Source organism: Nyctibius grandis, chromosome 31 (assembly GCF_013368605.1).
Source record: "Nyctibius grandis isolate bNycGra1 chromosome 31, bNycGra1.pri, whole genome shotgun sequence".
In the NCBI taxonomy this organism is placed as follows: Eukaryota; Metazoa; Chordata; class Aves; order Nyctibiiformes; family Nyctibiidae; genus Nyctibius; species Nyctibius grandis.
In genome coordinates, this window is record NC_090688.1 from 5,394,210 (window position 1) to 5,657,939 (window position 263,730).

Genomic DNA, 263,730 nt, shown 5'->3' on the forward strand with positions numbered 1-263,730 from the left:
CCCAAAGAAGCAAAAGGTTTAAGGCACAGGACAGCAGATGCACAGTTAAGGGAGGATCAATGCAACTTATCGTTGTGCTGCGTGAGCTGGGAGCTCCTGCACACCGTGCACTTTGCAACATCCTGACTCAAAGGCGCTCGAGTGAACTTACACAGTGGTTTTAGGTCTTTCAAGGCATGGATGGGTAAAGAAAATAAAAAAGGCATCAATGTGAAACCTGATATAAACTTGTTAGGATCTGCTTTTTGGGGGAGGAGGAGCAGGAGGGGAGGGGAATTTCCCAGAGCAGGTTCCAAAGTGTAAACTTTAACTTGTGATTTTTATTTGAACAGTCAAGATTGTTACCCATCACCGCAAGGTTAGCAATATGAATTAATTTTTTTTTTTTTAAAAACCGGTAAACTGATTTCTCTTTAAAAAAATAAAATCTCTGGTCTTTTAAGGTCACTTCAGCTGCATTTTTAAAGTGGCTTTTTCTCTGGAATGATGGAAGTTGAAACCCTAGTGTTCAGCCTTTTAAGGTCAAGGCTGAACCCAAGAGGTTTTAAGTCAAGTCCATTTTGTCTCACGCCTTCCAAAGCTTTAAATGGTGGACTTCGAGAAGGACACACGCAGGTGATGGTTCTCACCCAGGTCATGATTATGCAGGTCAATGAGTGATTGAATGGCTTCTTCCACAGAGCCCATCTGGATCAGAGCCATCTTACGGTCCTTCCTGACAAGACACAAGTTTAAGCCACACTCAGTACCACCGTGTGCAGTTTCCCCAACTTGGTGCAAGTTTTCCTATCTAGCACTCAACGAGGCCAGCAGAAAATTAACTACCCAGGTAACAGCAATATCCTTTTTTATATGAAAGAGTACATCTATATGATAAACACACATATCCAAACTTCTCAGCTACCTTAGTTTTCTCAACTCGTACTCACCACGCATCCATCCAGGGTTACTCTGGAATTCTTTATTCCAGAGTCAAATACTATGTTAGCAACGATTCTGCTCCCCTCTCACTTAGCCTGAGCTGGAATTCGATCACACCTAAGCACTTCTACCCTTCTCATACTGAAAAGCCCAGTGTAAGGACAGGATGTAAGAAAACACTTACTGGAAGAATTTGAATCCTTTGACCATCCCACCATTGCTCGAGAACAACATCTTAAGGTCTTCTTCGGTTATTGAAGGTCTGAAACAAATAGTTTTTCCAGTCAAATGTACATTGACACACTGAATTTATCTCAGAACCAATTCTCAGAGGCTTTTCTAAATTCTCTACCAATAACTTCTCGGACTGGAAAGGCTCTGAGAACAACAGTAAGAGGGGCAAGCCTTCCTCCTGCTAGCAGTAGGAAGCTGACCGTATTTACTCTCACACTAAATTTGCAAACGTTTTCACACTCGTCCACGTAGGACCTCTCCATGCGGATACTCACGGAATATTGGACAGATGAAGAGTGGCAGAAGGGGGAAAGATGTTTTGGAAATTTTTGGAGCCTGGTTTCTTGAAACGATGCAGAGGAGAGTTTCCATAGTCCTTTGTCAGACCTTGGTCTTCCTGTCCGTCACGGGGCAGCTGGACTGTCTGGTGCTTGGACAATGTTATACGGATCGGCTTCCCGTGGAGCTTCTGACCATTTAAGTGGCTCATGGCTGCAACGGTTAGAGACAGCACTGACTGCACTGGCACTGCACAGTTCTGTTCAGACATTTAAATCAAAGCTAGAATTTCATTCTGGTTCTCCCCGGTGCAGATACCACATCCTCCAGGAACTGCACGACAGACTCTGCCTTACTGTGCTGTTTATTCTATTTTCCCTCTAGAGTATCTCGCACAAACGAGCCGTACCTTCTCCAGAGCTGCCCCAAATCCATACCACGTACGCAGGCAAGCAATTAAGGGCATGGACACACTCAGGTTTTGGGTCTTTTTTTTTTTTTTGGAAGAAAGTACTGATATTAAAGCCTTAATTACTCATTAGGTCTCTTAATGCTACCAGTCTGATACTTTTAAGCTTGCTTACCAAGCTGGGCCTGGTTTCCATCAGCCATCTGAACTAGGGCATTCTCTTTCTTATTAAATAATATCTTCACCCTCTGCACATCACCATAGACTCCTTCAAAATAAGGAAACAAGAACAGTCTTAGGTAGGGGAAAAAAAAAATGAAGTCTCATTCAACTTAATATTAGCTAATCAATCCAACAGCAAAAACATTCATTCACAACCAGAACTGATCTCATTCCAACCATGGTTACTTATTCTGCTCTAATTAAGGAAAATGTTTATATAGCAGAATAATAATGGAACAATACATTAAAGAAAAGACACTGGGTTTCAGCAAAAAGCAAAAAATCTTACTGCCAGAAGACTGGACAATTTAGCATGCTATCACAATTTAAAACTCTTATAAAAGACATGCAAAGCAATAAACCATGCATAACTGAACATAAAATAAAGGCAAACTAAATTAAATAGCAAACTAAGTAAACAATGTAAAATGAAATTACGCATTCAAAAAAATGGCAAACTGCAAACTGTACATTTTTGAAGTATCAAAAAAGTAATCTCAAATAAATGAAAAAACAAGGTAATAAAAAGTGTGAATAATAACATACCGAAAAGAATAAAGAGGCATTGGGGTGTAACTCTCTTTAGAGAACAGCAGAGCAAGGCAGCGGAGGGACAGGGAAGAGGTAAGGAATCGAAGGGGAGAGCGAGGTTGCACAAATCGTCCACAACGAGGAAGGGCAGAGTCCCCGCAGGAAATGGCGAAATTGGTTGATGGATGATGAAGTTTTCAAGATGGTTAATATTGAAGGGCAGGTTGGTTTCCGAAGAGCAGGGTTTTTTTTTTTTTTTTGGAAGGGGAATGTTTTTATTTTTTGTTTCAAGCAACAACAGGAAGCAGAAGTACCGTGCAGTCAGTTGGCAAAGAAATTCCGGATCAGGGGAAGAAAAAAAATTCAGGGATGGGGAGAAAAGAAAAAAGTAGCAAAAAACACAGGTCAGTAAATACATAAGGAAATATGTAGTGTTCCATCAGTCAGATTTATAGAATTCTACATACAATAACTTGTTTACAGAAACAGTTAATAGGTTTTTACCTAGTGGAACACAATGATATAGAAAAGGCATTTTTACTTAAGATATACAAAGAGGTAAGAGACAGTATCACAGCAGAGTGACTGCTACAGGCTTGGATATGGGATTAAACCGCAAAGGTCGTCCCTAAAATGTGACTAAAAATATGTTCTCCCATTACAGGAATTTCTTAGAAGAAACAGCTTCATGGATCAAGTCAAAACCACCGCTGTGTTTGCTGCTCTAGCACCAGTGACCACAGCAGGCGATCCGCGTCGCAGTGCTCAGCTGTCACAAAGCAGGGCAAGGCCAGTCCAGGCACCCATCGCCGCCTTTACGGCCCGAGGTGATCCGGATGAGCAGCTGCACCGCTACAAAAAACCTCAAAGCTCTGCTAGGAGCCTTTGCTATAAAGGAACTGGGTACCTGATTTGCAGCAGAGGTCTATTCCCTTCCACCTCTGTGGCTCGACCTCACAGTGCAGAAACCCACACTGCTGGTATTTATCCAGAAAGGCAGGAAAAGCATCTCTGCTCCCAGCGACAACACTGACTGTGCAAGCGGACGAGAGTCTGCATCCACAGCAGGAGTCAGCGCAAGCTGAGACACGCAGACTTCTTCCACTCATCATGGAGAAGAAAAATGGAGTAATTTCAGTTTCCATGATTCCAATTCAGAAAAAACCTTATACAATATTGCAGAGTAGTCACTCCAGAGAAATACTGTCTCTTAACTAACTGGTTGTGGCACAGGTAAGTTTCTACAACACTGATTATACAGGCAATGGAAAAAAGTTTCAGGTCTGTTAGTTCACAGCTTCAGTACAAGTATCAAAGTCTCTCTAGCCCAAAGATAAGCTGGATGGATAGTCAAGAGCTCATCAAAAAATACAAGGCATGAAATAATTGCTTGCTCCTACTTGAACAAGAACTGTGCACACCAGACACTGCTCAGAGCTCTGAACACGTGCCAGTTAAGCAGAGGTACAGCACAGTCCTTGGTCCTGTCCCTGCCATCCAGACAATGCAAAATCATCCCCAGAAACACACACTCGACAGTATTACACTGGTGCAGAGCAATGATGCCAGCTCTTAACGCTTCAGACTTTTGTCTGAACAGCAAGTCATCAGGACCGAGCCAGAGATGGCAGCTCTGGAATGGCAGAGGAGCTCCAAGGCAGAGAGAGCAACTCATCCAACCCAAAGCTGCATCACAGCCCCTCCCATTATTTCATGCCCTGGAGAAAACAGTAATGACAGATAAAAAGAGCAGTCTGAAATACTGATTCAATTGGTTCATCCCATCGAGAGTTAAGTATTTTTGATCATTCATCACATCCAGGCTTCCCCTTTGATGCAAAAGAGGTTTTGCGGTTACTCTGACATCACTGGTAAGTTTTATAGCTTTGCAAAGTAGTATAAACTTGTGTGCACAGTCCCACCAGTTACAGTGTTTTTCAGCAGAGACTCATCATACTCTACTGCACACACTAGAAGATTCTACACTTTCAATCCAACAAAGAGCCAAAAGCTAACTGCAGAAAAAGCCAAGATACCCGTATCAAATTCTCCCATGATGCCATCTTTCATTAAAGATTTTTGTTCAAATATTACTTGCTTTATTTTTAAAGAAACCCAAATATTTCAACTCAGTAAGTCAAGTAGAATTGAAAATGTAATCTGTGAGCTGTTAAGGTGTTTAGCTAAGGAAAAACTTCCAGGAATCTTGGAAAGGGAAAATGTGCAAGCACATGGCAGAGGAAATACTGCACAGGTACGAGGTCAAGCTGGCGGGGGTCCAGACACTACACAGAAAGAGCAAAGGTCAGAACGAACTCTCTCTGCAGTTCTGAATTAATGTATTAAAAACTAGAACATGCTAAGGAAAAGACAGAATGGACATGACCAGTCTGTGACCCAGCCGACACTATTCCATGGGAATGGCAGGGAGACTCCAATAACAGAGGGAGGGAGGGACAGGCATTGTAGTCTTTACGGGACAAGAGCAGGCAGGCAGCATCCTTGGCTTTCAACCAAAGAAGAGCAAGATTTTAATTTGAGATGGACTTTCTCATTTCCCTTCAGCAACTAGAGTACTGATCTGCTGTCAGTTTTAGAGCTGGCAGAGCACGTCAGCTGCTTTTCTAGTTCTGCCGTTTCCTTTATGATACAGTAGGATTTCACTTTCAACAAGTTTCGGCACAATCTGTGTTCAGAAAGTGAAAGCAGAGGTAACAGGAAGGAGAAAAAAGTAAAGTTAGGACTCCACTAACCTCAGGATTCAGATTGCTAACCAGCAGAACAGAGTTCCCTGCCCCAGCGAGGCCGGGAATGGCAATCCGTCCTGCTGCAGCCGCTGCAGCTGCTGCTGATGGGATAGCCAAAGGAGCTAGTGCTCCGTGAACATTTGGAACTGTCAGGCCTGGAAATTAAAGAATATTAACCAGTAAAGAAATTAACAGCACGTACTCTAGTGTATTTGCTGCACCAGAAGGGAGAACAGCACACCTTTAACATGCAAGTCATCATTCAGAACACGGTGACCGTATATTCTAAGAGCAACAGGAGCCTCCGATTCTGGTGCTGCAGGAAATGTTACGATTTCCAATCGTGTTTGCTCTTGCAGTGCCTGGTGCTTAACAGCTGCCTCTCGGCACCAGCTCCATGACTACAATATTGTGCGTGTTTCACGGGAAGCGGAATCAGCACAAAGCCTCAGCTCTGCTGGTGCAGGAAAGGTATCACAAACAGTGCATTTGTAAGGGTCTTTCCAACCAGGGCATGCCAAAAATGCTTTGCTCTTTAACCATGCATGGAACAATCAGATACTGTATGCTACCACCAGCTAATCTCTTCTCGAATGGAGAAACATTAAAGCTTTATTTATAGGCATTTCTAGGCTGCTCACAGTAACAGCTGGCACCTCACTGTATCAGCCCTCCAAAGGGAAGAGCTTTACAGTTCAAGAACAATTGCTAGTAATCAATTAAATGAAATTACTTCTCAAAGCGGCACGGCCTGTCTCCCCAACAGAACAGGATATTAACAAAACATTAATGGTTCGACAGTTTGATCTGTCCTTGTTTGTCATAAGCAAGGAAATTCCATCCAGTTACAAGAAAGTCAACACAGCTTGGTATGCTAGGAAAAACAAAGCAAAAATTGTTTAGTCTAGCACTCCAAGGAGTGTATTTACTACCTAAAACACGAGGTTTTCATCTCAGGCTACTTCTGTAAGCAGCAACAATTTGTTACCTGCAGTATGAGCTGTAAACTTCACAGTGCAACTGTAACAGTGCATGTAATTAGGTTCACATTAAATACTAACTTTACTCAAAGTATTTAGGAAAAAATGGACAAAGATTCCGTGATTTTGACCATATTTACAGCTGTCAAAGCGAGTTCCCAACCACTGCAACCACATGAGGAAATTAAAATACAAAAAATTTTATCTCCTCCCCCATTTCCCCCAACTATTTTAACTACTGCCTTTACTGTCTCTCCCATCCCGCTACTTCCATTTTCCTCTTGTCACTGGGATATTGCCTAGCCAGGGGTGCCACTAGCCCGAGGTGCCACAGCTGCACACTCACATTCCCAGTTGAGGTTATGTACTGAAACACCATTCCCTTCTACGTCTAAAACGCCAGCATTTAGAATTGACATGAATAAACCCAACAAAAATAACTGCTACTTAGCTTTAAAACATCAAGATGCTTCAGCAAAAGAAAACCTATATAAAATTTCAACTTACGAAATACAGTACCTGCAGCCTGAGGAATTGCAAAGGCAGGAGGAAAGCCAGCTCCCGCATATGGAGAAGCTGAGATTATTCCTGGAGCACCTGGGAAAGATACACACATCATACAAAGACACTCAACAGCACGAAAACTCCAGACTTGGCTGGAACGCCTTGATCTGTCCTTCAACATAAGCATTTAGTTGAAAGCTAAACCCTAAAACATAAACAGTAATTCAAAAATGCCTCTAACGTAACATTGAACTTCCAAGAAATTACAAAACCCATTCCTCCTAACCCTGCTGTTCCGAAGCTGCTGTCAGAATACAGCTGTTGACCAGAACACAAGCTAGTAGCTCTGGTAACTGTTTAACCACAGTGTAGTTTTCACAGTATGGGTTACAACACCCCAGGTTATCGCTGCGTCCCTCCTGTAGGCAGGACAGAAGATGGCACTCACAGCACAGGCAGCTGGGACACCTCCACAGTCCCCACCCAAATGGAGGAGAGCTTCCAAAGCAGGAGCACACACCAGCAGCCCCATGTTCCTACCAGGATTTTGCACTAGTCCGATTGAGGGGTTCCCAAATTTTCCTCATTAGTCACACCATATTCCAAAATTGTGTATGACCAAACACACCAGGATTACATCCCATCCCCTCCCCTTCCCCGACACGTATCAGTCGTATTTGTCCTGCTCCCACTTCGAGAATTCTCACCAAAAGCAGCTGCCATGGTCTGATCAAGAGAGGGCTGGTTATCCCCAGAAGGTAGGTCTGGTCGTGTGTAATCTCTGCTCTTGTCATTATTGTATTTTACATTGAGGCTCGTGAGCTTTGAGAAATCTATGCGCAGCGTACAACAGGCGTTGTAGATGTTCTGTCCATCTAAAGACTGCAAGGAAACAAACCATTCTTCATCCAAGCTGCATTTATACTAAGATCACAGCAACAGATCTCTGGAGGGAAGGTGTTACATCACCCCAGGTACCAGTGTGTGTCTTCAGATGGAGCAGGTGTCCTGCTTTGGGTGGAGAAAGCACTGCTTTGTTCTGTCCCTGCAGTACCACCCAGGGCAGCCGCGCTGCTCTTGGGGGGAAGCTCCCTCCCACTCACACGTGTCATCTGCCACGAGGGCAATGCTCACATAAACCTAATACAGCCACCAAACACTTCAAAATGCTACCTTCTGACACTGATCCGAGGTTAATAAAGTTAAACAATTCAGGTGTTTAGCACAGCAGACATACTACTCACCAGTTTGGCATGCTGAGCACTCACTGGGTCAGCATATTGCAACAGGGCCTGAAACTGGTTGTTCTTCGTGAATGTAATTATTTTCAAGACTGTACCAAATTTGGAAAAAATCTGCAAGATAATATTTGCATAGCTTGTTATCTCATTTCTGGCAAGTTCATTTCATATTGATCTCCATTATTAGAAGCAGAAACAAAAAAGTTATCCTTTCGCCTTGTTAGCTCTCCAACTTAAAAATTTAAGGTTTTAAACTACACCGTGGGCTTTAACTTGCATCATGGCATCAGACTAGAACAACACCAGGGTGACTGAACTGCCCCCTTCATCAAGTTTTTGTTTGTTACGAATTCTTACACAGGATTCACATACACCTTCACAAACTGGGACTTTTCCAAGAATTTCAGGGGTTATTAAATGCTTGCATTTTAAATCCAAAGTTCAGCAGCAACAGTGGACTGTGGGCACTTTCCAAACAGGCCACTGCCTGCATGACTCCTGGACACTGTATTTGTTTCCTCGTACCCTCCACAAGGACACAGAGCAGCTACTTCTGCTAAACCCTAAACAGAACTTGAAGGGCTGTCTTGAAAACATCAATATTTGTCCCTTGTACCAGACTGTAATCCAATTAAAATGGACAAGCAATCACATCTCTGGAAATTAAAGTTTGGCCAGATGGTGACCAAAAATAGAAAAATCTTGTGTAGGCGTCAGGGTCTCCAGAAAGTAGAAATTTGACAGCTATGTTAGAACTTGAATTACCCAGATAAACACAGGCTGTTAGAACACAGACACTGAAAAGGCAACAATTCGCTTCCTCCAGGGGAGCCTTCACGAAGTCGTGGCGACGTGTTTTACCTGATGCAGGACATCCAGAGTGACAGGATAGAAGAGATTCTCCACAATGATCCTGAGGACAGGGCTCTGGCCGGCCATTGCCATTCCTGCATCCACGGCCGCAGCAGAGGCCGACAGCGCCAGGTTTCCAGACTGCACAGAATTCACGGCTTGCAGAGCTGCCTGGGCACGCTGCGGGACCAAACGTGCTGTTAGACCAACACCTCTGCTTGCAGAAATACACATTCAGCTTATCTTGAGCTTCCTATCTGCAGACTGCTAGCAGAACTCAACAGTTAGAACAACAGAAAGCAGTTTACTGTTCCTAAGGCTGGGGCTACAATGACTTCAGCACATTTAAACACCCCAATCAGTAAGAGCAGTGCAAAGATACACGCTAAATAAAGAACCTTGCTCAGCATCTACTGATGCAGCAGAATTATTCCATTGTTTAGAAAAAAGGAAAAACTAGGCTCTTCTGGGGTGAAACACCATCTCCAGGATACTACAGAAGCTGGCAAGACTGAAAGATTAATGCACATCTGCTACAGGAGTGAAAACTGACTTGGGCTTTTCCTGTCGAGTCCCCCTCACATGTAACACCACGATGTGCTCACTGCTGTGCACCAGATTCTGGCTTTGTCAGATGCACCGAACAGCAGCATTTCATCTGCACAGCACCAGGTGCTCTGACCCTGATGAAATCGGCCTGAAAAGGGAAAGGAGGCAAGCGGGGTGTACTCGCAGCCATCCCTGATAAGGAGGCACAGGTAACCTGAACTTCTTTCCAGTGTTCCTGTCCTGAAAGGCTGCCAAGAGCAGCTGAGCCGAGAAAGGGAACTTTATACCCTCTGCAGAGCATATCTAGCACAGAAACTCTACACAGCCCAAAGCCTTAAGAACTGCTGTGCTCAAGTGCTGCCTGCCTCAAAGCCAGCACCTACCAGCACCAGATATTCTGCAGACACAAGGTTTGCCCCATCAGAGCTTTATTTTATATAAATCTTTCAAATATTAGAAAGAACTGTCCTAAAGCACTAGACATTAATCAAGCCTTCAGACAGGTATTTAGTTACTCTTTCTAAGGAGGGTTAAAACACCCCTCCTCATGCTCTCACATTCACTATGCATTTTCTTCCCCTGACATTAAGGCAGTTTTAGCAGCTCACTTAACAGTCTGCTGGGACTTTGGATAAAAGCTATTACAGGAGTCCTCATGCCATAAGCTAGAAGCCAGTGTGCTTCGTTTAGCACTTCAATAGTTAAGCCACATCTCAAAAGCCTCCCAGGCCAACAGTAGCAGCACAAATCAAACTGCCAGCAGAGAACTGCCTGTCCCTCCCACCAGTACGACAACGTAAAGAACAAAAACTAACTGCTTGGTTCGGAGAGTTGTCTGTCTTAAGCTCCTTGTGGTTGGAGAACTGAATATAGATGGGCTGGCTTCGAAGGACTGGAGTGACGGTGGTGTAGTAGTTTACCATGGTGTTGGCTGCCTCCTCCGTGTTCATTTCGATGAAAGCCTGCGCAGAGTGAAACCCAACATCGACACGTGATCACCGCGGCTCACGCCAGGACAGCATTAACGCTCGACAACTGTGTTACGTGGCTGATAACCTCAGGAGGAACTGCCAGTTGAATTGTAACTGCATTTGATTTTCACAACTGCATTTACACGCAAGTTTTGTACACAGAATTGTTTAAGAACCAACTGTGCACAGAACAAACAAGGACCAGGCTGCTCTAACGCAATGTTTCAGTCTCATCCCAAGATCTCCATGTTACACACGTTTATGAAACTGGCCGTGACAGAAGTGTCTGCAAGAACACAATGCAGCAATAATCCAGACTCTTTACATTAACATATTAAGCAACCCCCCATACTTCTCTACAGAGCAGCAAGCCCACTCACTGTTCTGGGCCTTTAGGGTCTTCTCCACTTCAAAACAAAAACGTAAGGGATTGTAGCAAGTCATTACATTAAGTACTTACATATAATCACACAACGCAGTATCAGAGGCACATTTTCATAGTTAAGATTAAAGACACAGTATTTTAAGCAATGATTAAAGTTGGCTTGCTTTTTTACTCCTTAATTTGTAGGACAATTTTAGTTACCAAATTAGCGCACACCTCCTGCGTTACCCAAGAGTGTTTTAGCTTTACCCAGCTAATTTATTGTATCTGTAAAGGTGCCCTTAATATGCAAAGTTACACCGGTGGTTACTCAACTGTCAAGCTGGCTTGAGTGAAAAAGGCCAACTCATGTCACTGCTGTCCAAATAATTCACCTGGTCTGTAATTTAAAAACCAGGCATAATGCTAATTATAAGTGACAACCCATAATTATGGACTTAGCTCCTTGTACAGTCTGAAAATAGTATTTTCTACAGCTCATGGTATAATGACGGAAAAGTAAAATAAGAGTATGCACAAGTTATTGACTCCTAATACACGACAGTTGTTTAAACAACTTGGGTTTGGTTTACTGATGACAAACTCATCAAGCCTTTGACATAATGCCTGCTTTCAATTACAGAGACAATACCTGATTTTTTCCTTTCAACATGAGAAGATTGGTGACCTTGCCAAAAGGTAAACCCAAGGAAATGACCTCTGCCTCCGTGACATCACTGGGGAGCTTACGGACGTGGATTACTCGGGATGGGACCCCAGCACTTCGACTATCGCCTTTGAATTTTTTGCTGTCGTTTCCATTAGCTGTAAAAAGCAAAGAGTTACTGCTCATTAGAGTGGGTTTGAAAGAATATGCTCACACTTACAACCTCTGACATACAGTTTGTGCTCCCCATCCAGTTATTGCTCTCTATCGCAGAGAAATCCCATAGTCTAATTTAACTGGAGTCTGAAGACATATCTTACTTTATTTTCCCCCCAAATTACACGATGGGAGTGACACAGCTGGATGCCCCTGCAATGGAATCAACTCTCCAGTGGCCCTTTTACAGCCTGTTTACAGTACACATCCTCCCACCCACATTTCTGCTTTGTGTAGGTCTGAGCCACTAATTCTAGATCGCTGCTTTATTCCTTTTCCCTTTGGTATTCTTGGCAACGAAGCAGTTCAAAGGGGACACCTCTTTTAGGTCAGCAGGATTAGACATATGGCAAGGACTGTCAGCAGCACGCCACCAAGACATGAGCTGTCACGGGCTGGCAGGGAGGCCCCAGGCAGAACATGACAGGACTCAGAAGACAATGTTAGCTCCAAGTAACACAGTTCAAGGCACTGACAAGCACTGAGGGCAAAATTCTGGACTGAGCACCCAAGGATACTGCCTTGAGTGGGATTATTAACCTGTAGATGGTGTAGGACTCCCAAATAGCAGCAAACTACTACATACAGCCAAAATAACCCTACACGAAATTCCATTGTGTTTTAAGCATAACAGTTTACAGCAAAACCTGCATGTTCTAATTCTGTACAGTCATTTTAGTGACTGTCCTGCAACAATCTTATTCAGTCTCATAACCTTAAGGGTATAGGGCAGAAGTTTATTATTATTCAGCACTGTCCTACAAAAGGCTTAACTACTAAAAATGAAGATACTTTAAAATTAAGACTAAATGGGGAAAAAACAGACCTCCTCACAGTACTTGCCATACTTATCAACTGCTACTCTTTTTTATAGGCAAATTACCTGCAGAAGAAGAGTTGCTGCTCATGATAAAGGGTCCGTTAGTAACACAAGTAGAGAAAAGCTCGTCAGATCCCCGCTGGAAAAGAAAAGATGAAAGGTAAACTGACAGCATTTTTACTAAATTCTATTCAAGGACTCCTAAAGCAGAACACTGAGATTAAGGTGTAGAGAGGCTGAACAGAAGTGTAAGTGAAAATATACTGACAGTGGGCAGTGAACCTCACCTCCATCATAAATTAAATATAAGTAAGATCCAATTTAGTAACTGAGTAGCACTATCCAATATCTCTTTTCAGTTAAGCATTAGGAATCTTAGGAGATGAAGCATTGCTGAATTGTCTGAAGCCACTAAATGCAGTGTAGTGCATTGATATTCATATTTTCCTGTTGTATCTGACAAAACAGGTTTCTGACTACTCGTATCGGACAAGATTTTCATTTTTTTAGGTTAAGCTAGAACAACACTGTAGCTGATCAGGAAGAACAAAACAGATAGGCCTCCTGGCATTCACCAAGAGGACAGAGATTATTTTATTGTGGGTTACCAGGAGTAAGGAAGTCTTAAGCAAAAGACAAGTTAGCAGCAGCTGGCCAAAACTGTTAGTGTATGACTTGGCAATTATGAACCAAAGATACGTATTTTCCAGTTACAAGCAGAAGCAGCAACTTGGAGAAATTGAGACCTGAAAGAAATGGATCTCTTCCCCTCCCAACCCCAAGAAAGGGCAGATCAGGAAAGTAAAGCTACTAGCAAAAAGCTGCTTTTCAAATGTTACAGCAGAAATAGGTCCACAGATAATAATTTGGATTCTAGTACAAAACAGTCTGGTCACTGGTTTGTTGTTTTCTAGCCACAATCCCCAGTACAGCAGCAACAACTTCCAGGACAACAGCACCATGAAGTTTCAGGAAGCACATTTAAGTCACCAGACAGACCAGCATTCTGAAGCAGAGAAACTCGAGTACCACAGGCACGAGATCTCCTCATCCCACCCTCTACTGCCTTTTGCACCAGTTGTTCTACATTAAAGTCCACATGGCTATTTGCAAAACAAAAAGCTGTGAGCAGCACAGCATATCCCAGCATCCTGATTCTTGGATTTTTCTCACTGCAGCCCCGTGCAGCTCAACTCTACAGAGGAAGAAAACATTTAACAAATTCCTACTAGAGTTAGACTACCTAACCAAACTGGTATCACAGAATTACAGAAATGCATTTGTTCTGGGCTTTTTAGCAGCTGTAGGTATAATTCCGTCTATTCACACACGGTTACTGAACTGCAGGAGCCTGGCACTTCCCCTCCATTCCCTGCAAATAAAGCTGAACAGATCTATGAACACATTACTGTATGCAATGCATGCGTTTCATTACAGCTTTCCCTGTAAAGTCACCCAAATTACCTCAACTGACCAAGAACAGTCTAACCCAAGTGGGAGGTATAAAAACACCACTAAGAGAAAAGCAAAAAGACTACAAATTACTTCTTAGCACAATCTATACTTGTATACACAACAGCTTAAAATCAGTATGGCTTCATTTCAAGTAAGTCACATAGAAGGCCTCAAATCCCACTGTAAACTGTGAGCAAACGTAATACAAATCTAACATAAAAGCACTTTCATAATTTTCTACACTACTTTTACACAGAAATGCCACACTAAAAGGCTTTCATCAACAGAAAAAAAGAACAGAGCTCATCCCTGCCTTGGCTAGCTCCCACCCACCTCGATGGAAGCATACCCCACTTCACACCGGCCACCAGAAACCCGACCTGCCACCATGCCCCGTATCTGGTGGCACCTGCAGAAACAGTATCTGTGCAACAACAAAAGCTCTCCGCTCGCTTCCCCAGCAAACACGCTGGAAAAGTAGGTCACACGAGAGCCCCAGAACGCCGGATTAGACACAGGTTTGGGGTTTTTTTTTCTTTCCCCCTCAAATCTTGAATTTCTTGTCTGACTACTCACTGCCAGCTCTTCAAAGACGGGCTCGAGGACTTTGATGTCTTGAATATGAGAAATCAGGCCAGGCTCCAAGCCCGCGGTTCATGTGCTGCTGCTGGTCACCTGCGAGCGCTGACCAGGTCCCACAAAGGCTGCGGGCACCCAGGAGGGCTCCTTCTTCCAACAGGGTGTAGTCATCAGGAATAGGCCTTGTAACAGCTGCTCTAATTAGCACTCGGATTCCTGAGTGCAGTGAGAGGCAAGCTAGGCTGGGAGGCTATTACACTGTGATCCCATCCTTTTGATGACTCAAATTAGTGCATAATTCCAAGGCTAAAAAAAAAAATCCACCAGTTTACTGTAACCACTGCAAACACTACAGGTAGGGCTTTGCCTTCTGTGGGCTGGGATACAACTGGCAGCTGTTTGCAAGAACCACCCACCAGTGAGCAAAAGCCCTACCAATGTATACAAGAGTTTACTGGCCTCATGAAACCCCTTGCATCAGGCCCTAATGGGCCTTGAACTTTTAAAAAAATTCTTAAATACCAACTTGTAAATTTCTGAACACACAGAACCCCAGCACTCCCAGTATGAACCAACGCGCCTGCGCAAGCACACTCGGGCAGCCCTTGCAATCCATCATGGAAACGCCAGAGCAAGTCACATATTTGGCGCTCATGGAGGCAACACTAGGAAACTATAAACTGGAAAAACAAACATTTATGCTATTATGGAAAGAATTTAAATTCCCTGAATTTAACTTTCCTAATGGCTTGTTTAAAATAAACATTTTCTCACATATTTGAAAATTTACTCGCAGGGCACTCTGACAAGGAATGCTCATTGCTGCTGGTTTCCACATGTCTGTTTCTTTAATGAAAGAGCAATTTCAAATCCCCTCCCCTCTTATCTTGGAGACAGTCTACGCTGCCCGCTGTGACCAGAGCCAGGAGGCAGAGGGGGATGATTGTTCGACATCAAAAGAAGCAGCAGTCAATTTGTAAGCTTCCCAGCTGGAAGTCCATGCAAACCAAGAGGGAAGACTGCAGCAGCTGGAAAACTATGATTATTCCAAGGCCTTTTCCCCACACAAGGAAGTTTAGACAGCACATCCACAGTACTGTGCAGTTACACCAGAATTACTCCGCATAGACTCCCTTTAAAAGAACGGCTTCACAGTACCAACCTAAGCGGAGCACACCGACGTACCGAGGAGCCACGCTGGCTACACGGCGCCGCCGTGCACGGGTACGGACCAGCACCGGCAAGCGGCCTCCGACAGAAGGAAGGTGCATTGACTGTGGCTTCTCATCAGCGTTTGTTCCTTCTCTGTTACTGCTGGAGCTGATCTCGGACAACCACAAGAGATCTCTAGTGAAGGCTGCTTTTTGGAGTGACCTCACCTGAGGCAAACTGCAAAGGAGCGCTCTATTAACCTGGGAACTCCAGCAGCCGCCTGTCCTTACACTGGCAGCAGCTGCCACAGTGCCCTTCCAGACTCATGTCTTCTCTTTCTGTACACGTTGTAAGCTATGAATAAGATTTAAAACCATGTTATAAATTGAAATGCTTCATACTAAGTGTCCTAATTCAGCAGAGCAAGCCTGGTTGTTCTAAAAGGTTTGGAAGAGCTTCTCACCAACAATGTACCCATTGGGTATTCTGAATTATATCAGAAAGAACAGTAAAAACACTATTGATTCTGAAGTATTTTATTTAAGTTTAGAAGTACCCAAAGCCAGGGAAGGGGAGGAGCTGTGTGCGTGCTCGGCTGCCCACCAGCACCAACCCACAACGCCGCTTTTCTACCTTTTTCATTCCCCGAGTGCCCTGGGGAGGCCCAGCTGTGCAGAGCCTCACTCAAGACACAGCTCTGCAGATTCTGAAGTTCACATCCCTGCTCACAAGAGGCATTAATTTATGTTGACATTTCTGTTCAGCTAATTCTTTTGAAGCTGGTATTTCCACAATGAGATTAACAGAAACAACAGCGTGCTAGCGGTAACACTGCTCTACAAAAAATTCATTTGGACTAAAAAAAAATCTCCTCTTCCTGTTTATAGAAAACAAGCACGGCTTTTCAAGCTACGCTGCCAAATCTTCCCCAGACCGGGGTAAGGCCGTTCCTACCACCACAGCCACCAGCCAGCACACATACTGCTACCAGGTAAAACACTGCCTGGGAGCGTTTCTATGACAGCAGCCTCCTTTTGTCTGCCACACTCGTGGCTACAAAAGGTCTATGGCTCAAGCTGCATTAATTTAATAAAACACCCATGCTTCGTGTAGTCTTGCTATCCATACCCCTTTAGTTCCCTTTTCTGAATTAGGGAAAGGAAGGCTGCCACAAGGCAGAATTCTAATATTTCCTATTTTTCCAAGCTTTTTGCCCACCCCCTAAGCTCTAAGCCTTTTTTTTTTTTTGCTTGAAAATTTTAACAAATAAATTCTAAGAATTTTGAATTAGTCTAGGCTTTCACAGATTAAAAATCAACTGCTAATTTATAAGAAAACTACAAATTGTCTCATTTTCACTAGGATTTTACCTGAACTTTACCATAGTTTGGAATGAAGCCAGAGAATGTCTCAGCTTCTACCAACACACCTAGAAGTACTACAGAAATTCTCTGCTGCCCTAAATAATCCTTTATCTACTTAAGATCCAGTCAATTATTTTAAATGGATTACTATAAATCAACTCCATTCTGCCTGTGCAAAAGGGTAGAAACAAATGACCACAAAAATACGAATTTCGAGACACACAGGTGATACTACATGGTACAATCCATTTCAGAATGTAACACGTGTTAGAGGCAGAAAGCAGAATTAAAGCAACAGCAAAAAGACAGGGCATATGGAAGGAGAGGACAACGACCAGAAGGTCAGCAAGCTCCAGGCAAGCCCAGCCTAAGAGCTGTGAAAAACCCTTTGCTCTGATAAAAGCAGCAAAAAAAAGTTTCTTGGGGCAGAGAAAGACTTGAGCATCTCTGAAGTATGCTTCAAGGGCTCTGTGCAAGTTCAGTCCCAGAGGAACAGAGGAATGTGCTTTGATAGCTCAGTTCACAGCTCCAGTCGCTTTGGGAAGAAACGAAGAGAAATCCAGCCTGATGACATCATCAGCCACACTCGTGTTACATTCCCAGATTTTTGGCTGAGAGATTCAAGAGCCAGGAATGGAACTAAGTTTAAAGGACTAGGAAGAAGGGCGCCAGTTTTCCTTGTCTTCCACAGCAGACTCACCTCCAGCAAGGCTCCCTTGTGTTACCCCCACACGCCCCCTTTTTCCCCCTCCTACTTCCAACACTCTTCAGTCATTTGAAGGTAGAGCAGTGTGACAAACATTGCAATTTGGGTCACCAACAGAAAGCGTGAGTCAACTTTCTTTGTGAAAACATCTCTGAAGAACACAGACTACAGCTGCATCCTCCTTCAGTCCTAGCAGAGCTGGAAAGTTAAGATCAACACAAAATAACTTCAAGATCCTGAAGATTGCAGCCTCCGAGGTGGCCGCTAAGCCAGATGTGACACTGCTGTCCCCCTGGTCTGCAGGCAGCAGCCACCAGCTCGCTGTCCTGTTTAATACACACAATTTACAACGCAATCAGAACCAACAGCAAGAGGTGGTGGTGGTGGTGGGGAAATCATTTTAGTTCACCAAATTGCTCACTGCACCCTGTATCATTTATCAAATTAAACCCAACCCAGTAGTCAGCATATGACACCGATATAATGAATCCCTGGTGGAGGCATTAGCCTCTCTGGCAGGCTTAGAGTACACACTTTTTCCTAAACTATGCTCCGTTCAGCTGGGGCCAGCAAACAGCTGTCACCTACCACTTACAGCTTCTTAAATTGTTATAACCTCACTCTTGTCTGGACAAGATTTACTCTAACACCTTCACAAAAGAGCCAGCGTGGTAAACTTCCCACAAAGATCCACAACAGCACACTGCTTACACACACACGCATTTTCAGCATCTTCGAAAGTACGTTGGTCGTCAGAGCACTGCAAAGAATTTAGTGCACTGGAAAATTACTTTCCTACCATACACGCTGCCACAATAGCTGGCACTATTTCTGTAGCATACAGAGAGATTTTTGAGTTCCTACAAGCCACTAGAAACTTAAGCACTGCATTAAAGCAATTGCTCACACAACCTGACGTGAGGTTGTGCAATAAGAGGCATGACAAGCTCAAGCACACGCTGGCTTTAGCGCAGAGCTGGATCCTCAACCCACTCATCTCACCAGCCCCTCCCTGACTTTCTCAGTCTTTGCTACTATGGAGACACCCTGCGAAACAAACCTGCCCTTTGAGCAAATAAAAGGTGTGGCCATTTTAAATAGCCCAAAATTCCTAAACTCCAAGTCCCGCAGAAATGCAGTCATTCTGGCTTTGTAGGGCAGCACACACCCAGGCTTTATGATTTACTGTTCCCAAGTTGAAACTTAACTAGTAGTCAGCCTTGAGCTTTTTAAATCACTGCAAGGAGGCAGACAGGTCCTTGGTAAAGCTTAATACAAATGCTATCAGAAAGAAATACTGCTGGATGAGTCACTGGGAAACGGAACCTATGAAAGCACATTTTGTGCCCAAATCTGTAAAATGGCAAATTGAACATGCAGGTTCAGAAGGAACTCCACGCTAATTCAACCTCATCTAAATTGTGGTTGTGTAATAACTACAGTCTGCTTTACAAACACGGAGCAATCATTACATTGGGACTGCCAACACACACTTGCTGAACTAAGCACAGTATTCAACATGTTTTCATACGAAGCTTGAATGACAGCCACACCGGAACCACGTAGAATTTGAAATTAAACAACGCTGACTCTTCTTGCTAGTGTGAGATGACACTAGCACATGGCACCAGCACATCTACATCTTCTAGTTTGCCAATACTTGAAACAAATGTCAGCGACTCAGGGACCAGAGTCTATCCCTACACTTGTGGGAGTAAAAAAGACAAAGTTGAATAAATTCATGTGTTAAATATTTTGCCTTTTTTTTTTTTTTTAAATCATCACATATCAACGGCAAAGTAGGCTCAGGGTTAAAAGAAAATTCTTCTACAACCATTTTACTAACTGATCGTTTTCTAGAAAGTCTCACACAATTTCATCTACAACAGAAGCCAAGTGCAAGCAATGTGAGTTGGCTTCCACATAAAAAAATTGGTTTACCTGTGACAGAGAAACTGCTTTAAACAGATCTAGTAGCTGATAAGCCTGTGGTAGCAACCTTGCTTAGTGCCTGTGCTGCAACCAATAGCTTGAATTCCTGTTAAACGTAACACAAATTTAAACAGTTTTCATAATCCCACCCGAGGGCTCACCAACGGCCCCACGAAGGACAGTCATCTACAAACGGAAGACACAGGTGCATAAAACCTGTGTGCAACACTGACCCACACCAGAGCGAGCTTTTACCAACGCAGCTGACACGATGCTCGCCGAAAGACACACATGTACCTTGCTACCGACATGTGGCTTACACGTGTGATCACGCCTGTTACAGAGGCCACAAGAGCCAGCTTGTTGCAGCCTCTAACTAAAGCCATAGGAGGGGACTGGAATTTCCTCACAACATTCTTGGCCTGCTGCCTGAAGCCATAATTACTGTTCCCATGGCAAAGATCCTGGCTTGATCACAAATCACTTCTATGCAGTCAGCCTCTATCACACTCCAGCAAACCCTGCTTTAAAAATTAACTTCTCAAATGCCACACAAGTGTACTTTTTTTTTCCTGGAAGCATCATCTTTCAAAAAGAGCCCAACTTAACAAGATTATTCAGCACCTGAACTATTCCGAGAATTTTTCAATCACTGAAATGCAACTTTACTTAAATAATGATGTATCATAGTTCATACTCTTTCTAGTAAGTCAGTCCTGCTCAGAGACCACTACAGCTAAACACAGTGGTATCTAGGCAAATTAAAGGGAAAGGAGATACCGAGAGTGATCTTGAGCAAATTACTTAGAAGAGGCAACTGCAGGGGTCAGACCCAGCACCTCAGAGCTCATATACAGTGCCTCCATCTTAGGGCCATGCTTCCTTCCTTTTCAGACAGCAATGAAATTATGGGAAGTCTTAAATCATGTATTTCTAATCTGCAGAACATTCCAGAAGGCTGTGCATTGAGAGCCTGTACCAGAATTGCAACAAGCTTCCTAAACACATTCACACACTTTAAAGTGAAAAGCCTGTGGACTAGGCTAGAAGTGAAGCTCAGGAATGGCTACTACAGTTACCATCCTGATTAAAAACACTTACAGGAGGAAGACAACCAAGAGGCCCCTGTAAGTTACCTCTGACAATTTACTTCTATCTTCACCTGAATCTTGTTTCTATGAGTATGTTTTATAAAATCAGTAGATCACAAAACTATCCTTCCACAGCATTAAGTTACCAAGCAATTATAAAGAACATCTGCTTCTGAAGAGGGGAATCAGTTAATCACTGAAGTGATTTCACTGATGCCCCAGGGATCAAACAAATGCTGATGGATGAACAGAGCTCTATCACTGCAGTTACTTTAGCAAAGAACACTGAAATGCTTCTGTGACATTACAGAAACCTTCTGAGGTCCCTTCAAACTTACTGGCAAACCAAAGGAGGGTAGATTGAAGTGGAAGCAACACACAAAAGCAACAGCAAAATTCCAGAAGAGCTGCAGCCAGTGAGGCTTTACGCTTACCGCAGATGTAAGTATTTTTAAGCAGCGATCGATAGTGATTTGATTACAGCTTTCTGAAACAGAGATGCCTGTGCCTCTCTCTGCGCAGGAGTCCTGCAGTCAGAGGATCCTGAGCACAGCAGCAGCAGAGCAGGGGGAAACGGGACGTAGCCGACCTGCACAGAGCCACGCAGAGGATGCAGGCGTAAGGAAGCCTTCGCTTTGCTCCTAGCTGTGCACAAACAGGATTCTAACTCACCTAAGCAAACCCATGACATGCACAACGTTACACCGTAACATTAAAAAATGTACTAGTTACATGGCATATTCAATGTCTTTCTTAAACATAATCAGATAACACATCTATATCAAAAATGATTTTATAACTTACCTTTATCAAGATGATTCAACTTTCCTTTTTGCTTTTGCCACTCTCTAAATTTTGATTCAACTTTCTCAAAACACGCCTCATCTGACTTGGCCAGAAACCTCATTTTCAATGCACACTTCTGTCTCCCCACTCCCCACCCCACTGTACAGCTGGCATGATCGTGGCTACAGTTCTGTCCTGCGCTAGGAGCGAAAGCACTTGGATGGGATTTCTCCCACTCCTCATTTTAGACATCTCACTGTACCGCACTAGGGACTGAAATCACCCCGAGCCGGGAGGGATGAGGCATGCAACACCACATCCTGCAGCTTTTCAAGATTCACGGAGGACTACAATTACAGTTTCAGAAGCTTCCTGGTCAAGTCTAGGTATGTAAAACCACTTCTTAAAGCTGCAGAAACCTAAAGCTGAGAATTATACATTGTTCAGACTGAGGGGACTTTTACCTAGACAAATCAGTTTACTAGAAGATGATGCATCAAGCTGCCCTACAGCAGTCGAGATGACTCAGTCCACCTTTTACAATGGCTAGGAACTATTAACCAACCTTACTGTCCAGCCTCAAGCCTTTCCTCCTCCTCCGAGGGCAAACTGAACTCCTTGCAGCAGACTGTTCTCAAACAGAACCAGACACTACCATGGCACTACAATTAATTCAAGTTTCAGATTTTCATAGATGAAAAATTAGAATAACCTTTCCCCTACAGCCACTAAATTGAGCCCCTTCATGTGTTTAACGCTTCTCAGAAGCCCCAGAGCACTCTCAAACATGCCTACGCTCAACAGCGGTCACGTCTAACTTTGTACTTTCAATACAAAATCTATTTGCTGTCTAGGAGCAAGTTCTCCCTAACGCTCCTACCTCACCTCTGTAGCCCTAAGAGAGCTCACACTACGCAAGCTCAGCTCCACCTCGATTAGTCCCGTCATGCTCCGCAGCACTTCACCAGCCTGTTCAAGTCGCCACACGCAACTTAGTGGATGATGAAGACGCTGACAACATAATTCACGCCATTAAAAAAAGCTGTCAGATTACTACTTTGAGGGCCAATATTCACACACATACTATCTAATAAAGAGAACTCGCAGGGCTGAACTTACTGTACTCCTGATCCCAGAGCACTAGCTACAATGTTCACGAAGCAAAATGAAAAACCTTTAATATGTGAAGGAGTGCCACTATCCCGCACATTCCAGTCTAACATTTCGCAGGGACGAGCTTTTATGCTGCGAACACAACAGCCCATTACCACGCAGAGCAGATAAGGAGGCTCCTGTCAGCACTTTGGGTTTCAGGGCTAAGTCTGCACTTTCAAAACCTGAGACTAGAAGGGTAAAGGTCATATTTACTGTACTCGCAAGAGATAAAAATCAACAGCTAAACACTCAAATTTTTTGTGGCAGAAGGATTTTTGACATATAACTGAACAGGAAGTCACACAAACAAAGGAAATAAAGTTCTCAAAAGAAAAAGGACCCATTTCTCCAGTGAGAAGCATTGTCTAGCATACAAATAACAAGCATGGCTTGACATTTTAGTAGGGGACAGGGCTGTTTCTAAATGCAATAAAGTTCTTTTCTGACAGTTGATAATCAATGTCCAAATGCCAAGAGCTAAATGTTGAGCCATAATAAAAGTTTTAAATGCACATGAAACTAAATTACCTTCTGGTTAAAACCAATTTACGTGGTACCAGAAATAACCCTTTAAAGCCAGAGATCTACATTTGGTGAGGCTAAAACTAGGTCAGATGCTGAGCAGTGTAAAAAGAGAGAAAAAGTGAGAAGTGCCTACCTTTGTACCAACTGTTATATCTTGGACAATGCTGTAGAAAAAAGAAAGAAAAGGATTAAAAAAGTTAGATAGGTTTGCCACAAATATCCAGCATAGTTTACAGTAGTAAGGAAAAAGCAAGTCAAAGTGCACAGTTGTCTTTGCGAGTGAGCCAAGGACAGTTTACACAAAGAAAAATTATTAGATGGTGATGGTGGAGACCCGAGACCCAGCAGCGCCAGAAAACTGCAGCTCTTCCCCCTCCTACAGTGGAGCCTGCTCCTTCCGCAGGGCACCACGGGGGGCTACTGCCGAAACCCACAGCTAACACAGCCCGGCCCTCTCCACGGGAAAGCGATGCGATCCGAACACCACCCCTGACTACACCAAAAGTGCCCAGCGCCAACTCCATCACCAGCATTCTCTTCTGCAACTCATAACAACCTCCTGTTCAGAGCAGTAACCTCCGCTAGGCTGGGCAGAGGCCATCTCTAGTGAAATTCTCGAGTCAACAGTGACGACGACTAACGCCGAGCTCCAGCGGTACCGCAGCCAGGACACGCCACGCCGAGCCGGGGCTGCTCTCAGCCAAGCTCGGAGCCCGTGCCAGGCTTACAGCAGCCCTCCAGCCACGCTCACGCCACTGGAGCCAGACCGGTGCCAGGCTAACAGAGCGCAATTAGAGCGGTGAAGAGGTCCAGGCAGCTCCCAGACTGGGGTACGTCTGTGCACAAGATTCCTCTAACAATTCTTTTCAACTTAGGAAAAGAAATAGTATTTTCCTCTAATATAGATCTGAAGGAAAAAGCAGTTACTAAACTCTACCATATATGCTTAAACATCCCAAAATGAGGCTTCCTGATTAACTAGCATGAAAAACAGCGTTAGCTGTACCTCAAGCAGCTCGTGCTAGCTCTTGTCAGCAGAGAACATTGTTATAAATCACAACATACATCTTCTTACAGCAGCTTCTTCCATTGACGGAATCAGAATGACTTGTCTACAGCTTGGCTTGCTGTGCCTGGGTAATCTTCCAGAGTATTACAGCACCTACACGTTACTCTCTTGTGGGAGTGCTCAGGACGGTCTAAGGATTTCAGTTATACCCTTGCACTGAAGATTATATCTTTCTTTAATCAACTCCAAACCACTGTAAACCAGCAACATAAACCTGAGAGCACAAATGATCAATTTAGCTCGACATATACGCAGCACTGTCTGTTTCAACTCCTCTCTTTCAAGTAGCTGACCATGATTTCAAAGCCAAGGACCCAGAAGTGGCTGGCTTTTGGACCTGCAGCAACTTTAAGGACACATGGCAGAGAAGCAGAAGGCAGGGCAGTCATTCTTAAAACAGCAACATGAAATCTGAAGTACTCAAACAATTCTACAAAGTGATTTAACGCTAGAGAACTTGCATTTACTAGCTCTTCCTTCCCTACCCTCCTGCAACAACTCATAACTTTTCAGGGAATTAAATACTGCTTGATCTTATTAAGTCATTCATGTTTCACCAGCTCCACAAATAAGCAGCACCACAAGTCTAAGCCAGCTCAGCTCCTCGCACTTCCTCTTCCAAACCAACCTGCCATGTCATCATAACCCAGCACTTTACAGCCGAGTTCCAGCCTGATCCAATGGCTGCTGCCAGGAAGCCACGCGATAGTTTCTTTTTTTCCAAGCAAACTACTTAGAGAAGGCTCCGTCTGAGAACGCCGGGCTTCGCCATCCCGGGTGTCTGGTCACCAGCGAAGACAGATGGGTTTTGCTGCACTTCGAGGGCCAGCAGTAATGAACTAATTAAACCCATCTGCACCAATCAGTGTGAAGAATCACCACCATTCTAACAGAATTACTGCATCTGAGTACGCATTTCTTCAGTTAAAATACATACATTAAGCCAGTGATTTTCATAACTTTAAAAAAAAGTTATTTCCAGCAAAGCAAAGTGAGAACACGGAATCTCCCAAGTTTCCAAACTCTTACACTTACCCCAGAGCCATTTCTCTACTTCCTGTTCCTCTCGTGGGCCTCACACACAGGAAATGTTTTACATAAAGTCGCCTTAACAGGGGACAGTATTTAAAATTATCCAACAGGAAGACCCGCTGTATTTGCCAAGAGTTATCAATTCCTGGAATACTGCTGTAACTCATTTGATAACAAACACCACATGAAACAAGCACCAACAGTATTGAAGAATTTTTATTCAAGAAATGTGCAATATACTTCCAGTTCACACACACACCCCCTCAGTAAAGTATCGTATCTTGAGCTTCGTTCTCTTGTCCTACGTCAGCCTTAAGGAGGTGACCAAAGCTTTTCTCATTTCCAAAAGAACAGGCAGTAAAGCCTTTCATAAAAATTACTTTTCTACCTGGAATGGGATAATTCCTACGCAATAAGGGGGAAAATTAAGCAGCAGGAGTAAAACCCCCAGGTCATTTTCCAAAGCAGCATTTCCCATATGAACTCCCCGCATCCTTTAACAAAGCAACTTATTCAAACGGGATCATTCGAAAAGCACAGCTACGTATCGGTTGAGGTGGGAGAAGCACACGGCCGCAGCCTGCAGCCGGAGAGGCCACTCGCTGCCAGCGAGGCAAAACGTACAACCATTTTCAGAAACAGCTTTCGAAGTTTCAACAGGGGACAACTTCCACAGGGTAAACAGAACACACACCGAGATCTTCAAAAGATAACGGATAATTACCTTATACTAAAATTTCTACAGTAAAATAACAACTATTTTAACACACAGAGTAAATCAGCTTTCCTAGGAACTCCTGTGAAGACAGCTGATAACAAACTGATTTTTGCCATTAGAATGTACGACCTCACATGCTGAAGATTTTTTTTAAATATCATTCAACACGATAAGCAACTTGTTAGAAGCAGCACAGCAACCTGCACTGCACCCTGGACTGTAAAAATCAATAAGATACAAGATTTAAAAACATTTTTTTTAGATGTAAACAACACTGAGACTCCACCTTTTCAGTGTGTAAAACCCCAGACATGTGACTACGCCTAATTCTCACCTCGGAGTGTTCCGAGGAGGCACTAATTTGGGCTTCCCGTACTTAAGGCTCTGGGAAAACAAACTGCTTACTCGGAGGCCTTTAGGAGTATTTTAACTACCGCGCTCTAGAAGAAACAAAAATCGTATCACTAACAAAGCACACTCTACAAGACAAGAGAAGCACGGAGACCGCATTTCTGAGAGAGCTGCCTTGATAAAACAGTTTTAAAGCAAACACCTCTGAGCGAACACCGGGTGAGGGGGCGATTAAAGAGAAATCGATGCTGCCCCAGAGCCGCGCTCCAGAAAAACTACCCGAGTCCCACGGAAAGTTTTATCCCAGCGGAGTTCAGGAGCGGGCAGCAGGAGGGGGGAGCACGGGCACGGCTTTACCTGCGGCTCCCGGGTGCCGCCGCCAAGGACCCCCCGCTCCGAGCGGGCCGCGCCGCGGCTCCCCGGGGCACACCCCGGCTCCGGGAACCCGCTCACAAAGGAGAGCCCGGCGAGAGCCCCCCCGCCGCCCCCGCCTGCCAAAGCGCCAGACAATAGGAGCGAGGCCCCGCCGTGAATCACCCGCCCCGCCCGCGCCCCCCCCCCGCCAGGTGCGCCCGCTCCCGGCGCCCCGATCCCCCCCGCACGCCCACGCGGTGCTCGCGGCCGGCCGGGCCCCCCCCGCCCCGCGCCCAGCCCCGGCCTCCCCCCGGCGGGACCCGCGCCCCCAGCACGCGGCGGCTCCCCGCGGCGGGGGGCGAGCGAGCGCGCGCGGGCAACGGCCCACACGAGGCGCCGCGGCGGGGCGGCGGCCGCGGAGCAGGGGCCGCCCCCGCTCTCCCCCCGCTTCCCGCGACGAGGGGCTCCGGGATGGCGGCCCGCGCACGAGACCCTCGCCCGCGCCGCCGCCGACCGCCTCGCCTCCGCCCGGCGGCCCGGCCGCACCCTCGCCCCCCCCTCAGGTAACGCCCCAGCCCCCGGCGCGGGTCCCGAACCCCCGCCGCCTTCTCCCCCTCCTCCGCACGCTGGGAAGGGTCCGGCCACGCTGCCCCCCCGGCACGGCGCCGCCCGTGCCGAGGCCCGGGCCGGCGGGGACTCACCCGTCCATTGCACACGGAGGAGACCCGTCGGGAACGGAGTGGAGGCGCCGGAATAGCAGGAACGAACCCAACCGCTCCGTGTTATAGACTCACAAAATGGCGGCGCCGCCCGGCCCGCCTCACCCGCGCCGCCGCCCCATTGGCTATCGGCGATGTCATCTTGACAGCAGGGGCGGGCACCGCCCGCCTCCGAGGGTTGCCGCCCCTGCGCCCCTCGCGAAGCCTATTGGCTGCAGGCGGGGTGAGGGGCGGTGCAAAGCGCCGGTGCGCGGCGCGATTCGGTAGGCGAAGGGAGACGGTTGGGAGGAGCCATCTTGAGAGCGGGAAGGATGCCGAGACGCCGCACGCATCCGCCATCTTGAGTGGGGGCAGGGCATGGGATAACCGCATTGGGCGCCATCTTGGGTACGGGCAAGGGCCCCGGCGGGCACATTGCGCTGCCACCCGCCGCGCGGGCCGGGCCCGGCCGCCGCCATGTTGGCTGCGGGCAGGGAAGCCGCGCGCGCCCGGCCGTTGCCATCTCGAGTGAGGGAGAGCGGGCTCCTCGCCGAAATTACGTTAATTAATTAGCGCTGCCAGCCTGGGGACTCTTAACGGCGCTAGACAGCGCTTGGAAGTTTTGTTTAAGATACAGGATAAAGTCTGATTAATTGCAGTTACTGTCTTAAGGATAAAGATTACCCAGTGGGTGAGAGAGAGAGAACTTGTGAGGTAAGACACAGCTACCTGCTCTGCTCAGGAATCAGGATAATATTTCTCCTAAGTTACAGCCTTTACACAGTTTGCTGACCAAACCAGCTCTTTTTTCCAGTCAGGTGGAGCTCAATGGTTAATTAGATAAGCTTGTTTCACTCTTCATGTGTGCCACTGCATGTAGGTCGTACTTCTGCAGAGATTCAGGTAAAATCCACAGATTTCCTATCTTCAGGGATTTTCAAACCTCTAGAAGATTTCCTTTGCAGGTTCTGGGCCATCTAGAGTAAATTTAAGCCTATGACAACGGCCTTACTTGTGTTAGATACTTTCTGTGGCTCCCTTAAAAATGATTGTCGAGCTTGTTCATGTGCCACGAGATGAAGGCCTCAACAAAACAAGGGAGAAGCGAGCGTCCGTCTGGTTCCTGCTGCAGACGGTGCCGGTGCATTTACGTTGTTCCTGTGCAGGAACAGGCACACGGGGGCCGGGATCCTGATGGAGGCCCAGCAGGTCTCAGGGCCTTCCATCCACCAGGACATTGCTGGTTCCTCTCCACTCACATCATTCTGTAAAGCAGTTTGCTTCCATAGATGAAATGCTGCATGTCTCTGTTTAAATACAGACAATATTTGCTCACTGGGAGTTCTACTAGCAATTACTCATTTTCTTTGCCTCATAACCCTATCCGTTGACTGCAGCACAAGAATTAATTGTCCCAGACCTCACTACAAGTCCCTTGTGTCGCATTGAATCAAATATCAAATGTCCAGCCCACATTGATCTCGGCTTCATTAGCTGCAACCCTGTTTTGAGAGTTTCTAGGCAACATAATACTGGTCTTACTGTAGAAAGGATCCTCCGTACCTCACCAGCACACCCACTTTTGACATATTTGTGAAAACATTTGTACAATTCTGCCAATCTACCTCTATTGTCAGTGGTAAACAGTAAAGCACTAATACAGATCAGTGCCTCTGACAGAAGCACCTGAGCTGTAACACAGCTGTGCCATGGGAAGGTTCAGAAAAAGATTTTAAAAATATAGTGCCAGTGAAATTTGGAGTCTTATCCTTGGGCAGTGTTTCTGCTTAACGTCAGGTAACTCTGACAGGTACAGACATGCACTTTATATTCTCATTTCTTTCTGAAGCGTACACTAGACACATGAATATGGGGAAAAAAAAGTTTACAGTGAAACTGTCTATTATTTTCTCCCAAACATGTATTACTGTGTTGGTTCCTATGGCCAGATGCCACCTTGTCTCAGAGAGTGGGGCAATACTCAGATATTTTGGTGGCCAGGACCAGACATCACCTTACTGCCTCACTCTTGTCACCATTTGTGAAATGCAAGAGCTTCCATTGAGCTTGGATCTTACCAAGAGCTGGTGACTCTAATTTCTGTATCTGTGGTTTATTCGGCTCCCCGGCCATTTGGCCCCTGTTCCGCCAGGGAAGATTAAAATGGAGAAAAAGTTGGTTCTCACCTATTGCTACAGGCGACTAAAGGCCTCATCTGAAACCAAAGTGAGTTTACTAGGTACTGCATGTGAAAGGCTCAGCTTCTGCCACAGATAAGAGATTTACAACTTAGATGAGGCAAAGAATGGGAAAATGATGGGATTATGTGATCCACTTTAGAGCTGCTGAGCTGAGAGACAGAGAGATAAAGTGATTTGATCAAAGCAGAGCAGGAATTTAACTCCCGTCTCACAAGCCACTTTCTTGATGCACTTTCTTGAACAATCCCTGTTTTAAGCTGTATTTCCCATGGAGGTGTTTCACTTCGTCTTCCCTTCAGAATAATCTGTTTTATATACTGTAAGTAAGAAATCCCTCCATAGTAGAGGATAATATGGAGACGGAATCACTCATTTTTTTAAAATATGGGATATTTCAGTACACTTGTAAAGAAGTGCACCCTAAAGAAGGGTACCCTGAACATGATGCAAAGACTTGGGGAAAAAATCATTAATGCTGGATACTGATCACTAGTAAGAACAATATCTGATTTTCTACTGGCTATTGACAGTAGTTTATTGCATGTGCAGATATCCCAGCTGCTTTTCAGGTATCTTTGGGAAAGCAAACACAGGTGGCTGGCATCAAAGAATTATTGCTTTTCAAAGACCTCTCCTGTGCAATTGTGGTCTAACTTGAAAGACGCTTTTAAGGTTCGTGCAAGCTCACTCAGACTTTCTAGCAGAAATGCTGATTATGCAGCATTTTATCAGACATTTTCCTGTAATATTAACAGAATTTTTCAGACAGCCTCTTTTCAGATATGATGGTAGCAAACTGACTAGTGATACTATTGGGTAATGCGCAGGCTTTCCCTCGGCCAGACAAGAAAATGCATTTAAGAACAAAATAATACTTTATACAAAAAAAACAGCTGGGAGAAAGACCTGCCTCTGTGTATCTTTTTGTTTGTTTTGAAAAAGAACCCCACATGAAAACGGCCATGTGAAAAAAATAAGAGGAGGGAGAAGGGAAAAATATGAATCAGCTTCTTTTGTACAATCCAGCAAAACGCTCCCAGCCCTCCCCGGCTCCGGTTACTCACTTGCTAGAAAGGCCTTGGCGGGACACACCCAGGCTTTTCTCTTTCTGAACCCTTCCTGCCTGTGTTATCTCGTTGAATTCAATTTGTGCAGGGAAGAAAAACCCTCCGAAACAAAAAAGAGCGTTTTCCTGCCTTTTTTCCTTTGTATTTTTAAAATAGCTCTGAGGCCTGTTCCTATGTTCACAGGACGCTTCTCTACATAACTCTGTTTGCAAACTAGCAAAGTTTTTTTTCCCCTTCTCCTTCCTCTTCCACCCAATGTTTCTATCAGCGACTTGAAAACAAGAACCCTCCTAACATACGGTCTCTGTTCAGGAACCCAAACCACTGTGCATAATGGGATATCCTTGATACTGGTTTTAATGACAATTGTTTTCCTGCAAGTTCCTCTCCTCCCCCATTATTCACAGTACCCTGAGAGGTCCAAAACCAGGAAACTCTTCCATATATAACTTTGCTACCAGTGTAGTCCCAGTGACACTTGGGGGGGCAGGGGCTGTTGCAAATAATTTTGCTGCTTCTTGTTGCTTTCATTTATTTTAAGCCCCTTTCAATTAACACAGCTGTTTTGTTTAAAAAGAGTATTTGCAGCTTTAGCACAACATCTTAGGATGCCAGAACATTCTTTTGTGCATCGTTCATGATGCCACATCACAGCTCTGGAAATGGTTAGTCTGGAGCTAGCAGAGAAGGAGCAAACTCACTGCTGCGTCCATCAGTCCCACAAAAGGACACGCGTGGCTACTGATGGGCCAGTCGGGCCACACGTGGCCCAGAACTCCTGAGAGCACAGGTACCTTCTCACTGGGCTCATACCTGAGGGAAGGGAAAGGAGAGGGACCAGACGTGCTGCAAGTACTGAAGTTTTAAGTACTTAAAATTTTACATATAATTCCAAGAGCTCCCATTTTACGTTTCTTTCTTCCTTTTTAATCTGTGTCAAAATGAAAGATTTATCTTGTTCTGCCGTTATCAGTCCATGTTGTTTCAGAACTTCCCTGTCTTCGCTGCTCCTCGCCAATGCTTTTGGGTGACTCATTTCCTGTGGAGGATGAACCAGCCATTTCCTGGCTGTTCAACACAGGACTTTTTTTTTCTTCCAGTCTCTGTTGGAGTGGTGTGGATTCGTCTATGGTTTGATTATACCCCCTGCAATTTACACCAGGACTGCAGCCTTCGAGGATAATGAGCTGTAAGCGTGTGTTGCTTGGGGATCATGGCCTGCCCCTGCTTACCCGGACCATAGGCTCTGTGATTCTGGGCTGTGGAATTACAATAAGTACAATACAGATTTAACAGTGCCATCCTTCCAGTCATTGCAACCCAATTCTTCTCTTAATTCAACCCATTTCAGCTGATAATAAATGGAAGGTTAAAAAAGCACCATAGGGCAAAGATACTGATCGTACAACACGTATCTGAGCCCAGAAATTTTGAATTATCTAAGAAGTGCTACTGAGGCTGCCTATCCAGGTAATACCCACATTGGGGTTTGTGTTAGACACAGGTTACTAGCAGACGGGGTCAGTTTCTGTATTGATTCTGTGCCCAGAATCCCAGCTCTTCCCTCCAACCTGTGTTCCCAGTTTCCTGAGCCACTACTTGTTCATCCTTCACGTTATGACTCTAACTGTTGTGGACAGCTCGCTTTAACACCACCAAGTTAAGAGGTTGTCTGGCCATTGTCATGCCAGCCTGAGGTATCGCAGCTCCTTCAAGCAGCTTTTTAATGCTGTTTTTTAAGTTATTCTTTTAATCTTATTTCCCGTCATTTCATTTGAATATTTAGATTCATTAGCCTGTCATACATCTGTACTGTTTGGGAAGAAAACCCACACAATAGGGATGCTGCCTCTTGCCTCTGAATGTAGCACACGTTGTAGGGATGATCACTGAATAATTCATACCCGTAATGATTTATTCATGCCCAGGAGCTGGATACCTCCTCGGTGACTTTCCATTATCTCAAAGAGAATGCAAGCTCCTATTCAATGTGCTCATCTTAGGGGTGCCAGCAGCAGCCCCGGCACGGGCACGCCAGGCAGGGTGTCTGAGGCCAATGGAGCGGGTGTGCGTTACAAACCGTCCCTGCAATGGTTCTGAAACATTTCTGCTCAACAGCAAATGGGAAGCTCTTGCCATCCCGGTGCCATATAGATCACCCTTGACACAGAAACTGAAATGTAGGTACATTTTTTTGCAAATTCTTCGGAAAGGAGGTAGGTGAGCAAGCACACTAAGCTCTTTTCCACCAGTACACTCGTAAAGTGAGGAGCTGCGGTCACGATGCAGGATGTTCTGAGCATGGAAAACAGACACACAGGCCATGACTCCCTGATTTGACACCATAGAGCTGATCTTATTCTCCACAAGAAATTTCAGTTTTGTTTTCCATTGTAAAGTTACAGATTCTGAGACAATTGATAGAAACATAGCAGGGTTTCTCAGGAAACCTCGCAGGAAAGCCTGGACAAACAGCATCAGTTCACACTAATCTCTTTCCTGTTTAATGTGGGCTATCAAAAAATACTCCTTTGGTAAAAGTGTGTAAGACCACGACCTGAGTCTCGTGACCTAGGTGAAGATTTTGCAAGACAGTCAAATTCCATCTGTCTAGAAAGGATGAAAGATGATTCTGTGTTTCAGCAAAGTCTCCAGACCCACAGGCAACGCTACCTCTAGCTGGCTGGTATGAAATTTCCTAATTGTTTATCCTGTAATCCTGACTTCTTTTGTCCTTGGAAAAGGCTCTACATCAGCATAATTAAAAATGTCAAACACGCTTGAGAAACTCTCTAAGTTGCTAAAAATGAATGTGAATTTCCTCCCCACAACCTCGCTTCATCTCTCCCTTACTCTGGCCTCAGCTTTACAAAGTGGTCTGTTTCCAGCCCTTCAGCATAGTTTGCATTCCACTGCCAAGAATGAACATTTATTTATACAAACAACCGTCCTTACAAGCACATCTCCCTGTGCTGTCGTAGGGCTGGGAAATAAACATAATTTCTCTCTCCTCGTCTCTAGCTGCAGTTCTACTTTTCTTTTTTCTTCATTCAGGGGCATTTTTTGCAATGAAAGATTAGTGCAGTTCAGTCGCTTTCCTGTGCTACAAATCTGCTCAGAAATGGACTGGAATGTTCTTTCATTTCCTTACAGTGATTTTATTTTATTACCCTCTAACGATGGTTTCCTGATAAACCACTTAGGGGGTCTTGATGGCTCAGCAAGCAGGTTCACGCTGGAACCTTGAGGGCTCTGCATAACCCACAGAAAGGAAAGCCCTAGACCCTGTTTCTCTCCAGAGCCCACCAGTAACCTGCTTTCCCCCAGGCCGGTACCAGGCTGCTGTGTGACACCAGTTCTGCCAGCAGCACAGCTGGCACTGTGAGAGATCAGTGGAACCGACGGCAGCTCCCAGGTGAGCAGCGCAGTGGCAGCGGTGTGACGGGAGCCTGGAGCTCCTGCATTATTTCTAAAGCTTCTCATCCCTCACCTGTCAGGCCGAGGTATTGTTGGCTGAAACACTAGCTCATCACCTGTGTCCTCCATCGTCAGGTTGTCTCCCATGGCATCTGCCGTTTAAATGCATTTACACAGATGCTAGATGACTCCAGACTGGGGAATTTCATAGTCTGAGCACAGTTCATTTAAATGAAAAAAGAGGCCCTGAAAGAGAGAGGGGTACACAGCAGAGCATCTAGAAACTGGCCATCAGATGCGTGTGCCTGCTCCCTGCTCACTCTCTTACTGTAAGCGTGTTGGATTTTGCTGTGTGCTCCCTCTTCCCTTCACGGGTTCTTCTTTTTGATGTCATTTATGCAGTTTACAGGCGCTTCAGCAGCGCAGCTGAATTAAAGTCCTCGTTTCCACATTGATTCATGAACAAATATGTCCAAATACATCTGCAAAAGTGAGGGGCCTGACACACCAGACCGCTCTGCGCCTGCCATGAGGCCCGCATTGTCATACAGGCCAATAAAGACATCATTTTCCCAGGGCTTCAGCTCTATTAAACACAAAGCTCCAAATGATTTCCTACTCGGATCAAAGATGTGTTTGTTCCAGTGCCACTTAAGTTTAAAAGGCAATACTGGGAATGAATGAAATCTCCCCAGTGGCAGCTGCTGAGGTTCAATTGGGTTGTCAGTGCCATAATTACGCAGCGGACGTCTTCTGTTTGCTGGCCCATATGTTCCTGGAGGATGTTATGCAATGGGAACAGCGCGGGGCAGCCGTGCTCCCGAAGCTAAGGGGCTTTGGCTTCTGTGGTATGAAGACTTGCTTATGTTTCAGATGGTGAAAATTTTAAGGAATCTCCCGTTCTGATTTCAGACTTAAAACCGGAGTTGCTCTCATTTGATCGAACTAGATGGGTGTGTATGAAAGAAACAGCAGGCTACATCCAGTATCCTGGAACTGGTGTTTTAACAGGGAGACTGGCCACTGTTAAGTATCATCCATATAGTTACAGCTCCCCTCGGCTAGCGTAAGGCGCTGTCACTGTGGTCGGTGGCAGGGTTTGGTGTGACCCTTGGTGCTAAGAATAAACGTGGCTTCTTGTCCAGCCAGCCACTGCCGCGCAGCCCCTCCAGTTCTTCCCCACAGCACTTCTCATCTCCGTAGGGTAGGGTCTGCATGCTCACGAGAAACGTCTGCTCATTAAATAGCTGTCTCCTTGTCTCGTAGATTGTACGGCAAATTTTCTGTGTGACAGACATGAGCGTGTGGTAAGAACTCCAAGGTATTGAATTAAGCATTAAAAGAACATTAAGACACGAACCTGCAAAATGTGAAGTCAGGGAGAATTGAGAGCACTGGAGATCTCAGTTGCCAGAGGAACAAAAGAAACACAATATCCTTTAGAACGTTTAATATTTAATTGGGTAAGATGCTCAGATCCTAGGGCAGCGAACGCGGAGGGCGATGACAGAGAGCAGGGGGCGAGGGGTGCTTTATGTCAGCCACGGGGCCTCAGCGGCTGCGCCAAAGCACAGAGGCACAAAAGGCTCCTTGTTTGCAGACCTGTCACAGCTACCTGCTCTGCACACACACCGTGCGTTTTCTGAACGCCAGTTAATTCATCTGGGTTCCTGTTAAAAACAAGCATCCACACTGTGCAAAGGAGCCTCCCAACGATGGGGCCAGTTAGAAAGAGCCAGTGGTGCATCTTAAATGCTGGAGGCCTGTCGCTGCCTGACCTCCTGCTATCCATGTACTGCAAGCCCCTAAAGCCAAAAGGATGATTTTCACGAACTGAAACAGTCTTCTCAGAGAGCTGAGTTTAATTCAGAGGGGCATCTTTAGCTAAATTTTCTTGCTTTAAGATCAGGGCTTAAAAAATACGTAACTGATGCTTCGCTTATTGAGAAGACAGCTAATTTTATCCTGTGAGTTGACCAGTTGCTTCTGCAACAACCATCAGTCAGCTAGCAAGATTCTTCCCTCTTAAGTTTTGTCGTGAGGATTTAAGCACACGTGTGGTCACCAAAGGAACAAAAAGGATTTCACGTAAACAGCAGCACGGCTGCGGCTGTGACCGAGTCCTCTGATGGCCAGGCCTGCGTTCCAAAGAGCTCGGCCATGCACAGATAGCTACTCTGAGGTACCCGTTCAGGCTGCAGGGAGCCAGCAGCCCAGGTGATTTTCTAAGAATGCCTCAGTCATCTCGGAGTGTCTGCTGGAAGATGCAGTAAGAGGCAGCTGGGTTGGTGGTGCAGGCTTGGAGGAAGTTTCCAAAGTGTCTTGTCCGAGGTGCCTTTTGTGCACTCAGGGCAAGCTCAGACAACTCCAGGTCGGACCCCACCATTCGCTCAAGTTTTGCTTGACTCTGTAGAGTGGCCTTAATTGTTTGCTCTTGCTCACGCTTTGGCAAGGGTGTTATCACTGCTGTGGGACAAGGGCTGGCAACCTTTTACACATACTATGCCAGAGTGTATTTTGCTTTTCCAAATTAGCAGCTAGGTGTGCCAGCGCTGGGTTTTGCTGCCTCTCCAAGAGGCAGGATGCCATCCATCTGTGGTGGTTTTCATCTGTGAGGCTCTCGGCTCCTGCTGAATGCAGCACTCAAAAAGTGGGAGACAGAAACTGGGAGCTACTGCCTCTTACTGGTGCCTCTCCAGATACTGCCAATCTGGGCTCCTGCCTCACGAATGCCATTGAGAACCTATAAAAATTGAGTGCAGACTCAGCACTCAGGGCAGAGCCTTTTGCTTATTGCTGCCATCCCACACAAGAGATCTTCAGGTTGCTTTAAGATCACTTTTCTAAATAACTAGGACCTTCTCTCTCTCTCTTCTTTCCTAGGCTACCCTGTCCTCTAGGTGCCAGTGAGATTCTTGTCCTACAGACTGCTGTGCTCCGTGGGAGGCTTCCCGAAGCATCTGGCGTGACCTTGGAGAAGGTAAGGGAGAGAGTGGCACTTCAAGACAAGGACAATAGTAGAACATTAAATAGGAGCAAAGGCTCCAAAGGTGGGAAGCCGGCAGGGCTCCCAAAGTCCTGTCAGCATGGCCAGGGATCATGAACTAATGAATTTGCCTGCGGATAGAAGGCTGGGGTGCTGCTTGGTAAGGTGTGATTTGTGAAGGACAAGCACCTTTCCTTTACGTGGGCTCCGTACCCTGCGTTTCCCTGTGCTCTCCCCGTGCCAGCTGTGGGCATCTGCAGCTACCTGAGAGCCCCAACAGAGACTGTAGAAAGTAATCCCACACAGAGGCAACTTTCCCTCCTCTAAAAGTTCCTTGTTTACCAACAAAGTTATTTCTTCTCCCTCCAGGAGCCATTTCCCATCACATCCTCAGCAAACCTTCATAAACACTTGAGATGTAAAACTGAGAGCTAGCTCTTTGCCTGTTGCTAGCGAGACTGACTTCCATGTACGCCCCCAGACCGAGTCACCACACATTTAAGGTGCTTCTAAGAAGGTGAAATCCTCAAGCCTGGGAATGAGTTGAGGTGTCAGTTGTTAAAATTGTTCTGTATTATAAAAAAGTAGGTTACTACGTGTCACCGTGAACAACTGGGTCTAATTACAAGTCACAGATTCACCACAAATACTATTTAATAACAAATTTCTACCACACTTCATCCAGAGCGTGTTATGAAGCAACACATGACCTCTGGTTTGTGGATAGGAAACGCGTGGTGTGGAACAGAAGGAAAGAGTGTTTTGGCTCAGATCAAACGAAGAGGGATGGATGCTAGGCCCCAGCTCACAGTTCAGTGTTTGAAACTGGATAATGCATCCTCCAGCTTACAGCACTGGTTATTTAGGTTTAGTTTAGCTGATGGTAGAAAAAAATGGCACGTGCCACACTGGGATTTTAGTTAGACTTTAAAAGGCTGCTCAGAAATAGATAAAACTCCAATAAACACTTTGACAAAAAAAAAGTAAAGTAAGATTTGCAACTTCCCCTTAGCAAACTCGCAAACTGGATGTTAATCTTTGCTCTTTGGTATAACAGAAACTTCCCCCATCAGAACAGAAATCGAAAGAGCCGAAGGTCTGGTAACGCCCTCACCCCTGCCGCGAGGGCTGGCAGCGGAGAAGTTCCTGTCCTTGGCCAAGGCAGCGTTGCTGGTCAGCATTTTTGTGCTGTATTTTTAGCAGTAAGATAGCAAATTTCCTATAAAGTCGGCACGTTGGGAGGTCAGTAGATCTGTGGTGGGAGCTTCGCACTAAATTTTTGCTGTTTTCCTTCTCTGGCGCTCCAGGTGCAAAGGTCTTTGGCAGGAATAAGGAAGCGTGTTGGGATGGCGCCTTCACCCTAAATATACGTGTAAGACGGCCTTGCCCCCTGCATTAACAGTAATATTTATTCGGCATCGGAGCCGGGGTCAGGGGCAGGGCTTCGGCGAGGAAAGCAGGGCTGGGAGCGGCGAGCGAGCGCCGCTTTGGGCCACCCGGGCTCGCCCGGGGCTAGCGGCAGCGCCCGGCGGGGGCCGAGCCCCCTCTGCCGGGGAGCGAGCACAGACCAGCCCGCCTGTCGCACCGTCCCCGGCCCGTCGGGGAGCCCGGCGCAGCCACCCCCCGCCACCGCCAGCATCAGACGGGACTGGTGTAGCAGAAGGATGATGTTCTCCCCTGGCTGGCGAGGCTTGTGCTTTATGAGAAATACCACAGATACCGAGCGAAGCCATTAAAAGAGTAGCAAACACTCCTACGAGCGCCTTCTGCCAGCAGACATGTCCCATTAATTAAGTGAAAGATCATTTTAATACAAATGGCTGCTGGGGAGCAAAGTACGTTCCCACAGTCAGCTGTACACCGATACGATTACACACTCATCCATAGTGCGAGACTGAAAATAAAAAATCCCAGGAAAAGTGCCCCAGCCTGCGTGTGGGATCGTTAGGGAAAGTAACAGCCCGCTCTCCCGCGGCGGCACCAGCCCTGCGTGTGAGGCTGCTCCCAAACGGCAGCGGTAACGGGGTAACCAACACTGTTATTATCAACCTTGTAGCACATTCTGCCCAAGTAACTGATTTACCCTTCACTAATTTCAGCTTTCCCACTTCTTCCTGGGCAAATAAAATATTAGGTCCTATTTATAGACGTTCATGGTTTTAAATTAATTTTTTCCTTTCTCCAGCTGTTTTTAGTGGTTGATTACTGTTTGTTGGACCGGGCGATCCTTTGCCAGCTGGCTGCGGCTTTTATTAGCTCTTTTGAGAAGACTTGATTTAGAGCTCACAGTTACAAGGACGGCAGCTCTGTAATGCAGACCCTCAAGAGAAGAGATAATTAGAACTCATGAAAAAAATTGTGTCCGATTCTTTGAACAAAACCGCTGTTGTTTAAGGAATGTGGTACTGCAGGCTAATATTTAACAGCAGTCCCTGCTCTTGCTCAGAGCTGGTGCATGCGAGCAGACCCTGCCCGCCATCAGATAGGCTGGATATCACTTTCTGGGAGCATCTCTCAAAATGGAGGAGTGCCGCCCTGTCGCCAGTACCGAATGTATCTTGGGAGTTGTATTTCTGCAAGGAGGGCAGGAGGTCCTGGTGAAAGGACGTGGTGAGCAGGAAAAGAGCTGAAGAGGTGCTGAGAAGGCTCGTGTACAGGGGAGGGGGCGGAGAGGAACAAACATTGCAGAGAACAGGAAAAGCGATGTGCTCGGAAATGATTAATCCACCCCAAAGGCCCTTGCTAAGCAGCGGTGGGACAAGCTAAATGATTTTTGGCAGCCGTGAGCTCCTTCTGCTCCGCTCTCAACTCCCGTCTTGCAACCAGATGTGTTTGAGTACAGCTTCATCCATCCCATTCCTGCCCCAGACACCACATCCCCCGCCAGTGTCCTTCCCTCCGCTCCTGGCAGCTCTCTGGCACTCGCCCCCTCCTCTACCGGTGTTTTATGGCTGTCCCGTGTCCCTCCACCTCCAGCGAGCAGGAGCCGCAGTCCCTGCCGGGGAAGGGGGCGGCAGTCAAGTTGAAGAACTGCTGCTCTGTATCCTGTTGTTTTCTTACTGGGATTGTTCCAGTTTCCTGCACTGTCTTATCTGGAGCTGAAAAGCCAAAGCTCTCATATTTACTTGCTTTGTGTGTGCCTCGGGCTTCTAATCTGTGAAAGAGACGTTATAAGACTTAAGAGGAACCTAGCTAGGGCCACTACAGGGTGGAGGGACAGGAACAGAGTGGTTAAAGGGCTTTCAGTGCCTATACAATTAGTGTCTTTATTTAGTTATCCTGTTTGCGTAAGCCTGTGCATGTCACAGAGGGTATGTGCAGCATACCATCACTGCACAGAGTCCACTGAGATGTAAAGGGTAAGGTTTGGATGTTTACATTCTCAGGTGATTCCAGGTGCCTGGGCTGGACAGACCTTACAAGGGAATCACTATCAGAAAGTGCTGAGTATGGTTCCCCCCGCTCCGAGGGCTCAAACTAGACACAGGAAAGTCTTAAAACAGAGTCAGCATTTCAATGCTTGTAGTCAGCCTTGAGTTTTAGGAGCTCCACTGAAATACTGTAGACTTCTTTGAATTTACTTGGCCACATTTATTGAACACAGAGATAAAATAAGCATATACTGTGCTGACGTCTCGAAAGCTTTCTATGCCGACCAGACACATGAGAAAGCAAAATCTTGTAGAATTTTTTTTTTTAATTCTTTTCCTCTAGTGAGCATGAATTCACTTAAGTATAGGTTATACTAGTGCACTACATTCCCTATGGGTTAAAAAAAAAAATTAAAAGGCCACATTTACCGTACAGCTTTGGAATGTCCTGTTTTTCTGCACAAAGGTGTGGGTCCTGCACACACAGCGTCCGTTATCAGATGGGAGCCTCTCCTGGAAAGACAATTAAAACGCTGCATCACTCACAGCCATGCAGATACTGAACCAGACACAAGGTTTTAAAACAAAACAACCCCCAAACTCCAACCCCAGCACCCTCCCACACAGGGATCTTGGTTTTGTTGGAAGGAGGTAAAAATCGTGGCAATGATCAAGATGGACTTTTATTAGTTGAAGAGATGAGAAGGGTGTCAGTTTGGCCTCTGTGGGTAAATACGTATTTCATTTTTTTCCGCTTAATTGTAACTGTAAATTCAGACTCATTGCACTTGGCAGTTTCTTTGGAGGTACTCTCAGCTGATGTAAATACGAGAGCAGGAGTGGCCTAAAGAAGTGTCCTCAGCTGATTACCAGAGCCTTTATTTGGAACTCAGTATCAAGAGAAAAAAGGCTTTTTTTCAAAGAGCTCAGGAAAAGGAAGACATGTGCTTGGAGATAAGGAGAGATAAAAGCATTCCATTTAAAGACGCCTGTGATAGAAATCAAGATGTTCATCTGCCAAGTCAGTAATTTCATGGCCTTATGACCACGCAGAGCTTCCGCTTCTGTTACCTTTTCCCACACTAACTGTAAGCACCAAGTTATTGGCATGAAAGTTCCTTTTAGTTTGCTTGAGCAGCTCAGCCCTTTAGGGAGGAATTACCCAGGCTGAAGTTGAAGATAAAACTCTCTTTGAGTTCAGAAGGGAAAAACGGTTCTCCCGTAAGTTTATGTTCAGCTTTGTGAGGCACAGCAAGTGGATTCCCCATCAGTGGAAGGTTTGAAGTCAGGTTAGACAAACACCTCTCGGGAGAGGTTTGGGCAGAGCTCATTGTTCTGGCAGGAATGAGGGCAGCTGACCTGGCCATCCGAGGTGACTTCCAACCCTGTTCTCTGTGATTCATTAGGAGTGAGGTCACAGTGACAGTAGATCCTATGCAGTGCCTGGATTAACAGAGGTCAAGAGCTCAAAATGCATTTGCTGCTTTAAAACGGATTTTTGGTCTGTTTTTTGTTTCAAGCAAGCAGTAGATTTCAGTAAAAAACTCTGAAAATCCCAGCTTTGCATGTTCCACAAGCTGGCAGATGCAAACAGCAAAGCATTCTAGGCTAAAATTATCTGTGCTATCCTTAGAAAGCCGTAAGGAGGAACATATGGATTGATACTAGTGCAGAAGGGCCTGCCCGAGCCGTGCTGCCGTGGAGCCGCGCCACCCCCAAACGGGAGCTGTTCCTTCCCCACCGGGAAGCACCACGAGAGATCTGACCTGCGCTTTGCTCTTTGAAAGTGACATTTAGTTCCCTGACCGAGCTCCTGAGGTTAGAGAGGGCTCTTGTTTCCTTTGCTCTTGTTTGTTTCCTTTGCTCTTGGGCTGTGCTTTGCCTAACTACCAAACACTCGTTAATTGTTCTGCGGGTGTTCAGCATTGTAGCCATGACCCCTGCCTCGCTGGCCGGCTCCCTCGTGCTGGGCAGCGTGGAAGCCCACACCACTTTCGTGGCTTTTTGGTTTGTTTTTTTTTTTTTTTTCCCCTCCCTGCTTGAGACAATTAAACTTTTCCCTGAAGATTTTGCATGCTCACTCACTTAGGCTTTGCATCCAGCAGAGTTTAGGTTTGGCACCAGCAGATCGAAGCGTTCCCTCGAGCAGGTGGGTCAGCGCAGGGCCAGCAGCAGCCTGGCAGCGCAGCAGCCCGTTCCTCTGCCACCCCTCAGAGCAGGGCACGTGTACCCAGGCTGCCCCAGCGCTCCTCCTCGGTGCAGGAGCTGGGCCCAGGGGCAGTCTCACCATCCCTGGGGTTGGTTGGGGTTTGGTTGGTCTCAGCCCTGCTGCAGGGTGGCGAGGAGGGGCCGTGGATGTGGCCTCTGCAGCACGGCAGGCTCCTGCCTGGGCACCGACGGGCGTTCCCTCAGTTTAACTCACGTACTCGTGAAATAAATCCCTGCAGACAAACACCGCGTTCACGGGTTGCAGAGCAGCCCTGCATCTGTCAGCCGGGATGGGCTTCTCCCGTCTTCCGCAGCTCGCTCAGAGAACGGGAGCGTGCGGCTGCCAACCAGGGCCTGTTCCCACCGGGAAGCCGGGTCACATTCAGGCCAGAGCTGCTCAAAGAACTAGTTTAGACAAGATTCCTGTGTCCAGTGTTTTCAGTCTGGCATCTTTTACCACTACTAAATGCAAAGCTTTTAATTAATAATAGACTGCGATGCCTGGAGCAAAGACTGCCCTTACGAGCAGTGAGTGCGTGCTGTGTCAGTCGCACAGCGTCGTAAGGCTTCTTGGCTCTGGCAGCGTGTGTGACGACGGTAAGTTACGTGACCGATTGTTCTTCTCTAACCCGTGACACAGAATGATGACGACTTTCTAGCTACTACATAGAACTTTTCAAAACAGATGAGAGAATTTCAGATTTAGTCTCTACTAAATACGAGTTACACATGCAAATAATTCTTTAGTTAGGAAACTCCCTCTGCTTTTTACTATTTGAAAAGTCAGATAATGTCAGAATCTGAAGTAGCTTCACTATTTCTGGTACTTCTGTTTCTGCAGTTCACTACTTGGAGAAGTAGAGATTGCTAACCACAGCCTGCGTTCACAGTGCCAGCGCTGAGAGGAACATCTCGCAGAGTCTGTTTTTTAAAATTCTATTTTCAGTATTTATATTTTGTTTCAACTGTGATTGGTATGCTGTAGAGGCTAATCCTGCAAATATTTACACAAGTCAAGCATTCTATAAATAGTTCATTGGAGCTCAGTGTGAGCTCACCTTAATGAAGGCCCATGTTCTGCAGGAGCATTTATTTTGGACTGAGCATTGAAAAATTTAATTGCATCTGCTAGCCAGATTTTTTTTTTTAATACACACACACATGTAGACACACACACATGTATGATGATTATTTTAGGTTTTGAGAGAGAAAGAATATTCAGTCACTTACTGATCCCCACCTGAGAGAAGGCTCAGTGAGATAGAAAACAGCAGCATGGTGAGTATTGTTTTATAGCATAAGTGATACCATAGACAATTGTTTCTAACAGAATCAATTATAGCATTAAAATAGTAGATCTTTTAAAACCAAGTTTTAAATATGTGGATGCAAGGTCCAAGTTTTAGTTTCTGAAAAGCACCCCACGAGCAGCTGCATATCCCCAATTTCCCTTTGAGGGAAGTAGCGCTGCCACTTGGACAGATGAAAGAAGTACGAGCCCTGTTGGCCGCGGGAGGTGGGAGACTGAGGAGCTGATTCCTGACACTCTCATTATTTTCCATCAGTGGGTACAGAATTGCCCACGGGTCCAGGGCTCAGGTTTGCAAAGAGCACTGCACTGCTGCGGGTCACCCTGCCGTTAGCTGAGCTGGGGTGGTCCAGGGGAGCGTTAATCTCAGTTACGCTGTGGGTTTAGAGCACGCACCTGAGCAGCTGCTGTGGCTCAGCTGAGGTACGATCGATTCTTAAGCTGAGCTCCTTGATCAGGACTCGGAGCCCATCGGTGCACATAAATTAGATCTAGAATAAATTCATCACTCCAGGACCATGCCCACAAACTACCCTCCAGGTCTTCAGAGCGGACAAATTTATTTATTTACTTTAAAGAATGAACAAGTTGGTTTTTAAAAAGAATCATTAGAGGAATCACTGATCTACAATTATTGCTCTGTTGAGATGGGGCTAGAAACAGTCCCCAGGACTGCTATTTTATGCACATCCTCTTTCATTTAAGTGATCTCCAACACATTTTTTACAGAATGAGAGTGTTGGTGATGAAAGGTGCAGCAATGCCAGCTCGCTTTCCAGGGATCTCTCCAATCTTGTGACCTGGGCACATGTTCATGGGACCATGTGCAATCAAATCCCAACCTTGGAAATTAACCATAACATGGGTCATCCTAGCAGGGACAATTCTATTCTGTGGATATGTGGAGTTGGACATGCATATCACTGGCAGTGTGGACACTTGTACATGAGAAACAGAGAAGAGAATGAAGCTGTAGAAAAGAGAAAGAGGTTAGTGTCTTCTGAGGCTTCATCAAGGGAAGCTAACTTAGAGGAAAAGAGGTTCAGGATGTCCCCATCTTTTGAGAGGGCTAAAGCAGACGCTGTTAGCACAGGGTCACGTAGCAGATCTCCAGGGGTCACTCAGCAGAAAGGCAACACAGTCTACGTAACACATAATGAACCATCAACCAGCAAAAATAAAAAAAATAGCAAGTCCATGAAATCCTGCTTTGCAGCAGAGCAGCACTTGTCAGCATCTGGTGGCGAAGCCAAAACTGACAGACATAGGATGAAGCTAGAAAGCAATGAAGATCCACAAATCATCCCTGCTGAAGAACAGCGTATATCAGATGAAGACGGCCAAGGAGACAGAATCAACCAGAATATTCTGTCAGAATCACCAATAACAGGTGTAACTGCTGAGGTAGATTTGCAAATGCATCGCAGTCAGATGATGGCATTTAACAAGCCAACAGCCACCCGAATATCTGGCTTTGCCCCCACAGGAAAGCCACCCCCAACTCTTGCCTGCCTTCCAAAATCCCTCATCAGTGATCAAGAGAGCCTGGGCAGCAGCTTCGTGAGGTTGGGTCCCCTTAATCCTGCAGGGTCCACAGCTGAAACATCTAGAGCAACAAATTCCTCTGAGTCAGCAATGCCAAAAGAACGTTTAAAATCTGTTCCTGTCTCCAACATTGAAGCCAAGGCCCAACCTGAGTCACCCACCTCGGTGACATTCTTTGAGTCTGAAGCCACTGTATATGCCCAGCTGAGCCCTCCTGAGCACGGCCCACCAGGAACAGGCTTCAGTGGGAACGTTACTGAAAACCCCGTTGAGGAGAGTGAACTGCCAGGAGCTGGGCACACGCCTTGTCTTTCAGCCTCAGTGAGTCCAGAGAGCCAGACCGCAGAGCAGCCCCCCGCGTCTTCAAACCAAAGTGAGTCTGGAGCTTTATTCCTGGAGGGGTTTGTGGGTGTGTGGGTGCGTTCTATTAATCACTTCCCCAAAATATTAAAGGAGGGTGAGTTCCTGTAGCTGCCAAAATCTGTATTGTAGCATCTAAGTAAACGCCTCTGATTAGGGGCACTCTGTTTCTACGAAAAGGGGTGAAAAATGTTCCCTGTGAGAAGCTGGAGCCAGAGATGGGAACTCAGGTCTCAAGAGAAGAAGACAAGAGGAAGTCACTTCTAAAGCAGTGAAACGGAGAAATTGTGGCTGAAGCTCTGGTTGCACCAAAGTCAGTGGCAAAAATCCCACAGGTTGCAACGGGAGCAAAGTTTCAGTCCTAAATATTCAATTAACATGAGGTAAACAAATTGCTTTAGTACTTTTAAGATTTTCATACACGCTGCCCTTGGAATCCTGCTGGAGTGGGGAGAGTTGTAATTGCTCAAACATTAACTGGCCAGATACACTGCTCACTAGGGAACTTTCCACAGCAAGGTCAAGCCACACACAGAGCATGTTTTAAATGATTCCCTATCACAAGAATATGCTGTCTGACAGAGATTTTAGCAGCCTAGCTTGCGGCTGTTTTAATCCTGCTGTAAAACAGACACCATCTGCACAAGAGGGAACAGCTGACAGCGTGTGGACATGATCAAAATTGTGCTTGTCTTTGCAAGTAGTGGGGAAGCCATCAAGGAAATCGATTTAATTCATTGAATAAATGATCATATCTTAGGACATATGTATATAATACCAGATACACATATATTATTTAATCTAATGATTAAACACCTCAAATAAAATGCAAATGTCCAGGTTTTTAAAGATGCTATAGTAAAGCCATGAAATTTGCATCTATAATGATTTGAGCGCCTGCAGGTGCTATTTCACATTAATTCCAAGTAAACTGCTGTCTCGTCAGTTTTTTGGCTTTGAGAGTATCTAGGTGTAAACACTGAGGCAGATTTTTAAAATGTAATCCAAAGAGTAAGAGGGGATGTTTTCCATCCAGTGGCTTAATGCCTTGGCTCCACCGCCCTGAGCAGCAGCCCCTGACAGCGCATGTCTCGCCTCGTATTCCCCAAAACCGTTCCCTTCCCGCAGCCACAGCCCACCCCACGCAGGGTGCTTCCCACCGGCTGCTTCTCCAGAAGCCCTCCCGAGCCGCAGGGCAGGGCTGTAACCACTGCCCACCTCCCACCCCACCAGACATTGGGACCTATTTCCCTGCTGAAATAGTGACCCATCTCAACGGCCCACTGCAGGGTTCTGCAGTGAAGGGGCTGGACAGTGTCCTTCAGACGAGAAGAGACTACTGAAATAGTGCTCTGGGGTTTGCCTGTAGCGCGATGGGTGCACACCCAAAGCACCATTAGTGTTCCTGGGTGGGCTCAGGGTTACCAACATTCACATTCCTTACGGAGCCACAGCCGTACAAGCTGGCACAGTTGGTCTTTGTGAACATTATTTGACTATTTTTGTAACTGGCAACCTATATTATCAGAAGGGACTGGGAATTCATCTGGGAATGCCTGTGTAGCAGCCATTTCTGCCAAGATCGATGGCTTGTGGCTCAAGCGAGGCCTCTGCATGTATTGATTTACGAGCCATTCAGCTCTTCATACAGAGCAGCCAGTAACAAAACAAGCAGAAAACCCAAACCAGCAGCACAGGGATCAGTAGAACCCACCTCAGTCCAGCCACAGCACTGTAGGATAACAAATAAGTTGGTACAAGAAGGGGAATCTCTAGATGTTGGTTCTAGAACCCTTTTCAAGCTACCCCTCTTCAGCCCTGGAAAAGCCACAGGCGAGCAGATGGAGCTTTTCAGCAATCCAAAGAATTAATTTCTCATGCTACATCGAACGAGGTAGATGTGGTATTGCCATAGCAACCTGAGAGAGAACCCAACCGGAATCCTGGCCATCCTTTAAAAAAAAAAATATATATACACTTTTACTCATCTTTTTCTTCTCCCTGTCTACCCCTAAGTTTTGGTTAATGTTTTTATTTCACAATGAGAGTTTTCCTGCCTGAAGAGATTTTTGTAAAGAAGAGGAATAATGCTTTGAAATATATTTTGCATAATGCAAACTATATCATACAACACTTTGAACATATGAAATGGATGCTACTTAGTCCCGAGGCAGATCCCAAGATCCACGTGCAGGCCAGCTCCCATCTAGTTTAACAGAGCAGATTTCGGCCCCTGCAGTCGCCATAAAATACACGCCAGAGTAGGTGCAAATTGATGGAAGTATCTCAAGTCCCTCTGGGGCTGCTTGGGCTTCACAGCCAGCACTGCAGGCTCAGGACTGCAGCCGCTGGTCACAGGGCTGGTCCCAGGAGCGTGCTCCTACGAGCACACTCGGAGCCAACCCCAAAATCAGCCGGGGTGAGGTTCAGTGTCACGCCAAGCCACCAGTCCTGTGCTGCTGTCTGAGAAGGCCCCTAGAACTTGCACCCACACTTTCCACACACGCACCCCACAATGACGTTCAGGGATCAGATCTCATTAGGAACTCGTTCTCTCCCATTTAAACATAACTCAAAAAGAAAGAATATCTTAAATTTACCTACGTGGTAGTATGCAGATTCACCAGGCAAGTGAGAAGGAGCACGGAAGGAGGCAGTCCCTTCCCTGTGTGGGCTGGCACTGTCGGGGGGCTGGCTGGCTTCTCGAGAACACAGATCGAAACCAGAGCTTTAAAGGAAGGGGGGGTGAAAGTCCCATAATCTCTGAATTACTGTTAGAAGGAAGGTGAACATTATTCTACATGTCCTTACATTTCACTGATCTCCTTGTACATTCTTGCTGTCCACAAAGCTGTGTCTTATCTTTTAGGTGTGTTGAAGGAGTGGAAGAAAAAGAAAGGCCGCAACTCTGGCGATATAAAAGTCTTCAGAAACTGGCTGGTTTCACGCTGCCCTTCTGAAACGCGCAAGATCTACGAGCTGCCACCCGACAGCCTCAACAGTTACCTGGCCTCGTTCTACAGTTCTGCAAAGAGACAGGACGGCACAGATTTTTCTGCCAGTTCTCTGCACTTCTTCCAGACCAACATCGAGAGATACCTCAAGGATCACAACTACAAGTACAGCGTGGTCAGAGGGCTGGAATTCAGAGCGTCTCAGGAAGCTCTGAAACGAAAGCATCAGCACCTATCTCAAAAAGAGAGAGAGAGAGAGTGGAGTGTTTTGGAGAACCTGACAGATGAAGATGTGGAAAGTCTTCGTAAGGACGGACTTTTAAATAAGACACACCCTCAGGGCCTTCTGCACCTCCTGTTCACAAATCTCGTCAGGGGGTTTGGGGCAGGTACCCACAGTCAGGGCCATTGTCTGTACTGGGGCCAGCTCGTGCTGATAAAGCACGAGGGAGAGCTGGAGTACCTGGCGTGGAAGGATGATCCGAAGGCAGAGGCAGATACAGAGGAGCTGGGTACGCTTCTCTTTGCCAGCCCTGAAGATCCAGATAACTGTCCCGTCACAGATTATAAGGAGTACGCTCAGAGGAGGCCTCTGGATATGCTCCATGACTACGCTCCGCTTTATCTATCTCCCAAGCCTCTGTACACCTTATCAGACCAGGTGTGGTACTGCAGAAAGGCACTGACAAGAGCCAGCCTGGACAAGATGATGAAGGTTATTACCCAGCAAGTCAGAAGACCCGTGAAGAAGGCCAAGAAATAACAGTACCCGCTTAGTTTCTGCTGTGCCACTTTTTGATAGGAGCGTGTTTCAAAGAAGTCTTTAAAAGGTTTAAGTGGCAACATTCAGTACGGGTTGAGGAGAACACCCTTCTCTTCAGCTTCACCTTAGAGCATCTGTGTCACCTTGGCGTTCAGGTTGAGTGAAAATCTTCTGTTGTTCTTTCTATTCATGGAGTTGATAGTTCAGTAAGTTAAATAAATAGGAGAATCTGAGGTTTCACGTTTGTAAACCAAGTTAATGTTCTACTGTATTGTTAATAACAATAAAAAAGCTGATGTTAACGTGGAGAGGGCGCGGGAGCTTGGCAGGGCGTCCAAGCTGCACTCGTGTTTAGGGGAGCAGCTTGTAAACAGCATTTACTCTATAGCATAAACCTATTGTAAAGAGATAAGTGACATGAGTGAGTTGTGGGGTGGGAGGAGGACGATGAATGCCGCGTTTGCCAAGTGCCAATCCATATCCCACGGGAATGCTTTCAGCAAGGCTTGGGTCATGTTTCTTAGTGAAAGATTTGTAGATTTAAGAAGTTGTGACCCTGTTTCAAAAAGTTATTAAAAATGGCTGACAGCGTTGAAGGGTTTTATGGGGTTTTCCCCAGAGTGCCAAATACAGCTACGTGACTACGGTCTGGTAGATGTAGTCAACTTTTTCAGCTGTTGAAGTACTTTTCAGTCAATACATTGTCTTACAGTCCAGTCGAGTTGTTGGATTGAGTTGTTGACATCACCTAATAAAAGAATGTTTTATTCGCTCCTGTTTGTCTGCTCTGTCTGTCCTACAAAGATGAAGCTGGTGACCCCAAACCAGCAGGTAACAGTTCCCTGCCACACCAGCACCTTCTCTTCTCCTGCTCAGGTGTCTCCTGCTCCGAGCCCGTTGTTATTCAGCATCACAGAGCTGACCCCGAGGAGGATTTGGGCCGTTTGAACCACCCGTGTCTGTGATTTCTTAACAAAGTCTCTGTGGCCAAACCCTTTGCCAGAATTGCTCCCATTCAAGTAAGGTTTAACATCACCAAATAACTTATAGATGTTTAAAAAGCCATAAAAAAGACAAACTCACTTAATCCAATGCTCGGAGGGTGTCTTCCAGCTTTCCTCCTACAGCCAAGCGCAGACGGCACCACGGCTGCCGCAGCCATCGCCGAAGGGCCTGTCGGTGCCACCCCTGCAGCTCCGTGCCCCACAACAAACCCTTCCCCGCGGGACTGGGCTTTATATGCCCCACCTGAAGGTAACGGCCAGATCAGGCTTTTAATTCCTCCGTGCTCATCTATTCAGCCCACACCCCAGAGCTCGTTAACGAGGGGCTGCTGCCTTCAGAGCCAGGTGGCACCATCAGCCGGCAGCGTCCCGGTGACCCTGCGGGGAGCGGGGAGCAGGGGGCACCCCCGGGGCTCGGGGGGGCTGCAGGGCGAACACGGGGGGGGCAAAGGGCTGCCCCACCGCGCGGGTACGGGCCACGGAGAGCAAACACCCAGGGAGAGCGGGGCACCCAGCACAGCCGGGATCGCCGCCCCCCGCCGGTCCGGGGCTGAGCCTGCAGCGGGGCCGGGGCGGCCGGGCCGGGCTGGGGGCTCTGCCAGGCGGGGGGCTCGCCCTTCGCCCGCCGCAGCTCGCCCGTCGTGGGTGCCCGCGGTTCGCGCTGCCTGCGCGCTCGCCGGGGGCCACCTAGCGACAGCGGCGACGGGCAGCGGGGCCGGTCCGTGTCCCTCGCTGCCCCCGGGGCCGGTCCGTGTCCCTCGCTGCCGTAGGGACCCCCCGGGAGCCCCGTCCCCCCCGCCCCGGGCTCGGCCCCGGCCCCGGCCCCGTGCCCCCGGGCGCGGGGGCTCCTTTGAAGGGCCCACTGTGAAACCAAGGGAGCAGACAGGCAGACCTGGCCGGAGGAAGGAGGGAGAGCGATGACTCTTTAATAAATTAGCAAAATAAACAGCCTTTGTGTATATAAATGTATATTCTGTTGCTGCATCTCAGCAGATCACGAGTTAAGCGGAAACGTTGATTTCCCAGTTGGATGCTGGTGTTGATCCGAAGGTATCTGCCGGTCCAGGCACCCTCCTCGGGGATGCCTGGTGGTCTGGTACTTAAAAACTTAAACCCCCTTAGAAATAAAACAGCTTTTTGGTAAGCCAGAGACGCAGCTTCCCATGAGAAAGAAGTTAAATTACCGTATGATTCCATCTAGCTGTCTCCTTGCAGAAGTGATTAAAAGAAAGTGATCCAATTTTTCCCCTCTTAAGAAAAAATGTATTACCCCGCCTCAAAGGGAAGGGGAACGAACGAGCACATCTAATGCATTGGGAGGATCGTCTGTTGTAGCGAAAATGGCTGCGATCTGCAGTGTACAAGTCTCTGATTCCGATGGTAACCAGGAGCTGAACTGATCAGGCGTTTCAATCCTGTGTCAGTTGATCCCAAACTGGGCAAGTACACGGCGAAGTCCAGTGGCCCCGTCCCTCCCTGGCCCCGAGGGCTCCCTCAGTCGTCGTCCCGGACGTACTGCCCTGCCTCCCAGCGCTGGGCCATGGCGCTCTTGTGGCGGGTCACTCGGGTGCTCTCCACAACCTGAACAAACCACAAGGCACAGAACCCTTCTATCAAGCAGGTATTTTTACAAACCATCTCTCTTGCAGGACTTGCCCCCCCGCCCCGTGCAGCAGCCGTGACACGTCTGCCCAGCGCGATGCCCACCCGAGCGGTGCCCGCGGCCCCCGTCCATCCCGCCAGCCCCCGGGACCGGGGGGGAGCCCAGCGGGGAGGGAGGGTTGGGGCAGCGCAGGCAGAGCCCTCGCCTACGTGAAGGACTTTACCTCCGTGTTGATCTGGTCAACGGGTTCGATGCCAGCGTACTGTGGAAGGGGGAGAAGGGGTCAGAGACCAGTGACCTTCAGGGAAACACCCAGGGCAGGGGGGGAGGCAAGGGGAGACAGCACGAGCGGTCGTGCCCTCCCCGGAGCGGGGGGACAGTCAGGCCAGGACCCCCCCAGGAGGAAGCTGCTGCTCCGCTCCAGTCCCACCCAGCACTGGCACCCCGAGCTGTGGGGCGCTGCCCTGGGGGCTCGGCACAGCCCCTTGCCGGCGCCGCCACCACCAGGTCTCCCACCGAGCTGAGCAGCTGGACCTCCAGCTCCGTGTGGGAGCCGGGCATGGCCACCTCCGGCCCCGGGGCCACCAGCCTCCCCTGGGCTCCAGCCCCCCGACCACGTCCTGCCCAGTGCGGGCAGGGTGGGCGCGTTCACCTTTCCGTCCTCCTTCACCCTCCTCCTCCGCTCCTCGAAGGGGCTGGAACGAGCCGAGTCGGGGGCGAGGGTCTCCGTGCTGCCCTGGGAGGGACCGGCCACTCTCAGCGGGGTGAAGGACGATATCAGCCCCAGGACCCCCGCCTGGTGCGAGGCAGGAGTGGAGACTGGAGACCCGGACACCGAGTAGCTGCCGCTGACACCTGAGGCAGCTTCAAGAGAAAGAGCCGTCGGGGGGTGAGGGACACCAGGACCCCCCCGGGGGCTGGGGACCCCGCAGCAGAGCAAGGCTCCTGCCCCAGACGGCTCCTGCTGAGGCTCAGAGCCACGAGGAACGGGAGGGCAGGAGGGCAGATGCCCACGCTGGCTCTGCCCCCGGGACTGACCCCTGCCCCGTCCCAGCCCACCGGTCCTCTCCTCCCCTTACCAGAGCTGTGCCGGGAGCGGGAGCCCTCCTGGGGGAAGCCCTCGCTGCCCACCAGGGAGTAGCCGTCCATCAGCTGCCGCCGCCGCCGCTGCTCCTGCAGCTCCTCTTCCCTCTGCAAGTCGCTCTGGATCTCCTCCTCGATCAGCGCCGACGTCTGCGCCTTCCAGGTCCTCACCTTGTACGGCTCCTCCCGGCCCTCCTCCCTCCTGAGCGGGTTCTGCGTCCCCATGTCGTCCACGAAGGAGACCTTGGGCTTCCAGAAGGACAAGGAGAAGTACTCCCTGGGCAGGACAGCCGTGCCGGCGGGGCTCGGGGTGGAGCCGGGGAGCCTTCCTCCCCAGGAATCCTCGCCGCCCCGTTCGCTGGCGCCGGTGGAAGCGCGCTGGGACACGAGGGGCTGCTCCTGGCTCCTCTCGCTGACGGAGAAGCGCGGCCGGGACACCTGGAAGCGCGTGATGCTCACGGTGTAGCTGGGAAGGCTTCTCCCACCCCTGGGGTCTTCTGCAGGGCTGGGGCCGTGGCTGGGGGGCTGCTCCGCCACAAACTCATTAACGAGGCTCCTCCGCTCGTCCGCCCTCCTCAAGGGGGTGGGCTTCTGCGGGGAGGGTTCCTCCTGCTCGAACACCCTCCTGCGCTCGTCCAGCTCCTGCTGCGTGCCCCTGTCATACGTCCCCAGCAGCCGCCCTTGCTTCTTCAGATCTTCCTCGCGCTTGGTTTCCTGCTCGATCTCCCTCTGGACGTAAAGGGAAGCGCGGCCTTTGTCCTTCCCTTTCCTGCCCGGGCCGGGGGAGGCGTGCATGGAGAGGAGAGGCTTGGTCTGGATCTCCACCAGCTCGCTGCTGGACGTCAGCCGCTGGATGCCCCTCTCCTTCCAGAGGTTCTCCTCCCTCTCCATCGCCATGCGGATCTCCCGCTCGATGGGTGTCTCGTTGCTGATCTTCGTCTCCTTGTCCCGGCCGTTGCTGCCGGCCCTCAGATCCACGAGGCCGTTGAAGGTCTCGTTGGATGCGCTCCCATCGCTGGCGTAGCCTGCAGTGGCTTCGTTATACATCTCACCCAGGCCGGAGTCCAGGTCCTCTCTGGAAGATGCTTTAGTCAAGCCAGATGTTTTCCCGGTGGGATACGACCTTTCGGTATCAGCCCTTCTGGGACCATAAACCTCCTCCTTCGCAGGGGTCTTGTAGGACACACTATGAACCTGATAAACGGTTTTGTCCGTCCTGCCCTGGCTGGATGCACCAGCACTGCCATCACCTCTTGGAGCCTTCGTGGCCGTCTCAGGACTCTGCCACTCTTGCCTAGAGACTTTTGTCATCGACTCTGGCTTTGGAGACACGGCCTGTTGCCCTGGGCTGAAAAAAGAGCCCGGGTTGGTCTTCTCCAGCATCAGGAACTGCTGCCGAGCAGCGGAGAAGTTGATCTGCTCCGTGTCAATATTCTCAGGGTCAACAGACGTCGCTGCCCTCCCTGGGGAGGGTTTGTCAAAGCAAATGGCGAAGCTGGTGGTGAAGCTGCCTGTGTGCCGGCCCTCGCCGGGGCTGATGGAGCTCAGCTCATCCGTGGAGCTCCACCGCTCAGCCATCGTGGAGCTCTTCCTCATCACCTGGCTCCGGATGATCTCCCTCCGCTCGTCCTCAAGCTCCCTGGCTTTCTCGGGCGAGATGTTCGGTGGAGGGACCCTGTACTGCTCCTGCTCGTCCTCATCATAAAGCTTCGAGGGTTTCCTCTCGCCCCGGTAAGCCCTGAGGTCGTACAGGCTTCCCGACCTCACCACCTCCAGCTTGGACTCCCTGTCCGGGGACGGGGTCCAGACGTCTTTTCCACCATCCAGGAAATAGGAGGGTGACTTCGACCTCTTTTTCCAGCCGTAGCCGTTTCCCACCCTCTGGCTGCTGTGTTGAGCGGGGCCAAACACGTCGTCGTCGCTGTCGGCCCCGTGCTCTGCCGACGAGCCGCCTGGGTGAGCATCGCTATAGTCGTGCTTGTGCGAGGTCTGGGGGAGCTGGAAGACCAGGTGCCTGGTGACTCTGTCCATCTCCTGGGGACGGTCAGTGTTCAACCCTCTGCCAGCCTGGACCGCGGGCGCTGCTCAGCTTCGAGGTGGCCCTTGGGCTCCCGGCTCACCGGAGGATGGGGACAGGACCCGGCTGGCCCTGCAAGCAGGAGGGGAGAGCGGCCGTTAAGAGCAGCAGGAGCAGAGGTCGGGGCGTGCAGCCTGGACTGTCCTCGCCCGGGCGGTGACCGAGAGGCACCTGTGCCCTGGGGACAGACACCGCTGGCACAACCCAGCCACGTCCAGCTCCATTTGCCCAGAAGCGACAGGTCTGGGCCGGGAGCAGCCAGAGCACGACGCGCCGGTCCCGATGGGAACTGCCCCGAGGCCGAGGTCCCCCTCCCGCCCCTGTCCCCCTGCCCGGCCTCGTCCCGAGCCACGAGCGAAGCCAAACCTGCCGCGGGCAGCCAACACCGCCCGCACCCCTGAGAGGGCAGCGAGACCCCAGCCGCGGGGCTTTGGGCGATGCCACGTCCTGCCACCGCCCCGGGCAGCCCTCGCCCCTCGCTGCGCACACGGGGACCGGCCCCGGGTGGCACCGGGAGCATCAGGGAGCGGCGGCGGCACCGGGGCCACCCCTGCCTGGAATTTCTCCTGGTGCGTTGGTGGGCAGGAGGCTCCCAACAGCCGGGCCGTTGAAACAGCGGGATCATAAAACTGGTTTCATGGCTCATAAAAGGAGGGACTTTAACCCCCGTGTCGCGCCCAGCGGGAGCGAATTGCCCCGACCCCGGCGCCCATCCTGCGCTGGGTGGGTCCGGGGGTGACGGCAGCTCCCATTGCAAATGCCAACCCCCGCCCCGGTGCCAGCAAGAACATGTGCCCCCGGGCGAGCCGGGCGTGCCCCCGGGCCAGCAGCCCGTCCTCTCCTCCGTTTGCCGAGGCGCAGCCCGGCTGTCACCGCTCCCGGCCGGGTCAGGGGTGCAGCCGCGCCGGGCACGGCTCCGCGGGCGCTCGCAGCCTCCTGCCGGTACCGGGGCAGCCCCGAGCCCGGTGCTGCGGTGCCGGGAGCGCGGCTCGGCGTGAGGCTCCCCGGGACGGCGGCTGCGGGTCCCGGAGCAGCCCCGGACGTGCCTCCTGCCCTGCAGCGGCGCCGGAGCTGCCCCCGCTCCACCCCCGTCCGCCCGGGCTGCCCCTTCCTCCCGGGGCTAACGGGGCCGGCCCGGCGGCTCTGGGGCCGTTTAAGCCGTTCCCGGGGCCGGAGCACCTGGGGCTCGTCAGGGGCAGCCGGGGCCGCTGCCCACCGCCGTGCCCAGCCTCTGCCCGCAGCAGGAGCGGGGCCGGGGGCTGCGGGCGCTGCCGGTCCCGCCGCGCTGTGCCCAGCCGCGTTCCCGGAACCTCCCCGTGTCCCCGCCTGTGATTCACTGTTGCTGTTTTATAGCCCCTGGATACGGGAAACTCTCTGCCCGCACCCCTTATCGTGTCTGGGGGGGGCAGAGGTCCCTGCTGGGAGGGGGCTCCTCACCGCAGGAGGGGAGCGGGGAGGGGGAACCGGCCGGGCTGTTATCGGGGCTCCCGGCCGGCCCCACGCCAACGGCACGGCCCCTCCCGAAGCAGCACCCAAACCCACCCAACTGGCTGCCTGGCGCTGCAGGCGTGTGGGGATGGGGGGTCCCGGGGGGTCTCCGCTGTGCCAGGCTGCCCCCGGCCCAACCACGCGCCATGGGGAGCTGCTGGGCAGAGCAGGCGGCACTGCAGCACCCGGAGCCTGGCCTGGGCCCCCCCGCCACAGAGGGACACGCAGGGAGATTTCCAGGGTCCCCCCGCCCCGGGGGTCCTGTGACAGGCTGCAGACCTGCCGTGCGCCCACCCCTCCCCGTGCAAACAGCCACGGCCCCTCCGCGTGCCCACCACCACGGAGCCGGTGTGGGGACCGGTCCCTCCAAGGCTGGGGGAGAACGGCCGCCCCGAGCCCCCCTGTGCTGCCCGCGCCCCCGCCCCGACCGTGCTGCACTTACTGTCCGGGGGCACCGTCGGGGCGGGGGTCCCCACGCCCCGGGGAGGCCGCTCGGGGCACCCAGCTGAGCCGCGTCTGCCCGGGAGCGGCTGGGTGGGCGGCGGTGGGGCGTGGGGGCCGCGGGGCCGCGCGGCTGCGGGGCCCTGATAAGCTCAGCCCGAGCCCGTGGGGAATTCCAAGAACCGTCTGGGCTCGGCGCTGGCCGCGGTTCAACGACCCGTTCCCGGCGCCCCCCGCGCCACCGTCCCCTCCGCTGCAGCCGGCTCCCTCGCCGGGAGGGCTGCCCTTGGCCCCGGCCTGCGGCACCCGTGTGCCGAGGTGCCGATGCGCTGATGCACCCACGTGCCGGGGCACCGACGCACCAGTGCAGCGGCACCGACACACCTCCCTGCAGCCGTGCCGGGAGCCTGCACTCTCCTGTTTACACCGCGGGGCCTCTCCCGGCCCCGCTGCCCGATAACCCTGTGTTTGCGCAGGCAGGGCTGGGCCGGGTGCCCTCGCTGCCACGGCAGCCCTGGCTCTGCCGGCTCTGCCGCCCCAGCAGCCGTGGGTGCCCTCCCCGGCCCCCTGCTGCCCAGCAGGGACAAGCCCCTGCGCCTGGTCTGGAAACCTCAGGCATCCAGTACCTGCCAGGCCAGGGGCAGGACCATGGCACGGTGGCCCTGATGCCCTCGGTGACCGTGGCCATGGCTGCTGGAGCCCACACCCATGTCTGGGGCAGGGGGTCCCTGTCCTCGTCCTCTCCGCCCCACTGTGACAGCTCTGCGTCCCCCCAGAGCCCAGTGCCCCAGGAAAGCTCCTCCCGGCCCCGCTGCCACCTGCGACGGCCTGGGCACGGCGATGGGGTCAGACCCCGGCTCGCTCCAGCTGTGGGGTGCCTGGGAGGTTCCACTTACCCCTGCCCGGCCCCTCGGTGCCCCCGGCCCCTCTCTCGGGGCTGCCGGCTCCGGCACTGGCTGGCCCGGGGACGGTGGCCGCGGTGTGGCTGCGGGTGGCTCTGCGTTTCCGGGCAGGGGAGCGGAGCCTGTTTTACCACCGGGCTGAGACAAAGTCCACGGGCGATGGCCAGGAGCGCACCCCGCCCGCGGCAGGGCGTGTGCCGGGCTGCCCGCGCTGGCACCGGGCAGAGCCGAGGCCCCGCCGCCCCAGGAGCGAGCCCTGGCACCCAGCCCCGGGTGGGAGCAGGACCCCACGGCCGCGTGGTGACGGCACCGGGGGGTCCTGACACCGCGTTGCCCCTTGGGACAAACAGGAACCGGGGCTGCCACGTCCCCTTCACCTGGGCACACCCGCCAGCGTCACGCCTGCATCCCTTTCCTCCCAGCATCCCGGTTCCCACCCGCCTGTGCCGTGGCCACGTGTCTGTCACCCCGGTGCCGGGGCTGGCAACGCGGCAGTGACAGGGTGGCATCCCAACCGCGCTGCCCTTCCCTGTGCCCTGGGCTCCAGGGTGGCACAGAGGACCCGCCCTGGTGGGGTGCACCCGGACACCTCCCTTGCCTGGGGTCAGCGTCGGTGTGGGGATGGACCCCTCTGGGGCGGCGTCGGGGGCTGGAGGCACACGGGGGTGTGGAAGCGCCGTGCCCCTGCCCCTGCCCGCTGGCCGTCACCGTGGCCAGGCCCCGCTGCCCACAGGAGGGAGGAACCGAGGGGATTTATTCTGCTGGGAGAGACCTGCCCGGGTCAGACCCCGGCCAGCTGGGCAGCTCCTGCCCCTGCCCTGGGCCGGCAGGTGCCAGTGCTGCCGGGTGGGAATGGGGTGCTGTGCCAGCAGCGGTGGGCGAATCCCCCATCGTCCCCATCCCCAGCATCCCCATCCCCATCCCCATCATCCCCGGGATCCCCATAACCCCCATCCCCAGGATCCCGGCCCGGCCCCCTCCCACCTGTCGGGGTGCCGCGGTGCCGGCCCCGGTGCCCGTGCGGAGGCGGAGGCCCAGGCTGGTTGGTCACACAGTTTATTTGCTGGGTCGGGGTCTCTTACAAACAACGGGGAGGGCCGGGGAGGGGGAGAACTTCAAACGGCTTCGGCACGAGTGAAAAGCACGGGGGCGCGGGAAGTGCACTTCAGCGGGGGCGGCGGGGCCGGGCCGGGGCTGGGGTGTGCGGGGGGGCTCCTCCGCCGGCCCCCCCTCAGCCCCGGCCCCGCGGGGGCCCGGTCCTGCTCCCCGCCGCCGCGGGGGCCGGATGGGGCCGGGGGCCGAAGCCAACCGAGGGGCCGGGGGGATTGTGGGACATGGGCAGGATGGGGTGAGCGGTGCTGGCCCCCAGCGAGGGGGTGGCGGGAGGTGACATCCCCGCTGGGGACCCAGCCCTAACGCAGCCCCCCAGGATCTATGGGGCAGACGCCCCACGGCACCCAGCCGCAGCCCCCCGCCCTGCGGCACCGCAGTGACGGGCTCCGGCGATGCCCGTCTGCGGGAGAGGCAGGAGCAGCTCCCCCTTCCCCCGGGTGCCAGCCCCGACCCCCCCAACCCTCCCCCAGTGCTGCCTCTCCCAGGGGCTGTCAGAGCCCAGCTGGGGCTCGGGGTCCCCACAGGGGGACCGGCACCGCGACCCCTGCAGCCCCTGGCCCCCGGCCCCTCCCCTGTCCCCACAGTGACTCTGTTGGGGGGGAAAACTGCAGCCTGGGGGGCAACTGGGGGGCAACTGGGATGTCATGGGGGGGGTGTCACTGCTCACACGGGGGAGAGGCAGGGGACCCCTGGGGACAAGGACCCCCGCGCTGGCTGGGTGGCAGCTGGGCCGCGCTCCCTGCCTGAAGCCCCCACGTCCTGGGGACGTGGCACTGCCAGCGGCTGCAGCTGGCTCAGGGGCGGCCGACGTGGGGCACCGGGCACTGACAGCAACCCCGGCGCGGGGCTGGCACACGGGGCTCCAAGCCCCAGCACACCTGGGACAGGGCTGGCTGGAGGTGGGACCCCCCTGGCGCAGCCCCCCCGGCCCTGCAAAGTGGCGAGGGGTCTCAGCAGGAGCCCCGTGCCCGACGCCCACGAGACGTGTCAGCGGCTGCAGCAGAAGCGCCTGGGTTTGGGCAGGGCTCAGCACCCATGGGTGCTGCTATGGGACCCCCACCCTCCCCCCTGCCCCAGCGGGTCTCAGTGGGGAGGAAACGCTGGTGCTGGTGGTGAAATCCCCGCTGAAGGGCTGGGGTGCGGAGGGGGGACGCTCTCTGTGGGACACTGGACCCCCCAGTAGCTCCCAGTCACAGTGCCTGGGGTGAACTGGGCCGCCCCGCTCGCCTCGGGGACCTGTCACTGCAGCCTGGGGCCCCACAAAGCGGCTTGACAAAGCTGCTGCTGCCACGCAGCCACGGCTGGGGGGACACGGTGCTGGGACACGGCGCTGGGACACCCTCCTGCTGCTGCGAGGGGGCACGGGAGCCCCATCCCCATCCCCGTCCCCATGGGGCTGGGCCCCCCCTGCTCCCCTGCCCTCGCTGCCATTGCCACCCACAGAGGACACGGGCCCCAGGAGGAGGCTGGCAGAGCCTGGTGATGCTGGCGTGGCGGCCGAGACGGAGGAACGGCCCCGGGGAGCCCGTGGCAGCCCTGCGGCATCGGTACCCGGCTGGCGGCAGCGTCACTGCGAGCACCCAGGCGAGAAACGGATGATGGAGGCACGGAGAGAGGGGCTGGCGAGGGGCTGGCTCCGTGCCCCCGTGGGTCTCGCTGGCTGCCGGCTCCCCAGGAGTCACCCACGGGAGCAGCGGTGTCCTCCGGCCCCCCAGCGCGGCCCACTCCGGGAGGGTGCCGGTGAGAGGAGGGGAGGCAGGAGGGCTCCGGCGCGGGGTGAGGTGGGCTCTAATAAATACCAGAGGCAGCGCTGGTGGGGTCAGGTCTGCGGGAGGGTCCGTGTCCGGCGGGGCAGGGGGGAGCCCGGCGTGCCGGGGTGGCTGGCGGGGGGCCGGGGCGGGGGGGGGCTCGGCGGGGGCAGCCGGGGGGGCCGGGGGCTCACATCACCGTGCAGCACTTGCAGCGCTGCTTCTTCGCGTCCGTGTCCGTCTCCTGCTCGGCCTCCTTGGCCTCCGCGGCGTTGGCACCCGGCTCCGGCGCGCCCGGGCCCTCCTCGCCCGGCGGCTGGGCGGCCGCCGGCTCCAGCGCGGTGCCGTTGGGCGGCGCGTGGTCCTTGCGCGCCGGCTCCGGCTTGCTCTCGGCGTCCTCGATCACCACCAGCTCGGCCTTGATGGTGCCCTCCAGCCCCAGCACCTTCTTGGTCTCATCCTCGTCCTCCACGTTCTGGTAGCCCATGAAGATCATGGTGACGGGCTGCTCGCGGCTCGGCCCCGTCCCCTCGCCCGGCGGCAGCGCCCCGGGGCTCTCCCGCGCCGTCGCTTGCAGCCCCGTGATCTCCCGCCGCGGCGTCGGCTTCTGGCTGCCCGGGGAGCCGCGGGGCTCGGTGCTGGGCCTGGCCGCGGCCTCGCGCCCGGCCGCTTCGCCCAGCGAGGCCTCGTCCGCCTTGTGCAGGAGCTCGTCGACCTCGGAGGAGCTGAGCGGGTGGGCGCCGTTCTGCAGGGCCCCGTCCTCGGCGCTCACCGCGTGCACCACTGCGGGGACAAGAGCAGCAGGTGAGGGGGGTGGCGTGGGGGCACAGGCCAACCCAGGAAAGCTCCTGCCAGTGCAACCTGCTCGGACCCGGCTCCCCCACAGCCCCGGCTTGGGGGCCGGGACCCCCCGGCAGCACCCAACCCCCCTCAGCCACAGCTGCTGCCGGACCCCCCGCAGCGCCCGGCCCTCACTCGACGGCAGACGGAGAAGCCAAAGCAAAAGCACGACGCCAGGAGCCGTTCCCGGCCCTTGGCACCTCCGCGGCCTCGGACCCGGTGAGCCCACGGGAGCCGCGGCCGCCTGCCAGGTTGCTGCCAGCCTGCCGAGCTGGCCGCGCTCGCCACAGTGGGATGGCGCCCGTCTGGCACCCGGCTGGCCCAGGACTGGCACAACGCTCCACTGGCACCACCGCCGGTACAACCACGGTGAGCATTCGGCAGGTGCTGCCCCACCACGTCCTGCCATGTCCTGCTGCCCGTGGCACCTGGTGGCCCCGTGCCAGGAGGGGACGGAGCTTGCCCGCCGCTGGCACGCTTGGCAGCGCTGTAGGCAGGGGATGTGCGTCATGGCGAGAGCGGCCTCCGGCTCATCGCATTTTCCACTTGACCTGGGGCATCACGCGACGATCGGCGCAGTAGCCGCGACAGCCGGCAGAGAGGTATGGCAACAGCCCCGGCCGGGACCAACGCGCGGCTGCCCCGGGCCAGCTGCTGCTGAGGCAGCTCCTCAGCCCGTCCTCGGAGCCGGGGGTCCTGCGGTGAAGGCGAAGGGCTGTGTGGCCCGGTGCCGCCATGGCCGTGGCCACAGGGAGGGTGTTGGACGGGCCCGGCTGCCGGTGCAGCGCGGTTTCCTTGGAGAGGCGGTCGGTCCCCTCGGCCACCACAGTCCCCAGTAACGTGCCCCAGCTCCGTGGCTGGTCCTTGCCACCGACACAGCCATCCCTTGGTGTCACCAGGCACTCCGAAGCAGGATCCCAGAAGCAGGGGCGGCAGGCGGGGACCGGTCCCTATCGCTGCGCCTTCTCCCCGCTGCCAGCCCACACGGTGCCGGTGCCATGTCCCCCGCCGTGGGACGGGCTCCCGAGCCCGGGGCACCGCCAATCCTCTTCTCCGCTCTCCATCGGCGCAGGGTCACGACGTGCAAACCAGGGCCGGCCCGTCGGGGCTGCCCACGCCGTGCTGCCGGGACGGATCCGGCACCCTTGTCCCTGCCCTGTGCTCCTGCCGCTGGCGAGCGGGCCGGGCCGGGCCGGGCCGGGCCGTACCTTTCAGCTCATCCTCGTACACTTTGACCCCCTGCAGACAGTGGTTCTGGGGGAGCATCGTGGTGCTGGACAGGACCTTGGTCTCCCCGGTCACTCTGTCCTTCTCCACCGTGATCTCCACCGAGTACATGGCTGGGACACAAAGAGGACAGCGCGCGTTACGGCGGCCCCGGCCCCCCCCCAGCCCCGGATTGGCGGCCAGCAGCGGGCGGGCACGTGGCGGCAGCGGTGTGGTGCGATGCGGTGTGGTATGGCACGGTGCGATGCGGTGTGGCACGGTGTGCCACGGTGTGGCATGGTGCTCAGCGGCGGCAGCGAGGCAGCGGGCGGTAGCGAGGGGCGGCGAATGGCAGCAGCGGGTGCGACATCCCGGGCACGGCCCTACCGGGACCTGCGGGGCTGTCACCGTCCTGGCGCAGCCTCACCTTACCTCCAGCTCTGCTTCCCCTGGCTGGGGCCCAGCTGGGCCCTCGTGGCACTGTGGCAGGCGGCGCCACGTCCGTCTGTCCAGCTGGTGAGCGGGTGACCCTCAGGGTCTCTGTTGGCTCCTGGCCAGTCCCCACCAGCACCGGGGTCACCTCGGCCTGGTGGCACTTTGCTCCGAGGACCCTGAGCCAGGCTCTGCCCAGCACCGGCGCCGCAGCCCGGTCCGAGCCGTTCCCCCAAACCAGAGCAAACCTCTCCAGCGCAGAGCGGCTGCAGCCCCCAGCGCGGGCACTCAGCCCCCCGCGTCCCTGCCCGCTGTCAGCGCCTCTGCGAGCCCTCCGGCAGCCAGCCACGGGGCCACCAGCCAGCCACGGGGCTACCAGCACCGGCGCAGGGTCACCCACGCCGTCAGCGACGCTCCGCTCCCCCGCCTGTGCGCCAAGAAGCCGCGAACGGAGCAAGAGGCGAAGGATGAAACCGGAGCAGAGACCCGGGACAGGGGGTGAGGGGGCCCTGAGCCGGCGACCGGGCACGGGGGGGAAGCAAAAACAAACCCTGTGATTGCAAACGAGCGACGTTCTGTGCCCGGGGCTTGGAAAGGCATCGAGCGGCGGGGAGCGGCGGCGGCAGGGCTGCGGGGCGGGCGGCGAGCGGGGGGCACGGGGGGAGCCACCAGGCACCGGGCACCTACCTGCCTTCATCATGTCGGTGCCTTCCACCGCCTTCATGGGGCTGCCAGGGACCTTCTCGGCTGGGGACGGAGGAGAGAGGCGCCCGCCTGAGCCAAAGCCATCGCCCGGCCGGCTGCGCGTCCGCGAGACGGGCCCCAGGGAGGGCGGCGTGTCCCCCCAGGGAGGGCGGCGTGTCCCCCCACGGCTGGCGCCTGGGGTGGGCTCCCCCCGCCGCAGGGCACCGCTGCCTGGGAGGGGACAGGGACATGGGGATGGGGCTGCCCCGGCTCCCCCACCCCATCCATCCCCAGCACTGGGGCAGCATGAGGGGACAGCGGGTGCTGCCCCCCACGAGTGGGAACCGCGGCCAGGGTGGGGGTCACCTACCCTTGACTGTGCCCAGGGGACTCTGCAAAACAGAAGGGAGAGGTTAGGAGCCGCCCGGGAGCCACCGGACACCCACCACCCACCACCCATCCCCAGATGGCAGATGCCACCCCCCCAGCGGGCAGCCCTGCCACCGAGCGCGGCCGTGCCACCTTCTGCATGTTGGGGACGGCCTCTGCCTTCTCCTCCTCGGCCGGTGCTGCCGCCTCCGCCAGGTTCTCCTTGGTGGAAGCCGCTGAGCTGCCGTTCTCCAGCGTCTCCAGCTCCTTCTCCAGCCTGCAGGGAGAGTTGGGGATGAGAGGCCACGGGCAGCCACGGCGCGGGGAGCCACAGCACGGGCAGCTGCCCCTCACCTGGGTGCCTGTCGCCCACACACGTGTCCCCATGGGGCCAGCGATGCTCAGGACGATGGTTGTGGCTCCGCGGCTGCTGAGCCAACAGGCTCGGTCCAAGTGGACAGAAGAAGCCCCTCCACGGGCATCGGGCAGCGGACCGACCCCACAGGGCACCCCCCAGCTCTCGCTGTCCCCGTGCGGTGACACCCACCATGCCCTTGCCAGCGCCCTGGCTTGGAGCCACGCGGCTCCGTCACCGTCTGCTCCCGCGTGTGTCCCCAAAGCCCCTCTGAGCTTCCCACCAGCACGACCAGAGCTGTGCCGGCAGCGGGGCCCCACCGGGACACCGGAGGTCTGGGGGTCCCCGCGGACTCACAGCCCCATAAGCGAGGGCCCCTCTGCCCGCGCGGGGCAGCCCCCCGGCAGAGCCCCCCCAGCTCCCGTCTCCCCGCGGCGCCGGCGGAGGAATGGCCCGCGCCACTGCCCGCACACAAAGGCCCCTTCGTGCCTGACCCCTCTCCGCGCTGGCGCTCGGCAATCAGCGGCCCAGCCATGACTGATGGCATTCCTGCGGGCCAGCCGCTGCCGGGACACGGCCACTGGCTGCCGGGGGCCGAGGGGGCTGGGCAGGGGCTGAGGCTTCTCCCCCCAACCTCCCCCCTGCCCCTTCCCCAAGGGCTGAGCCACCGCGATGGGGACGGACGTCCACGGGGAACCAGCCCCCCGTATCCCTGCCCCTGCCATCACGGGACCCCAGCCCCAGCCCCAGCCCTGGCCCCCCGCCCCACAGCTCCACTGATGCCCCCCACAGCCCTGGGCAGAGCACGGCTGGGGGGTCCGTGGGGCTGCACGGGCTCTGGGACCGGCTGCAGCCCCCGGACAAACGCCAGCAAGACCCAGCCGGAGGGTTCACGGCGAGAGCGGCCGAGCCCCGGCAGCGCCGTGGCGGCACCTCCGCTCCCCGCAGCCCCGAGCTCTGCAGAGGCTGCCCCGTCCGAGCGATGCCGCGGCACAGCAGCGTGCCTCGAGCCTCGTGCCCAGCACACGGGACCACGCCAGACCTGCTCAGGGGTCCCTGGAGAGACCCGGGGTCCCTCCAAGCGCACCCCGACACCCCGGCCCCACGCCGGCCCCGTTACCTCTGGATGGTTTCCTCCAGCTCCTTGGTCTTCACCTCATCCTCCTGCATCTGCTTCTTCATGGCCTCGTCCTCCCCGGAGCCCGAGGCCGGGGCCCCCTCCAGCAGCCATCTCTCCCGCAGAGCCTTGGACTGGGGAGCAGAGGGGGGTCACGGCGCTGCCACCCCCGCAGCCGGGGGGGCCCCGGCGCAGAGGCTGCCCGGGGGGCCCCGGGACCCTCACCTTGAGGTGCTGCAGCTGCCGCCTGTCGTCCTCGAGCTGCCGCCTCTTGTTCTCGATCTCCGTCTGACGTTTCCGCTTCTCCTGGAGGGACGAGAGCGGCAGAGCCGGGCTCGGCGTGGGGAGGGGGCCGGCACCGGGCACCGCTGGGGCGGGAGCACCTCCCTCCCGGCCAGGGCAAGCAGGGAGCGGGGGTCGAGGGGCTCCCGCAGGGTCTGACACGGGGACACAAGCTGTGCCTTGGGGACAGCCCACTGGGAACCCCCAGTGCCACGTCCCTGCCCTCACCGGGGGAAACTGAGGCACGGAGGGTGCAGAGAAACCGGGGCAGAGCCTGGGGGCTGTTCGCCTTCCCCTCGCCCGGCCCTGCTGAGCGAGCTGGCCAGCGTCGGGGGAACTAGCCCCACGGCCACCCTCCGGCCCCCCCTCGCCGCACGTCCTGGGGACGGGCCAGCTCAGCGCAGTCAGCCCCAGCCCGGGCAGCGTCACCCGCTTCCCTCTCCTCTGGCCCGGAACAATTTGTCCTTTGTGCAGCGGAGATCGGCCGGTGGCCGCGGGGCCGGGGACGCTGGCAGCCCGCGGCGGGCAGGGAGCTGCCACGGGGCAGCGCTGGGGTTTAAACCCGCCCAGTGCCCCGCTCTGTGCTGGGGAGGGGCTGCCCAGCGCGGCCCCCGACCCCAGGGGTGGCCCAGCGCTGCAGGGATGGCGCGGGGACGGGGGGACGCCGGCCCGAGGTCCGGCCGCTCGCCGGGGACTCACCGCGATGGCCTGCAGCCGCTCCTGCTGCAGGGTGCTGGGCTCCACGACCCTGCAAGGGAGGGAGAGGACAGTGAGGGGGGGCTGCGGGCAGCGGGTGAACGGGGACACTGTGCCACCGGCGCCCGGACACCGCGCGCGGACAGAGGCCGGACCCTCCCCTCCCGCCGGCTCCTCTCTCCCCTTCCCCTCGCCACCCCGGAGCCCCCTGCCCCTCGCCTGCACGGCTCCTCCAGGCACCCCCCAGCCCCTGCCTGAACCCCCTGCGTGGGCACCCTGCCCGGCACCGGGGGCACCCGGCGCAGCCGGACCCGCTCCTCCGGTGGCCGCAGCGCAGATGGAACCGGTGCCCACGGCGGGGCTGGAGCGGGACGGCCCTGGCCACCCCCGCGGCTCGACCTGGCTCACGCTTTCCATTCCAAGCCCGTTTCTTGGCTGCCGACACCTTTCCCGGGCAGTGACGGGTGGCGTGCAGGCACACGCATGCACACGTGCACAGACACATGGACACACATGCATATGTGCACAGACACACGGACATGCACACAAAGGGACCGAAAGCAACCGGAACAGGCTGTGCCGGGGCAACGGGACCCCCCGAAGGCGGCGATGAACCGAGATGAACCGTCCTGCCCTCACCCCGCACCCCCGGGAAGGTGCTGCTTCGGCAGCGGTTATTTCTGTGCTGTTTGCGGCGACGCGGCGGCTGCTCGGCAGGCGCAGGCGCACACCCGCAGCCTCGTCCCCTGGGTTGCGCCTGGCAGCCTGCGCTGCCCCGGACGGGAATTCAATAATTACAGACCCAAAGAGAGTCGGGGTGTCTGCGCGTCCCCCGCCCGTCCCCACCCGCTCTGCTGCCGCTCCCTGTCCGCCCGCACAGGGACAGCGGCGGGGGCGAGGGGCGACCCCGCTCCCCCCTGACTGTCCCCAAGCCCAGCTGCACCCCGCAAACCCCCCATGGCAGGAGCCGTCCCCTCGCAGGGAGAGGGGCCGGGGACAGCGGGTTTCCCGAGGGAAACCTCCTCTGCCGACGTGCTGGGGCTGCGAGCGGGGTCTGCCCTTCCCCGGCCCCGTGCCGGGGTCTTGCCTCACCCCCAGACACGGAGGAACAAACTTCCTCAGCAAAGCCAGACCCGGAGCGTGGTTCTCCTGCAGTTGCACAACCCGGAGCCGTGCCGAGGGCAGCGACGGGCCCCACGGGCGGGTGTGGGGGCTGCGGGGACACAGGGCCCCGAAGCAGGGAGCAGCACCCGCACCGCGGCCCTACACCCTGCCCTGAGGGGTGAAACCTCCCCTTCTCCCCGGAAGGGCCCCCCGGGGCTCAGGACTTTGCTCAGCAGAGGCAGATTATGGGCGAAAGTTGAAGGGAGGCCCCGGCCGCCCCCCCCGCGCCCTGCCCCGAGCCGGGGCTGCCGAGCGGCCGCGGGGCCAGGCTGGCACCGGCCCCACGGTGCCAGGGCTGCCCTTTGCCACGGGCTCTTCCCGCTCTGGGGCCAGGACCCCCCCCAGGCCCAGCTCTCGGCACCGCGGAGGGCTCTGGCCAGGGCCTGTTCCTCTCCTGGATCTTGCCCCGTCCGATGGATCCAAACTTTTACAGCATTCCCGAAACGTTCCGTTCTGCTTTTCCTCCCTCCTCCATCCTCTTTATTTTCCATTATTTGCTACAGTCTCCGCATTCCCGGGTCGGACGCCAGGAATCTTCCTGGCCCAGGGAGAGATGCAAAACAGGCTGGATGCCCCTCGCTGCACCCTCCCGGCCCCCCGCCCCAGCCCCGCTGACACCGACCCACCGCCGCCAGACCCTGGGGAGGGGGCGCAGAGGGGGGTGACCCCGGTGCCCTGGGACAGGGCGACGAGGTGGAAGGGGGTCCCTGCCCCAGGCAGCCCCCGGGCCCCACCGTGCCCCATCCCCGGGGGTCGGTGCCCTGACAGGGACCCTGCTGCGGGGTGGGAGAGCCGAGCCCCGGGCCGGGGCGGGGAGGCCCCTGCCCAGACCCCCCCTGCCACAGCACAGCCCAGAGCGGCCTCGGAGCCGCCCCCACCCTCCTGTTCCCTTCCGCACCAGCAGCCCCGGGCCGGTGCCGATGGGGCCCCGCAGCCGCCGGCCCCATGAGCTGGGAGGCGGTTCCCTGGCAACGGTTGCCTGGCGATGGCGCCATGGCAACGGGCGAGCCGCGGGCGGGGGGATGCGCAGCGCGGGCGGGGGGACCGCGGGGCCCCCCCGGGGCTGGGGCTGCTGCTCCGCCGGCCCAGACCCCCCCGGCGGGACAGGCCGCAGCGTCCCCGGGGGGTTTGGCCACGCCAGCGCCAGCCCCGGAGCCATCCGGGGGGCCAGGGAGGGGCGGAAAGGCCACCCCAGGGCCACCGAGCCCAGGGCCACCGAGCCCCCCAGGCACCACGCACCCCGAGCGAGCCCGTCCTCCCCCCTCGTTTCACCCGGTCTCGTGAGCTGCCGTTAACAGGCTCATGCTGGTCCGCCCGGTGTCCGTGCGCGTCGCAGCCCCGCCGCTCCCCGGCAGCTCCTCGAGCCGTCGCCGGTCGCACCGCGTGGCAGCGAGAGCCACGGGCCTCGGTGCAGGGGACGAGGTGGAAAGGACCAGGGAGGCGGGCGGCACCGGGGGGTGATGCCTTGGGAACTGCCCCTGCAGAGGCAGCAGTGCCGGCCCCACGGCCGGGTCCACACACGTGCGAGCGCCCGCGCGCTCTCCCCGGGCTCTCCAGCTCTTTCCAGCCCTGCTGATGCTGCCGTTTCCTACCATCACAAGGGAAGCCCGTGACCTTTTGTCTCCTCCCTGCCTGACATGAAACAATAATGTTTATTTGCCTTCCTCTGTTTTTTTCCCATTAGCTCATCCAAATGTGCGAAGAGCTGTTTCAAGCTGCTCCTCGGCTCCCCTGACCTCCGCTCCCTTTCCACCCGCTCAGCTCCGAGCCAGGGGGAGGGCAGGGAGAGAGCCCTGCCCAGGGGCACCACCGGACCCCCGTACCGACACCAGCCGGCCCCAACCCCGAGCAGACGGGTCCCGGTGCGGGGCCCAGAGCCCGTGACAGCGGCAGGAATCGAGGGACCGGCAGTGATTTACACCGTTCCCATGCCAAGAGCCCTTGGCCGGGCCTGGGGTGACGCCGCCACGGGGAGCGCGCCTGCGGAGAGCCTGCAAAGCCTCTGCCATGCAGCCATCAGCAGCGGGGCCGCTATCGAACACCCTCGTTGGCGGCGGAGGGGAGGGGAGGGGGCCGCAGCGGCCCGGGGGCCAGCACTCATCGACCGCAAAGGCAAATAAATCAGTGGCCAGCGGCTCGGGCGAGGACGGACAGAAAGCTGTGCTGCCGAGGAGCCAGGGTCCGATCCGCCTGCCCCGGCCCTGGTGACACGGGGGCTGCTCCTGCCCCGTCCCAGCGCCCTGTCCCGCTCCCTCCCACCCCACGAGCCGCGCCTGCCCCACGGTCCCGCTGCTGGCGCAGCCCCATCCAACGCTGCCGCTCCGGGAGGGGACGGGAGGAGATGGGGGAAGGCGGGAGGAGGAGATGGCAGCCCCAGGCTCCCGAAAACGCAGGATGCATTAGAGCAAGCAGAGCAGCCTGATTGATTCTTGGGGCTGCGACGTGGGCTGGGAGTGCCAGGAGAAAATGGATCCCATGAATATTTGATGAAGGGAGGCTTGGGGAGGGAGTTTGATTGGAAAATTACAGATCTTTCAAACAATGGTTCAAGTGCCCTGCAAACACTTGGGTTTCCAGCTCCCTTCCAGTTAGAGGAGCGAAGCTCCCCAGGAAACTCCCACACGATTTATGAATGAGCGCGGAGCCGGCCCCACGCCTGGGAGCACCGAGGGGCTGGGACGGGCAGCTCCGGCGCCCGGCTCCCTGCCACCCCGGGGTGGCCCCAGCCGCGTCACTCGGCCCCTGGGTTCCCGTTCACACGAGGCAGCGCGGCTTTCCCACGCCAACGCCATGAACACGAGCGCACACGAGGCCCCAAGGAGCCGGCAGGAACGTGGCTCCTGGCAGGGGCACCCCGGTGAGCCCCGGGCACCCGCCGGGAGCTCGGTCCTCGGCGCTGAGCCAAGGGGCCGGGCTCAGCCCACGTCCAGCCACGCTCCGCCAGGAAACACCTGTCTGGGGCAGGATCCGCCGGCTCCTCGTGCTCCTCCCGGGCTGTGCAGGGCTCATCCTCATCCCCCAGAGCGGCTTCTGTCTGGGGCCCGGGGGCTCGCCTGCCTCCGGAGGGAAGACAGACTCGGGAAACCGGGCTCCAGCGCACGCCCCTGCCCCAGCCCCGAGCTCTGCCCCTGCCCCAGCGCATGTCCCCTCCCCAGCCTTCCTCCTGCCACCTCCACCGGCGAGCCACGGCGCGGCTCCCAGCACGGCACGGACCGCGTGAACCACCGACCCTGCGCGAGGAAAGGGGCTCTTCCTGGCCAGGAAGCGGGAACGCCAACACCGGCACCTTCCCAGGAAACCTGCTCCGGTCCCTGCCCAGCGGGTCCAGCTGAGAGGCCCCGTCCCATGGCGGGGGGGCCCCCGCTCCAAGGAGACCCCAGGCCCAGAGGGGAGAGCAGCGACCTGCCCAGACAAACTGCCGGAGCAGCCAGACGTGGAGATGCCAAATCTCCAGCTGCTCAAGAGCCCCGCGGGAGCAGAGGGCAGGCGGGCAGCCCCGACGGGACCCGCGCAGCCTCGCAGGATCTGGGAGCTTCCAGCCAACCCCCGGGGCACCAGCGGCTCCCGGCACCCAGGACCCTCCTCCCCAGCGCCCGTGACCTGCCACAGAGCCAGGCCGACGTCAGGGGAGCCCCTCGCTGTGTCCCCACCCGCCCCGGGGCTCTCCTAAACCTCCAGCCCCATGACCAGGCTCTGGATTTGAGGGAGCAGGACTGACCTGACTGACCAGGACTGACCTGAACGTTAAAATGCATTCGGGCATTTTAACTGCCAACAAATTTTGCACGTTTATTCCAGCCCGAAAGCCCAGGAGCCCCCTCCCGTAAAGCCGCGGCCAGCCGAGCGGCCGGAGGGGCTGCACCAGCGCTGCCCACGCAGAAGCCATGCAGGCCGTGGGGAAGACGCTGCTCCCGCAGCTCGCCGGGGTGAGCCCCCCACCCCGCGTCACTTGGGGGGTTTCCCTCAAGCACCTGCACGGCAAAGCCTCCGGCCCCTCCGGCAGCAAGGGGAGCCGCTCCGCTCCCCCAGCCCCGCAGATGCTGCACCCCGGCCTCCGACTCGTCCCCAGGCCCCCGCCGGTGCCCCCTCAGCCCTAAGGCAGCCAGCGCCCGCCCCGACCCCAGGAAACCACCACCCCGAACCTTGCCAGCACCCCACAGCTCCCCGGGTGGGAGGCAGATGGTGGCCAGCGGGACCTGTTGAGCACCTGGTATCTCACTAGCAGGTGGCCAGTGAACCAGTGCAAGGCGAGGTGCCCGTGAGGAGCGGAGGGTGGCCGACCCTGGGCGGGCTGGCTGGATGCCCCCGGGAAGCCCCCGGAGCCAAAGCCAGGAGATGCTGGGGGGACCTTTGTTTGCCACGGCGGGGACTAGAGCCACGGGAGGGAAGGAAGGGCCGGGGTGAGACAGGGCCAGCCCGGTCGGCTGCTGTCGCTGGTACCCGGCTCGCTGAGCAGTCGACCCCCCCGTGCCCTCCCAGCATGGGCACGCTGCAGGCCCGGGCAGGATGGCTCCCAGCCCCGGCCTCCTGACGGCCTCCACCTGCTCCCTCCTTCCCCACCCGCCCGCAGAGCCCCGTGCCCGGCTCCGTGCCCCCCCGCAGGCACCCACCGACCGGGCAGGGCCCCACCGCAGCACACAAAGGACGAGGCCGGGGCCGGAGAGCGTCCGTCCGGCGGGACCGGGGCGCGAGGATTCCCCGCGGCAGCCGGGTCCCTGGGCAGAGGCTGGGGTGCGGGCGCAGGGAGGGGTCCGCGGCTGCAGCCACCCACTCGCCCCCGCCACACGCAGCAGCAACAACAGGTTCAAAACACGAACATAAACGCCCTCCCCACCCCACCGCTCCCCGCACCGCTGCCAGCTGGGACTCGCCCCCCGCAGCCCCCACGCCGGGGCCTCCGCCACTGCACCCCGAGCTGGCACCCGGCACCCCCCAGCCGGGCTGGGACCCGGGAGGGGCATCGCCCGCGGAGCAGCGCGGGGGGACCGGGGTCCCGAGCCCCAGCACCGGGAGGATGCGAGGCCCCGGTGTTGGGGTCCTGAGCCCGCAGGATCAGAGGCACCCGAGCCCCCCATTTTGGGGTCCCCAGCCCCGGTATCGGGGGGGATACGAGCCCCCGGTGTGGGCTCCATGAGCCCGCGGTGTGGGGTTCCCGCAGCCCCGGTGCGGGGGTCCCGGGCCCTGGCACGCGGGGGGCTACCCCCCGGTACTGCGGTGCCGAGCCGGCGGCACCGGGGGGCCGCGGCCCGGGGCCGGGGTCCCGCGGCGGCGGCGCGGCCGGGTCCGGTACTCACTCCATTTTCCAGGCGGGCTGCGGGGGGCGGCGGCGGCTCCAGCGGGGTCGGGGCGGGCGGGGGGCGGCGGAGCGGGGCCGGCGGCCGCCGGCCGTCCCGGCGCTCAGGGCCCGGCGGGCGGCGGCATCCCCGGCGGGGCTGCGGGATGCGCAGGGATGGCGGGGCCGCGCCGGTGCCCCCGCCTCCCGCACAGCTCCGTCTGCCGGGCGCGGCCCGCCACTGCCGCCGCCCCTCACCCGGCCTCGGGGCGCGGCGCCCCCCGCCCGCCGGGGCTGCGGCTCCTTCTGGGGTGCGGGGGGGGGCCCAAAGCGGGTCCCGGCTGCGCGGTGCCCGGAGCGGGGGGCCGGGGGGGCTGCCAGCTCCTCGCCCCGGGCAGGACGGGCCCCCCCGCCCCGGGAGGGTCCCCACCGCGGCCAAAGGCCACCCCCATCGCTCCCACCGTGCCGGGGCCCCCGCGCCCCCGGGCCCGCAGCCCTGGCGGTGCAAGGGGCGACTGGGGAGGGGATGGAGCGGGGGGAGCCCGGGCTGCGCGTCCCCCCTCGCCGCTCCCCCGTTTCCCAACGCAACGGTCGCGTTGGGCAAACTGGCAACTGGCACAGGAAGCCCCGAGCCGGGCTCCGACCACGGCGCCGTTGGGAAACCTGCCCGCTGCCGGGGCAAGGGCTCCGCGCTCGGCCCCACGGCAAGCCTGGCCCCGCAGCGAGGGCCGCCCGGCAGCGGGGCCCCGTCCCCCACCCCGGATCACCCCGCAGCCCTTCTTGCACCCTGGGGGGCTGCAGACCGGGGCAGCAAACCCCCCCCCTGCCCGCAGCACCATCCCGGAGCCCGGCGGTCTCTGGAGGGGCCCAAAGACGATTCGGGGCCGAGCACAGCACAGTCCCCGTGCCACCCTCAGCAGCCAGGCTGCCGCCAGCCCCGCGGACGCTGCGGTGACCTGGGACGTGGCGGGGCCCTGCTGCTCCCACCTCCCTGCCGAGAGGAGAGGGGTTTCATCCTGACCTGCTCAAAGCGCGAGAGGGGTCGGGCTGGGTGGGGAAGCCGCTCTGCTTCACCCTTTCCCCCCAGACCCGCTCTCCTCCCTTCCGCCCGGCTCCGGGGGAAGCCACAACCCGGCATCTACCCCGACACAGGGTTGCACAGCCCGTGCCCCCACCCCACTGCAATTGCACAAGGCGGCAGCACCCAGAGAGGAGGAAGCAGGCGGGCGATGCCCGCCTCAGCCCCCGGGGGTATTTAAGCACCCCCACCCCGGGTGGCCCAGAGGAGGTGGCAGTGGCCCCGCTCTGCACCAGTATGGTCACGGCTGGGTTCTTCATCCTCAGCCTGGGAGGCGCCGTCCTGCTCCCGGTGCTGGCCCCAGCAGGTAACAGGAGAGCTGGGGCAGGGAGGGCTGCAGGGCTGGTCCCCACGGCCAGGCTGGGAGAGGGGGACCCTGGGCTGGAGCACTGCAGGGCAGGGGAGGCTTTGCCGGGCCACGCTCAGCCCTCCTCAGCTGGAGCTGATGCTCAGCCGCTCCCCAGCACCTGTGGGTAGTGCTGGGGTGCTTGGGACAAGACAGACACAGGCGAGAGCCAGTGACCACCTGCACCCACCCATCCACCAGGCGCCCAGGGGAGCTGGATCATCGGGGGGAAGGCGGTGGCTCCCCACTCCCGGCCCTTCGTGGCCTCCATCCAGATGGACGGGCAGCACGTCTGCGGGGGCTTCCTGGTGTGGCCCAAGTGGGTGATGACAGCAGCCCACTGCCTCATCCCCAGGTGAGCTGTGGCTCTGCACAGGGCTCACACCTCCCGTCCCCCCCCCGGACACAGCACAGCACCCCTCGAATGGATGCCCCCATCCCGGGGGTTACACAGTCCTGGAGCAGTCCCCCTCCCACCCACCGTGCCCTCCTCGAGCCCACCTCGCCACCCCCTTCTCCCCGTCCCCGCTCACCCCCGGCCGCGGCAGCACCCACTCAGGGCCCCTCTGCCGCAGGCGCAGCCCCTCGGTGCGGGTGGTGCTGGGCGCCCACAGGCTGGAGGAGCCCGAGGGGTCCCAGCAGGTCTTCAGCGTCACCGAGTCCATCGCCCACCCGCGCTACAGCCCCCGCTCCACGGACAACGACATCCGCCTGCTCAGGGTGAGGCCCGCGCGCCCCGGGCATCGTGGACCCGCTCGCCGGGCGGTCGTGGGCGTCTGCCGGCCGGGAGATGGGGTGCCCCACACCTCGTGGGGCGCAGGAGGGAGATGGGGTGCCCCACGCCTCGTGGGCAGCTCCCGCTGCTCCCGGGCTGCCAGTCTCTGGAGCAGACTGGGACCAGTGCAGAGGGGCTGGCAGGGGGGGGCCCAGCCCCTGAAGGGGGAAGGGCAGGGCTGGGGGGTCCACGCGAGCAGGGGGCTGGGGCAGGCATGTGCTGGGGTGCGGGTGGTCGGGGTCCCCAGGGGGAGCGGCTGGGGGCTCTGCCCCAGCACGAAACCACCCGCGCCCCCGGCTCCCCGCCCAGCTGAACAGGTCGGCCACGCTGAACGAGTACGTGAAGCGGATCCGCCTGCCCTCGCCCCATGTCGACCTGAAGCCCGGCACCGTCTGCTACGTGATGGGCTGGGGGGACACCTCCAACTACGGCGACCGGCCCACCGAGCTGATGGAGACTGGCACCACCATCGTCAAGCGGAGCCTGTGCCGGACGCTGTGGAGGGGCAAGGTCTCGCCCAACATGCTGTGCGGAGCCAGCCGCAACGCCACGCTGCAGGGCGTCTGCGCCGTGAGTGCCCCGAGCCCCCCAGCCACCCCCCTCCGGGGCACCCGCTGGGCTCCCTCCCACCCCTGTGCTTCGCAGGGCGACTCTGGGGGACCCCTCATCTTCAAGCAAAAGGTTTACGGCATCGTCTCATTCTCGGGGGAGAGATGTGGGGACCGCCGGTACCCCGACATCTACACCAAGATCTCCAACTACATCGACTGGGTGCATCGCACTGTGCGAGGGCCTGGCCACCAGAAGGGGCAGCCGGAGCCTTAGCGAGGGCTGGGGGTGGGAGGGGGTCCCGGGGGCAGATGGGGTGCGGGGAGGGGGGCCGAGGTTTGCCTTCCTCAATAAAACCTCGGTCCCAGACCTCTGTCCATTCTCCTTCCCCCTCCCCACCCTGCTCCCCCCTTACAGAGGGGCCACCGCCCCCGGCTCTGGGGCAGCAGGAGCTCCAGGGACCCTCACCCCCAGCCCAGCCCCTGCCCACCCTGATCCTGCCCCAGGGACACGATGGGGAGACCCAAACGGAGACGGAGACCCGCCTGCGCCGGGAGCCGGCAGAGCTGGCTGGGGTTCAGCCCCCTTCAGTCCCTGGTGGGCAGCCAGCCCCGGGGGGGCTGATCCTCCACCCCAACAGGGCTGGTTGTTCCCAGCTTTCCCCTCGCCTGTCCTTCCCTGCCCCACCACGACCCCTCTCTGGCCATCCCACCGCCCCCCTTTGTGCCAGACCCCGGCTCGTGCTGGGCTGCGGAGGATGGAGCAGGAGGTGCAGGGGAAGGAGGGAAGCACCAGCCTCAAGCCAGGCCCAGGCCCTGCCCCGGAGGAGCCGGGATCCAGGCGCTGCCCCACGGAGCATCCCCGGCAGCGCCCGAGCCGCCGTCCCGCCGGGGTGGGGCTCCCCGTCCCGTCCCACCCTGTCTCATCCCATCCCACCTCGTCTAGTCCCGTCCTGCCCCACACCGCACCCTCCCCACCGCGCCGCAGGACCCCCCAAACAGGGGAACCACAGACAGCCCCCGGGGGCAGATGGGCTCCCAGCCACCCCGCAGAGCCCGCGGGGATCCCACCGAGGGCCGTGCCCGCCGCCCCGGTGCGCTGGGGCCCGCAGGGAGCGGAGTGGCCGCGGGCGCAGGGCCCGGGAGCTGCCCAGGCACATGTGTGCCGAGCTGCTGCTGGGTCTCAGCTGGGCCGCGCACACGGCGTGCGGCTTTGCCCGGCGTCGTGGCCGTCTCCAGGGACGGACCCAGACATTCCCCGCTCCCGGTTGTTTGTTTTATCTGCAAATTGCCGGCACGCCGCGGCCGTGGGGCGCAGCCGCCCTCCCCGCCCGGGGGGGCCCGCAGGAGGCCGCGGCCGACCGCAGCATCCGGCACAGGCCACCTCGCTGCCCCCAGGGGCTCTGCCGGGCGGGACGAAGGCCAGGGCTAGGCCAGCGTGCCGAGGGGGCCCCAGAAGCCACCCTCACCCCTGCGGTCCCCGTGGGCCCTCCCTGGGGCACGCTGCCCCATCCCCTCCGGCCGCGATCCCGGCTCCCCGCTGCCGGGCTTTGCGCGGGGTCAGGGGGACACGGCCACGGGCATCGGTGGCCTCGGGGACAGCGGGGGACAGGCAGCAGATCGCTGCCAGCCTCCCCTGGCAGCGGGGCAGACCCCCCGGGACGCCGGGGCAGGGCCGCCAGCCTCGGGGCTCCCGCGCGCAGCCGGGGAGCCGGCGCCTGTCCCAGCCTGTCCCGGACCACCCGAGAGCCGGCGGGGAGGAGGCGCCTGACTCACGGCCGGGCTGGGGGAGCCGAAATCTCCCGCTCATCAGCTGCCACAGCCTGTGCCCGCGGGCCTAGCGTGGGGCATCGCGCCAGGCGCTTCGGGGGCAAACCCTGAGGCCGGGCGGAGGAGGAGGATGAGCTGCCCTGGGGAGGAAGGCGCTGCGGGGGGCTGCAGAGGAACCCAGGCCACACGCCCCCGCGGGGCCAGCGCCGGTGCCAGGGCAGCGAGTCCTGGGCAGGGGTCTGGCCACTCCCTCGCACCCATCCCCAAAGCGGGGGGCGCGGGGGCATCGCCGGGCTGGGCGGGCAGCGGGGGGGCTGCAGGGCAGCCGAGGGGACCCGGCGGCGGGTCCTGCCGAGCTGGGAGCGCCGGCGGCTGCCGGGGAAGCGTCGCACATCGGGACCCAATTAAGGGCAGGAATTGTTTTGTGAAATACCAAACCCTCGCGGCACGGCACGATATTGGGAACAGATTCACCCGCGGTGCCGTTGCTCTTCCCCGCTCTCCCCTTTCCTCCCGCTGCGGAGAGACTGGAAAAACCCCACCGAGCCGGAGCAGTCGCAGCCGGTGAGCGGGGCCGAGCCCCTGCCCCGGGTACCCCCGCATCCCCCTGCCACGACCCCCAGCCCGCAGCAAGGGGCGAGCAGCGGTGCTGCGGGTGGCACAGCCGCCTCCCGCGGCCCCAGAACCTGCTGAACAGACGGGGACCCGCGGCAGCGTTTATTCTTCTTTTAATTATAATCCAAATTGTAACACAGCCGTAAAATGCCCCTAACAAAACCGAACAGGAAATGTGTATGTTCCCACAGCGTCTGCCTGGGGAATCAGAATGCAATCATACAAAAATAGAAAATAGGGTATTTTTATATATATATAATATATATATATGATATTTATATAAAGGCAGTAGCTTCTCGGTGTCAGAGGTGAGATGGTATTTACAGAGGCGACAACATACAAAATGAGAGAATTAAAAATAAATACAGAGGGTGCAGACAGAGCAGGGGGTGCAGGAGGTGGGCTGGAGGGGGGCTGCACAGCTGGGGGGGAGCTGGGCTGGGGTCCTGGGAGGGCGGGAGCTCAGCACCGTCCTGGGGCACTGCACAGCCCTAGAAACACCTCCAGGGGTGCGGACCCCCCTCTCCCCCCGCAGCCCGGGCTACCTCCAAAGGGGTTTTGGCAGGGAGGGATGGAGGGGGCTCTGGGCAGGCTGCCCCCTCAGGCAATGGGCTTGGTGGGACCCCCCGGCCGGGGCTGCCAGGGTCTGCGGTGGGCAGCAATGCCCGGCTGCCAGCACACGGTGACTGCAAAGAGGGGCAGGAGCCTGGTCTGAACTAAAATCCGTTTTAACATACACATGCTAAAACTTTAGGAGAAATAACATACATACATATATATATATAAAAAATACATCTCTCTCTGTCTCCAACGTGCCGCAGCGCCGTGCTGCCCTTCCTGCCGCTGGCAGCCGGGGCTGAGCCCCTCCGGGGAAGGCGAAAGCGCAGATTCCCTCCAGCCCTCGAGGTCCCGGCCAGAAACGTCAGCAGAGTACCGAGAATTCGATCCAAAAATAAATAGCCCCAGGGCTGGCGGCCAAGGACGCGTGGGGGGGCCCCGCGCGCGGCAGCACGGACGCCCCCTCCGCCAGGCACCGGAGCATCCCCGGGGCGGCTCGGCCTCGCCCCGGCCGTGCGGGCTGCTGACGCCTTCCCCCCTGCTCCCTGGGCAGCAGGACCGAGAACGGGGCCCCCTGCGACTGCATAACATACACAGGTATAAATAAGGATCTTTTTATCTTAATAAATATCAGGTATATGGTTTGTACAATATACACATAATGCCCCTGTCTCCCGGGTCCGGCCCCGCGGCGAGGGAGGATTCACACGTAGTTCTCTTCCGCGTTGTCCGTCTCTGGGGAGAATTTGGCCGCAGCTGGAAACGACAGAGGAGAGAGGGAGGAGCGGTGAGGGGGTGCGAGGGGCGGGTGGGCGCCAGGGGTCCGGGCCCCGCTCCCCCCCGGGATGCCCCGCTCCCCCCCGGGATGCCCCGCTCACCCGAGCAGCTGCCGTAGTGGCGCACGCCGATGGAGCGGCCGCGGTGGCAGGTGGCCCGCCGGAGGTGGCACGCCGAGGGGTAGGTGACGTTGTTGTTGCCGCAGAGGGCGCGGTCCAGGCTGGTGGGCTCGGGGCAGGGAGCCGTCCGGCACATCACGCAGTGGGCGCTGCCCGTCTGGTCCACCACGCAGGTGTGGGTGCCGGGGCACACCACGCTGGAGCAGGACTCTGCGGGGAAGCACACGCGGCCACGGCTGAGCCAGGGACGGCCACCCTCCTCCTGCAGCTCCTCCGACCCCGGCGGGCAGCGGGATCGTCCCGGGGAAGCCGGGGCAGCTCGGGCCCCCGCCCGCCTCTAGCTACCGGGGGACGGAGTGGAGCCGGGGGCTGGAGGGGCCCGAGCTCCCCCATCGCCGCCACTCCCGAGGACGGGAGCTGGCAGGGGCCGACGTCCCGGGCGTGAGGGATCGCGTGGCCCCGCAGCCCCCGGGCACGGCCCCGGCCGGAGCCTCGCTGGGCGGGGGGAGCCAGCGTCCAGCTGCAGAGCACGAGAGCACGGGGCTGAGCCCAGCTCGGTGCGGTGGGACCCGGCTGGGCCAACGCAGGTGCCTTGGCAGGGGAGCAGCGGCCGCTCCGGCCAGGTTGGCAGCCGCCGCGCCGCACGCCCCGGCCAGAGGGGAAGGGCAGGGTCACCGCGGAGCCGGGCCAGCCCCGCCAGCGGGGACGCGCGGGGGCGGCGGGAGCCTGCGCGGGCAGGATCAGGCCCTGTGCACCCCCCATCCCACAGCAAGACCCCCGGGTCCGTGCAGGCCGATGGCCCCACAGCACAACCCCCCAGCGGGGGCACGGCCGGACCCGCAGCGCTCCCCGGGCACCGCGAGCCCTTCTCGACACCGTCCCTCCGCCTTCCTGCCTTTCCCTGTGGGACTGGACGGGGATTTGGCATCTGCAGCTCCCAACTCACATTCTCGCCCCATATTTCCCTGTGCAGCCCCGAGCTTGACAGGCAAAGCATTTCAGCAAGGAGGGCTGGCGAAAATAACCATAATAATCCTGACAGTTCTTGGCAGGGCCGGGAGGATTGCTGCTCTCTCCAACAAAACAACAAAAAAAGGGGCTCGATGTTTGTAAGTGACATTTCACGGACTGTAACTCCTCAGCCCGCGGCGAGGCCAAACCCCCGGCGCACTGACGGGCTGCGCCGGCGTCACGGGCGGCTCCGCTGCTGTGTCCCCACCGGGGCAGCCAGCGGCTGCCAGCCGGGCGGGTGCCAGCCCGGAGGGCGATGCCGAGGGACGTGACTTCCCTGCGGGCACCCGTCAGCGCAGGGCTGGCTGCGGAGCGATGTCCCCGCACCAGGCACAGCCCCGCGTCCCTGCGCCGGGACAGACCTGCCCTCCCTGGGCACAGCCAGGGCCGGGCACTGGGTACCGTGCTGGTGGGACGATGGCAGCAGCCGGGGCTCGGGGCAGGACGGCTCCTCACCGGGACACGCTGCCCATGGAGGGGGGAATGGGGGAGACCCGGCAGGACGCGGCAGCACCACACGGCAGCGCGACCCTTCCCCTCTGCACCAGAGCGGCTCGTGGTGCCCAGGAGAGCCGGCGAGCGAACTGCTGCTCGTCCCTTTCCACGCAGGCACAGCTCGGACAGGTCCCATGAGAGCCGCAGGGGATGGGATGGGGAGGGGATGAGATGGTGGGGGCACGACGGGACCTACTTTTGCATTTGCCCTGGTACATGACTTCGAGGTCGGGGTGGTCTCTGCACTTGGCCGTCAGCAGGTCGCACTCGTCCCGGTACGTGTAGCCGTCGGAGCCGCAGACCTGCAGCTTGCGGGGCAGGCTGGAGCAGTCCGGGGCGCAGGCGCACTGGGGCCGCCCGTGCTTCATCTTGCAGACCTTGTCGGGGCCGCACACCACCCCCTCGCAGCTCTCTGGGGACAGAGCGGAGCAGCACGTGAGGGAAGGGTCCGTCCCGCCCAGCCCGGCCCCACGGCACCGACCAGCACCAGCCCCGGGGGTCCCGAGCCCCCCGCAGGGTCACACCGCGCACGAGCTGCCCCGAGCAGCATCTGGATCTGCTCAGCCCCGAGGAGCAGGTCGTTGGCCGCGGCCCCGCGCGCTCCGCCAGCGCCGGCCCCAGCCCTCCGCTCCGCACCGGCGAACGCATTTCTGTGGAGTTATTTTTTGGAAGGAGACGTCGCTTTTTCTTGTGCAATGGAAAAAATCTCTCTCTCGGCGAGGCCCCCGCTCCTCCCGAAGGAGCCGGGCTCTGCGAGTCGCCCGGGCGATGGGGGACGCGGCTCCCGCAGACAATGCCCGGCCCTGTTCCGCTCGGGGCCTCCGTGACTTGAACGCGAGAGCGGGACGCAGCAGCGGGCGCGGAGCCCCAGACAGGGGACAGCTTTGTCCCCCGGGGCCGTGCCCACGCCGGCGGGGATGGAGAGGGGCCCCGAACCAGGCGCCGGAGCCTCCGCGGGGAGAGGCAGAGGGGTCAGCGCCCAGAGCAGGGCAGCGACGGGGGCTGCGGCTGGGGCAGCTGGAAGCCCCTTCCCCGCCCTGAAGCGCCCACAGCCCTCGCCCCAAAGGGACCCTTCGCCCCCGGGGACACGGGCGGTGCTGGGAGCTGGGGCTGCCCCCGGGGCAGGACTGGGAAACGTCCCAAGCCGGGGATTCACCCCCCAGCAGGAGGGACCCCGCAGACAGGGTGTGTGCGGGGAGGTGGAGGGGGATTTCCCTGGGGAGAGGGGTTCCGTGGGGAGACAGCGGGGAGGAGGAGGAGGAGGAGGAGGAGGAGGAGGAGGAGGAGGAGGAGGAGGAGGAGGAAGGGGAATTCCCTGTCTGCTTGGCCCCGCTCTCCCCCGGGGAAATTCCCTGGTGGGAGGCAGTTTCCCAGTTCACTCCCTGATCTCCACAGCTGGGGCTGGCCGAGGGCCGGCAGGCTGAGACCCCAGGAGAGGGGCACGGCCCCGCGCCCAGGGGCTGCTGGAGCAAGCGGGACCCTCGTCGCCCTCCGCTCCGGGACGTTGTCACTGGCACAGCGGGGTCTGGACTGCTTAACGGAGGGGGCTGGACCACGTGCCCATGACCCTGACCGTGCTGCTGGCACCCGCCAAGCGGGGCCAGCCCAGCCGAGCCCGTGGTGGGAGACGGGGCAGAAAGACGGGGCCAGGATCTCACCCGGGCTCCGGCTGGCACAGGGTGCGACCCCGAGCCGTGCCGTGCCGAGGAGCAGCGGGGTGATGTGGGGGGGGGTGCAGAGGGGCTGGGAGAAGCAGTTTTGTTAAGAGCCTTTTCCCCCCTTTAGCAAGTAACGACGTGACCTTGGGAAGACCCGCTCGTGCCTCCTGCGGTCAGCAGGTCCTCGGGCAGCTCTCACACGGCCACGCAAGTGCGGCTGGGGGATCCGCGCCTCTGGCGCACGCCAAAACATCTGGCGGGGCTGGAACTCACAGCTGGAGAGTTTCCACTTCTGGAACTGCCCGTTACATAAAGCCATTTCACACACACGCTGGGAGGAGGCGGGGGGAGCAGAGGGGAAGAAATCGATCTCTTTTCCTTAAAAAAAAACCTCAAGAAGTTTCCCTGTGAGCGGGGCTGGCGAGGGCAGGGGCGGGAGGCCCCAGCCACGGCGGAGTTAACCGGGACCGGGGAGCCCCAGCGCGGCTCCTCGCACTCGGGCTGCCCAGCCAAGGCCCGGGTCACGCAGAGCGGGATACGAAAACACACACGAAACGAGTGCTGCCAGGGGATGGGGCTGCCCGGGAGCCCTGGCCCCACAGCGGCATCGTCCCGGGGTCGCCGGGGTCCCTGTGCCATCCCAGACAGCCCAGGAGGGCACTGGCGAGCCCTGCGGGGCGAGGGGCAGCCCAGCCCTGTGGCCACCGCCTCACCCGGAGCTGCAGGCTCCGGGCACCGTCCCCGGGGGACTCTGGGCACCGTCCCCTCCCCGAGCAGGGCCCAGCCCCGCTGCAGCCCACTCGCCCTGCGGCCGCGCTCACCTTTGCAGGGGTGGCAGGTCACCAGCCCCAGGAAGCCCAGCAGGCTGATCTTGTTGCCTGGGTAGGTGTAATTAGACCAAGCCACGTCCACGTTGCCGTTGGCACAGCATTCCTCCCACGTCACGTCTGTCTTCAGGATCATGGTGCACTTGGCCTCCTTCCCCTGCTGCAGCCAGCAGATCCCACCTGCGGGGAGGGCAGAGGGTGAGGGGTCCCCGCGACGCCGGGCCACCGCGCGAAGGGCGGCGAGACCCCGGCCACGGCCGGGCCACCCCGGGGCAGAGGCGTGGGGACCGCAGTGGTGCCCGGGAAGGGTCAGCACGGGACGAACTGGGGAACCTAAAGAGGGTCCGTGCTGGCGCCCACCTCTCCTGAGGCACAAGGGCTGCCCCGGAGTGGGTGTCCCCGTGGGCCCCAGCACGGTGTGACAGCTCTGTGCCCACACGGCCGCCCCGACGTCCCAACAGCCCGGCTCCAAACCCAGCACCGCGACCACAGGGACGCACCAGTTACCCCAGCGCTCACAACTGATGCACTGGGAGATGCCCAGCAGCGAGCCAGGGCGTGGGCTTGCACCGTACCCCCCGCCCTGCCCGACCCCACGGAGGGGACACCCAAAGCGGGGCCGACGGGCGCCTGTGCTGCGAGGGCCGGACCCCTGGCAGGCGCCAGCGGCCCCACAGAGGGATGGGGACTGTCCCCACGGCGCGGGGGCCCGACCCCCACGGCCTCTGCGAGGAGCGGCCGAGCCGGCGGCTGGAGAACGGGCACTTGACGCAGCCCTTGGGCCGGGGCCAGCCCCGCGGCATCGGGGCTGACTCAAAAGCCTGTTTGTTCCTTCACCCCACGAACGAATCAGTTATAATTTTTTTTTTTTTTGTGAGTGATTCCTCTGCAATTTCCGCCTCTGCGAACCAGCCTCTTGTGACGCTTATTTGGGTTTACGCTCTCATCAGCTGCGCTGGAGGTTTGTTAAACGGCAAAAGATGTGAGGGAGGGACGGGGGGGGGATGGATCCTGCCGGTGTCGGGCTGGAGTCGCTCCCCTCCAAAGCAGGGATTCACCCTGCTCCCGAGCGGAGCCAGCACCCGCCTCGGACCCCCGGTGTGTGCCATGCGTGTGTGTGGCCCCGCGCACCCAATTTTGGTTCAGCCAAAAGCACGTGGGGACTCCTGGCCCGGCTGTGGCCACCGACAGCTCCGTGGGGTGGCCACGAACGGAGCGAACCCTGGGGCTGCGGGAACCAGCGACCCGGGCACCCCGGGAGCATCCGCCGGGCCCACACGCCTCTGAACGGTGGGTTCATCCCCCGGGGGTTTGTCTAATCGCTCTTTCAAGCCCATTTTTCCTTTACAACACCCCGTGGCCCCTATTCCCCGCGGCACCAACCTCCCCGGGAGCCGTGCGCTGGCTTTGGGCCGCGCTCACCCCGCAACTGCCGCCACGTGCAGCACGATCCCACCCGCAACGGGACGGACCCCCACTCCCCCACCCACACGTCCAGGGTGCACCCCGGGCCAGCAGCAGTGGGGCACACACCGGCTCCCGAGCCGCGCTGGGGCACGGGGATGCCAACACGGGACGTGGCTCAGGCCGGGGGACGGGGGCCACTCGCCCCGTGAGCGGAGCTGGGGGGCTGCGGGCCGGAGAGGCTGGCACGGGGCTCTTGGGGTGCCCCGTCCTCGGCTGGAGGACCCGGGCTCTGGCCGGGGGGACGCAGCGTGTCCCTGCCCAGGGTCTTCCAGCACTTGTGCTTAACCCTGCGAAGCAGCAAGTGGGAATCCCGCGGGCTGGGGCAATGCCAGATGTGACCCCGGGGCCGCAGCAGCACGAGGGGCCTCGCGGGAGCCTCCCCCGTCCCTCGGGGCACCCTGACCTGCCGCTACCCGGGAGCGCAGCCCCTGCCCACGCTGGCAGGGATGATGGAGACGAACAGGACCGTGCGAGGGAACACGGAAACTCCAGCGCTGCTGCGGGAGAGCTGACGCTGGCAGCAGCGGCCACGGCTCCGCGGTGCTGGGCAGGGTTGCGGGAGCCCCGGGCCGGGGTCCCGGCTGGCTCCCTGCGAGGAAACAGCTCCCGAAGAGGTCGGACACCTCCCAGCGCCCACGAGAGCTGCCAGCACCGGCAGCCGAACCGGGAGGGGTCCGAGCTCCAGACTCCACACCCAGATCGTGAACCCGCCGCCGTCCCCAGCTCTCCCCACCCGGCTCACGCAGCCCCAGGGCGCAGCCCTCCTGCCCCACCCCCGGGCACAGGGACACCCGCCCGGGCAGCCGTCCTGGGAGCAACGCGGGGCCAGCCAGGCTGTTGCCCCGGTCGCCCCCGTCCCAGGGCACCCGGGGGTGCGGGATGCCAGGGTCGGGCACCGGCACCCCCACGACACGGGACACGGCAGCGGGGCCGTGCGGGACCACGGGCACTCGCTGCGGCAGCCCCGGGACCGAGCCTGACGGAGGCGGCTGCCTCCGGGGGGGGACAGCTGGGGGACAGGGGCCACCCGAGCGGCACCGCCGGGCACCGGGCACCGCTCCGCCACCCGGGGGCCTCCCGGTGAAACGGGTTTCTGCCGCCGAGAGCCCAGCCCGCTGCCCGCACCCGGCCGGGGCGGCGGCTGCCGGGAGGGACCGGGGCGGGGGGACAGCGGCGTCTGGGGGGGGCAGCCCGGTAACGGCGCCGGGACCCCGGGCCGGGCCGCCCCGAGCACCTGCCGGAGCACCGGGACGGGGCGCGGCGGCACCGACGGCCCGGGGCGGCGGGCGGAGCGGGCGGAGCGGCGGCCCGGGGGGGTCCCCCCCGCCCCGCCGGGACCCCCCGGGCGGCACTTACCGTGCGCGGCGGCGGGGCTGCAGAGGGCGAGCAGGAGGAGCGCCAGCCGCAGCGGCATGGCGGGGCCGGGACGGGCCGGGACGCTCCGGCGACCTGTTGCCTGTGGGGCGGCGGCGGGGCCGGCGGCCCTATAAAGCGGCGGGGCGGCGTGAATCACCGGGCGGGGCGGCGGGGGACCGGGGGCGGGGGCAGCGCGGGGTGGGAGGGGGTGCAAGTGGGGGGGAGCGGGGGGTGAGGGTGGGTATTGGGGTGCCGGGGGGCGGCAGCGAGGGTGCTCGGCACCGGCTGCGGGTGCCGGGGGGTGCCCGTGTCCCCCCGCCCCGCAGCGGGGCTGCACCGGGATGGGGGGGTTGGGGGGGCAGAGCCCCGCAGCGCAGAGGGGGCCGGGGCAGGGGGAGCCCGAGGCGCGGGGGCCGGGGGCTGCCCGGAGCAGCCCGACCCCGGCCCTGCCGCACGCCGCTCCCTCCCCACGCACCCATCCTCGCATGAACCCTGTCTGCCGCCTCCACCCTCCTCCTCCTCCCACGGCAGCCCCGTCTGGCAGCGGTTACGGTAAGGTCTGTGTCATGGGGCTCCTTTCATCTCCGCTCCCTCAACACCCGCGCGGCTCCGCTGGCAGCCCGGCAGCCCCCGCCCCGCGCGTGGGGAAACTGAGGCATCGCTGGGCCCCGCTGCCTTGGGCTGCGCGAGCCCGCGTCTGGGCGAGGAGGGGAAGGAGAAGAGCTGGGGGACGTGCCCCCCATGGCACACACTGTCACTGGCCTCCCCACACATCCCCATTGCCGCTGGGGCCGCTCCTGGCCCAGCCTGGGCTGGGGAACCGCGGCGGTGCCAGCGCTGCCAGGCTCCGGGGGGGTCCCAGCAGGATGGGGCAGGCAGGGGGTCGCAGGCTGCGGGGAGCCCAGGGTAAGGCGGCTCTGGCTCCCCGACATCGCCCGGCCCCCTCCCTGCTCTGTGTCACCGCACAGAGATCACCCGCCCGTCTGCAAGGGGGGTCGGGGTGCAGTCGGGCCCCCCGTCCGTCCCCCCGCGCCCCGGGCAGAGCGCTGGGGACACAGGGCTCTGCGCCTGTCCCTGCTTCTCCCGCTGCAGCCCAGGGCCCTTCTCCAGCCCCAAGAACTTCTGTGTCCGGCCACGCAGCTGAGGAACGTTTCACCCTTCGCGCTGGCCTCAGCTGAGGTCATGTTTTCGGCAGAGCTGAGCCGGGCTCTCTCAGAAGCGGGGCCCCGGCCAGAGGCCCCGGGGGACCCTGCACCACCCCTCCGGCCCGGCAGCAGCCTCCTCGCTCCGAGCCGGTGCCAGCAGAGCGTGAGCAGCTCGGTTTGGCGCGGGATGGGGCTGGATGCAGCTTCTGTCCGGTGAGACACGGAGCTGCCCGGGTCCATGGCCGGGGGGAGCGGGGTGCGATGCAAGCAGCCAGCGCAGGCAGAGCAGTTGTGTCCGCTGGCACCAGCATGTCCCTGTCCCTCCCTGCGTCCTAAGGACAAGTCCCAGGGAAGGGCAGGGGGCTGGCCCTCCACCAAGCCGGATCTTCCCCCTCTTCACCCATACAGCCCCTTGCAGCCCCAGGGAGGGGACGGGAACGGGGACGGCTGGGGTTTTAACCTGGGTGGCATCGGTGTAAACAGCTGGGCTCTGGTGGAGGAGCCCCGGGGCCCTGCAGTGCCACCGTACCTGGGGACAGCGTGTGTACGGGGCAGGGAGCCCGCCGCGAGGGGTCTGCTGTGCTGGGGAGGAAGGACGGGGCTGTGCGGGCTCCTGGGGTGCCGCTGGCCCCACGGCAGGCAGCGCTGCGCCTGTCCCTGTCCCCATCGCCGCCCCGGCCGGCGTGACCCCGGGCTCGCTCTGCGGCCTCGGAGCAATTGCCCATGTAAGGGCAGCGGGACGGGGAGGCAAATCCCCGAGCGGGACCTCGGCGAGCGGGCGGGCGGTGATGCACTCGCTCACATGCTCCGGGATGCGAGAGCAGCGCGCGGAGGCCGGGAAGGGATTTTCCCTGGCTGGGAGCAGCGTTGCACAACGGCCGGCTCGGCAGGGAAGGGGTCGGCGCTCGCTCCGGAGCAGCAGGCGCTGCCGCATCTGGAAGGGAGCAGCCGGGCTCCCGCTCCGCCTGACGTGGGGCAGGAGGAGCCTGGGGGCCGGGGGGAAGCCGGTCGGCTCCTTCCCCCGAGCCAGCGTAGCTCGATGTGGCCTTAGGCAGACCCGGCGGTGCTCGGGGGCTCGAGGCCGCCCTGCTCCCAGCAGAGCTGTGCCGGGGGCTCCGCTCGCCCCCGGCTCTGGCAGCCCTGGGAGGTGCCGTCCCGCCACGGGCAGGGATGTGACTTGCCCATGGTCGCGCCTCGGGCAGGGTCCAAGGCTGGTTCTCGAGCAGAGCTGGGAGCAGAACCCCACGGACCTGTCTGCCGCACGTGGGGTGATGCTGCCTCCCCGCTCCCCTCCGCTCCCTGGACCCCCCCAGCACCCGTGGGGCGAGGAGCCAGGCTGGGCACGGCCAAGGAGCCAGCCCTGCCTGCGGCACCCGGCAGGGATCGAAGGAGCCCACGGGCTGGGCAGGGGCTGGGGGCGGCGGGTGGAGCCGGAGCGGGGACAAAGGAGCCCTTTGGGCCGCAGTGAATGGCCGCCTCACATCTGACCTTTCCGTCTGGGCGCCGCATTGTGCGGGGCCGGAGCCGCCCCAGCCCCTCCGGGCCGCAGCACGATCCAGGCTGAGGTTCAAGAGCCAAACATCCTCCCCCCAAACCCTGGCTGCTCCGTCCCGAGCTGCTGGGCTCCTTTAAGGAATCTCGCCTCTCGCATCAGTTCAGGCTAATTAAACTCTGCTAAACCAATTAGAGCTGCAATTTGCAACAAGACATTCAATTGAGAAGTGTTTCTCGCAGAGCCCAGGGTCAGGGCGCAGGCAAAAGAGCAGAGGTTCGGCGCTGACGGCGCGGGTTTGCTGGCAGGCGTCGGTCAGGTCCCCGGGGGGTTTTTGGTCGCCGTTTCCCCTCGGAGCAAAGCGATCCCGGCCCCGTTACGCTCCCGGTGCCGCGGGACTCCCCAGTTAGTCCCATGCAAGCAGAGATGCTGCCGAACGCCCCAGCAGCACGGCGGGGAGCGGGGAGTGGGGCTGCCGGCCGGGGGTCCCGTAGCCCCAGGCGCTGCCCAAGCTCAGCCGTAACCGTGGGGCCATGGGAACCAGAAGCCTCCGGTGACGGGACCCGCGCTCGGTGCGGCGGGGCCGGCTCGAGATCAGCCGAGGGTCGGCACCAAAGCGCAGCGGGAACCCAGCAAGCAGGAGCCAGGCAAAGCTCAGCCCGAGCCATCCCCCTCCACGAGCGTCCCTCAGAGCACGTGTCAAGGCGCGAGCTGGAGGCACGGCCCCGGTGGGAGCTGCCCCTCGAGGTGTGGGGCTGCTGCCGGCGGCTCTGACCCTGTGGCTGGGTTTTCTCCACCATGTCCACGCGGCTCCAACCGGGTAAATCGGCGAGATGCTCATGGCTCACGGCGGCATCACCGGCGTTGGGGAGAGAGTGGCGGCGCGATCCGCACCGCGATGGCCCGGCCGGCCACACTCCACCCCCAGCGCTGACACGTAGCTTCGCCCCGCGCCCCGGGGCAGCAGCGTCACCGCTCTGTGCCTCAGTTTCCCCATCTGCTGTGGCGAGATAATACTCCTCTGCTTGATCCTGCTCTATCTCACAGGAAGGTTGCAGGGATTAGTTTGCTAATGTTCGCAAGGAGCTTTGAAGATGAAAAGCCGTCAGCGAATGCCAAGAAGCGCTGAGCTGGATTCTCCTCGCCGAGTAATCGTTTCATGTTGCTGGGACACTTCCACTGGTGCAGATGAGGGAGGGCAGGGCGGGAGAGCCTGCGTGCGGGGAGGGCAGCGGGGCGGGAGGCCCCAGACCTGCCCCTCCACACCCGGTCACCCGGCCTGTTCCACTCCCCACCAAACCCGGGTCCCTCCCGCTGACACCCTCCTGCCGCCCCGGCTGCGCCCGGCGAGCACCGGACCCGGGAGCCGGCCGTGGGGCCTGCGAGGCGGCTTCACCCCCGCGCCGGGCTGGCGGCCCCGGCTCCTGACGCAGCATCACCCGGGCGGTTAAAAACACCCGTGTACGGGCAGAGGGGACAGGGCTGAGCCACCTCCATCCTCCAGGAAGCCGCCGGGGCAGCCGCGACGACAACGCCGTGAGCAAACAGTGTCCTTCATCCCACGGGGCCGAGGAGGAGGATGCTCCGAGCGTCCGTGGGGAAGCTGCAGCAGGAACCCGCCCTGTGCCCAGCACCTCGTGGGGAGCCCGGGGCCGGCCCCGCTCAGCCCTGCTCCCTGCGACCGTCCCAGCAGCAGCGGCAGCGGCTGCCCGGTCTCCGTCTGGCTCCACCACGCGTGACACACTGCTCTGAGTAACTTTCACGGGCACGCCGTGTAAACAAGGCGTGCGTCAGCGGCCGGGCCGGCCGTGCGGTTTCCCCAGTGTAAACGCTTCCTCTGCCGCGGTGGGAGGAAGGACCAAACCGAGCCTCGAGGGAAGAGCTGGCAGCGCCAAAAAATGTAACGAGATCGTGTGGGGCTGAACCGGGTCTGGAGGAGCTGGGAGCCGGTCAAACCTCCCGGGTCACCACGGCCTCCGTGGCTCCTCGGACGAGGGTGCCGGGGCTGACGGACACCAGAGCACGGGCCTGGGGCTCCCACGGGAGGCTGCGGCATCCCAGCCCCGCCAGCCCGGGTCACCCCGGCCCCGCCAGCCCGGCAGCACCGTGGGACCCCGGTCCCGGCTCTCAGCGAAGGGCAGAGCCGTGTCCCCACAGAGCCCCTGTCCGCCCCCTCAGCCCTCGTCAGAGGAGAAGCTTCACTGCTTACACAGGCCAGGCTCGCGTTTAGTAGAAAAGCGAAACATCTTTTTCACATTAAAATTTCCCTTGAAAAACAATGGTTTGAATCAAGCGTAAGAAAAGCAAAGAATCCAAAAAGCAAAAGGGCGATTTTTGGTGGAGACTGAAAGCAGCCTCTGAGCCCCTGAACTTCCCCCGAGTCCCTGAACTTCTCCCGAGTCCCTGAACTTCTCCCAAGCCCCTGAACTTCCCCAGAGCCCCTGAACGTCTCCCGCGGCTGCCCCCCGGGGCAGGTGGGCTCCCCGCCAGGATGGGCACAGCTAGTGCCACAGGACCCCAGGCCCGGGGGATCGGAGCCGCACGGGGAGCCCCGTCCTCGCCACCCCACACCGGGAGGCCTGGGGGATGCTCAGGGTTACCCGGAGCTGCCGGGGCGGGATCGGCCCCGCAGCTGGAGGTGCAGGGCTCGGGGAGGCGAGGCGGGGGCTGTAAATCTCCTGATCTGTCTGCGAGTGAATTCAAAGGGAGCCCGATTCAAATCCGCCGTGACACGACTGGCTCGGGGCTGGCAGACGATCCCCGCAGTGTTTGTAACAAATCTCGCCGCTTTCCTTTGAGTGGCCTCCAATTTATTAATTAAAATAGGCAATTATATGTAATGTGGGGTGGAGGGGAGCGGGGAGACCAGCTGCACCAGTTATTCTCACTTGGCAGGAACCATCCTGGAAAGCTGCTCCAGCCCCAGGAGGTGCCTGTGCTTCGAGGCAGAGCTGGGATGGAGCCCGCGCCCGGAGCCGCCCCCGGACCCCTGCCTCGCACAGGGACCAGGCAGCCACGGGCTTTACCTACAGCCACCGCTTTATTTATTTAAGTGCAGGGCCCAGAGGCCACAACCCTTTAAAAAATCACTTGCTCGAGTCACCGGCGCTCGGCAGCAGAGGTGGAAGCTGCACCCGAAGGCGCCGGGATCTGCCAAAAGCGCCAGCTCCCCCGGCCCCGCGGGGCAGGAGCATGCAGGGGGCTGGAAGGGGAAGCCAGGTCCTTTTTTGTGTCGCCATGCATCCCTCCACGCTCATCGGTGGGAAACACCAGGAGCCCGAGAGCCCGGGCTCGGCAGAGCACCGTGAGCGCGGTGCTGGCGGAGGGGGAGTGCCATCAGCCACGTGGTGCCACGGCTGCGGCGGCCACCCCTGCAAACGGGCAGGATTCACCTCGGTGCTCCCCGCGGGACGTGCTGGCGTGGGGCCAGCCCCGGTGATGGGCTCCTCTGCCCCACGCTGACCACGGGGGTGCGATGGGAACCGGTGCCACGGGGCGAGCGTGGCCGTGCGGCGCGTTGGCTCCCACCGAGACCGCGCGCTCGCGGCACGTGCACGCACACGCACGCACACGCCTGCGCCGGAGCCCGCCGGCGGCTGCACCGCCGCAGCCCGCGGCTGCCCCCCGCCAGCGCCTGGCACGGTGGCACCGTCTGAATTAAGTAACGTCTCGGGACGTGAGCTCATCGCCAACACCCACAGCCTGGGCGATGCGAGTGGCAGCACCGGGTGCTGCAGCCCTCAACTAACCTCCACCACACCCGCACGGGCTGCTGAGAGCGTGCCCTGCCCCGGGGCCGGCGGGCATCATGGCACGGGGGACCACGACACGGGGCACCACAGCACGGGGTGGCTGCCACGTGGCATCTGCCACTCCCCTCCTCCTGACACCGACATGGTCCAGGGCGGCACCGGGGTTTTTTCGCCTTTCCTGCAGAGCCCCGGTGCCGCCCTGGCCGGACTCCACGCCGAGCCCCGGCTGGCCGGGGGACGCCAGCCCCACGCCGCCTCTGCTCCCAAGCTCTGCAGATTTTGTGGCGAAGGCCGATGCACCCGTGGGTTCCTGCGAGCTCCGCTCAGGGATGGCAGAGGGGCACACGTCCCCCTCCACAGCACAGCACGGGTGGGATCGCGACCCAGAGCTGCCGGAGGAGCCTCCTGTCCCACCCCGTCCCCTCGGACAACGCCAGGCCCTGGGTATTTTCCGCTGTCCTTGGCCAAAGCCCACACAGGGACGGCTGCTCTGCCCGCCGGCTGCCTGGGAGCAGGCTCTGCCTAACGATGAATCGAAGCTCGTTCGGGAGGTGTCACCCCTTCGTCAGTCCTCGCCGAACAGGGTGCAGTTCGCTGCTTTCTGCAGCACCGTGGGAAAACCCTCCCGGCCGCCGGCTTCCCGCAGTGACTCAAATTTGCTCCTGACGGACCCGGCTCCCTCGGAGGCGGCGGGCAGGCAGGGGACAGCCGAGCCCAGGAACCCGAGTCCTGGGGTGTGCGGCCCCGCCAGAGCCGTGGCAGAGACGGGAAGCGTCTGCCCGGGCACCCTCGTGTCCCCGCGGGGAGGGATGCGGCCGGGGCCGAAGGCACGGCACGGGGCTGCCCGGGGGCAGCGGGAGCCTCAAGAGAGGCTCTGGCGTGGGATCCCCTCTCCACTCTCAGCATGGGGGACACGAAGGGTTGAGAGGTGCCACGGGCCGAGCGCAGGAGGAGCTGCAGACGGAACAAGGAGCTTTCTGCCTGACCAGGCTGCCCGAGCCCGGGGACGAGGGGGTCCCGCAACAGAGGGTCCCTGCCCTGAGCCGCCGCTGCCTGCACAGACACATCCCAATTAGCCGAGGGGCTGGTGGGGTCTCCTTGCTGCGTGCTGGGGCGGCAGGCTGCCGGCCACGCTGCCCACCCTTATCTCCCCGTGCATTAATATCCGTTGCCGTTTGCATCCCAAAGAGTGTTGCCACGTTCAGCTGCCGCAGCTCCTGCGTCAGGGAATTCCAGAGGGACAAAGTCAGTGGAGCCGGATCCTTCCCTCCCCATCCCACAGGCACCCAGCACCCAGCGGATCAAGTGGCAACTTGTCCTCCGACCGTGAAACAGGGCAAGGAGAAACGCGTCCACGTCCTCAGCGTGGAAGGGAACAGCCCTCCGGGGCCTGAGATGCCCCGTCCCGGCCGCGGGCTCTGCGGGCAGCCGGGCTCCCTCCGGCTCGGGGCTCGGCCAACCGGGCGGGCTGGACCCACCTCCCGAGAGAAGGAGGTGCAGGACTCGGCAGCTGCTTCCCCAGGGGTTGTAAATAATCGCTAACGAGTCTTATCACCAGCCGGGATCATCAGCCCGCGACGGAACAGCCGCAGGTTCGTCCCGCAGCTGCCATTTCTGCACAGCGGCCAAACCCGGCACCCAGCCGCCACCCGCCCGGTTTGTGGCTCGCCCCCGGACCCCATCCAGGCGGGGGGTGCCTGCGGGGGCGCGTCCCCGGGCTTCGCTCCCCAGGGACCGCAGCTGCTCCCCAGATCCCTTCCCAGCACCCGCGACGTGCCGGAGCACCGAAACCCGGGCGGAAGATGCCACCTGCTGGAAGCGGGTCCGGTGCCACCCCCGCAGCCCTGTCACCCTTAAACCCCAAAACCCCCCAAACCCCACAACCTCACCGTGCAGAACCCCCCCCACCCGCCGCCCGACAGCCCCGAACCCCGGCTCCGCGGTGCCGCAGCGCTGGGTCCCGGTGCCCCCGGTGAGGACCACCCCGTGCCCCCCCAAAGCCGCAGCCTGGCGAGGGGGCCCGGCTGGCCCCAGCCCCCCGTGGGGTTGCCATCTCGCTCCCAAGCGGGCAGGGCCGTGCCTGCGCACCCCTCACCGGGTCACCCCAAAGACCTCGGCCAGCGCAGGAACAACCCCAAAAACCCCAATCCTTCACCTCCCACCCCCCAAAAAACCCTCCAGCGGGGAGTTCTCGGGGGGAAACCCCCGCCTCGAGCGGTTTTTGCTGGAACTCAACACCCACATCCCCTCGCGGCTATCGCGATTTGGGATTTTCAATGGAAAAAACACACTTTTTCTTTATTTTGGGGTGTGTGGGGGGGTCAATCCCTCCCTCCTCAGCTTTACCCCTGGAAAACTCAGCCCTGACGGATCAGACGGGGGCCGGGAGCGCGGGGCCATGCAGCACCGGACGCCCACTCTCCTTATAAGGACTAAGCCCCGCCCCCCGGCGCTTCCGCCCCGCCCCTTTCGCGTTTCCCCCCCCGCCTCTCTCATGTCCCCCCTCGGCCGCCGTCGTTCGCCGCCGCCGCGTTGGGCGGGGCCGCGTGGGGCGGCTGGAAGGGGCGGGGCCGGGCCGGGGGTGAGGAAGATGGCGGAGGCTTCGCCGCAGCCGGGACGGTTCTTCTGCCATTGCTGCTCGGCCGAGATCGCCCCGCGCCTGCCCGTGAGCGGGGGCGGGGGCTCGGGGCGGCGTGGGGGAGCCGGGGGAGTGGGAGAGGGCGGGGGGGCGTCTCGGTGGTTCGGGCACGTGGGGGTGAGGCCTGAGGGGGGGCCGGGCCCGGAGGGCGGGGAGGGCCCGGGGGGTGTCGGGGTGCGGGGGGGCGTTGGGAGGGGCGGGGGTGGGGGCGGTTCTGCGTGTGGCCGTTGGGGTTTGGGGGCCGTTGGGAGGGGCGGGGGGGCTCCGGAGCGAGGAAATGGGGGCGCTGGGGGGGGGCGGCCGGTGGAGCCGGGCCCGGGTGTGGCGGGGGCGGCGCGGCGGGACGGGGCCCTCCGCCCTGCTCGGCCGGGGAAGGGGGGGCCCAGCGCGGCTGTCCGCGGGGCCGCGGTTCCTGCGCTGCAGCCGTGCTGCGAGGAGGGGGGGGCGGCCCGAGCAGCCCTGCCTCGGGGCGGGTGGCGAGGGCGCTGCTCCCCTGGCCCGGCCCGGCTCCGGGCTGCCCCCGGCGTGTCCCCAGCCGGCTGGAACGGTGTGACACGGACCCCCCCTTTTCGGTGTGGCACCCCCCCTTTTCGGTGTGGCACCCCCCCTTTTCGGTGTGGCACCCCCCCTTTTCGGTGTCACACCCCCCTCGGCTCCGTGCCATTACCCACATCTTCGTCCCGAGCGAACCGGAGCTCCGGGGGATGATGAGGGGGCTCCTTTTTGTCTCTTTCAGCGGGGTTTAAATGAGCCTGAGCAAAGCTTCACGGGTGACAGGACCTAAGACAAGCGCGCAGCCCATCCGTATGCCCCACTGCCATGCAGAAGCGCTCTGTAGGCTCCGTGCAGCACCTGAGTGGGGCTGCTTTAGTCACTGAGTAAAACCTCGGCTTGCCAGGAGCCCTGTTTTCCTGGGGCTGGTAGAAAAGGAGCGTTGGCTGTTGGAAAGGAACTGGCCAAAACATCATGGTGGGTCATGGCTAGATTTTCTGCGGATCGCCTGCCAAACGCTGTGAGATGTTAAATTCGATTTGGAGGATCCTGCCAGTCGCCAGTTGTCCTGAAACTTTTCAGAGCGTCTTGTCAGAATAAGGCGTTGCTTTTTGTTAATGTTTATTGAATTTTGGAAGTCACCTGATGGTGAGTGTAGGTGTCTCTCTGCCGCAGCTGATTAGACTTCGCCGCCCGTTCGGTTTTGTGACGCGCTGATTGTCCTTTCGCCCTCTCCCTCAGCCGTGCTGGTAAATCTCGCAGCTTGTGTGAGGACAGTGTGTGGACAGTTTGAGGACAAAACTCCTGCTGAATACATCGATGGGCTGGAGAAGGTGGCTCAGGAGCCGCAGGGTGGAACCTAGAAATATCGGTCGTTTATTTTTTGTTTGGACGCCCCGTGTTGGGCTTGTGCCAGCAGAGCACATCTGGCAGTGAACCATAGCAGGGAGCGGAGAGCTGCTTCTGTTGGTTCAGGTCTGGTTAATTGCTGGTTAATTAACTAGTTTTGGGGGTCCCAGTTCATTCAGTTTCACTTACTGTTGCAGCCCAAGCTCCTGGAGATACCGCAGCAAACGCTGCAAAAGGAGCGATTCAAACAGCCTGAGAAACAACCAACTTTGACATTTGTGCTGTTCCAGCTGCAGAGGAATTTGCTGATCCCTGTGTTCAGAGCTGTCTGCGAGCACACACACAGAAAAGCCTCCCTTAAATAGGAGAGTTGAGTAAGTGGCTCACTGCTCAAGTGTGGCTATACCATAATAATTTCCACCAGTGCCATAGTGGTGGAGAGTAAAACAGGGAGGGGGAATTTCGAAGGCAGAGGCAATTGGTCTCATTCTCTGTGCTCATCACAGGAGTTCCCGTGTGCTGGTAACCAGCTTCGAGAAGAATTTGCACGGTGTAGGAACGTTCTTGAAATCAAACGTTGTGTAAATTGCGCAGACCCCGTTATTTCAGTCGTGCATCCAGAGAGTCCCGCGCAGAAGAGGGAGCAGCGACCTCCCCACGTCTGTGTCTAGGTCTTGGTGTTTGCTGCCTCCTTATCTGGCCGGGCAGCGGGTCGCCGGCGTTGCTGCCCTGCGCTGGGGCCTTATCGGGTTTTTCTGCAGTGGCTGGAGGAGCGATCCCAGGTGTCTTATCAGAGCAACCCCACGTGGCTGGCGTCCTCTCCTCTGTCGGGGAATCCATCGACTCTGTTTAAGGGCCTGTGCCAACTCGAACGTAGCAGTAGTAAAGGGAAGTAGCATTATTGTTATAAGCTCTGAAATTTCCTCCGTGCTGAGCCTGGCTTTGCCAGCGCGGTTGTGTTTGCCCGCAGTGGCTGTTCCGCCCCGGCCGTGGCTGGGGTTAGGTGCGGGCTCTGTCGCTTCCCCTTCTGACTCAGCGGTGCTGCCTGCTGCTGCTGCTTCTCGAGCGCTGAGAAGTGGAGTAATTTCCTGTCAGGGTCTGAAGCGTTCGGGGCTGCTGCTCGCTAGGACAGTCGGTTGTGGGGTGTAAACTCTTGACTAACACCAGGAGTTGGGAGGACAGCGACGGTCGCAAACTCCCGAGGCGTCCCGCTGCTGCTTTTCTGGGAGGGCCGGTGGTTTTGCTTTCGCTTCACCCAGAACTACGTCAGATGTTACCTAATGCTTTGTCTCTACGGGGGATTAATTAGTGTTATCCAAATCTTTTCTAAAGTCAAGTTCCAAACAGGCTCAGGCTTAACGATTTGCCTCACTAGTCTGCTGAAGGCAAATATCAGCGGTTTGGGGTCGTTCTGGCTCTGTCGTCGTGGCGTGCGTTTGGGGCGACAGCTGTAGGACTCTTCTCTTCCGCCCCGTCACACTGAAGGCACCTTCACAGCTTTTACGTACCACTTTCTTTTCTCACTCAGTATTTCTTCTCCCGTAGGACTATATTTGCCCACGGTGTGAATCCGGTTTTATTGAAGAACTCCCTGAAGAGCCAAGGTAATGTGCGGCCCCAGAGGCTATTGCTGGAACGAACTCACTCTGCTTTGCTCTTTTTCTAGTTAAAAGGCTTTGTTGGATACTGAATGCACCATTTTTACTATTTCTGCCCAATATTTGGCTCATCTTTCCTCACTATGGGTAGATAGTGCTTAATTTGCTGTTTGCACCTACGGGTAGATCAGCCATGGGAATGCCGAGTGTCGTAGGTTGCTGGTAAAGGGCGGGGAGGAATGGGCTGATCTAAAACAAACAAAAAAAAAGCGGTGGAGAGGCTTTCCCCATGGCGTGTGGTAGCTCTGAACTGGTTTGAGTCATCAGGGTAGAGATAACCCTCTGGGAGAGGAATCTGTGGAATGGCGAGTGTCGTGTGCCTCAGTGTACAATGGAATAACTCAGAGTACGAACGGCGAAACGTTTTGATGAGACTTTGGACTCTGCACGGGGGCAGCGAGATCTGCGTTCGTGTGCTTTGCTGCTGACTCGGCAGCGGGACTGCTCTCTGGCAGCGTCGGAAGGGGCGAGAGCAGGAGAAATGTCTTAAAATGTTTTGGAGACGTTTGCTGGACCTTGGCTGTGACTGGCTCGGGGACTGGCAGCGTGCAGGCAGGCTGGCAGGCGCCCAGCGCAGGGGCAGGCTGGGCCGCGCAGGGGGTCTGCCGGGCGCGTGTTGCTGCCCGCTGAGAGCAGTGGTCTTTACAGACTGAGGCATCTGTACTGACAAGGTGACGTTTGGTCTGACTGCACCAACCTTAGAGGCTGAAAATCAGCCCTGGCTAATCCTAACTGTGTTGGTCGTTTGCTGTGACCTTGGGAGAGTCGCGTAAATCGCCGAACCTTCGACTTCTGGTACGGTGAACATCAAAGCGTAGACCTGGATGCTGAGCAGTAAATGTTCCTGCAGCTCTCTAAAAGCAGAAGCCTAACAGCATTAGGAGTTTTCCTAATAATCTGTCTCGTTTGGTCACACGCCTCTGCAATAGAGAAGTTCCTTTGATTCAAGTCTCCTCTCCGCGGTGCTCCAGAGGATTAGCCGATGTGTTTGGGGTGGATTGTGCAGGGAATCCTTGCTTGACGTGGTGCAGTCACTTCTCTGTAGCTTCATGAAATCAGAACCTAAAAGGGTAGGGAGAGATGGGCGAGGATGTGGGAAAGTGGAGGTTGCAGGGAGGGAAAAATGGAAGTTGACGTGGGCAATCAGGCAGCAGCTGAGGGCAGACCCTGCCCCGGGGCGGAGGGGGGGCAGAGCAGACCTCTGGGGTCCCTTCGAGCTCTGGCTCCGCACAGAAATGCGTCGGTTGCTGCCCGTGTGCTGTGACCGAGCAGCTGGGGGGTCTGCTCCTGTCAGCTCACGTCCCTTGCTCCCCGCTGCTGGGAATCCTCCCGAGGCTGACCAGCGCCCTTCCTTCTTCACAGGAACGCTGACAATGAGACCAGCTCCTCGACGTCAACCAGCGATCAGAGCAGGCATCCTTTTGAGGTGAGTAAGGCCTCTCTGTCTCTTCCAACGCTTTCTGCTTTGCCATGGAATTGAAGTATTTTTCCATTAGTACATTGTTTAAATGTTTTTTGGATTATGACAAACTTTGTGCAAGGAGGTATTAATACCATCCACACGCTGCTCCTGAAATCTCCGCATGTCGTGTTTTTACTGCGCGTTTTTAATAGGACCATCACTTGTAGCTTATTCTTGTTGTGAGGGGGCTGAGCTGGGATTCAGTGAGCTGTCTGGGTGTGTTGCTATGCAGTGGCCTCAGCTTAAAAGGCAGCAGTTACGTGCAGCAGCTGAAGAGAAGCCAGGGAAGTTGTAGTTATTTCTTACCTTCATATTTAAGTCAGTGTCTGCTCCTCCCTGAGCTGCCTGTCAGAGTGCCCTGGTTCACCGGTGTCAGCCAAGGCTTGGGAGTTGCTGGGATCTGAAGAGCCTGTTGGAAGGCTGGTGCAACACCAGGCATGAAAGCTAAGAGCTGTTTTTCTCCCTGTTGCAACCTGCTCTCTGAACTCTCTCCCTCCCAGAACGTGGATCAGCACTTATTCACCTTGCCGCAGGGCTACGGCCAGTTTGCCTTCGGGATCTTTGATGACAGCTTTGAGTTTCCGTTCGGGTCCAACGTGCAGTCGGAAGACAACAGGGACTCTGAGGGCCGGAGGGAGCGAGAGCATCAGTCTCGGCACCGATACGGCGCGAGGCAGCCCCGGGCCCGTCTCGCCACGCGCCGTGCCGCCGGCAGGCACGAGGGAGTCCCCACGCTGGAAGGGTGAGAGCAGCGGCCGGGTGCTTGTGGAGGAAGCCCCGTGATTGCTCACTGGTGGGAGTGAGCTGGAAATCAGCCCGTGCCTTTTTCTCCTGAGCGCAGCTGTCTGCCCCGACTCCGCCGCAGGTGCCCACTTTGCCCCCGTGAACGCGCTGCTGGGCGGGCAGGCTCCGGCCGGGCCCGCAGCTCTTGGCAAGCTCCTGCCCTGGGTTGAGAGTGGCCCTTTCACCCGAGCTCAGCAGCGTGGGCTGCAGGGTGGCTGGGAGCTTTGACCATTAAACCTGCAAGGAGGAAGCGTTCCCTGGTTGTTCCCAGGTACTGCCAAAATGTTGCACTTGGTCTGAGGGGAAACAAGAGAAAGCACGGGACAGTGAGACTGATGTTTAACTGCACCCTGGAAAGCCACTTGCCATCTTTGTCAGAAATCACCCCCTTATGAGTAAAATATTGGAACTTCTCTTTGTCAATGAATAATCAGTTCAAAAGACGCAGTTTCTATCGCTGCAGGATATTTTTCCCTTTCCCCTGATGATGTGACAGTATTTAGCGATTCAGCCACTCCTTCCCTGCTGGGTTTCTGGGCTGCGAGCGAGCAGACACTAATTCGTCCATAATCCTGCTTTTCTTGTCTTTCAGAATTATCCAGCAGCTGGTCAATGGAATCATTGCACCTACAACAATACCAAACCTAGGACTAGGTCCTTGGTGAGTTGGAAGACGTCCTGCTCTTTCTGACAGTGTTCTTGTTCGTGCTCCCAGCCGAATTTAATTGTTGTCCTTATTCTTACAGGGGAGTCTTGCATTCGAATCCAATGGACTACGCGTGGGGTGCCAACGGCCTGGATGCAATTATCACACAGGTAAAATTGGCTTTATCATGGTCTCTGCTGTCCTTTGTGCAGTGCTGCGAAATCGTCAGCACCTCTTGTGATGCGGGGGGGGAAGCACTGAAGGGGAAATGGGAGACGAGGTCTGCAGGGCAGGCGCCGCAGGGGCCAGTGCCCTGGGTCAGTGAATGGACAGGTTCTGTGTGCTGCTGAGCTCACAGCTTCTCTCTGCCCGCTGGGGCCTATTGTTTTTTCAGTTACTAAATCAGTTTGAAAACACTGGACCGCCGCCAGCAGACAAAGAAAAGATCCAGGCCCTCCCCACCGTACAGATCACACAGGAACACGTAGGTATGTGTGTCTCCTCCAGGGAATCGTGCACAAAGAGCTCTGTCAAAGTTCTGTTTAACGTTTTCTTGGGGTTTTAATTTTGTCTGCTAGTACCTTCAAGGCCTAAAATATTTCAAAGAGGGGGAAAGCTGAAGTATCGCTCTGTTACACTCGCACAAAAAAAAAGAGCAGTGTGGGCTGGATGGGTTTGCCCTGGGGAGGGAAAGTGTTCTGAGGAGTTCAGTGTGGACAGAGATGAAAAAGCAGAAGGGAAGGGAACAATGAAGCAGTGAGAGGTGGAGTGATGGTGGTAGGACCCACAAAGCAGCGAGCTTTCCTCTCTGCAGGGGTGAAGCAGTGGTGGGGCAGCAGTCCCAGGAGCCAGTGTGGGGAAAGGGAAGAGGTGGTGGGGTCCCGAGTCAGGGGCTGTGAGCGTCGCTCTGTGTCGCTTTAGCTGCGCTTTGCTTTCCCCTGACGCTGCAGATTCTGGGTTAGAGTGTCCTGTGTGTAAAGAAGACTACACAGTGGGCGAGAACGTCCGGCAGTTACCCTGCAATCACCTGTTCCACAACAGCTGTATAGTCCCGTGGCTGGAACAGGTTAGTGCCGCCCGAGCGGGACCGGGGTTTGCAGCTCTCGGGTGGTTTGGTGGCACCGTTCTCCTCTGTAAATGTTGTCACACCTCCGTGGTGAGGCCTGAGCACGAGCAGCCTTTGGTCAGCGGAAGGAGTGTCATCCCAGCCTTTCCTTCAGTGCTGCTCCCTGATCCTTTTTCTAATCCTGTTTCCCATCTCTCGTTTTGTTTTTGTCTGCTCTCCAAAGCACGACACGTGTCCCGTGTGCCGGAAAAGCTTAAGTGGACAAAACACTGCCACAAACCCCCCAGGACTCACAGGGATGAACTTCTCATCATCCTCCTCCTCCTCCTCTTCCTCCAGCTCACCAAGTAATGAAAACTCATCGAACAACTCATGAAATCTTAATCCAACCCTCTGTCCCTGGGGCCCTGTCCATTGTCCCTCCTCCCTCCCCAGCCACCGTAAGCAACGAAAGGGGCTTCCAGAGCAGAGCGAGGGGAGGGTGGTGCCCCCAGGATTCCCTTTTGAGTTCTGAAGACACGGAGACTCTGGGTCCTTCAGAGATGAGAAGCCTCAAGTCCCGTGATGGGGGGGAAAGAGCTCTGTCTATTAATTAAAAACATCCATTTGCCGCGTGGACTTTTAACCGTTGCAGTGAGAGGCGGCCGCGCTCCGGCGGCGGAGAGCCGGGGCGCTGGGCTAGCGGTTGCAATTCTGACTGGGAAGGTTGTTTGTATGGTTTTGAGTTGGAGATTCCTTCCTCTCTTTCTTTTGCTCCTCCTCCTCCTCCCCTTGGATGCTCTCTCTTCTGCTTTGGAGGTTGAAGTCTTTAAAATGGAAGCGTAAATACTGCCTCCCTCCCGGGGTCTCCAGCTGGGGAGGGCCAATAGTTGTCACTGAAAAAAATGAACTCTTGAAATAGACCCCGTTACCCTTCCCTTGCACATCTCGAGTCCCATTTATTTTTCTTTATAACCCCGCCCTTCTGATACTCAACACTGAAAGGGTTTTTATAATTTTAAATTATTACTGCCGTTAAATAAACGGACGTTTCAGCTCAACGAGACATTGTGCATGATTTGAGGAAAACTACAGGGTAAGCTCTCCGGAGGCCGCTGCGCTGAGCCGTCCCGTCCCACCCCGGGCAGGCCGGGCTTGTCCGAGCCCTCCTGCGTGCCACGTGGGCGTGCTCCGAGCCCCGGGCACCAGCACCTGCACACGCGTTGCCAGCCCGCGCATTGTTGGCTGCAGGATTGTAACTGAAAGCATCCTTGCCTGGTCTTTTGTACTTTTTACACCTCCCTGGTGCAGTCCTGCCCTTCTCTCAGCCTGAGCGGACTTTTCCTCTGTGTGACATCAGGACTGGGCGTGCGTCAGAGCCAGGACCAGCCACATAGCATTGTGATTGAATAATATACAGGAAAAACGACGTTTTGGAGAAAAATGTATTTCAGAGCTACTTCAAATACAGCTGATTAAAAAAAGAAGAGCGAGACAAATATCCAGGTGTGTTTGTGACTCAGTTTCTGTGACAGAGCTGGAGGTTGGAGAATGAAAAGAATGTGACCGGGGCGGGCAGTGACCTACCTGCTGCCTGCGTCCGCGCTCCGCCGGGAGGGGCGAGAGGGACGAAAGCCTGGGCTCCCCCCGCGCCTCGACGCCAGAGCTGTCAGCGGGGAGCCTGCCCCTGTGGGGCTGCTGGGGGGACGGCTTTGGGGCCTGTGAGCGGCCGGGGTGGCTGGGGAGGGTGCTGGCACTGGCAGAGCTTTGGTGCTGCTTTCCAAGCAGCCGTGCCCGAGGCCCGGGCCCTTCTTCCCACGAGGGGCCGTGCCCGCCGTAGGAGGGGGAAGGCGGGCGCCTTGGTTGGTGTTTCTTGAGCTGTGGTGGAACAAAAGGAGAGCAGGTTCGTTGGAGAAGACGTCCCCGGCGCAGGGGCAAGAAGAGGCCTTTGCCAAGGTTGCCGGGACCGCGTGGCCAGTGCTGAGCAACTCTCCTGGAATGTTTTTCCTCCCCGGCTTTGCCAGCGCAGCCCAGCGGCGCCTTTTATCCGGGCGGGCGGGTGCCTGCAGGACGAGGGTTGATCTCGGGACTGGTATATCAGGGTTAAGAGCTCATCCTCCGCCCGAGGTTGAGCCAGAAGCTTCTGCCGCCGGGATCCTGGGCTTGGGAGGCGGCGGCAGCAGGAAGGTCCCCGGCTGAGCCTGCGTGGGCCATCGGCTGGGCTGGCACGGAGGGAAGGCTTTGCTCTTTAGTCACCAAAACGCAGACCAGGAGACCTGGAAAAACCTTCCTTCTCCTGCTGTGTCCCAGCGTGGGGCTCCCGGCTCCCCCGGGGCGCGGGGGGCGATTCCTCACGTGTGAGCAGGGCTCGGGGTGGGCTTCAAGGGGGCGAAGCGAAGCCCGTGGTGGGTGGGTGGGTGCTGCCACCTGCCCGGCAGGGGCTCGGGGCCGGGGCTGGTGCCCGCCGCGGTCACCACGCAGTTAACGTGGTGGCTGTTCCCTCTCAGACTGGTTTGGAGCTGGTCCGGTAAGAAATGGAACAAGTTTGGTGGTTTTGCTGGGGCCATCGCTCACGTCTGACGTGACAAAGCGACCAGGCTGCGGTGCCTCGCTGCGGCGGGCGGCGCAGGGACGTGCCCTGGCCAAGGCGCAGGTGCTATTTCTGGCCGTGGTCCCCTCCAGGCGAGGGGCTGCTCCTGGCCACCAGCCACATTTCTGGCTCCATCTCTGCTGGGGATGATGGGCTGAGGGGGGCAGGACCGGCCTGGAGGCGCTGGCTGGAGGCTGGGGGCTGGCAGGGGACCCGCCAGCAGCAGCAGGGACAGCGCTGGTGGCTGCAGCTGCGACCCCGGGGAGCCGACGCCACCCGGCCCGAGCCAAGCCCACCATCGAAGCTCCAAGACTCCATACCACGAACACAGCTTTAATTGCCACGGGTGCTCAGACACGAGACAGACACAACCCGCCAGTATGTCCCAGCCCCCGTCCAGCCCCTGCAGAGACGCCGGGCCGTGCGGGTCGGGGTCGGCAGCCCCGGTGTGCGGGACGGTGGGGAGAGCCGTGTCCTTGCACGGCCGCGTCTGGAGCATCTGCCTTCCACATCCATCCTCTGCCGTGCGTTTAAAAATAAAACAATAAATAGCAAAAAAATAGATATGTGCATAAATAAAATAACTCTTTTTTTTTTTTTTCCATTTTTTTTCCCTACAGGGTGGTCCGGAGCCGCCGTGGGGCTCAGCTGACGAGCATGGGGAGGAAGTGGGTGGAGGGGTGCTGCCGGCGCGTCTTGCCCCCTCGCCGCGGCCTGCCCTTGCTATTGAGCGAGAGGAACATGGGGCGGCCCCGGTGCCGCCAGCGCAGCGACGCGTAGGTGTTGTAGCCGTTCTCCTCGATGCGCTCCGTGAACTTGCAGTTGGGGCTGAACTCCTTCTGGCAGGAGAGGGAAGGGGGTGAGGGGCGGCTGCGCTCGGCTGGGGCCCATCGTTGCCCCGTTCCAGCGGGGGGGAACCCCAGGAGTGGGGCAGGGCAGGACCCCGGCTGCTCCCCGGTCCCCGGAGGGCAGAGGGGCTCCGTGGGCGCAGTCCCCCGCTGGGAGCAGGTCAGGGCGTGGGAAACCAGGAGCCCGCTCCTGGGCACCGGTCCCGGCGGGTCTGGGACCCCCCGTTCCAGCTCTGCCCTGCGCCTCTGACCCCGGTCCGGTCCCTCCCGGGAGGCAGCGTCCGACCTACCGACCCGTAGAGCCTCCCCTGCTTGTTCATGGCCAGGTAGAAGCCGGTGTGCACCGCCCGGATGGCCACGACGCCCACACGCACCGACCGGATCTCGACGATGCCTGCGGGACAGGGAGCGCGGCGGTGAGCCGGGGAAGGACGGGCGACGTCCCCGGGGGGCCCTGCCCCGACGCCGGCTCTGTGGCCGCAAAGTGCCCTCCCGGAGGGACGGGGCCGCTGACCCTTGCCCAGCGCTGGAGCAGCCAGAGGGACGGCAGGAACGAGGGCTGCAGCCCGAGCCAGGAGCAGGAGGGGGAACCTCCGATTCGGGGGGGATTTGATCTTTACTCCTCTCCTCCCCGGGGCCAGGCGCTTCCCGGGAGCCGGGCTGCGCAGGAGCGGGGCCAAGCACGACCTCCGCTTGCCTGGAACCACCCATCGGCCTCTGCCCGGTGCCCACCTCGCGATCATCCTGCCCCCATGGGCAGCTCTGCCTGGGCACCCGTCCCCAACACAACTGCGGTGCCCCAGGGCCAGACCCGCCCCCCGCGCGCTCGGGGCACCGAGGCCGGCGTGGCCCTTGGGGGGCAAAGTGTGCGCGGGGGCGGCAGCGACGGCCCAGCGCGGCGGACGGAGGCACCGGGGCAGAGGGGGCAGGAACGGGGCCGGGACGGTGCTGCCCACAGATGCCGGTGCCGATTGCCCGGCTGGCACGAGTGTGGACACACGGCCCCGTGCCGGGCACCGCGGGTAGGGGGGATGTGGTGACACTGCAGGACGTGGGGACGAGCCCGGGAGGTGGCCGCAGCCGGGCTGCAGTGGCCGTGCCCGGTCACCAAGCTCCGGGCGCAGCCGCTAATGGCAAAGGCATGTGGTCGGACCAGCGACCGACGGGGAAACACCCAGAGCATCGTCAGGGCCTTGGGATTCCTGCACCGCCCCGCACGCAGCCAGCCCGGGGTGCTGCTGCCAGCCCTGCTGCCCGCCGGGCCCCCGGTGCTGCGGGAAGGGGGAAGGAGGGTCCGGCGGGCAGGGCTGCGGGCAGGGTGAGTCCTGTGGGAGCTGCCCGCGGGCACCGCTGCCTGTGGCTGCCCCAGATGGTGAGGGAGGATGCTCAGAGGCTTTGGCTGGCGGCGGCACACGCAGCACAGGGGGCTGCACCCCTGGGCAGCGACCCCCCGGCATCGCCAGCATCGCCTCCCTGGGGCACTCGTGCCCTCGCCGGGAGCGGACGGGGTGGATGTGGCACCGGGGCAGCCTTCGGGCTCCCGGGTGTTCGGCTCCTTTGGGGCAATGTGTAAGAGGGGATTTTCAGCCCAGCCGCCTCGGTGCTGCCGCCAGCACCCGGCACCCACCGGGACCCGCAGGGCCCAGCCCAGCGAAGCCGTTGACGTGCAGCAGCCGCGGGGAAGGGCTGAGCGAACGCCTGCGAATCCACCCCCCTCGATCACCGTCTGGAGTCGCTGCTATTTATAACGAAGGACTTCTGCTCTTCTAAAAATAACCCCCCGTTGCCGTTCCCGGCACCCGGCCGGCTCTGCCGTGCTCTGCTCGCAGGTGCCTGGCTGGGCTGGGCCCCCCCGTCCCGCTGCCGGACCGGTGACGTCCTCCCGCGCTGGCCAGGAGACGGGGCAGCCCCCGCTGCCGCCGGGACACGGGCTGGGGGATGCTGCTCCCGCCCGCAGCATCCTTCCTGCCCCAAAACCTGACACTGTGCCAGGGCCCCCCGGGGATGCTTGGGCACCCCCCTTCCCAAGGCCCCCACTGTGTCCAGCCGCCGCCCTGCCAGCCTGGTGCCCCTTCCCTGTCACAGGGGCCGGGACCCAGCGCCCGAAATGGGCTGAGCCGCGGGTGCTGGAGCTGGGCTTGCAGTCCTGGCCCCGGCCACAGCTGTACCCCGGGTGCCATGTCCCCTCGGGACCCACGGCGCTGTCACCGGGAGGGGACCTGGGTGGCAGCAGACGGCCGCGGAGCCGAGGCAGGACCCCAGTGCCGGGAGCAGCCTCTCCGCTGGCGCAGGGACCCCAGCGCCGGCCCCCGCAGCCGCCTCTTCCCACGGCCGCACGCAGCCGCTCCCGAGGGCCGCGGGGTGGAGCAGCCCCAGCCCCAGGGGAAGGCCTCATCCTGCCGGCTCGTTCCCAAGCTCCGGATCACAGCACAGCCCGGGCAGCACCTCTGCGCGCTGCGGCGGGGGCTGCCGGCTCTGCCCGCCCAGGGCTCTGCGTGACGGGGGTCCCTGCGTGACGGGGTCCCTGTGTGACGGCAGCGGATGCTCCGTGGTCCCCTCCGAGGGCGCTGCTCTGCTCTCCCACGCCAGCCTCATGGATGCTCGGTTCTGAGACCAGCTTCGCCCCCAAAGCTTCCTCCGTTCCTCCTCCTCCTCCTCAGCCTTCACCCTCCCCAACGTGCTTACAGGGAACGATCAGATCCCCCCGGTCAGAGCCAGACGCAGATACCCCAAACGCAGGGCAGGGGACGCAGCCCCCCGACTGCGCTGCCAGGACGAGGTGGGACGAGGGACCCCCCAGGTCACCCCAGGCAGCGCTGGCCAAGTGACGCCAGGTCCCGGTGCCCGCGCACCCCGCAGTGCGGGGGCAGCAAACCCCGGGGAAGGGGCTCCCGGGGGCGAGGGCAGCAGGAGCGGGGCTGCCTGCCCCGGCCAGCCGCCTGCGGGACGGCGGGGACGGCAGGGACGGACTGCGGGGACAGCAGGGATGGACGGCGGGGACCCGCGGCTCCCGCACGGCCGGAGGAGCCGCCCCGGCAGAGGCTTGTGCCGGGCGGGAGGAGCTGCGGGCGCCGCCCGGGCTGGGCACAGCGGGGTCCCGCCGCCGTCTCGGGGCGCCTCCGCCCAGCCCTCGCCCCCCCGGCCGTGCCCGCTGCCCCGTGCCCGGCCCGCCAGCGCCCGCCGCTCCGGCAGCCCCGGCGCACCCGCGGGTGGGAGGGCGGCGGGACCCCGCGGGGGCGGCCCCAGGCCCCGGCTCTCCCCGCTCCGGCCCCGGCCCCGGCCCCACTCACTGCCCGGCCGCTCCCTCCAGCGCGTCCCCTCCACGCCGCCGCCGCCGTCGATGCGCAGGAAGAAGCGGGTGGCGGAGAAGAGCCGCCGCCAGCGCACGTCGCCTTCCAGGTGGTCGTAGCTGCGGGGGGGCCGCCGGCCGCCCCCAGCAGCGCTGCCCGCCCCCGGCCCCGGCCCCGGCCCCGGCCCCGCCAGCACGGCGAGCGCCCCGGCGAGGCAGGCGGCGATGGCGGCGGGGCCCCCGCGCCTCATGGCGGCGGGCGGCGGGCGGGCGGCGGGGCGCGGCGGGGCGGCGGGCGACGGGCCATGGCCGCGGCGGCGACCGGCCCCGACGGCGCGGGCGGCCCGAGCGCGGGGCGAGCGGGCGGGGCGGGGCGGGGCCCGCGGCGGCCAATGGGCGGGGCGGGGCGGGGCCGAGGGGCGGGGCCTCCCATTCACAAATCCGCGCCCCGACGGCTACCCGGGGTCCTTGTCCCGGGTCACTCGCCCGCGCTCACGGGGCGCCCGGTCGGGGTCCACGCGCTCCGGTCCGCACCGGCTCCCGCGGCGGGCGGGCAGCGGACGGGACGGGCTGCTCGGGCGGGGCGGGGGAGCGCGGGGCCGCCGTCGCCCCGGGACGGTGTCGGTACCGGTCTTGGTCTGCGGCCGGGCCCGAGGCGCGCCGAGCTGGGGCCGGGAGAGGCGCGGGGCAGCGCCATGTCCCGGCTCCGTGTCCCGGCTCCGTGTCCCGGCTCCGCCGCCCCCGCGCTCCGCTCCCGTCCCGTCCCGTCGGGGCCGCCGCGGCCGCCAGGGGGCGAGGGGCGCTGTCGCGCTGCATCATGGGAGCTGTAGTCCGGCGCGGCGGCTCGCCACGCCCCCGCTCCCGGCGTGCACCGCGCGGCGCCTGCGCAGGGGGGGCGCGCGGCCCGGCATGGCGGCCTAGCGCGGGCCATGGCGCTGCTGCGGGCGGCCGTGCTGGGCCGGGCGCGGCTGCGGGGCGGCGGTGAGGGGCGAGCGGGGCCGGGGGCTGCCGTGAGGGGCGAGCGGGGCCGGGGGCTGCGGGGCGGCCGTGAGGGGCGCAGCGGGCCGGGGGGAGTGCAGCGGGGCGTCCCTGGGGTCCTGCCCCTCAGCCGCGGGGCGGAGCTGGGGCTGTGGGGTCTCTGTGGTCCTGAGCATCCCCCCAGGACAGAGCGGGCGGTGGGGGGGGGGGGGTCCCTGGCGTCCCGCACCCTCCACTGGCACAGAGCTGGGGGCTGTGAGGGTCTGCTGGGACCTGCGAGCTGAGCCGAGAAACGCCGCTCGCTTTCTCCCCTCTGCGGCCTCCCCGCTGCCCAGCTGGGGCCCAGCCACGGCGTGGGGCAGGACTGCGGGGCAGCAGGCGGCGTAAGGGCTGGAGCCTCCTCTGACCTCCCGGTCTTTGCGCTGCAGGGATCCCATGGAGCGTTCTCAGGAACTACTCCTCTGCCAGCGCCAAGGAGAAGGCGAGGAGGAATGCCGTCTGCGAGAGGACGGAGCTGCTGGAAGGTGAGTCGGGGAGGGCTGGGAGAGCTGCAGGGGTTTCCCCTGTTCAGTGGCCTGGGAGACTTCCTAGGGGTCTTCCCAATCTGTGTAGCCATAAAGAAGATATTTAGGACTGGAAATATTTGTAGCCTGGGCAAGGTTGTGGGGCTTCCATGGACTTGCTGTCCGCCCTGAGCAAGTTCTGTCCTGACCTAAGGACCTGGAGGCCCACCCTACCCGCAGGGAGCGTTGAGTTGCTGTAAAACGCAGGAGGGTCCTGAGGGGTGGTAGAAGAGTCGCCCCAGGGCATGCGAGGGCCCTGCAGACTGACCTGGAACGTGTTCTGGCTTTGGGCTCTGCCCGGGTGAGCTGAGGGCACGAGGTCCTTGAGGAGAGGCCCAGCAGTGCCCAGGCAGCAGGTTAGACAAGCGTGAGCTGGCGCTTTTTCCCTTGCAGTGACACTGTTGGGTTCCCCGGGATGGGCACAGCACACAGGTGGATCCCAGAAGGACAGTGGTCAAAGCAGCTGGTTGCTGGGAGCGGGGCTGGCCCAGGAGGGAAGAAGTCCTTGGGTTGACCCTCTTTTCCTGAGCGTGTTCCTGGTGCTCCCGGAGGCGAGGCGCTGGGGCAGGACACAACCTTCTGCCATGCCTTGCGTCCCTTCACCTCTCCCTGGCTCTGTGTTTCCCGACAGTGCTGAAAGCTCGAGGGAAGCAGCTCCAGGGCAGTAACATCCCGGAGGTGACGGTCGACAAAGTGGAGCTGCCCCCGCTGGGCAATGTCACGTACCAGGACCCGCTGCGGAAAGCGACGGCTCCCGGCCCCGCAGAGGAGCGCCCCGCTCCCGGGGGAAGGGGTGAGAGCCCGGCCCGGCCCCGCAGCTGGGCGGAGAAGCTGAAGAAGGAGATGCACATGCAGCAGCTGAAGGTGGAGCAGATGTCCATCGCTGCCGCCCAGCTGGCTCTGGAGGAGCAGACCAAGGCCAAACCAAAGAGCAAGGCAAAGGCCAACGCTAAAGCCAAGAACAGCCTGAAGATACCGAAGGCTAAAGCGGCTGCGGCCTGGAGCCAGAGCCACGCTGGCTCCTGCAGCGTCCATGCCCACGGCAAGCCCAGGGTGGCAGCGGTGAAGGAGGGTGTGAAGGCGCAGAGGCCCCAGAGGGTGCTGGAGGACAAGGAGAGCAGCCAGCACAAGATCCTGCAGCAGACCGTCCAGTCCAACCTCGAATGCCTCCTGTTCTTGCAGCAGCCAGAGGAGGCCGAGAGGTTCCTCCTCTTGTACCACAGCTCTCCCAAGAAGAGAGGGCTTTTGAACGTCGACGCGTACAACATCGTGATGCGGAGCTGGGCAAGGAAGGTACCGAGCTGTGGGCCCTGGTCCGGCTGTCGGGTTTTGTGGTGGCCCAGGGGAGAGCAGGGCTGGCCTGGGAGGAAGAACCTCGTGCTTGTAGAAGCGGTGGTCGCGGTTTTGTCTGTCTGTCACATCTGCCTTCAGCAGGTGTTCGGGAGGGCTCGGCCTCTGCTCAGAGGGAGCTGATACGAGGCCACTGATCCCTGTGAGGTGGCGCTGAGGTGAAGAAGGGGATGGGGCAGGGCAGACGTGGCTAAATCTGAGCAGGAGCAGAGGGGCGTGAAGCCGTGGTTTGGGGCTGCTGGTGTCCGTGTCCGCAGCCCCCTTCCCTCCTCCCCCGCAGGGCTGCTTGCAGCGCGTCAACTGGCTGCTCTCCCTGCTGGAGTCCGTCGGCCTCCGGCCCAGCCTGGACTCGTACGCGGCCCTGCTGGAGTGCCTGGGCCGGAACCAGTCGCCCGCCAGCGCCATCCAGAGGTAACGTGCCGCGAGTGCTGCCGAGCCCTGGGCCGCATCTCCCCAGCCTGCTGCTTTGCTGTGCTGGGAGAACTGGGAGCTCGCTCTGGGGAGGAGATGCACTGGCCCCGGGGTGGGAAGCCCTGCCCCTGCTGCCTGCACATCTACATACTCTGACTCACTTCTTGGGGGCAGAATTAGGGGTGGGCAGAGCCCCCACAGTGGGCTCCCCTTGCCACCCCCTGCTGCTTGGGAGTTTGTCTGGGGTCTGGCAGGCAGAGGAGGTGCAGGAGGTGAGAACAGCCCTGCTTCTGGCCAGAGCTGTGCCTGCTCCCCCAGAGCTCACGGACAGAGCCGAGGCTCTTGGATCCTCAAAAGAGGTCACCCCCACCTGTCTTCTCTTCTTCATGCTTCGTCTTCTGTTTAAAAACTTCCTTCCCAGCTTCATTATGTGCTGATTTCTGTCCAACACGCACAGTCCCCTGGGAAAGATTAAGCCTGTCTTATCTGCCCCTCTTCAGGTGTGTGCAGCAGCTGAAGAACGATGGCTTCCACGTGGACGAGCTCTTCCAAAAGTGCCTGTTTGAGGAGGATGAGAAGGAGAAGGTGCTGAGGGCCATCAGGGTTGTCCAGCCCAAGTACCAGCTGCCCCCTCCACCCAGGCCCCAGATCTGCAAGTCTTCTCTGCTCCGGGACTTCTACTCCAGAGTAAGCCACAGAGCTCAGGGATGCCTCTGCAGCTCGGCAAGGTGCTGGGGCTGGCCAGGTGGTGTTCAGTGTCCTCGGGTCCAGCCAGGACTGTGATGTGGGAAGAACTTTTTAGCCCGATCTGTCCTCAATAGCCCACGCAAACCGTCAGCAGCTCCTTGCTGTGAGGAGGTGAATAGCCTTACCAGCAGCCTTACGGAGGAACGGAGCAGCCGAGGGGTGACGGGGGGGGCTGGAGGGGGTGCCTGGGGGATGCTTGGCCATGACACAGGAACAGCAGCCCCTGGAGAGGCCTGTGACTCCAGACTGCCTGGGGTTTGCCAGCCAGAGACCTCAGACCTCTGGACTAAAGAGGTCCCACAAAGGTGCCTTCGGCAGGGACTCGTACCACATGCCTCTTGCGTGGAGGTTGGGAGAGTGAGCACGTCTTCTCTTCCTCTGGCTTTTGGCACTTAATGTCTCACTCTTGTTGCAGGAGACGACGGTGTCGTACCCCAAGCTGGATTTCTCTCTGCGGGAGCTGCAGGAGCGCTTTCAGCAGCAGCTGCAGATGGAGCTGGACAACACTGTCACCGTCGAGTCGGTGGAGGCAACCAAGCCTCTGACCCCACAGGCCATTAAAGCGGTAAAGCCCAGGGAGTCTGGGGGGAAGGGGGGCCTGTGGGAGAGGTGCAGGGGTCGGTGGCCTGAGGAGGGGGCAGCTCCCTGGTGACAGCTCTCACCGCAGCACTGCTGCCTTGCTTCCGTTTCTGCGTAGCGCAAGCTGCTGGCCACCCTGCGTTCCCAGTGGCGTGACTCCATCCTCCAGGCCCTGCAGAAGTCGAAGCACAACATGTCCAAGCTCAAGACGAGATCACGGTACAACACTCTCTACCCCTACCTGTGCCTGCTGCCGGATGAGGAGTATGTGGACATCATGCTGCAGGTAGGACCCGGCCCTGCCCTCGCAGAGCCACGGGAACGGGGCCGCCCGGACGGCCATGGGGCTGCCACAAAGCATTGGTGTCCTGCCCGGGCCAGCAGAATCAGGACACGAGCCTCAAAGTTTGCCCAGGTTATTAGGTGCAGGCTCTGCTCCCTGTGCTGAGCAGCCAGAGAAGCCCCTGCTCTGTCCTGGCCACGTTTCCTTCCTCATCATCTGCTCAGCATCACGGGAATCAGCATCTTTCTGTGCTCCCCACACAGGGGCTTTAACTCCCGCTTTGTCTCTCTGCTCCATCTTTCTGTTCCTCCCTCCTGAAGCCCCTCTTTGCCTTCCCCTTTCTCAGATCCTCAACACCGTCTCTCCACAAGGAGAATCCCTGGCTGTCTTGGCCAGGGAGCTGAGCTCCAAGGTCTACAACAGATACATCACCCAGAGGAAGCTGCGCAGCCGCCAGCTGGAGAAGGTGCAGGAGGTCTATGAGGGCTACATCCACCTGCTGGCAAAGGACGGCCGGGTAGGTGTGCCTGGGAGGTGTCCTGGGGCCTGCAGGTTACAGAGCAGGGGCAGGGCGAGGCGGTTTGTCTGTCCACCTCCTCGCAAGCACAAGGTCCAGGTTCTGGGAGTCTGCTGCTGCAGAGGCCACCAGAACCAGTAAGGCCCCATGTAGCGCTTGGCAGGCCCCCCACCCCGTGGCAACAGGCGGGTGGGTTCTGACGTAGCAGTGGGTGATTCTGAGCCAGAAGGCTGTAAATCAGCAGAGTCGATCCCTTGGAGCCAGGCAGCGCGTGCAGGAGCGCTGTGGGGCTCGAGGAGGGTGCGTGTGGACAGGAGAGGAGGAAGGGGCCGCGGCCACCGATGCGGGCAGCTCGAGGGCCGGGTGAGCAGGTCGCTCCCAGAGCGGGGAGGCAGATCTGCAGTCTGGGAGGGAGGGTCAGGGTGGGGTGGGGACAGGGTGTCAGCACGGGGATGTGGCGAGAGGAAGGGCTTTGCAGCGCCCCTGGCCTGGCCTGCAGCAGGAACAGTTGGGCTTGCCCCAGCCACGTCAGCTGTCCCTCCACAAATACCCCTACCAGGGAGGGCCTCGCAGGGACACGGAGACAGGAGGGTCCTTCTCAGGGCCCTGTTGCAGGTCCTTAGGTCCCGTCCAGCAAACCCCCTGGGAGCCGTGTGCTGGCCCCTCCAGCTGACCCCACTTTCTCCTTCTGCCTCCCAGCCTGACGGGTACTTGCCACGGGAATATTGGGAGAAGCTGGTGGCAGAAGCAGGCTTTGGGCCTTCCCTGAGCTTGAAGGACTGCAGCTGGCCCTACGTGCTCCTCATGCGCCTGGGCATGCACATGCTGGAGCTCCTGGTGCAGGCTGTCAAGGTGCCCAGGAACATCCTCAACCCTCGCCTGGAGCCCAGGCTCATCCCGGTCCTCTACCACATCTACTCCTTCCGCAGCAGCTGGCAGGTGAGCCTTGTCCAGGGGCTCTGGGACTGAGCGGGTCACCTCTTCATCAGAACCGGGCCTTGCAAGGCCCTTTTCCCTCCCTGCTGCCTGTCGTGCTCAGGGACACGTTGAGGAGCCCCTGGTTCTGTGCAGGCAGTGCCGGTACTTAGCACGATCGTTACGTAAAGGCTGATTGACCACATGCTCTTCTGGACTCCAGCCCTAATCCTCTGCTGCTGACCTCCTCCTCTCTGACTCTCCTCTCCAGGTTGGGCTGATAAAGCCCCATCCTGTCTTCTCCCAGATTGTGTCAGACGCCGCAGAGACCCTGTTGACCTTTAACTCCTCCTCTATACCTATGCTGTGCCCCCCGGTGCCCTGGACCTCCCCCCACTTCGGTGCCTTCGTCCTGAATGACACCAGGCTGATGCGCTTTGTGGATGGGGCCTTCCAGCACCAGCTGCTCCTGGAGCAGTGTCCTCCAGTGAACCTCCACCCCGTGCTGGATGCCCTGAACCAGCTGGGCAACTGCGCCTGGAAGATTAACCAGCCAGTGCTGGATATCATCATCTCCATCTTCAACGACAAAGGCAATGAGAAGCTGGACATCCCACCACCCGTCTCTGAGGCCCCCAGACCTCCTGCTGCTCCCGGCAATTCCTCTACCTGGAGCAAGTCCCAGAAGCACGAGCTGTTGCAGTGCAAGAAGAAGGCAGCTGAGATGCACAGCCTGCGCATGGACGCGCTCTACAAGCTCTCCATCGCCAACTACGTCAGGGACAAGGTGTTCTGGTTTCCTCACAACATGGACTTCCGAGGCAGGACTTACCCTTGCCCACCTTATTTCAACCACCTCGGGAACGATGTCACCCGGGCCATCCTGCTTTTCGCAGAGGGAAGGCCGCTGGGGCCCAAGGGCCTTGACTGGCTGAAGATCCACCTCATTAACCTCACGGGGCTGAAGAAGAAGAACGCCTTGCAGGAGCGGCTGGAGTACGCCAATGAAATCATGGAGGAGATCCTGGACTCGGCTGACCACCCGCTCACGGTACGTGGGGGGCGGCTGGCAGGGCTCTGCTTGCTCTGGGGGTGGGGTGGGGTGACCCTGAACCGTGGGGGAGCAGCGTGGGCGCCGGGAGCCTGCGGCCAGCCCCGGGCGGGGGGAGGTTCCCCTTCAACGACCGAACCGAAAAGCAGGGAAGTGTTGGAGTCCAAATAGTTGTCCAAATGTGCTAAGGAGAAAAGGGATCGGCGTCATCTTTCATTTCAGAGGAGATTTAACCATTATTCTTAGCATAGAGTCTAGAAAGTAAAATGGAAATCGAACTGATTTTGAAACAAAAACATTTTGAAAGGTAACGCTTTGAGAGGAAGAGGGGAAACAAAGCATTGCAGAGGTTCCTAAATAACACATCCCTGTCTGAAAACATGGTGAAGTATCAGGGAAGTGGAGGCGTGGTGGGATCCCGAGAGCACAGGGACTCCTGCCCCTGCTGTGGGGTGCCACAGGAGCACTGCCTGCTCCTGCCAGCGTGTGCTTTCCTGTTCCAGGGCAGGAAGTGGTGGATGAACACGGACGAGCCCTGGCAAGCCCTGGCGTGCTGCATGGAAATCGCCAAAGCCTCGAGGTCCCCGGACCCAGCAGCCTACGTCTCTCACTTCCCAGTTCACCAGGTGGGAGCCCAGCGGATCCGTCTGCGTGCTGGGGGCTGTGCTGCGGCTTTGGGGGCCTTTGCTCGCTCCCGTTCTGCGGCCGGAGCCAAGCGGCTCGGCAGGAGCAAAGGGTGGGAGCTCTGGACCTCTCTCCCTGCCGCATCCCAGCAGGTCTGCAGCTCTCTGCAGCCGCTGCCCAGCCAGCTGTCTGTCTGCACTGATAAATCCCCCTGCTGCACGGGAGACAATGATTAATTGTTTTCCTGGTGAGAGGGGTTTGCTCATTTATCTCATTAGCAGATCAGGCGGCCCTAAGGAAGTGGCGGGGGGGAAACGGGGGTGTATTCTGCCAGTGGTGATGGTCTGGAATATGTGTGAGACCTAAATGGGTATTGTTATGACAACAGAAGGTCAAGAGAGCAGTTGGGGGTGTGTGGAGGGTGCCGTTAGTGACATTCAAGCAAGGACTTCTTCTGGAGGGCACCCCAGTCTCTTTCCACCTGAGTCATCAGCGCTCGGTTAATAGAGGCAGCTCTCGTGCCGCGGCAGGGCTGCACTGCGGGCTGTGGGGAGGAGGGGGAGCGGAGAGGAGGGGTGATCTGCCGGCAGCTGCAGGCTCCCTTTGACCAGGCAGAGCCCGAGCACAGGAGCAGGGACGGTCCGAAGCAGCAGCACATCTCCTGTGAGGAGCGTTTCTGCCGGTGCCGTTTGGGGGGCAGCAGGACCTTCCCACGCCATCGTTCAGGTCCCGGCTGTCTCATCCAGGCTGATCTTGGTCCCAGGGGGGCTGTCAGGGCAGCCGCTGTGACAGATGGGTCGCGTGCCTCTGGATCCCCAGCTTTGGGAAGGGCCGGGCCGGAGCTGGTCTCTGTCAGAGGGGTGTCTCCATCGGCCGTGGAGCAGAGGCAGCACAGCGTGCCGGAGCCGGCTGCGGCTGAGTGACCTTCGGCTCAGCCTGCCTCTTCTTCCCCCTGATCCCGCTCCTGGGTTTGCTGAGATCATTTTGGCTGCTGGCTCTTGGGGCTTCTTTTAGCATCCCAGACACATTTGTTGTTTTCCCAGTTTTCTGTTTTTCAGTGTGATGCGAGGTTTTGGTTTTTTAAACCTCACAGGCAGCAGTGATGAGACCCAGACAGGAAAACTGGCCAGATGGAAACAGGAACTGGTGTGCCCTGGCCACTGCTGGGAGATCAGCTGCAAACCTGCCCCAAGAGAGTGGGGAAATGGCAATAACCGTCGAGCCACGTGTGCTGGGCTGTTGAGGGGGGGCCGGTGAGCAGGGCTCCAGCCACACGCTAACCCCTCGCTTCCACCCTGCTCTCTTCCCACGTGCAGGACGGCTCTTGCAATGGTCTGCAGCACTACGCAGCTCTTGGCCGGGACCTGATCGGCGCCATCTCCGTCAACCTGATGCCCTGCAGTGTCCCCCAGGATGTCTACAGTGCGGTGGCCCAGCAGGTGAGGCACAGTGGGGACATGGGAGGTGTCCTCTTGGTCACAGGCAGTCTCTCCCTCCTCGAATGGGAACCACCGCAGTGGGGATCTGGCTGGAGATCTCTCCGGACAGAGGCAGCTGTCAGAAATCCACTGGGATTTCTGCTGTCCTCTCTTCTCCTGAATGAAGTCCAGGAGAAGTAGAGTAGAGAGGCGGAAGAGAGCAGAGAGTGTTCCTCGTCTCTTGGTCACAGCTGGCTGGCCCACAGGTCATGGCATTTTCTTCAGTTGAGGTAGGGAGGGGGTAGAGAATTCAACCTTTGGCGCTGCTGCCAAGTCTTCGGTGTTCTTGGCAAGACATGATGTGAAACGAGCCTGCTGGGAAGTGTGCTGAGATCTGCCCGACTCCCTCAGCTGGTGTTGAACCCCTGGCTCTCCCTTCAGCATGTGTTGTCCAGGCAGCGCCGCTCCAGCGGGCGGGAGGAGCACAGAGGGGGTCGTGGTTTGCTCAGAGTTACCATTGTGGGTGGCAGAGGCAGGAGAACCTGAGTCCTGAGCCACATTCCTAGTGCCATGTCCTTGTGATGTCCGGCACCACCCAGCTGCCAAGTGACACTGCTCTGCTGAGGCAGCAGTGGAAGGCTCTGGTCCCCACAGGCACGGTTGTCTGTGAGATCCAGATGCCTCTTGATTCCTTCAGCAGACGGTCTGTGTTAACCAGGGCTGGTGAGGGTGGGCTGCAGGGTTTCTGACGAGAGTTCAAGCCAGGCAGGGCACGGCTGGGAGGGTCTCACGTGGTTCCCCTGACTCTCTCCCAGCCATGGAGGGGGCTTGGGCCAGCATGGCTCGCAGTGGGGCTGACCTCTGGGGCGCTCTCCCCCTCAGGTGGAGGAGTTTCGGAAGAAGGACGCTGCACAGGGGGTGAGGATCGCCCAGGTGCTGCAAGGCTTCATCAGCCGCAAGGTGGTGAAGCAGACGGTGATGACGGTGGTGTACGGCGTCACGCGCTACGGCGGGCGGCTGCAGATGGAGAAGCGTCTCAAGGAGATCGACGAGTTCCCGGAGGTAGGACGCCTGCCCCGGCCTCCCCCAGCAGTTTTTCCAGCCCTCAGTCCCCACGCTGCCCTTCCTCTGGGTTTCCTTCCTGCCTCACGCTCTCCTTACCCCACCAAATCTCAGCTGGCAGAGGGACGTGCAGGCCTGAGCCCCCCGTGCCTGTGCCACGCTTGTCCAGCCTGCAGGAGAGCTGTCTGCCAGCGCTTGTGGGTGGGAGGGGTTCTTCAGGTGGGGCTGCTCCTTGTCCTCCCTGGGTCCATCTTGGTGGCGTGACAGCCCCAGTGGTGTTTCGGATGCAAAGCAAGGTTTGTGGCTGTACTCTTCTCTCTGGAGCGGCCCTTGTCTCTAGCAGAGCTCTTGGAGCTTGCTCCTCGATGCCTGTCTGTTGTTCTGTGACCCCACGTGAGACAGCCCTTGCTGGGTGGGTGCTGTGCCGTGGCAGGTGGGTGCTGGAGTGTTTGTGCCATGTGTTACATTCCTGGGGCAGATGAGGCAGCGAGAGCCTCCTGTTCGTCCAGGGAGATCAGCCTGTCCTCGGACAAGGAGCTGGCTGAAACGCTGGTCTCTGCCTCCCTCCATCACACCCCACAGCCATCTGCAGCAGCTCAGACTTAACACAGTCTGTGATGGAGGCGATTCTGAGGCACCAGAGAGCAGGGAGATGCTCTTTTAGCTTTCCCTGGCTCCCATTGCTTTGCTTCACGTCTGCTGCCCGTTTGCCTGAGCCCTCGCTCTGCCTTCGGTCTGTGCAGGAATACTTGTGGGAGGCGTCTCACTACCTCGTGAAGCAGGTGTTCAACGGCATCAAGGAGATGTTCTCAGCGACTAGAGATATCCAGGTAAGGTGCCCGATTCCTCTTACCTCTCTCTGCCTCTTCTTCCCTGGCCTACCCGTACATAGAGCAGGGGATGCTCCAAGGGGAGAAGTGGTTCTTCTGGGTCCTGGCCCAGCGAGGGTCCTCCTGTCCCAGCCCAGAGGTGTGGGATTGTGCCTGCTGCAGGGCCAGGCTCCCCTGTAAGCGCTGGACTGTCACAGGCGGGAGCAGGAGTTGGGCTCACTGTGCTGGGAGGGGATGGGGCCTCCCAGCTGCTCATACTAACTCCAGCCACTTTCTTCCCCACTTCCCTCTGCTAAAGAACTGGCTGACGGAGAGTGCCAAGCTCATTGCCCAGTCGGGACGGACGGTCGAGTGGGTCACGCCGCTGGGTCTCCCCATCGTGCAGCCCTACTACCGCTCCAGGTCCACTGTGGTGAGTATCTGGTGTGCAGGACTCGATCTCCCCCTTCCTCTGCCGTGGTGGGGAGCAGGGAGAGGGCGGCCGGGCTTCGAGGCAGCCAGCTGAAGCCTGGCAGGTTGGCATCGCCTGCGGGTGAGCCTGCAGAGCAGGTAGGGTTTGTGTGTGCAGGCAAATCCTCCAGCCTCGTCTCTCCCCGCAGAGCCGGGAGCGTGTGGGTGGGCTGGTGAGGAAGCTCTGCTGCTCCCGTCCCACTCAGGCAGCTGGGGCACGGGCCCGTTCCCAGCACACGGAGCCCTCCGCGGGGCTCGTGTGATTCAGCCTCGCCGCTCTCGCCGCCCACGCGCTGCTGCGCTGACTCACGTCTCCCCGGCCTGTGTCGTCCTCGCAGCCGCTCACCTCCGGGAGCCCTTCTCTTAGCCCTCAGCATCCTTGGGAGGGGAGGCAGGCAAGGTGTCACTGAGGAGTGACAGCAGCCGTGGTGGCCAGGATGCCCTGGAAAGGTCCCTGCCCTGGCCCCGGGTTGCAGCCAGGGACGTCTCCTGCAGAGCAGCTCGTGGTGGGCACGATCCCCTCCCCAGGAGTACGGGGCAGTGCCGAGCGCCTTGTGCTGGCTGGGCAGTGCAGGGTGACGGCTCGTCCCCGTTCTCTCTCCCTGCAGCTGAACTGCAGCATGCAGCACTTGAGTGTGAAACACGCCAGCAGCAGCCAGTAAGTATGAAACCATGGTCTTTACCGAGCCCCTGCTGTGCCCAGCCTGTGCTTTGGGGACAAAACCTTCCCATCAGTGGAACCTGCCAGTGTGTGCCAAAGCTCCTGGTATCCCCCTGAGCTGCAGAAAGCCAGCTGGAGGAGCAGGTCCCTGTGCTTCAGCAGGGCCTTGGGGCCCTCCAGGGCTGTCCCCATCAATCCCAGGTCTCGGCTGGCGCTGGCTCCATGCTGGTGCTCTCATCTCTGGCCCTGGGAGCGCCCCAGCTCCTTCCATCTCCCGCTCTGTGCTGCAGGAAGCCTGATACAGTGAAGCAGAAGAATGCCTTCCCACCCAACTTCATCCACTCCCTGGACTCCACGCACATGATGCTCACGGCTCTGCACTGCCTCAGGTAGGGAGCGGGCGGCCGGGGCTCCTCCCTGGCTCCGGGACTCGGTCTCTGCGTCACCAGGGCAAGGCATGTCCTGTGGGAAGGAGGTTTCCCGGGTGGGTGGGTGGGTGTTTGGGGCTCCCGGCAGAGAAGATGAGAGGAGGCAGCAGGGCAGGGACAGGGAGATCGTGGGGTTAGCTGTCTCTGAAGATCTGCAGGCAGTCCCCTCCTATCGTGGTCCCTGCTTATGTCCCAGCAAGAGGGTCTGCATGGGGCAGGGGACGTCGCAGCGAGGGGGCTCTCGGCACTACTTCATGGCACCTTCTGCTACCTCCCAGGCAGGGTCTGACCTTTGTCTCCGTCCACGATTGCTACTGGACTCACGCGCTCACCGTGGACATCATGAACGAGGTAAAAGTGTCCTCCCGAGTCCCTTGTGAGCAGGAATCTTGCTGATCTGTCCTCTGGGCACCTGCCAGCCCTTGCCTCCCCTGGGCTTTGTTCCAGAGGCTGATTTATGTCCCTGGGCGAGGTGAACCTGGGGTGCTCGCTGGCGGTTGCAGCTGGTTTCCTAGTGCCATAGGAGTGCCATCTCCTCCCACCCTTCCAGGGAGTGTGGGGGCGAGAATCTATGCCCGTAAATCAGTGCTAAACACGATGCCTAGCTGGGTCAGGGCCTCTGTCCTGCCCGGGGCTCTCTCCCCTGGCCTGCTGCGAGCACTGTGGTGCAGGAGATTGATAGATGGGGTTGGCCTCTGCTTCCCACCTCCCCGGGCTGATTCCCTTCACCCTCGCCTGGCAGCCCCCCTCCCCACTCTTGCCCGCTGCTTTCCCTGCCCCTCACCTCTGCCCTGTCCTGGCCGAGGAGCACAGAGGGGAAGGAGGGGAAAACGCCTCTTAACCTGCGACTCACCGTTGCTCCCTGGATCAGGTCTGTCGGCAGCAGTTTGTGGCTCTGCACAGCGAGAAGATCCTGCAGGATCTGTCCGAGTTCATGCTGGAGAAGTACTGCAGGTACTCCCTGTTGGGGACCCCCCCGCCACGCTCCTTCCAACCAGCACAGATTCCCTCTCCCGGGGTGGTTGTGCCGTCCCGGGCAGGGTCTGCAGATGCCTCAGCACTGCCTGGGGCTGCTGGGGCAGGGGCTGGGCTCCTGCTGCGGGGCGTGTAACGTGCTTTGGAAGAGCTGGGCCCGCTTGTCAGAGGCTCGCACTGGGGAGCAGAGGAGGGTGCGCCTTCTCCCAGAGCTCCCGTGCTGATCTGCTTTCCTTCTGGCTCCTCCAGCCCCGGCAGAGAGATGAGAGCCCCCTGGCAGAAGAAACTGATGGAGCAGCTGTCGAGTGTCCCCAAGACAGGTAGGAGCACAGGGCAGGGACAAGGGGAGTGGGATGGAGAATGGCCCCCAAAATCACTGAGTCTGTGGTGTCTGAAGGTGGGGGGTCTGGCCAGCCGTGCTAAAGCTGTCCCCTAAGATCAGGTTTTCCTGCCCGTGCTGGGCTGCAGGGCCGTGGGGCAGTGCCTGAAGGTGTTCCCCCTGTGAGCAGTCCCTGCCTTCCCCGCAGCTGAGCCCCTGGGGTGTTCCCCAGGCTGACCCAGCTCATCCCGTCCCCCGTCTTCTTCCCCTCCCATCTGTTTCCAACCACGAGGCATTTGCCTGGAGATGGGAGTGAGGCACTGAGCATGGTAATTGCTGGGATCCGGATGATATACATGCAATGGGATTAAGGCAATTAGTTTAACTCCTCCTAATCTCTCGGCCCTGCCTCTGCCAGACCATCTGGCTGAGCTTTGTTCTGCCTCTGCAGAACGGGACAGGCCAGTGCTCCGCTGCTGTTGAGCAGCCCCAGAGGCTGCACAATCCAGGGGTGGCTCGTACCCCGAGGCCCCATGCTCCTCTCTTCCTTCCCTGCCTCGCTGCTGTTACACTCTTCTGTCTTGCTCTGCCAAAATTTGGACGGACATCAGTTCCTGCAAGGCCTCTAAGATCCCTCCTGTCTTGTCCCACCCTGTGTCGGGGGCTGAGCCAAAGCAGTTTGTAGCAGGAAGCTGAAGTGGGGCTCAGGGCAGCTTCTCTCCCAGTTGCCCCATCCCCACCCTGCTCCCCTCACCTCTCCTCTCCCTGGCTTCCCCCAGGCGAGTTCAACCTGAACAAGGTGATGGATTCCACCTATTTCTTCAGCTGAGCCCTGGCCGCCCGTGGGGCCCTGGACTACCTCTGGACTGCGGGCTGCCTCAGAGGCTGCGGTAGGCACTGGCCCACGAGGCTCCTCTGTCCCGCATCTCATGGGGAACGTGGGTACGGCTGCCAGCCCCCCAAAACACACCCGCCCAACACCGAGATACTGGGACCCTGCGAGGGGCCGGTGGGGGACAGGGGGTCTGTGCTGTTTGCTGTGGCTGCCTGCGTCCCAGGCAAGGGGAGGGGGTGTTGAGCCCTGGGGAGGGGGCGAACGGAGGGTGGGAGACGGGAGGCTGGCTCCCCTTGGTCCTCGCCCTGGCACAATGTGCCTGCTACTGCTGTGAGCTCCAGGGCTGGCGTCTGTCCTGGGGTCCCGTCCCCTCTCTGTCCTCCACCAGCAGGGCTCAGACCTCCTGGAGCGTTAGGGGCAGGCAGCTGGTGTGGCCCCAGCAGGAGCCTCTGCCCTGTGCCTGGCTGCAGGGTGGGTGCTGCCCTCCCTGCCCTGTGCCTGGCTGCGGGGTGGGTGCTGCCCTCCCTGCCCTGCTCCGGCTCTGGGCCCTGTCACTGCTCTCCCCAGCGCAGCCTCTGCGGCTCCTGACTCATTTCCAGGGGTCGGTTTCCCTTCTGCAAACTGGGTCTCAGGCAGGGAAAACCACTAACCCGGGGGTGGAGGTGTACGATGCTGTAAATAAAACGGTTTTTTGAAATACTAGATGGGAGCCGTGTCCTCGGCGTCTTTGCCCTAAGTCTGGGTGCCTGGGCTCTTGCCCCGTATTCTGGGGCAGGGGGGACTGATGTCTCCCCAGCCTGGGGCTGTGCCCGGTGGCAGGGCTGGGCGAGGGGAGCAGCCGGAGCTGTGCAGGGGGGGACGGGGGCAAAGGAGAAGCAGAGACAAGTCGTGCGTAGCTCTGTCAGTGGCTGACGTTTATTGCACAGGATGGGATGGGAGGGTGGGCGCGTGGAGCGGGGCCCCGTCCCCCCGGGGGCGGTGGGCTGGCACGTGGCCCCTCGCTCGCTACGTACATTCAATGTGGAAGGCTCCGGCGCAGGGCAGAGGCATACGTGCACACACACACACACACACACACACGCATCCGTGGGTGCACACGCACGCGGGTACACGCAGCGTGTGCCCTCCCCAGCCCTAATGCTGGGACCGCGCGTGGGCACCCCCAGGGCTCGGGGCTCCGGCGTCTGCCGCTGCCTGTGGGGACGTGGGGCTGCGCTCGCCCCCAGCCCCGGGGTCAGGCTGGGCGACAGCGTGTGCGTGGGGTGCTCGCGAGCCTCAGGGCGACCGTCCCTCGGACCCCCCCCCCCGCCCCAACTTACCTCCAGTCCTGGACCGTCACCCCTCGCCTTGGGGCTGTGGGGGGAGGCAGGGGCACACGCAGGCACCGGGGCTGCCCCCAGTGCCCGCAGCCCCGGGGAGGGGTCCTGCAGGGGCACACACAGGGGTGTATTCGGGGCGTATATACCATAGAGTTGATCGGGGTGATGCAGCTGTGGCTTCTATGGGGCAGCCGGGGGCAGCGGGGCTTCACCGCGGGGCGCGGGCGATGGGGCCAGACTTTGGTTGGAGGTGACGCAGCCGGGGGCTCAGCCCGGCCCCCGCCGTGCCCCCCGCAGTGGGTGGGGGGCACACAGGCCCCGTGCCCACCCCGGCAGCTGCCCCGCTCGGCAGCGTGTGGCGGGAGGAAGCCGAGGAGCGGGGCTGGCACCACGGCGCGGGGAGGCAGCCGGTGGGGCGGCCGCGGCCATCACCCAGCGCTCCTCGTCGGGGCGGCGCGGGACAGGCGCGGAGGTCACAAGTTGGAAGACAGCCTGGACTTGGCCGGGTCCGTGTCGGGCGTGCTGGCCACCGAATCCTTGCGGGCGGCTGCCAAGTCCTGCGGCAGGGCCAGCGGCCCCGCGTGCGCCGAGCCCGTGGGCGCCGGGTGGGCCGGGGCCCCCCGCGAGGGCGCCTGGCCCCGCAGCGCGGCCGGGGGGCCGGGGGCCGGCGAGGGGGCGGCTGGGCCCCCGCCGATGGAGGCGCAGGACTCGCGGGCAGAGGCCGGGGGGCTCTGGGTGCTGCCGGCCGCCAGCCCGTGGGGCAGCGAGGGCTGCGAGGCCGAGAGGGGCCGCGACTCCTGGCTGAGGCTGGTGGTGTGCAGGGCCTGCGTGCTCTTGTGGGCGGCCAGGCGCTGGGGCGAGCCGGGCGCCTGCTGCTGGCCCAGGGACAGCTGGGAGCCCAGCGGCCCCGGGGCGGCCCCGTAGGAGAACGTCCGGCTGGCCAGGGGGCTTTGGGACGGCGGGCTGGCCGCGGCCGCGGCGAAGGCGCTGGTGGAGGCGGGCAGGGCCGTGGGCTGCGCCGGGTCCTGCGAGGGCGAGGGGTTGGCGTGGGGCGCGGGGGGCTGCGGCTGCGGCGGCGGGCTCTGCTGCAGCAGGACGGGGGAGACGGCGAAGGGGCTGGGCACGGCCTGGGCGTACTGCAAGCGGCGCATCATGCGGGGCGAGCCCAGGGCCATGGAGCCCACCAGCGGGCTGGCCATCTGCGGGCAGAAGCTCATGGCGACGGCCTGCTGGAGGGTGGCGATGGCGGAGGTGACCTGGGGCTGGACGGGGCTGTACACGGCCGTGTGCTGCTGCAGCTCCGCCTGCTGCACCATCTCCCGGTCGTACTTGACGATCTCCTGGATGATCTCGTTCTCCTGGTTGTTGAAGACGCCCGAGTTGAGGTCGTGCTGCACTTTGTGGAGCAGGATCGAGTTCTTCTTCCCTGCAGGGAGCGAGACAGGGAGCACTGTGAGACCCCCCCTGCCCCACGCTGGGGCTGTGCTGGGGGCCCCTTCCCTGGCCACGGCTGTCACACGCTGCCAGGACAGCCCCCCCCTGGGCCCCCACCCCTGAGCCCCCCGTGCCGTACCGATGCGGTCGAGGCGGTCGATGGCCACGGTCTCGAAGGCCCGTCTCATCATGGGGTACTCCTCCAGCACCTCGTTGAAGTTGTCCACCGAGAGCGAGTAGAGGCGGCAGTAGGTGTCTGCCCGGACGCTGGCCGTGCGCCGGCCGCGGGTCAGCAGGCAGATCTCTGCGGGGACACAGCGGTGCCAAAGTCAGACCAGAAGGGCTGGAAATGGGGACAGCCCAGGAGCAAGGGGCGAGAACCGTTGAGCGGTGGGTGCCCTGGGACAACGCGGGCGTCCCGGTGCCTCTTGCAGACCCCGGGAGGGGACCCTGGCTCAGGCCCCTCAGCGCTCACCCCCAAAGTAGGAGCCATCGGAGAGTTTCATCTCCTTGTTGCCCTTGGTGAGGATGCTGACCACCCCGTGCTGGATGAAGTACATCTTCTTGCCGATGGTGCCCTCGCGGATGATGTAGTCGCCTGGCTGAAACACCTCAAACTTCAGCTTGGTGAGCATCGCCGTGACGAAATTGGGGTCCGCGTTGGCGAACAGCGGCATCGAGGCCACCAGCTTGCGGCAGTTGAAGTTCACGATTTCCTGCAGGGGAAGGAGGTGAGGGGCCGGGAGGGAGGGACACGGCTCCCACCAGCACAGAGGTGTCAGCACGCGCAGACACGATTGTGCACGGACACACTCAGAGCTGCAAGAGGTGCTTCCCCCCCTCCCCTGCACACACGCTGCAGGAGCCAGTGGGACCCGCAGCCTCCCCTGCAGCGGGAGCCGGGGGGCTCAGAGGGGTTCCCATCCTCACCACAGCATCCCACGGCCGGCTCTCCCGCCCCCCCCCGGGGCCCCTACCTCGCGCAGGGGCTCGTTGAGCTCCCCGAGGATGCTGTCCTCGTCGAACATCTTGCCCTGGTAGCGGTGCTCGTAGTAGTCGTGGATCTTCTGGCGGAAGTCGGCGGGCAGCTTGTGGAAGGACATGTACTGCTCCACCTGCTTGTACTGTGGGGAGAGGCGGCGTCAGCACCTGGCCGGGCTGGGGCTGCGGGGCTGGGACCCCCACCCACGTCCCTGCTCCATGGGGTGGGTCCCAGTCCCCTCCCCGATGGTGGGTCCCTCTCCACCGCCATGTCCTGTGCAGGGCAGGAGCTGTGGTCCCCGGCCAGCCCAGTCCTACCTTCTCCTGGTACTGGCGCCGGGAGGAGTCCAGCGACTGGATGAGGGCGGTGGCGTGGCCGATGAACATGGCGTAGCAGGTGGCCCCCACGATCATGCTCAGCATCGTCAGCCAGATGTCCGTCATGCTCTCGGGCGCCTGCTTCCCGTAGCCGATGCACAGCATGTGGCTCATGGACTTGAAGAGGGCGAAGGAGTAGAGCTCGCTCCAGGAGTCGTTCTGCGGCGACAGGGACAGCGGCCGCGCTCAGCCCGGGCTGGGGCAGCCCGACCGTGCAGGTGGGACCCAAACCAGCCCCAGCGCCAGGCACGGCGGAGCTCTGAGTTACTGCAGCGCTCGTGCTCGGGAGCCCGCGGCCGTGGCTGGGGCACCCAGGGCAGGGATCCCCCGGCCCAGCCTCACGCGCAGCCCCAGGCCCCCAGGAGCGAGGAAGGGGGAAGGAGGAGCAGGAGCTGGGGAGGAGAGGGAGGGGAGGAAGCCAGGCAGGGGGACGGAGCAGAGATGGAAATATCGGCAGAACCGGACGAGACGGACGGAGGAGAAGAGCCCTTTGTAGGATGTGCAGGGCTGAGAGGGAGCAATTAGCACGGCACATTATTTATTGATAGCAGCTAATGAGCAGGAGAAGGCGGCAGGGGAGGGGGCAGAGAGCGGTGGCAGCTTCTCCCACCCGCCTGGATCGATCTGCTGCCCCAGGGCCACGAGACCTCACCGGGGAGACCGCCCGCAGCAGGCACAGGGTGCCCTGCGCACCCTCGGGGCACCGCAGCACCGGCCGGCGCGGGGATGGCATCTCCTGGGGTCAGTGGGGAGAGGCCAGACGCAACGGGGATGGCCGGGGGAGGCCCAGGGGGAGCAGGCGGGGAGCACTCACCACCATCCCGTTGATGGAGACCCAGCAATTCTGGGGGAAGTCCTGCAGCATGGGCACGAGGAACTGGAGGCAGCCGTCCCAGTGGCAGAGCAGCAGCATCATGCCGATGAGGTTGATGATCCTCATCACCGCGCTGGCCAGGTCGTAGGTCATGTGGAAAATCTGCGGGTGCAGGGGGGTGGGTGAGCACAGGGACCGTCACCCCACCAAGGACGGAGGCAGCCGTGGCTGGCCCGGGCCCAGCCCTATTTATAGCCGCCGCCACGCTGCCGCCCGGAACGCGCTAATGGCTGCGAGCGTTGATGGGGATAAGACAGCGCTGGCGGGTGCTCAAGGGGACCCAAATGCTCCGGGCGCTGGGGAGGGAGTGGGGCAGCCCCTGGGGCAGCGGGTGCGGGGGGGGCCGGGCTCAGCCACGGGGCGGCTTTTGGTAAAGAGGGTCCAAGGTGCCCACGTTGGGGGGGGGCGCTGAGGGGAGACCCCGATCTGGGGAGGGCGGCCAGGGCGGCCCCACACAGCCGACTGCCAGAGATCCCACCCTGACAGGGCCAGGGCTGCGTCCCCCCCAGAGCCGGTGGCTACAAGAGCTTTGAACGCTGAGACCCATCAGTGACACCCTGGGAGAGCCCCGCGACAGCCCCCAGCCCGCAGCCGTGACCGTGGGGACCCACCACAGTGCTCCCAGGACCAGAGCCCCGGCAGTGCGGTGGGACGGTGCCTCCGGGAGCGGCTGCTCGGTGTCCTGAGCACCCCCCTCGCTCCCAGCGCCCGCCCGCAGCTCCCCGGGGAGCCGCGTCCCCCGTCCCAGCCTGGCCCTGGCACCCCAGGGCGTGGAGGCATGTGCTCCTGGGTGCAAACTGAGCCGTGGGCTGAGGACTTGTTCCTTTCCTTTAATATATTCAGGGTCCAGAAAAGGTGAATTCAAGGGGGGAAAAAGAAAGCAAATAGGAAATGAAGCCCCTGGCAGTGAAACCCCGTCTGCCCCCGCTGCAGAGCAAGGCTGGAGCCTGACAGCATCGCATGGAGCAGTGGCACAGCGAGGGCACGGCGAGGGTGAGGGCAAGGGCACGGCGTCCCCTTCTCCCCGTGCGCCCAGCCCTGGGGTCCGGGGCTGCCAGGGGCAAAGTCAGGCACCTGTGTCCCCCCTGAGACGCTCCCGCAGCATCTGCCAGGCCCGACCGCGGCGCCTTGGAGAGCAGACGAGTCCCGGGGGGGATCAGGGCCACGCTCAGCTCCCATCCCCTGTAAGCGGATGAGATTACCAGGATAATCTGCGCAGCCCTGCGCAGGTTTAACTCCCCGGGGCTCTCCCTGCTAAGTCCCATCTGAAAGTGAAAAGGGGGCAGAGCCGGAGCCCTGGCAGGGAGGGACGAGGCGGGGGACACTTTGGGATGGGGGGTTTGCAGGAGGCATGGGGTGCTCCTGGAGGCAGGTGTGGGAGAAGGGCACGGGGCAGGGAGATGCGGGCAGGGGGATGCGGGCAGGGGGGTGCGGGCAGACCAGCCACAGCTGCAGCCACCCCCCCACCACTGCGAGGCTTGGGGCTGGGGGCTCTGCCAAGCTCAGCCCTGCGCCTGCGGGAGGCTGAGCCCCGCGGAGCTGCGGGAAGAGCCACTGTCCCCGTGCCCGGGGGTCCCGGCTGCGCTGCTGGGCGGCTCTCGCCCACCAGAGCCTGCACGGGGCGGGGACGCGCGGCCAAGAGCTGCAGGAGCCTCCGCCGGGCCTGGGGACACATGGCGGCAGCGGAGCAGGAGGAAGAGGAGGGAGCGAAGGTGCTCGCCGCCCTCCAGCCCGTGGGAGCGCAGCCGGCTCCGCGCCGGAGGAGCTGCCGGGAGGCACCAGCCCACGCGCCGGAGCCGAGCACGCCACGTCCCAACGCGTCGCCTCGCAGCCCACGCAGCCCCGGCTGCGCCAAGCACCTGCCCCTGCCCTGGAGACCCCGGGGTCCCGCAGACCCCGGCCAGCCCGCCGGCTCCTCGGGCAGCCCCGAGCCCCACCGCGCTCACAGGGTCCCCTCCGGGCTGTCCCCGGGGCCCCGTACCTCCTCCCACTGGTGGATGTAGCGGATGAGCCGGGAGAGGCGGAGGAGCCGCAGGAGGCTGAGGATCTTGGTGAAGCGGACGATGCGGAGGGCGCGGGCCGTCTTGTACACCTCCGAGTCGATGCCCTTCTCCACAATGAGGAAGACATAGTCCACGGGGATGGAGGAGACAAAGTCCACCACAAACCAGGTCTTGAGGTACTTCTTCTTGATCCTCTCGGGGTCCAGGATGATTTCCGTGTTGTCCTCGATGACAATCCCCGTCCGGAAGTTCAGCACTAGGTCCATCAGGAAGAAGGTGTCGGAGACCACGTTGAACACGATCCAGGGCGCCGTGGTCTCCTCCTTGAAGAAGGTGATGCCCACGGGAATGATGATCAGGTTGCCCACCATGAAGAGCAGCATCGTGAAGTCCCAGTAAAACCTGGGGAGCGAGAGGATGGAGGAGGGTGTCACCAGTGCCTCGCAGCCGCCCCCCACGTCGAGGGGACCCGGCCATCACGCCCTGCCCTAAGGGACCCGCGCTACCAGGGTGCTGTCACTGATGCCACCACGGCCACAGGCACCTTTCTGCTTTCCCCAGGGACCACGTCCTGTCCTCCCCAATCCTGCAAGTGCAGAGGGGGTGCAGGGTGAGGCTGGGGGGCTCGTCCTGCTGTGCTGGTTTGGCTGGGGTCTGCCCAGAGCACCCAAACCCAGGCAGGTCCCGGGGCGAGGGCAGAACGATGAGGCAGGTGCTGGTGGGGGGCAGCCGGCTGGGGACCACCCCCACCCCCAGACCGCCCTCTGTGCTGGGCCACCGCGCTCGATGGCAGCGCTCAAGGTCGTGCCCGGGGGCAGGACAGGGGAGACCCCCCCCCCCCCCCCTGCTCCCAGAGCGGGGACCCGAGGACAGGGGACAGCATCCCTGGGGCCAGCCGGGGTCACCCCACCCCGGCACCTCCCTGGACCAGGCTGCGGTCCCGGTTTCGGGGCGGGGGGGGGCTGCATGTCGGACCCGGCAGCACGGCCGCGGTGGAAGGAGCTGCGGCGGCTGCCGGTGCCGCTGATCACGTACGGCTGCAGCTGGAGCCGGCATCGCCCGCAGCCCCGCTCGGGCGCCGAGGGCAGGCGGCTGCCTCTGCCTGGGCCACACGGCTGCTCCGCCGCCCCCACCCTCCCCTGCCTCACCCCTGTCCTCTCCCTTCTCCTTTGTCCCCATCTTCTGGGCCACCGATGACCTTTCCGAGCGCCTGCAAGGTCACAGCAGCCCTGGGGCGGCAGGACGGTGCGAGGGGACCCCCCCAGCCCCTCGCTCCCCGCCTGCCCCACACCCTGGCGCTCGCCTGGGGGTCCGGAGGGGAGGATGCCCCTCAGTGCCACGCACAGACACGCAAGACCCTCGCCCACGCATCCCCACTCAGCCCCCCTGGAGCTGCAGGCTGTCAGGTGGGGGGGGTGCCCTGGCCACGCTGCCAGGGGTGGGGGAGGATGAGGGGGGACCCCCACACAGGATGGGCTGGATCCCCCCCCCCATCACAGATCAGCGCAGGACCAGGAGGAGCCGAGCATCCCGGCTCCTGACCTTCCTCCAATGACACCTTCTCCGTGTGAGACGTTGCCATGGCAACCGGGAGTGACGTCACTGCTGCACAGCGATGACGTCACACCCGGGGCAGCCTCCAGGGCACCCCCACCGGCTGCCAGCTGGGGGGAGTGGGCTGTACCCACCCTGCGCCCCCACGGGCGAGCTGTGGCTGCTGGCACCGAGCGGCCCCGGTGCCCCACACCCCCGCGGGCAGCAAGGCTGGGGCGTGGTGGCCCTGCGGACCCCCGGGCGCCAGCCCGACCCCGGCTCCAGCCACACGGCGTGACCCCCCGAGACACCGGCGCTGGCAGAGCCGCTGCTGGGGGCACCGGGCTGGGGCCGTCCTGCAAACCCCCCCCAGCAGCGCGCCGCGGACTGACCCCGCTGCACAAAGCGCGTCCGCGGGGGCACTCGCCGTGCAAAGCTGTGAAGAGCAAAGATTAACTGTCTGCAGCAGCTGGGCAGAGCTCTGCTCCGGCTCTAATCCCTTCGCAATCTGGCGGGGCCGGGGCAGAGCTCGGCCTGCCGAGAGCGATAAACCGCTCCTGATCCCCCCAACGCTCCACGCGATCTCTTCGGGGACCCGGGTGCGATGCCAACGCTTTCTTCCTCGGAGGGCAGCGCGTGCATAGAGAAAAAGATCCAACCCAAGCTACTAAAAATACCTGGAAATAAATTAATTAGGATCCTCGGCACCCGCTGCCTTGCTCCTGACCCAATTGAACGACAGCGATGGTGAGAGGAGATGCCGAAAGCCTCTGCGAGCGGGGGCTGCTGCGTCCCTCCGCCATCGCCTGCCCAGGGCCTGGCACAGCGCTGCTGCCCCGCGGGTCCTGGCCAGGAGCCGAGCCAGAGCTGAGCCCCCGCGGCAAGTCCCAGGGCCCCACCACGCTCGTGTCCCTGAACCCTGGAGCACATCCCGCCGCAGAGCTGCCGCCTCCCCAGCACCTCAACAATCCCGATGGAGACCCCGAGGCTGGAGCGGCGCGGGGCAATCCCAACAGCCGCGCCAGCAAAGCCTCCCCGTCCACCTGCTGCTGCCGCCTGGGGGGGCCAGGAGAAGCCCCCGAGCCGCCCAGGGGGGCACGGCCATGGGACACCAGGGATGTCCCTGCTCAGCTCCATCGCCGGCACACAGAGCTCCGCGGGCTGCGGGATTGGTGCAGGACCGGTGCGGGACTGGTGCGGGACCGGTGCGGGATCAGCGCTTTGCAAACTCGCACTCAATACTCATATTCCACAAACGAGGTCGCGCTCGAAGTGGGTTAAGAAGCCAACAGCAGAAGTTTGCCCGAGCCGAGCGAGCGGTGAGGTTCAGCGCCCAACGCGCCGTCTGTGCCCCTGCGTCCCAGTACAGCCAGTTGTGATGACTGACTGGTGCTGCTCCCCCCCCTGGAAAAGCCTTTTGCCCCGGGGGTCCCTGGAGAGGGGGAATAAGGACCCCAACCTTCACAATCCCACCGGGAGTCGGTCGCAGTCTTCCTTCCCTGCTGACAGAGGGGTGGCTTTCCGCCCCGGTGCCCCCAGGTCCGGCCGCCCCACACTGATGCTGTGGAGGGGGAGAACCGCTCCCCGGCACCCCCCCAGAGGGAACGGGCATGGGCACCCGCAGCAGCTCGCAGCACTGGCACGCACGTCACAGAGCCCCGTCCCTCTGCTTGGGAGCCCCGACGGGTCGGTGGCACCACGCAGGCAGCAGCAAAGCCCCAGAAAGGATTTTAACCGCAGAGGAGGAAGGCTCCAGCCCAGCAGCACCAGGGACACATGCTCTGGATGTGGCTTCACCCCGACTCAGGTGCGGGACCGGCCCTTGCAACAGAAATTCGCCAGCAGTGAAAACCCACAGCTCAGCCCCAGCCCGGGCTGCTTGGAGGGGATGCCGGCGTAGCCGTACCGGGCAGCCCCACAGTGCTCACGGGGACACCGGCACCGCCACCGCTGAATCACGGGCTGCGCGCAGCTCCCCGCATCCCCGATGCATCCTGCAAGCGCCCGGGCTCAGTCCCCCTCCCGGGCTTACACAAGGGCTCAGTCCCCCTCCCGGGCTCACACAAGGGCTCAGTCCCCCTCCCGGGCTTACACAAGGGCTCAGTCCCCCTCCCGGGCTCACACAAGGGCTCAGTCCCCCTCCCGGGCTTACACAAGGGCTCAGTCCCCCTCCCGGGCTCACACAAGCTGCTCACGGCACAGGAAGGGGAAGGATCAACCGCGGAGCTGGAGAACGCGGTGCCCCGGCTCCTGCGCCCCGGGAACGCCACCGGCCCCCTCCTCGGCCCCAGACCCGAGGCCTCGCAGCACCCCCAGCCCCACGCACGCCCCTGCCCGGCTCCTGGCCCCATACGGGCTGTAAGGATAGAGCCAGACCAGCAACGTGCCCCAGGTCACTGCGAGGCGAGGGCTGGACGCAGCCCCCCCCGGCTCCCAATCCCGCTGCAAGAGCGAGACTCCAGTTGCAGAAACACCAGCAGAAATAACGAAATGTCGATGCTGGGTTCGTCCCTCCCATCAATAGAGACCAGAAGTGGCGAAGACAGAGCAGACAACCAAGCCCCCCACCCGGAAGGAAGCGGCTCTGCCCGGCACTGTCTACAGTCGGATCAGATTTGCAGCTCGTGATCCCAACCAGCCACCCAGGCTGCTTCCGAATAATTCAATATTTATGTAAACAGCACCTTTCGTGCCCGGAGCAAGGCTGCCCCTGAATTCTGCCTGAATAATCGCAGCGCCGTGTCCATGAGGAGACGGGATCTCCAAACGGCTTGGATTATGAAATGATGTCACATATGCAGATGGGTAATGATTTTATCTTAAGAGGGGAGAATGGGTTTTGCAGGGCAAACACAGCTGGGCTCACGCTCCACTGGCATTACTAGATAAACAGAGTAATTTTTAAGGCAGGACCAATGCGGAACAGTGGACACGCGTCCTCGACACGCACGAGCAGAGCAGGCTCCTCACGGCCGGGCGTTCGGCCCCGCGTGGAGCCGGTCCTGCCGATGTGCACGGCTGTGGCCCCCGACGGTGCCGCGGCTCTGCCTGCAGCTCCTCCCCGCTGGGCAGGGAACTCTCCGACGCCACTTGCAGCATCAAAACACAGGCAGCAGCTCTTCCCCAATGGGTTTCGAGTCTTGATAGCGGCTCCAGGAGGGATGGAGCCAGCGCAGGGCAGGACAGCCAGGGTGACTCCCCAAGGTCACCCCGGCACAGACCGGCGCCCGCCTGCCCGCCGCTAGTGCCAGCCCGGGGAGCGACGCTGCTGCGCCCTGGGCAGCCTTCGAGGCCTCGCTCACACGGCGGGCTCATGGCAGGGAGACCCTGCTCTCGGCAGCACCGTGGCTCTGCCAGCTCGGAGGTGGCTGCAGGAGTGGGGCAGGCTCTGGCCCCGGTGCAGTCGTGGCGGGGGACAGTGGGGCCAGGCTGTCACCCCACTCCCAGCCTCCCCCAACAGCCAGAAGCTGCTGAGGGCGAAGCAGAGCGTGGGTGGCATGGAGGGGCAGAGCCCCCGAGTGCCAGGGATCTGCCTGGCACCACCACCCCTGGCCAGTCACGGCAGGGATGGCAGAGCTCCCTCCGCCACGGGACTGGCGATGGCCACGCGGTGCAGCCACTCCTCACCCCGGCTCTGCAGCAGACCGGTGCCCAGCTGGCGAGCCAAGGAGGGGGCTCCGATGGATACCCGCGGTGGGTTCCGAATGGGAACATCTGCCACGAGGGCACAAGCCCCATGTGTGGGACGTTGGCCCCGAGAGGAGGCTGAGGCCTCCGGCTGCTCCTCTGGAAGATGCCAGATCAGCCCAGGACAGCGCACGAGGGCGGGAGCAGGAGGGGCAGGCACTGGTCCCTGCTCCGAGCCCACCCAGCCAGGGCAGAGCCCACGGCTGCCTCCACCTGCCCTGTGGATCCCCGCGCTGGTGACCCAGCAGCACCACCAGTGAACAGAGCCCAGGGTCTAGCTCGGTGGCGGCCCTCACACCAGCACCCAGGGAGCCCTCCCTCGAGCCTCCCCAAACCGCGCACCAGAACAGCGCCAGAACGACTCGGAGCCGTCCCCTTCACTCCCCTGGGCCCTTCGAGGTCGCTGGACCAGGGGCCCTGATGGCTGGCTCACCAGCGATGCCAGTGGGGTCTCGGCCACCCGTCCCCGCGAGGTGCCGTGCCGCCTGCCCCAGCCCCTCGGGCCGTACGTCCCCCGGTAGCCACACGCTGCCCGGGAGGCGATCGCTGCTCTGAGCTCCCCCAGGGCTCGGGGGGTGGAAAGGAGACGGAGCTGCAGAGCCCCTCTCCCCGGGTCTGCCATTCCCTGGCTGGAAGCCCCTCAGGCTGGATGTTAGGGACTCTGGTCCTTTCGGGAGTGAGACGAATCCCTCAAACTCCCTGAATCTCAGGACAGGATCAGGCCCCCTTGGGGCAGGGGGAGCCTTCCCAAAGCTCTGCTTGGCAGCGGAGGGAGCAGCATGTCCCCCAGCCCAGACCCCCGGCCCTGCCAGCGGACGGTGACACCTTCCCCCGGGGCGGTTCGGGGGCAGAGCCAAAGCCCGGTGGGGCTCCAGGGGCTCCGTGCTGGGCCAAGCCGCCCTGAGGCCCCGGGAAGGACGAGGGGATGCCCTTGCGCGGGCACCCCCCAGGCAAAGCAGAGGGCTCTCGGCATCCCCGGATCGATCGGCTCGGGGAGGGGGGTGCCCCGCGCCAGCCCCTCCCTGCACACCGCAGCATCCGCGCTGCCACCTCCAGCACGGCTCAAGGTGCCCTCTCCCAGGGCACGGCCCGGCCTGGCCCGGCACGGCGGGGCCGGCCCCGCGCTCCGCTCGCCCCCCCGTCCCCACCCGCGGTCGCCGAGGCTGGATGCTCCGGCCCCGGGGATGCTCCGGCCCCGCGGGTGCTCCGGCCCCGCGGATGCTCCGGCCCCGGGGATGCTCCGGCCCCGCGGATGCGGCCGGGGGTCCCGGCGCAGCGCTCGCCCCCCGCCCGCCCCGCGCACCTGAAGTCGCTGTAGGGGTGGATGATCCAGGCCCCCGCCGACTTGACGCGCTCCTGCTCCCGCTCCACCGCCTTCTGCGAGCCGAACATCCGCAGCGAGAACTTGTTGACGCCGGGCTGGAGCATCGCCCCGAACTGCCGCTGCATGAAGCTGGCCTGGCTCCCGCGGGCCTCCTCGCCCGCATCCTCACCCGCGCCCTCCTCGGCCGCCTTGGCCCCGCCGGGGGACGCGCCGCCGCCGCCGCCGCCGCCGCAGGAGAAGGAGACCTTGGGCTCGCGGGGCGGCTCCGGGCCGGGGCTCCGCGGCGGTTCCCCGCGCCGGCACTCGCCGTTCGGGGACCCCTTCCCGCCGCGGCCCCGCGCCCGCCCCGCCGCCGCCGCCCCGCCGCGCTTGGCCGCCTCGGCCGCCTCCTCCTCGGCCGCCGCCTCCCCGCCCGCCGCGCCGCGGCCCGACCGCATCCTGCCGCTGCCGCCGCCGAGGCCACCGGCGGGCGAGTGGCGCCCGCCGCCGCGGCGGGGGCGGGCCGGGGCGGGCGGCGGGGGCGGGCCCGGCACCGGGCGGCTCCGCAGCTCCCCCCGCCGGCGCAGCCCTGGCCCGCGGGACCGGCGACCGCGCCGCCCCGCTGCGCCCGACGGCCCCGGCGCTGGGCAGCGCAGCCCCCGGTGCGGGGCCGGGTGCTCCCCCCGCGGGGCTCCGGAGCCCGGCGGCCGCCGGTGCATCCGTCCCGCCGGGGCGGGAGCGCTTCGGGCGCTGCCCCGTGAAACGCCCGTTCGCGTCCCTGCCCCGAGCCCCGCTGCGGGGGCGGCCCGAGGGCCCCCCGGTCTGGGGATGGACCCCGCAGCCCCGCTGGGCACGGGGCCTTCGTGCAGACTGGGCAGACGTGGCTTCGCCCTCCCACAGCCCCGGGGACCCGCCCGAGCCCAGACCCAGCCCGTCCCCTCGCCCCAGGGCTGAGCCGCCCCTGCACCGGGCCGGTGGCGGGAGGAACCGCCCGGGGTGGGCGCAGGGATGGAGACCCGGGACTGACACCCCGGGACAGGGCGGCTCCTGCGTGCCCCAGAAATAACTCGGGCCAGCAAACTGCCGCTGGAGACCACCGAGGTGGGCAGCTGCCCCTGCGCCAGACACAGCCAGGCCTGGTGGGCCAGCGGGACCAGCGCCTCCTGCCCCGCCGCCCCAGGAACGTGCTGGGCCCACTGCGGCTTCCCCGGGCTGCGAGGCGTCGGAGGAGAGAGGCCGGGCGAGCCCCGAGCACCCTCTGATGGCCAAACACAGGACCAGAGCCGCCCTGGCTGTGTGGGCACGGCTCTCAGAGCCACAGGCCCACAGCAGGGATGACACGTCCCGGGTCACGGTGCCGCAGGGGTGACGCGGCCACGGTGAGTGGCACCATCTGGTGCCCACGGGACAGAAACACAGCCCGACAGGGCGTGTGTCCAGCTCCCACACTGGCCACGGCCAGACCCAGCCCCGCTCCAACTCCGGGGTAGGGATCAGGCAGCCACAACCCCCCCGCTGAGCCCTGCGGGAGAGGACACCCCAAAAGCCACGCTCCAGGCCAGAGCAGGCTCACCCTGCACCACATCACCCCCTCGGCATTGCAGCGCTGCCTGCAAGCAACAGCCCATCTCTCCAAACCGCCCCGAGCACGGTGCCAGCCCCGCATCAGCGCCGAGCCCACAGAGCCCCTGACGAGCCGACACCGTGGCTTAACCTGAGCAGGAGGCTGAGGATGCGGGAGCGAACAAGCGAGGCAGCAGCTCAGGGCTCACCTCGAGGTGTTGGGAGGCAGAGTGGGATCCCCACAGCCAGCGGTGCCCAGGGCACCCACCCTCGCGACGGAGCGGGCACCACGGCAGAGGCCTGTTCACGCCGTTCCTGCACGGAGCAGACAGGGCAGCGCCTCGGGGCTCTGCCGTCTCGCTGTGGCAGCTGTCACAGGCGAGCAGGCCCTGCAGAGAGCAGCACGCTGCCGCCCCGTCCCCTCCCCAGCTCCCCGAGCTGTTCCCCCCTGCGCCAGCCCTGCCAAACAAAAGGCACAAGCGGCGCTTTGTGCTGCAGCCCAAGAGCCGGGTCAGGCAGGACCCGTAATCCTCATCAAGGAAATTAAGCCATGCGTCGATTTTGCACCAGGACAGCACCCGCAAGCGCGAGGCCGGCTGTGAAAGTGGGTTATGCAAGCCTTACGTGCTGCAGAGCCACGCTGCCCGGTCAGCCCCGCGGCCGGCCCAGCTGATGACAGACAGAGGCAGCAGAAACGCGACCAGGAGGGACGAGGCCGTGACAGCTCCAGGCTGCCAGCACCACTGCCTGACCTGCCTGCAATTAGAGCCACACTCCCTAATTACCCCTTCGCAGGCAGGGAGCAGTGTTTGGCTACAGGTTGAGACTGCAAAGGCACGGCTCAGGCGCCCACTGGGACCAGGGCTGGGGCTCCTCTCCAGCCCCCAGTCACCGCTGCCTCGCTCCAAGGGTGGTAGCAACAGCAGAAGCACGCTGAGCTCAGCCCCAGGGCCAGCAGCAGCAACAGGACCCCTCACACATCCTCCATCCTCTCCCCAGGCACCACGCTGCGCACAAAGGCAGCAAAGGCCTCGCACCTTCGCTCTCCCTCCCAGGGAAGAGCAGGGAGAGAGAAAAATAACTGCTTAGAGAAGCATGAGACACACAAGCAGCACATCCTGCACGGGCTCCTGTAGCTCGGGGCCGATCCTCAACCCCACAGCCAGAAGACGCCGAGGGACTGTGCAGCAGGAGCACTGCTCATCCCCCTTCGCAAAGGCTCGGGCACCTCTCGAGCTGCAAACACTCGGTGATTAGAGCAGTCGGAGCTGGCACCGAACTGCGAGACAGAGCGGCGTGTCCTACAGCCAGAGGAGCCAGGCATGAGTCAGCAGGTCAGGAAACCCAGGGGTCCAGGCAGGAGGGAAGAGAGACCAGAGTCCAAACAAAGGTGGAAAAAAAGAGAGAGGAATCATCTTTATTTGTGAAGTGTGTTAACAGATGGACAATTCAGTGCTACCCAGCAATAAAGGTATTAGACTCCACTGAGCATTTGTCTGCTCTCAGGCTCCTGTGTCATGCAAACACCACGATGGCTCAAGCACAAGAACACACTGTTAAACTGCCCCCCAGCACCGCAGCCCCTGTCCCCCACTGCAGCAACTCGAGATACTAACACAGCCCACGAGGTAAGTTAACAGCAATCGCATTTATCCAGCGTCCGGCTCTAACGCTGCCGCCTGGTCGTCTGCCTCAGAGGGGAAATAAAGCAGCTCTGGAGGAGCCGACTGGGAACCTGCCTGACATGGAGCAGCAGCGTGTGCGGGGCTGGCGGTGTGGCACATGCCGAGGACCTGAGCCCTGCCCAGGAGCCACACCAGCAGACGTGCCCGGTGGCCCTGGCCGAGTGGTTCACAGCACACGTGCTGCTCCCACGCGAGGGAAAGGTGCAGCCTTGCTCCAGGTGATGCCCTGGCAAAGACACAGAACTACCTTCTTAAACCTTCGGTCAGGTCGGGTCATCTCCAGACGGTCACCAAAGCAGCTCCTTCCCCAACCCCACAAACAGGGCAGGACAACAGACCTGCTGGGAACAGGGGCCACGCAGCCACCTCCCGTGCAGCAGCACACACGGAGCTGCGCACGTTTCCCTGCGTGTTCAGGTCTGTTATCCACAGCTCCTTGAGCGGCCTCAAACGCTGAGGTGGGGCGAGGAGGGCATTCAGAATGGCCCTGCCCAACACACCCTGCTCTTCCCAGCAGTGAGGAAGAAATAAGTTGCACTCCCACTCCCCACCACTCTACTAGCATGATAAAACCCAGGACAGAGACAGCCAGTGACCTAGACTACCAGAAACAGGGGATTTACACTTACAGGTAGAAAAACCCTCCCACAACTCTTTTTTTTAAAAAAGTGTATTTTAGATTCTACAACTTAAGTTTCTTTAGAAAGTGAAGTAACTGAATCGCAAGGATGCACTAGAATATTTCATGGTGCTATTTTACCAAAAAATTAGAAGAAAACAAAATTGTCCAGACGAGTTCCTCATCTACACGTCACCTGGCAGGAGAGAAAGAGAAGCCAGTTAGATGACCCAGCTGCACCAGTAAGGCTGCGCTGTGCTGGGGGGTGGATGGGGCAGGGCAGGACAATGGCACTCACCTGCCCCGCTCTCAGTTCGCATTTCTCTGGCGGACGTTCTTGTCCTTGTGGTTGGTGGCATTGCTCTTCCTGGAGAGAGAGAAGGGGCAGTGAGGAAAGAGAAAGCACAGAGCCCCACGCTACCCACTAGTGTCATTCAGGTCCAAATAGATGGTCAAGACAAGGCGAGATGAGATTCATCACCAGAACAGTGTCAGTTTGAGACACCGGTGCCAGCCCCAGTTGTCTGTGGTTTATACACAGGCTGTGTTAAACGAACCACGGGGGAAGCCTCCCGCCCAGCAAGCCAGCATGTTACTCCCACACCAGCCAGCTTTTACCCCCAGAGCAGACCCCCCGGATGGATGTGACCTGCCAGCACAGATCTGGCTAAGTAGGAAAAAGGAAGGTACTTACAGCGGTGCAGAACCTCCATCATCATCTTCACGTTCAGGACAGCACAGAAAGAAAGAACAAACAGTGTCAGGGAAGAGCACGTAGGAAGTCATTTCTGCCACCTCTTAAACTCCGGGGACTGTCACCCCAGACAGGGTGCTGGGTACACTGGGTGCTGCTGCCTGCACAGGATGAACCCAAAGGGTCACCCCCAGGGCTCCTGCCTCGCCAGGGCCTGGCAGAGCAGGGGGCTGCTTCCCACCGAACATCCTTAAGACGTCTGCCTTCCAGCCAAGAGCGTCAGAGGGTAAAGCATCTGCTTGTAGAACTGCCTGGAGTAGAACTCCAAGCCCTGTCCTCAAGGGAGGGATGTTTAGTTTTGGTCCCTCTGCTGCACCTCACACCACCCAGCCCACCTGATGTGCTGCTTCCGAGCAGAGGGCGGAGGGGCTGACCCAGGGAGCAGGAAGGATACCAAGCATTTACACCTCATTGTTAACTGGATCAGATAAGGGAGGGCTGCTGGGCTAACACAATGCAGATTGTTACTGATAGGGAAGGGGAGGAGCTGGTATTTCCAGGACAGATTGAAGATAGCACTAGGCTTTGAGGAAATCCCCAGGAGTCAGGATGTGTAGATCTGAGGACCCAAACCAGATCCATGAACTGAACCTGAACTAAGCTAAGCCTGGTCTTACGGAGCCACTGACACAATCCCCTGATTTTGCAGCACCAGAAGAGCTCTACTACTTATTCAGAAATCAGCTTCTCCAGAACACTAGCTGCCAAGGGAAACCCAGCCCTGCAGGCACTCACGTGAAGCACTTGAGCAAAGCGCAGAGGAACTGGTGAGACAAGGGCCAGGCTGACCTGCACTGAATCTTATCTCGCTCCAGATGCAAAGCACAGCTTGCTGAAGGACTGTCAGCAACACTGCAATTACTTGCAGCTCCATGGCTAAAGCAGTCTACTAAAGACTACCATGGTTTTACAAGAAGTGCCCCGAGAAGCAGCCCTCAAATTAACGCCCATCTGACGAAGGGAACTCCAAGTTCTCTACAAGAACATTTTGCCTGCACCCTACAAGTTACTTGGTCTCCCCAGAAAGGTTTAACCCCAGGCACCTCTTACCATCAAGAACCTCATCTGGCTTCCTCCTCTTCTCATAGATGAAGATGATGGTGACAAGAACGAGGACTTCTGCCACAATACCCAGGAAGGGCCAGAGCGCTGCCAGGCGGCTGCGTACACGCAGGTTTACTGTAGCACCACCAGAGCCATAAGCGTTGGTGGCGTTGCAGTGGTAGTCACCTGTATCCTCCTCAATATTCAGTTTCAGAATGCGTAACTCCGTCTTGTTGCCACTGGACTTGATAATGTATCGACCAGAACCATTGATGATGGGCTGGAGGGAGGGAGGAAGAAACAGCTCTCAGGGCAGTGCTGATGCCAGGGCAGCTGCTCACTTACCATGCATGGTCCTACCACTACGGGACTCCTCCTTGCCACGGCACTGAGGAGGCTACTCAAATAGCTAACTCTGATGGGAGGAGGTCCTCCACCTCTTTGCTGGGAAGCAGGGGAGGCGGAAGGGGAGGAAGAGCATCGAACCACAGCACTTACCTCTTGACCATTTTTGTACCAGATCCAAGAGCTGACAGGGGGGAAAGAGGGATTCTTGCACGTCAGCACGCCTGTGTCCCCCTCGTTCCCATGCTCAGACTTCTTGTATGCCGTCACTTGGGGTGGAACTATGGCAAGAGGGGAAAAAAAATCAGACACCTCATTACAGAGAAGGTGAAGATTTGTACTCCCTGCAGTCCACCCAGTCAGAATCAAAGTCACCCATAAAGTCTGACTTCAGTTTAAGAAGTGCCTTAGTGGGTCTGTTCCCCTCACTCGCCCATTGTTTGGCACTTTTGGAGGGGAAAGCACGTCAAGCTGCTCCGAGAAAGGCTCAGATTTGTCCACCAGGCATCACCCCCTCCATTATTCTTGTGCGAACATGCCCATAGCAGAAGGCTGATCTCATGCGAGGCCTAAGAGCTGACCCTACAGACACTGGAGCTGCCTAAGATGGAGCTGCCTCACAGAGCAGATCTGGCAGCAGTCGTGAGGGTCCTGCAGCTCCATTAATAAGGGCTAGAAGCAGCTTTTCAAGCAGCTGAAAAGACACCAAAGCAAAGTGCTCAGGAGATCACAGCCTTCCCACTCCCCTCCTCAGACCCAGAAGCAAATGTATGGAGTTACCCGAGATATTCACTTGTCCTTTGATCACCGGGCTTGTTTTGTAGACACATTCATAGACGCCAGAGTGCTCTTCCATCTTCCCCTCAATCCTACCAGAAAACAGGACGTCAGACAAGCATCCAGCACCACTGACACATTCCCAGACAGTGAACCCCAAACCCACAGAAACAGACACCTATAAGCATCAGCAATCTCCTCCACAGACAACTTCTCCCATTCCAGCACCTACTGCAGCCCAGCTCTCCGCCCTGCTCTCCCCACACACCGAGGGTGGCAGAGGATGATTTTACATACACCCACTCTGACGTGGGTCTGTCAGACTCCAGACCTCATGCTCTGAATCCTGAAAGCCAGCAGCTTTCACTCCCTAACCCAAAGAACTCTTGCTGTCAGGGCCTCTACAAAGGGAAAAAATTTAAGACCTAGACTGTCAGCTAGTGTAGATGAAGAAAAGCAGGAGCACCAGAGAGTCCTCTGGTTAGCACAGCCCAGGACACGGCCACACGCCTCGTGTGAGACACCAGCCCTGCAGCTCGCTGCTCACGGAGGCAGGCAAGGGGCTCAGGACAGCAGATTCAGAGGAAGGCTGTTCCTCCCGGGGAGGGAAGCCCTCAAACACACGGCAAAGCAGGGGCAAAGAAACGCCCGGGCTGGGTTACTCCGGACTGATGCAAGCGCAGGGAGAACTCTCCCCTTTTCCCTTTTGCAAAGCTGCTGCAATGGGATTTAGCGGATTACGCCGCACCGCAACAAACGCCTCATTCTGCAGCTTCCTAATACCCACGCGAGGGAAGGGGCAGGCGAAGTTTCAGTCCCGTGGCTGTGCCGGGACAACAGGCTGTTTGTCAGTTCTGCTGTGCGTGGCGCTTCCCACTTCCAAAAAGCACTCAGCGAAGGAATTGAGGTCACGCGAGGGAGGCTGGGTTATAAATACTTTAATCCTTGTTCAGCTCCCTGTTGCTATGGGGAGACAGGCATGTCGGCACTGCCATACAAAAGGACATGATGCCTCTACAGCTGCTGGGTCAGTGCCAGCCAGGCCTGACTGTAATCAGAAAGGAAAGCTCACTGCACTGCTACAATAAGGCTGCTATCCCCGCTCTGCTCAGCTACACCCTGCAAACAGCTCCGAGCACTGACCACAACTCACAGGCAACTTCCCAGCCCGTTGGGTAAGAGCGGCTGGACTTTGGACAGGTACATAAAGCCCAAAGGCAGAGACAACACACACCGGAGCCTCTCGCTGAACACACAGGGAGGGAGCTGCCGTCCTGCCCAGAGCAGGGGTCCCCCCGAGGGACACAGCTCCAGCACGCTGGTGTCAGCGCTGCAGGCACAGCCCAGGCAGCGGCCCCAGCTGTGCTGCACCTGACAAACCATGCTTTATGCCTGTGTAAAAACACACAGCAGCAGAACTCCTCTTACTAAGAGGATATTTGTACACATAACTTTCCCTTCCTCCTCCTTTTTGACCCCTCCTCTCCATAAAGGAGAAAATGTTGGGTCTTAACAAAACTTTTAGCCCATCTTACGTTCTACAGTTTAAAAGCCCACATCTAAAGCAAGACTGCAGGCACTTAGCTTTGGGCTCAGCCAACAGGAAACATTAACTGCATCTGGTAAAAAAACCTGTCCCCTGTGTTCAGATTCTTATCTGACCTCACCCCTGACACTCACGAGTAGCTGGTGAAAGCACTTGACTCCGAGTCCGTCTGAAGTATCTTGTCCCCGTGCATCCACTCGTGCCCCTCGACGGCAGGGTAAGGCCCAGTCATGTTACAGCTGAGGATCAGCTTCCCAGAAACGCCAGTGACCTGAGCTTTGATGTCTGGACCTGCATTCGTAAATAATTCAGCTGAAGTTAACACGTAGTGTTGCAGAGGCCACGTGCCTGCCCAAGAACCCTTAATGGAGTTACCAGGACCCACAGCTCCTTGTCTCTGCCACAGCTTTCACTTACCTTCGCAATCAGTCTCCTACCAGGACTGGCAACGCCAGCGTAGGAGAGACCCAAAACCAGGCGGCTGTGGCCTGAGTGCCCCCAGGGATACCCAGCGCTGGCCCCGGGCTGGGGCCGCTCGAGCCTCCCGCTGTCCCTACGATGGGTGCAGCTCCAGCAGAGCCAAGTGCTCAATAAGCAACGGAAAAGGTCACTCTGTGAAGGGCAGTTACCAGAGTACGGCTCTGCTTTTATGAGCCGCCGCAGCACTGGCTGTGCCCACACCCCAGAGCCCGAGCAGCTCCAGGCACCCCCAGTAACACAAGGGATGGCAAAGACCCTCCTCTGAGAGGGCAGCAAACAAGACCCTGTGCAAGCTGTAGGTGCACTGTCTGATGCAGCCCAAGAGGTTACACTTAGGTTTACTCCAGGGAGAACACACAGAACCGTGACTCCAGAAGGTCCCGGGCCTCCACGAGCCAAGCAGCAGTAAATTATGCAGCGAAAGGTGACTCAGGCGTTTCTACTGCAGGAGGCAGACCCCGAAAACAGCTGCCACCAGAGCACCGGGACCCAGCCCCGGTGGCACTGCGGTTCCTTCCCTTCCTCCCAGCCTCAGTCTCTGGGGAGGAACCACTTTTGCACAGGGCTGACGGGCGTTCTGCTTCTCCTCCTACCCAAACCCCACTGGAAAAAGGTTCTGCTGGAGTCCTGTGTCCCTGGGCACGTTTATGCTGAAAGGGCTGCTACGCTGCCCTGCTAACCCCAGGATTCCCAGTAGGACCTTAGCAGGACGTTAAATCCCCTCACACTGGCCCGGGTTTCTCAAAGCAGCTCCCTGTCAGCTCCGGATTTCACCTGCCAGGGGGATCCCGGCCGCTGCCACAGGACAAGCAACTACGTCACACTCAGCGTCGCACACAGACACGGCCATTTCAAAAACGGTTGCACCTCGGGGAGCTCGAGGCAGGTTTTGTTCCCCACAGCTTGTATCACCAGCGGGAAAGCGGGCTCAAAGCAAGGCTGTTGGCAGGGGCAGCGGCTGTACGAGCTGTAGGGAAGGGCTGGTTTGCTCGGGGCAGAGCCCACCGCAGAATCGAGACCCGATTCTGCAAGGCAGCACCAGGACTCGGCGGCGCTCGGGGACAAGCGGCAGGTTCCAGGTCTTTGGCTCCGGGAAAGGCGCGGGATTGCCGAAGGACGTTTTGGTTGGGAAGCCACAACCCTTTTTGAGCAGGGCCATTTCGGGTCAAGTCACGGGTGGTGAGGGAGACGACAGAGGGTGGGAGTCTCTCGGTTCTACAGCCGGGGTGGGAGGGTTGGGGGGGGGCTGTCGGGAGCCACAGGACACGGGTGCAGGGGTGAGCACGGCAGGAGACTCAAGACACCGGTGTCCGAGCAAGTGCCAAGGCCTCAGCGCGGCCACTCACGTTCGATGACAAAAACGTTCGCCTGGGAACGGATCCACTTGACTTTGGGGCTCTTCGACAAGTGGTTGCGGTCGGGGTCGTTGCTGGCCCGGCACTCGTACATGCCCGAGTCGTCGCTCGTGAGGTTTGCGATGTAGATGGTGCTGGTGGAGTGCAGGTTGTAGGTGGCGTTGATTTTGACGCGGTCCTGCCGCGCGCCATCCCAGAGCTGGGCATAGGTCTCGTTGGGCTCGTTGCCCTCAAACCACCACTGGATCTCGGGGATGGGGTTGCCAATCGCCTCGCAGTACAACTCGACGCTGTCCTGAGTCAGTCTCTTTTGAGACAGCGGTGACTTTATAAAACCAGCTACGAGTCGAAGAGGTATTAGTGCAAAGTGTTAGTGCAAAGCAAGAATTCACCCTCTACAAGCAAAAAAAAAAACCTCAGCCACTGAGAAGAGGCCACACAACCTTCGGAGCAGCGTACTCGTCCCTCTCCCCCCTCCACGCTCTCTGAACTCTGCCCAGCTCAGGCACGGTGGTTATTTCGCATCGGGACGTCTCCAGCCAACGATATTTCCTGTGACCCCGCTGCAAAACCAGCCCCTACAAACCAGCACGGGGTATTTGCACGGGCTGCTCCCTGCCCCGCTCTCGCACGCTGGTTTCACCGCTCTGCTCACCAAGATGCCCTGCAGGTACTTTTAAACACAGTATTAAGATATCAGCTTTTTTAGGCAGGGGGGGATGCCTCGCAGCCTGCAAGATGTCGCAAGCCAGGTGAGGAAGTGTGTAACACTCGCTGCCACACAAACAGTGAAATCAGACTTTTCGCCTCAGGCGAGATAATTTTGCCGCCCTAAATTGGTAATGAACAGATTAAGGCACGGGCAGCAGCTGCGGGCTGGGACTGCGGTGTGTTTCAAACCGCTCTCGCAGCGAGAGGGTGGGGGGTCAGCTCGCCAAAGCAGACAGTCCAAAGGTAGGTCCGTGGGCCACTGGCCTGCGAGAGCCGCGCTGCCAAACATCTTCGGGCCACTAGCCAGGCACAGCGCGGCCACCGGAGCCCGGTGCGAGCCGCCGGAGTGGGAGGAAGGGCGGCTCTGCCGACACCGCTGCAGGGAAAGACATCAGCCCTCGGTCAAGGCTACTTACGTGACTCAACCTCGGTCAGATTTAAGAAGAACCAGCTAAGCTTGCGACACGTCCTTCCTGCACGCCGACCAGACGTGCCAGGAGCGGGCGTGCGGGGCAGCCCGCGCACCGGGACGGCTTCCAGGGAATTCACTTGGTTATGAAGCACTTAAAGTTCACGATCATATACAACCCTCCATCTATGTACCATGACCTACAGGCACCAAGGAGGTGGGTTTGGGACTGAATTGTCTGTCTGTTTTTGACCACCTGAAGATGTTTTAACAAGAAATCCTACGACCATTTTTTGTGAGTGTAGAAACAAACCAGTATTACAAAACTAAATCTGCCCAAACTCAAGAAAAACCCAGCTAAGTCTGCAAGGTAAGTTTCAGAGTCCTAAATAAATCAATTCCACATTTCTCAAAGGAAAAATCGGTTTTACATACTAAAGCTTTAAAAGTCTGGAAGAATAAACATGCCTGGACAAGGAAGGAGAGATCTGACCCTCATGTGAGACCTGGAGACTTTCAGGAGAAGGCTGATACTGAAAACTGAGGCACCTTAAACAGGGCTGAGAGTAACCTGGGGGCTAAAAAACATTCTGATATTTCACACACCAGCCGTGGTGCTGCTGGTTCAGACATGCATCGTTCAACACTACCCTGGCAAAGGTTCCAAGGCCTCCAGGTGACTCTGGATGACAGAATTGCACCAGAGACACCGGAATGATCTTCTTGAACCGATTTTAAAAAGTGGGAGGCGATGGGGGTCCCAAAGGACGTCTGGGGTATCAGCTGTAAGCACCTTTCTCATACAGAGTTTCACTGACCTATGTGCCAAATGTTTTTTTTACACCACAGGCCTGTGATTAAACACTCCCAACCACCTAATTTCGAAGTCATGAACTGACTACAGCACTTGTAGGAACCTGTCCCGTTTTAATTACAGCCTGATTTAAAGTGGGAGCTAGTAAAGATCAAGGTTTGTTTTTTTCACAGATACAAGGTGATTATTGTATGCTGACAAAATAAGCTGTTGCAAGGTTATTTGCTCCGAGTTAGAGGGCACTTCACGCAGTTCAGGCAGGCTAAAAAGCCTGGGCAAGCAGCAACAACAGCAAGTCCCGTTTGCGTTCACATGGGATCCATATCCCCTCTCCCCCCAACACAAAGCAGACCAGGCAGCCCCAATCCTGGGCACTCAGGGCTGGGGAAGGCACCAGCATCAACCCCCTGGAATTGGTCAGAGCTGCTCCAGCGGGTCCCGAAGGGTGACGGGCTGCAGGGGGGGACCCGCTCACAAACCCGGGGCGTTCGCAGGACTGAGCCGAACGCTCCTCTGGGCACAGCGTGGTATCTGACAGAGCGGGACAGTGGGGAGGGCAGACAGGACCAGATAACGTCCTCCTGAGTCACCTTCAAACTAAAAACAACCTCTCCCCCAAGCAGAGCAGAGGGAGGAGTCCTTGGGGTGTAAACAGTGTCTGCGCCCAGGACAGCCGAGCCTGGCAGGAGCCTGCCCCGTCCCGCGGCGTACACCCTCCTCCCTGGCATGACCTTTGTTTCCTGCCCTCGGAAGGGGATAAACGAGGCTCTGACACTTTTTGCCACTTCCCCTAATAGCTATAAAATCCACTCTGCCCTTAAGTTTCACAGAACCAGGCGGTCACTGCACAGCCAGGACGCCTCCTCCTGTGGGCACAGGCTCCAAGCACGCACCTACCGCAGTGTGCTGAGTGACCAGAAGTTGGGAGGCTGCAGTTCAAAGGGACCATCTCTCGTCAAGTCTGCTCTGTAAAGCCAAATCTAAACACCCCTGAGAGGAAAAACCCTGCACTTTCCAGCCCCCTACTCTGCTTACTTGAAGCATGAGCGTCGTTACACACCGAGCCCAAGCGCCCACAGCCGGGGCAGGGGACACGTTGCACGACCACAGGCCTGCAGAGCAGCTCTTCCTTCTGAGGCTTTTCAGACCAAGGATAGAAACAGCCTTTTCCACACCTCACTGGTGTCAGCCCCTTCCAGAAGGGATCGCTCAGTGCGGCTGCGGGAAGCAGCCAACACGAGCAGTTTCAGGTTAGTTTGTGAAATTCACACTCTACCCGCAGTGTGAAGCTCAGGAGAAGGCTCTCCCCTGCCCCTCCTCTCCCCTGCAGGATTAAACCGCAGCTCTGCTGCAAGGAAATATCGGAGCAGACGCTTCTGCCACCACCCCTGGACTCTTCAGAATCCTCCCACTCTTTGGGCTCGGCTCTACTACGCTGCAGTCAGTCTGATACCGCAAACAGGCTGCAAATCTTTTAGCACCTGATACGCTAAAGAGCCAGAAGCAGCAGCCTCCCACCCACAATAAAACAAACCCTTCACCACCAGCACCTCCCGCGCCAGGGCGGAACCAGAGACTGATGATTCCTCCGGGCAAAACCCGCCGCGTTCGCCGAGGCAGCGGCCAGGCCCCTCGGTGAAGGGTCAGGGCAAATCCCCGCTCGTTCGGGGTTCGCTTGGAAGCGCCCAGCGACAGGCTGCGGCGGTGCCCACCGCGGCACCCGGCTCCCCGCACCCCGCAACCGGGCAGGGACCGAGCGGGGCTCGGTTTCCTCATTAGGGGATTATCCACTTAGGCACCATGTGAACATCCTTAAGGGTTTAACGCCCAGGGCTCCGGTACAGCCCGTAAGCCCTGGAAACGGGGGCGGCGGCTGCGAGCGACGAACGTGCTCGTTTGTACCGAGGGGAAACCGTGCCGGCTCCGCTGGCGGCACCGGCGGACATCGCCGACCCCCGTTCGCGGGGACCGGCCGCGCACGGTGCGACCCGGCAGGAGCGGAGGGGCCGCCGGAGCCCGGGGACACCCCGCCGCCCCCCGGCCCCGCTCCCCGCCGGGCGCTGCCCCGGCCCCGCCGCCCCCCGGCCCCGCTGGGCTCTGCCCCGGCCCCGCCGCCCCCCGGCCCCGCTGGGCTCTGCCCCGGCCCCGCTCCGACCCCCCGGCTGCGGCCGGGTTCGCCGCGCGCCCCCTCCCGGGCCCGCCCCCGCCCCCTCGGCCCCGCCCGCCGCGCGACGTGCCCCGCCGCAGGGCACCCGCACCGCCGCCTGCCCGGCCCCGGCGCCGCTCCGCGCCCCCGGCGGCAACAACCGAGCCGCCGCCGAGCCCCGCAGCCCCCCGCCCGCGGCCCCAACCCCATCCCCGACCGAGAGCCGCCCCGCAGGGCTCCACTCAGGACCCCCCCCCGAGCCCCTCCAGGCCGCCTCGGAGCCTCCCCGCCGCCTCCCTCAGGCTCCCCCACCCTAAAGCCGCCCCGGGCCGCCCCGCGCCCCCCGGCCCGGCTCCCCCCAGCCGAGCCCCCCGGCCGGGCCCGAGCCCGCCCCCCGGCCCCCACCGTCCCGTACTTGTCCCCGCCACGCCGGCCGCCAGCCCGCCGAGCAGCAGCAGCGCCACGAGGCCGCGCAGCCCCTCCGCACCCGCCGCCATCTCCGCTCCGCTCCGCGCGTCCCCGCGCCGCCCGCTATAAGCGCCGCGCCGGGGCACGGAGGCGGGGGCGGGCCCGGGGCGGGCCCCGCCCCCTCGGCCCTCGCCACGGCCAATCGCAGCGTCGTTCCGGCGAGCTGGCCCGCCTACCCAGCCCGGCGCAGCCAATCAGAGGGAAAGGCTGGCAGAGCGCCCTTCTCCTCCCTTCCGTCCCCTGCGGGGAGAGCCGGTTCGGGCCGGTCCCGCTGCGGCCACGCCCCCCGGCCGGGACGGCAGCCAATGGGGAGGCGCGGCCGGGCCGGGCCGGGCAATGGCGGGCGGCGGCGGGGGGAGGCCGCGGCCCCGGGGAAAGGGGCTCCGCGGCGGGGGGCGCGCGTGGCGTGGGGGGCGCGGGGCTGCACCCCCCGCCGGCCCCGGCCGTGCGGCCCCGGGCGGGGTGCGGGAGGCGCGGGGGGGCCCCGAGCGGGACGCGTGGGAAGGGAAGCGGCGGCGCTTCCTCGGCGCGGGGGGCGCGGCCGGGACAGCAGCCCCCGCGGACACGGCGGGGCCCGTGCCAGGGCGGACCGGCAGCCCCTGCTCGGAGCCCCCCGGGGCGCGGGGAACGCGCCTGGCCCCGGGATCTCAGCCCAGGCGGATCCTTCCGTGAGGCGGGGGGGTGCCGGGCCGCCGGCCCCGCACCGGCCCGGCTGGAGCCGCCCGATAACGGCGAGGGGCCGGGGCGGGCGATAACCCAGCACGGCCGGGTGCTTCGGCCCCGGGCACGGAGCCAGCCGGGGCAGAGGGGCCTCCCCGGGGCAGCGGCTCCGTCCCCAGCCCCTCCGCACCGCGGCAGCGCACCCTGCACAGACCCGGCCCGGGGGGCGCGGGGGGCGCTGGGCAGGAAGAGCCGAGACAATGGGGCGGGCGGCGCCAGCCCCCGCCGCGCTCCGCGGGGCTCTGCCGGCTCGGGGGAGCTCCCGAGCCCTCCCGCAGCGCGTCTGCCCCGGCACGGCCTGCCCGGCCGCCCCCTCCCACCCGCCCCGCTCCCCGCTGCGCTGGAGGGGTTCGGCAGACGCGGCTCCTGCGGGGCAGAAACGGGGCAGCCCGCGGCAGCCTCCGCCCGAGGAGCCCGTCCCGCTCCGGGCAGCCTCCGGCACGGCTCGGTTCGCAGCCGGGAGCGCTCGGCCGTCCGGGCTGGCGGGACAGCGAGGGCAGGGAAACCGCCCGGTTTTGCGGGGCCGAGGCTGGGGCGCTCCCGGACACCCCGGGACAGCTCACAGTGCCACCGGCAATGCCACCCCCTCACCCCCGGCAGCATCCCGAGCGCAGCGGGGAGGTAACTGGCTGCCAGGAGCCGGTGGGTACGTGGGCACGGCCATTCGGTGGCAACATCCGTGGCCAGGGACCAGCCGGGGCGGGGGAAGCTGCAGGGGGTGCACAGAGCAGCCCCCCAGAAAAGGAAGGGGGGGGAGGTGGCTTTGAACCGGCAGCCAGGGCCGCTGCCGCTCCGTGCCAGCCGGGTGACCTTGGGAGCCATTTGCCAGGCCGGAGCGAAGTGACAATAATCCTATTCACCTTTTAGCCTCATTTCCCAAGGCAACAAAGCACGTGCGTGTGCCGCGTGGGGTCGTGGGCGTCACTCAAACCCTGATCCCGTTTGCACAGCTCCGGGGCAGGGGGAGGTTTTGCTTGTTACCCCCCGATGAGCTTTGCCCTGGGGGTGGGAGCAGGGGCAGGAGCCCCACAGGGGTCACAGAGAGCCCCAGGCAGGTGCGGTGCCAGGAGCTTGTCCCTGCCACGGCCCCGAGGAGCTGGCCACAGAGCTGACCACCCCGGCCCAGCCAGACCGGGCACCAGCGATGCCCCTCGGCTGCGCGGGTGGAGCTCACACGTCCCAGACGGTGCTGGCTTGGGGTGCACCCAGCTGCACCCGGATCGAGCAGCCGCAGGCCCCGGGCACCCCTTGGCCACCGCTCTGCGCAGCCGGCGGTGCCCGGGCAGGCCTGTGCCTGCACCGCACGGCTGATCCCAGAGGAGCAAGAGGGAAAAACACCTCCCCAGCGCGGTGCTGGAGGGTTGTAGGGTCTCATCGGAGCCCACCCTTCCGCCAGGCAGAGACCCAGCCTGGCTCTGGGGCAGTGATGCTGTGCCCTCCCCTCCCCAGGATGGGCAGAGATGTGCCCTGAGCAGAAGGCAGCCCTGCCCCGAGCCCCCTGCCCGCTCTGTGGGTTTGGGGAGGGAGGGCAGGGGGTTGCTGCCCTGCAGCCCCCACCCACAGCCCTGGGAGAGCAGCTAGCCCACCCACCCACCCCTCCCTGCGGGGCTGCAGGGCTGCAGGGCAGGAGCCAGCCCCATGGCTGACACAGAAACCCCCACAGCCTGGGCACGGACGGGGGCAGAGCCTCACACACACGCCACGCAGCCGCTCCCTTGAAGTACTTTATTAAATAGTTTCCAAAGGAAAAAACAGAAGCAGAAAGACTCAGAACTGCCCCGTCCCTCCCAGCTAGTTAAAAACTACAACCAGCCCATCCCCACACCCCGCAGTGCCCGGCGGCTGCGGGCACGTCCTGCCCCACGTCCCGGCCCTGCCCCACGTCCCGCTCGCTGCGAGCGCGGCTCCGGCGTCCCGGGAAGGGGCGGCAGGAGGGTCCCGCCGCGGAGGGGGCAGCCAGGGGCCGAGAGCAGCAGCCCTCACCCTGCAGCCCGTCCTGCTCGGGCACCTCGAAGGCTGCAGAAAGCCACACGACGCTCACACTCCTCCCACCCAAAGCAGCCGCTCGCCCCCTCCACGCGGGGCTGAAGGAGCCGAACGTGCCCAGACAAGGGGCAGCCGACACCAGGCTTTGCTGTCGCTCCTCACCCAGCCAGAGCCACCAGCTCCCTGGTCGCTGTGGATTCGTGAACGCCCCAGCATGACTTCCCCCTCCCCACCTGCCCCCCACCCAGAAAGTTTATAAAATAGGGTTTGTTTTTTGTTTTTTTGCTTTTTCTACAAAGACAGTGGTGGGATTTCCTTTGCAACAGCAGAGCAGTCTCCCTGCGAGGTAGAGAGTTACTTTCAGGGCTGACAGATCCTAAATTCAAGCCAGTTTGTCCTAGTTGAGGTAAAAATTCAGTAGTTTATAGTAAGTTTTGCAGTGCCAGGGGGCCATCAAGATTCCTCATTGCCAGAGTCATCCTCATCACCGTAACAGCTGTCTGCTTCCTCCTCCATCTCATCATCCTCATAATAGTCGTCATAGAAGAGGTCTGAGCCCTCATCGGGGGCCGGAGTCTTGGTCTTCACGCAGTACTCTGCCAGCGTGGTGGGGACCTTCACGCCGTCCCGCTCAGCGTCCACCCTCGTGCCCAAGACCTGCTTCCTGGAGGGCGAGAAGCGGCGGGTGAGGACGGGGCGTTGCACGGCGCACCCACGTCACCGTGCGGGGCTCACCCGCGGGGACGCCCGGTGACACGGCTCTTCCCCTCTCACGGGTCGCTCACACAGAGCTGGCGAGGGCAGGGGAGGGAGGGCACCGCGGAGCGGCTGCACTGCCACGTGCCCCTGCCCCGAGGGACCCCCGCCACGCCGGGGCTGGCCAGGCTGCAGCTCGGGAGCTTCACGTGCCGTCCCATGACACAGCCCTGACAGCAAGGCCGTGCTGGCACCACGTCTGCTACGAACCCAGATCCTCGGCTGTGGAGCCGAAAAGGGCCGGGGCTTCGGCCGAGAGCAAAGCTGGGCACATAACCCAGCCAAGCTGCTCCCAAAAGCCACACTTGGAGCCAGAGTCCTTTCTTTCCCAGCCTGCAGATGGGACCCAACAGGGCAGGACATGCCCTCAAGGTCCCCGCGGCCGACAAGGTCACAGCTTAGCCAGCGTTCTCGACAGCGGGCTCGGCCCCGCACGCACCTGATGATGTCCGTGTACTCCCGGTCCTTCCCTTTGCTCTCCTTCCACTTGCGGTACATCACGGAGGCGTCCACGTTGGCCGGAGAAAACGTGTTGGGCTCGTTCAGCAGCGAGATCACGCTCAGGAGAATGGTCCTGGCAGTCAATGAACACAACCAGGTAAGAGACGACGTGGGTCAGCAGCTGCCCGCACCCCAGCGATGCCAGCAGCCCCGGCGCCGCTGCGTGCCGGGGTCAGGACAGCCCGGGGAGGGCGCACCGCAGCGAGGCCGGGCAGCAGCGCTGGGGCTGTCGGGCTCATGCACGATCCCGAGCTGCTCCTCAGCGAAGCGCGCAGCCCACGTGCCCTCCAGCAGCCCCTGGGAGCGGGAGGCAGCCCCCACCGCCCCGCTTTCCCCCCTCGGACGAGCCCCCCGCCCACTCCCCGCAGCCCTCACCGCACGTTCTGCGTGGGGTTCCACCGCTCCGACGGCAGCTCCCCGCTCTGCGGGTCGTCCACGGGCGGGTGCAGGATGGAGATGCAGACATCGCCGGTCTGAAAGCACGAGTGAAGGAGGGTCCTCAGGAGCTGCTGCCCCGAGCACCCCCAGCAGGGTGCTTGCTCTTCGCTTTGGCTTAACCCAGGGAGGTGACCCCAGCCCGTTCTTTCGGTCCCCAGGAAGGGACAGCAGAAGCGGTGGCCCCCGCTCTGCCGCCCGCAGCCTCAGGCCTTGGACAAGCTCCGCGCAGACGAGGCTGCCTGACCACCAGCTGTCCACCGCCGCGTCCCCTGCACAGCCCCCCCGGCGCCCGCCTGACACTGCCCAGCCCCACGCGCCCCGGGCAGCGACCCACCGCACACACGCAGCCCTGGGGCCACGCACGTCGCTCGCCTGCAGCCACCCTTGGCTGAAGCACGGCGTCCCCGCTAGCCAAGCGCGGGAGCCTTCAAGCCTGGCGGACCTGGGACCCGCTCCAGGACTGCAGACCGGCTGTCGTAAGCTCGTTAGTGGCATTTCCAGTGCCAGGCACTGAACGCCAAAGGCGCCGTGTCTCCAACGCCAGACAAAGGCTGGCATTGTCACCCAGCACCGTCACAACGGACGGACACGTGCCCCCCCGCCTGCCCACGGCACCCCAGGCTGTCCCAGGCCACCCACCTCGTAGATGTTGGGATGCCACATCTTGGTTAAGAACCTGAAGGCAGGAGGAGAATAGGGGTAGTCGATGGGAAACCGGAGACGAGCCTGCAAGGAACAATGAGGAGAAGTGAGCGTCAGCTTGGGAGAAGGAAGGGAAGGAGGACACAGACCTCCCGACACCACCAGGGAAGAGGAGCCTCTGCCAAGTCCGGCTGTGCAGAGGCAGAGCCCCTGCGCCAGAGGAAGGGCTGTTTACCCTTCGGAGCTCGCAGGGACGGAGGCATCAGGTGCTCTGATCCACACACCGAGCCTCTAAAAATAGCCCGTCAACACCGAATAAAAGAGCCCAAGTCAAAACCGGCCGCAGCGCGTAGCTCAGGTGCTAAAAATAAAAGCACAAGAAGATCAGGCCGCAGCCCACGACGCCGGCGCCAGCAGAGACAACGGGCCCGCCACCGGCTGCTGCTGCGGGCGACGGCACAGAGCCCGGGGCATTCGGGCGGCGCAGAGACACACGGCAACATCCCCCCTCCCGGAGCTGCTGCCCAGGCGCCCACGGGCAGCTTCCCCCCGCGACGCTGCGGGGACTGTTTTGTTTCCAGGCTCTGGAAGCAAACGTCCAGATCGAGATTCATCCGCTGCTCCCAAAAAAGCCAATGGACAGAAACAAACAAACAAAACAGGGAAGATTTAAAACACACAACAACTCCCCGGACGTTTCTTGCTCCCTCAGTTCGCGCACACAAGGGTTCAGATGTTGGGTCTGTGAAGCGACAGCTCCGGCCGCCCCGGCTCTGCCCGGGATCGCTCTTCAACCCGCAGAACATCCCCACGGGCCCCACTCAGGCGGGGAACTGCACACGAGGCTGCGGATGCTTCTGGAATTACAGCCTCAACAACAGGACACGGTGCCAGACCCAGTCGTCAGCTAAGGGCCCTTAAAAGATCAGCCTGGAAGGCACAGAGGCATCTGTCCCCCCGCCGCCCCACCAACCCCAGCTCCGTCCCGGGGTCCCAGGGCTCGGCTCTCCCATCCCCTCCCACCCTGCCAGGATCTGTCCCCGGCACAACCTGATCTTACGGCGAGTCCACGGAGCCCCGGCGGCGGTGGGGCCGTCCCTACACGTGTCACCGTCCTGCCTCCCCGTGTCCCACCGCAGGACGGGGGCCAGAGGGAAGGAACAGCGAGGCGGCGGCTGGGGCTGGGGGCGTTTTGTGCGTGCGTGGAGCTCGGGGCAGCGACACGCACACGGCAGCACGCGGCCCCGTGCTGGGCTCTGGCCAAACAGCTGAACCTCGCAGAACAATCCCCTTTGTTGTGCCGGGGGGGATCGGAACAAAACGAGCCAGAGGCAAAGCGTTCCCCAGGGGGGCTCGGGAAGCAGCTCCGCTTCACCGTACACAAACAGGCTGATGTTACCACGAGCTGGGAGAGGCCTCGGCCCCTTCACCCTCCCCTTAAGCAGAAAGTCTCGTCTGTCGCCACCCAACAGAGCCTGGGAGCTCTCAGGCACAGAACAGGAGCACGAGCTGCCGACAGGGCGAGAGCTCGAAGGGCCTGGAGCCAAAAGAGGCTACGGAAAAAGACTCCATTTCAGCGAAGAGATAAAACCTGGCTCTGAAGCACCGGCCTTGCCTGCCACCGCTCCACGGGACAAACAAACCTCCCTCTCCTCGGGCACAGCTGACCCTCGGGCTGACTCACCCCAGCGCATCCCCACCCTGCCAGCAGCAGGATGAAGACAGAGGAGCTCGGAGGAGGGAGGATGAGAAAGAGGAAGAAAACACCTACAGAGGTTGCACAACACCTGGGAACAGCACACACACACCCTCCTGACGGGGACTGCGCAGCCACACGCCTTCCCCCCGCTGAAATCCCAACCAGAACCACAACACCCGCTCCCCACCCAGCTTGCGCCGCTGCTCGCTCGGCCCGAGCCCTCCGGGCCTGCACGGACGAGGCCTTTGTCTCTTCCCTCTGGTTTGGTGCCGATGTCCCTGATCCCTTTCGGGAGGGGGAACACCAGCAACCTCCTAGTTCGCTGTCCTGCGCCCACAGGCCGGGGGTGGAGGAGAAGCCCTCGGAGGCAGAGCCCCTGGGACGGCCAAATCCCCCCTCAGCAAAGGGCGCCCCTGCCCCGCTTGGCAGCGGCCCCCCGCGCCCGGCTCCCTCCGCACCCCGGGAGCACCCCGGCTCCCGGAGCCCCGGCGACCCCACGGTGCCCAGCTACAGACCCGGGTCTCCCTGGCCCTCACCGCCCCCGGAGCACCCCGGTCCTGCTCCCCCAGTACCCACCTCAGCCCACTCCCCAAGACCCCCCTCTCGCCCCCCAGCCCCCCGGGTCTCCCTGCTCTTCTCCGGTCTCTCCGTCCCAAGCCATCCTCCCCCCAGCGCGCTGCCCGACACCCCCTACTCTGCCTTGGCCCCCCCCGAGCCCCGTCTCCCACCCCGCACCCCTGCCCCCCGGACCCCCTCCCCACACACTGCACACCCCCGCTGCCCCCAGCCCTCACCTTGAAGTACCCGCCCTCGTAGTAGGTGTTCGGGGGGCCGAAGATGGCCACCTCCCAGTTGTAGAGGTCCCCCTCGTCCACCAGGCTGACCCGGAACCCTTCCACGGGCTCCTCCTGCAGCCCCTTGAGCTCCAGCAGCAGCGCCTTCTGCGAGCTGGGCACCAGCGGCCGCGCCATGCCGCGGGGCCGGGGACTGGCGTGAGCGGGGCCGGGGAGGCCGCGAGCGGGGCCGGGGACTGGCGTGAGCGGAGCCGGGGAGGCCGCGAGCGGAGCCGGGGACTGGCTTGAGCGGGGCCGGGGAGGCCGCGAGCGGAGCCGGGGACTGGCGTGAGCGGGCCGGCCGCTGCGGGGAACGGGGCGGTGGGTCCGAGCGGGGCACGGCGGGAGCTGTAGTCCGACCGAGCGGGGCGGGGCCGGCGCAGGCCCCTCCTACAGGGGCGCCGCTGACCTATCAGAGCGCTCCGCCCGCCTGCCGGGGCGGGACGGGGAGCGGGCTCCTCCCCTCGGGCGCTGTCCGCCTATCAGAGCGCTCCGTCGGCTCGGGGGGCGGAGCACAGAGCGGGCTCCTCCCTCGGGGCGCTGTCGGCCTATCAGAGCGCTCCGCTGTCCCGGGGGGCGGGGCAGGAAGCGGATTCCTCCCCCCGGGCGCTGTCGGCCTATCAGAGCGCTCCGCTGTCTCGGGGGGCGGAGCACGGAGCGGGCTCCCCCCTCGGGGCGCTGTCAGCCTATCAGAGCGCTCCGCTGTCTCGGGGGGCGGGGCAGGGAGCAGGCTCCTCCCCCCGGACGCTGTCGGCCTATCAGAGCGCCCCGTCGGCCCCGGAGCTCCTGCAGCGGCCCCGGCCCGGCCGGTCCGTCCGGCGCCACCGGCTCCCGCCTCCCCCCGTGTCACGTCCCGTCACCCGCACGTTGTGTGGGAGCCGCCGCCCGCAGCCTCCCCCGGGCCGGCTCCCGGTGGTGCCGCTCCCGCCCGCGGGGACCACAACACCGGCCCCACACCCCACACCCCGTCCACGCGGTGCAGCCTCCAGCCGCTCCCGGTGCTCTCGGTGTAACGCCCGGTGCTCTGCGCTCCCGCACCCTCAGCCGGGCAGGCGGCCACAGGCTGCCGCCATCACCTCTGGAGACAGAGGCTGCCTCAAGGACCTGAGCGCTGCTGCGGTTCCGCCCAGCCCCCCGTGCCGCCAGGCAGCGAAGAAATCGGCCACTAAGAAACAAAAAAAAGCTTTAATGTCTTACAGTAAACCACTAATTGCGCAGTATGAATAATTAACGCAGACAAGTTCAAATAAATAACATGGTTCAACACGCATCTCTGTTCAAAAGCAAACCATGACCTCAGGGAAGCGGCTTTGTCTCGTCCTGACCCGGTCATTATCGAACCCGTCCCGCCCGCGGCTCCGCTCGAGGCGTCATCGCTCGGGTACGAGCTTTGATCTCCCGCATCTGGAGCGCAGCGGCCCCGCTGGCTCCCCGCCCTTCCCAGCGTGTTTGCTGCCCAGGCAGCCGTTTCTCATCCGCTGTGTGTTTAAAACATTTCGCTTAATAAAATCGCGCTTTATCTCACGCTCCAGATCAGCCCCGTATTTACCTGCGAGTCCCCGCAGGCAGATGAGCATCGCCCCGCGCTGCACAGGCGGGCGTGGAACAAACCCAAGAGCAGAAACTGAGCTCGCGGCTGCAGCTGCGCGATGTGACGTGCCATGGCCAGGGCTGGGGCAGAACCGCAGCGTACCTGGAGGTCCAGCCCCACGTGTACTTAATTCTGGCTCATTTTCAACGACTCACGCTGCCCTGCAGTCACAGGCCTCCTGGCAAGTCCCCAGTTAAGGCCTAAAAAAGATTTACCAATGCCAGTGGGACGGGAGGAGCCACGGCTGGGAGAGGCACGGGGATGGGGACACGGGTGGGCACCCGTCGCGCTCGAACAAGGGAGGGAGCGTGGAAATGGGGAATCTCGCTGGGCAGACCCGGGCTCTCCCGGCAGCGCCTGACCAGCCCCCAGTGCTCGCCACCCCGTGAACGGCTCTGCACGGAGCGCTCGCGGTCGGCGTTGCTCCCACCCGGGCGTTACTCAACGGGCTTCACTTTTGCGACGAACAAGGCGGTGGCTCTCCTCAGGAACTCCTCCCGGCTCATGGAGGCGCCGAGCTTCCTCTCCTGCAGCGCCCGGTCCATGGCCAGGGCCAGGCCGTCCGGCCCCAGCTTGGAGCCCGCCTCCAGGTAGCGGCCGGGGAGAGGGAAGTGGCCGGCGCCCAGCGCCTCCTCCAGCGCCCGCAGCACAGCCCGGCACACCCGGCCGTCCGCGGCGCCGGCGCCGCCGTCCAGGACGCCGAAGAGCGCGTCCGCCTTGGCGGCGAACTCCAGCAGCACGGAGCAGGCGAGGACGCCGTAGCGGAAGACGTCGAAGGGCACGGCCTCGTGGTCGCGGCAGCGCACGCGGCGCAGCAGCGCGGCCGCCGCCTCGGCGGGCGCCGCCCCGTGCTGGCAGATGCGCCGCAGCAGCTCGCTGTACAGCCGCCCGTCCACGCCCGCCCGCCGCCGCCGCCCGCCACCGCCCAGCACCTCGTAGGCCGCGCCGGCGTTGCTGTCGAAGGCCGTCCTGTCGCGACACAGCACACACACAGACGACACGCAGCCTCACCCCCGCCCGCCCGCCCCGGACTACGGCCCCCGGCCCCGCACGCCCGCCCGCCGGCGGGGGGAGGCCGCGGCCGCAGGACACGCCGGGAGCCGTAGTCCGCCGCCCGCCCCCGCCGCCCGCCCCCGCCGCCCGCACCTGTGGGAGTGGTGAGCCAGGCGCACGTACCACAGCGCCCGGGCCAGGCGCTGCGGCGGCCCCGGGAGCTCCGCGGCGGCCTCGCCCGCCGCGCCGGGGCTGCCCAGCACCAGCCGCTCGAAGTAGTCGGCCAGGAAGGAGACGGGCTCCTCGGGCCGCGCCTCCAGCACCTTCAGCAGCGCCTCCCGCACCATGGCGCTGACGCCGGCCCGCAGCAGGAACTCCGCCTCGCTGCCCAGCCCGCCGCCCGCCGCCGGGGCCGGGGCCGGGGCCGGGGCCGGGGCTGGGGCCGGGGCCGGGGCGGCCGCCGCCGCCCGCCGCTTCTCGTACGCCGCCATCTTGGTTGTGGGCGGCGAAGGCGGGTTCCGGCCATCTTGGGCCGCCGTCCCGCCATCTTGCACACTGGCAGCCAATCGGTGCGCGGCGGGGCAGGCGAGCGCGTCGCCATTGGACGAGACCGCGGGCCGCCATCTTGAGTGTGGGCAAAGGAGCCGCCCCGGCCGCCATGGCTACTCCGGGCAGGTGCCCCGCCCTTAGCAACGGGTTGTGCGGCCGGGGCCTCCCGGGGGCCGGACCCGGTGCGGGGCCGCGGTGCCGCCCCGACCCCGGCCGAAGGACGCTCGCTTGGGGTTCAGACAGAGCCAGCCCTTTATTGGGGCGCCCCCCTCCCAGGCTGCGCTCTCCCCGGACCCCGCCTGGCGCTCAGTGCCGGCCCGGCAGGATCCCGCGTCCCCGTCCCCCGGTCGCTGCGGAGGCCTCTGCTTGTCCCCCTCCCCGCCTCGCCCTCCGGGGCGTCCCGCGCAGCCCCAGGCTCTCCTCTCCCGCAGGCCTCACGCACAGCTCCGTGCGCGGGAGCCGAGTGGTTCCCGGTGCTCGGAGCCCCCCGGGATGGCGCAGCCGGTGCCCTCGGCAGCCCCTCGGCACCCCGGGCAGCAGCGGCCCCAGGCACGGGGGAAGCCTGCGGAAGCAGCAGCAGCTCGGAGGTCTCAGGGTCCCAGAGCACTTGTCCCGGGGCGGGGGCTGCTCTGCTCTGGGGTCTCACAGCAGCGTCCCGCACCCCACCAGCTCCGCCAGTCCCCGCCACGTGCGGGGCAGCCGGGCTCCGTCGGCTGCTCATCGTCCCAGGGCTCCGTCGCTGCTCGTCCCAGGGGCCGGCGAGGCCAGCAGCGGGGAGGGCGGCAGCAGGGACTGGTCCAGAGGGCTGCGGGCGTCTGCAGGCAGCTCCCGCTCCTAGGACAGCTCGTACCGAGATCGGAATCGTCTCCACAGGCGGTGGGACATGACGCCGCTGATGATCAGTCCCAACAGCGAGGCCGTTGTCCCCACGGTGACGGCAGGGCCTGTGCTGGACGAATCTGCAAGGGCAGGGGAAGGAGCTGTGGTTGCAGGCAGGCTGTGCCCACACCAGCGAGTACCGAGGGGTGAGCACAACACCCCCAGGACCGAATGTGGCACCAACACAACCCGCTGCAGCCCCAGCCCAAGCGATGGGGGTACAGGAGAGGGGGCTGCAGACCACCACTCACCGTCCGAGACCGTCAGCTGCAGACTGACCGCCTGGGCGCGGTGGCCGGGCAGGACGCACTGGTAGTGGCCCTGGTGCCGGGGCTCGGCATGGTCAAGCCGCAGCGTGGAGCTGCTGCCCGCCACCTCCTCCCGGTACTGCGAGAGGGCCACGGGGGTCCGCAGCCAGCGGACGGTGGCGTTCCCGGCGCACCGTGCGCGGCACTCGATGCGCAGGGCCCTGCCCCGTGTCCCGTTGGGAGGCAGCGACCAGATCCGCAGGCTGCAGGCGGGCACTGTCCCCACGGACGGCCCCGTCCCCTGCTCCACCGGGGGAGAGCCCCGGCTGGTGCTGTCCGCAGCCGTCCCCTGCGCCTCAGCCGGGCGGCTCATGGTGCCAGAGCCAGGGACTGTGGTGGTGGCCGGACGTGCCGTGGGGCTGCCTGCGACAAGGTCTCGGGGCGCAGGGCGCTCTGTGGAGGGGGGTTCGGTGGCAGCAGCCAGCGCCAGGATGGTCTCGGCGTCAGGGTCCCGCGGTGTGGCGGTTGGGGCTGTGGTGGGATCACGTGTGGGGACACTCGGCTCTGGGGGCAGCGCTGCGGTGGTCACGGGCCCGGCTGTGCTGGCGCTCCCCGTCGTAGCTGCCACTGCCCGGGGGCTCCCCGTGGAGGTGGCCATGGCCACGGGCTGCTCTGTCACAGCTGTGAACGCAGCAGGTCACGGCGGCCTCGCCGCAGCTCCGAGCTGGGACGGGGCCTCTCTGGCACACGTTATCCCCATGCGGTGACGGCCCCCTCTGCCCGCGCCACCCAATGGCCCCATCCTCCTCCACCCCGCGAACGCAGCCGTCCCGGGCAGGGAGAGGCGGCGAGCAGGAGCAAACCGGCACCCTCGGCATGGCAGCAGGGACGGGGACAGGGATGGGGACGGGACATCTGCAGAGCAGCGCAGAAACGGGGGCTGCTCCCATCCCAGCAAAGCTGCTTCAGGCGGTGCAGGGCAACGGGGGTCGGCTCCAGCGGACGGGGCAGCGCGAACCCGCGTCCCCAGCTCCCACCCCGGCACTCACCCGCAGCGCTCACGGCCACCGATGCCGCCCGGGTGAGGGTCTCCTGCCCGATGCTCAGCGTCACCTCGCACCTGAACTCCACCCCTTCTCCCACCTCCTCCCCGGCCACCGGCAGCGTGGACACGATGTCGAACAGCTCCTCGTCGGTCTCCGTGACATCGAAGTCTGCTGCCTCCAGCTCCTGGTGCCCCCGGTACCAGGAGAGCACCAGCCCCCGGAGCGGGTACACCCCCCGGGCCGAGCAGCGCAGGCTGGTGGGCTGCCCCGGCTCCAGGGCACGGGGGGCTGCCTCCAGCTGCAGCGTGTCCGGGAGGGCTGAGAGAGGAATCGCAGCGTCGAGCCATGATTTTTGGCACGGCAGCCCGGGAGGGAGTGAGCTGCCTCCGGGATCCAGGGCTTTGCCGGGGAGGTGGCGAGGGGTGGGCTGGGGATGCTTACCATAGACCTTCAGGTTGACAGTGCGCTGGTAGTACTGCCCGTGGCAGGTCCCCTGGCAGATCTTGGTGCCCCCCGTGGCAACCACGGCGCTGCTGATGTGCAGGATGCTGTGGGTGGGGAAGGAGGTGACGCTCCCCAGGTTGGTGTCCAGCCCCTTCCACTGCACCGTGCCCCCCGCGCAGGCCAGGGAGCAGTTCAGCTGCGCCGAGCCCCCGTACCGCACCACCGGCTCCCGCGGCGTCACCGCCAGCTTGTCAGCGGGTCGCCCTGGGTGGAGGGAGGAGGAAACGGCGGGTTAGGGAAGGGGACAGGCACCAGAACCCATTTACAGGGCAAATGGGACGCCGATTCCCCTGCAGTGCTGCTGGCCTGGGGCAACCGCTCGCCGCCACCGGGCATTGGTGTGTGCGGAGCCAACATCCCTGTGCCGGTTGCCAGCCCGGGCTGCCCCGTCGCAGGCATTGCCGCTTGGTCCATCTCGGTTCACCACTGAGATTTTCCAGCCATTTATTGGGGAAATGACCCCAAATACCCCTTCTTCCCCCCAGTTCTCACCCTTCACCAGCACCGCTGCTGCTCTGGCAGCGGCACAGCGGACCCAGGCCGGGCACACGCTGTCCTGAGGGGCCCCCGGGCCGCGTTGGCCCGCGGTGCCACACGGGAAGGCAGAGCGCGGCGGGCAGCACGGCGGGCGAGGGGATCGGGGCAGCTCTCGGCCCCGCAGCACTCACCGCCGCAGCCCCGCAGCAAGCCGAGGAGCAGGAGGAGAGGAGCCGGCTCCATCGCCCGCAGAGCCGGCGTCGGGCAGGGCAGCAGCAAGGGCTGGTTTTCTCTTCCCTCGCCGCCGGCCGGGGCTGTCTCCTTCTGGCCGCCAGCCCCGTCCTCAGCCCTTCTTAAGCTCTGTAGGAACCGCCCCTTCGAGCACCGGCCCCGGGGCCTCCGCGACTTTCCAGCCCGAGGGGTATTTCCAGAGGGAGGTTTCTGATTTTCTTCCAAGGTCAGCTCTTGCACAACGCCCAGCCCCAAACCCAGGCGAGCCCTTGGCCCGAAAGGTCCCCACGTGGCTGCAGGGCCCCCGTCACTCCGTGGCACAGGCGAGATCTGGTTCCTTCCCTGGTTCCCACCGGGCTCCACTGTCCCCCCCAGACCCCTGCCAAACCAGCCCTTTTCATGCCCCAACACCAGCCGCTGAAATGACCCATCGGGGGCTGGCTGGGGACGTCTGTCTATGGGAGGAGCTGCCTCAGACCCCCTGCCCCAAAAGCGGGGCCAGGGCCCGTGTTCAGCATCACCATCGAGCACGGCTGCCTGAGGCCGGCAGCGAGGCAGAGCGAGGGGACCCCCGGCCGCAGCGTCTGCCCCAGGCAGGTCCCACCGGGACCCCTGCGGGAACGTGGCCTCAGGAGCGGGCAGCCCCTGTTGGGCGGTGGTACGGGGAGGAACCCAGCCTCAACTGCCCCGAAACGTGGGGTGTGGGAAGGCGGATCACCAGGGCAGAGGAGGAGGTGTCCAGCCCCAGGCTCGGGTGCTGCTCAGCAGGGCTGCAGACAGCATTTGTCCCCAGAACGGGGTGTTTTCAGGGATGGAAGTGGGTGCCCCTGGGAGGGCCGGTGTCACGGTGTAGATGGAGAAAGCGTTACCACGTGCAAGATGTCGATCACCCTGTTTTATCTAGCTCCAAGGCCCTGGCACAGCCTCAGCGCCTGTCCTCTGTCTCATGGCAGGTCTGGCATCGCTTCCTTGCTCCTACCCAGCTCCCTGGGAAGAGATGAGGCCAGTTCTGCCCCATCCCATCCCACTGGGCTGCAGCCGAGGCTGGGGAAGGTGCAGAAGGGCCGAGGGAGGGGACGTGCCCAGCCCGGCACCTCCTGTCGTGGAAGGTGGGAAGTCGGTGCAGGACCCGGCTGCTTCCCATGCGGGAACCCTCCGGAGAGGCAGCTCCGGGCACTGGGCGCGTCGCGCATCCTTTCGGGGGCCGGGTAATTAATCCTCTGATGGTCCGAGAGGGAAGTGCTCTGTAAACACCCGCCATCAAATACGCACATTCAGCTGAAGTGGGTGATTAATGGCTCTGGGGTCTTTGTTCCTTCCATCCTGTGTTAACAGAGCCACTTCCCGGAGTTTCCAGCGGCCGCCGGAGCCCCCGGCCCAGCCCTGACTTGGGACAAGCCGCGGGCAGGCTCCCCGCACCGGCCGGGCGCTTCCCGGCAGCGAGCCCCGGGGCACCCATGGACGCTCACACGGTGCCGGGGTTTCGCCTCCCACCACCGCAGCCCAGACCCGCGGCGCCCGCTCACGGCACGAGGCCGGACCCTCCACGGGCGGTGGGCGAGAGCCGGGGGCGAGCGCCCGGGAGCTGCCCCGGCCTCCGCCGCGCGAGGAGACGGACAACACGGATCGCTGAGGAAACCTGATAAACCTCCGGCTCCCCGAGGGCCTGCTCTAACGGCACGGTTATCGAGCCAGGGGCAGGTCGGGGACTCATCCAAGCTCAGAGCAACGTGGCAGCGGGCCCCCGAGGCAGCTCTCGCAGGTTTGCCCCCGAGCTGCCCCTCGCCCCCCGTGCAGGGACCCACCGCGGTTCCCACCCACCCCCTGCTCAGGGCCTCTCTAATGGGCTCTGAGAACCTTCCCTCCATCCCGGGGGTGCACAGGCAGCTCCCCCTGCCCCAAACACGGTGAAAAGATCAACAGCTTGGAGACACGGGGCGGAAAGAGCAAGCTTAGGCACTGGGACAGTTTTCCACTCCGCAGGAAACCTCGGGGGTCAGAGCGAAGGGGACGATGGTTTTCAAGAAACAGAAGCCTCAACATTTTTCCTGGAAGCCGATTGTGCTTCCTCCAGAGGGGTGGGAGCAGGGGCTCTCGGGCAGCACTCGGTCCGGAGGCGTTTCTCAGGAAGCAAAACAGTTCAGTGGGGAGAGACAAACCGCAGAGGGACGAGCGCTGGCCCCGGCACAGGCTACCCCCGCGCTGCTGCCGGCAGCACCGGACCCCTCGGGCTGGGGTGTAGCCCCGGGCTGTCATCATCTGCTAACAGCCAATAGCAGAACGACAGGGCTGGAGAAGGTGCTAATGACGACAACTGGAACAACATGAAGGTTTTCTGCATGGTGCAAAACACGGGAATCTCACCCCAGGGAGGCTCGACCCCCAGACTGGCCCTGCCCCTGGCCCGGCGGCGTCCCCATCACAGCAACATGTCCCCATCACCACGCCGAGGAGAGGACGGCCAGCAACGTGCTGTATTGAAATACCTTCCCTTTTTCTGCAGTAATGCAGTGAGACAAGCTGAGGATTCTTTCTCAACTGAAGAGGAAAACAATAAAATAAAAATAAGCTCAAATCCAGAGGAAATAAATGCAACGGGCAACATACTCTATGATGGATGGTTTGTGTTTCCAGCTCATTACAGGATACTGGCCCTCAAACACCAGATCCCATCCAAGAGCTGACTTGGATGTGTTTATAGTTCTTGTGATTATATTGTTCACTTAGTACCATCCTCAAACACCAAAGAAGTGTTTAAATGTGTAAGATAAGATCTAAATTAAGCCTGGCTGGAAAGACAATAGAGCCTGGGATGCTAAAACCAGCCCCAGGAGGAGGCTCCTGCGGGGCAGGCGCTGGCGTGGGGAGGCAGGAGCAGGGCCCCAGACCCAGGCGGGATGAGGCTGGGGGCAGGCAGCCTGTCCCACCACACACCGCACACCGCTCGCTCCTCCAGTGTTCTGCTGCTCCCCGCTTGGCCCTGCACAAACTGCCCCAAAACCGCTCCCTCTCGCCCCATCCCGTGCGACGAGCAGGGGGCCCAGGGCTCAGGGCACCGGAGAAGCTGGAGCTGTTGAGGCACTGCCCTTCCCATACTCGGTGGGTACCTGGGCAGCTATTTTACGGGCAGAGCACAGGCTTGGAAAGCTGTCCTGTAACCCAGGCCAGGGAGACAGACGACGACAGAGGACTTCAACACAACAGGAAAGCAGCAGTTTAATAAATAATCCATCGGAGGGAGAGATTAGCCAGTTCTAAACACAACCTGAACTGAAATAAATACATTTCGTCGTTAGCTTAAAAAAAAGAGAGATACAGAAATGCACGCAACAGTAAACTTTGTTTACAGCAGAGGTACTGCCATTCTTCAGTGAACGTGGGCTTGCCACATGCCCACACTTTTTAAAGATAATCAAAGACGTCAGCAGCCATTCAAGCGCAGAGAAAGAACAAAAACCAGTGAAGTAAAAAGTTACTATTTTGAAAAAGTAACGGCAAAAGAGAAAGCAACGGTTTAACGCAGGTTTTTGATGTGACAAGATCAGTTTAAACTCCCTTGAACTGCTGCCATTAATACTCGAACTGCAGAAGAAGGGCAATTAAGCCAATTTTTGCCTTATGTTTGGGGCATTGCTGTTACTGACCTGAATTATAAGTCACTGCAGCCAAATTCTGGGAGTGCTGATGTTAAACAGCCAGGCTCAGGCACTACGCAGCAGATCAAGGGGATTTTAAGAAAAGGCTCTTTTAAAAAAGTTGCATTTTCATATAAAGTAACAAAAATTGGCAAAACTAGCTGAATGCTCCGTACGGATTTTCCAGTCTCCACGTGTGACGCCGCAGAATTACCAGCCCTTCAGAATGGGACATTCTTCATTCAGGTCTGGTAACGTCAGCTCCGTCACCGCTTGGCCCAAGTCCTCCTCTGTCACTTAAAGGCAGAACGGTGGGTGGGTCACGTCCCTGCGCCGAGGGGGAGGGGGGCTACCTGGGGCTGAGACCCCACCGAACCAGGTGGAAGGAACTCCAAAACCGTGGAAGGACTAGAAACACATCGGTTTCAATAAACTATTCAATAAAGGAAAGGACTTTTAAAAATATATCTCTATATACTTTATATCATATAAATTACGCTCGTCTTTTTCGTAACATTCCACTACATTCTACCCGTGAAGCTCCGAGTGCCTCAGTGTGAACGAGGTAACGATTCGGCGTCTCGTTTCACTTCGTTCGTGTGTGAGGGACAAACCTACGTCAGGTCATTTCAATACAGTGTAAATAAATGAGTCGCCAGATGTACTTGGTAAAGCTCCAGTCTAAAAAAAGGCATTTTAGTGAGCAATACAGCGTTGGGATTGCTGCCTGGAAGTTTAAGTGACTGGATTTCCTTCAGGGAAGAAGCTTGCTGTGCACGCACGGTGCAGACCATCCAGTAACGTTTGGGAATTCGGAGCATCACCACAACGAGCTCGGGAAAATGAGTCACCGCAGGTCACCGAGACTTTCTGCTGGCCCCCTTCTTCAGTCCTGCAATTAGATCCACATCAGCAAACCCTCAGTGTCCGCGGTCGCTGCCCTCTGCACGGACAATGATCTACTCCTACAGCTCTGACTGCAGGATCTGGCTACCAGGCTAGATTAATGCAAAACAAACTGTGAGTTATTTCACTTAAACGTCCACCTCCGATAACCAAACAGTCCAGAAAACTGGTAAACAGACATTATACGATTAGTTCAGCCCAGTCGAGGCAGGCAGTGGTTCCAAGCTGTTAATATCTGACAGGCCTTTAAGAGACCCACACGGAACGGCAGCTCTGGATCTGCCCACACCACGCTCACCAGCCCCCACGCCGACGGGCGCACCGAGGAGGTCAGACGCTGGACACAGCCTGGGGCTCACGGCCCCTCGCGCTCCCGGAGCGGGGCGAGCCACGCTGCCAGGGCGGAGCGGGGCACGGCCAGTGCTCTCCCCTGCTCGTGGGCCAGGGACTGAGCTCTCCAGGGTCGTCCAGCTGGTGTTTTCCACTAAACCCAGCGGCAAACGGCACTGGCAGTCACTGCTGCGCTGCTGCATCAGCCGCGACTTCCCCTTTGCGAAGACCCAAGAGTTACGTGACAGCGCTCCCTCCCTTTCGGCCTTCCTCCCCTGTTACCTGTCCCAAACCTTCAGAGAAGGGCTCCCAGCCAGAGAACAGCAGCTGTTGCACAAACCCGCTCTGAGACAGGACTATTTTTGGCCACTGTGTCCTCAACTCCCTTAACAACTGGTTTCTGAAGTGTTCCCAGTTTGGTCTTTACTCCCCCGGTGACTGCTCAACGCCATTACTGCTGATCTTGCTCAAATGAGAACAATTGTTTCCTGCCCTCTGCCATCTCTCTATCTGCAACCAACCAAGCGTTCCCTATACGTCTGTCTCAGCTGCTTTCACGACACTCAAGTTCAAGTATCTGCTGCTCTTTCTAAACAGAGCTGAACCCTGCAGCAGAGGCTGCAATTCCGTTTTTCAACAAAACAAAAGCCCTCACAGCAGGCTCAGAAATGCTACATGGAATCCAAACCTGTAAGTTCACATCAATTGCAGTCATCACCATCAGGATCTTTTGGACTGAGAAAAAACAAGCTACAGTCATTATCTGGTTTTAACATCAGATGGCAAGAGCCTGGGGAAAAAATCAACAAGCTTTATAGAAGTGCTCAAGATAAACAGCTATTTCTTTGACCTTTCTCTCAGGAAACCACGCTTTATCAAAGTGCTCAGCAGAGTTTTGTTGTTTCTCCAACCTCTTAGAGAATTCTATTTTCTAAACAACCCTTCCAGTTCCAGAAAAAGATTTCTGAAAAATCCTTCTACCTACAACCTAGAGAGGCAGTAACAGACAAACGTTACAGCAGCGTAACAAAAAGAGAAAAACCAAACAGAAACACAAACGCTGGGGACCTTCGAGGCACCTGTAACTCATGTCGTCGCCCTGCTCTCATGGGTAGCAAGTACCAGCTCCACAGGGGGATGGGGCAGGTAACAGATGCCTCGTTTCATCCTGGCTGGCGACTCAGTTCACACGAGAACAAAGACAACGCTCGCTCCTTAATTTTTCACTGGCAAGTTGAGTATTTGGCAGGTCGCACCACGCAGTTCAGTATTCACGCGCAGGGGCAGGTTTGCTTTGAAGAACTATCCCTTCACGTGGAGCAGTTCAGGATCTCCCCTTCCCATCAGCACCCGGTGATACAATGCCATTTTTGCACCAGCTGGGTATATTTGGCTTGAAGGGAAGCCCTGTCCCTTCTCACGAGCTGTTAGTGGCACAGTCTGTCACCTCATTTCTTCTCTCCCCCCACCCTCGCTCCCCAAAGGCCCACTGGCTGAGTCCATCCTTGATCTGGAGTTGAGGCGCGAGCCAGGTCCTTCTCTCCCAACCTCATACGCTGCTGTCCTCGAGCAGGGGCTCCTTGCTGTCCGCTCCCCCGGCCTGCGGGCTGTGGGCGTGGGTCTGGGCTCCGTTGCTGTGCTTCTTGTGGCTGCCCGGCCTCAGCGCAAGGTTGTGCTCCGGAATGAACAAGGCCACCAGGAGCGACAGCAGGACAGAACAAGCCCCGAACAGGAACGGAGGCCCTGGGATAATGCTGCTCTGTGGGGAGAAACAGAGCAAGGATTAATGCTCAGCTGCAAGGACAGAAGCAGCCCAGCAAACGGAACGACAAAGCAGAACAGGTTACCTCATCTGTAGGGTTGGCCATGTTGGGTTTGGAGGCCTTACCCAAAGTTTCCACCTCAGCCATTTCATTTAGCTCCACGTGGAAGAGATAGAAGACAAAGCCATAGAGCGCCGGCCCCAGGCCGTTACACAGACCCCGAATTCCAGTGATCATCCCCTGCACCACGCCTGGGGACAGAGCGAGGAAAGGAAGATCAGCTTATGGCTTTCTGAATAAGCTTGTTTTATTCAAGGACGCTTACATGTTTAAAGACAGGATCAAACGTTCAGATCTGGACTGACATGCCCTCAGCGGATGAAGCGGCGAGCTGGCGACTAGCTTCGCTCAGGATCAGGTTTTACAAAAACCAGTAAGAGAGAATAAAATGAGCATGGGCACACCAAGCAACAACTTCCCACTGAACTGGGATTCAAGGCAGCCAAGTCTGAGGGCTCAGGGTCGAACCATGAAGCAGGGGAACGATTAAGCAGCAGTCTCCTCTCTACCTCAGACAGGCAACGCTGAACACCTACGTGCACAACTCAAGAATTCCCTCCCCAAGCATCAGCTGTGGTCAAAGCCAAGAGTGTCAATACTCCTGAGAACAAAGTGATGCTCCACAGCTGGCACCGACGCTCCTGCCCACCCCTCCACCCCGACGCTGACAACGCGGACGTGCGTCAGCTCCAGCGCCCGTCAGACACGTCCCCGAGCGACTCACCCTGCTGGTCGGGGTCCGTGTTCCGAGACACCATGGCACTGATGGCTGGGAAGGTGATGCTAGACATGGCAGCCACGGCTCCTGCTGCCCACATCATCCTCGGGGAGAAAGAGGCAGCAGTTAGAGCCAGGCTGCCGAGGGCCAGCCGCAGAGCGGCAGCGCGGCAGGGCAGGATCTCCCTCTGCCAGGGGACAGGGAGCTGCCGCAGAGGCACCGGAGGGAGAAACCCGCCGACGCCAGGAGACAAACGTGGGCAAAGGCTTACCAAGGCTGCGATCCGAAGCCGTACCAGGCAAGCTGCAGGATCTGGAAGCCTAGTCCCAACAGGATGGTGTTTTTATTTCCTATCGAGCGCATGAGAATTCCCAACACTACTGTCTGGAGAGAAAAACAAGTGCTTCCAACGTTAGTGCAAAGAAAGATGACAACACTGGAAGACAAGAGGAGGGGAAGCGAGGGAACTCGTGCTGCTGTGAGACCGGCTATCACGCACGTGCACTCCTCCAGAAATGAGCACATCCCTGTCCATGGCAATCAGGAACAATCTGTGGAGCTTCACAGAGCAACACGGGGCCACCCCACGGTTACCACAGTTTATTATTCAACAAACAACAGCTACGCTCAAAAGATAAGAGGGACCGCAGGTAGCTGTGCCTGGTCCGATAGTGTCTGTGTGGCCACAGGGACTCTGACAACTAACCAGCCCCGATTATCAGAAATTTTGGACATTCTTATAACCACACTGCTAGAGCCAAGACAGGAATTGCTTCTCACCTGAGCCAGTATAGAGAGAATCCCAACTACACCAATAAAGGCTGCCACAGTCTCCGAGGAAAAACCAATGACCTGTAAAAACACCAAAGAGGGACTTTCCAGGCAAGAGGTTTGTACCCCAGGAGAAAAGCCACTCCACCAGCATCAGTAACGTTTAATGACATTGCTTATCAGGTGCTTAAACATTAATCAACCGTACCTTCCACTGCCTGCCTGCTGCCACAGGAATAAAATGGAAGGTTTTGCTCTGTCTGAAGAAAAGCTCTAAATCACCGGGCTCACCTGCCCGAGAGTGGCATGGACAGGGTGGACAGGCAGACCACCAGCAAGAAGCCCAGCGAGGGCCCTGGCAATCCCTGCGAGGTGGTCACCAGGCTCCCACAGTTTTTAGGAAGGCTGGAACTATTTCTTATGGCTTCAACTTTACTAAGCTATTGGCCAAGATTAGCTTCCTCAGGACATGCAACTAAGGTAATATTCGTAGGCTGGGATTTCCTGCATTTAGAGCCTTCCCTCATGGCAAGAGACTGACCTGTCGCAGGTACAGGAAAAAGCTGGAGTACTGGCCGGCTTCAGGAAGGTAGGAGAGAAAGACAGTGATACAGATGAGCAGCACCGTGGAATCCTGACCCACCTTCCGCAAGGACTGTGGGAAGCGGGGCAGGGAATGAAAAAAAAGTTAGTTAATATCATTAAATATTCTCCAGGTACAGAGACAGCAAAACAAAGTGCTTAAGTCACCACCTTCTATCTAAGAAGTGAATGCTTGAGTGAAACCAGACCAGCATTTCAGAGGACGATGCGAATGCGGCCACAACACACCAGACCAGGTGCACAACTGCATCAACTTACACCTGAGAACAAGGAATTTTTACCTTTGTTTCTCAGATTTATAGTCAAGTGCTTTTGATCAGAATTGCCTTTTTACTCAGACAGCCAAAATAATCTTCCTAGCGAGCAAAGGTGAGGTGCAACTGTGCAAAGCTCCTCATCATGAGCCAAGGTCCTGAAAAGCCAGGAATGCAAGACTTCTCCTGACAGCGCTGTTGCTAAGTAGTGGCATTGATATTCAGACAACCGGCACATTTCCCCCAAGAGATGCTCTTGCTTCAGGACATCTGGAGCTGCTTTTAGATGATTTGTAGCTACAAGAAATCGGTTAGAAGCTGCCAGACAGCTTTAGACGTGTGCAGTCTGACGTCAATTGAACACTGTCCCTTCGACGGGGTTAATCTAAGCCTCACATCCTTCACCTTCTGTGGAATGCATCTTCCTTTGGAGAGAAATTAGCAGAACTAAAGCAAATATCAGCATAACCAGCACGCGGAAAAACAGCAGCAAGATTACTTACAGCGAACGGGTCTGCTTGTTCCCAAGAGATCGGAGCTCCCCAAGAGACCGGGCGCATCTCTTCTGGCAGGGACTCTGGCACAGCCAGCAGGATGAAGCCAATATCCAGCAAAGCAACACCTGAAGCCAGCACAACCACCAACGTGTCGCCGTAGGCTTGGGAAAGGTACGCACCGATGGCTGGGCTTGTGACCAGGCTAGCAGCAAACGTGGCCGACACCTGGAAGCATAAAACGTTAATACAGCCTCTTCTTCCTAGAGCCCATCTCCTCCTCCAGCGTAACCCAAGGGCACTAGTTTGCCATTTGATGGAGATAACCAGGGGTACGGGGCCTCCTGTAGACAGATAACATGTTCTCTTGGTGCAGTCTAGGCTAAGTTCTAGCAAAGGGACATTAAAGCTATCCTGATAATTCATATACGACACTTTCAGTCACCCTATAGAAAGGGCCCCAGCCTCACAGCCCGCCCCCTCTCCTGGTGCAAAGCAGCTCCCAGAGCAGGCTGGTTTAAAGGCTAAGCAACGATACAGCCCGTGTTCAGAGCGCACAGAAATTAGGCCTCTGCCTCGGTGCTAAATCACAAACAGAGGAGCAGGGAGACTGTATTATTAGTGAAGCACATATCATCCTTTCACTGATGCTGTCCTCAGGCTTGCCAATAATCTCCCACCCTAACTGGACACCTGCAAGGCCCAGGTATTTCTTGCAAGAGCCAAGCCAGTTATGCAGCTCCTTACCAAGCCATACGCCGTGCTGCGTTCGTGCTCCTGTGTGATATCGGCAACGTAGGCAAAAATCACAGAAAAGGTGACAGCAAAGACTCCAGACATGGAAATAACAGCAAAGTACCACCTGAAACAGGCATGGCCAAAGGCACAGTTAGAGAGCAACCACACGGTAGTCCACAGCTGCTGAATTAGAACCTCTCCTCTCTCTTCCGTCAGTCTATCCTACTTCCTTCTCATCCTCAAACGCAACACCCCCAAATCCCCCGTCGTTCAGCCTCACTCCTCTCCTCAGAGCCCCTCGGCTGTAACAAGAGTAAACTCACCATGGACTGATCTTCATAAGGGGAATTGGCGCACACGTGAAGAAGACGGTGAGGAGGAGGAAGGACTTCCTGCCCCAGACATCAGAGAGAGCACCAATCAGTGGGGCACTTAGGAAAGAAAGCAGACCCTAAGACAGGCAGGATGACAGAGAGAAATCCCTCAGTCAAATTCTGATTGTCGACAGCCAGAGCTTTTCACAACTTCATTTAAAGATAAAAATACGAGGAGACCATCCATTCCTGTTTTCCACAAGCAGGCAACGTCACCAAAACATAACAGTTTGTTAAACTGCTCACATCCTTTTAGAGAGAAAAACCAAATCCTCGACCAGCGAGGTGCCACTAAACCCTCCAACTACCTCCTGCTCTGCAACGCTGCCCCTGCAGCTGTGGTCTCCCCAGGCACGCCTGTGCAGCGGGGAGCTGCCCTGCCAGTACCTAAAAAGATGCTGGCACAGCTCCACCACATCAACATCTGCTGCAGTTCTAGGGAAAGCTTTCTCTCTTAGACAGAGAGAAGACAGACCCAACATGATGCCAAGGCCATTAAGCACAAACAGACTCGCTCAATGCCTTTCAACGTTTTCAAACCCAAGATGGGAAGGGAAGAGCCCTCCCAGATCATGTCAAATCAAAGCACTCTGGGGCCATTTTTTGAGATCCTCTTGCCAGACCTGCTTAGTTTCAGCTTCTATTACTGCTAAGTTCAGATGTCAGTGATTTTTTATTTTGTTACACTCCAGAATATGGTTACAGGGCTGATCTCATGCTGACTAGAATGTTTTCAGCTGAAGCACACAGCTGGTATAGCCCCAAACCCATGCTGACAAGCAGCACGTCGTTAACGCGGCTCACTAAGATCAATGACAGGAGCTACTCGATTCCTATGCTCTGTCAATTCTCCATCTTGCATTGGGTGTGCCAGTGAGCACCCCAAACTGAAACATGAACACTCATCTGTCAAACACTGGTTGACGTCAGCAAACGACACAAATTATAACGGCTGCCACCTCTTGCACTGATCGCAGATTCAGATGAAAGCCTGGGAGGAATATCCTTTACCTTGACTCCATGAATCAGGCCATTCATCAAGAACGTATGCTGAGGAAAAGTCTGGTGTAACACCTAGGGAAAAAAAAAAAAACCAAACCAGAGCTGGCAACTTCTGCAAAACTCCCATTAAATTCTGCCAGCACCTGACACTGGATGCCTGGAAGAGCACCCCAGGGAACACGGGGAATACGCTCCCGACCATGCCACTGCTGTACCTACGTGAGGAGCTCTGCCTCCCGCCTCCAACACGGGCAGCCACTGTCTTTAAGACTTCACAGGTCTATAAATTATTGCAGCACACTTGGGCTCCAGCTTATTCACACAGAAAAAAATGCAGGTACAAGCCATTACATCTTGGTTTCTACTTCCTGTACTCCGAAGGCCTACGTTATGGTCTTCACCCTCGCCAGCCTAAGGCGAACACTGGCCCACAAGAGCCGGAATTATCCCCAGGGAGACCCACTCACCGTTAGCATCGGCGTGGTCAGCAGCCCCCAGGCGAAGAACTCCAGGAAGATCACCATCACGGCGTGGTACACGCTGGGCTCTCCAATCCCCTGTCGCTGCAAAACAGAGCTCCGTCAGTAAAACAATACACGTATCCTGATCTGCCACGGATTTGAGGCGTGTGGTGGGACGCCGAAACATCAACCCTGACCGCAGCCATTCCCGAGGTGACTCGGTGCTGCCTAGTGCAGCTGAGCTCACGCTGCAGCATCTCTCCATCCAGGGTCCACCAACCTGCGCTGCTCCTACAAACCTGATCGCTTTCAATTTTTATATCCAAGAACTAATATCTTTGGTACCATTATGCTCTCTCTAAACATGACCAGATTTATCATCCTCTCGATCCTCACCTTAAGGACTTTGAAATGAAACACCTCAATTCTCGGCGTGTTTTCACAGCAGTACGTGCAACACCCCAAAGATGACTTTGGGAGTTTGGGAAGGCAATTTTACTCCTCAGCACCAACTCCATCCACCCAACGTGGTGGGAAAGGCACAGTCCTTACACCAGCTGTTAAACAGCCCCACACCTCAAGGCCTTGCTTATCTTCCTTTCCATAAAGATTTCTCACGGCGCTTTACGGGCAGCATTTGCTCTGTCGCTTTTCCAAGCGCCAAATCTCAGCTGCTAGCCCAGGAGGTGTCTCCTGCCGCGCAGGACACACCTGCAGAGTCACGAGCTCACAGGGAAAACAAATCGCAAGGAACAGGAGGAAAGCACACAAGTTTCAGGTGAATTCATCAGGGAACGGCACAGGCCAAACCCTCAGTGGCACGCTGTGCTGTGCCACAAGAGCCCATCTCTCGTGTTAGCAAACCACACGACCTGAACTCACCAAGAAGTGCAGTCTAGCCCTGATACATTATTAAAACCACCTGAAACGTCTGCAATCCCAGCAATTTAGACAGCTTCCAGCAGCTTGGGGAGTATCCAGAAGTTAAAAAGCTCCCACCACCTGCACAAGTCTCACATCCAAAGGGATACTGGGTTTGGTACGGGAAACCTCAAATCCATGGGCATTTCTTCTAGGCTGAGATTAATTTCCTCACAGCTCACTAACATTTCTACACTGTGCTCTCGAGATACAAACCATTTAATGGACCAGACCAAAGGTGTATCTGTACCAGTGTCCTGCCTCCAGCGTTCACTACTGACAGCTCTCAGGGAGAGGAACTCAAGCAGCGTGGCACGTGAAGAGCAATCTTTTACCCAGTCACATCCTCACGGGTTTTGCCAGAATAATACCACGTCCCAGGTAACTAATACAGCTGTAAGTTATTTGAAATATGAGAGGAGGCAGCAAGAGACTTTATTCTGCTGAAACGTTGTGTATGTTCACAGACTCCATTAAAACTGTCTCCCGCAGACAGGCTAAATCTGCTTAAAAACCAAATCAACAGCATCAACGTGAGAGGCACCCCACCCGAGGGGGACACGGTCGTTAAAAGAAGTCAGATTTATTGCACACAAATGAGATGATGCTTTGCAGCAGAGGGAGAAGCCCCAACCTGTTCACAGCTCAACGTCACTCCTTCCACTTACCATAGAACGGTTTGGGTTGGAAGGGACCTCAAAGATCATCCTGCCACGGGCAGGGACACCTTCCACTAGACCAGCTTGCTCCAAGCCCCATCCCACCTGGCCTCGAACGCTGCCAGGGAGGGGAGCATCTCATTATGAACCACCTTATTGCCTTACACTCCCTTGGACAATTTAGGATCGCTAATTTTCTTCGGAGGATGCCGTCGCCCCACCGAAGCGCTCCTCTAGAGGATGACTACAAAATATAAAGACGCTACAGAAAAAAAGGACGTATTTTAACCCAGATTTGAAGGCCGTCTGTCATCCTCAAAGGGAACGTTACGTGACAGCCTTGACGTGTGCCCGAGGACCCCACACCTGCTACCGGGGCCCTCAGCCGGCCCCTCGGGCCGGCTGAGGGCCCCGGTAGCAGGTGTGGGGTCCTCCCGTTCCCCCAGCCCCCCCCCCCCCCCTCCCGCTCCCCCCCGCGCTCACGCCGGCCCCGTCCCGGATCACGATCTTCTTGGCCAACAGGACGCTGCGGTTGAGCCGCTTCTTCTTCTTTTTCTCGCCGGTCATGGCGTCACCGGGCCGCTGCCGCTTCGGGGTTGCCCCATCCTCACTGCGGCGGGGCGGGCCCGGGCCCTGACCCGCGCCGGGCGGGGGAGCGCCGGGCCCGGGGCTGAGGGCGGCGGCGGCACGGCTGACGGCAGAGGGAGGGCCGCCCGCAGGCCCCGCCCCCGTCACCCGGACGACGGCGTTGACGGACACTTCCGGCGCGCTGCTCCCTCACGCCCCATTGGCTGCTCCGCCTCCTTCCAGTCAGCCGAGGTGGTCTCTGATTGGCTGGAAGCGGCGGGGGGGCGGGGCGAGCGGCGCCGCTCGGCCGCTTGCGCCAGGCGGGGAGGGCGGTGTCCATGACGTCACGGCACCTGCCGGGGGCGGCGCAGGGCATGATGGGAGGTGGTGAGCGGGGCCGCTCCCCGCCGGGGCCGCCGCGGCGGAGCGCGGGGCATGCCGGGATGTGCCGGTCCTCCGGGGCGCGGGGCATGCCGGGATGTGCCGGTCCTCCGGGGCGCGGGGCATGCCGGGACATGTCGGTCCTCCCCCGGTCCTACCCCGGGCGGCTGCGCGGCCGCCTTGCGTCCCCTCCTCGCCGGTGGCGCGGGCAACGGCCCGGGGGAGCCGTGGGGAGGCCGGCGGGGAGCGGCTGCTGCCCTGTCCCCGCGTTAACGACACTTGACCCGTCCCGGGACAGCGCCGGCCGGGTGGGCTGGCACCGGGGGGCGGCCGGGGGGAGCGGAGCGGCCCCGCCCCACCGGAGGGACCCCGGTCGCAGCCTCGGGGGGTGCCGGGTCCGGCAGAGCTGGGGCGGCCCCGGGGGGGCTCAAGGGGGGCGCAGGATTCCAGCCCCGCCGCCTCCCTGCCCGGCCGGCTCCAGCGCCGCCGTTGCCGGGGTCCCCTCTCTCGGGTACCGCCGGGCCCGGCACGGAGGCGGCGCCGGAGTCGCTCGGCTGCACTCGCCGTGTGCTCCGCTACCGAACCCTTCCCGGACCGGAGCGCGCTCGGTGTTGATTCCCGTGACGCAGGGCCGGGGGTGCGAGGGGATTAATTAGTCTCCGTTCGGAAGAGTTACACAAACCGGCCCCGCCGCCCCCCGCTCGAGTCGGCCGCCCCAGCAGCATCGCGCGGTCCGGGGCCGATGGGGCTGCGGTGACCGGGGGTGACGGGGAGAGCCGGGAGGGCCCCGGCGGCGGGGCCGGACGCCCCTGCAGAGCCGGGGGGTGACGAGGTGCTGCGGGGCTCCCCCCTGCCCGCGGAGAGCCGGAGGCTGCGGCCCAGCCGGTGTTCACGGGGCCTTTCCGTGGAGTAACGAATAAAAGCAGCCGGGGGAAGCCCTTGGCGTGGGGGTGACTCCCCAGAGCCTGAGCCCGGCCGCGGATGAGATGAGCACAGTCCCCTGGGCACCGGGGCTGTGCAGGGCCGGGGGGAGCAGCTCCATCTCCCCCGGGCTGCCGGCAAACGTGCTGCTGCTCCAGCCCCGGCCGTCCCCGAGGGCAGCGGTGGGCGCGGGGGCTGCTGCTCTGCGCCCGGGGCAGCGGGTCCTGTCCCCACGCTGCGGGGTGCCCGCGGTCCCCAGGGCGCTCTGCACGTGGCGCCCGTGACCTCCCCAACTCGCTCCAGTGCTCTGCAGCGGTTTAAAAAAAAAAACCAGGGAGGGTGGGGAGAGGAGAGAGCAGAGCAGCGGTTCCCAATATGGCAACAGCAAATGTAATTCTATTACCTTGATTTATTGATCGCACTTAGAGCAATTAGTGGCTTTCACCCCGTCACCTGCCAGGGAGCAGGAGACAGCGAGGACAAGGCAAGACAAAGGCGCCCGCGTTGCCCAGGGCACGGCCGGCCTCGGGGGAGGCTCCGGTTTTGTTTGTGCCGGTTGGCATGGGGGGAGAGCCGGGCCTCGGCGGCGCCGCCTGCGCAGGCAGGAGCACGGGCGCATTGCCCCCAGCCCCGGAGGCTCCTCGGGGGGCTGGAGCCAAGCGCGTCTGCTCTGCAGAGAGCCGGTGATGCTGGCACCGTGGGGACGGAGCCCGGGCGTTACGATGGCTCTGGTGGTGGAGGGGATGCGGGGCTGGGGAAAGGTGAGGGTCCCTGCGGCACCAGCGTGGTGGAGCGGCTGTGGGCCCTGCTCTGGGCCAGGGGGTGGGTTTTGGCTGTGGGCCCCCTTGCCCCGCAGCCCGTCGCCCCTCTGCGCCCAGCCATCCTGGAGCCAGGCTGGGCCGGGGGGTCGGCACCCTTGGCAAAGCTCTGGGGACGCCGCGGCAGAGGGTGAACCGGGGCCGCACCGGGCAGCTGGTGTGAGTCGTGCCGGAGCATCGCCCCATCGCCTTGCAGGGACGGGGCCGCAGCCTCTGCCTGAGCTCGGCTCCCACCACCCCGGGCACCGGCAGCAAAACCCAGCGCGAGCCCCCGGCTCTGTCCGCACCCGCCCAGCGCCCGTCTCACACGGGGGAACACGCATGTCCCAGCCCCGCTCAGCCCTGCGGTGAGCAGGGTGCTGTGGGGTGGTGCTGGGCTCGCCGGGAGGTCCGAGTCCTTTGAACTGCTGGAAAACAGCAGCAGCCCCGGGGCTGGAGGAAGGGCAAGTTACGGGACTGAGGTCAGCAAGTCCCTTTCAGGGTTTTTTTTTCCCTGCTTGCTGCAGATACTGGCAGAGAAGCAAGAAAATGATTGTGCTTTTTGCTGCCAGGGCCCTCCAGACGTACAAACAAGCTGGAGCCAGAGCTGGCTTTGGCGGTGGCCGGAATCAGAGGGAACAAGACCACTGGGCTGGGGCAGCCCCGTTGTGCAGCGAAGCCTGGCAAAGCCTCCCACCCCGCCACCTCCAGCCGGCCCCGGGCTCCAGGCAAGCGCGTCTTGGTGATGCAGATGTGGAAAGAGCAGAAAATGTCCCTGTTGCGGCTGAGGGCAGCGGCTGGGGGCTGCTGGCCCCTTCCAGAAGCTGCCTGCTCGCCACTCCAGCTCATTGCAAAGCGGGAGCAGGAAACAGACCCTGCATCAGCCTCATGGCTCCCGGGGAAGGCAGCAGCCCCCGCTGCCCCCCAGCCCGTTAACCCCACAGCGCCTGCGGTGAAGCCGGGAACCCACAGGGCCGGTGTGAGCCCTGGGGGCTCTGGCTCAGCCGTGGGCCACAGCGAGCGGGTGCGGGCCGGGGCGCAGGGCAGAGCGCGAGTGGCTCCGTCCCCACGGGCTGTGTCTGCGGGGGCAGCCCAGGCGCGGGGGCCGCAGAGCCGTGCCCGGAGGTCCGTCAGCCGGCGCAGGCACCCGGGGCTGTGCAGGGAAGGGCCCGGCTGGCCTCGTCCCCCGCTGTCCCCGAATGCCGGGACCACGCCTGCCATTTCGGGGCTCCCGCTGCCACCTCTGCGCAGCCCCCGCTGGTGACTCGGGGGGGGCAGCACAGCCCGGGGGGCACAGGGCAGCTGGGGCAGCCGGGGGATGCTGGGGGGGTGAGAGGTGGCCTGAGGATGCTCGGGCGACCGGGGGATGCTCGGGTGACCGGGGGATGCTCAAGGGGCCGGGGGATGCTGGGGGGCCGGGGGATGCTCGGGCGGCCGCTGGTCCAGAACGGCGGGGGGGCGGCGGGGGCGGGGGATGCGCTGGCGGCCGGGGGGGCGGCGGAGCGCTCGCTCCATGACATCAGCGCGGCGCGGCCCCGGGGGAGCGGGCGGGAGCCGGCGCGGCGGCGGAGCGGAGCGGAGGAGCGGAGGAGCGGCGGCGGAGCGCGGCCCCGGGCATGCTCCCGGAGCCCAAGTATGACCGCTTCCGCGACGAGCCGCTGACCGCCGCCATGCCGTCGCCGGCCCCCGCGCCCTGCCCCGCGGCGGGCGAGGAGCCCGAGCCCGGCACCACCTTCTGCGCGCTGCTGCCGCGGATGCCGCAGTGGAAGTTCCCCGGCCCCGGCGGCTTCCTCGGCCGCGGCCCCGCCGGCGCCGGCCGGGAGCTCTCCGCGCCGGCCCGGGCGGGGGGCGCCGCGGCCCCGGGGGCTCCCTCGGCGCTGGCCGCCGTGCTGGGCGCCTGCGAGCCGCTGTGCGCCGGGCCCTGCGCGCTGCGGGGCGGGCGGCCGCCGGCGGCGGCGGCGGCGGCGGCGGCGGCGGCGGCGGGGCGGGGGGCGGCGGGGGGGGCGGGCGGGCGCGGAGGAGTGGAGCCGCCGCGGCAGCTTCATCCGGAAGCCGGCGCAGGGGTGGCTGCACCCCGACGAGCGGGTGCTGGGGCCCGGCGTCTCCTACATCGTCCGGGTAAGTCCCGCCCGACCCCGACCCGCCCCGGCGCGGAGCCCCCGGCCCCACGCGTGTCCGCGGCGCGGCGGGTCTGCCCGCTCCTCCCGACGGCTGCGGGCAGAGCCCCCCGGTTCGGGTCCCCCCCGCTGCCCCGGGGCAGGCTCTGCTGCCGAGGCTGCGGCTGCGTCCCCGGGCTCCCGCGGGACCTGCCCGGGGACGGGCGTCGCGGAGCCCGCGGTGCCGTGACCGCGGCCGGGGGACGTGATGGTGTCCGGCCCGGAGGGGGCCCTGGGCAGCCACCCCCGGCACGCACAGCCCGCGGCCCTTCGCCCCACCACCCGCAGCCCGGCCCGGTTACGGTGCCCGCGTTGTCGGGCACACCCCGGGAGGGGCGTCACGGCCTCCCGAACCGGGCTGGGTCCGGGGGGGCTCTCGGGGCTGGGGAACCAGCCCCAGGACCCAGCAGCAGTCAGCACCTGTGAGGGCATCACGAGCCACAGCACAAGGATGAGTTTGTCAGGTCTCAGCACGCGATGGGGCATTTCGGGGTGGGGGGCGAAAGGGTGCGGTGTGATCCCTGGAGCCGGCATCGAAGGGGCCCTTCTCAACTGACACCCAGCTCCTCCCCTCCTCTCCATCACCCGCCCTGGGCTGGCGGTGGCCGGAGGAGGCTGCTCTGACCATGTCCCCCCTCCCCGCAGTACATGGGGTGCATCGAGGTGCTGCGCTCCATGAGGTCTCTCGACTTCAACACCCGGACACAGGTCACCAGGTACGGCCCCGCGGTCCCACTCTCCCGCACCCCAATGCCACGTGGAGACCCCGGTGGCCCTGGGTGCTCCGCCGCCCTGGGGAGACGGGGGGCCAGGGTCTGGGGGAGCCCTGCCCCACGGGATCCGCCCTGCATGCGGGGATGCGGACGAAGGGCACTGCCGCGGATCGATGGGAGGAAAGAGGAGAAGGGAGGTGGCCCCGGCCGGGATTACGTACCTCGGGCCGTGACGTGGGGCAGCGCTGCGGGGACGCTGCGGTGCCGGGGGCTGCGGGGGCTGATGCCCCCAGACCACGCAGAGCTGTGGGCAGGGGAGGCAGCTGAGAAGGGGCTGGGGGTCCACAGCAGTGACCCAGCCAGGGCCATGGCTTGCAGGGAAGCCATCAACAGACTGTACGAGGCGGTGCCGGGCGTGAAGGGCATCTGGAAGAAGAAGGTGAGTTTCCACCCAGCCTGTCCCTCCTTGGGCTCCTTCCAGGGGCGAGCTGGGGCTGCGGGACGGGGTGCTGGGGGTGCCTGCCCGGTTCGCGGGGCAGAGCCTGGGGTCTCTTGGGGCACCCCTCTTTGCCTCCTTCACCCCAGGAAGCCTGGTCCTGGTGGGTTGCGTTGCCCCCACGCTCTCTCCCTCCGTCAGGCTCCCAACAAAGCCCTTTTCTCCATCCTGGGCAAGAGCAACCTCCGCTTCGCTGGCATGAGCATCGCTGTCAACATCTCCGTTGACGGGCTGAACCTCATGATCCCCACGACACGCCAGGTGAGAGCCGTCCCCAGGGGTGTGGCCCCACCACCTGCCCCCTCCCAGCCCTCTGCCTCCCCCCACGAACCGGGGGGCTGGTGACCCCCACAGTAACCCCCCCTGCACGCCATGTCCCCCCCCAGATCATCGCCAACCACCACATGCAATCCATCTCCTTCGCCTCCGGCGGGGACACGGTGAGGGACGCACACCCCAGGTCCCTCGGGGCAGCGGGGACAGGGGCTGCCCGTCCTACGGCAGAGCCAAACTGCGGCACAGCCTGGTCCCGGCGCAGGACGCGGGGCTGGGGCCGAGCCTGTCCCCTCGCCCCAGCGCCCCCAGCCCTGGTCCCCGCACGGCAGCGGGACGCGGGCCCTGAGCTCCCCCTGTGCCCCCAGGACACCACGGACTACGTCGCCTACGTCGCCAAGGACCCCATCAACCAGAGAGGTGACGCTGGCCCCCACGAGCTCTGCAGCAGGGGAGGGATGTGCTGGGGAATGAAGGCTGGAGGAGGGGATCCCTCGTGGGGGCACGAGGGGCGGCTCAGGGTGGTCCCAGAGGGCTGATGGGACCGCGGGGGATACGCTCACACCGTCCGTCCGTCCGTCCGCAGCCTGCCACATCCTGGAGTGCTGCGAGGGGCTGGCGCAGAGCGTCATCAGCACGGTGGGACAGGCCTTCGAGCTGCGCTTCAAGCAGTACCTGCACAGCCCCCCCAAGGCGGTGGCACCCCCAGACAGGTAGGGGGGTGGGGGGCCCCTCTGCAGCCCCACACCCCCCGTCCTGGGCACGTCCCCTGGCTGGGGGGGTCCCTCTGGGAGTCCCCGTCCCTGCTGGGCACGGGGAGGGGTCTGAGCTGGGCAGGGGGTCCCCAGCTGCCCTGTCCCCCCTGCAGGGCGCTGGGTGCGGAGGAGTCGGCCTGGGGGGAGGACGAGGAGGCGGCCGAGCACGATTACTACAACAGCATCCCGGGGAAGGAGCCGCCGCCGGGGGGGCTGATCGACTCCCGGCTCCGGCACGGCGCGGTCCTGGGCCACGTCCACACTCAGCCCCCCGGCCCCCCCAGCCAGGTGAGCCCCGAGGCTGCTGCTGGCCCTGCCATGGGGGTCCCGGGCAGGTCCCCCGACACCCTCGCTGTCTCCTCTCCCCAGGGCGGGTTTGCAGCCAGGCGAGACCAGAGCAGCCAGCCGGGGCCACCGTGGGACCTGGAGAGCCAGGGTGGGTACCGCTGCGGGGGGACCCGGGGACCGTGAGCGGGGGTCCCCGCGGCTCTGCCCGGCCCGGGCCGGCGGTGACGCCCGTCCCCGCAGGCCAGCCCTGCGACGGGTACCTGCAGGCGGACGGGCATCCCCTGGGGCCGCGGGACTACGAGGAGCACATGTACGTGAACACGCAGAGCCTGGACGCCTGGGAGCCGGAGGCGGCGGCGCGCGGGGCGCCGGAGGAGAGCCCCAAAAAGGACCTCTTTGATATGAGTAAGCCAGCGGGCTGGGGGGCGTCTGGTGCCCGACCCGCGGCAGAGGGGCCGAGCCGTGCTGGCGAGCTGCCCGGCTGCGTGTGGCAGCCCCGGCAGAGCCCGCGCCGAGCGCCGGGGGCCACGAGCCGGGGCCCGTCCTCGCCCGCCCTTGCTTCGTGCCCCGGGGGTGACACCCCCGCACCCCCTGGCTCCCGCAGGGCCGTTCGAGGATGCCCTGAAGCTCCACGAGTGCATTGCGGGGGGCGGCACCAGCCCCCCCATCGAGGACCAGTGGCCGAGCCCCCCCACGCGGAAAGCCCCCGTCGCCCCCACGGAGGAGCAGCTCCGGCGGGAGCCGTGGTACCACGGGAAGATGAGCCGGCGCGACGCCGAGAGGCTGCTGCAGGCGGACGGGGACTTCCTGGTGCGGGACAGCCTCACCAACCCCGGGCAGTACGTGCTGACCGGCATGCACGGCGGGCAGCCCAAGCACCTGCTGCTGGTGGATCCCGAGGGCGTGGTGAGGGCCGGGCACCGGGTGGGTGACGGGGACGGGGTGAGGGCTGGGGGGGATGGGGCGATGGGGATGGGGCGAGGGCTGGGGGGCACTGGGTGATGGGGGAGATGGCCCCGGGGGTGGGCAGGTGCCAGGGGCTGTGTGGGGACCCTGGGTGGAGGTGGCTCACCTGGGTTCATCACCGCTGTGCCCTGGCCCCCAGGTGAGGACCAAGGACGTGCTGTTTGAGAGCATCAGCCACCTCATCAGCCACCACCGGCAGAACGAGCAGCCCATCGTGGCCGCGGAGAGCGAGCTGCACCTCCGCCAGGTTGTCCGGAGGAAGCAGTGATGCCAGGGGCACGTGAGCCCCCGACCCGCTCCCCTGACACCAGACTCGCCCCAGCCCCAGGGCAAAGCGGGGGCCCCTCCACGCTCCCCTCCTCCAGTTGTGCCCAGGGTCGGGCTCCCCATCGCCTTCGCTGGGGCCTGCAGAGCCGTGCCGCTCACCCAGTGCTGCTGCTCAGGACCCGACTACCCGCCTTGTTCCCTCCGACATCTGGGGCGTACCCCCATCCGCGGGGTCCCCCGTCAGTGGGGGCTGTAGCCCCCGGCTTGGCTCTGCCCATGGGGCACAAACGTCTCTGAGGCTGGTGCTGCTGGATGTCCCTGTCGCTCCCCCATTTCCAGCTGGATTCTCCCCAGGAGCGGCTGCCACGTGAGGCTCCGGCGGCCCCGATTCCCCGCAGCCCCCCCAGGCCGGGGCCAGGATGAAGCCGCTGTGGGAAGGTGCAGGGCAGGGGCGAGCTCCTGGCACCGGCTCGCGAGGCCAGGGCTGCGGGGAGGAGCGGTGTCCCACGGCCCCGGGGACCCCCCGGCCGGCTCGGGGCTTCGGCAGGGTTTTACGGCGTACACGTCCCCTTCCCGTGTGTGGCTCTGGGTGCGGGTTTGTGGTTTGGAACACGTTTCTAATTAAACCTGGAAATGAACAAGGCGCCCAGGTCTTTTGTGCTGCCCCAGGGGTCACCCTGGCACCCTGTGCCCCCCGCTGGGGACGGCCCCTCCCGGGACGGGGCCGCTGTGCTGGCCGGGCGCTGGCTGAGGCAGTGAATAGAATAAGCCCCTAAATAAAGCCCAGTAATGAATGTGTAATTTTCCATTGATAGCTGAATACCTACAGGGCCGCGGCGCTTCCATCTCGGCTGCTATTTTTTGTCATGGAGTGATGCGTGTGCGAGGATAATTGCGCCGTTCCCTCAATAGCAGCGGCAGGAAAAGGCAGCGAGAGCCCCGACTTTCTGCTTCAGCTGCCGGAGAACGAGCCCACGCGTTTCGCCGGCTGCCGCTGGCTCTGCCCTGGCCCCTCAGCCCCGGGTGCTGCCGAGAGGTGCCCGAGGGGCTGGTGGAGGATTTATTTCAGGGCTTTAGCTGCTTTGGTTGAGGCTGGTGTGCGGTGCCAACAGCCACAGGGTTTGGAAGCCACAGAAGAGCGATGGCAGAGGGACGTGCCCTCCTTGCTGTCCCAGGGCCCTGGGGATCTCCCTGCCCAACCGTCCCTCTGTCCGTCTTGCCCAGCCCTTGCCCAGCTCCCCGTCGCGTTGCCTGGGGAGGTGGCTGGCAGGGCTGGCCGGGCTCCAGCACCCTTTGTTACCTCAAGGGAACTCAACCATTTCTGCACCTTGTTTACCCGCCGTTGCGCAGGGTGGAGGAAAGGCAAACACCAGCCCTTTGTTCGCCAGCCTCCCCTTCCCAGGAGCCCCATCCTCCTCTCCCGGGCTCCATCTGCCCTCTTACCCCTGCGGGACCCGGGACTCAGTGCCCGGCAGTGAAGGGCCCAGGGTCCAGCCAGGACAGTGCCATCCCCCTTCCCCACTGCTGCCCCCAAGACATCCCTGCCCCGACCCCTCCAGGTCCTGGTGGCTCCTGCTCCCCACACACCCCCTTCGGAGGGTCCTGGCCCAGCGAGGGGCAGCCGCGCCGAGGGGCCCGCTGCCGGTGAGGGTCTGCAGCTGGCCCGAGCCGCTGCTCCCCACGGGGCAGAGCAACGTCCCAAGAAAGTCCGTACGTCAGAGCGCCCGCCCGGCCTGGGGGTGCCCCGGGAGAGGCCTGGGCACGGTGGGTGGAGGGCACGCGGTGGACCTGGGGGGTGCAGGGAGGAGGGGGCGACCCACTTGCAGAGGGAGGAGGGTTGTTCCCCCAGACCTGCTCCCCTGCCGCCTTTCCTGGGCGCTGGCAGAGCTGGCTGCTGGCCCGGTCCCGGTCCCATCCCAGCCCCGGCGCTCCCGTGGGCAGGCGGCCGGGTGTCCCGGGGCCGCGCCCCCGCACCCCCGAGCATCAGCACCCCGGGGCCGCTTGGCCCGGCTCGGTCCCGGTGCCGGTCCCGGTCCGGGCGGGCGCGGGGAAATGCGGGGGCGCCGCGCTCGGAGGATTACGGCGGCGCGGGGACGGAGCGGGGCCGCCGCCGCCGCCGTATAAAAGCGCGTCCGCGCGCGCCCCGCCCGGGCTGCGGCGGCGGCGGCGGCGACGGCTCCGGTCCAGGTGCGGCGGCTCCGGCGGCTCCGCTCGCGGCGCCGGTCGGTCGGTCGGTCGGTCGGTTGGTCGGTCGGTCCGGGCATCGCGTCGCGGCCAGCAGCGGCTCCCCGTGCGCCGCGGCCGCCCCGTCCCGTCCCATCGCTCGGGGCCGGCGGCGCCGCGTCCCTCGGGTCCGCGTCCCTCGGTGCGGCCGGTTCCTTCCCGTCCCCCACCCCCGGGCTGGCGGGTCCCGGTGCCCCTCGGCGCGGCCGGTTCCCTCCCAGCCTTATCCCCATTCCCCCGGGGGCTGGGTGGTCTCCGTCTGTCGGTGCCGCCAGTTGCCCCCCAGGCTCCGGTGTGCCCCCGCCGGTGCCCGGTCCCCGGTGACAGCGTTGCCCCTCGGGTCTCTTCCAGCCCCGCACCCGGCAGCGACATGTGGCTCCTGGAGCGGCTGCGTGGCGTGGCGGAGAACGGCGGCTCCCGGGGCGCGGGGCCGGAGGACTCCCCGCGGGGGTCCCGCTACAGCAACGTCCTCACCCCCGACAAGATCCCCGACTTCTTCATCCCGCCCAAGCTGAGCGCGGCACCCGCCGAGGCCGAGGGCCCCGAGCCCCCCGCAGCGCCCGCCCTGGGCCCCTCGGCCTCGGAGCAGGACCTGGCCGGGCGTAAGCCCCCGCGCAGCCCCCGGCCGTCCAGCCGGCCCCGACGGGCTGCCGGCCGGCACGTCATCCAGATCGAGAGCGCCGAGGACTGGACAGCCGAGGGGGGCTTCGGCACCAACGTGGACCCGCAGGCGCAGACGGCCATGTCCCTGCCCTACGTGCCCAAGGCGCAGACGTCCTACGGCTTCGCCACGCTGGTGGAGAGCCCCCACACGCGGCGCAAAGAGTCGCTCTTCCACAGCGAGCACAGCAGCCTCTGCCCCTCGCCAGCCACCTCGCCCAGCGCCCAGCGCAGAGCCAAGCTCAACGGTGAGAGCGGGACCCGGGCGCCCGCCGACCTGGGCGCAGCCCTCATGCACCCCAGCCGATACTTCAGCGGTGGCGAGAGCGACACGTGCTCCTCGGCCGAGTCCTCGCCCTTCGGCTCCCCGCTGCTCTCCCGCTCCGTCTCCCTGCTGAAGATCTTCAGCCAGGAGAGCCAGTCCAAGGTCATCAAGCTGAAGCACTCGGTAGCCCGCAACAGCTCGCTGTCCACCGACGACAGCTCGGCCGACACCAGCCCCAGCGCCCAGCGCCGCGCCAGGAGCGCCCCGGCCGGGGGGCAGCCGCCCGCCGCCCTCCTGCCCCTGGACCTGCCGCCGGGCCGCGACCGGGAGCACAGCCTGCGGCTCAGCCGGGGCGGGAGCCTGCGCCTGGCCGCCGAGTATGACCCCTCCAACGCCCGGCTGCGCGTGCGGCTCGTCTCCGCCGAGGACCTCTACGACGCCCTCGTCGACCTGCGCAGCATCAACTGCTGCGTCTCGCTGTGCCTCAACCCCGGGAAGCTGCAGAAGCAGCGCAGCACCATCGTCAAGAACAGCCGCAACCCCGTCTTCAACGAGGACTTCTTCTTCGACGGGCTGGGCCCCGGCCACGCCAGGAAGATGTCACTGAAGCTCAAGGTGGTCAACAAGGGCAGCAGCCTTAAGCGGGACACGCTGCTGGGGGAGAAGGAGCTGCCGCTCACTGCCCTCCTGTCCTGCCTGTAGGCACTTGCTGCCAGCCCCGGCGGGAGCTGCCTGCCCGTGGGGCTGGGGTTGGGTGGGGGGGTGGCCCTGTCCCCCAGCCTCGCTGGAGGAGGGTTTGGAAGGGCCCCTCGGAGGAGGGATGGGGCCGTGGCGGAGCGTGGGGGTCCCCAGGGGCGGCTCTGCCAGCACCAGCCCTCCTGTGGTGGGGCAGGCAGGGCCGGCAGCCGCAGCCTCTCCCCTCTGCTCCCTCCCGGGGCTGCGTCCCCTGGAGCCCGGGGGGGAGTGGGGAGCCACCGGCCCTGTCTCCACTGGGAAGGATGGATGTCACCTGCTGGGCTCTTCCCTCACTGGTGCCCGCGCTCTCCAGCTGGCCAGCATGAAGGTTGGAGGTGGGTAGATCTCTGTAGGATACTTACTGCCACCTCTGTCAAAGCCCCAGCTCCTGGAGTCAGGTGATAGCATCAGTCTCAGCTTTAATTTAAAGACAAGTTTCTAGTCTTGGAAACTGCAGAGAAAATACTGCAGAGGTGACCCAAGAGCGGGCCAAGGGAGGTGACCCTGGGGGATGAGTCAGGTTTGTGGCTTTTGAGCCTTTCCTGGACCCTTCCGAGCCCTGCGGGACTGCACAGATGTGCAGGTCGGCTTGGTCCGGCACCCGCAGCCTCCCAGGACGCCCTCCCTGCCCGCCCCCAGCAGTGTCCCCCGCTGCTGCCCCCCTGCAGGAAACTGCTCCCGGAGCTTCAGGGGCTTTGGGTTTGCCCACACCCAGGAGGCTGCCTGTGCCCGTCCCCTGCCCGCGGGAGGGGGATGCCAGGGCTGGCACTGCCACAGAGGGGGGGGCCTGGCACCCCTCACCCTGGGCACACGGGTGGTCTCAGGCAGTGTCCCAGCAAATGTGCTTCCTGACAAAAGCTGAGGTGACAGGAGTAGCCCCCTCCGAGTGCTGGGGGTCTGGCTGAGCCTGGGGATGCCCCCAGGTGTCTCTGGCGGAGGCTCCCCTGTCCTCCCTCGCCTGTGGGGGCTCATGGGCTGCTGCACCCGCCGGGCAGGAGGGATGTGTCCTGTGGGGCCACGAGGCCCCTGTGCCCCGCAGGACCCGGCTCCCCAAAGGGACTGGCCTGGCTCTGCAGTTCCCTTTGGGGCAGAGGGGTGCTCCCACCCCTTCCCATCCCTCCCCACCATCCTGGTTGACTGGCTGGAGGCACCGGGAGTGGGGAAATGCTGCCCGGGGCATTTCTGCGGGTGGGTAAACAGACGCCTTGTTGTTGTTTGGTGTGGTGTTCCCCATTGCATCGGGCTCTGCATGTTTCCGTGCAGGGGAGCAGAATCCGCAGCACTCCTGCCCCTGCCTGTTGCAGCACGCGTGGACACACACGCACACACGTGTCCCTCTGTGTTAACCTCTGTCGGTGGCAGTTGATGTTCCTTCCTTGTCCTTTGCAGCAGATGGCAGATTTCGGTGTTGGCTATTTATATCCGAGGCTGATCTATCCCAGCGTGTTTTACTTCTGTCTGTAAATATGTTTCAGGTACGCGAGGCATGGTTCTGACAGCGCGGTGTTTGCATGTCGGGGGGATTTGGGGTGATCGTGGCTGTTTGTCGAGCTTGTGGCTGAACACAAACCGTGCAGGACGTAAGGAGCAGACACGTCCCTCCTTCGCGGGGGGATTTCCCACCTGAGGCTTCCCACGGCTCCCCCAGGAGCCAACACGAGGATATTCCCGGCCCCTAAGCCCCCAGGCTCGCCCTGGGGACAGGTGGGGGCTCTGGGGAGGGTGGCACATCCCTGGGCTGGGAGTGAATGTCCTGCCCCCGAGCAGACCCGGGGCAGGAAGGGGACCCTGCCCGGCCGACTGCTGCCCGGCAGCCCCATGCAGCCCTCGCCAGGGTGCTGCAGTCCCCAGGGTGCTGCGGTCCCCAGGGTGCCTGCAAGGGGCTGGTGGGACCCCGGCATTGCTGGGGCTGGGGGGACCCAGCAGGCCGTGAACAGGACCTGGGCAAAGGTTTTGGTGCTCTACGAGAGGGGCTGGGGTGAGGCGTCCCCCACGGCAGAGCCGTGTGCCTTTGGGGAAGGGGGATGCTGAGAGCGGGGCCCTGGGCTGCTCCTTGGGTTGGGGCTGGCCCTGGGGGGGAGACCCAAGGGCCTGGGGGCTTGTGCTGTCCCCCTCGCCTGTCCCAGGGCTGCCTTCCTGGAGTCGAGCGGTGCGTGGCTGTCGCCGAGCCCTGGGATGTGCTCCCGTGGTGGGTGGGAGCCGGGACTGTGGCCGGGCTGGGTCCTTCCTCTCCTGTAGCTCTTTTCTACTGTTCCTGCTTTGATATTTCTGTGGCTGGATTTAATGATGCATTTTTTGGAGTGAAAAAATATATTAATACCTGAACGGAATGTTTGTGTACGGATGACTTCCCCTTTTTAGTGCAATAAAGTCATTTCTAAATCAGCTGCAGGTGCCCCGGCTCCTGCTTCCCCCGGGGCGGTCCCTTCGCTTCTCCTCCCCCCGGCCCCGCTCCCTTCCCCGCCGGCTCCTGCGCTGTGGAGGGGTCGGGGGCTGAGCCGGGACCCCGGCACTGCCCAGCCACGGAGCAGCGACGACTCTTCGGGGCGTGCTGCCCGTTCCCGGCCGTCTCGCAGGGGGTCGAAGCGCTTCAGCCCTTCCCGGTGCTGCCGACCGGCTGTGGGGTGAGGCGGGGGGGATCTCCCGGGGACGTGGGGAAGGGGCTGCTCCTGCTCGGGGGTACCCGGGGCTGCCCCGGCTGGGGCAGAGCTGAGCCAGGGCATCGCCTGCGCGGGGACGGGGCTGCGGCGAGGGAGAGCCCCTGCCCGCTCCCCCGGGAGCCCTTCCTCCTCCTCCTCCTCGCCGGCTCCCCAGCCTGGCCCCTGCTCTCGGCAGCGCTGGTGATTAAGGGTATGACGATGGTTTTGTGCTCCCCGTCAGCAGCGGCTGCGTGGGCTGCAGCGCCCATCACCCCAGCCCCGGGGCTGCGCTCGCGGGGGTCCGGGCGCCCATCACCCTAGTCCCGGGGCTGCCCTCACGGAGGGCTCTGAGCTCCAGGAGACCCTCGGGGGCTCTTTGGGGCACAGCTGAGCTCTGACCCCATGGCAGCGCAGGGGTGGAAGCCCTCCCTGACGCTCTCCAGGCTTCACAGCCCTTTTCTCCCCAGAACCCCGGGCCTCAGGCCGGCTCCTGCGCAGCGGGGATCTGCTCCGGCAGCGTTTTGGTGTGAAAACAACCCCGGTGGTTTCTGCCCAGCCATACCCCAGCCACAGTGCTGCCGGGACACGTCTCCCGAGTGCTCCACGGTGCGAGCGATGTGGGTGTTGGATGAGCTGCTCCCGGGGGTCCCCTGGGCTGTTTCCCTCCCCTGCCCCTCCAGGGACCCCCCCCTGCCCAGCTGTCGGCGTTCAGCACATTACCCTGTTTTTTCCCCACCTTCCATTTCCAAATCTGCTTTTAGCCAGACGCTGCTGAAAAGAAGAGGGAGGTTTGTCTGTTACCTAAATGCCACTTTTCTAATTTCCACCATTCTAATAATTTGTCATTTTGGGTAGAAATAAAGGCTGGGAGCACTAAACAGATCCGCCCTCTCTCCTCCTGCCCCCACAGGGGCAGAGAAAGCAGCGTGGCGGGTGCCAATAATTTAAGTAGTGCTTTTTCTAGAGGTGTAAAGCTACAGCAGTTAGCGATAAAATGAGGCTGATTAAGTTAGTCTGAACTAGAGTGAACGGGGTCAGCCTGAACACACCAAAAATCCCTGGAAAGTGTTCAACATTCAAAGCGCTGGAAGCAGTCAGAGGGGCGGAAAGGGGGGTCTTGTGGGGGAAGATTTAACTCTGAATTTGTAATCGAGTGATTGTGGGAAAGAAATGCGGCTTCTCTGCTCCCTGGGCTGGACCTGGGAGGGCTGAGATGAGCCCCTGAACTGGAAGATGCTGGTGGTGGCAGGAGGGGAGCAGGGGTTATGTCCCCTCTCCCCAGCGCAGCCCCCCGGGACGGAGGGTGCCCAGACGAAGCGCAGCCGTTGAAGGCTGCCAGGTGAGAGCCTGAGACTGGCTCTGCCCGTCGCTGGCGATGCCCACGCCGAGGGACGTCGAGCCCCAGGACTTTGCCTGTGGGGGGTTTCTCTGGGCAGGGTCCCCAGGCCGACGCAGCCGCGCAGGGGTTGTGCTGGGGGCAGTTCGGCGCGCGTTTGGGCAGCACGATCGGTGCGGGAAACTGAGGCAGGGAGGGGAGATGGCTGGGTGCGGGGGAGCCGGTGGCAGCTGCTGCCTCCCTTACCCTTGTCTCCGGAGCAAGATTCACCTGGGCGAGACGCGCACGGACCTCGGCTATTTTTAGTCCTGTGTTCCCACAACACGAGGACTCAGCTTCTGAGAAAAATTGCCTGGAGCTCATTTAGCTGTGTGCGTGATGGCTGGCGAGGGAGGGAGAGGGCGACTGTGGGGCTCAATCTCCTACGGGGCGTGCGGTGGGGCCGGGACTCCCCAGGGAGGGTTTCCCAGGGAGGAGGCGAGCAGAGCTGTCCCTGCGGGAGGATGCCCTGTCCCTGCCCCGTCCCCCAGCCGGGGGGGGGGGTCCGAGGCCGGGCGCTGTCCCCAGCCGGTGCTCGGGGGTCCTCAGCAGGGGCTGGGGCCGGGGCAGCTTTTGCCCTGTGGGGCAGCAACGGCTGGTTCTCCTCTCCAGATTTTCGGGCTCTGTGGGGTCTAGGGGAGCCCTGAGTGCCCCCCTGGGCAGCCCCAGCCCCACCAGGCCGTGTCCCCCCGCCATCTGACCCAGCTGCTGATTTACCGATTTGGTCAGAAAAAGCATCTTCCCGTTGCCTGGCAACCCTCGGCCGCCTGGTCCAGCGGTGGGTGCGGGGCGGGGGGGGTTCTGCCACCCGCAGCCCCCTCCGTGCCAGTGCCGGGGGCGAGGGGCCGCGGGGCTGCTCGGTGCTGGAGGTGGGCACAGCACGTGCAAAGCCACCGAAGCGTTTCCCAGGGTCTCGTTGCGGGGCATGAGCACCCGGTGTGCTCCCGGCTCCGTGCCGAGGTGCTGCACGGCCGCCTGCCGTGGGCTGGCCGCTGCCGAGCACAACCTGCCAGCGCCGAGCGCGATGGTTCCCCCAGGACGTGATTCACTGGACCAGCAAACAGGCAACAGCATCCAGCCATCAGGCCGCGCAGGAAAACCTCCGGGGGGAAAACCTGGCTCCTGCGTGGGGCAAGACCCCCGCAGCAGAGGGGCGGCAGCTCTGCGAAGCGCGGGCGCGCCCCGGGTTGGGCAGTAGCCGCCCCGGTGAAGCCCCCCCGTCCCCTGGGGCAGACGTGGCGGCAGCCCCCCATGGCTGCGGGCTGGCTCCCGGGCTGGGGGTGCGGGCGCTGCACGGGGGGTCCAGATGCGTGCCCACGGCCACGGGGTGCCCGGGGCCGCCGGCGGGACGTGCTGCGTGCCGAGGCGTGGGGTGGGCGAAGGCGTGCGAGGGGACGCGGCGAGCGTGGCCCGGGCAGCGCCGGCTGCACGCGAGCATCGGCTCCCGCGGCACTCGCGCTCCTCGGCGTTATTGCGAGCATTTGTCTTCCCCGGCAGCGGGTCTGTTTGAAAGCGGAGAGGAGAGACTCCCACTGTTACTGGCAGGAAAACAGAACTTAATTGCGTCCCACAATCCCTTGTTGTCACATCAGGCGAGCGAGAAAGCCGGGGGAGAGCGATCCCCCCACGCTGCGGCACCCCGGGCCGGGCACTGGCTGTGCTGTGCCAGCTGCCGTGGACACAGGACCCCCGGGCGGGGGGACCAGGGGTGCACGGGAGCAGGGGCAACCTGCGGCTCCTCGTCGGCCCCGCGGTGCTTGGCAGCTTGCTGGATGCCAGCGTGGCAGCCCCGGGGCATCCCCGGGCGGGCAGCGCTGCCCGTCCCTGCCAGCCCCCGCTGCACGCTCCGAGCGCTTTGCTCTCATGTTTGCGCTTTGGTCTCCTCCTTTGAGGCTGGCAGGGGCCCTGGGCCAGATCCTGCTCCGCAGCCAGGGAACGGCAGCGAGCTGATGGGAAGCGCCGCCTCGGGCTCCCTCCCTGACTCCTCTGGCAGAGGAGGAATTAAGTCAAGCCCTGGAGCCAGCGCCGGCTCGGCTCAGGCCTGGGCGTACGGAGCGTGCGGGGCCGCACCGGGGGAGCGCGGCTGCAGGGATGGATGGCGGCGAGGGCAGAGGCTGCTTTGCAGGGCGAGGGATCTCTCCTGCGTCTCCTCTCTGTCTCCAGCGACCTGCCCTTCGCTAGCTGCCTGCTGGAGTGTTCAACGCTGCCTTTAAAATGTTCGCAAAATGCCCAAAGCATCAAATGTGCCCAGGTGGGAGGGGAAAAATGGCATAAACAAAGCAGACAGGAGGGTTTGTTGAACGCCAGCAGCTGCTGGCAAACACTTTAATATCGGCGCGGACGGGCGCCCGTCGATGCGGCGTTCGGGGCTGGTCTCCGCTCGGTGCCCCTGGGCTGGCACCCGCACGGGGGGCTCCGGCTGAGCCGGGGCGGCTGTGCCGTGTGAGGGTCCCGCTGCGGCGGGGGGCACCTGGCTGGACCCTGGGCGCCCCTGATACCCCCCGCCCACGCCCCTGCCCGCTGCGGGGCCGCTCGGCTCGCCGGGGCACAACGGGAGCGGGGCACGGGCAGAGGCAGCGCCCGGCGATGGCTGGACGGCGCAGGAGCTCTCCCGGCATTGCCATGGCGATGGAGATCGCGGCGAGAGCAGGGGGGCAGGGAGCCCCCCACGCCGGGCTCGCCGGGGAGGTGCCGCCGGCAGCCGGGAGCGCCAGCCCAGGGCCCGTCACGCCGACGTCCCCTGCCCAAGCCCCGTGACAGCAGCGAGCGCGTCCTCGCTGAGAGCGAAGCCCTCGGCACCCCCTCACCCGCGACGAAGCCGAGGTTACGCGGGGCAATGCATGAAAACATACATTCAAGACCTCAGGTCTCGGCGCTGCCGGGTTATAATTAATTCCTATTTGCAGCTCTGTCCAATTTCCCCCGCGCAGCTCCCGATTCAATCCAATTGCCGTATGAGATTTCTGTAATCACTAATCTTATCAAGCACATCAGCGTGAAGTGAGAACACTGCAATTAGCGGGAGCAGGAGCAGCAGGTGAGCTGCCGCACGGCGAGTCTTTGTCCCACCTGTGCCAGGGGAGGACGCGCGCTCGGTCCAGCGCTTGCTGGGGACGTCCCTTGCGCCCCCCGGGCAGGCTGGGGTGCCCCTCGCTGAGCTTAGGGGGACTCGGGCTTTAGGGGCAGGGGGACGTTGCTGGTAGCCCGACCGCCAGCAAAGCATCACCCTCCTCTTGGCAGCTCCTGCTCCCACGGCCATGGGGGAGACCCTGCATCCCACCCCGCGTGAGCACCCGCGTTACCGGACCCCGGGCGAGCTGCGCAGGGGACGCCCCGTGCCCCGGACCCTCCCAGCGGGCGCAGGCAAACGGGGTATAAACCCACAGGAGACCCTGCTCTGAGCTGCCGCCCGGGGACCGACGTCCTTTTTTTGTGGGCAGTCTGTTGCGGCCGGATTGTTTGTGGTTTTTGCACAGCGCAGAGAGGCCGGGGGTGCCTCGGCCCCCGGCACCGCTGATGCCAAACGTCCCCGGTGCGCAGGGGGGAGGCTCAGGCAGCCCGAGCTGCGCCGGCGCCAGGAGAGCATCGCGCGCCGCTCCCTGCGCATGCGGGTGCCCCCCGATGGCACGCGGTGGGGGGCGTCGGGGTCCCCACCCTCGCCGCAGCTGTGGCGGCCGTGGGGTGGTGTTGCACGGGCGCCTGCCACAATCTCTCGCTTTGCCACCCCCGACCGTCTGTCGCTGCTGACACTCGCCGACGGGAATAAACCCCAACACCTACCATATGCTTTGCTACTTCTGCTGCCCGCGCTCGCTCGTTACTATCTATTCCCAAAGCCGGGGCTGCCTCTGCGCGGGGCAGCTGGCGAGCTGTGCCCCGGTGCTGGGGGGGTGGGCGGCAGGGCGGCGCCTCGGGGACGCTGGAGTTTCTGGCATCCCTGTGGCAGACGCGCGCAGCGGGGCTCTGCCCTTCGTCGGGCTCAGCCCTGCCCAGGGTGAAGCCCCCTTCCCGTGCGGCACCGGCTCCGGTGCTCCTCCCGGGCACGTCTGGCTGGAGCTGCTGTGCCGGCAGCTCGGGCGCTGGTGGGGCCGGCGGGTCCTGTCCTGCAGAGCCCCTCGGCACGCCGGCGATGCGGCAGGATCCGGCCCCTGCGCTCTGCTCCCCGCCTGCCGTCGCGCCTCGCGGGGCACCGACAATGCCCCTGCCCGGGCGCCGCTGCCGAGCCTTTGTCCCTCGGCCCCGGCCGGCGTCAGCCCGCGCCCGAGCTGGATGCGGTACCCGGAGCCACGCTCGCCTGGCCGGGAGCAGGATGCCGGTGGCACAGGCTGTCCCCAGAGTCCTTCGCTGGGATGGGGATGCGAGCCAATGTGGTGGCTCCGGGTTCTGCTGGTGGGAGCCATGTCCCCAGGAGTGTCCCGAAGGAAAACCGTGGGGAAGGGTCCAGCGAGAGGCTGCCAGCTTGTCCCCCCTGGCCGTGGGGGCTGGAGGGTCCCGTGCAGGGACAGTCCCTGCCCTGCCCTGGCAAGAGGGAGATTTACTCTCCGTGTAAATGCTCCTCCCTGCCCTCAGAGCCGCTCTGTGTGGTTAATGGTCCTCGCAGCTGGGAAAATTCCTCTTGCTTCAAGAGTGGATGCATCTCGGCGCATCCTCCAGGCGCCGGATCCGGTGACGCTGTGAGCAACACAGAGACCTTTGTGGCGGAGCTGGGCTGGGCTCAGCCCGTGCCCATCCTGCCGCCTCGCGCTGTCATTGCACCCCTCGTGCCGGAGCAGCGTCCTGGGGCCGGCGCGGGGACGAGGACGTTGGGGTGCGTGAGCAGAGCCAAGCCCTCCTGCTTCCCCGTGGCATCCCGCATCCTGCGCGTGGTATTAATTGCACCATGTGGCTTTGATTCCTGGTTTTAATTGCAGCCTAACGAGGCTGGGGCAGCAGGAGAGGAAAACATTAAGCTTAAGGGAAACGAATTGGGAGAGAAAAGAACATTTATTGGTGACTAATAGGTCTGTGGCTCGGCGCGTGTGCGTTTGCCTGCCACAGCGCGGGACGCTGCCAGCACGAGGAGGAGAGGGGATTTCTTCCACGCACTTGGCAAGCCGAGCCGCGCCGTGCAGCGCGAGGAGAGCAGATTTTTCCTGGGCCCGTGCCATTTCCACGTTATTTTTAACCCCCCTTGCACAAAAGCTGCCTGCCCCCGCCCCGGTAAACAGTGGATTTTGCTGCTTGCCCAGGCAGGGTCAGGGCTAAATCATCCGACGGTAACAGATGGGCCCATTTACACACTGCGCTGGCTCCCCAGCCCCAGCGTGTGCTGTGGGGGACCGAGCCCAGCGTCCCCGACAGCCTCTGCTCGGGGGCAGACAGGGTCCCTGCGCCAGCTGGGGCTGGGGAAGCTTTGCTGTCCCGGAGAGGGATGTCAGGGACAGCCCCGCGGGCAGGCTGGATGGGGCAGGGGCGTGGGGATGGGGACAAGGATGGGGACGAGGACGAGGCCGGGGATGTGGACGTGCTGGCACAGCTCAGCTCTGGCTCCGACCCCCACCCTGCTCCTCTCTCCCCGCTGCAGGGGCCAGCTCTGCGTCCGGGGCGGCCCCGTGGGCATTGGTGCGGCTCCGGCGCGGCTGCCCGGGCTGTTTTCCCCGCGCCAGCGAGGGCTGGGATCTCGTTACCGAGCTCTCTGACTTTGAGCATCTTGGAAACCGGCGCTTGCTAATAAGACAAAAAGAATGACAGCAAATAAGCCCAGCCACAGGAACGTGGCCTTCTCAGACAGCATTTTTTATTCCCCCACGTTCTCCCCCTTCCCTCCTTTGCCAACGGATTGAAGCCACTGTAATAAAATTATTAAATAAAAAAAAAAGCTGTAGCCCCCACCTCGATGCGGCAACCATGGAAACTGGATCAAGGGGACACCTGTACATTTCCATTCTGGGCTCCCGCTATCTGAATATACAGAGGAGCGCTAATTAAAAACCCAGCGCGAGTGGCAGGCGGAGGGAAGGAGCTGGCCCCGGGGAAGGGGTGCGTTGGAGGCACGCCAGGTCTCCAGCGAGCCCCAGACCCCACCCGATGCCTCCGGCTCCCTCCAGCTCCCGGATGCCGAGCGGGCGCTCGCCGGCTGCGGCATCAACGAGGCGGCCCCGGCCCCTGGCCCCGCTGCAGCCCTCGGCACTGAGGGGCCCTGGGGACGCCGGGGACCCCGTCCCATCCCCGGGGATGGTGCCCAGAGGGGCAGGGCAGAGCCGGGCCGTGGGTCCAGCGGGTTGGGGTCTTTGCCCCGTGCCAGAAGGAGTCACACTCCTGCACCGTGGTGCCGGATCTGCCGGGGCACGGGAGCGGCAGCGGGAAGGGGAGCATCTCCAGCGGCACCTGCTCCAGTCCCCGTCCCGCGGGACAGCCCTGGGTGGGCGCTGGGAGCCCTGCCACCCTCCCTGCAGCAGCGCTGGGTGGTCCCACGCCTGGACCCCCGCGGCCAGGGGTGGGCGGCGGCGCGGGGGCGAAGCGAAGCACAAGATCTCGCACCTCCCATGGTGCTGCACCCGGCAGCATCCCTGCTCCTCCACCCTGGCCCTGGCCGGAGGGTGGCTGGGGCGGGTGCCGCAGGCACGGTGCTCTGGGACCCTGCGTGCCCCAGGGCCGGGCGGGTGCCCAGGAGCAGGGCTGCTCTCCCTCTGTGCCACACACCCTGGGGCTTGTGCTTGATTTTAGGTTTTTAACCATTTCACTGGGAGGAAGCTGCACGTGAGCAGCCAGGAGGAAAAGGCTGTGTTTAACCTGCAGGTTTATTTTTACCGACAGCAAACGGCAGCGCCTGGAACATTCCCCTGCTTGGAATTAATTTTTACTGAAGCTTAGTTTTAGTCATTGTTGTCTAAACCTGCCTCCTCCACATTTATCCCATGGAAAAGCTCCCGGAGCTCAGCCCACAGGATTTCAGTGGCCCCAGGGCCAGTGCCCAGCCACCCACTTCCACCACCCGTGGGAAGGTCGGGTATCCTGGTTTCACTGGGATTTGGTTTCAGTTTGTGGCCAGCCATGGTGATCAAGGTCCTCAGCAGTTAAATCCGGGGCAGCTGACCCAGGCTGGCCCACAGGTGTGTTCTATAGCATTGACATAGAGCTCTCTATAAAAGAGAGGGTTTGCTGAGAGGAGGGGGGCTTTTCCTGCACTCCTTGTCTCTTCTTACTTCTTCCTCCTCCTCATTGCTGGAGCAACTTGCCCGCGCTCTGTGGATAAGTATACTTTTGTCTGTTTTGTGTTGTCATTTATATTGATTTCTTTGTTTCATTAAATCTGATTAACTTCATCCTACAAGTCTTCCTCCTTTTCCCAATTCCCTTCCTCATTTGGGGAAGGGACGCTGGGTGAGAGAAAAACTGCTATTGATTAGCCCCGGGTGTGGGATAAATGAAGACATTGGGGCAGCCCCCGGCTTCGCTGGCACAGACCCAGCGGGGGAGAGCGGGGGCACAGCCCTGACGGCCACTGCTGCCTGGGGCTGGTGAACGGCGAAAGCTTTTCCTCTCATCAGAGCAGGTGTTGGGCCGTCATCCTCCTGCGGGAGGTGAGCAGAGCGCTGAAACCCTCTGATTGCTGATGGACGGGTCTCAAATCGCTCCCCAACGTCCCTCCCAGCCCGAGCCAAGAGCGGAGCAGCTGCCCCGGCGTGGCCATCACCCGCAGGGGCTCACACGGCGGGGATGGCTGGGGCAGGAGCCCGGGCTCTCTGGTCACCCAGCAGGCTGCACGGACGCGCCGCGCTGGCCGAGCCAGAGCTCCCACCAAGCGGGTTGTCCTGTGGGGCTCCAGCATCAGGGGCTCGGCCGGGGCAGGGGAGCGCAGGCATCACCTGCCCGTCCCTGCTGTCCGTCCCTGCCGCTGCTGGCCCCGCAGATGGCTCAACTTTGGGGAGAAGAAAATCTCTCGTTTCCATGGGAACCAGAGGAGGAAAGTTTCTGGGGCTGGGATTGTGCCAGCTGGGTGAGGCAGCGGGACCCCAGAGCCGTCCATCTCCCTGCTCCCAGGGGAAAGTGGGTGCGCAGCCCCCAGCCCTGCTGCCCGCACCCCGAGCAGTGCCCGCCCCGGCGAGGGGTGCGCTGGGGCTCCTCGTCTCCCCCTCCCGTGCTGTGTCAGGCGCGATCTGACATTTAGCTCTGCAGCTCGGCGCGTGGAGATGCAGCGATAGCTCTAATCTGCTTTTCTGCTCCTCGCGCTCTCCCCGGAGGCAAAAGCTGCTGCTGGGAGAGCAGGGGGGCTCTGGCAGCCCGGCGAGGAGAGCACTGGCAGCGCCATGCTGGGGGTCTGGAGGGTCCCGAGGTGTCCTGGCAGAACCACGTCCCCCTCGCTGTGCCCTCCCGTCAGGCAGCAGGTGGCTGGCACAGCCTGGATGTCAGCAGTGGCAGAAATTCAGGGTGGTTTCAGAGTGCCCAGGGCTCCCCTTCCTCCTCCTCCCTCTGCTCACCCGGCTCTGGCTGTGCCCAGGACGTGTGGGCTGGTGGCAGCAAGGGCAGCATCTCCCCAGCGAAGGGGCTGCTGGCACCAGGACACCCCTGAGCCATGCTGCTGGGGGCATCGAGGCCCCAGTGCCCTGCACTGCCCAGGGGGGCTGCAGCACCTCGGGGACACGGCTGCCCACTGGCCCCACCACCCCACGCCACCCCACTGCACCCCCGTTCCCGGCTGCAGCCGTGGGGTGTCAGAGCCACCCTGCTCTCTGGATGGGGACGTCCTGTGCAGCCCCATCTCCCTCTCCTGGTGGCTCAGCTCCAATTAGCGAGGCCCCTATTAATTTTTTCCGCTCAGCAGCTCACGTCAGTGTCAAACTGGCAGCGTGCGGTGCCGGAGGGAGCCTGAGCTGCGGGGAGCAGTGGAGGGGAGGCGAGGAGCTGGGATCAGCCCGCTAACGAGCCCGAGGTGCACAAGGGCCAGCCCTCGCTGCTCGCTCCTGCTTCCACCACTTCCACTCTCTGCAGGTCCCGCAGGGAGAGGCCAGAACACCTGAGACCCCCGAGGCTCCCTCCCCGGCCCCTGGAGATTGCCTGGAGCAGCGGGTTAATGATGCCTCCAGACGCAGCCGACCTTTCCACCTTTCAGCTTCACCTGCGGCTCCCTTTTCCCTGCCATTATCTGCATGGATGCCTGTGGATTTAATTTCCATATTCATGGTGTTTTAATGACCCTGTAATATCTTTATGTTCTGCAATTAAATGTGGAATCTTTTTCTTTTCCTTCTGCAGATTAGCATCTGCATAGGATCATTTGTGGCATTTGAGCAGAGGAAGGCAAGGCTGAGCGGGAGGGAGACAGGGTTAATTAAACTTCAGAGACCAGCAGGCTCCACTGCCAAGCGCCCTTCTTGCCAGGGGGACCAGTGGAGGGTGGGCAGGGATGGCTCTGGGCTGCCATACAGCCGGGATGGCCGGGACACTCTTGGGGGCAGCTCCTGTGGGCGTTGGAGTGGCTTCTAGTCGTGCGAGCACACACAAGCACATGTGCACATGCTTGTACACGCGTGGCTCAAAATCTGTGTCAAGATCCTTGCCAAGGGGTGCAAACCACGACGTAACTGCTGTTGGCATCACTCCAGTGCAGAGGGTCCCGTCCCCATCCCACCCCCCATGGGACCCTCCTCTAGCCCGTCTTGCGAGGCTCCCTAGCACGCAGCGTGCTGTCCGTCCGTCCAGCGCTCAAAGACAGACAGATGGCGTTGGGGAGGAGAGGTGCCACTGAGCGGGGCAGGGAGCTGGGGCAGCCAAGGACGTGTGGGGGGCTGGAGGTGCCCCGCCATGCTCGCAGCAGCCCCACAGGCCAACGCAGCCAGGGAGAAGCCATTAGAGCTCCTATCGTTCCATCTCCATCCCCCGGAGCTAATGGGCATCTCTGCGGCTGCACCATCCCCCTCCCTGCGATGGTAATTGGGTTTCAGCCCTGCAAGATGGATGGGGCTGGGCTGAGAGCGGAGCAGGGAGCAAGAGGAGGGGGCAGAGGCAGCTGCGAATAGGACAGACCCCCCCCTTGCCCTCCATCCACCTCCTGCCCCTCTGCTCGGCTGTGGGATGCCGCCCGCCCCAGCCTGGCCCCAGACCTTGTCAGAGGCGTCTCGCGTCGCCTTGCGGGGTGGCTGGGGACAGGCAGGTCCCAGCAGCATGGCTGGCTACGGGCATCTCAGGGGAGCAGAGCTGGGCTCGTGTCCAGGGGGGTCTCAGCTCCTCCCTGAGGGAGGACGGTGATGGCAGGCAGCCCCAGCGCGCTCCTGGGCTTTGTGTTGCACCTCGCAGCCTCCCCCTCCTTCTCCCTTGGTCCTTTTGAAGCTGCAGCTGTGAACAAGATGTTTGCGAGGGTGAGGCGCAGGAGCGGCGTTTGGTGCATTGAATAAAGATGGGGCTGAAAAACACCTCCTCTCGTGGCTGTTTGATGTGAAGGGCAGCGCTGAATTCATTAGGAGCGGTGCCAGGCGCGCTCGGGGGCCTCGGCCGGTGCCCGGGCGGTGGGAGCAACACGTGCTGCTGCCCCGCAGACGTGCCACCCCGTGCACGACAAACCCAGCAGATAGCCCACGCGTGCAGGGGCCCTGGCCCACCCCACAACCCCCTCGCCCCTCCGGGGGGGCCCTCACGCTCCCCTGATCTGCCGGGGGCAGATGGGGGCTGGATGCAGGACGTGTGTCAGGATGGAGGGATGGCTGCAGGAGGGGTGCGGGATGGCCCTGCTCCCTTCTAGCCCTGCTGCCACCTCCCGCTGCTCCAGAGGGATGCAGCATTTTGTCATCCTGTAAGGCTGACAGGCTCCAGAATTAATGAGCTCCTCATCAGCGCTGCTTCATTTAGCTCCCTCCTGGAGGCAGCAGCTCGGGGTGGCAGGCGCGCAGCCCCCAGGCAGCGTCTGAGGCTGCTCCTCGGCGGCGGGGCGAGGGGGGTGTTCGCAGGGGTGAGCGTGCGGGGGGCACCCGGGAACGCGTGCGTGTGCGGGCACAGGCACAGACGTGCTGGCGGGGACAGGCCCGAGGCTGGAAGGGGGTCGAGCCCCCTGGCTGGGTGGATGGGGGGGTCCTGGGGCCACCCTGCCCCGTGGCACAGGGACCCAAGCCGGGGCAAGGCTGGCCTCCGTGCATCCCTTGTCAAGGCTGGGACGAAGCACCTGCTTTTAATTACCTGACAGCAAAAAGGAACACTTGTGGGCAGCGCCAGCGAGGGAAGGGGAGGGGAGATCATCCTCCGCTGATCACAGCACCTCAGTTCTGTGATCAGCCCCCAGCACCAAGGGGTTGCTCCGGGGAGCGGGTGGGGCTGGGCAGCCGGGACGGGGGCACCTGCAGAGCTTTTTTAGGGCCCTTACGCACGGGCTGAGTGCTCTGCCGTGGCCAGGTACCATGTGGAGCTGGGCAATGGGACCGGAGGGGCGCAGGCAGCCCTGTCCCTGTATCTCCCCTGAGCCGGCGGCTTCGTCTGCTCTGTGCAAAGGTAAGATGAGACGCTGCAGGGCAGGAGGGATAAACCAGGAGGATTTTATGCTGTCTTGCCCTTGCTGGTGTGGTCTGTGTTTCTCATCAGGCTTGTCCCATACCTCCTTTCTTCAGAAACAAGTTTGGGGTCAGATTCTGCTCACCGGAGCCCACCCAGGAAGCTCATCACTGCTTTGCAATTAAGAGCGAATGTCCACCGGTCAAGTGAATCGTTAGCACAGGGTGGGCAGGAATCCCAAGCGCTCGTTTGTTAGTTTGTTATCGGGTGCTGCCCGGGGGCGCAAGATGCCGGGATCAAAAGCCATCAGCTGTGAGATCCCCAGGCTGAGGAAGCTCAGCAGGAAGAACAGTCTGTGCTGCACCAGCGACACGAGCTCCTGACCTGGCCTAATGCTTGTCCAGGGTGCTCGGGCACTGTGGCCGATATCACCATCAGGTACAAAACTATCTGCTTACGTCTGTAGATATTGCACGTATTTTTGTGAGCCCCACGCAGGCTATTCTATAATAAGTATTTTGACTGTAAATAAATTATATTTGTGGGTTGTGATGACTTGAAGTGGAGGTTTGTTGGGAGGGAGGGAAGAAGGATAATAGGTACAAGAAGGGAGCTCTATAGCCATGATGTGTGCTTCAGAAGTATAAATGCTTGTCTGAAAACCTCAACTAGTATGTTATTTGCGCATAGCATAGCTCCATCTAGTATTCATGAAAACTGATGCTTCTCCAATGCTTAATTCATAACTACCTTGGTAAATGTTAAAAGCTGTTCTTCTGTCTGTCAACAGCCGCAACCAACAGGAAACCAAGTGTTTCTTTATAGTCAAAGCTTATACATACAGCTCTGTCACCTCCTCTGCCTTTAGACCTCCCGTCACTCTGCAGAGCCCGGCCTCGCAGCAGGACACATCCAGACACAAACCCCTGGCAGGGGTCAGTCCTTTCCCAGTACCGGTACAATTTTTTCCCTGTTGTGGCTAAACACCCCATTGCTGAACCGTATCAGGTGACAAAGTATTTGCTGTTTGTGTCAGGGCTGTGAAGCTTTTCCCAGAAGCAGCACTGCTTATCGGCTAGAGCACAGGTGGAGGAGAGAAAGGAGGGCAAGACCTGGGTCCACCCCAGTTTTGCAGCCAAATCGACCCTAGATTCGTCCACAGCCACTTCACCCTTCGATGTTTTGTTGTCTTTGTCCACAGAGCAGCGATTGCAAAACAGTGTGCTGTTGGAATGTCGTGACTAATCGCTTGCGAACACCTGGAGACAGGTGTTTTATGGCGACAAAACACCTGGACACACTGTTGGGAGCGAGGCAGAAAGCACCAGTTTTTGTAGAAATTTCTCTGAAAGCTAGAGACAAGGTTACTTTTTTAATTGAATAAACAGCGTCTGCAATCTGTTAGTCCTTTGACAAGAGCTAGACAGATCTGTGCGAGCGAATAAAGGCCTGTTGAAGTACTCTGGTTCTCAGCTGAAGGGCCACCACCACTTCAGAACCACTTGATAACACTTTGCTTCCCGAGCTCAAAAGCGTGAGCGAAACCCAGCGCAGAGCCAATTGCCAGCGTGCCAGGCGCGGAGGCTGCTCCTCACGGCTGAGCACTGAGCAAGCCCCCACCGGCACAGCTCTGCGGCTGGATCTGGCCGCAGCCTGAGAGGCGTCGGCTTGAGCTGAACAATGATCTACTGGACTTGATCAAATGGTGAGACCTGGTGGCAAATGTAGTTGTGCGTCCTGCCAATTGCGCTGGCAGCTTGTTAATGCACACCTCGAGGAAAGTGCTGGCCTGCTGGCTGTGGCTGCGGTTCCCCGAGAGGTGGAAGGGTCCCCTGGCAGGGTGGTTTGCTACAGGAAACCCTGGAGATGTGCGGAATTGAAGGAGAACAAAGCACGCTGGAGGATTATGCTCTGGAGGCGTGTGGCTCGTCATCAGTTAAACAGAACCGAAAAGACCCATCACGCACCTTCCGTAAGTGCATCTCTGGTGTTCTCTGTGTGCAGCCACAGCCAGGAGCCACGAAAGAGTGTTTACGTTTAGGTCGTGGCAAGGCAGGGACCGCTCCTGGGCTCCTGCCCTGATTTCCCTCTTCTGTGGCTGCTAAATGAGATGCAGTGACTTTTTATCAACAAGTTGCTCAGCCAGAGCCACTCAAGGTTTGTTTCCTGCAGATTCAAGCTTTGTGATCTATTAACTTTGGTGTTTAAGAAAGTGCAGGTCACGGCTGTGAGCATTATTTTAGCCCCCGACACGCGCCTGGTGTATTTCTGACCCGGCTTTGCGGCTTTCCCCAGCGGAGCTCAGCACGGGGCTCTGCTCAGCTGCGGCCTTTCTCCGGGCCTTGCGCACCCCTGCCTGCCGTGGCTGCTGGAAGGGGACCGGTGCCAGTGGGTCGGGGGGGGCACCGGCACGCGTGGGCAGGCATCTCAATCGTAAAACCCTCCGTCCTACCATGCCCCACGCCCCAGCGCGGGCTCCAGGGCGCGGCTGCCGCTGGCCGCCCCGGGCCCCGTGTCCCGGTGTCTGGGCACCTCCGGGAGGTGACGGCAGCGGCGCCCGGCCCCAAGGACGCCCGGTTCCCGGGAGCGGCCGTTTGCGGCGGCGCCGGCTGCGGGAAGGGCCCGGCCCGGCCTCCGCCCGGGCCCCGCCGGCGCCCCCCGACCCCCGCCCCCTGACCCGGCCGCGCGCCGCCCGCCCCGCCGCGCCCCCGGCGCTCCCCCGCCCTCGCGGCGCCGCAGCCAATGAGCGGCCGCCGCTGCATCCGGGGCCCGCGCCCCCCCCCCTCCGGCCGCTCGCGCTCGGCCATGGCGGAGGTGAGTGAGCGGCTGCCGGGGTCGCGCCGGGCCGGGCTCCGGGCTCCCGCCTGCCCCGGCCGGGCGGGGACACCGGCGGCGCCCCGAGCCCCGGCAGCCCGGGGCCGCGGTCCTGTGGCCGCAGGGTGGATGGGGCGGCGCGGGCCGCGGGAGCGGGGCCCGCCGGGGTAGGGGCGCTTGGGCCGAGGGGGGCCGGGCGGGCAGGGGCCGGGGCGCGGGGTCGGGGGGGCGCCGGGGCGGGAGCCGGCGGGACAGCCGGGCGGGCAGCGGGGCAGCGGCCGGGCCCGGGGAGTGGCGCCGGCTCTGTCCTCCCGCCAGCGCCGGAGGAGGCAGCCGCGGGGCCCGTGCCCGGAGCTGTGGGAGAGGGGCCCGGGAGAAGGGCCTGAAGGGGCTTTGGGCCGGGGGACACGGCGGGGCGGCCGGGGCCGGAGTGCGGCTGCGGCGCCTGGGCCCGCGGCCCGGCAAGCGGTGCTTCCACCGCGGGGCAGCGAGGGCGCGGCGGGCGGGCGGAGCGGGAGCCCCCGAGGCTTCAGCGCAGCGGGGCCCGGCAGCGCCGGGTCGCCGGGGCTCAGAGGGGCGCGGAGCTGCCGGAACGGGCCGGCCGAGGCTGGAGGTGAGCAGTGGGACCGGAGCAGCGGGAGAGGCGGGGGTCGGGGACGTGGGAACGGCCGAGGGCTGGGGAAGGCGGCGGGGAGGGTCCGGCGGGAGCGGAGAGCCGCCCCGCCGAGGGGGGCTTGTGCTGCCCCTGCCGCCTCTCCTGTGGCGACGCCGTCTTTGCCCTCGTGCCCAAACGTTACTGCCGCCGCTCCGCCGCACTCGCGGTTGGTGGTGCCGTTCCCTGTCGGGTCTTGATGCGCCCTTGAAACATCCCCGTCCTGTCGTAATGGTTGTCGTGGCACATCCGCGCTTCGTTTCCGTCACAAGAGCCTTGTGGTGACCACAACGTGGGACAAGGACACTGGGAAGGCACTGGGGCAGCTGGCTGCTCTGTCGCAGGATCTCGGAACGCCGCTGGCTGAGACAACTTCTGTTCGATGGCAGGGCCTCACTTTCAGGGTATTTCAGTGTTTTGCGTGAGGGAGGTGCTGTCTGGCCTGCCGGCCATCCATCGGGAATGGTTTGGTCTTCACTGCCGCCTTCCGTGGAGCACGAAGGGTGCTGCGTTCGTCTGTGCGAAGCGTTTCTTTGGCACATTGTTGTGCACGCAGGTCTCTGTCTTGGGGAGATCCAGGAGCCGTCGCTGTCTTGCAGAAGAGGTTTGAACTGCGGAGTATCTCTGCTGTGACTTTGCAACGGCGTGCGATTCGGGCAGTCATTTTCCTGAGCGGTGCAGATTACCCGTGTGTCTTGTCCTCTGTTCATTTTTTGCTCTTTAAGGTCCATAGCTTAAGGGTGAACCCGTTCCCATCCATACCACTTCCCTCTGGCTGCTGCTGGAGTTTGTAGAAAATGGACCCATGTCGCGTAGTATGGACAAGGCCAAGGAACAAGGAACGCTTCCCACTGAGTCTGAAATACGTGTTAAACTAGCTCGGGAAACCACGTTAGTTTCTGAAGTAGTAACACTGGAAGGGGAAACCTTCCCTCTTTTTCCTCACTTTCTTGCAAGAGCGTTTTCAGCCTGAAGGGTTTTCTCTGGTAGTTCTCTGGACAAACAATCTGCCTTGCACTGGAAAATAGTTTTGTCAGTGCAGAAAGCTCAGGCTCTTCCTCTGCCTGCGCTTTCTAACACACGGAAGTTGGTTCGTTCCACGTGCTCAAAACTTGAGTCCAGAATTAGGGAGGGAGTGCTGGAGTCATCCAGAAACACAAACAGGGCAGTGAGTAACTGGTCAACCTCTGTGTAACTTCTGAGAGGAAAGTTATCCTCATGTCTGAGAAGCAGGGACTAGTGGAAGGAAAGCTGATCTATATATCCATCGCGCCTCTTTCGCACGGGGATCAATAAGGAGCTACATGCAAAGGATTTTGAAAAGAAAGACTGAAACTGTTAGCGGTGGATTGGCTGTCTTGAAAAGATGTCAAGAACACTTCAGGAACGATGAGATCTTCTATTAATGATCAGGTGCTGAAATGAAGAGTAATAGTCAGCACGACAGGGTGACAATTCAGTAACTAATCACAAGTTTATTTCCCCGAAGCGGTAACATAACGTTAGAGCAAGTGGGGGCTGCTGTGAGCTGGAGTCGCCATAAAATAACCAGCACTGCTGTGTTTGGGCTGAGAAAAGAAGAAACAAGCGACAGACAAAGCAAATGGTCCGTTAATGTGTGAAACTGAATGATCCCTCAGAGTATTTACAAATCCAGAAGACCATGGAAGCAAGAGTCAAAGTCAAAGGAGTAGGGAGAAAGGCAGGTCTGTCTTAAATATGTAAATGACAACAGAGTACCCCTGATTACACTGATTGCCGATGCCACGCGTTGCAGAGTTATTTCGTTTGAAGGTGAGGTAGCTGCAGTCTGGCATGGCTTTTTTGGTGTGTACTTTGCTCTGTTGTTAGAGGATGAATTTTGGTGTGAAGCTGTACTATGTTTTCTTAAATAAGACATAAGAGCCTTGTACTGAAGTGTTGTAGATGTCCTGGCTCCGACTGAGTAAGTGAGGAGTAATGGTGCACGGCTGAGATTATTAATGGCTGAGGGTCATAAAAAGATGTCATTGGTGACTGGGGGACTGACACTGATTTTCTTCTGCAGTCAGATGCTCTCAGTCACCCAAAAGCATTGGTTAATTACCTGCTTGCTCCCTACCTAGGCTGAACTTGATGAGCAGCATTTCCATGCACAGCAGCCCAAGGAGCAGCAGATGTCCTGGGTTGTTTCCAGGCCTCAGCCCATACTGCTGCCTGAACTTCTGACCGAGCACTGAATGCCAGAAAGCAGGTGCCTGTTCTCGGTGTCTACCTGTCTCACCCTTTCCCACCTCACCTCTGCCACTCGCAGTCCTACCAGACTCCTTCGCTGCCTGCTCGGCTCTGAGTTTCTTTGCTCACCCCTCTGAGCCTTCCGGACGTGGTGAGGCATTAGGGAGAAGCCGGCATGTCGTGGCCGGCTGCTTCTGATTGCCTCTCCGAAGAGTGGGTCAGTTCATAACAATGCTGTGTTCAGACAAGCACGATGTGTGTATTTAGAATAATGGCTTAGGGTCAAAATCCTTCTTTTATGTGAAAATGTAAGCCAAAAGGATCTGAGGTCTTAAACGGGTGAGAGGATAAGTAATTAGTGGAGTGCTAAAGATAAAATGGAATCACCGCCACATGCAGTTAGAGACGGAGGGGAAGGTGATGAATCCGGAGGAGAGGAGGCCTGGAAGAGCTGCTGAATACGCTTGACTAGAGCTCTTTTTGCACAGCGTAGTTTCTAATGCTGCCCTGTGTTGTTTTTGTTAACTTTTGCTTTGAAATAAAATCAGTTGCATTTGCTGGTGGGGTTAAGTGGCCAGAGGCGTGTTATGTTTTTAAGAAGAAATGTCTCAGCCGTGTTTTTCTCTTTTCTTGAAGGCCTCGGTTGGCAGGCAGAGTCCGAGGGTGGTGCCGTACCCAGCCCACAGCCTATGTCCTGGAGAGCCTGGCCTTCAGAGTGCAGCAGGTACCCACGGGTTAAGTACACTTCTGTTTGTTGGTCTGGTTTCCAGAGGAAACAAGGCTCCTGTGATCAGCCTGTCTGTTCCCTTCTCCTTCCAACGTCGTCCGAACCTGTTGGTTGATACCTGTGCCATTTGACAGAGGAGGAAAGTCTTAAAGATGCCAAAGCTCCTACAAGTGTCCATTTGCCCATTCTTGCAATAAAGGGTAATTATCCTAAAAATGCCTCGGGTGAAGGAAAGGCTGCAGTGTGCGTTCACATGTTACAACATTAGAGAATCCAGCCAGGAGAGACACATAAATACTCAGAAAACCTTCAGGTTCAGCTTTCAGTCAGTTGTGGGGCATGAACGTGCAGAGAACCAGGCTTTGCCACTTCGTGCTCAAGGAGCAACTTCTTTCAGTTGCATTCCCCAACCCCTCACTCCTTTCTGCCTAATCTCTTCCTGTGGCTTATCATGGCTGCACATACAAGAGGGGGTTGTCCCAAGCTTTGTTGCATCTGAAGATTTGGTCCAGGGTGGTGCTAGTATCCCAAATTCTTCTCATCCATGCAGTTGTGTCAATGGGCTCAGCTGATCATCGACTGAACCTGGCAGAGATCCTTTCACAGAACTATGGTGTGCGGGAAGAAAGGGAAGAAGATGATACTCAGGAGAAGCAGAAATCTTTAGAAGAGCTGGAGAAGAGTTTCAGTGCCTCTCAGGTAAAGGCAGCAAGGGAGGGGAAGGGAAATTACCTGCTGGATTTTCTTGTTGGCTTTTACAGTACGGGTACCGAAGATCTTTGTGTGAAACTCTGGCTTGCTTGCTGAGCTGGCAATGCGCTGTGTTTAGGTCTGCCCACCGCCGGCTTCTGGGTTCTCATTTGGATAGGAAGGAATGGTTTTGACAACAGGTGACAGCAGTAAATTTTGGAGCCTTCCTCTGCCGAGTAGCCACTCCGATGAGGCGGCTGAGGAGCCATCAGCTGTTGGGCGTGTGTCCATTTCACAGCGGAGGAACCACACAGATGAGATGGTGTGGTCCTCCTGTGGGATGTCCCACGGAGGCCTTGGTGGAACACAAAGCGTGTTCTTGGTGACAGAGACTGTCTCTTCAGGTCAGGCACAAGACTAATGCAGGGATTTTCTCCTTCCCTTTCTCAGTAGAAATACAGTTCTGCTGTCTGGCATCTCTTCACCGGCATGAAATCTAGTATAAAAAAAAGTATGTTTTAAAAATGCCCTTGATTGTATTGCTTTGGGGTGAAAGTTCCTGGCTTCTCTGTTCCTTTGAGAAGAACAGGTTATGGTGGGTCCTGATAGACCGTGCCTAATTCATTAGACAGTGTTACCTGAGGCAGTTCAGAGCCCCCAGAAGAGCAGAGCTGCCTTTACTGCCTCTGCATATCTCTGTGTTCACTACAGCTGGTGTTATACTCGGTGATTGTTCCATTCCTGATGAAGCTTTGTCCTCCTCTTGCTCAGAGCAGTGAAATGCCATTTGAGGAGCTGCTTGCACTTTATGGCTATGAGGCATCTGATCCCATCTCGGAGCAGGACAGTGAGAGCAATGATATTACTCCAAATCTCCCAGATATGACTCTGGATAAGGTAAGAGCAGCTGTCTGCTTGGGTGTGTGCTGTTACCCTGTGCTGTAGGTTACTGTACTGTCTTGGAGCTTGAGACATCTAGTAGCTCTTTTCACGTGGGGTTTGACTAACGCTGGGGGAAGGGGCCTGCCTAGTTCTGGTGTCCCAGTGAGGACCACCAGGTGCAGGAATTGAGTTTAAAGAGTTTAGAGGAGACTGGAGAAAGGATAACTGTTTTAAAAAGAGTACTGTAAAAACTCTTTATGGAACTTGGATTACAAGTCTTTAAACATAGATACGGATCTGTGGAGAGTCAGGGGATGTTTGTATCTTCCCAGCTGAAGCTATGGCTCCTCTTGTTCTAGCTAAAGTCTGTAGAAAGCTTTTTTCCCCTTCCAGAATCTTTGAGGTATTTGCTCTGGGGGGAGCTCTACAGAAAGGACCACTTGCTTGTCCTCTCTCTGGCTTCCATAGGAAGCCACTCTTGGCACTTGTAGAAGTGCTTCTAGGGAAGATAATGTAGGGGTGGGGGGAGTGTGAGAGGGAATCTGTCTTTGGAGAAGCTATGGGAGGGTGAGGAGATCTGTGGATGTGGCCACCTTTGGCCAGAAATGCTTTACTCTAGGCCTCACCCCCCACACACATATTTTTTTTTTAATTGAAAAATATTTTTCACTTTCTTGTTGTTGTTAAAAGGAACAAATAGCGAAGGATTTGCTTTCAGGGGAAGAAGAGGAGGAGACACAGTCTTCAGCTGATGATCTGACCCCATCCGTCACGTCCCACGATGCATCGGACCTATTCCAAAACCAGCCTGGCTGTATGTGTCACTAATTTCTAAGTAATTGTTTTTTACTTAGATGTGATGTGCAGAAGAGGGCAAGAAAGTTTTTCTTTATTTTGTCACTAAGTTTCCTGACGTCAGTTTTTCCACTTTCCTTCTGGGGGCTGCAAATAAACCTCAGTGCCAGTGGTGTCACCGAGCATCGGTTAAGACATGGTAGAGCGTAGATGAGCATTGGGGTGAAGAGAGAATTGTCTTTAGCCATAACTCGTAACATGGAGAAAGTGAGAATTGTTTTGCTGCCTGCTGTAATTGCAGTCTGAAAGGTCAGTACCTGATCTGACGTCTCTAGAAGTGAATAAATTCAGTAGTACCAGTGGTGTGATATATTGTGGCAGTTCCTAAATATCGGAATACACAGGAAACCAAAGTGCATGAGAGAGACTCAGCATAAAGTGATCTTATTCCTTCTGCTAGCCTGCAAAACGAAGGAGTGTGAGCTCCCCAGGCTGGTCGGCACTACCCACGTGGCAAGCGTGCAGATTCTTTTATTTAAAAGGAGAAAATTAAAATATGAGTAAGTTGTCACTGAGGAGCATGCTGAAAGTAACTTTAGGACAGAAAATGAAGGGAAGGAGAGGGAACACAGCAATAGAAAAAAAAATTTCATAACTACAGATCTTTTCCTTTCCCACAAAGCAAACAACTTCCTTGCTGATGAAGACAAAGAGCCCTGTTCATCTCCATGTGCTTCCTCCATGGCTGAGGATTCAGAGGAGGATTCCATCCCATCCAACGAGTGTAAGAAGGTAAGTGATCTGAGTGCCTTGGGAAGGGGAGCTAATACAGTGCGCCTGAGTCTGAGGAAAGCACAACACCAAAGTGCTGTGATATTTCCTCAATAAATTTTCTTTCTTTTATTTTCTTTTGCTCAACGCCTTGCGTTTTGTGGGAGGCGGTGGCAGATACAGGTTACAAGAGGTTTTTTAATATAGTCTTGAAATCTGTATCTGGAATCATCTCCTGCTTCAGATCTGGAAAATGTAAATTAAAACTGCAGCCTGTAACCCTATAAAGGTGAAATGCTGTGCAATACTCCCAGCAGGATTTACTGAGGGGGAAAGAGAGCCAAATTCATCCTAGTTGTGAAGGTTGCAGGAGAGCTTCTGCATTTCTTTATCTCCAGCCTTAGCTGCTTGCCATACAGCTTTAAAACTATGTAAATGCCTAAGGTCCCCAAAGTATCATCTGGTTGGTAGTAAATCTTTTTAGTTACCCTGTAAAATAGTCAAGGTTCCCTAGAAGTAATAGTGACAGTGGGGACTACCGATACGTAAATCGGCCTCGCGGTGGTGTAGTCCCTAAATCATGAATTACACCTCAGCGCCTACGTGGAGCGTTTTCCATTTCGGTTTACGCGCTTCTCTGTGGTGATATTTCAGGAGATCATGGTTGGACCTCAGTACCAAGCCACTGTTCCCATGCTCCACTTAAACAGGCACGGTGAAAAAGGTAAGGCAACCTGCTTTATGTATCTTGTTTGGATGTAGGGCTGCTGGCCTGGGCATCTGATGGGGCTCTGGTTCACCGGTTCTGCTCTGTGTCTCCAGGCTTGGCACCTCTCAGTGTTGACACCAAAATTGACAGCTACACCTGAGCTAGCTTTAAACTAACCTGTTTGAGTAGGGCTAGTAATAGAGCTGCAGAAGCTAAGCAGCTCAGTGAAAACTGGGTTGGTGTGACAGGTTTGGAGGAGCGGGTCTCAGCTGTAACCAAAGAGAAGGAATACCCTTCTGGAGACACTCTAATTTATTTTTCTCTGACATCTTCCTTAAGTAGCTAGAGTTATTTTCATTCAGTACTCCCTGGAGCTGATCAGTTTCCAATTTGATAGGATGTCTGCAGAGTGGATGGAGATGCCTTGATTTGCAGATTGCATCTGACAACTAGTACAATACTGGCAGCAGCTTGTTGAATTTCTGAACGCGACAGCTAACACAAAGCTACGTCTTGAGAAATTACTTGCTTCCTCCCTAGTTCTTTTATCCTAGCAGTCTCTGAGCAAATTAGTTAGAGGAGATAAAAGTTACCAGTTTTCCTGGTGCTATTTCAGATTTACCCAATATAGTTCTCAGAACTTTTCACTGTTGCTTTGTCAGTGCTTTGAGCCTTCTGTGTTGAAGACCACAGATTTAGTGCGCACTTTCCATAACCTGTATGTTTGCATCAGTGTGAAATGAAAGGAAACCAAAGGCAGATCCCGATGGGGGTCTTTCGTGCCCTGTCTGTAGTGCCTCTGATGTGATTTTAGTGGTTCTGCAGGGCAGAAAAGTTGGTTCCTTTGCCTGTTGAAATGAGCTAAGTACAGAGGGTGCTAATGTGTTTATCTGAGTAGAAAAATCTCAATATTTCTGATTATTTTTTATTGCAGAGCCTTTCTTCTTGCTTTCCTCTGTGCTGTTACTCAAACATCTCTGTGCATCGTTGTGTGCCTTGTTCTCATGGACTAAGAGCTTTGAAAGCTGAAAGGGGCCAGAATCACTTAGCGATGGCGTGTGCTCCTGCTACGCTGTGTGGGTGGAGCGGCTCATGGAGGAGCATCACAAGCTGTCACAGGGGAGGGACAGCCTTGCAGCTGCCTGGTTTTTTGTCTAGGACAGGGAGAGGGTCTTGAGCCTAGGCCAGGGTTGTAGCTCAAAGCTGCCTTTGCCTCCCACTCCTTTTGTTTAGTGTGTGCTGGAAAAGACACCTTAGAACCTAGGGGTTTTTAGTTGCCAGGATTAGTGAATCAAAGCAACAATCTTTGAGAACATGGTAACAGAAACCTTGTCAACCAGCTCTTCTGAAGAAGTGGAAGCAAGCCGATCCTGTGCTTAGGGCTCTGAAAGGGGCATAAAGAGCATTAGGCTTATCTGCTTTCAAAATCGGGAGGGAAAATGCAGTACCTTCACAGAGATGGTTGTCATCTCTAGTGCCAGGCTGGAGTACCAAGCAAAGGTCTCCTCCCTCCTGTCTCTCCCTTGCACGTGCATGCAGACTGTTTCTCAAAGGCAGCAGAATTCCCCGATTAGCTTATTTCGGTGCCTTTTCTGTTAGCCTATGAGAATGAAGATCAGCTGCTTTGGGACCCAAACATACTCCCTGAGAGAGAGGTTGAAGAGTTCCTATACCGTGCAGTGAAGCGGCGATGGGACGAGCTGTCTAGCAGCAGCCTGCCAGAAGGAGAGATGGTGAAGGACAACGAACAGGTAAGTGTGGGGGCTTCTTGCAGCCTGCAGATACTCTGACGGTGCTGGTGTAATAGTGCAACATTTCCTGCAGAGATCCTGACTGAGAGGACCTACTTAAAGGAGAATGAGACCTAACCCCAGTGATCCTCTACTCCTGCTTCATGGAAAAGTGAGGGTGTGCTGCTCAGCTGCAGTCCCAGGAGGCTGTTCACCCTCCTGTTGGGAAGACAGGAAAAGGCTGTTGTGGATCGGACCACAGGCCTCTCTAGCTTAGTACTTCCATCACAGTAAGATATGTTTGTGGAAAGCGGGTAACAGACTGGGCAAGCAGAGAATGGATACTGTTCTGACTGTATTCTCCCAGTATCCCAAACTCTCTGAGCCAGAGCTTGCAGCAGGAACATCCCGCTGGATCTGTCCTCTATAGCATTGTCTAATTCTTCTTTGAAGCCAGCAGAAGATCAAACATTTGGCTAAGAAACCTCAGAGCAGTTGTTTCCTCTAAGCTAGCCACGTTAGGTTCTCACAGTAAGCCTGCAGGAGCACAGAGGCACACCTGTAATCTGCAGAGCTGCTGGTAGAACTGCATCTTTTCAGTCCCAGGGTTTGTAATCCAGTGCCTTGAAAAGTGGAATAATGTATGCTGACGGTCAAGGTGGAGTTAGTAGCAAAGTTGCTCCTGGGAAAAATAAGTTTTACGAAACAAACATGAGTCATGAGCAGGTTGGCTAGTGGTGTGTTGCTCAGGTACGCGCTGTCAGTAATTCTCCTCTCTTTCCTAGGCTTTATATGAACTGGTTAAATGCAGCTTCAACGCAGAGGAGGCACTGCGGAGGTTACGGTTCAATGTGAAGGTTATCAGAGGTGAGAACCTCACGTATTTGGGTTCTACTCCAAACATCAAGGCACATGTAACTCTAGATTCTGTACATCTCTTCCAATTCCTCTTTCTTTCTGCTGTAGATGAGCTTTGTGCCTGGAGCGAGGAAGAATGTAGAAATTTTGAACATGGCTTCAGGGTCCATGGGAAAAACTTCCATCTTATCCAGGCGAACAAGGTAAGGACGCTCACCCCGGCACCCCACTAAGGCAGAGGGAAGGAGGCACGTGCCTTTGCACCAGAGGTATGTTTTGAGCCTCGGCTAACGCAGGAAGTTCAGGACTGCTGAGTTCGATCCCAGGCTTTGTGTTGACTCATGCTAGCAGGTGATGGGCTGTTCACTGCCCTGCTCTGCCTTATTTTCCAGGTGGGAGAAGTCACAAACAACACTGACCTGCATGAGTGATGTCAGTTAATTACTGATTAGCCCTTTCTGGAGTCTCAAAAGTTATTTCCAAACTCTCAGCCCTTGCAGTACTTCTGTGAATGAGTGAGTTGAGCATGTGGATGTTTTGTAAAGTCCCCTGGGGTCCTCTAGAACGAAAGATGCTGTTGTAGGGAGAGCTGGGCCCCAGGACATACGCTGCTGTGCTGGGAGTTGGCAGAACCAGAGTGTCCAGTTCTACCGCCGATTAACTGTGGGCATGTTGACGCTGGCCAGTGAAAATGGATGCAGGTTTGCTCTCTTGGTGTTAAGTGTGCTGCTGGAAGTGCAGGAAAGTCCTGCACGAATGTACCGTGTGTGAGCCCGCGCTGGGGTCTGCAAAAACAGCTGTGCACTGTGGGGAGTTCTTTCTCTGGCCAGTTACCACCTTGCAAATCTCACCGTGTGCTTCCGTTCTGCAGCGTAGATGTGTCCATAGCAATGTAAATTACTGTAATGCACTTAATTTTCTGTGCTGATTAAATGGGAGAATAGGCCTTGCTCCATGAGATGCGTGTTGATGCGTGGCTTTCTGACTGATGTCTCTCCTCAGGTCCGCACCCGGTCAGTGGGCGAGTGTGTGGAGTATTACTACATGTGGAAAAAGTCAGAGCGCTATGACTACTTCACTCAGCAGACTCGTTTAGGAAGGAAGAAGTACGTCCTCCACCCTGGAGCCACGTGCGTGGAATATTCTCACACTAAAATTAGTAATATTAACCTCCCAGTGAAGATTCCTGCTGCAAAGCACCTCCGCTTAAAAGACTGCACTTTCTGCTCTAGAAGGTTTCGTGGGTGGGAGCATGGAGGGATGCACTGGATATTCTCAGAACGTAAACACTGTTGGTGTGGGGAGGGAAGATAAAGCAATTGTTTGCTTGGATGGGGACTTTCTTGTGTCAGAAAATACTGGTTTGTTTCAGACAAATGCATTCACAAAAATTGAGGCTAGGGTCAGGGATTCAGGGCGGATCTCAGGAAATAACTCAGTTCAATGAGGTTTTGGGAAGGAAGCTTTTTAAGTTAAAAAGTACACTTATTTCTGGTGTTTTGGAGCCTGAATTAGTTTCCTTCCCTGCTGCCACCCTTTGAGGCAAATTTTTCACTTTGAAATATATGCTAATTACAGAAAATACTTTTCAAAAAGTTTGAAACGGAAATGTTTTAAAAGTTCAAAATGAAATATTTAAGTTGGATCAATTAAAAGCATTAGATGAAGTCTTGGATTTTTTTTTTTTTATTCTGATACAAGACAGGAAAATACCTGAAATCTCAAATTCCCCCAGAGTGGGAAAATATTTTCTCATCACTTGCTCTTTGCTGGCACGCTAACATGGTCACAACCCACCGCAATCATTCTGTGAAGCTGGCTGTTCCCTGGGGAGGGCATTTGACCATTTATTGTGCTTTGGAAGGGGCTGAAGCTCACACAGAGCTGGGGGCAGAGCTCGTTGTTTTGGAAAGCTGCAGAGCCCGTTCTGGTTTGTCACGGGCTGGTCTTGGCCACGCTGGCTTAACTGCGATCGCCTCAGTGCAGAGTCTAAACTGCTCTGTGCAGAGCAAGAAGGGATGGACGTTCATTCTAGTGAGGTCTCTACTGTCCTGTTGCTTCATTTGTTGGTGGGTTTTAATGCCAGTCACCGTTTTCCCTGCCTGCATCTCTCTGCTGAACAGGGGGTGTCAGTGCTGTCTGTCTTTCCCCACAGGGATTACACGGACAATGACTTGGATGTGGGTGAAGTAGAAAACACCAGTCGTTCTCGGAGCTCCCCACCAATTCCCTCTGCAACTAGCTGCCTGGATTCTCACTTTGGTCAAGATCAGCTAGCGATAGAGAGCACAGGTAACTTCCTTTTCTTCTGTCTACCATGGGGTTAACTCATCAGGCTGTACCTGCAAACTGCTTTCAGAGAGAGCTGGCTGTAAGAAGACACAGCGTGAAGTGGCTTCGTTCCCTCACCGTCCTACTGCAGATGAGGGCTTTGTGTAGGCACCTCCCAGGGGCTGTTGGCATGGGGGGATAGGACTTATAACTTGGCTTATCTTGGAGTGTCTCTCTGAGATTTCCTTTAATTTCCATAGGAACACTGATGGCCTCCCATCTGCTGTCTGCATCTTGCCGTTCTTCGGTACATGCTGGCAGGGATCGTGGTTGCTATAATAAACATCTGTGCCATCAAACAAATACTGTTGTGATTAGGTGGGACTGAACTGGATCCTGGTTTTCTGTGTGTTATGGACTCACTCTAGCTTTCTTTCACTTGCTGTCCCCCACCCTTTCTTCCTCCCTGTCTGTCTGTCCGTCTCCCACACTTCCCTCCTTTGCGGTGTGCAGAGCCCCTGAGCGTGGAGAGCACAGCCTGCAGCCTGGGCAGCATGAGCGAGTCGGGGCAGGGCTACGAGTGCAGCACTCCTTCGGAGACGAATTGTTCCTTCGACCCCGCGGAGGAGACGTCCTCAGGCGCCATCTCGGCTTCCTGCACGCGACACAGTGACAACCCCCCAGAAACGGGGCTCTATGCTTTGCCGCCGGCAGGACCCGGACTGGCAGAGAAGCAGGAGACGTTGCAGAGCTCTGGTGAGACGATAACCATGGACTTCACTCTCCCTGCAGACATTAATGAGGGTTTGCCTTTAATTGCTGGCCCTGTGGATTTGGACAGAGACCCGGAGGCAGTGGTGGCCCCTGCGCAAGTGTCCTTATCGGTCACAGATTTTGGCCTCATTGGCATCGGAGATGTAAATAACTTTCTGACGGCTCATCAGGCTTGCCCAGCACCTGTGGCTCGGTCAGAGCCTTTGTCACAGTGAGTCTCCAGTCACAAACTTGTCACAGACCCAGCAAGGACTTTGACTTGACTGCGTGAAATCCTGGAACTTCCACTGTTCCGTAGGGACAGTTTGGAGCTGTTGGTCAGAATCCGTCTTTCCATCCTCCTTGATCAAGGCTACAGTGAAACCAAACACCTTTCTGCTCCAGTGTGTTCTGACACACTCCCACACAGCTGGTGGCTGGCTTTAGTGAGGGGCAGGTCCGTCGCCCCCTGTTTCGTTGACCATATGTCACCCCAGGCAATTCTAGGCTGTTCAGGGCGTCCCTGCCCTCGGGACAGGGGAAATGCCCCTGGCCCCAGTGGGACAGTCTGAGCACAGAGATGCTTTGAGAACAGGGGTGTATCACTGGCACTCCAGGGGCTGGGATGGAGGGTGCGGTCTGGAGGTCCGAGAGCTTAGGAAATGGGCAGGGAGCACAGTCCATCCGGGCTGGGGGCAGTTTGCCTGCAGAGACAGGCACGGCGATGCCAAAGGAAGATGAGGAGTCTTGGCCCTTCACCCGCAGATAGTGTGTTGCAGTAGTTGTTCTCCCCGTTCCCCTCCTGGCAGCTCTCCTGCGCTCGGAGCCGTGAGTTGTGGCAGGCAGGCACACTGCTGTCCTCGGATCTCTCGCACTGTGTGTGTCTTTCTGCTCACTCTGCCACCAGCCGCAGGTGGGATGTGGCCTGGTCCAGCCCTCGGGCAGAAGCGTCAGGTCTTGGAGAGGGATACTGCGTGGTGCGGTAGTGCTGGGTGTGCTTAAGTCCTTCTCACCGTCCCATGCAGTGCTGGGGCTGTGGAGAGCTTGCACTGGGAGCGAAGGGAGTTTCTAGACCCGCAAAGCGCCGTTGGCCCAGAGTGCTGCGGTGCTGCCGCTCCTGTTACTGGCGGGGAATGACTTGATCCTTGCTGGCTGCTGCAGCACAAGAGGGCAAAACGCAGATGAAAATGTCTGTGACCTCCCAGCTTGTTCAAACAATTTGTCAGCTGTGGGAAGAGGAGGAGGTTGATCAGCTCCGAGGGCACCAAGTCTGGTCACCAGTGCTAGCACCGAGTCCCAGGCAGGAGAGCGCCCCAGTCCCTGGGCATCCCTGCCCCGTGCTGTGTCACAAAGCGAGCTCTCTCTTTTCTGAGAGGAAAGGATGTCTTTACTGCCGTTAGCAATGTTGTGAGGAGGTGACAAGGGTGGCCCCGCATGGCAGCGAGGTGGCCAGCTGCTGTGCAGAGAGCCGCAGTGGCACGTTAGTGGGTGTGCTGGAGCCCGGAGCTGCCTCGCTTCCCGAGTGTGTTCCAGGTCTGGGGTTTGCTCCTGGCTTGAGTCCCCGTGTTCTCACTCCCCTTTTTTCCGTGCAGGGAACACTGTCTGCGGGGCAAGGCTCTGCTGCGGGTGTTCCTTCCTCCAGCCACCTTCTGCCTTTGGGAAGGGGGTTGGGTGAGGGTTTTTGCTTGTTTTAGTAGAGGCCTTCGGGCTGTGATCCTGCAGTTGGTGCTGCTGCCAGTGGATTTGGAAGGTGACCAAAGCCGTTAGCCCGGTTGCTCCTTTTACCCGGCCCCATGGAGTTGTGCTCAGCCCTGCAGCGGGAGCACAGAGACAGCGTGAGGCAGCCTCACAGGATGGCAGGATCAGGCCTCGTCTCTCACCTTCCAGGCCCCAGACCGGTTTTGTGTGCATTAGCGGGGGTTTGCTTCGGTCCCCAGCCAGCTCCGCTGAGAGGTGTGGAGCGCCAGACACACACGGCTGCCTTGGCCAGGCATTGCTTTGTCAACTACGTGTGGTAACCAGAGGCCTCCCCTCCGGCTGCTCCCAGTTGCTGGAAACAGAAAGCAAATATGAGTGCCCGCTCCACAGTGGAACTGCCCCGGCTGATTCCCCTTTTCTGGGGGAGAGAGGAAGCTCCTCTGCTAAGGGAGAGGAGGAGGCAGGGCGAGAGCGCGGGCAGCCCTCCCAGGGAGGGCCAGGCCTTGGCATCTCCTCTCCATCAGCCAGGAACATTCTTAGTTTTCCTGAAACCATTTTTTTTCTTTGGTTTATTTCAAGCCCTAATGAAAGGAGAGGGGAGGCTGGGGGAGGCAAAAATGTCTCTTATTTATGTTCTTCAGTGTTGTTTACAGATTCGCATGGGGTCTTTCAACATAGTGCGGCGCTTTCTCCACATCACTTTAAGGGAGAGGGGTGGAAAGGGCTGGGACAGGGAGGGGGAGTCACTTGGGGAGGAGGATTGGTTTTGATTTTTTGTTGGGGTTTTCTTTTTCCTTCTTACAAAGCACATTCACTTTGAGCCGCTCCCAATGCTGGACTCTTTCCCCTGTTCCCCCCCCAAGCCCTACACTGTGAAGTGATACTGCCTTGAAGACCCCTCAACGTTATTTATTTAATTAAAAACCTAATTTGAAAGTGAGCTGGAAGCCTGCCGTGTTTTTGGAGACTGAGATGCCACAGTCCTGTGCGTCGTGATGGCGGAAGCGAGAAAAGAAGTCCTTGCCTTTTGTCTGATCCTCTCCCAGACGGGGGGAGTGCTCCGTGGGCAGGGGCGGGATGCCCAGCACAGTGCTGGGGACACTGTCAGCAGTAGATGTTCATGGTCCCCATGAGAGGGGACATCCCGGGCAGGGCGTGTGGCTGAACACTGACTCGGGTCTGTCCTCGGGAGGTGCCAGGCCAGGTAGTGACCCTGGAGCCCTGTGGGATCACGTCCTCCCATCTCGGGTGCTACGTTGGCCTGTGGGAACAGCCCCAAGGTCCTGGCGCAGAGGCTGAACTTGACCCGCTCTTGAGTGCGGCTGCTTCTGCTTGGTGAGGAGCGAAGCAGCGAAGAGCTTGTGCCTCCAGCCCGCCCTGCCAGAGCCAGGTCCGTGGTGCGGGTGCTCCCCAGGGCCTGCGTGAGCTGCTCTGGTCTCCCGTGGCTCCTGTCCTGCTCCCCATCCATCTGGGGATGGTTCTTGGGGTCCCTTCTTTCTCCGTCCCTGGCCCTGCCTGCCTTCCCCTGCCTTCTGCCGGGGAAGCCATGACAAGCTGGGAGGAGGCCTGGCTTCCTCAGCTGAATTCACCATCCTGGCACTGGGTGGGGAGGGAGGCATTCGTTGCCCCGAGTCCTCTGAAGCCCTGGCAGCCTCCGGAGAGCCCGTGGCCGTGGGAGGCGGGGGTCCATCCACGTCTCTCTGCCTTCAGCCAGAAATAACATCCTGGAGGCAAGAGAAACGTTCCTGCTGCAACTGTGTTGTACGTTTCCCCAAGAAGGCTCGTTCCTCACCACAAAGCCCCTCTGTTTTGTCAGAATCCCCTTAAATTCTGTTCCCCAGCTCTTGCCTGGCTCTCACCTTCTGTCCCAGGGCCTTGGCATGGGATGGGGGCTCCCGTCTCCCTCACTCGCAGCTAGAAAACACCACCCGGCAAACCAGCAGGGAAGGGGCAGCCCCTCCTCGGTTTGGGAGCTCTCCCCGCTCGGCAGAGCCCCAGCCTGCGGTCCCGGCTGCCGAGCGGCACGGACGGGGCGGCTCTCGGCCGCAGCGCACCCGGGGCCCGGGGCGGGCCGGGGCTCAGCCCTGCCTGGGCCTCGAAGAGGAGGGTCGTTAGCGGCGGCTCTGCGGGGCCTCGGCCGTGCGGCCCCGGCCCCCTCCGGCAGCGGCCGGGGCACCGCGGGCAGCCCGAGGGACAGGAGCGGGCTCCCCGCTTCGAGACCCTGCGGGGCGCCGGGGGGTGCGGGAGCGCTCGGGGCCCTCGGGCGGGACCGCGGTCCCGGTCCTCGCAGCCTTTGCTGGCCCTGCGTGACCCGAGCGGCGCTCCCGCAGGTGCCAGGCGGGCAGGGCCGACACCCCGCGCAGGCTCCCGCACCCCGCAGCTCCGGGAGCCTCCGCTCTGCTCCCGGGGCGCGGGGGGCCGGCACCGTCGGGCCCCGCTCCCCGCCCCGGCCCCGGCCCCGGCGAGCTCGGGCGGCGGCGCCGGGCACGGCCGCTGCACCGCGGCGCTCGGACGGCAGAGGGCGCCGCGGCCCCGCGCCGGGCCCCGCCCCGCTCCCGGGCCCCGCGCCGCCCCGCCGGGGCTCCCCGCGCTCGGGGGTGCCGGGCCTTCGCCCCCCCGCTTCGCCGAGGGGCGGCGGGCCCGGGAGCTCGGCTCGCACGGCCGCTCCTTCTGCGGCTGCAGCGACCCGGGGAGGGGGCTCGGCTGCCCCAGCAGCTCCCGCTCCTGCGGCTCGGGCCCGTGGGAGGCCGCCGTCCGCCTCCCGTGAGCCTCCGTAGGAGGGGGCGGCAGCAGAGACACGGGCAAACCTCCAGCAGCGCGGGGAGAAGGGTCCCGGTCCTCCCCCCGGAGCAGAGCATCAGCAGACCCCCGGGGATGGGGTCCAGATGGTCACCCTGGGGCGGGGAGGGGCTGGGACCAGCGTCCCGCGGGACCCCACGGAAAGCCCAAGTGAAGCTGGGGGAAATCTAACGAGCGGGCCCCAAACGCCGCCAGGCATCCCCACGGCCCCCCGGCAGCCAGGGCTGCGCCGCTGACCCCACACGGCTCTGCAAGGCCCTTTGCTGGGCGGGGGCTTATGCCAAGCAGGGGGAGGCCGAGCCCGTCTGCCCAGCACCACGCGGGCTGAGCAAACAGCGTGGGGGGCCGAGCTGAGGGCAGGGGCTGCCTTCCGTCCCTGTGACACCCCTGAGCGCTGGACCAAGCCGAGAGCAGCCAGTCTGGCCGGGCTGGGCCGTTCCTGGGTGGCTCCCGCCACCCTGGCACCATCCGGCAGCCACGGCACCGCATGGGGCAAAGTCCTGCCTGTGGCATCCGCTCTGTGAGGCCGTGCTGCGTGGGCAGGGGAGCAGCTGCCTTATCTCACTCTCTTCTGCCCTTCTCCAGCACAGAGCCACGCACCCGCAGCACGGGTCAGCATGACCCCCCCGGGCCATATCCTGTCCTCGCTGAGCCCCATGCTGCCACATCTGTGTCCCCACAATGACCCAGCCTGGAGCACTTCCATGCCAGCCATGAGGGTGGCCCAGCATGGCCAAGGACTGCCAGGGTCTGTGACAAGAAGAGGAGATTTATCAGCAGTGGCAGAGACTGTATTAAACCCCTCATCCCCTCCACGACCCAGCCTGGGCATCCCACAGGTGCTGGCCAACCTCCCCTCCTGCAGCATCCCCTTCTACTCTCCTCCCTCTGGGCTTCACCTGCCCACCATCAAGATTCCGAGCCTACAGGCAGCATGTGCAGGGCAAATCCTGCCCCGGGAGCTGTGCCAGGGCCCCATGGCACCGATGGGCAGGAGGGAGGTTGCACTGGGTCAGGTCAGAGCAGAGGAAAGCTGGCAAGTGATTCTGCCCCTCTCCTTAAATCCCAGGGCAGCCCGAGAGCGTTTCCAGCTCTGCTGGCTTCCCACAACAGCCTTGACATTCTCCACAGGCTGCTCACGCTGCACTTAAATAAACCAGCCCAGTAAGTTATCATTTGGGTGGTTTCTGTATTATTTATGTTTCCTTCCGTTCCTGACCAAGAGTCGGGCCTGGAGCAAACAGCCGGGCTGTGGCCGTCCCCAGTCCCGCCCGGGACTCGCTGCGGGGACCCGTGCTCAAACCTTTGCTCTGGTCTCTGCTCCAAGTGCCACCGGCCCAGCATGTCCCCAGCCCCAAAGGGGAGTACTGGGAGCCTGTCCCGCTCCGACAACGTCTGAGGCATGGGAAAACACCGCCTCGCGTTTCAGTGGTTAAATCACAGCTTAAAACAAACACGTGCCTTGTCCTGTGTCTAGATACGGCTGCTCTGCTCCCCGCCAGCCTCTCCACTGTGTCCAAAGGCTCCTGGGGAACCCTCTTTCCCCCCAACAACCAGCATCGCGACTCAGCCCTGTCTCTGCTCCGCAATAAACCTCCGCTGCACCGCGCCGATGCAGCCAGCACATTTCTGTGGCCACGTTCTTCCACTCTCGGATTTTTTCTTTTGTTCCCCCTTTTTTTTTTCTCAGGAAAGAAGCCCGAGGCTGGCGGGACACACGCGGCTCCCACATGCGGCCTCGCTCCCTTCCTTCTACCCCTTCCCCTTCCCGCAGCGACGGAGATGGGGCGGGGAGACTGGCCGGGCGGAGCGGGGGGCCGCGGAGGCCGGAGCCGAGGACCCTGGAGCGGGGCCCGGGGAGGCGGCTGGAGGCGAGGGGCTTCGGGCCCAGGCCGCCCCCGGCGTGGCCGGAGGGGGACCCGCTGTCCGGGGGACCCGCTGTCCCCGGCCCCGCCGCGACCCACACCTGCCCCGGCCCCGGCCCCACAGCCCGCCCCCCGCCCCGCCCCAGCCCGCGGGCGGGGGCACCGACTGCCGGAGCCGCCCCGTCCCGTCCCGCCCCGTCCCGTCCGCCCGGACTTTACCTCCCGGCCGGGCCCGTGCCGTTCCGGGCCATGTGAACCGCGGGGCCGGGCCGCGGGGCTGCCACCGGCAGCGGGATGGAGCGCAGGAAGGTCTTCGTGGTGCTCGACGTGCTCTGCCTGGCAGTCGGTGAGGGCTCGGTACCGGCGCGGCCGCGGCGCCCCCGCCCCAGGCGGCTCCGGAGCGTTCCCGGTCCCCCCGGTGCCCCCCGGTGGGGCTGTGCTGCGGGCTGGGGCCGGGTCCGCGGGCGGTACTGGGGGTCCGGGGTCCCCCCGCGCCTCTGCCCGGGCTAGCCCGTTGCCGGTGCTGCGGGGCCGGGCCGGGGGCAGCCCGGGAGGCACCTGCCCGGCCCCTGTCCGGGGCTCCGGGCCTCGGCGAGGGGCGCACCGGCGCCGGTTCGCCCACGGGGCGGCTCGGTGAGGGGCGGTGGGGCCGGCCGGGCACCGGCTCCTGCCCCGGCGCTGCCGGGCCCGGCCGCGGAGCTGCTGTCCCCGTTGTCCGGGCGCCTTGGGGGGGCCCGCAGCGCCCCGGGGACGAGCCGGGGGTGGGGTCGGGTGCCGGGCCGGGGGGCTGCCGGCGGGGCCCCGCCGCGCTGCTCGGGCGGGAGGGACGTTCCCTTCTGCCGCCGCCCTGGCCGCCTGCCCGGCCCTGCACTCCGCGGGCGGCCGGAGCGGGGCCGGGGGCTCTGCAGCCCCGGGCGGTTGGGTTCGGGGTGCCCCTTCCCGGCACCCCGGCAGCCTCCCCCCCGACCGCCCCCCCCCCCCCCCCTCCGGTGCAAGCAAACGCCCGTTTCTAAAACGGACGCTGACAAGCACCTAATTAAGACGGACTAAAAATAAAGGCCCAGGTCGTAATTTCAGCCTGAATCTCCCGGGCCGGGAGTTGCTTTCTTGGGCTCTAAGCACCGGTGGGGAGAGGCAGGTTCCTGTTTGTGTTTGGGTCGCTCGTCTCTCTCGTGTGCCGGTGTCTCTTATTTTTAGGGGAGCTTTTTTGGAGGATGAAATTATCCAGAAAGAAAAGCGGTGTCTAATTTGAGCTGCAAATTAGTGTTTGAGGTGTACGCAGAGGCGTCTGCAGACACCCCTGCGCCGGGCAGCCGGAGCGGGTGGGAGACGCCGGGGCTTGTTCCCGGCTCCTGGCAGCGCTCGTTGGCTGCCGGGGCTGCCCCCGCCCGGGGGGAGCCGGGGGGCGGCGGGGTGAGCCCGGGGAGCAGCGGGCGGGTGTTTAATGGTCGTTTTCCCCCTCCCGTGGTGAGCGCAGGAGGCGGCGGGTGCGGGCGCGGAGGGACCCCCGGCCGCGCTCGGGCAGGGGGCACGGGGAGGAGGGTGCGGGCGGGGACAAAGGTGCGTGTTCCCGGGAGACGGTGGAACAAGGGGAGGCGGAACCCGCCGGGAAAGGCGGAACCGGGAGAGGAGCCCGGGCTTAAGGCGGACTGCGGGCGCGGGGGCCGTTCCCCGGGCAGAGCATCCCCGGCCGGCTCCAGCCCTCGGCCCTGCCCGGCTCCTCCCGGGGCCCCCGGCTGTGCCCGCTCGGAAGCGTCACCCGGGCAGGGACCGAGCGGCTGCCGGGGCGGGAGGTCCCCTTTCAGCGGGGTACTTGGCATGCCTGCTGCACGGGGCAGGGACCCCAAACCCCCTTTTGATCTCGGGGACGATCCTGTGCAGGGATGAGCTCCAGGATGCCCGTGGCCGGGGTTGGGGGCACTGGGTGGAAAAGCCTCCTCACCGGGACTGATCCAGCCGGTCACAACACCTCTCCAGAGCCCTGGCAGGAGCCGGGGGAGAGGAGAGGCTGGCAGGAGCAAGGGCTGCGAGCTGTGCCTGGGCTGGATCACACACCAGCATCTCTGGGTACTGGCTCTCCCGGAGCTGGCGTGAGGGCTCTGCTGGGACCATCTGGGGCCTGGGGACCCTTCCCTGCTGTAACACAGGTTTGCAAGATGCCTGTGCTCGTTAACTCTAATGAGCTCCATCCTCCTAGGCTGAGAGACCTCAGGGAGTGTGAGGAGAGGACACAAGATCAGCCCCAGTCTCCTGCAGGAGGCCCTGTGGTGGCTGCACATGGGGAGGAGCGCGGCAGCCATGAGGGCTCTGCAGGTGCCTGGTCACAGCCGTCTCGTGTGGTATCTGGGCGCCGCAGGCAGCTGCGAGCTCTGATAGGGCCCTATCAGCATCAGGGCTGGCGTGCTGGCGGGTGCGAGTCCTCCTGCCCTGGGTGCAGGCGGCTCGGGGCTGTGTCCCCAAGAGAGGATCCCTCCCCAGCAGCGGGGAGCGGAGACCCGGGTGCGAGGGATGGGGAGCTCATGTGGTGCTCGGTGCCTGCGTGGAGCCTGCAGGCGAGTGTCCCCAGTCCTCACCTTCTCTCTGCCTTGCAGCGTCTCTGCCCTTCATCATCCTGACGCTGGTGAACTCCCCATACAAGCGGGGCTTCTACTGCAACGACGACTCCATCCGCTACCCCTACAAGGTGGACACCATCACCCATGGCCTCATGGCTGGGGTGACCATCACCTGCACTGTTGTCATTGTAAGGAAGCACCAACCCCTTCCCTCTGGGGCAGGGACATCCTGGCATGTTGCATACAGGAGCTGGGTCCCAGCACAGCCCACCTCCAGACCCCTGGCAGGGCATCAGGACCCTTGGGTCGAGCCCTGTGCTGCTGGTGGTCAGGAGCTCCCTCGGGGTGGTGAGACCCATGTCCTGTGGGGCTGGTTCCCTGCAGGGAGGGGGAGATGCTGCGGGAGCTCCTGTGGCAGGCGGGCACTGGGGGCTCCTCTGCCACAGACCCCGAGAGCCTGAGCATCCCGTAGCCCTGGTGCTGGGGAGCTGCTCGGTGGCCCCAAGACCCTCACCCCTTGCCCCTCGGTCTCTGCAGATCTCATCAGGGGAGGCGTATCTGGTCTACACAGAGCGCCTCTACTCCAAGTCAGAGTTCAACAACTACCTGGCCGCCCTCTACAAGGTGGTGGGGACTTTCCTCTTTGGGGCGGCCATCAGCCAGTCCCTGACCGACCTGGCCAAATACATGATCGGCCGTCTCCGGCCGAACTTCCTGGCCGTCTGCAATCCCGACTGGTCCAAGGTGAACTGCTCCATCTACGTGCAGCTGGAGAACGTCTGCCAGGGGGAGAGCAGGAATGTCACCGAGTCCAGGTGAGCCGTGGAGCCACAGGACATGTCCCCTCCTCCCACCCAGCAGCACAGGGCTCCTGCGGTCTGGTGGCAGCCCCAGATGGGTATCGACGCTCTCCTGCTGCAGGGCAAAGCCCACAGAGCGGGTGGGGGCTTGCGGGGGGCCAGCTGGGCACTGGGGGCTCGCTCTCATGGCCTCACCTTTCCCCGCAGACTGTCTTTCTATTCTGGGCACTCCTCCTTCGGGATGTACTGCATGATGTTCCTGGCGGTAAGTGCTGCGCTCCGAGGGTCCCGTCCCCCCAGGCAGACCGGTGCCCCGAGCACCCCATCTTTGGGGAGCCCCCACGCCGGTCGGTGCCCCCTGCGCTGGGTGACTGCTTCCCCCTTCCCTGCCCAGCTCTACGTGCAAGCCCGGCTGGTGGGGAAGTGGGCCCGGCTGCTGCGCCCCACCATCCAGTTCTTCCTCATCGCCTTCGCCATCTACGTGGGCTACACCAGGGTGTCTGACTACAAGCACCACTGGAGCGACGTGCTGACGGGGCTGCTCCAAGGGGCACTCATTGCCGTCCTCATCGTGAGTGTCTGCTGCGCGACGCGATGCTCTGCCGGGCTGCTGCTGGCTGCAGCTCAGCCTGCCGGAGGGGTCCCCAAACCCTCTTTCCCGACGGTCTTTTCCAGGTCCGCTACGTTTCTGACTTCTTCAAGCACCGTCCCCCGCGGCAGTGTGACGAGAAGGACCCGGAGCGCAAGCCCAGCCTGCCGCTCACCATGAGCGACCCCGACCGCAATCACTACAGCTACCGGGGTGCCCCGTGAGCCGCACGCGGGCCACGTGTGCCGGACTGCAGATCTGCCCCGTGCCCTCGCCACGCTCTGCACCGCTCCTGGCACGCGGGGACGGGGACGCTGCCTCTGTGTTAACCATTGGCTCCACGGCTCCGGTGCCTCTCGCTGCCGCAGGTACCCGTGAGACAGCCCTGCCCGTCCCCGCTCCTGCAGCGCCGTGGCTCGCGGCTCCCCGTGCCTGTGGTGCCTCTGTGCTTGCCGGTCCCCGGTGATCCCAGCGCCCTGCCCGTGGGAAGGGGAGGTCCTCGGTCCCCTCTGTGTCTGAGTCACGCTCCAAGGCTGCCGTCCCAGCCCTCCACGTGAAGGGAGGGAGGGGAGGGTGGCACGTGGGGTGGATTTATCGGGCTGGCAAACCGCACCGAGCCAAGAGCAAACTCGTCGGGCAGTCTGAGGTTGCCTGTGCCGAGTGTGTGTTATCCCTGTCAAATTATCCAGCCTTACGAGTACAAATCCTCACAAGCGCAGGGGGAGGAGGACAGCTGTTGGGCTCGCAAAACTTTTTGGAAAGGATTAAAGCAATCCAGAGCTCTTCTCTGTTCCCTGGTTACCTTTAATAGCAGCCCTGGCCGCCAGCAGCTGCTGCGAGCGAAGGGGGCACGGGCAGGCTTTTCTCCGGCGGTGCCTGACGCTGCGGTGCTGGACGCGAGGGCTTCTTGCACCCTGCCTGCTTCGCGCCTGGCTTGGGGCGGGGGGGATGCTCCAGCCTTTGTCTCTCCTGCAGCTTCAGCTGATGCTTTAGGGGGTGCGGGGGGGTAGGGGGAAGGGGAGCAGCTTTCTGTGGTAAAGGAAGATAAATGGGGACGTGGAGCTGGACACAGGACTCCAGGGAAGGTGGGGAATGGGCCACAGAGCAGTTCCATCGCCGACACGCAGCTGCCTCTGGCACTGGAGCACTGTGGGTCTCTTTTTAAACTACATGCATTTTCGTTATGATGTGTTTTTATAAAAATGTGTTTTTTAAATTAGATCATCCTTAAAGAATGTCTGTGTCAGGCTTGTTCTCTTACTCCAGGGACGCTCCTGCCCTTGGAGTGGATGGGCTGAAGTGGTTAGGGTTTCCTCTTCCAAGGGAAAGGGGTCTGAAGGGAGGTTTGCTGTGCTGGGGGGGGGCTGTCAGGGCTGCTGAGCCCCTCTCCCAGTTGTGCCAGGAAAGCTGGGCTCGACCGGGGCCCATGGGACAGTGAGGGACCAACGGGAGCAGCGTCCTCCCATGGGAGGGAGCCCGGGCAGAGATGGGGCTGCCCACGCTGCCGGTGAAATATCGCCTTTGAGAGGGTTGTCCTTTGGCTGGCCAGTCCTTCGAGAGGCGAGAAGAGCCGTGGCCAGCGCAGGGCTCTGAGACCCATCCCAGCTGGGTCCTGTCCCAGCGCTGCCTTCGCCCTGGCTCCAGGAGCCTCCCCGGCACCCCGGCGGGCCTCTGCGAGGGGGGAGGGAGGGCGGGGAGAAGCTCTTGGAAAAAGTGACGTTTTGTGCCTGCAGCTCCCTTGGCCGCTCCGGCGGCCGGAGCCGAGGGAAGGCAGGGCGGTGAGGGAGCCTTGGCACGGCCGTCCGTGTCCCTCCGGCCGCGGGGACAGGCAGCGGCCCTGGGCTCTGCAAGGGGGGGGCACCAGGAGGCAGCACCCTGGCAGTGCCCACAGTGCCAGCGACAGCTCTGCCCAGTCCTGGGGTCTGGGTCGGGGTGGGGGCATCCCATCTCTCCATGGTGCTTGGGGCCACTTGGGTCCTGCCCGCAGCGTGCCGGAGGTGGGCAGAGCTGCTGATGTGGCACAGGGAACCCCGGCTGGACCCCCAGAGCCCCGGCTGCTGTAAGCGCCTTCCCCCGGGGCTCTGCAGGGTACCAAGGCCTGGGGGATGGGCCCCAGGAGCACCTGGAGTCACCCCAGTCCCTCGGGGGGTGGGATGGCCGGTCCTGGGGTCGGCTCTGCCTCCAGAGCCTCTTGCCCACCCTCGGTCAGCACAGCCAGGTCTGTCCTGGCCGGGAGCAGTGGGCGCCCCGCACGCCCCAGCCTTGCTGCGTGGTGCCGATGTGCTTACGCAGCGAGGGTTACTCCAGTCTAGACAAGCCCTGGCCAAAAATACCTTCCCTGTGCCGAGGGAACTCCCTCGCCACACGCTGCTTTTCTGTTTTCCTTTGAGAGCTTTCCTCCCGCAAGCCCTTCCCTGGTCCCCCAGCAGGGTCCTTCCTCCTGTCCCAGCCCTCCGGGCTGGTTGTTTAAGATCTGATGGTGTAAAACAAAGCTGGTAGGAAGTGCCAGGGCAGGGCGTCTCTGCCGCAGGGTTTGCAAACAAAGGTCTGTAAGGCAGCAGCTCCCGGGGTCGGGGGCAGCGAGGCACAGCCCAGGTCGGAGCTTGTCTGCTCGGTTTTCCTCTGGCCGGGCTGCGGTGCCCAGCAGCTGCCCCGGTTCCTGGCATTGCCTCGACAGCTCCGCTGTGTAGCCAGGAACGTGCTGCTCCCTTCCCCTCAGATCTGATTTCGCCCCTTGGATGCATCTCTGGAAAAACCAGCTGGGCCACAATGCTGCAGTGTGCGGCTCCGAAGGGCAGGGCAGCGTGGTGCGCGGCGGGGAGCTCGGCTGCTCCTTCCCCGGGCGGACGAGGCTGCCTGCTGCTCACAGCCGTGCCCCTGTGCGGGAAAGGGGCTGACACCTGACCAAACTCATGGCATGCCAGGCCATGAGTAACATGCAGTTGGAGGGAGCTCCCAAGCCGTGTCTGGACACAGTGAGGGGCTGTGAGCTGCAGCCAGCCCCTGCCCCCTGCGTGCCCCTCGGCCCCTCTCTGGAAGGACAGGGAATGCTGGCAGGGAGCTGCCTGTGCGCTGGCTCCTCAGCCCCGTGGGCGCCAGGAGGGCGCTGGTGAAGGTGAAGCAGGTCCAGTTTCTGCTGCAAAGTCTGCAATCCCTCCTGCCTTTGCTGGCCCAGTTATGGCTGAACACCGTGGCATGGTGCCAATGCTGCTCTGGCTCTGGGCCAGACCCTGCTGCCTGCGAGGGAGCTGCCTCGAGCCCCCTGCTCCGAGCACCAGCGGGGTCTGGCCAGGCTTGTTGTGCTGCTGCCATAGTGGGGCCGGTACCGCTCTTGGGAGCTGAGGGGGGGGAGCAGGGTCTAGTGAGTGTGGTAAAGTGCCCCCCCACCAGCTCGTGTGCCTCACTTTCCCCATTTGAGGCTTGAGGTTGTACCAAGCCCCGTGGGTCAGAGCTGGCGGGAGCTCTGTGCATCCTGCTTGGTGGATCCCAGGCATCTCCTCTCGCATTCAGGGTGAGTCGTGGCCCTGGGCCTTGTGCCGGCTTGTGATTGGGGGTGTCCAAATCCCTTTGCAGTGGGTGACTCAGGAGTTAGGGATCCAGTCCTGGTTGTGCTGGGGCAGATCATGCTGCAGGCTGAAGCCAAGCAGCGTTGGCCCCCGAGGCATGGCTGGGACCTGCTCTCTGAGAGCCGTCCTGTTCCCCAGCGTCAGCAGCTCCACGCATCAAGCGCTCAGCCAAGACGCCTCCTTTCCAAAATAAGCTGCTTCTGGCAGCGCTCAGCCGGGCTCCGGAGGGGGCCCTGGGCTGCCTCCCCCAACCTGTGCCTCCTGGCTGCCTCCTGCCTTGCCACGCAGCATCCCCACTTCTCGCTCCCTGGCACCGGGGACGACTCCTGCCGATTCATCTGGGTTCCTTTGCCCTGGCCCCGTCCCCAGGTTTCTTCCTGCTCTTGGCTTCTTTCCTCAGCTGATTGGGGCAGGAGGCAGGCGAAGGGGCTGAGCTTCCCGGTGCCCGCAGCACGCTTCCAGGAGCGGGGAAGAGGCCTTTGCCAGGAAGGATGTTACTCATCCCCTAAACATCCCCTTCCCTGGCCGGCAGCCACAGGAGGAGGCTGCCACCAGATGAGCCTGCGGCCGAGGGTGCGAGGTGGCCCCTGCTCAGGGACGCGCTGGGGGGGACCGACGGCTGCGGTGGGAGCAGGTTGCACCTTCCCGCGGGGACCCTCGCAGCTCCCTGCCCGAGGAAGCGGCTTGAGGGAGGCTGCTGTGTTGTGTGAGCTCTTCTCCTCAGCGTTGTGAGGGCAAAGCCGGGGTGTCCGGGCCAGAACCCCCAGGCCGTGGCCCCTGGAGGTGGCAGTGCTGCCCAGCGTGGCCCTCGGGGGCTGTGGGGGCCGAGAGCGTTGCAAGTGAGGGGCAGGTGCCTGGAGTGGGCTCCCCGAGCGGCCCGTGTCCCTGGCATTGCTCCCCCGGGGAGCACCGGCCAGCCGGGAGCCGGCACCGACCCACCCTGCTGCCGGGCAGCCGGTGCCAGGTCCCACCGCCCGCCCGTGCGCTGGTCAGAGCTGCCGGACGGGGCTCTGCGGAGGGGGGGCGGCTGGAAGCACCGGGGGGGGCGGCTGGAAGCACCGGGGGCGGTGGCTGGAAGCACCGGGGGCGGCGGCTGGAAGCACCGGCCGCACCGGCCGCGGCCGCGCTCGGCAGAGGGCAGCACGAGCCCGGCGGAGCCGCCCGCCGCTGGAGCGGGGCCGCCCCGGCAGCCCCGGCCCCGCCGCCCCCCGGCCCTGCCGCAGCCCCGGGCGCCGCCCCCGGTGCCCCCGGAGCCGCCGGTGCCCGCGGAGCCCGCTCCTCTCCGGGGCGCCCCGCTGGCGCAGCGCTGGCGCGGGGCTGGGGAGCCCCGGGGCTGTCGGGCCCCCGTGGGGCACGGCCGGAGGAGCCCCCAGCCCCCGGCAGCACCGCAGGGCCGGGGCCGCCGCCATCCCCGGTGTGCCCTGCGCCCTCCCCGCGCTGCCCGGCCCGGCCCGTCCTGCCGGGACCGTGTGCGGAGCCCGGATGCTCCCTCCAGCCTCTCTCCTTCTCCTTCTCCTTCTCCTTCTCCTTCTCCTTCTCCTTCTCCTTCTCCTTCTCCTTCTCCTTCTCCTCCTCCTCCTTCTCCTCCTCCTCCTCCTCTCTCCTCTGATCCCGTCACTGCCGCCTCCCCCCACACCCTTTAATCGACGATCCCTGTGAACCGTGCCCGGTGCCACAGACTCCTTTGATCTCACTAAGGGAAGGAGGGGGCTAGAGAAGAAATCAAATAGCAAAGGAAGGAGGAAACAGGAGGGGAAAGCGCTCCCGTGGGAGGCTGTTAAATGATGCCTCTCTCTCATTAAAGCAGCCGGGCAAGAGCCTGTCCCGAGGCAGTGCCCGGTCCCGCTGGAGCCTGCGGGGTCACCCCGCTGCTGGCGCTGGCACAGGGCCCGGGGCTGGCGGGGGCTGCCCCTCCGCAGGGCAGGCGGCTGGGGCGGCAGGCACCGCCGGGAGCCCTCCCCGCCGGGTAACCCCGGCCCCGCTGCGGCCGCGCTGGCACGGCGGAGCTGGCAGCCGAGCCCGGAGAAGCAGCCAGAGGGGACGAGCAGCAGTTTGTTTTCCGCCGCTTGCCAGGAGCCGCGCGGGGATGCGGCGCTGCCAGGGATGGCCTTTCCCCACCGGCCCCGGCTCTGGCTCAGGGGCAGGCCTGGCCCGCGGGATGGAGGATGAGGTGGGTGTTCCTGGGCTCCTTTCCTTTCCTGCTCCTACTACGACGTTCCCACCAAACCGGAGCTGCCCTGTGAGGCCACCGGGAGCCGGGCGCCTGTGGGTGCCAGGGGCCGCAGGTCCCTCTCCGCTGTGGCAGGGGTCACCCCGCTGCCAGCCTGTCTCTGCCTCTCAGAGCTGCTGCGTGAGAGCTGGACAAGAAACGATCCACTCCAAAGCCTTGGATGAGTGCTCAGCCCCTGCCTCAGCATCTTTGTGCCTCTGTCTGCCCCTCCAACACTCTGCCCTGCGCCCTCTCTGCCTGTCTCTGTTGTCCTCTGCTCCTTCGGCCTCTCTCACCCAGCCCCTCGCTGCCCTCTCAGCCCCGTGGGGTGATGCTGGGAGGCGGCAGGGCAGCAGGGCAGGGACCAGCAGGGCAGAGGGGACAGGGTTCCCAGGCTGGGGAGGGGGCTTGGGGTGGAGGTGGTGTGTCAGTCCAGCTCTCAGCTGCTTTTTTTGTTGTTATTTTAATATTTTTCCCTTTTACACTCTTGCTGTCTTAACATGACCTTGGCCAAATTATTTCCCCTCCCTTTGAGATTTATGGCCCTCTTCCGGAAAAGATCTGTTCCGTCTCCGAAAATAGACATTGTGCTGTTATTACATTTTAAAATATAATAAGGGCTGGGAGACTGCTCTTCTGCTGCTCTCCCTCCCCAGCCCCAGACCCCCACTGAACACAGCTCAAACCCCATGGGTCTCTTGGGGCCAAGAGCGGGTGCAGCGAGGGCGGGAGCATCCCCAGCCCTTTCCAGCACCAGAGAGGGGGGTCTCCCTCCCTGGCTCCCCTCAGCAGTGCTGGGCAGTGGGAGATCTCCCGTCTGAGACCTCATCTGCTCTCAGAAAATGCTGGGACTGCCGGGGGATAGATGGGGTGAAAGGGGCTGGGGTGGGGTGGTTCCTGGTGCTGTAAAGCCAGCAGGACTTGGTTCATGGCTGGAAAACCCTGCTCACAGCCCGAGGGGACAGCGTAGCCCGTCACTCTGGGACCCCTGAGCCCTCCAGGCATGTGCAGGGTGGCCTTTGCACAGTCACACTCTATTTCAGTGGTTTTGTTGAGGTTATTATTATTGTTCTTTTCTGCCAGGGCCTGGAGGCGAGTTGTCGTCCCCGAGGACGGGCTCTCGTTCCCCCGCTGCGTACCCCGCCAGCGCAGCCCCGCGGCACGTTGGGAACAGGCGTGAGCAGCCGCGTGCTCTGGTGCGATGGTGACTGGTCACCAAAGGCAGGTTCAAGCCCACCTCCCCAGCCCAGGGGGTCTGGGACCACAGGGGTGTCCCGGAGATGCAAAATAAACCAAACATGAAAATCAGATCAAACCTGGACATTTCGGTTGCTGCTTTTCCTCCCCATCACCCCAGCTGTGTCTCTGTGCACACATTTTGGGATAATTCGCTTTCTGTTGGATTTTTTTTTCCCCTCCTGTGTAAGTGCAGAACCTTGTGCTGTCCCCGCTCCAGGCAATCTGAAGCTGTGAGCCCTTAGACACGTCGCCCTTGGGCGCAGGAAGGCTGTGCAGATGCCACAGTCAGGGGGTTTAAGGGGTGCATTTAACAGCAAATTTTAACCATGCAGGATGTCCAGAGCTGAGGTCTCTCTGGACAAACACCATCCGGGCAAAGGAAAAGGGGCTGGGGAAGTGTCTGGGTTTGCTTTGCTTTCTGCTCAGAGGAGTCACTTTGATCCTCCTGCAGAGCCCGTGTCTGTGCGCTCTGGAGTGAGGATGGGGCTGTCCCGTGGGCCGATGGCGTCGCTGCCTTCCCGAACGGCGACGGGAACAAGAGGACGGAGCTGTGGTGGGGAGGAAGGGGCTGGGCCTGTTGGTGGATTAAGGTTAAGCAGGAGGAGAGGCTGACCCCTCACAGCTGCTGCTCTTCAAACGTTTTATTTCCTGCTCTGTGTAAACCCGGATTGACCTGCAGGCAGCAGAAAATGTCGAACAACAAACGACCTCCCTGAAAGGAGAAAAACACCAGAAAACCCATGAGAAAAACCCAGTGGCTTGTATGGACCCCAGCCTGCTGGCTGGAAACATGGGGGGCTCTGGGGAGGACGGGGGGCAGAACTGGGCGGGGGCACTGGGGCTGCTGTAGGGCGAGTGGGCTGGCAACGTGGGGGTCCCTTTGCCCAGCTCAAGCATCCACCCATGCTTGAGTTTTCCCAGGGGGACCGGGCCTCCCGGAGCAGCGTCCCGCGGGGCTGCCGGGAGCTGGGGAAGCGGCCTCGGGGGCGGGTGATGGCAGGGGCTGGGGGCCGGGGTGCTGGCAGACCCACATCTCGGCCAGGCGGGTGCCAGACCCCTTTGCTGGAGCGAGGGATGCGTGGGGGTCCCTAACGGGGAGCGGGAAGGGGTCTCCGGGGCCGTGGGAAGGAGCCGGACCCCAGAGCCGTTCCCAGGCCAGCACCGGGTGCTGTCGGGGGAGCAGGATGCTGCCGCTCCCCGCCATCCATGATGCGGGGAATTCTCGGTGAGCCGGGACCTGCAGCCCCAGGGCACGATTTCGGGTTTCGCTTCTTTTTTTTTTTTTAATTAAAAAAAGGGGGGGCGGGAATGGGGCACAACGACTTCTTGTGTTTATTAGAAAAAAGCCCCAAACCCCGGAGCGGTGCTGCCCGGGAAGGGGCGGCGGTGGGGCGGGTGGCGCGGGGCCCCGGTGCGAACCGCACGGCTCCGCTTTGCGGGCGAAGCTGCGGTGCCGGGGGGGGGTCCCCGCCGCGGGGCTGGCAGGGGGCCGTGCCCCGCCGGGGGGGGGTCCCGCGCAGCGGCAGCGGGGCCGGGCCCGTGGGGGGCGGCCTGGGGGGAGCCCCCGCCGTGCCCACCCTGCCGGTGCCCCCCCCCCGGTGCTCCCCGGTCCCGCTCGGCACCGCACGGGTTAACCGCCGCTCCCGCCCGCGCCGCCTCCCCAGATTGACACCTTCCGCGGCCGCCGGCGCGGCTGGCCAATGGGAAGGCAGCTCCGCGCGCCCCACGTGGGGGCGGGCGCTCGCGCGGCGCTGCCATTGGCTGGCGGCCGGGGCGGCTGCCCGCACGGGCCAGGCCCCACGTGGAGCCGGCGCTGGCGCTCGTTCATTGATCGCGCTCCGCAGCGCGGCCCCGCGCGGGGGGGCGGGGCGGGGCGGGGCGGGGCGGCGCGGCCCGGTTCGGCCCCGCTCGGCTCACTTCGGCTCAGTCCGGAGCAGTTCGGCCCAGCTCGGCCCGGTTCGGTGCGTCTCGGCCCGGCCCGGCCCGCCCCGCCGCAGGGGCGCGCGCCCGGGGCCGGGGCCGGGGCCGGGGCCAGCAGCGCGGTGAGTCCCGTCCCGGTCCCGGTCCCGTTCCGGTCCGGTTCTGCCTCGGCCGCGCCGGGTCCGCTCCGGGACTCCCGCCGGGCGGGGTCCGGTCCTGTTCGGGGCTGGGGCGGTGGCGCGGCCGGTCCCTCCCCGCGGCCGTACCTGCTGCGGGCGGCGGCGGGGCCATTGTCTGCGCGGCGCGGGGGGCGCGGGCCCGGGCCGTGGCCGCGGCGGGGCCGGGGGCGGCGGAGCCCGCGCTGGGGACGGGGAGACGGCGGGGGGTCCCGCGGCGCCCGGGAGGAGCCCCGGGACCCCCCGGTCCCCGCGGGGATGCGGAGCGGCGCGGGCGGTGCGGGGGTCCCGGCGGGTGCGGGGGAGCTGCGGGGCTCTGCCCAGCTCAGCTCCGTGAGCGGGCAGCGCCGGGCCGTGACTCCCCGTCTCTCTGCCAGGGCCCGATCCGGAGCTGGGGAGCGTCCCCGGGCCCCTGTCCTGAGCCCGCGGCGGGGCCCGGCGCGGCCAGAGGGATCCTGGGCCTGTCGGTGCCGAAGATGTTCCCGCAGAACCGGCCCCCGGTGAGCCCGCGGCTCGGCCTCGTCCCCTCCGGGCCACGGGCGAGCACGTGGTGCCGCGGCAGCCGTGGTGGCCTGGCCCTTGGCACGGGCCTGCGCCCCCAAACCGGGCTCTCCGCCCGCTTCACCCCGTGGCGCGCTCAGGAGCGGCGGTGGGGCTGTTCCCAAACTGGTGCTGAGCCCCAGAGCTGCGGGGTTTGGGTTTTACGGGTCCTGGTCAGGGCGTGACGGTGGGACCGGTGACGAGCGGGCGGGAAGCTGTGCCGTGCGGCACTGGGCGAGGACGGGCCCCGCTGCCGGGCTGGGTGGGAGGGCCGGGGGCTGCACGCTCGGTGCCGCCCGTGGTGGTTCATCCTCCTCGCTCGGTGGCTGAACTGATGCTGAAAGGTGCACGCTGACGGCCCTTGGTGCCTGCCTGTAACACTTGCCTGTGCACTAACTCTTCCTCCCTCCTCCGCCTCTTGCTGCTCTCCCAGATGTGCCCGTAGCCTCTTCCCCGGGGGCAGGAAACCCCCGGGGGACTCGCGAGCCTCTCTGGGCCAGCAGCAGTGACCCCGGGGGTCCCCTCCTCTGCCTAGGCCCACCTCCAGGCACCCTCCGCCGCCTCGGGAGCCGCTGTCGCTGCCAGCGCCATCCCCAGCACCCCCCAGTCCCTCAAGCTGACCTACCCGGAGACCTTGGACCGCATCAAGGAGGAATTCCAGTTCCTGCAGAACCAATACCACAGGTGAGAAGCTGCCAGCGCTCGCGTGCCAGCGAGGCGCTGGGCTCTAAACCGGCGCTGGCGAGAGGCAGGCTCCCCCCGGCGCTGGGCATCCGCGCGGGCTGGCGGGAGGCACCGTCCCGTTCTGCTGCGGGCGCTGGTCCATCTGGAGGGCAGCTGTGCCAAGCACCACCCTGGGAGCTTGAAACGACACTGTTTGAGGGGGAAACTCGCCCTTCTCCTGCCAAAAGCCCCGGGATGAGGGTGCTGGCTTCCAGGGCCCGGCTTCTGGGCTGAGCTGGAGCCGTCACTTAGCAGAGCTGGAGTCCCTCTGGTCCCCCCAGCCGCTGGCCAGGATCACCTCCCCTTGCCCGCGCCATGGTGGGCAGAGCCAGGTTTGAAATGCAGCTCAGCTTTGCAGCTCACTCCATTTGGGAAGCAGATGCTGGGGAGGGGGTTAAACCTCCGTGCAGATCGCTCCCTGACGCCTGGATCCCTTTGCTGTCCATCTCCTCTTTATCAGCCCCTTCCCACCCTCTTTCAGGTGGTTTTCTTGGCTAGTGCTGGGAGATGGGATTGAATCTGGGAGCAGGCGACTGAAGCATGTGGTGCACTGGGAGGGATGGTGCTCTGTCCAGCCTGGGAGATCCTGTATGTGGGGGAGCAGGGGGTCTCTGTCTCTTCCTCCTTCCCTGTCTTTTTCTTCTCTTTATTTTTACAGCTTGAAGTTAGAATGTGAAAAGCTGGCAACAGAAAAAACAGAAATCCAGCGTCATTATGTCATGGTTAGTGAGCTCCACCTGAAAGGAGGAGGGCGGTGGGGGGTGTCCCTCTGAACCATCAAAGGACGCGCAGCCCTGGGATGCTTTGGCTTCCCCTTGCGTTTGGGTTGTGTGGCCAGGCCCTGACATCTGGTTCCTGTGGCTGTTACTGTCTGGTTTTCCCCCCAAAACAAGCCGTGGTGTTTGAGCAGGGCTCGCTGCCGCACCTCGCAGGGATGTCTCCTTTCTGCGGGCCAGAGAGACCTCTGCTCCCGAGAGAGGAGCTGGGGACTGTTTTCTCCTCCTGGCCTGGCCACAGCATGGGCGTTTGTGGCCGGGCTGACCCCACACGCCAGCGCCAGAGAGGACTTTCTGGTTGCGAGTCCCCCTGGGCTCCCCAGCCGCGCTGACGCTGCCTTCTTTCCCTCGCAGTACTATGAGATGTCCTACGGCCTGAACATCGAGATGCACAAACAGGTGAGTCCGGGTGGGATGGGCGCGTGTCCCGGCTCCCCTGTCCCAGCTCCCCTGTCCCCACGCCGCCATCCGGGCCCTTCAGGGTTGTCCCTTCCCACGGGAAGGGTGGGCAGTGGCTCCCTGCCGTGGCCCGGGGGGGCCCTTCTCTGTGCTTCGGGAGCTCTGCCCCCGCTGCGCCGCTGCCTTGGGCCTGTCTCAGCTCTCCGCACACGCGTGTGCGCTCCGGCGTGAGCTGCTGTTCGCTCGCGGGGCTCGGGGTGCGCGTTCCCGGCGGGGTCGTGATGCCCGTGTTGCGGTGGGGAGGGCAGCGGGGGAGGACTCGTGCTTGCACGGCTGCTCACACCAGTTGTGAGTGGCCGCTTGGGGACCGTCGTGGAGGGGACTGGCTCCTGCGGGGCCCGGGGTGCTGCAGCGTCACGGCAGGGTGACGGGCAGGGTGACGGGCTCTCGCTCGCTCCCTTTGCCACTGCCCAGGGCGGGCTGGCCCTGGGGGCAGCTCGCCGGGGGGCCGAGGAGCATCCTGAGGTGGGGAGGAGGGGGCTGGGACAGGGTGGGCTGCACATCTCCCCTCGCTGCCTCCCCATCCCTCCCTCCCTCCCGCTGCGCCGCGCTCCGGGTCACCAGCTGCTCCGAGACAGAAGGTTTCTTCTCATCTATTTTTAAAGAGGCTGCAGAGGAGCCTGGCGAGGCGTGCCGCAGCCGCGGCCTCCGGCCGTCCCTTCCCGCCCGCCGCCGCCAACTGTTGCGCGGGAGCTGGCTGGGGCGGGGGTGCCGGCCCTGGACCCCGGCGCGGGGCCGGCGATGGCCGCTCTCGCCAGCTCTGTGCCCGCCGGGTGGGTGCTGCTGCCACTCTCGTTTCCCGCAGGGTGCCCGTCCCCGCGCCCGAGCTGGCTGCGGAGGAGGCGTGAAGCCGCCCTTGCGAGGGGCGATGCCGAGGGTCCGCCCGGCCCCGCGCCCCCTCCCCGGAGGGCTGCGTGCTCCTCTCCTCTGGCTGCCGCTCCTCCCCGGCCCTCGCGGGCCCGTGTTCTCTGCGGGTCCCAGGTGCCGCTGGCCGCCCGCCAGCGAGCTGTCTGCACTCTTAACGAGGGCCCGCGAGGCTGCTCGACAGCCCGCGGCCATTGTGTGAAAAATGGGAGCCGCCTGCGCGGGAGCCGCGGGTTATCGCCGCCGAGGGGGGGTCAGCTCGCCGTCCCTCCTCCCCTTCCCCCAGATCCGGCGCTGCTCGAGGGCTCGCACAGGGGTCTGGGCGCTCTCGGCTGCCCCGGGACCCCCGAGGAAGCGCCCGCGCCGTCGCCGCTGGCAGAGGCAGGGCTGTGCCGTGGCGCGGTGCTGCCGCCGTCCCCGCCGCGCCCAGCCCGGCGTCCCCCAGGGCTCCCCGGGCACCCGGCTCCCGCGGGGCTGGCGTCGGCCGGGGCTGAGGCACGGGGCGGTTTTGCCCTGGGTTTGTTCGGAAGGAAATGGGGCTGGGGGCCGGGGGCTGGCTGCAGTGGTGCAGCTTTCCAGGCAGCCACAGGCTGGGGAGGCTCAAGCCAGGAACGAGCAGGAGACGTTAATTTTTTATTATTGTTTTGTTTTTGGCATGGAAGGAGCCTGTAGCTTTTTATAAAACCACCTCCCCGAATCTGCCTGGCCTTGGACTCGCTCACGGCGAGCCAGAGGGGAGGTGACGGTGCTGGTGGCTGGGGGGGCTGCAAACAGCATGATCATTTTTCATGCTGAGAGCGTTAAAGTGCCAGTAAATTGCACATTAACGAGTGCGAGTGAATTGGAGGCAGCTCTCCCCAAGGAGCTGCTGCCCATCAGTGCATTAGGGAAGAGAATCCATCACTGCGGGCCCCGGGAGACAGCTAAATCCTTCCCAGAACTGCCGGCTGCCAAATCGCCTTGCTCCCCCCTGCCCTTCCTTTCTTCTCTTTCTCTTTTTTTCCTCCCTCGGAAGGGGAAGCGCGGGCGGGCGCCCGAGTGTTTCTGCTCTTTCTGGATCTGGCAAAAACGGGTCGGTGGCCGCTCCGGAGGGCGGCGCGGGGCGTCCCTGGGTCTGTGGCCCCGCACGGGCTGGGCAGCGCCGCAGCCCCTCGCCCTGGCACTGCGGTGCCTGCGCCCGAGGTCCCGGTGGGGAGATCCGGGGGTCGGCTCCATTCCCGGCTCTTGGGGCCCTTCAGCCTCTGGTCTCCCAGGGCTGACAAGAGCGTCTGGGTTCAACCCCCTCCTCTGAGCCCCGTGCGGGCTCCGTGACACCTTCATCCTCCTCGCTGGGGTGGGCAGGGGGCACCTTGCCTGGAGCCCCCGTGCCCGGGGCGTCCCCCACCTGTCCCGGAGCGGAGGACGCCTGGGTTTAGGGAGAGCTGCTGATCCGTGCCCCCTCTCCGGGGCTGGCGTGGAGTCCCCGGCTCTGCCCCGTGAGGAGCAGCGTGGGCGTCCCCGCTGTGGCCTCGGGCGGTGTCTGCTCTCCCGGCTGCCACCACTGGTGCTCGGGGCAGGGGCCTGACCCCGCAGCCCCTGGGGGTTCTCCCCAGGGATGTGGCTGTGGGGCTGGGAATGGCTTACGGTCTGTGCTCTCCCCTAGCCCGGGAGGTGCGGCGTGGGGCCGGCGGGGCCCTGCCCCGGCTGTGGGGTGCGATGGGAGCGTGGCACGGCACGGCACGGCATGGCACGGCATGGCATGGCGCTCTTCCTGCGGGCTGGAGAGCGGCGATTGGCGGCTGTGGAGGCTGCGCGGGGGCAAAGGGACCCAGACCTGCGGGGTGGGGGGCTTGCTTGGGGGTGGCCTGGGCGGCACGGGCCATGGGGCTCCGTGTCCCTGTCAGGGAGGGGGTGGGAGCCACCCTGGGGCTCTCAGAGTGGGGTGGGGGATGCTGGGCTCGTGTTTTCGGAGGGGGTGGCGTTAGGAAGCGGCTTTCCTGGTCCCCCCCGGGTGTTTCTGCTCCTTGGTGCTGAGCAGCAGCTCTCGGGGCCGAGCGCCAGCACCCTGTGGCTGCTCGGGTGGCGATGGGGGGTCCCTGCCTGCCCGGGGGGTCTCCCACGGCGCGGGGGCTGCTCTGCCCCGTGCCCTCACGGGCGCTGCCTCTCTTTGCTGCCAGACAGAGATCGCGAAGCGGCTCAACGTGATCTGTGCCCAGCTCATCCCGTTCCTGTCTCAGGAGGTGGGTGAGCCCCCGCGCAGAGCTCCCTGGGGGCACAGGGACCTTCCCCACTCGGGGACCCAGGCCCTGCGCTGTGGGCCGGGCTGGGGGGCCTGGCTCTGCCCCCTCCCATGAAGAAACGAGCCTGCCTCTTGCCACATTGCCCGGCGCTGATGTCCTCTCCCCTCTCCCCTCTCCCCTCTCCCCTCTCCCCTCTCCCCTCTCCCCTCTCCCCTCTCCCCTCTCCCCTCTCCCCTCTCCCCTCTCCCCTCTCCCCTCTCCCCTCTCCCCTCTCCCCTCTCCCCTCTCCCCTCTCCCCTCTCCCCTCTCCCCTCTCCCCTCTTCCTCCCCTCTCCCCGCAGCACCAGCAGCAGGTGGTCCAGGCCGTGGAGCGTGCGAAGCAGGTGACTATGACCGACCTGAACGCGGCGATCGGGGTACGTCAATCCTCTGCCCACCCCGGCCAGGGGTGCTGGGCTCCCGCAGGCGACGGTGCCTCCCGTGCTCCCACCGTCCCCTGGGCTGGAGACCCCTCCTGCCCTGAGCACAAGGGGGTCGGCTGCAGCCTCCTGCCCCTCGTGCCGTGTCCCACCCATGGCCAAGCTGGGGGGAGGAGGGAGGCAAGGGGCTGGTCTGGGGGGCTGCCAGCAGCACTTGGGGTGGAGGAGATGCTGCTGCAGCGGTGCCAAAGCCGGGCATGGGGGTGATGGCTGGAGCGGGTCACTGTGTCCTGGTGCCCTGTGGCCGGGTGGAGGGGGGGTCGTCACCGTCCCCACAGCGGTACGGTGGTATGGATACGGGTAGGGTTCCCTGTCCCCGTAGTTCCTGTCGCAGGGAGGGAGGGGGCGGCGCGAGGGATGTGGTGGCCCCCGCAGCTTGGCTGGGGGCACCCTGGGAGCGTGCCCTGCCCCTCTGCCCCAGCTCCCGTCCCCTGCCTGACCCGGGGCTGCCGGTGGGGAGGAGCAGCCCCTTCCCCTCCCTGTCCTGACACGGCCCTCCAGCTCTGCTCTCTCCTCCCACTCCTCTCCAGCACCAGCTCCAGACGCAGCACCTCTCGCACCACGCTCCCCCCATCCCGCTGACCCCTCACCCCTCCGGGATGCAGCCCACCGGCCTCGCAGGCATCGGCAGCGCCTCGGGGCTGCTGGCGCTCTCGGGGGCCCTGGGGGCCCAGGCCCAGCTCCTCGCCAAAGACGACCGAGGAGTCCACGACAGCGAGCCCAGGGGTGAGCGTGGTGGGACGGGAGCTGGGGGGGTCTGGGGTGCTCCCCGTCCTGCTTCGGCACTGGGGTGGGGGTCAGGGCTGGGCGGGGGGCGGCTTGTCCGTGCCTCAGGGCTCCCGGCCGGGCTGGCAGGGCGGGGGGCTTGCTGTCTGCGAGGGCTTTGGGTGGGGAACGTCCCCCACCGAGCAGCACCTCCTGGGAGGGCAGCGGGGCAGGCCGGGGGGGTCCGTCCCCGGTGGGGGCCCAGGACCACCCTGCCGCTGTAGTGCTGGCCCTGCCACGAGCACCCCGGCAGCAGCGGGAGGAGCGGGCGGCTCTCCCAGGGGGCTCTTGGCAGCGGCACAGCGTGTCCCTCCTTCCTTCCTCCTCCTGCTGCGCCTCCACGTTGCCGCACCGACAGAGCGGGACCCCGGCCCCGTAAGTGCCTTTTCCTTCTCCTGCACCATTTTCCTCCGGCTCCATGGGCTCCAGCCCGAGCTGGCGGCACGGGGGGCTGCGCTGGGGCCCTCGGCTCGCAGCCCCCGACACTGTGTTCCCCCGCCCCAGAGCTCCCTGGCGCTGCCCAACGGGGAGCGGGCACGGGCCATCTCCGAGTACCTGAGCAGCAGCAAGAAGAGGAAGGTGGAGGAGAAGGACTTCGTGACGGACTATGTGAGCCCGGGGCTGGGGCGTCCCCGTCCCCTCTTGAGGGGTGATGAGCGGAGCTGCCCGTGCCCCCTGCACCCCCCCGGGGGGAGCGAGGGCGGCCGCGGCCCCTTTGGCTCCAACCGTCCTCTGCGTTTCAGGGCAGCGACGCGGACAAAAGCGAAGACAACTTGGTGGTGGATGAGGTCAGTGTGCCGGGGGCTGGGAGGGGGCCGGGGTCGGCGTGCGCTGCCCGTGCCTCTGCCCGAGCGGGGGCTGGCAGGCCGTTACAGGCGGAGGTGGGCGGCGTGGGGAGGCGGCGGTGGGACCCCCGGGTTGTGCTCACCAGCCCTCGCTGCCGGCAGCGATGGGCCCCAGGAGCCGGGCTCCCAGCCTGGCCCCAGCTCGAGCCACCAGCTCGCCATGGCCTGGGGCGTCCCCGCGCTCCTGCCTGCTCTGCTGCCTGCTGATTTCCTCCCCCCAGGACCCCTCTTCCCCGCACAGCGTCCACTCCTACTCGTCCCGGGAGAACGCGGTGGAGAAGGCCCCGCTGGGGAGGAAGGAGGCCGTACCGCTCAGCCCGACCTCCATGGCCTCCTCGAGCAGCACGTCCCCGTCTCGGAGCAAGGACGTGCCCGTGGTATGTGTGCTGCGTGGGGCAGCCGGGGGGCTTTGCTCGGGGGTTGTGCTCGTGTCCCCGCTGCCCCAGCTCGGCTGGCAGAGCTGCCCCAAACCTGTGGGGCACAGGCAATGCTGGGGGGACAGAGGGGACTCCTGCTCCATTAGATCCCCTCTTGCATCCCATTCTGCAGACCCTGCAGCACTGGCTGGGCTGGGCTGCCTCGGGGGTGAGGAACAGGGACCAGCTCGCTGAGGGGGCACCTGAGGAGACCCCCCCGGTGGGGCAGGAGCGCGGCCGTCAGATCTCCCCTCTCTGTTCCTGGCAGGTGGAGAAGGCAGGAACGCCCAGCCTGAAGTCCAGCACCCCCACCTCCCAGGGCGATGCCGCCGTCCCGGGCTCCAGCGGTGCCCAGCAGTTTCGCCCCGCCGCTGCCAAGGCCCCTGTGGACCCCCTGGGTGAGCTTGTCCCCGCCAGGGCCCGGGCGGGGGGCTCTGAGCACCGGTCCCGCCCACCCTTGCGAGGACGGACCCTGCCCCGTCCCTTCATGCCGCCTCTCCCCCGGCAGCCCTGGGCCTGAGGAACCCGCTGGGAGTGCAGAGCCCCTACTCGGCCGCCTTCAGCATGGCCCACCCCGCCGTCAACGGGGACATGGCCGGGACCAGCGCCTACGCCAGCCTCCACCTCATGTCCCCACAGCTCAATGGGGCTGCGGCCGCCGTGGGAGCCGGCAGCTACGGGCGCTCCCCCCTGGTGCGTGAGCCTCTGCCCTGCGGGGCCGGGGGGGCCGGGGGGCGCGAGCTTCTCTCACCCGCTGTCCCCTCCAGGTGGGCTACGACCCGCACCCCCACATGCGCGTCCCGGGGCTGGCGGCCAGCATGCAAGTGGGGACTTCGGGGAAACCGTAAGTGGGGCCAGGCTGTGCTGGGGCGGGGGGGCTGTGCTGGGGCGGGGGACGAGGTGTCCGCAGGGCTTTGGGAGGCGCGGGTGGGCCAGGGCCAGCAGGGGTGGGGGGCAGAGCTGTGGCGGGGGGCTGTTGCGTGCCAGGCCAGGCTACGCCGGGCACCGCTCTGCTCACAGCTCCAGCTCCAAACCACGCCGCCTGTGTTGGCCACGCTGGGTCCAACACAGTACCAGCCGTGTCCTCGGGTGGTTCTCACCGCTCTGTCCCCAGCGCCTACTCCTTCCACGTCAGCGCCGAGGGGCAGATGCAGCCGGTGCCGTTCCCCCCCGACGCCCTCATCGGCTCCGGCATCCCCCGCCACGCGCGGCAGCTCCACACGCTGACCCACGGCGAGGTGGTCTGCGCCGTCACCATCAGCAACTCCACGCGGCACGTCTACACCGGGGGCAAGGGCTGCGTGAAGGTGTGGGACGTGGGGCAGCCGGGCACCAAGACGGCCGTGGCTCAGCTGGACTGCTTGGTAAGGGGGTGCCGCCGCTCTGGCACGGCTTGTCTCTGTGTTTCCCTGCGCTGTGGTGAAGGGGGGGGTCTGGGGTCCCCATCAGGGACCTCAGGGCTGCGGGGGCATCTGAAAGCGACGGTGTGCATCGAGGAGAGTCCCCGTGTGTGTTTCTAAGTGGGGACGGTGTGGGGCTGCTGGGGAGGGACGGTGTCTCCGTGCTGCCCGTGCGCTGCCCCACGCCGCCCCGTCTGTTCGAGCGTCCCAAGCCCTTTGGGGGCTTTTACACCGCCCCCGGCCCTGGCACTGCTTTGTCTGCCAGCGCCGGCCCTAAGACGAGCCTCTGCCAGTGTCACCCCCAGGCAGGTACTTCTTACGGGCCAGAATCGCATGGGCTGAAGCATCGCTCGGATTCAGCTCTGTCCGTGTTTCTGGTTTTGCTTGTGTGAGTCTGGCTGGAGGGAGCACTCCTATTTCTTTTAAAAATAAATGAAATGGACTGTCAGACCACAGCAGCTCACCAGAGCCAAGCTGGAGGCACAACCGGCACCTGAGAGTATTTTTAACCCGTGTTCTTTGAGGTTTCTTTTAAACGGGCTGCTGGAATGGGAGTCCCTGTGCCTGCTTTGAACAGCCCAAGCCCTCTCCTCGCCTTGCAGGCCTTGGGGCCCGGGCAGCCTGACAAATGTTATTCCTGGACAGTGCTGACCTTGAAGATAGAGGTGCATAAACAAGGAAAGGACTGAGTCATGGCAATTTCAAGCTGCATCAGAAGTTCAGGAGCGGGGGAAAATGGTGTTTTAGTGCTCGGAGCCCTGCTGTCCTGGGAGGGTAGCAGGGGTCTGCCCTGCTGCTGCTGCTCCTGCCTCGGGACAAGCTGGTAGCCCCAGGGTGGCCAGGCCGTCTGGGGTGGGTGCAGAAGGGCTGGAGGGGAAGGGGCTAACGGGGTCCTCCCTCCTGCACCCCAGAACCGCGACAACTACATCCGCTCCTGCAAGCTGCTCCCCGACGGCCGCAGCCTGATCGTGGGCGGGGAGGCCAGCACCCTCTCCATCTGGGACCTGGCGGCCCCCACGCCCCGCATCAAGGCCGAGCTCACCTCCTCCGCCCCCGCCTGCTACGCCCTGGCCATCAGCCCCGACGCCAAAGTCTGCTTCTCCTGCTGCAGTGACGGCAACATCGTGGTGTGGGACCTGCAGAACCAGACCCTCGTCAGGTGAGCCTGGGCTGGGGGCAGCACGGGCAGGGCTGCTTGGGGCTACTCGGGCCAGGGGCTGCTCCGTCCCCTCTAGGGCATCCCCACCCCTCCCCAGTCTAACCCTGGCCATGGGACGGTCCCTGTCCTTGCAGCAGGGACCTCCCGCTCCGCACTGCTGGGTGCTGCCCTGGCCCTGGCCGTGCGCCGCGGGCGCTGGCAGCCCTGATGGCCGTGCCCTCGCCCCTCCGTCCCCCTCTCTCCTAGGCAGTTTCAAGGTCACACGGATGGTGCCAGCTGCATCGACATCTCCAGTGATGGCACCAAGCTGTGGACAGGGGGGCTGGACAACACGGTGCGGTGCTGGGACCTGCGGGAAGGGCATCAGCTGCAGCAGCACGACTTCAGCTCCCAGGTAGGGGCTGGGGCCAGCTGGGAGCACAGCGGGGCCGGCCGGGACCTGCCGGGCGCTGCCTGACCCTGCCTCTCCCCCCAGATCTTCTCCCTGGGGTACTGCCCGACGGGAGAGTGGCTGGCGGTGGGCATGGAGAGCAGCAACGTGGAGATCCTGCACGTCACCAAACCGGACAAGTACCAGCTGCACCTCCACGAGAGCTGCGTCCTCTCCCTCAAATTCGCCTCCTGCGGTAAGGATGCCTGTCCCGGCCCCCGGCTCTGGAGCCTCACGGCTGCAGCCTCCTCTCCTGGCCGCGTGTCCCAGGGCTCCTTGTGCTGAGGGCGAGCACTAGCTCTGGTGGCCAGCCCGGTCCTGTGTGGATGCCAGTGGTATCCCTCAGAGAAGGGGCGTCTGTCCCTCCTGGAGCAACACCCGTGGCTGCGCGCTCACCTCTTGTCCCAGGACTCCCCTTGGCGTTCCTTAACGCAGCCCCTTGGCTAACGAGCGGCAGAGACGTTGCCTTCTTGTCCCCACCTTGTGCTATGCAACCCGGGCACCATTTGCTGCGGAAATCCAGCTCGTGAGCCTGGTTTGGTGACACGATGCTCCTCTTTGTCCCTTCTGTCGGTCCCGCAGGGAAGTGGTTTGTGAGCACGGGGAAGGACAACCTGCTGAACGCCTGGCGGACGCCCTACGGAGCCAGCATCTTCCAGGTGCGGGGCGTGCGCGGCCCGCGGGGTCGGGGGGAGATGTTCCTCTGGTTGAGGGTGCCCAGAGCTGGCACTGCCCCGTGCAGCCCAGCTGGAAATGTACCTTAGCCCTGATGAGCCCTATATGTGCTCGTCCCTGCAGCCTCCCTGGGCACAGCTCAGGGCCCCAAGCCCAGGGCGGGGAGTGGGACCGGGACCTTGCTCTGGGGCTGCTTCTTGTGCTCACCCCCTGCCCTCCTCTCCAGTCAAAGGAAACCTCCTCCGTCCTCAGCTGCGATGTCTCCACGGATGACCAGTTCATCGTGACTGGCTCAGGGGACAAGAAAGCTACGGTTTACGAGGTCATTTACTGAGCGCGAGAGAGGTGCCAACTGCGGGGAGGGCCCAGGCCCCGGGGACAGGCGGACGTCCACGGGGACGGACGGGGGGACTCTACCTGCCCCGCTGCTGACTTCCCAAAGAACAAGCAGCCCGTGGCCGGGGCACCCGAGCCGGAGGAGGGCGGCGAGGGGCGGAGGTGGCCCTGGGACCACGGCCACGTGTCACGCTGGGCTGGGAGGTGGCGGCTGCTACTTGCGGTGGATTTCCTGGGGACTTTCTCCTTGTTTTGGTCTTTCTTTGTTGGTTTGTTTCTAAATCGGGATGGGGGGAGTTGGGGGGGGGGTGTTGTGGCATTGTTAGGGTTTTTTTGTTTGTTTTTTTTTGAGTGAGTTTTGTTTTTTTTTTTTTAATTGTTTTTAACTTTTTGCTGTGGGTTTTTTTTGTTGTTAAGGCTCTGGGCCAGGCTGGGAAGGATGGGCTCTGTCCTCATCTCCCTCTGTGCCTCCTAGGGTATATTTAATAATAAAAATAAATAAAAAAGCACAGATGTGTCCTGTCCAAGGCAGCAGCCTTGGTGCCTTGGGATGGAGTCAGGGGAGGGTGGGTGAGACCTGGGGCAGCGGTGTAGACCCCTTAGGCCACTGCAGCTCGCTGCTCCTTTTCCCTTTCCTGCCGTGGGGCAGGTTTGCTGCTGCTCTCGGCTGCGGGCAGGGCCGTGGGGCCGGGCAGCGGGGCGGTGGGGGCCGGGCAGCAGGCTGTCGCTGCCCACACTCCCTGCCCTCAGCCGTGCCGTGGTCCTGTGCACGGTCCAGAGCAACCCGGGGCCGGAGCAGCACGGGGAAGGACAGGCAGGAGCTGCGGTGCCGTCCCTGGGGCAGCCTCTGCGGGCGCCGGGCAGAGGCTGGAGGAAGCGGTTTTTGAAGGAAATGAGACGTGAGCAGCTGGCGCTGGTTGTGGGCCTGGTCTCCTGCCAGGGCTGCGCGGGGAAGCGGGGCTCTTGCCCAGAGCCCTGGAGCGCAGCCACCGGCAGCGGCCACGGCGAGGGCTGCCGGGGACACGGGGTGCTGCCGGCTGCGGTGCCCCAGCCCCTGCCATGGCTCCCCCTGTCCAGCCTGGAGCCGGGGCTGGGGCTGTGGCAGTGCCGGAGCCGGGGCTGCTGTGGCACATGGGTGGCCAGGGCAGGAGCGGCTCCGTCATGGCAGGAACGGCCTCTCCAGCGCTGCTGGCCGGGGAGGGCGGGGGGGCCTCTCCCAGAGCCCCCAGCAGCACCTCACCCCCATCGTTGCCATTGCCCTGGAGCGAGCCCAGCCAGCTGAGATGGGTTCCCATCGGTCCTGCAGTGAGGTCAGCCCTTGTCCCGCCACCAGACCAGCCACTCTTTTGTTCCTTTTTATTAGTAAGGGATTGAAAAACACAGTTAAATACATTTCTTTACTGATAATTTACAGCTGTTTCTGCAGCAGCAAATGGGTGCCATTAAATCAGTAGCAGTCTTTCAGGAGCAGCACTATTCTGTCGCTCGTGGCCTCACCGTGGCTCCAGCCTTGAGGGACAGAGAGGCCGGAGGACGCCCGGACCAGCCCCTGCCCAGGTCGGGGGGATGCCTGGCCACAAGCAGCATGTCACCCCCTCACCCCCAGCTCTCCCCTTCACCTCTGCGAGGTGCTGGGCAGGAACTGGGAGGGGGAGCAGGGCTGGTGCCCTGGCCTTATTTTGGTGGCTGAAAGGAGAGGAGGAGGGAGAGCAGGGCTCGGGGCAGGCTGGCCCAGCCCGGGAAGGCGCCACCAGCCCCGGCAGCTTTGGGTAAGGCCTGGCCCCTTCCCTGATGGACGAGGGACGGTGACAGACGGGGCCTCAGTACACCACCTCGTACACTGTGGCCTTCTTGTCGCCAGAGCCCGTAACGATGAATTTGTCGTTGACAGAGATGTCGCAGCTCAGCACCGATGAGGATTCCTTAGACTGAACGTGAGCGGGATGGGCGGTGAGGGCGGTGCTGGTGGCTGAAGCCACCCTCATCCCCACCCCGTCCAAATGCCTCCCCGCACCTGGAAGATGCTGGCTCCGTAGGGCGTCCGCCAGGCGTTCAGCAGGTTGTCCTTCCCCGTGCTCACAAACCACTTCCCTGGGGCAGGAGACAAAGTGGGTCAGCGTTTGGGATGCTGCTCTGGGGATCTGAGCATGGGGGGGCAAAAGGACCTGTCTGGGGCTGTACACAGCCACCCCCTGCCCCAGAGTCGACACAGCCCAAGCAGAAAACACGGCTCTTGCTTACCGCAGGAGGCGAATTTGAGGGAGAGGACGCAGCTCTCGTGGAGGTGCAGCTGGTACTTGTCCGGTTTGGTGACGTGCAGGATCTCCACGTTGCTGCTCTCCATGCCCACCGCCAGCCACTCTCCCGTCGGGCAGTACCCCAGGGAGAAGATCTGGGGGGAGAGGCAGGGTCAGGCAACGCCCGGCAGGTCCCGGCCGGCCCCGCTGTGCTCCCAGCTGGCCCCAGCCCCTACCTGGGATCCGAAGTCATGCTGCTGCAGCTGACGCCCTTCCCGCAGGTCCCAGCACCGCACCGTGTTGTCCAGCCCCCCTGTCCACAGCTTGGTGCCGTAGTTAGAGATGTCGATGCAGCTGGCACCATCCGTGTGGCCTTGAAACTGCCTGGGAGAGAGGGGGACGGAGGGGCGAGGGCACGGCCATCAGGGCTGCCAGCTCTGTAAGAGCCAGCCTCTCCCTCCACATTCCTGCCCAGTGCCACCAGCCGCCTGCCCCGGGCTCACCTCACCATGGTCTGGTTCTGCAGGTCCCACACCACGATGTTGCCGTCACTGCAGCAGGAGAAGCAGACTTTGGCGTCGGGGCTGATGGCCAGGGCGTAGCAGGCGGGGGCGGAGGAGGTGAGCTCGGCCTTGATGCGGGGCGTGGGGGCCGCCAAGTCCCAGATGGAGAGGGTGCTGGCCTCCCCGCCCACGATCAGGCTGCGGCCGTCGGGGAGCAGCTTGCAGGAGCGGATGTAGTTGTCGCGGTTCTGAATTGGGATTACAGGGATGGGGCGAGTGAAGAAGCTGATCAGTGCATGGGGGGCAGGGGCAGGAGATGGAGCTCCTTTTCTCATCACAGACTTGAAAGGACCCTCTGTCCCTCTCCCTTGTAACAGGGGCACATTCCCCTCCCAGCCCCCACAAATTGCCTTTCTGTTCCTCTGCCTTACCAAGCAGTCCAGCTGAGCCACGGCCGTCTTGGTGCCCGGCTGCCCCACGTCCCACACCTTCACGCAGCCCTTGCCCCCGGTGTAGACGTGCCGCGTGGAGCTGCTGATGGTGACGGCGCAGACCACCTCGCCGTGGGTCAGCGTGTGGAGCTGCCGCGCGTGGCGGGGGATGCCGGAGCCGATGAGGGCGTCGGGGGGGAACGGCACCGGCTGCATCTGCCCCTCGGCGCTGACGTGGAAGGAGTAGGCGCTGGAGGGAAGCAGAAGAGAGGACTGAACAATCCCTTCATGATGCCAGCGTGCAGGATCCGACCTCTCTCGTTAGCCACGATCGAGCCAGGTGGAAGGTGCCCGGTGCTCTCTGGCTAATGAGGGATATAATTAACCAGCTCCTTGTTACCGCCAGCTGCCCAGAATGAAGTGACAGCGTTGGACTCAGAAGCAGAGACAAACTCCAGCCAGGCCCTCCCCTGCCCCACACCCACTGGCTCTAGAAATGAGCTGTGGGGAAGGAGACCCCCCTGCCCCGTGCTGCCCAGCTCGGCCCCGGCTGCCCACCCTCCCTGCAGCCCCTGCCCGCGGCCACACTTACGGTTTCCCTCCGGGGATGGTGGGGAGTGACGATGAGACGGTGGAAGCCCTCAGGTGAGGGTGCAACTCAAAAGCCACCTGCGCAAAGCAAAGGGCATGTAACGAGCCAAGTGCCAGACCCCCAGGAGGGGACACAAAGGCTGCGCTCATGCCTCCCCCCCCATGCCCTGGGACGGGGCCAGCCCAGCTCTGTGCGAGGTCCCTGCTTGCTGCTTCTTCCACATGCAAGTGACAAAGGCCAAAATTGGCTCTCAAAGACGCAGCCACACCCCCAGTGGGACAGTGGGAGCTTCTCCAGGAGCACTGCAGCCTCCACTGGCCCCACAACCCAGACACCACCAGAAGGGAGCCTTTCCTATGGCTGCAACCCCCGGCCTGAGCTCACTGCAGCAGTGCAGATACTGCACGTCAGGGACAGCGCGTGCCCAGGACAGCAGGGGACAGGCGGCAGAGCCAACACGTGGCAGCAGATTGGGCCTGTCCCTGGGTGACTTACCACAGGGGACCGGCCGTACACCACCGCGCTGCTGACCTGCGGCGAGAGGTGGACGCCCACGTACACGCTGGAGGCCGTGAGCTCCCCGTTGAGGGTGGTGTGAGGCGCCATCCCAAAGGAGGACGTGTAGGGGCTGGACACGCTCAGCGGGCTGCGGAGAGCTGCACGAGGAGAGACCCGCGCGTTGGCCCTGGCCCACGGGCGCGAGCATCGCCCGAGGGGAACGGGCGTCTGGCAGAAGCCAGGCAGCAAGAGGCAGCGTCACCCCTGCACCGGGCCCAGCCAAGCCCGGCGTGAACCGGGGGATCAGGAGGAGGGCAGGCAGGTTATGGACCGGGAGCCAAAGACCAAAGGGGAGGGGCAGCCCCCGAGTCCCATCAGTCTGGGATGCAGATCGAGCACGGGAGAGCAAATCGCTCCGTCCCTCCAAAGGACGCAGCACAGACCAGCCACCAACCCACAGCAACCCTCCTCTCTGCTGCCAATGCCCCTTCAGTCTCGGCCAGGCCAAATTACTCGCAGTTGATGGCTAAGTGGCTCTACCTCCAGGGTTTCGATGGTTTATTGAAATCCATTCCAATTCAATTTTTGCTAAACCACTATAATTTTCTGGCCAGACAAGGGTTTAACGTCTCCAGTCCTGGCTCTATTTCTCCCTTGGGCTAGCTGTCCTCCTCCCATCACCTTCTGGTCCCTTCGGCTAGATGGTGGCCGAGCTGTTCCAGAGACGTCTTCCCTAAATGTCTTCAAGGAAACTGAGGCAGGAAGAGGGGCATGGCCAGTCACCGTCAGCCACCACAGCAGCCACTGCTGAGCGCTCACGCTCCCTCCCCTGTGCTTTCAGAAGGTGGCAGCCACCGACAGGGGCTCCTGGGTCAGCGGGACCTCACCCAGGGTCTCTGCGGCACCCAGCGCACACAGACCCTCACCCCTACGGGGATCCTCAGCTGCACAGGGAGACCGGCCACCTCCTGGCCTCCTGCATCCTCACGTGCGGGCGGCAGCACTTGGCCACTCCTCCTACCCCTGCAGCCAAGCCCTGCAGCACGTGGCTTCACACAGCCACAGCAAAAACGACAACTTGTCAGAGAAAAACGGTGATCTCCGGACAAAACACCTGCCCCCGCCATAACACCCACAGCAAAGAGCTCCGCGCACCGACACGGCACCTCCCCTGGGTCTGAGCCCGCCGGGACGTGGTGCCCGTTGGGTATGTGGTAAGTGCACATGGGTGCACACGTTGGCTGCCGTCGAGATTTGATTACGTGGAGCAAAACGGCCACCCCAGCCCCCCTGGCACCGTCCGCAGAGCACGACACCCCCCGTCCCCGAACACTCACGGATGGTGCTGGTGGCGGGCACCTTGGCGGGGGGCTGCCGGAGCGGGGCGGCCGCGCTGGGCCCCGGGCCCGGCGAGAGGGAGTCGCGGGGCGGCGAGGAAGAGGAGGGCTTGGAGGTGGGAGTGCTGGCCGGAGGGTCGGTCTGCGGGGCAGAGGGAAGCGCAGCCTCAGCGGCGGGACCGCTCCCGGGCGGGCGATGCCCAGCGCCACCGGCCTGACACAGCCCCGGGCCACCCGCGAGGGGAGGGGGCACCCAGAGGCGCCGCTCACGCACGGAGCCAGACGGGGACTTGGCCGTCCCGGGCCCCAACCCCGCTCCTTTCCCCCTTTGCCCCTCGTGCCCTTCCCACGGCGAGGAAGGAGCCCCTGTCCCCGCTCCCCTCTCTGGGTGCGAACGCCCAAGGCAAGTCCCGCACCACCCCAAACCACCCCGGTCCTGCACCCCTGCAGCACACTGCCGCTGGCACGAGGCCCCCCGGGGCCGTTACACAGAGATTTGCTGCTCCCGCGTGTGAAATCCCTCTTGTGCGGGGGGCACCCCCCTCCCCAGCCCCCACGGAGCAGGACCGGGAGGATGCCTGGGACAAACCGGCCTCTTCGATCCCCACAGCTATGTCATTCCTTTCTTTTTTCTTGCCTCTCCTATTTCTTCCTCTTTTTCTGCCTGGGGATTTTGTTGACACCAGCAAAGGAAAAAAAAATTAATAACAGAGCAAAGCTACGTGCTGCGCCGGCAGATTGCTCAGGGCGCTTTGTCTGCTCTAATCCGATTGTGCCGGGGAGCTGCTCCCCGCGGCCCCCAGCCGGCTCCTGACCCCGGGATGCCGGGGGTGCATCCTCGGTCCCTGCAGCGGCCGGGGGCCACGGAGCAGCAGAAATGTCCCTCCCCCTTCCCGCATGCTGATGTTTCAATCTGAGCATTGAGCTGGCGCTTGGCAAGGAGGAAGGGGAAAAAAAAAAAAAGAAAAATCGATTGCTGTGAGCAGCTCTGGGGAATCCTGCAGGCAGCTGGATGGAAAATACCTGCAGGTCCAGGCTGCTGCCGAGCAGATGATGAGCCTCCCTCCGAGGGCACAGACCTCTGCCCCCAGTGCCGGGGAGTCCGGCGGTGGGTACCAAACACTCAGCACTGGCGTCTCCTCACCCCCCAGAGAAATCTGGGGCCACATCCCCAGCCCTGCTGCCCACCCACGGCCCAGGCTGCCCACGCGCCTCCCCACCAGGCTCTGGTCCTTCGGCTTCAGGGGGGTCGTGCTCCGGCTGGAGGCGATGGAGGCAGGGAGGGAGGCAGGGCTCTCGGGCATCTCCCGGTGGGCTGCCAGGAGCCGGCTGCTGGGTGCGTGGCTGGGGCTGCCGGGGTCCGAGGGGGGGTCCTGGGGGAAGAAGAAGTCTCTGGGGTTGTACCAGAAGCGCCTGGCAGTTTGGTTGCAAGAGACTGAAATTCAGCGTACCCCCTGCACTGCAACACGGACACGGGCTCAGTGTGTCAAAGCCAAGGCTGCTCTAGGGCCAGGCACCGTGCGAGGCCGCCCGGAGCGGGGCTGGCGGGGCTGGGGCTGGGCTGCGACCCCCCTGCCAAGGGCGGCACAGCCTGCCGGCTCCTGCCCCCTCCGCACGCAGGAGCTGCCAGCAGCAAGCCCAGCTCCCCGGGGCTCGCAGCCCTCCCCGTGCAGGGTGCTACAGGAGAGGGGCTGGAGCGGGATGGTGAAGTGGAGCCAAGCCTACGGCTGGCAAAGCTGAGCCCTGGCTGGCACAGCCTTCGACCCGGAGCACTGTGAATCGGAATCGGCCTTGGCTGGCGTGAACACACCGGAGCAGGGCTGGCACGTGTCCTGGCTGGCCGCCCCTGCCCAGCAGCCATGACCCAGAGCCTAACTAACCCCAAAGCTCGGGAACCAGCGTCCTAAACCTGATGACTACAGCTTGAGCTGGATACCCTGCACGGCTTCAGCATGCCCTTAAGGGTGTGGGCTCACCTCATCCACCACCAGGTTGTAGTCGCTCTTGTCCTCATCGCTGTCCTGCAAGGGGGGAGAAACCCAGAGAGGCTCAGTCAGGAGTGGGAGAGGCTCTGCCCCACAGGACCCCAGCCAGCAGAGAGACCCCGTCTTCTCCTGCACATCCCTTCTCGTGGACCAACACCCCGCCCTGCAGGCAGAGGCTCAGCCCTCCGGCTGAGGGGCCTCCCGGGGCTCCTCACTTCG

At 61.4% G+C, this 263,730-nt stretch overlaps 22 protein-coding genes across 43 annotated transcripts in view; 9 read left to right on the plus strand and 13 right to left on the minus strand.

Moving 5' to 3' along the window:
• Positions 1 to 300: 300 nt before the first annotated feature.
• Positions 301 to 27,567, minus strand: PTBP1 (polypyrimidine tract binding protein 1). Of its 3 annotated transcripts, XM_068420584.1 has the most exons (15): positions 27,478 to 27,560; positions 23,386 to 23,416; positions 12,571 to 12,646; positions 11,457 to 11,629; positions 10,285 to 10,431; positions 8,930 to 9,100; positions 8,072 to 8,182; positions 7,535 to 7,709; positions 6,843 to 6,920; positions 5,350 to 5,498; positions 2,612 to 2,645; positions 2,019 to 2,111; positions 1,431 to 1,647; positions 1,106 to 1,183; positions 301 to 715 (listed from the first exon to the last, which is right to left on the minus strand). In XM_068420584.1, the coding sequence occupies exons 1-15, from the start codon at positions 27,483 to 27,485 to the stop codon at positions 583 to 585; spliced, it is 1,674 nt and encodes a 557-aa protein (XP_068276685.1). In that variant the 5' UTR covers positions 27,486 to 27,560; the 3' UTR covers positions 301 to 582. The 3 variants fall into 3 exon arrangements, with proteins under 3 accessions (XP_068276685.1, XP_068276686.1, XP_068276687.1); XM_068420585.1 differs by lacking the exon at positions 23,386 to 23,416 and having other exon boundaries at positions 27,478 to 27,567; XM_068420586.1 differs by lacking the exons at positions 12,571 to 12,646; positions 23,386 to 23,416 and having other exon boundaries at positions 27,478 to 27,563.
• A 14,882-nt stretch (positions 27,568 to 42,449) lies between these two features.
• On the plus strand, positions 42,450 to 49,848 carry LOC137675063 (uncharacterized protein KIAA1958-like). The gene is made up of 4 exons (XM_068420954.1): positions 42,450 to 42,523; positions 43,039 to 43,099; positions 44,763 to 45,951; positions 48,808 to 49,848. Exons 1-4 carry the CDS (start codon positions 42,450 to 42,452, stop codon positions 49,653 to 49,655), a joined length of 2,172 nt encoding a protein of 723 aa, XP_068277055.1. The 3' UTR covers positions 49,656 to 49,848.
• Positions 49,849 to 51,610: 1,762 nt separating this feature from the next.
• Positions 51,611 to 57,435, minus strand: MISP (mitotic spindle positioning). The gene is made up of 5 exons (XM_068420583.1): positions 57,353 to 57,435; positions 53,342 to 55,494; positions 52,915 to 53,126; positions 52,486 to 52,524; positions 51,611 to 52,240 (listed from the first exon to the last, which is right to left on the minus strand). The coding sequence occupies exons 2-5, from the start codon at positions 55,374 to 55,376 to the stop codon at positions 52,154 to 52,156; spliced, it is 2,373 nt and encodes a 790-aa protein (XP_068276684.1). The 5' UTR covers positions 55,377 to 55,494; positions 57,353 to 57,435; the 3' UTR covers positions 51,611 to 52,153.
• A 2,422-nt stretch (positions 57,436 to 59,857) lies between these two features.
• Positions 59,858 to 73,601, minus strand: PALM (paralemmin). Of its 3 annotated transcripts, none has more exons than XM_068420589.1 (9): positions 73,554 to 73,601; positions 67,099 to 67,147; positions 66,343 to 66,423; positions 66,121 to 66,251; positions 64,799 to 64,922; positions 64,647 to 64,668; positions 64,280 to 64,339; positions 63,163 to 63,294; positions 59,858 to 61,897 (listed from the first exon to the last, which is right to left on the minus strand). In XM_068420589.1, the coding sequence occupies exons 1-9, from the start codon at positions 73,556 to 73,558 to the stop codon at positions 61,305 to 61,307; spliced, it is 1,197 nt and encodes a 398-aa protein (XP_068276690.1). In that variant the 5' UTR covers positions 73,559 to 73,601; the 3' UTR covers positions 59,858 to 61,304. The 3 variants fall into 3 exon arrangements, with proteins under 3 accessions (XP_068276690.1, XP_068276689.1, XP_068276691.1); XM_068420588.1 differs by lacking the exon at positions 73,554 to 73,601 and adding an exon at positions 69,532 to 69,596; XM_068420590.1 differs by lacking the exons at positions 63,163 to 63,294; positions 73,554 to 73,601 and adding an exon at positions 69,532 to 69,596.
• Positions 73,602 to 74,846: 1,245 nt separating this feature from the next.
• Positions 74,847 to 76,555, plus strand: PRSS57 (serine protease 57). Its single transcript, XM_068420591.1, has 5 exons — positions 74,847 to 74,916; positions 75,157 to 75,310; positions 75,531 to 75,675; positions 76,040 to 76,300; positions 76,376 to 76,555. The coding sequence occupies exons 1-5, from the start codon at positions 74,847 to 74,849 to the stop codon at positions 76,553 to 76,555; spliced, it is 810 nt and encodes a 269-aa protein (XP_068276692.1).
• Positions 76,556 to 79,821: 3,266 nt separating this feature from the next.
• On the minus strand, positions 79,822 to 87,021 carry FSTL3 (follistatin like 3). Its single transcript, XM_068420621.1, has 5 exons — positions 86,932 to 87,021; positions 84,103 to 84,288; positions 81,820 to 82,035; positions 80,100 to 80,327; positions 79,822 to 79,977 (listed from the first exon to the last, which is right to left on the minus strand). Exons 1-5 carry the CDS (start codon positions 86,987 to 86,989, stop codon positions 79,925 to 79,927), a joined length of 741 nt encoding a protein of 246 aa, XP_068276722.1. The 5' UTR covers positions 86,990 to 87,021; the 3' UTR covers positions 79,822 to 79,924.
• Positions 87,022 to 95,889: 8,868 nt separating this feature from the next.
• RNF126 (ring finger protein 126) lies at positions 95,890 to 104,392 on the plus strand. Of its 2 annotated transcripts, XM_068420810.1 has the most exons (9): positions 95,890 to 95,985; positions 98,845 to 98,903; positions 100,320 to 100,383; positions 100,920 to 101,161; positions 101,795 to 101,863; positions 101,949 to 102,018; positions 102,243 to 102,336; positions 102,799 to 102,914; positions 103,138 to 104,392. In XM_068420810.1, exons 1-9 carry the CDS (start codon positions 95,911 to 95,913, stop codon positions 103,288 to 103,290), a joined length of 942 nt encoding a protein of 313 aa, XP_068276911.1. In that variant the 5' UTR covers positions 95,890 to 95,910; the 3' UTR covers positions 103,291 to 104,392. The 2 variants fall into 2 exon arrangements, with proteins under 2 accessions (XP_068276911.1, XP_068276912.1); XM_068420811.1 differs by lacking the exon at positions 102,799 to 102,914.
• A 1,404-nt stretch (positions 104,393 to 105,796) lies between these two features.
• Positions 105,797 to 109,871, minus strand: FGF22 (fibroblast growth factor 22). 3 transcript variants are annotated; one of them, XM_068420697.1, is made up of 4 exons: positions 109,622 to 109,871; positions 106,622 to 106,725; positions 106,102 to 106,322; positions 105,797 to 106,002 (listed from the first exon to the last, which is right to left on the minus strand). In XM_068420697.1, exons 1-3 carry the CDS (start codon positions 109,869 to 109,871, stop codon positions 106,128 to 106,130), a joined length of 549 nt encoding a protein of 182 aa, XP_068276798.1. In that variant the 3' UTR covers positions 105,797 to 106,002; positions 106,102 to 106,127. The 3 variants fall into 3 exon arrangements, with proteins under 3 accessions (XP_068276798.1, XP_068276799.1, XP_068276797.1); XM_068420698.1 differs by having other exon boundaries at positions 105,797 to 106,319; XM_068420696.1 differs by having other exon boundaries at positions 105,797 to 106,322.
• Positions 109,872 to 110,522: 651 nt separating this feature from the next.
• Positions 110,523 to 125,318, plus strand: POLRMT (RNA polymerase mitochondrial). Its single transcript, XM_068420564.1, has 21 exons — positions 110,523 to 110,601; positions 111,027 to 111,122; positions 111,793 to 112,454; positions 112,792 to 112,922; positions 113,423 to 113,609; positions 114,085 to 114,234; positions 114,367 to 114,534; positions 114,878 to 115,048; positions 115,748 to 115,987; positions 116,235 to 117,014; positions 117,518 to 117,640; positions 118,955 to 119,077; positions 119,939 to 120,118; positions 120,862 to 120,948; positions 121,247 to 121,360; positions 122,007 to 122,056; positions 122,350 to 122,448; positions 122,766 to 122,838; positions 123,359 to 123,441; positions 123,712 to 123,782; positions 124,561 to 125,318. The coding sequence occupies exons 1-21, from the start codon at positions 110,550 to 110,552 to the stop codon at positions 124,608 to 124,610; spliced, it is 3,690 nt and encodes a 1,229-aa protein (XP_068276665.1). The 5' UTR covers positions 110,523 to 110,549; the 3' UTR covers positions 124,611 to 125,318.
• Positions 125,319 to 125,526: 208 nt separating this feature from the next.
• On the minus strand, positions 125,527 to 138,601 carry HCN2 (hyperpolarization activated cyclic nucleotide gated potassium and sodium channel 2). Its single transcript, XM_068420783.1, has 8 exons — positions 138,129 to 138,601; positions 131,584 to 132,007; positions 129,543 to 129,704; positions 128,669 to 128,887; positions 128,347 to 128,493; positions 127,845 to 128,085; positions 127,509 to 127,673; positions 125,527 to 127,361 (listed from the first exon to the last, which is right to left on the minus strand). The coding sequence occupies exons 1-8, from the start codon at positions 138,584 to 138,586 to the stop codon at positions 126,409 to 126,411; spliced, it is 2,769 nt and encodes a 922-aa protein (XP_068276884.1). The 5' UTR covers positions 138,587 to 138,601; the 3' UTR covers positions 125,527 to 126,408.
• A 2,481-nt stretch (positions 138,602 to 141,082) lies between these two features.
• BSG (basigin (Ok blood group)) lies at positions 141,083 to 152,899 on the minus strand. Its single transcript, XM_068420785.1, has 8 exons — positions 152,792 to 152,899; positions 146,596 to 146,752; positions 144,919 to 145,007; positions 144,292 to 144,419; positions 143,800 to 144,073; positions 142,690 to 142,714; positions 142,294 to 142,362; positions 141,083 to 142,191 (listed from the first exon to the last, which is right to left on the minus strand). The coding sequence occupies exons 1-7, from the start codon at positions 152,871 to 152,873 to the stop codon at positions 142,305 to 142,307; spliced, it is 813 nt and encodes a 270-aa protein (XP_068276886.1). The 5' UTR covers positions 152,874 to 152,899; the 3' UTR covers positions 141,083 to 142,191; positions 142,294 to 142,304.
• Positions 146,759 to 148,666, minus strand: LOC137675033 (basigin-like; the record flags this gene model as incomplete). The annotated part of the gene is made up of 1 exon (XM_068420921.1): positions 146,759 to 148,666. A coding segment is annotated over one exon (396 nt), but the record flags the coding sequence as incomplete, so codon positions are not given.
• Positions 152,900 to 155,951: 3,052 nt separating the features above from the next.
• Positions 155,952 to 160,734, minus strand: CDC34 (cell division cycle 34, ubiqiutin conjugating enzyme). The gene is made up of 5 exons (XM_068420554.1): positions 160,381 to 160,734; positions 157,885 to 157,971; positions 157,183 to 157,280; positions 156,746 to 156,880; positions 155,952 to 156,214 (listed from the first exon to the last, which is right to left on the minus strand). Exons 1-5 carry the CDS (start codon positions 160,555 to 160,557, stop codon positions 156,004 to 156,006), a joined length of 708 nt encoding a protein of 235 aa, XP_068276655.1. The 5' UTR covers positions 160,558 to 160,734; the 3' UTR covers positions 155,952 to 156,003.
• Positions 160,735 to 161,585: 851 nt separating this feature from the next.
• On the minus strand, positions 161,586 to 163,494 carry TPGS1 (tubulin polyglutamylase complex subunit 1). The gene is made up of 2 exons (XM_068420752.1): positions 163,157 to 163,494; positions 161,586 to 162,979 (listed from the first exon to the last, which is right to left on the minus strand). The coding sequence occupies exons 1-2, from the start codon at positions 163,492 to 163,494 to the stop codon at positions 162,448 to 162,450; spliced, it is 870 nt and encodes a 289-aa protein (XP_068276853.1). The 3' UTR covers positions 161,586 to 162,447.
• An 892-nt stretch (positions 163,495 to 164,386) lies between these two features.
• On the minus strand, positions 164,387 to 166,949 carry MADCAM1 (mucosal vascular addressin cell adhesion molecule 1). The gene is made up of 6 exons (XM_068420913.1): positions 166,898 to 166,949; positions 166,167 to 166,433; positions 165,729 to 166,043; positions 165,035 to 165,360; positions 164,683 to 164,983; positions 164,387 to 164,511 (listed from the first exon to the last, which is right to left on the minus strand). The coding sequence occupies exons 1-6, from the start codon at positions 166,947 to 166,949 to the stop codon at positions 164,387 to 164,389; spliced, it is 1,386 nt and encodes a 461-aa protein (XP_068277014.1).
• Positions 166,950 to 170,128: 3,179 nt separating this feature from the next.
• Positions 170,129 to 181,328, minus strand: LOC137674882 (hippocampus abundant transcript 1 protein-like). Of its 4 annotated transcripts, XR_011049872.1 has the most exons (13): positions 181,110 to 181,328; positions 179,053 to 179,148; positions 178,595 to 178,657; positions 177,533 to 177,660; positions 177,219 to 177,333; positions 176,481 to 176,699; positions 175,662 to 175,775; positions 175,130 to 175,201; positions 174,621 to 174,733; positions 174,356 to 174,453; positions 173,656 to 173,822; positions 172,888 to 173,567; positions 170,129 to 171,464 (listed from the first exon to the last, which is right to left on the minus strand). XR_011049872.1 is itself a non-coding variant. In XM_068420670.1 (12 exons), the coding sequence occupies exons 1-12, from the start codon at positions 181,191 to 181,193 to the stop codon at positions 173,358 to 173,360; spliced, it is 1,479 nt and encodes a 492-aa protein (XP_068276771.1). In that variant the 5' UTR covers positions 181,194 to 181,328; the 3' UTR covers positions 170,129 to 173,357. The 4 variants fall into 4 exon arrangements, 3 of the variants coding, with proteins under 3 accessions (XP_068276771.1, XP_068276772.1, XP_068276773.1); XM_068420670.1 differs by having other exon boundaries at positions 170,129 to 173,567; XM_068420671.1 differs by lacking the exon at positions 181,110 to 181,328 and adding an exon at positions 180,636 to 180,946 and having other exon boundaries at positions 170,129 to 173,567.
• A 3,477-nt stretch (positions 181,329 to 184,805) lies between these two features.
• SHC2 (SHC adaptor protein 2) lies at positions 184,806 to 189,847 on the plus strand. The gene is given in 14 exon segments (XM_068420784.1): positions 184,806 to 184,852; positions 184,854 to 185,274; positions 185,276 to 185,410; positions 186,094 to 186,164; positions 186,540 to 186,600; positions 186,799 to 186,918; positions 187,044 to 187,097; positions 187,299 to 187,350; positions 187,517 to 187,643; positions 187,799 to 187,973; positions 188,055 to 188,121; positions 188,214 to 188,378; positions 188,578 to 188,879; positions 189,079 to 189,847. Coding segments are annotated over 14 exon segments (1,926 nt in total). The 3' UTR covers positions 189,208 to 189,847.
• Positions 189,848 to 191,799: 1,952 nt separating this feature from the next.
• Positions 191,800 to 193,056, plus strand: C2CD4C (C2 calcium dependent domain containing 4C). Its single transcript, XM_068420872.1, has one exon. The coding sequence runs from the start codon at positions 191,800 to 191,802 to the stop codon at positions 193,054 to 193,056; it is 1,257 nt and encodes a 418-aa protein (XP_068276973.1).
• A 20,965-nt stretch (positions 193,057 to 214,021) lies between these two features.
• Positions 214,022 to 227,064, plus strand: MIER2 (MIER family member 2). Of its 6 annotated transcripts, none has more exons than XM_068420837.1 (13): positions 214,022 to 214,259; positions 214,877 to 214,964; positions 215,518 to 215,666; positions 216,369 to 216,554; positions 217,230 to 217,353; positions 218,017 to 218,126; positions 218,760 to 218,829; positions 220,414 to 220,565; positions 221,330 to 221,411; positions 221,511 to 221,605; positions 222,405 to 222,532; positions 223,558 to 223,694; positions 224,187 to 227,064. In XM_068420837.1, the coding sequence occupies exons 3-13, from the start codon at positions 215,526 to 215,528 to the stop codon at positions 224,660 to 224,662; spliced, it is 1,701 nt and encodes a 566-aa protein (XP_068276938.1). In that variant the 5' UTR covers positions 214,022 to 214,259; positions 214,877 to 214,964; positions 215,518 to 215,525; the 3' UTR covers positions 224,663 to 227,064. The 6 variants fall into 6 exon arrangements, with proteins under 6 accessions (XP_068276938.1, XP_068276939.1, XP_068276940.1 ...); XM_068420838.1 differs by having other exon boundaries at positions 222,405 to 222,508; XM_068420839.1 differs by having other exon boundaries at positions 216,429 to 216,554.
• Positions 227,065 to 230,985: 3,921 nt separating this feature from the next.
• Positions 230,986 to 235,711, plus strand: PLPP2 (phospholipid phosphatase 2). Its single transcript, XM_068420594.1, has 6 exons — positions 230,986 to 231,134; positions 233,380 to 233,531; positions 233,881 to 234,158; positions 234,351 to 234,408; positions 234,538 to 234,714; positions 234,819 to 235,711. Exons 1-6 carry the CDS (start codon positions 231,083 to 231,085, stop codon positions 234,954 to 234,956), a joined length of 855 nt encoding a protein of 284 aa, XP_068276695.1. The 5' UTR covers positions 230,986 to 231,082; the 3' UTR covers positions 234,957 to 235,711.
• A 7,735-nt stretch (positions 235,712 to 243,446) lies between these two features.
• Positions 243,447 to 256,209, plus strand: LOC137674730 (transducin-like enhancer protein 1). Of its 4 annotated transcripts, none has more exons than XR_011049856.1 (21): positions 243,447 to 243,788; positions 244,220 to 244,342; positions 244,918 to 245,066; positions 245,764 to 245,827; positions 246,236 to 246,280; positions 249,361 to 249,423; positions 249,765 to 249,839; positions 250,433 to 250,628; positions 251,026 to 251,042; positions 251,172 to 251,276; positions 251,411 to 251,455; positions 251,734 to 251,889; positions 252,197 to 252,326; positions 252,437 to 252,621; positions 252,696 to 252,772; positions 253,043 to 253,292; positions 254,240 to 254,487; positions 254,738 to 254,881; positions 254,963 to 255,113; positions 255,500 to 255,576; positions 255,819 to 255,901. XR_011049856.1 is itself a non-coding variant. In XM_068420393.1 (21 exons), the coding sequence occupies exons 1-21, from the start codon at positions 243,447 to 243,449 to the stop codon at positions 255,924 to 255,926; spliced, it is 2,754 nt and encodes a 917-aa protein (XP_068276494.1). In that variant the 3' UTR covers positions 255,927 to 256,209. The 4 variants fall into 4 exon arrangements, 3 of the variants coding, with proteins under 3 accessions (XP_068276494.1, XP_068276495.1, XP_068276496.1); XM_068420393.1 differs by having other exon boundaries at positions 254,734 to 254,881; positions 255,819 to 256,209; XM_068420394.1 differs by having other exon boundaries at positions 249,765 to 249,806; positions 254,734 to 254,881; positions 255,819 to 256,209.
• Positions 256,210 to 257,269: 1,060 nt separating this feature from the next.
• The window catches only part of TLE2 (TLE family member 2, transcriptional corepressor), a 15,857-nt gene continuing 9,396 nt past the window's right edge, over positions 257,270 to 263,730 (minus strand). For 2 of the 4 annotated variants that reach the window (XM_068420799.1, XM_068420798.1), the window contains exons 10-20: positions 263,503 to 263,547; positions 262,747 to 262,899; positions 261,527 to 261,668; positions 260,187 to 260,347; positions 259,692 to 259,768; positions 259,100 to 259,349; positions 258,669 to 258,916; positions 258,402 to 258,549; positions 258,170 to 258,320; positions 257,943 to 258,019; positions 257,270 to 257,856 (exon numbers count right to left, since the gene is read on the minus strand). In XM_068420799.1, the coding sequence (XP_068276900.1) occupies positions 257,749 to 257,856; positions 257,943 to 258,019; positions 258,170 to 258,320; positions 258,402 to 258,549; positions 258,669 to 258,916; positions 259,100 to 259,349; positions 259,692 to 259,768; positions 260,187 to 260,347; positions 261,527 to 261,668; positions 262,747 to 262,899; positions 263,503 to 263,547 (1,560 nt within the window). In that variant the 3' untranslated portion in view covers positions 257,270 to 257,748. Of the gene's footprint in view, positions 257,857 to 257,942; positions 258,020 to 258,169; positions 258,321 to 258,401; positions 258,550 to 258,668; positions 258,917 to 259,099; positions 259,350 to 259,691; positions 259,769 to 260,186; positions 260,348 to 261,526; positions 261,669 to 262,738; positions 262,900 to 263,502; positions 263,548 to 263,730 lie in introns of those variants that run through there. The other 2 variants (XM_068420800.1, XM_068420801.1) reach the window with 2 other exon arrangements.

What these genes read in the sequence shown, in the direction of transcription:
- PTBP1 (XM_068420584.1), bottom strand. An exon ending in ACAACTCTCCGAACCAAGCA is followed by an intron (nt 9,101 to 10,284) that starts GTTAGTTTTTGT and finishes TTGGTCCCGCAG; the next exon opens with CGTGCCCAGGCAGCTCTGCA. An exon ending in TGGAAACCAGGCCCAGCTTG is followed by an intron (nt 1,648 to 2,018) that starts GTAAGCAAGCTT and finishes TAACCGTTGCAG; the next exon opens with CCATGAGCCACTTAAATGGT.
- LOC137675063 (XM_068420954.1), top strand. Translation starts at nt 42,450, where the DNA reads ATGACCCCTGCCTCGCTGGCCGGCTCCCTCGTGCTGGGCAGCGTGGAA. An exon ending in ACCACTTTCGTGGCTTTTTG is followed by an intron (nt 42,524 to 43,038) that starts GTTTGTTTTTTT and finishes CGTCTTCCGCAG; the next exon opens with CTCGCTCAGAGAACGGGAGC. An exon ending in TGTTCCCACCGGGAAGCCGG is followed by an intron (nt 43,100 to 44,762) that starts GTCACATTCAGG and finishes CATTTTTTACAG; the next exon opens with AATGAGAGTGTTGGTGATGA.
- MISP (XM_068420583.1), bottom strand. Translation starts at nt 55,376, where the DNA reads ATGGACAGAGTCACCAGGCACCTGGTCTTCCAGCTCCCCCAGACCTCG. An exon ending in GGGTGAAGGAGGACGGAAAG is followed by an intron (nt 52,525 to 52,914) that starts GTGAACGCGCCC and finishes CCCCTTCCACAG; the next exon opens with TACGCTGGCATCGAACCCGT. An exon ending in TTGACCAGATCAACACGGAG is followed by an intron (nt 52,241 to 52,485) that starts GTAAAGTCCTTC and finishes TGGTTTGTTCAG; the next exon opens with GTTGTGGAGAGCACCCGAGT.
- PALM (XM_068420588.1), bottom strand. Translation starts at nt 69,563, where the DNA reads ATGAGCCTGTTAACGGCAGCTCACGAGACCGG. An exon ending in CTGGAGGAAACCATCCAGAG is followed by an intron (nt 64,923 to 66,120) that starts GTAACGGGGCCG and finishes CTCTCCCTGCAG; the next exon opens with GCTGGAGAAGGAGCTGGAGA. An exon ending in CACCGACATGATGAAGGCAG is followed by an intron (nt 63,295 to 64,279) that starts GTAGGTGCCCGG and finishes TTTGTGTCCCAG; the next exon opens with CCATGTACTCGGTGGAGATC.
- PRSS57 (XM_068420591.1), top strand. Translation starts at nt 74,847, where the DNA reads ATGGTCACGGCTGGGTTCTTCATCCTCAGCCTGGGAGGCGCCGTCCTG. An exon ending in CCCGGTGCTGGCCCCAGCAG is followed by an intron (nt 74,917 to 75,156) that starts GTAACAGGAGAG and finishes CCCATCCACCAG; the next exon opens with GCGCCCAGGGGAGCTGGATC. An exon ending in GCCCACTGCCTCATCCCCAG is followed by an intron (nt 75,311 to 75,530) that starts GTGAGCTGTGGC and finishes CCTCTGCCGCAG; the next exon opens with GCGCAGCCCCTCGGTGCGGG.
- FSTL3 (XM_068420621.1), bottom strand. Translation starts at nt 86,989, where the DNA reads ATGCCGCTGCGGCTGGCGCTCCTCCTGCTCGCCCTCTGCAGCCCCGCC. An exon ending in GACCTGCCACCCCTGCAAAG is followed by an intron (nt 82,036 to 84,102) that starts GTGAGCGCGGCC and finishes CTCTGTCCCCAG; the next exon opens with AGAGCTGCGAGGGGGTGGTG. An exon ending in GTACCAGGGCAAATGCAAAA is followed by an intron (nt 80,328 to 81,819) that starts GTAGGTCCCGTC and finishes GCTTCCCCGCAG; the next exon opens with AGTCCTGCTCCAGCGTGGTG.
- RNF126 (XM_068420810.1), top strand. Translation starts at nt 95,911, where the DNA reads ATGGCGGAGGCTTCGCCGCAGCCGGGACGGTTCTTCTGCCATTGCTGC. An exon ending in AGAGCAGGCATCCTTTTGAG is followed by an intron (nt 100,384 to 100,919) that starts GTGAGTAAGGCC and finishes TCTCCCTCCCAG; the next exon opens with AACGTGGATCAGCACTTATT. An exon ending in GGAGTCCCCACGCTGGAAGG is followed by an intron (nt 101,162 to 101,794) that starts GTGAGAGCAGCG and finishes CTTGTCTTTCAG; the next exon opens with AATTATCCAGCAGCTGGTCA.
- FGF22 (XM_068420697.1), bottom strand. Translation starts at nt 109,871, where the DNA reads ATGAGGCGCGGGGGCCCCGCCGCCATCGCCGCCTGCCTCGCCGGGGCG. An exon ending in CTGGAGGGAGCGGCCGGGCA is followed by an intron (nt 106,726 to 109,621) that starts GTGAGTGGGGCC and finishes CCTGTCCCGCAG; the next exon opens with GCATCGTCGAGATCCGGTCG. An exon ending in AGGGGAGGCTCTACGGGTCG is followed by an intron (nt 106,323 to 106,621) that starts GTAGGTCGGACG and finishes CTCTCCTGCCAG; the next exon opens with AAGGAGTTCAGCCCCAACTG.
- POLRMT (XM_068420564.1), top strand. Translation starts at nt 110,550, where the DNA reads ATGGCGCTGCTGCGGGCGGCCGTGCTGGGCCGGGCGCGGCTGCGGGGC. An exon ending in AGATCGACGAGTTCCCGGAG is followed by an intron (nt 120,119 to 120,861) that starts GTAGGACGCCTG and finishes CGGTCTGTGCAG; the next exon opens with GAATACTTGTGGGAGGCGTC. An exon ending in AAACACGCCAGCAGCAGCCA is followed by an intron (nt 122,057 to 122,349) that starts GTAAGTATGAAA and finishes TCTGTGCTGCAG; the next exon opens with GAAGCCTGATACAGTGAAGC.
- HCN2 (XM_068420783.1), bottom strand. Translation starts at nt 138,586, where the DNA reads ATGCGGTCGGGCCGCGGCGCGGCGGGCGGGGAGGCGGCGGCCGAGGAG. An exon ending in ACATCCACCAGTGGGAGGAG is followed by an intron (nt 129,705 to 131,583) that starts GTACGGGGCCCC and finishes CTGCACCCGCAG; the next exon opens with ATTTTCCACATGACCTACGA. An exon ending in TCAACGAGCCCCTGCGCGAG is followed by an intron (nt 128,086 to 128,346) that starts GTAGGGGCCCCG and finishes CTTCCCCTGCAG; the next exon opens with GAAATCGTGAACTTCAACTG.
- BSG (XM_068420785.1), bottom strand. Translation starts at nt 152,873, where the DNA reads ATGGCGGCGGGTGCGGAGGGGCTGCGCGGCCTCGTGGCGCTGCTGCTG. An exon ending in GGCCGGCGTGGCGGGGACAA is followed by an intron (nt 146,753 to 152,791) that starts GTACGGGACGGT and finishes TTACGAATGCAG; the next exon opens with GTCCAGACATCAAAGCTCAG. An exon ending in AGTGCTTTCACCAGCTACTC is followed by an intron (nt 145,008 to 146,595) that starts GTGAGTGTCAGG and finishes GTTTTCTGGTAG; the next exon opens with GATTGAGGGGAAGATGGAAG.
- CDC34 (XM_068420554.1), bottom strand. Translation starts at nt 160,557, where the DNA reads ATGGCGCGGCCGCTGGTGCCCAGCTCGCAGAAGGCGCTGCTGCTGGAG. An exon ending in ACGAGGGCGGGTACTTCAAG is followed by an intron (nt 157,972 to 160,380) that starts GTGAGGGCTGGG and finishes TGTTCCTTGCAG; the next exon opens with GCTCGTCTCCGGTTTCCCAT. An exon ending in AACCCCACGCAGAACGTGCG is followed by an intron (nt 156,881 to 157,182) that starts GTGAGGGCTGCG and finishes ATTGACTGCCAG; the next exon opens with GACCATTCTCCTGAGCGTGA.
- TPGS1 (XM_068420752.1), bottom strand. Translation starts at nt 163,494, where the DNA reads ATGGCGGCGTACGAGAAGCGGCGGGCGGCGGCGGCCGCCCCGGCCCCG. An exon ending in CTGGCTCACCACTCCCACAG is followed by an intron (nt 162,980 to 163,156) that starts GTGCGGGCGGCG and finishes GTGTCGCGACAG; the next exon opens with GACGGCCTTCGACAGCAACG.
- MADCAM1 (XM_068420913.1), bottom strand. Translation starts at nt 166,949, where the DNA reads ATGGAGCCGGCTCCTCTCCTCCTGCTCCTCGGCTTGCTGCGGGGCTGC. An exon ending in CTTGCTGCGGGGCTGCGGCG is followed by an intron (nt 166,434 to 166,897) that starts GTGAGTGCTGCG and finishes CCCTCCACCCAG; the next exon opens with GGCGACCCGCTGACAAGCTG. An exon ending in TGTCAACCTGAAGGTCTATG is followed by an intron (nt 166,044 to 166,166) that starts GTAAGCATCCCC and finishes TTCCTCTCTCAG; the next exon opens with CCCTCCCGGACACGCTGCAG.
- LOC137674882 (XM_068420670.1), bottom strand. Translation starts at nt 181,193, where the DNA reads ATGACCGGCGAGAAAAAGAAGAAGAAGCGGCTCAACCGCAGCGTCCTG. An exon ending in CTTATGAAGATCAGTCCATG is followed by an intron (nt 177,334 to 177,532) that starts GTGAGTTTACTC and finishes TGCCTGTTTCAG; the next exon opens with GTGGTACTTTGCTGTTATTT. An exon ending in CACGGACCCCGACCAGCAGG is followed by an intron (nt 173,823 to 174,355) that starts GTGAGTCGCTCG and finishes CTCTGTCCCCAG; the next exon opens with GCGTGGTGCAGGGGATGATC.
- C2CD4C (XM_068420872.1), top strand. Translation starts at nt 191,800, where the DNA reads ATGTGGCTCCTGGAGCGGCTGCGTGGCGTGGCGGAGAACGGCGGCTCC.
- MIER2 (XM_068420835.1), top strand. Translation starts at nt 215,526, where the DNA reads ATGGGCTCAGCTGATCATCGACTGAACCTGGCAGAGATCCTTTCACAG. An exon ending in TGGTGAAGGACAACGAACAG is followed by an intron (nt 220,566 to 221,329) that starts GTAAGTGTGGGG and finishes TCTCTTTCCTAG; the next exon opens with GCTTTATATGAACTGGTTAA. An exon ending in GTCCTCCACCCTGGAGCCAC is followed by an intron (nt 222,533 to 223,557) that starts GTGCGTGGAATA and finishes CTTTCCCCACAG; the next exon opens with GGATTACACGGACAATGACT.
- PLPP2 (XM_068420594.1), top strand. Translation starts at nt 231,083, where the DNA reads ATGGAGCGCAGGAAGGTCTTCGTGGTGCTCGACGTGCTCTGCCTGGCA. An exon ending in CGTGCTCTGCCTGGCAGTCG is followed by an intron (nt 231,135 to 233,379) that starts GTGAGGGCTCGG and finishes TCTGCCTTGCAG; the next exon opens with CGTCTCTGCCCTTCATCATC. An exon ending in ACTGCATGATGTTCCTGGCG is followed by an intron (nt 234,409 to 234,537) that starts GTAAGTGCTGCG and finishes TTCCCTGCCCAG; the next exon opens with CTCTACGTGCAAGCCCGGCT.
- LOC137674730 (XM_068420393.1), top strand. Translation starts at nt 243,447, where the DNA reads ATGGGAAGGCAGCTCCGCGCGCCCCACGTGGGGGCGGGCGCTCGCGCG. An exon ending in ACAACTTGGTGGTGGATGAG is followed by an intron (nt 251,456 to 251,733) that starts GTCAGTGTGCCG and finishes TCCTCCCCCCAG; the next exon opens with GACCCCTCTTCCCCGCACAG. An exon ending in CAGAACCAGACCCTCGTCAG is followed by an intron (nt 254,488 to 254,733) that starts GTGAGCCTGGGC and finishes CCTCTCTCCTAG; the next exon opens with GCAGTTTCAAGGTCACACGG.